This window comes from Oreochromis niloticus, linkage group LG22, assembly GCF_001858045.2.
Source record: "Oreochromis niloticus isolate F11D_XX linkage group LG22, O_niloticus_UMD_NMBU, whole genome shotgun sequence".
Lineage (NCBI taxonomy): Eukaryota > Metazoa > Chordata > Actinopteri > Cichliformes > Cichlidae > Oreochromis > Oreochromis niloticus.
In genome coordinates, this window is record NC_031985.2 from 14,605,650 (window position 1) to 14,834,510 (window position 228,861).

General features: G+C 39.7%; 10 protein-coding genes and 2 long non-coding RNA genes across 26 annotated transcripts in view; 8 read left to right on the plus strand and 4 right to left on the minus strand.

Moving 5' to 3' along the window:
* The first annotated feature begins 819 nt into the window (after positions 1-819).
* On the plus strand, positions 820-5,874 carry anxa14 (annexin A14). Of its 2 annotated transcripts, XM_003447172.5 has the most exons (13): positions 860-970; positions 1,234-1,273; positions 1,767-1,863; positions 1,954-2,042; positions 2,594-2,707; positions 2,794-2,884; positions 2,984-3,063; positions 3,277-3,315; positions 3,507-3,597; positions 3,714-3,809; positions 3,908-3,963; positions 5,231-5,338; positions 5,461-5,874. In XM_003447172.5, the coding sequence occupies exons 2-13, from the start codon at positions 1,247-1,249 to the stop codon at positions 5,518-5,520; spliced, it is 948 nt and encodes a 315-aa protein (XP_003447220.1). In that variant the 5' UTR covers positions 860-970; positions 1,234-1,246; the 3' UTR covers positions 5,521-5,874. The 2 variants fall into 2 exon arrangements, with proteins under 2 accessions (XP_005452789.1, XP_003447220.1); XM_005452732.4 differs by having other exon boundaries at positions 820-970; positions 5,231-5,874.
* Positions 4,273-7,595, minus strand: si:ch73-359m17.9 (cell wall protein DAN4). Its single transcript, XM_005452733.4, has 2 exons — positions 7,408-7,595; positions 4,273-6,825 (listed from the first exon to the last, which is right to left on the minus strand). Exons 1-2 carry the CDS (start codon positions 7,453-7,455, stop codon positions 6,169-6,171), a joined length of 705 nt encoding a protein of 234 aa, XP_005452790.2. The 5' UTR covers positions 7,456-7,595; the 3' UTR covers positions 4,273-6,168.
* A 2,466-nt stretch (positions 7,596-10,061) lies between these two features.
* LOC109196350 (uncharacterized protein YBL113C-like) lies at positions 10,062-13,005 on the minus strand. The gene is made up of 4 exons (XM_019350335.2): positions 12,879-13,005; positions 11,901-12,041; positions 11,146-11,286; positions 10,062-10,547 (listed from the first exon to the last, which is right to left on the minus strand). Exons 1-4 carry the CDS (start codon positions 12,936-12,938, stop codon positions 10,386-10,388), a joined length of 504 nt encoding a protein of 167 aa, XP_019205880.1. The 5' UTR covers positions 12,939-13,005; the 3' UTR covers positions 10,062-10,385.
* Positions 13,006-18,806: 5,801 nt separating this feature from the next.
* Positions 18,807-20,886, minus strand: LOC100708265 (salivary glue protein Sgs-3). The gene is made up of 2 exons (XM_003447171.5): positions 20,739-20,886; positions 18,807-19,478 (listed from the first exon to the last, which is right to left on the minus strand). Exons 1-2 carry the CDS (start codon positions 20,799-20,801, stop codon positions 19,077-19,079), a joined length of 465 nt encoding a protein of 154 aa, XP_003447219.1. The 5' UTR covers positions 20,802-20,886; the 3' UTR covers positions 18,807-19,076.
* An 8,616-nt stretch (positions 20,887-29,502) lies between these two features.
* zgc:114119 (Mediator of RNA polymerase II transcription subunit 30-like) lies at positions 29,503-34,711 on the plus strand. Of its 3 annotated transcripts, none has more exons than XM_013272598.3 (5): positions 29,503-29,690; positions 29,925-30,225; positions 32,336-32,494; positions 32,813-32,902; positions 33,943-34,711. In XM_013272598.3, exons 2-5 carry the CDS (start codon positions 29,986-29,988, stop codon positions 34,036-34,038), a joined length of 585 nt encoding a protein of 194 aa, XP_013128052.1. In that variant the 5' UTR covers positions 29,503-29,690; positions 29,925-29,985; the 3' UTR covers positions 34,039-34,711. The 3 variants fall into 3 exon arrangements, with proteins under 3 accessions (XP_013128052.1, XP_013128051.1, XP_003447218.1); XM_013272597.3 differs by having other exon boundaries at positions 29,504-29,690; positions 29,935-30,225; XM_003447170.5 differs by having other exon boundaries at positions 29,504-29,690; positions 29,974-30,225.
* Positions 34,712-36,572: 1,861 nt separating this feature from the next.
* ext1c (exostoses (multiple) 1c) lies at positions 36,573-138,479 on the minus strand. 6 transcript variants are annotated; one of them, XM_019350807.2, is made up of 12 exons: positions 138,348-138,479; positions 107,124-108,515; positions 52,207-52,300; positions 47,721-47,828; positions 46,065-46,184; positions 43,442-43,574; positions 42,901-43,019; positions 41,061-41,156; positions 40,558-40,644; positions 40,280-40,440; positions 37,411-37,582; positions 36,573-37,307 (listed from the first exon to the last, which is right to left on the minus strand). In XM_019350807.2, exons 2-12 carry the CDS (start codon positions 108,068-108,070, stop codon positions 37,122-37,124), a joined length of 2,223 nt encoding a protein of 740 aa, XP_019206352.1. In that variant the 5' UTR covers positions 108,071-108,515; positions 138,348-138,479; the 3' UTR covers positions 36,573-37,121. The 6 variants fall into 6 exon arrangements, with proteins under 6 accessions (XP_019206352.1, XP_013128027.1, XP_025757954.1 ...); XM_013272573.2 differs by lacking the exon at positions 138,348-138,479 and adding an exon at positions 138,128-138,239; XM_025902169.1 differs by lacking the exon at positions 138,348-138,479 and adding an exon at positions 136,063-136,182.
* On the plus strand, positions 40,651-46,062 carry LOC102077526 (uncharacterized). 2 transcript variants are annotated; one of them, XR_266286.3, is made up of 5 exons: positions 40,651-40,896; positions 43,795-43,948; positions 45,470-45,571; positions 45,714-45,767; positions 45,923-46,062. It is a non-coding gene; the product is annotated as an uncharacterized LOC102077526 (long non-coding RNA). The 2 variants fall into 2 exon arrangements; XR_003215832.1 differs by having other exon boundaries at positions 43,795-45,571.
* LOC100707454 (probable thiopurine S-methyltransferase) lies at positions 121,273-124,019 on the plus strand. Of its 2 annotated transcripts, none has more exons than XM_019350811.1 (9): positions 121,273-121,436; positions 121,996-122,136; positions 122,406-122,498; positions 122,589-122,721; positions 122,997-123,049; positions 123,138-123,212; positions 123,353-123,438; positions 123,531-123,575; positions 123,753-124,019. In XM_019350811.1, exons 2-9 carry the CDS (start codon positions 122,039-122,041, stop codon positions 123,869-123,871), a joined length of 702 nt encoding a protein of 233 aa, XP_019206356.1. In that variant the 5' UTR covers positions 121,273-121,436; positions 121,996-122,038; the 3' UTR covers positions 123,872-124,019. The 2 variants fall into 2 exon arrangements, with proteins under 2 accessions (XP_019206356.1, XP_019206355.1); XM_019350810.2 differs by having other exon boundaries at positions 121,288-121,621.
* On the plus strand, positions 127,435-132,764 carry LOC100707189 (probable thiopurine S-methyltransferase). Of its 3 annotated transcripts, XM_019350812.2 has the most exons (10): positions 127,435-127,592; positions 128,347-128,467; positions 128,587-128,733; positions 129,791-129,883; positions 130,013-130,145; positions 131,374-131,426; positions 131,510-131,584; positions 131,767-131,852; positions 132,236-132,280; positions 132,446-132,764. In XM_019350812.2, the coding sequence occupies exons 3-10, from the start codon at positions 128,636-128,638 to the stop codon at positions 132,562-132,564; spliced, it is 702 nt and encodes a 233-aa protein (XP_019206357.1). In that variant the 5' UTR covers positions 127,435-127,592; positions 128,347-128,467; positions 128,587-128,635; the 3' UTR covers positions 132,565-132,764. The 3 variants fall into 3 exon arrangements, with proteins under 3 accessions (XP_019206357.1, XP_005452786.1, XP_005452785.1); XM_005452729.3 differs by lacking the exon at positions 128,347-128,467 and having other exon boundaries at positions 127,435-127,681; XM_005452728.4 differs by lacking the exon at positions 128,347-128,467.
* ppp1r36 (protein phosphatase 1 regulatory subunit 36) lies at positions 135,396-145,423 on the plus strand. Of its 2 annotated transcripts, XM_013272578.3 has the most exons (11): positions 135,396-135,522; positions 135,728-135,792; positions 135,890-135,970; positions 136,094-136,230; positions 137,984-138,053; positions 138,152-138,250; positions 138,388-138,513; positions 140,582-140,624; positions 141,238-141,455; positions 143,081-143,281; positions 144,927-145,423. In XM_013272578.3, the coding sequence occupies exons 1-11, from the start codon at positions 135,493-135,495 to the stop codon at positions 145,141-145,143; spliced, it is 1,287 nt and encodes a 428-aa protein (XP_013128032.1). In that variant the 5' UTR covers positions 135,396-135,492; the 3' UTR covers positions 145,144-145,423. The 2 variants fall into 2 exon arrangements, with proteins under 2 accessions (XP_013128032.1, XP_013128031.1); XM_013272577.2 differs by having other exon boundaries at positions 135,427-135,792.
* A 4,359-nt stretch (positions 145,424-149,782) lies between these two features.
* Positions 149,783-192,207, plus strand: sdc2 (syndecan 2). Of its 2 annotated transcripts, XM_005452726.4 has the most exons (6): positions 149,783-150,250; positions 169,140-169,157; positions 182,936-183,050; positions 183,820-183,992; positions 185,989-186,109; positions 189,754-192,207. In XM_005452726.4, the coding sequence occupies exons 1-6, from the start codon at positions 150,191-150,193 to the stop codon at positions 189,915-189,917; spliced, it is 651 nt and encodes a 216-aa protein (XP_005452783.1). In that variant the 5' UTR covers positions 149,783-150,190; the 3' UTR covers positions 189,918-192,207. The 2 variants fall into 2 exon arrangements, with proteins under 2 accessions (XP_005452783.1, XP_003447214.1); XM_003447166.5 differs by lacking the exon at positions 169,140-169,157 and having other exon boundaries at positions 149,794-150,250.
* Positions 192,208-227,158: 34,951 nt separating this feature from the next.
* Positions 227,159-228,861, plus strand: part of LOC112843521 (uncharacterized) — a 16,128-nt gene continuing 14,425 nt past the window's right edge. Inside the window, exon 1 of the long non-coding RNA XR_003215926.1 lies at positions 227,159-228,118. This is a non-coding gene — a long non-coding RNA (uncharacterized LOC112843521). The remainder of the gene's footprint in view (positions 228,119-228,861) is intronic.

The following is a 228,861-nucleotide window of genomic DNA, read 5'->3' on the forward strand; positions in this document are numbered from 1 at the left end:
CACTGGAAGTACCTAAGCCACTTGCACGATTATTTAAATGCTTCTATAAAAACAAAATTTGAATTGTTTTTAATATTTCCATAGTAATGGGATACGTACAAAATGTCCTTGTAAATACTGCTTTGTTTAGCACAGTTTATCAAAGGGTACACAGTCTGCTCTGGATCAGCTGTTTGTAATAACCACGCAGATCTCCTGCTTATTTGCCTTCTGTAGACTAGAAACAGGTAGAAGCCGAGCAGCACGGAGAATGGGACCGATTAAAACCTTGTGACATTTGTTCTTCTGCAATTTGTTTTCTGAAAAAAAAAAAATGCACCACACCCCCTCTCTCTATCACGTCTATCCTTCTATCACTGGTATCATCAGATGTGGGTGTTGAAAAGCCTTTTTGTTCCGTCTAGCTGCACAGTCAAGTTTCTAGGCTTTGAAGCTAAAGGACCATCTGATCATAGAGAGGCACACCCTGAAACCCTCCGTTTACTTTCAAAAATGGCCAGCATGTTGCCTCATTAGTTTGCTTATCTTGGTATAAAGCTTTAAAATGTCAAAGCTATAACTTAGTTTCAGTTCTTTGAATGTCATGAACTGTGTTTGGCCCAATGCAACAGCATGTCAATTATTTATTTTGGGGAAAGTCAGCCGTGAAGTACGAATCGTGGTCAGATTCCACAAAATGTCACCTGTAAACAAACCTGACTATCAAGATTCCTACTTGATGCTCAAGTATGACTGGGTTGCCATAGTATTTGTACAAGGAAACGGTGTGGACAAAGCTGTGAACATACTGAGCACTGATTGGTCAGGATCTGTGACTGACACTCAAGTGGGTGTATGGGGAGCAGCTGTGGCGCACTGTGGGTGGGACTGACACGCAGGACTCGTTGGAGGGAAGGTTGTACCAAAAAAAAAAAAAAAAAGATACACTACCTCCACTCGTTGTTACAGCTGGCCTAGTATTCTTCTACAGGTAAGAAAAATAAGAATTCCTTTTAAATAATTTGTTTAAGAAATAAGCTGGTAACAGGAATCAGCTAGGACCTGGTCTCCTCCTTCATATGTTTAATCACAGGTTACTGTCATGAATTCTTAGATTCTCAAAAGCTATGCTATAGACTTTAAGTTTCATTGGAGAATCTCTAATAAACCTATTAAAATAAAGTTAGCATTATTTGTTTGTTCCTTGATGTTGGCTGTTAACGTCTTTGCCATTTCTGTTTTTGCTCACATTAGATACAAGCAAGCCATGGATTCTGAGTACTCTGACTCTTATGTAAGTAAACATTCCCAGAAGTGCACCTCTGCCCCGTCTTCACTAAGAGTTATTGCTCTCCTCACTAAGACTCCACATTTGCAAATAGCCAGACTGAACATGACCGCAGATAAGGCTATCTACATAGCAATAAAAGGTATCTATAAACAGGTGCTCTGAAGGTTGCTGCAATGTCAGGTTTAGATTTTAAATATAAAGAAAGCCAAGTAATACAATTCAACCAGTTTGTTTCATTAATATTTTCTGTTGAACCATCCCCCTCCACACACACACACACTTGCGAGCTCCTAGAAGTCAGTAGTATGACATACTTCACATTCTTTAAATACAAGCGTAGGTGATCTGTATCGTTCTACAGCTACATACCTTCGTGGTATGTTCAGTATGACGTTACTTTCCTTATTACACATTTCACTTGATTCTTGCCACTCAGTTGTTTTATATATTTTATAGAGAGTGGATACCACAATTACTGTCCCTTTTTATTAAATAGGATATGTACTGGGGTACCCTTGGAACAGTACGACCCTACTCCAATTTCCACCCAGACAGAGATGTGACGGAGATCGTGACAGCGCTGGAAAACAAAGGCATTCAGTGGCATATGTTGAAAATAAATTCCCACTATTTCTTTTCACCCTTTTCTTGGTAATTTATTGAATATCGTGTATCTCGCTCAGATACAGTGACACTATTGAGAATAATAACCAATAGGAACAACGCCCAGAGGCAAGTAATTGCTCAGGTCTTTGAAGAGCTAACACATAAGGTGAGAAAAACAGAAACAACCTTTCAAAGAGTTTCAAAATGAAAACTTTAATGGTTTCGTGGAAAATATGAAGTGTAAAGTTGTCTCCTACAATAAAATATATTAAGCAATGAAACTGAACGTTGAGTTTCAGGTTTAGTAGTCACAACAGTTTAGCCTTGCTCATCTCTAACTTTGAAGTGTTTGCTGATCAAATAATAAAAAACGGTGACATTAAAGGTGTGAACACACCTTTGTTTAGCAATGGACTTCAGAAGTACTGTCACATGCACAATTGTAGTGTGTCTCACAGGGAAAGAGTACACTGTAGTGGGATAGTCAGGCGGGTTTTGTGTGAATCCACTCCCAATCCCAAGTATACTGTGGGTGGGGTGTGTGTGTGTGTGTGTGTGTGTGTGTGTGTGTGTGTGTGTGTGTTTTTTTTCCATTAGTCAGTAGAGGTTTTTTCTACATATTTACTGTTTCTTTACTAAAACAACAAGAATAAAAAAAGGAAATCAGAGTGAAACTCCTAATTCAGTGTTATTTTATTTATGCATGTGGTGAATTAGGATATAGTAACTGCTCTGAAGAAAGCTTTATCTGGAGACCTGGAGCTTCTATTGCTGGAACTGTTGATGCCCCCTGTGGAGTATGAAGCTTACCGTCTCCAGGAGGCCATGGCGGTGAGTGGTTGCTTTCATTTTTAGGATTTTGGAATAGATGTTAAAACCGTTGTATGTCAAGAAATGTATATGGTATGTGTGTGCAGGGTTTGGGCACAGATGAAGAAACACTTGCGGAAATTCTGAGCACAAGATCTGGAAAGCAGCTGCAAAGCATCAGTGCTGCATACAAAGAAAGTAAGTCAAAGATCTTTTAAATGACCAAAAAGATTGTTTATTTAAGATTGGATGTTTAAATCCTAATCCTTTTTTTCCTTTTTGCTCTTTCTGTTTTAGTGTATAAGAAGGATCTGGAAAAGGAAATCGAATCAGAAACCAGTAAAGACTTTGAGAAGCTTCTTAAAGCTTTGCTAAATGTAAATATTTATGTTATTGATCATCACCTTTGACTGAATTATAACCAAAGAATTTGATCTACAATGAATGAAATCCTACGCTTTACTTTAGCCTGAATATAACTTTCACTGGGAACACAAACAGTACAGCGCATATTTGAAATTAAGTCCAGCTTCTGAAATTACAGCTCCTCGTGTTTTTTTTTTTTTTTCTTTCACCCTCTCTCATAACAGAAAGGATGTGTCACTGGTGTGGTTCAGACAGACATTGAGGTATTATTTACTTTTATATACAAACACAACTAAAAGGCACTGGAGTAAAAAGTATATTCGAGTGCTGTTTTAATACATTAAACTGTATACATCTACTGACTACTTAATTGTGAAATAGTTGAAATAAAACTGCATTTTTTTACTCCTTTAACCCTTAATGTGTTTCATTGTTATTATGTTTGATCATTTAGACTCTCTCTGCATCCCTAAAAGGGAAGAAAGCTGAGGCGGGACAATGGATTGACATATTGACTTCTAGAGATCTAGAACATCTTGACAACGGTGAGTATCACCTTTTTTTAAAAAAAATTCATTAATCTTTCTGTGTTAAAAAGTGTTTTGACGTTGTTTTTAAATCCCAATATCGTCATCCCCGCGACCTTGTGCATGATTGACAGTGTTGATGGGACTGGAGCTGGAGCTTGGGCAGACGGTGGATCAGATCATAGAGAAAAGGTTTTCAGGAGACTTTCGCTTGGGTCTGAAAATTTTGGGTAAACACAGTTTGACATACTGTTTGAACATTTATTTTGCACTTTATATGATTATTAGGTGGCTACACAATATTATCCTAATATTTGTCTTATCACAGTACAGTGCATTCAAAACCGTGATGCCTACCTTGCCACGAGACTTAAGACTATGAAGGTGAGATGATTCTGTGGTAATTTATCTATGATTAGCTGATAGAAGTTCATAAGACAAAATGCAGCATTTGTCCTAAACTATAGATATTTTGGGAGAAGATTTTAAAACTCCTCAAAGAGGGATTCCACCAAAATTCCAAATACCAGAAGGCACTGATGGAAGAACTACATAATATGTAACAGTTGGCTGGAGAACATATGGGGTTATATCACATAGAACAAATGACATGCTGTCTGAGACGCTAAGATAAGTTTATCAAATGATTGAGTCCAGCTATGGTGATCCTCACATAGTGCACTTACACTATACTTACAAATCATCCATTTTTTAATTTGCATTCTTTCCTTACATTTAATATATTATATATAAATACATCTATTTCATTTGCATATTTGCTTTAGCGGTTCAGTATTTATTTAGGTGCCCGATACAAGAAGTGATTTTAGATATGACTGAAATTGAAATAAAACCTATGTAAAAAAAATCCAGACTTTATGGAATCTAAACATGAAACATGAAATGTGCTAGCAATTCTTTTCAACTTACTTCAGCCATACTTCTTCTCAACCTCACAATGAGAAAAAAAAACTAGAAAAACAGGCTAACACGGGAATAAAGGAAATCGAAGAACTACGAGAGGTGAACGTTAAGTTACCAACTGGTGTCTGATTGTTAAATCTCTTCAGAGTTCCTATTCGCAGTGGAAATAAAAGAGAGAAGGGGAAGCTGTGTAGTTCCTGGGTATTGAATAATTTTGAACTAAATATAACCAGTCTGCCCACAGTCATATTTGCATAAATTATTTCACACTACTGGTACATTTAGTACTTATTACTATGCCTGAGCACTGGCTTGGAACATAGGAAGTGCTCCTCCACAAATGCCCTTTTGTGACTCTGCAAAATGTGGCCATTGTTCACCGATTTTAAACAAATTCAAAGATAATGTCAGAGAGTGAAAACACTGTAACTTCTGTCACCTCTAGGAAATACCCTGAAATGAACCGCAGACATTTTATTATTATTTTCAATAATTTTGGGGGTATTTCTATTATTTTCTGTTGCTTAAGAAACTCATAATCACTGTAATTTTATAGAGTTTATTAGAAGAGTCAGACACCATGTTTCTTTGCAGTGTAGTGGTTTAATTTTGATGAGTGGACATGAAAAAACAAACTTCGTCTGTACAGATGGGTCAAAATGACAAAATATACATCTGAAGAGACTGTCGATGCACTGTTTACCCATAATTCATTTCACTCTTACAGAAAGAGATAGTGCAGCAGATTATGGTGTCTCACAGTGAGGAAGATCTGCTCTGTATCCGAGCTGCTTTCATTAAATTAACAGGCACTTCCCTCTACACTACACTGCAGGTTTGTCACACAGATAAAATTGTAATAAATATAAAATGTATAGTAAATATATCAATTTTTATTTCAAATATTTGCATAAATATATTGATGTAATTGTATTTTCTTGCTTATTTTTCCAACAGAACCACTTTAAAGGAGACTATCTACAGGCACTGCTTGCTATATGCCGATCTGAAGATTAAATAAAACCTACAAGTTTTAGATGCACCTCCTACTCACTGATTTGGTAATTTCCTTCCCAATGCTAGTACAAAAATAAGCTCTGTTTTGTGCTAATCCTCATATTGTATTGAATCACTTACTTTAGGTATATGCATTTTAAATATTACTTATTGGCTTGTACTTATAGGTGCAATATAATGTAAGGAGAACAGGTTATATTGGCACTTTAATGACTGCAATTTGGTAATTTGTTTATATGACTTTAACTATGTACTTCTGTGCTTCCTTTAATTCAATCATTCATTCAATCATTTATTAATGTATATAACATCATTAAATATGGTTTGTGCAATAAAGCCTTTTTATGACTTTCATTTGTTCTCAATTGTGTTACCTAAATTTTTATTTATTTTTTCTTTCTTAAATCACAATCACTTTTTTTTTTTTTTTTTGCACCGTGAGTTTAGCTCTATTGTACTGCATGGTTCTGTTCCCCTGTATATTTAAGAAACGCATTGCAAAATTCTATAAAGAGCACATAAGATTAGGATAGGTCTACATATATTTTGTGTACAAAACAAAAAGGGGTCAGGATTTACCTTAGATGTTGTCCTTTTTTCTGTGATTAGAGTGCATCTACATTTAATGTATGCAAGCTTCACAGACAATTAAACACAAGGCATGTAGAGCAAGAGTGGAAAAACAAGACAAAGCACAGAAGCTTTCACCTCCGAGCCTCCATTTGCAGTGGTGGTAGTCACTGTTGTTGTGATGTTTTGGGTTAGAGTTGTAGTGTTGTCCTGTGTGGCAGCTGTGGTGGCGTTGGCTGGGATAGCAGTTGTACTGTTGGCGGCTGGAGTGCCAGTGGTATTGGTGTTGGCCTGTTTGGTAGTGGTAGCTGTAGTGGTGGTGGCAGGCTGTTTGGTAGTTGTAGTGGTGGTGGCAGGCTGTTTGGTAGTTGTAGTGGTGGTGGTGGTGGTGGTAGCTGTAGTGGTGGTGGTGGTGGCAGGCTGTTTGGTAGTTGTAGTTGTGGTGGCCGGGGTGGCAGTCGTAGTTGTGGTGGCCGGGGTGGCAGTCGTAGTTGTGGTGGCCGGGGTGGCAGTCGTAGATGTGGTGGCCGGGGTGGCAGTCGTAGATGTGGTGGCAGTCGTAGATGTGTCGGCCGGGGTGGCAGTCGTAGATGTGTCGGCCGGGGTGGCAGTCGTAGATGTGGTGGCCGGGGTGGCAGTCGTATTTGTGTCGACCAGGGTGGCAGCTGTAGTTGTGTCGACCGGGGTGGCAGCTGTAGTTGTGTTGAGTGGATCAGCAGTAGTGACACTTGGAGTCTCAGAAGAACAAAGTGGAACGTCATTTCAACAAGTGTAGTGACTAAAAGCACAACAGCAAAATTTCTGTCCCTATGCTGCCATCATAACCCATTATTTAGTCTGTTAAATGATTTCTATGGTATTTGGATGACCTAAACTCTCCTTGACCTATTATTTCTTTCCAGTAAGGAACTAATACATTAGATCCCAAATTAATGGTTTCTTTCTCCGAATAAAGTTAATCATTCCTCCAAAGTGTCTGCTCCACAAATAACTACAGTTACCACAAAACTGAAATTTCTTGAGTATATACTAGTGGCAGGAAAGGATAACTAATATTAATCTATAATGGTAAAACAAATGTAATTCTATTTTATTAACTTCTCTACCTTTAGATAGCCTTCTAACAATGTTTGGCAAGAACTTTTACATAAAAACTCCTCTAAATGTTTCAATCCTTTTAGACAAGTCAGCTCATTACACTCGTGTTTGTGAAACATTTTGTATTCACACATTTTCTGCAATTAATGACTTTGATTTTTATTAGCTTTTTATCAGTATAAAACTCAATAAAACATTTTAAAAAAAATAGGTCATTACCTGTGCCAGCAAAGCCAGTGTGAATAAACCCAGACACAATAAATCCATGATGGAAAGAACCAAGGAGGTAGATGCAGATGTTACAGAAATAGTTCTGTTGCACAAAAATCAGAGTATAATGTACTTTTGTGCTGAGTTTCGTTGAACCTTCTCCTTGCAACCTGTTCCTGACTTCAGGGACACTGAGCTTTTATACAATAATATCACATTTCAGGAGGGGTGGGTGTGACGTAGTGTGTGACCTGGATGACCAGCATCCAGGAAGTTGTCAGTGTGTTTCTGAGTGTGTGAGATGTGCATGTATGTGCGCTTGTGTTTGTCCAAGGTATTTCCCCTAGTGCAATTTTAATAGAATTTGCATTAGTTATAAGCATAAGCAATAACAAGTGCCCAGAACTGATACTTTATTCACTGTGCTGAAAACATTAGGTGGAAAAAAAGAAATCCTTCAGCATTAAAAAGATCACACAGACAAGTGTCACAAATTTTTTAACCTTTGTCAATTATTTCCAGTGTATGGAAAGTATAAGTTCTTGTTACGCCTTTCAGCTAACCTTTACCTTGAATGCTTAAATTTCACAATAACACATAAACCTTTTAACACAACTATCATAAAAAATTGACTAAGCCGCTTCTTCCCGACTTGTATTTATGGTTCAATTTGTAACCTATGTTTTACTACCTTCCTTGTACTATTGTTGCTCCTTAAGCATCGGAAACACAAAACATTGACGTGTGCAGTTAAGTCCAGTGTTGCTCTGTTTATCGTCAGTCCCTGAATCTTACTTCCTCCTGTTAGATGACCTATAACCCAAATGAGTAACAAAAACATTTGACCTTGAGCAAAGTTAATGTAGGATTAAGATAAGTGTCAGTAATTTAAGAATAGTAAGGCATATATGGTTTCTCATTTGAGACAATAACAAACCTTTGACCCTGAAAAAGGGTTTGAAAACAACGAAAAGAGGCTTCTTAGTTTTCAGCTGCAATTAATGATGGCACTGAAAGAGTCTTACAAGCGTAAATGTCAATTTACAAATGATTATTATTTTAAAGTCAAGTTTCACTCACTGGCTTTTTTTTACAGCCTTAACAAATAACCGTCTTTGTAATGATGTTACTTAGGCAGAAGAGGGCAATAGAGACTACTGAGTTTCAGATTTAAATTTAACTTCAAACATATCACAACAGTATGTGCATCACAGTTCATGCTATATCGTAAGATATTCATAAGAGTTGGCATGTTCTCCCCATGTTCATGTGGGACAAAGACATGCGGTTACTGGGGATAGGTTAATTGGAAACTATAAACTGCCCATAGGTGTGAATGTGAGTGCGAATGGTTGTCTGTGTCTATGTATTATCCCTGCGACAGACTGACGACTTAAAACAGCTGGGAAAGGCTCCAGCTCCCCTGCAACCCTGAAAAGGATAAGTGGCATGAATGGATGGATAGTTAGAAATGTGAAAAGAAATCCCAATATCAATGTATTTGAGTGTTATTCTGTCTTTTACTCTTTAGTAACTTCTCTTGCTTATGAGATATCTGCTCAAGTGTTTTTCACCTTTAATTTTATTCTTTTTATTTGCATGTTTCTTTTCCTGCTTTTGCAGACCTAATATCACATTGCATTGTCATTGCACAATGACTTATGTTTTCTAAGACAGAAAAACAGAGTTAAAGGATAATGCACCGTCAAAATATGTCATCACTTAGCTGTTGCTGAGACTACTCCTAACATTTAAGAAGCTTGAACCTTTCTCTGTATTATTTTTGTGGCTTTACCTTACATTAAAAAAGCACTTTTGTTGTGGTTGGTCTGTTTAGGTTCTATAAGTATTTTAGTTTGCTTCCACATAAATGTCCAATCTTGATCACACTGTTGTGCAACTAGAGCTTGTATTGAATGTAAGCGAAGTGAACCTCTGCACCTTTTCTTCAAATATTTTTTTGCATCACAGAATACAGAGTCCTGTCTGACTACTTTTTAGATCAACCGTGCCAACAAAAACCTGATCCCAATGAAGCATACTCAACATTCATAATGGATATCTGGACTGAATTTTGTTTTCGTTTTTTGCCGTGGTGATTAGCACTGTTGCCTCCTGAGTTTGACTCCACCTTGTGGCCCGGACCTTTCTGTGTTGAGTTTGCATCATCTCCCCGTGGGGTTAGGTTAACTGATGATTTTAAGTTGCATATAGGTGTGAGTGTGAATGGTTTTCTGTCTCTCTATATTAGCCCTGCGACAAAGTGGCGACCTGTCCAGGGTGTACCCTGCCTCTAGCCCTATTGTAGCTGGCTGACTCCAGCCTCCCTGCAACTCTGAAAAGGATAAGTGGAAGAAAATAGATGGATGGTTTTAAAAATGTGCAATATAAAAAAAAGGACCAGAACTTAATTGAATTATTGTTTTTAAAACACATAATCACACATCCATTAAAACAATGCTCAATGCTGTTTTATTACCATTTATGTTAGACAGTGTTTTATGTTTAATCTATTTCACACATTAATGCATAGAGATCAAATAATTATTCTAAATTGTGTAAATAATTATACTAATACAGAAGGAAATCTTCAACATCACTATATTATAACATGTCTACAGGTTAAATTAGACTTAACTTACACATCAAGTATCACACAAGACAATAAACAGGTAATGGGTACAGTAGCATAAAGATGTGTAAGGGCATGTCACCTTCAAAATAAAACAACTGAAATGTGCCAAAATATGCTTTGACGTGCTTTTAAAGGCAGACGATTCTCCTTTACATGTCATCAGGCACTGTACACTTTCCACTGTGAAAAGTGCTCTATAAATCACTTTACTGACTTACACACATATCTGTTGAGATGCTATAGACTAGCTCTTTCACTGCCATCATCTACAACTAAATACAATAAACTCAGATTTGCTGTGTGATAAATACCTTTGTAGTCTAGTTCTGGCTCTGAGGCTCCAGATTGCTCACTACACAATGGCTTGAAAAGCAAAAGATCCCAACAGCAGAGACACAGAGGTGGCGATGTGGCTCTCTCCACTCTGGGTGCCACTGCCAGAGCCGCTGTTGCTGGTCTGATTATGAGTAGTGTTAGTACTCAATCCTGTTGATGCAGTGGTTGTCCCCATGCTCTAAAGAGCAAACCAACAGAATATGATTTTACAGAATATGATATTGTATACTTTATATTTAATAACTTTATGTTCAGGCAGTGATTTTAATGCAATGCAATAACACTGAAAAAAAGTAAAAGCAGGATAGTTTTTCCATCAAAAATAATCTTTGTTCACAGGTAACAATTCCTTAAGTATTTTTTAAATTCATTTAATGATTTATATATTTATTTATTTTTTGTATATTTATTTTAGTGTGTGTTTGATCACATTTCTTTGAATTCAAAGAAATATGAAAAACAAACATTTCCATTTTATTTATTTATTTATTTTGTACTCTTCATCTTTTTTGATCATTTCTTACAGCAGGTACTGTATTTCATCTACAACTAAATACAATAAACTCAGATTTGCTGCGTAATAAGCAGCATTGTAGTCTAGTTCTGGCTCTGAGACTCCAGACTGCTAACTACACCATGGCTTAAAAAGCAAAAGACCCAAACAGCAGAGCCACAGAGGTGGCAATGCGACTCTATCCACTCTTTGCATTCAATTCAGTTTTATTTCTACAGTGGCAAATCACAACAACAGCTGCCTCGAGGTGCCTTGTAGTCACCTTGGTTGACGATGCCCCTGCGACTGTGGTCGTCATGTTGGTGGAAGCCTGGGTGCTGCTGCCAGAGCTACTGTTGGTGTAAAGTTTACTGTAAGTAGTGGTAGTACTGGATCCTGTTGATGCAGTGGTTGTCCCCATGACCTAAAGAGCAAACCAAAAGAATTTATGACACTGCATTGTGCTGGATTTTACAGAATATGATATTGTATACTTTATATGTAATAATTGGATATTAAGGCAGTGATTTTAATGCAATGCATTAACACTGAAAAAAGTAAAAGCAGGATAGTTTTAACATCAAAAATAATCTTGGGTCACAGGTAACAATTCCTTAAGTATTTTTTTTTAATTAATTTAATGATTTATATGTTTATTTATTTTTAAAATTATTTTAGTGTGTGTTTGATCACATTTCTTTGAATTCAAAGAAATATGAAAAACAAACATTTCCATTTTATTTATTTATTTTTTTGTACTTTTGATCTTTTTTGATCATTTCTTACAGCAGGTACTGTATTTCATCTACAACTAAATACAATAAACTCAGATTTGCTGTGTAATAAGCAGCATTGTAGTCTAGTTCTGGCTCTGAGACTCCAGACTGCTAACTACACCATGGCTTAAAAAGCAATAAGTCCAAACAGCAGAGCCACAGAGGTGGCAATGCGACTCTATCCACTCTTTGCATTCAATTCAGTTTTATTTCTACAGTGGCAAATCACAACAACAGCTGCCTCGAGGTGCCTTGTAGTCACCTTGGTTGACGATGCCCCTGCGACTGTGGTCGTCGTGCTGGTGGAAGCCTGGGTGCTGCTGCCAGAGCTACTGTTGGTGTTAGATTTACTGTAAGTAGTGGTAGTACTGGATCCTCTTGATGCAGTGGTTGTCCCCGTGACCTAAAGAGCAAACCAACAGAATTTATGACACTGCATTGTGCTGGATTTCACAGAGTATGATATTGTATACTGTCAAGAGATTTATTCTAAATAACACTTCTTCAGCTGAGAGTCAGAGAGGAGAAACACACACTGCAGTTAGTTACTTGCGAGCAAGGGCAGTCACAGCACCCGCACAGAAGTGAGGGCTCTGAGACTTGCCCCGTGCCACTGCCCTGGTCTTTATTTATACATCATTGGGTGAGTGTGTGTGTGTGTGTGTATGTGTGTGTGGGGTCAGTGGTGTGACCCCATAAATGACTTCCCCAAACCTGCTGGTCTGGAAGTCCAACAGTTCATCTAAACAAAATGCACTTAGAGTAAAACAAACATAGATACGTTTATCCTATCATAAAACAATAAAAGAAGGTATGCCCTTTTCCCATGCTCCCAGGATGTGAGTTTGAATGCCAGAACACCCTGGAATGCACATAAAGCCTACTAAAGATCACACATCCTACCACTGCACAATCGATTATACACCTCTAAGCATATATGGAAACTCATATCATAAAAGATTATACTGACTACTAAGTACAATTTTCCATTGACATATACTTTATATGTAATAATTGGATATTAAGGCAGTGATTTTAATGCAATGCATTAACACTGAAAAATACAGAAGCAAAGATAGTTTTTCCATCAAAAATAATCTTGGGTCACTGGATAGAATTCCCTAAATATTTCTTTATTTCTTTATTTATTTTAGCGTGTTTGATCAACAAAGATCTCTATTAGGTTCTTGTTGATTTTTGTTACTTTTATTTTTTTTTTACTTTTAATGTCAAGTCTTACCTGTATAGAGCCAAATCCCAGCAGAGTCAGGAAAAGCAGCAAAAGGAAAAAATGCTTCATATTGGCTGAAATATAATTTTCTCTTGAAAGCTAACAGCTTAAGATATCTTGTTAAAATGTGATTTGTTTTCTGTACGTAAAGGTCTTTCTTTTGTGCAATATGTGCTTTCTTCCAAAGCTGGCCTTTTTATATTGCATTCACATTGTTCACCTGTCAGCCTCCACCCAAGTGATGGACCACAAATGCAAAACTTTACACTGTGCCAAATGAAACCTAACCCATGGATGTCAGTGATACCTTCTCTCTACTGTCTTTCTTGTGTCTCAGGCTGCTAACTCGATGCTATTTTTATTTTTACAAGTGATTTTTTTTATTCTTTTGTCAAAATGTAACCGTAAACTTACTGAACAGTTTCAAATAACATGTTATTTTACCTCAGTTTCTCTCATCTTTTTGAACGAGGTACTGTTGTAAAGTACAATGTTTCACTGAGGTTTTTGTCTGTTGTGATCCTTTTTAAAGTACCAATAGTACATCAGCAGCTCCACAACTACATTTACTTTAAACTTTCAAAGTTCAAACAGCATGCTGATTTGTCATGCTTACAGTTAGGCCCATAAATATTTGGACAGAGACAACTTTCCTTCTCATTTTGGTTCTGTACATTACCATTACATAATATATATTGTTAGGTAGATCCTACAATAATACATGCAGAGAAAAATCCAACAATCCTGTGACCCCCTATGAGCAAGCACTTTGGCGACAGTGGGAAGGAAAAACTCCCTTTTAACAGGAAGAAACCTCCAGCAGAACCAGGCTCAGGGAGGGGCCATCTGCTGCGACCGGTTGGGGTGAGAGAAGGAAGACAGGATAGATGACATGCTGTGGAAGAGAGACAGAGATTAATAACAAGTACGATTCAATGCAGAGAGGTCTATTAACAAATAGTGAGTGAGAAAGGTGACTGAAAAGGAAAAACTCAATGCATGGGAGTCCCACAGCATTCTACGCCTATTGCAGCATAACTAAGGAAGGATTCTGGGGCACCTGTTCCAGCCCTAACTATATGCTAGAAACAACTCAGATGCAGGTAAAGTGCATATTTCCACTTTGAATTCAACGGATTTAACCAGAAGAGTTCATAAAAATGTGACGAACTAAAACATTATTTTTAACACACTCCCTTCATTTCACTAAATATTCACATTTCAGGAAAATAAAATGCTCATTTCTAATACTTGGTTAAAAACCCTTTGCTGCTAATGACAGCCTGAAGTCTTGAACTCATGGACGTCACCAGATGCTGGGTTTCCTCCTTTTCAGGCCTTTACTGCAGCAGCTTCAAGTTTCTGTTTTTGTGGGCTTTCAGTCCAAAGTTTAGTCTTCAACAACTTAAATGCATGCTCAGTTGGCTTAAGATCAGGTGACTGACTTGGTCATTCAGAAATATTCCAATTTTTTGCTTTAATAATCTCCTGGGCTGCTTTGGCTGTATGTTTTGGTTCATTGAACATCTGTATTATAAAACGATGTCCAATCAATTTGACTGCATTTAGCTGGATTTGAGCATACAGTATATCTCTTTTTAAATCTAGCCTTTCTATTCTTGAGGCTTATGAGTAGTTTGCAATTTGCAGTGAACTCTCTATACCTACTTTCATGCAGTCTTCTCTTTATTGTTGATATCGATACACCTATCTCCTGGAGAGTGTTGGTCACTTAGTTGGTTGTTGTAAAAGGGTTTCTCATGACCACTGAAATGATTCTGCGATCATCCTCTGTTTTCTTCCGTGGACGCTCAGGTCTTTTTGCACTGCTGAGTTCACCAGTGCTTTCTTTCTTTCTAAGGATGTACCAAACTGTAGATTTTGTCACTCCTAATATTCACCTGCATGGAGAGCTCCTTTGACTGCATGTTGTCTGTTCACAACAAAATCTTCTAAATGCAATCACCACACCTCAAATCAACTAAAGGCCTTTTATCTGCCTTTTAACTAATAATGGCATAATGAAGGAATTGTCCACACCTGCCCATGAAATACCCTTTCAGTTAGTTGTCCAATTACTATTTGTACCTTTTAAAAAGAGGATAGTATATGTCCCATAAACCCATCATCTAATTTGAATCTGGATACCCTGAAATGAAAGCTGAGAGTCTACACATTACATTCGGAGACACTTGAAGTAGTTTAGTTTTTCCCCAGATAATGTAATAATATACATATAATAAGATCCATAAATACTAGGGGTGCAACAATACTCGTATCGATATTGAACCGTTCGATACAGTGCTTTCGGTTCGGTACGCATATGTATCGACCAATACAAAATTTTTAATTTATTTTATCAACTTTTCTTCTGACGATGCTGTCTGTGTTGAGCGCTCAGTGGATCTGTGTTCGACTACTCCGCCTAGGCTACACTGTCGAGTGCAGATCCACTGAGCGCAGCGCAAGCTAGCAAGACATAAATAGGCTGTATCCCAATTCAGGGTCTGCAGCCTTAAAGTACGCAGCCTCAATGATCCTCAAGGGCCGCGTACTCAAAGACCGCTAAGGCCGGAAGTGCGAGGCTTGTGAAATGGGACGCCAGGTTGCCTAGCAACCATGATAGCTGGAAACATGTGGTTGACAGAAATGAAGGAGAACATATTTTGTTCATTTGTTTGTTTGTTTCTACACGAGCTCTGTGTGATTTAATAAGTATCTGAGGCTGAGACCACAGGACTGTAAAACATGATTGTTGGCCTTCATATCTGTACTGAACAGTCATTTTAAGATTAGCTAGTAAATAACAATTAGCTAATGTTGTTCATGAGACTAAAATCAGTTTAAATATGATATGGCCAATATTACAGTTATTATATTAATCATTATAAGTTATTACAGCAGTGAGTTTGAATTCTCAAATCAAATCACTTCTATTGTCACATCACATGTGCAGGTACACTGGTACAGCACATGTGAGTGAACTCTGTGTCAAATACTGAGCTTCAGTAAAGATTCAAGTTGCAGCTATTTATATTTCCTGTCACCTTAAATCTTTACTCAAAGACAAGTATCTTTGACAGTGTATATATAGATGTATTATATATAACAGACAAATGTTGTTCCTTCAATATGTTGGCATTACTAAATTTGGCTCAATGCTTACATATATGTGTAAAAAGAAAATGTACGAGCTGTGATAACTGTTTCTGATAGAATGAAGAGTAGACTGATATATTAAATATTCCTTTATTGGGTGAGAAAATCAGACCATGTCATAACGGCTTTAAGTCATACAGAATAGATATCAGAGCCTTAAACAGGCTGACTTCTACTAAATGGGTCAAACTGGGCAGAAAGTCTACAAACACATAACATCCTTATAGAATATGATGTAACACTATAGATCAACTTACCTCAGAATATATAAAGCATATAAACAATTACAGCAATATGATGCAACAAACACAGCAGTACTACTAATCCAAAATACTCAAAGCTTCATAGAACTGAAACAAACATTCATTTTTAGCTCCATTCTGCTGCTGATACATACTTTAGGTTTCTGAATATTAAACTTGTTTCTGCCTTTCATAGTGTGTAACTTGAAGGCCCTGAGTACTTTCTCCCACACTGAAAACACTGGGATGATAACATTATTTGAACATTACCTAATAAGACTGATTCAGGACAGACAATTAGTTATGTTAAACTTTCCTAGCAGTCCTTCACAAACAGGGAACAGTCTGTCTATTCTCTCCGTCTGTCAGCTGCTGCTGGCTCTTCCTCCTCCTCTTCCTCACACACTGCTGAGTTTGTCCTGGTGGATCATCAGGGGTGCAAAGCCTCACAGATGATGTGCAGCAGTGGGTCCCTCAGTCTGTCCTCACTCTGGACACTTGCAGTTGTCACACATGGAAATCAAATGTGTGATAAGCTGCAGGATTCAAACACAAGTGTAACTTATAAATACAGTACATGTTCATACTTTTATTCCACAATCAGAGAGAAAGAAACAGAGAGAGAGTGCAGGACAGACAGACAGGTGACAGTCTCAGGTGTACACACTGCTACAAAACAGCACAAGAGAAGGAGGATTTAGTGTTTGTGTTATTACGAGTGCTAAAAAAGAAGAGTTCTCAGATGGTACAGTGGACACATGTGTGACTCCTGTGATTAAAGCATCTTTCTTTCAGCTTAACGAGTGAACCGTCAGTTCGTTCAAACACACGTTAAAGTCCGTTTGGCTCGACACCACCGAACAGAGGCAGCAATATAACATAGCTAACATTAACAGTGCAGTAAATCCTGCTTGTGCCGTGATATTCAGGACTGCAAACCGAGCAGCATCACTGACTTTCAGCTTGTTGTGTTTGTGGATATATGACTGACTTTAATTATGCATAAAATCATCACATTCTCTGTAAGATTAAGGTCGACTATATATATATATATTTTGAAGTAGAGGCTTTAAAACCAAGTTAACGCTGAAAGTACTAACCTCATTAATGTCACATAACTTTGCCGACATGTGGCCAACAGTAATGTTTTAATGTTCTTCGTTATTAAACATTTGCACATAAAGAAGTGACATAATATTCAGTACTTATGTTTAACAGTTTGCTCTTCGGCCGCTCCGCTTCTGCCGTCTGCGGCAAAATGATCCACACCGACTGCCGCGCTATGAATTGTGGGATATGTTGGGCCACAAAGTCTACACCGCCACAGCCTTAAAATTCAGGGAAATGAAGGACGCATTTGAGGGCCGCATTTCGAGCAGCCTTTGAATTGGGACAGCCTTGGGCGCGCCGCTGTGACGTAATCGGCCTTAAAATGCAGCCTTAAAATGCGGGCGATCATGGCTCAAGAGTTGGGAGTTCGCCTTGTAATCGGAAGGTTACCGGTTTGAGCCCCAGCTTGGACAGTCTCGGTCGTTGTGTCCTTGGGCAAGACACTTCACCCGTTGCCTACTGGTGGTGGTCAGAGGGCCCGGTGGCGCCAGTGTCCGGCAGCCTCCCCTCTGTCAGTGCGCCCCAGGGTGGCTGTGGCTACAACGTAGCTTGCCATCATCAGTGTGTGAATGTGTGCGTGAATGGGTGAATGACTGGATATGTAAAGCGCTTTGGGGTCCTTAGGGACCAGAAAAGCGCTATATAAATGCAGGCCATTTAAGGCTGCAGACCCTGAATTGGGATACAGCCATAAGTTAAGCTCGTTGCAACATGGCAACTGCCCCAATGCTACCCGAAATTGAACCTCTCCCACCCTCATTCAGATCCGGCGTTTGGAACTATTTTGGTTTTCATGTGAAGTATGACTCTGATGGTAAGCGCGTCATGGACAAAAGTAAAACACTTGTTGGATGTGCCTAGGACGACATCATCCTAGTGCAAAGACAAGTGGAAGCAGACAAAAACAACAAGCACGCATGCTACAAACTTTACCCGAGTCATTTAGATTCTCCTTATGGGGACCTGATATGTTTGATTTCTCGATCTGATAGATTTATTTATTTTTTTATTATTTTGTTGTTTCAGCAACATTAAATTTAAAAACTGTACTTTTGAGTTAAAATATATATTTATAATTTTAATAAATGACAAATTAAAAAGGCATGAACATTTTTTTGTATCGAAAAAATATCGAACCGTGGCACCAAAGTATCGAACCGAAAACGTGAATTTTGTGTATCGTTGCACCCCTAATAAATACATTGTTGGCATAACCTAATAGTGGTTAAACAGAGCAAAAAGAGAAACAAAACACTAAAGATGGTGCCGTACAAGCAGCATGAATTCAAATGTAATGTTGCCTATCTTTTTTACTATTAAAACCAACATGCAAATGGAGCTGTGGGTGCACCACTGCTGTTTCCTTCAGGTGAAACAGACCTGAGGTTGGGTGAAGTGTTCAGTATAATAAACTCTTCAGCCTCTGCAAAATATCATCATTTCACTTTATTTGCCAAAAAACATTAGTTTCCTTTATTCCCTTTTAGTATTTATGAATGAAACATAGCATTAATATTTGAAACACAAAGTCATACATAACTTGTGGATATTTGTGTAAAGGCAGAGAAAGACTCAGTGCAAACAGAGCACATCACAGCCTTAAAGTAGCAGCCATTTAATATGAGGCTGTAATAATAATGTAATATGTTTCCACAATATTTAAGGATTTAAATACAGATTCTGTACTTTCATACATTCATTCCAATGCACAGCAGATCAGAATAGTGACAGCAAACACCAGCAGCTGACTGCAGAACCCAAACAAAGGAGCAGATCCTCCTTTTGTCGTTGTAGATGAGACTGTGGTAACATTATTGCTGGTAGTCTCTGAGGAGGGCCGAGCGGTGGATGCTGTGGTTCCAGGGTTTTGAGTAGCCCCAGAGGACGCTGAAGACCCGTGTGATGAAGTGACATTATTTGCAGAGTGGGAGGTGGTGACAGATGGTATTCTTGTGGTTTCAGGAGTTTGGGCATGGGTGGTGTTTGTCGTGTAAGAAGCAGTGGAGTCCCATTGAGGTGTGGTCGCTGCAGGCTGAGTGCTTTGACTCGTAGAGCTGTTATTGGTCACTGCTGTAGGTGTGTCAGTTGAGGTTTGGCCCTGTAAGAGAAAATAAAAGTTCATCGTGTAAAAGATATATCTAAATATTCATGCTCATATCTATCCAGCAACAGTGTTTTAGCTATTTTAAATAAATTGCAGACGTCAATGTCAGTAATTCATGTGGAACAATTTTCTACTGTAAAGTAGATCTAATTAAAAAATGACAAACGAGATAACATGAGGCATTCTAATTTATATCATATATGTTGATACACCGATTTGATATTGATATCATATACTTATTTGTCATACTTATCACTACTCTAAATTCAATTTCCATGTTCTTCTGTGTGCATTTCCACTCTGTGTCAAACTTCGTGGAATAAATAAAGCTTACAGATGTGTCTCTGTTTCAGTGGAAAATCCTCTGTAGGCACAAGCATGCAAAAGTTAGGTACACATTGCTTCAACAGTACGCGAAGCATGAAAACATTAACTCAACTTTGCATACCGCTGTGATAGGCAGGGCTGCAGGACCCGATTGTCATGTTCTCTGATGGCCTAAACCTGAGTCCTGCTTCTTTGTTCTGCCCACTTGTAATTCAGACCTATGCTTTATGTGGCATCTGATAAGTCATACTTAGTTTACTTAAATGTGAATGCTGACACAGAAGAAGAAAGCATTATTAAGAACAAAATAAAGTAGGTTGGATATATTCAGTTTCACAGAATCCTAGCAACGCTGTAAATATAGTTCTTGTTCACTGATGCACTGATTCACACTAATTTCACTACTAAATGGTACAAAAAAACACAGTCTTATCAAATTTAAGTTAAAAAGTTGCATGTGGAGAAGCATTCTATAAAGTAACCAATGTTTGGGAGGGTTTTTTTGCCAGTGTCGAGACCTCATGTAAAAATGTACAAGTCTGTAAGCGAATCAACTTTTAAATCACAATCTAAGAAAATGTCACTGTTTACACTTACAGCCTCCATGTGCTGAGAATGATAAGGTGATTCAATTCTACATCCTCAAACATGTACAAAATTAAATACAGTCGAAAGGTTTCGGTTGTGTTTCCTTTTGTTTTCTCGTCTTTCCCTGCGTTTGCATTGACTTTTGACTGAATTTACCTCTGATTTGAATCAAACTACACTTAAGCTAGAAAAACAAATGATTGTGTTGGATGCTTCAAATCCAGATTATTCAACTACTTGCCATTAGTAAAAGCATGGTGACCTGAACTGGCTTTTTTTTTTTTTTTTTTTTTTTTTAATAAATGCAACTTTGGTAAATTGAGTGAAAATGCCTCTTACCTCTATGCCCAAAAACATAAAGGTCAAACAGACACATAGGAGAACTGTCCCGGTTATCTTCATCTTGGTGTTCTTGGTAAATTTGCTTTGTACTATATGGCTGCTCACACCTTTCTGGCTCACCTTTTATACCTGACAACTCCCAGTAGTACTGATGCTGATAACGGAAAAAAAAATCATGCCCTGTTATATTCTCTGGTGCACTTTCATAACATATGACAGGAAGTTAAATGTGTTTTAAGTGTAAAAAGGAGTAACGCTGTGAGGGCAAACTGCTTCCACTGCACTTTGTTAAAAGTAGATCATGTGCCTCTTCTAAACCTAAGGTTAATTTTTTTTTTTTATAACATGGTGACTGCTTCCTGATACAACTCTGAAGCTGCTGAAACTATGCTGGAGGATGCAGACACACATTTTTGTGACCACCACTTTCTCACTAGTGTCATATTACAGGATAGATTATGTTCCCATGTGTTATTTTGTGAAAGGTTATGCTAATAGGTTGGGTGTTTTGGGTACAGTTTTGGCTAGGGACTCACTGTGTAAAGTAGTTTTTTTCATGAAAGAATAAACCTTTATAACAAAATTTGCTGGGCTTACAGTAGTTATGGTACAAAAAGGTCTGTTTTTTTATATAGTAATCTTATTTGTTTTATATTACTAAGGATGGATCACATGAGGACTTGTGTGAAGTGGGAGGAAAAGGACATCTTGAGACTTGCTAGAGACCTATTAGAGCTGCGACTTCTTCAAATTACAGCTAGTTTTATTGAATTTGTCATTTGAATTTGAGCGTTCTCACTAACAACACAGCTCTCAGTGCTCAACTCTTTTTATTCATATTAAATTTCTAGACTAATAACCTTGGTCTTACATTTTTATGAAATCTGTCTCCTCTTTATATTTAACTTTCAGGCAAGGTCAGATAAGGCAGGAATAAACCCGAGGGTAAGTCAACAAAGAAAAGCTGTGAAGCAATAAGGTCATTCAAGGGAAAGTGAAGATGGAAAGCTAACCAGCCCTCTGTAGTTATATTGATAACACAAGAATTCTACTTTACTAGCCTTCACATTTTGTATTGATTTTTTAAAATGCTAAATTACACACATTTGGTTTCACCTTGTCTGTTGAACTCTTGGAATAACTGATGCAAACAGAAAGGAATGTGAACCTGTGATATTTAGTTTCTGATATAAGGTTTTACAAATATTTGAGGAACCCTATCAGGTTCAAAAAAATCTAATGTGACCGAATCACTGCGAGAGAAAGAGAAGTACTGTTGTTTTTCTGTTGTGCTTGTTTTTGCACTCATTTTCCTTTACAAAAACAACGTACAGCTATGGTCGGAGGTTTACATACTCTCTTCATGGGCATAGATGACATGGTGATTTTAATCATTTCTTCGAATAGTTCTTTTTCCAGGGTGGAATCATTGTAACAGAATACATCTTTAATTAGATAAAAAAAAACAAGAATTAGATGCACAATGCTGAATGCTGAGAGGAAATGGCGCCATAATCGTTTGCATTCTGTCACCTATTAGGATGTATCAGGTTCTTCTCACAGATACATGATTCTATCTGCAGAGAAATAAAGCAAATGAGTTTAGCTTGATAGAAAAAATATGGTTCAGTTTTTTTAAAATAGCCAGGTCATAATTTCTGGAAAAATAGACATTGGTGCTGAGGATTTCAAGTCTATTTTAATTCTATTCTAATGTCCTGACACATGGCTATACACACCAAAACAAGCCAAACACATGGCACTATAGTCCAAGTGGAAAAATCTGTCATTTGAACTTGACGTGTATTGTCCCTTTAAATTTTAAGACTGATAGTCCACAGCTGCAACCCATTGCGCAAATATTTAATATGTGAGTATTTATCAGGTGCACACTGGGTTTTTTATAGTTGTTTAACGAAAGCGTATGTATCCTGTAATGTGGGGGAAGTCAAATACAAAGCTAAAACTACAAAACATTTTAAACAACACACACAACTTCATTTCTCTCCTACCACCGTATTATTACAACAATAGAGAGGAAGCAAACTTGTTCCTGTAACAAATTATTCTGTAGGTATGAGATCACAAGTAGCCTTTTGTAGCACGTTATCAGCTGGTTTATCGCAGCACTGCGTATTTCCTGGTACCGGAAAATTCCGATAGCCAAATGTGCCAGGACACAATATAGCACAACCATTACAAGTGACACGCTTACATGTTTCCATGTCAGTGTCAGGTTTATATTTATTCTATTTTTATATTTTTAGAAGGAGTCTGAATCACTGCTTAAAACTCAATAATTAACCAGTCAGTTCTTTCCAGTCTTCTTTGGACTTCCTTTTTCTCTACAATGTTTAATGAGATTTTAATGATTTTTTATTGCATTGGTGATTCATCCACAAAGATGAGAGAATGCTACTAGAAGAACAAGGAGTCATGTGCACTTTGATTATATTATGTACAGTAAAACTTCGAGATTGGTGAAAAAGTGGCTCAAAAGGTAGGAAGGGCCCATTTGACGTGATTATCAGATGGTCTGCTTTATATTGCATTGCATACACATATACAATCACTTAAAAAATATATGATAATGAAATATGCTGGATTTTATTAATGCAGTACACATTTTCCTTATGAATTTTAGCACCAAATACGTCTTTAGAATAGTTAATCAGCACAGTGGCTCCAGATACAACGTAGCACCGGAGGTTTGCAAAGTGCAGAGCTCAACCCAACTGAATTGCTGTGACAGGACCTTAAGAGAGCTGTGTATATATGAATGTCTGCAAACACCAATCAACTGAAGCAATATGGTAGAAACAAATAGGCCAAAATTCCTTCACAACAATGTGAGAAACTAATAAAGTCATACAGAAAACAATTATTTCACTGTTGTTAGAGGTGGTTCTAGAAGCTAGTGGCTCATGGGGTGTAATTAGTTTTTCAGAGAACTACATTGTCATTTGAAACCTTTTTTCCCCACAGGATCAGATTTTTGAGCAATAAAAGATACATCTGTAAATAAATTCTGCTTATTAATTTTCATACTGTCTACAAACTAAACAACACTGAACAATGAAGGCTGCAGAGAGATGTATAGCGTTAGTTAAATGTTCACAAGATGTTAATATCCACTGTACATTATTTGCATGTTGATGTTTATTTTATCATGTTAGCATGCTAGCATTTGCTTTCAGAGGGCGCTCGCTACTAAAATTAGTATCTTAAGAGACTGAGAAAAAGAAAGTAGCAATTTTTTCCATGAGTTGTATGACTGTGAAGATACACAGATAAAAGTTAATGTTCTATTTCCACATTTTATAAACTTGGTCCAAAATATAATCTGTTATGAATATCAACATGTAAAATGTCTTAATCCAAACGACTAAAAACACTATAGAGCTAAACAACTAATGTAGCTTTTAAAAAAACTACTTCGTGTAAACTGGAAATAGGAAATTTCCTTTCAGTTCCCTTCAAATGATACTCAGGCAGACATGAGTGACTCAGAGGCAAATAATCTTTGTTCACGTGTTAAAAAAAAAAAAGGCTCTGCCAATCAAAACTTTGATTGCTATAGTGATTGCAGAAGTGTTACAACTCTGAGGTTATTGGGGAAAAAGGTTATTTTTACAAGCTTGAATTGTACTCTTGACTGGAAATGTGACACGCAATTGCTCATAAACAAGCACCACCCTCTTGTTTGCATCTTTGAGGAGCAGGTTAAATGGTACCAAGATGAAGAACTACTTTAAGACCAAAGATGGCCAAGGGTGCTGATCGTCAAGGACGACTTGGCTTTACAAAGATCTTTTACAAACACTGTCTGACATGGGTTAAGTGCCTTGAGTCAACTATTGTTGTGTTTTGGCACTATATAAATAACACTAAACTGAACTGAATGAGTTACCAAGTTATGCACAGACTTCCCAACTCAACTGTATCTTCTATTCTTAAAGCAAAATAGCGACAAATTAAATGTGTGTATATTATTCAAAGATTCAGCCTTTTATTTAAATGACTTAGCTGAAGTTATCATTTTGAACAATGTGTGTAATAAATTCCAGAATTGACGCTAAAAAGAGAAGTATTTTAACAAGCAGTCTTGCTTTTTGAGCCCACTGTGGGTTAAAATGCATCTAGCATTCATTGTTATCAGTATGCTCCTGTACACTGCGTGTTGAAGATCTCCATGCAGATCTTAAACCTTAAGAACAAACACAGAGTTCAAGTTGAAACGGTACATCAAACACATATGGAAATTGTGGTGTGACGCAAAAACAAAGAGAAACATACAGGCAAAATGAAGTTGCAAAGTAGAATGAAACATTTTTTCTGTTTTTGCGTTGGATCTATTTTCAATCGATTTTAGGAAAAAATACAAGTATATAAACTACATCTTTTTTTAATCTGAGCTCTTTTTCCATTTAATTCTCTAAAATGTTGCTCCCTATATCAGCCCATTTTACTCATGTTTGTTCAAAAGCAATAAAGTCTAAACCAAATCCTTGAAGGGAGAAGCTGTACTTCCTTGAACCTGCAGATGTTGTGCTAGGTTGACTGCGACCTTTGATCCTATATAAACCATGGAAAAAGTCATGCAACCAGACTCATCAAATAAAGAAAGTAGGTCCACATGTGACTGACAAAGCCAATCCTTTCCCCAGTTTTATTGGTCTGACTTGACAGCAAAGCAAACAAGTGGAATTCGTTTCACTTTGAGTCAAGCAAAATTGGTCTACTGTTTAAAAGTCTGACATATCTCCATCCATCCATCCATCCATCCATCTATCTTCTTCCGCTTATCTGGGGGTGGGTCGCGGGGGCAGCAGCCTAAACAGAGAAGCCCAGACCTCCCTCTCCGCAGCCACCTCCTCCAGCTTGTCCAGGGGAACATCAAAGCGTTCCCAGGACAGCCGAGAGACATAATCTCTCCAGCGTGTCCTGGGTCTGCCCCAGGGCCTCCTCCCACTGGGACATGCCCGGAACACCTCACCCAGGTGGAGCCCAAGAGGCATCCTTGTCAGATGCCCGAAACACCTCAACACTTTTCAATGTGAAGGAGCAGCGGCTCTACTCTGAGCCCCTCCCCAATAGCCGAACTTCTCACCCTAACTTGCTCTTTCAGTCACTACCCACAGCTTGTGACCATAGGTGAGTGTAGGGATGTAGATCGAAACACCAATCAACTGAAGCAATATGGTAGAAACAAATAGGCCAAAATTCCTTCACAACAATGTGAGAAACTAATAAAGTCATACAGAAAACAATTATTTCACTGTTGTTAAAGGTGGTTCTAGAAGCTAGTGGCTCATGGGGTGTAATTAGCTTTTCAGAGAACTACATTGTCATTTGAAACCTTTTTTCCCCACAGGATCAGATTTTTGAGCAATAAAAGATACATCTGTAAAAAAATTTTGCTTATTAATTTTCATACTGTCTACAAACTAAACAACACTGAACAATGAAGGCTGCAGAGAGATATATAGCGTTAGTTAAATGTTCACAAGATGTTCATATCCACTGTACATTATTTGCATGTTGATGTGTATTTTATCATGTTAGCATGCTAGCATTTGCTTTCAGAGGGCGCTCGCTACTAAAATTAGTATCTTAAGAGACTGAGAAAAAGAAAGTAGCAATTTTTTCCATGAGTTGTATGACTGTGAAGATACACAGATAAAAGTTAATGTTCTATTTCCACATTTTATAAACTTGGTCCAAAATATAATCTGTTATGAATATCAACATGTAAAATGTCTTAATCCAAACGACTAAAAACACTATAGAGCTAAACAACTAATGTAGCTTTTAAAAAAACTACTTCGTGTAAACTGGAAATAGGAAATTTCCTTTCAGTTCCCTTCAAATGATACTCAGGCAGACATGAGTGACTCAGAGGCAAATAATCTTTGTTCACGTGTTAAAAAAAAAAAAGGCTCTGCCAATCAAAACTTTGATTGCTATAGTGATTGCAGAAGTGTTACAACTCTGAGGTTATTGGGGAAAAAGGTTATTTTTACAAGCTTGAATTGTACTCTTGACTGGAAATGTGACACGCAATTGCTCATAAACAAGCACCACCCTCTTGTTTGCATCTTTGAGGAGCAGGTTAAATGGTACCAAGATGAAGAACTACTTTAAGACCAAAGATGGCCAAGGGTGCTGATCGTCAAGGACGACTTGGCTTTACAAAGATCTTTTACAAACACTGTCTGACATGGGTTAAGTGCCTTGAGTCAACTATTGTTGTGTTTTGGCACTATATAAATAACACTAAACTGAACTGAATGAATTACCAAGTTATGCACAGACTTCCCAACTCAACTGTATCTTCTATTCTTAAAGCAAAATAGCGACAAATTAAATGTGTGTATATTATTCAAAGATTCAGCCTTTTATTTAAATGACTTAGCTGAAGTTATCATTTTGAACAATGTGTGTAATAAATTCTAGAATTGACACTAAAAAGAGAAGTATTTTAACAAGCAGTCTTGCTTTTTGAGCCCACTGTGGGTTAAAATGCATCTAGCATTCATTGTTATCAGTATGCTCCTGTACACTGCGTGTTGAAGATCTCCATGCAAATTGCTTTTCCTTAAGAACAAACACAGAGTTCAAGTTGAAACGGTACATCAAACACGTGGAAATTATGGTGTGACGCAAAAACAAAGAGAAACATACAGGCAAAATGAAGTTGCAAAGTAGAATGAAACATTTTTTCTGTTTTTGCACTGGATCTATTTTCAATCGATTTGGGGGAAAAAATACAAGTATATAAACTACATCTTTTTTAAATCTGAGCTCTTTTTCCGTTTAATTCTCTAAAATGTTGCTCCCTATATCAGCCCATTTTACTCATGTTTGTTCAAAAGCAAAGTCTAAACCAAATCCTTGAAGGGAGAAGCTGTACTTCGTTGAACCTGCAGTTGTTGTGCTAGGTTGACTGCGACCTTTGATCCTATATAAACCATGGAAAAAGTCATGCAACCAGACTCATCAAATAAAGAAAGTAGGTCCACATGTGACTGACAAAGCCAATCCTTTCCCCAGTTTTATTGGTCTGACTTGACAGCAAAGCAAACAAGTGGAATTCGTTTCACTTTGAGTCAAGCAAAATTGGTCTACTGTTTAAAAGTCTGACATATCTCCATCCATCCATCCATCCATCCATCTTCTTCCGCTTATCCGGGGGCGGGTCGTGGGGGCAGCAGCCTAAACAGAGAAGCCCAGACCTCCCTCTCCGCAGCCACCTCCTCCAGCTTGTCCAGGGGAACATCAAGGCGTTCCCAGGACAGCCGAGAGACATAATCTCTCCAGCGTGTCCTGGGTCTGCCCCAGGGCCTCCTCCCACTGTAACATGCCCGGAACACCTCACCCAGGTGGAGCCCAAGAGGCATCCTTGTCAGATGCCCGAAACACCTCAACACCTTTCAATGTGAAGGAGCAACGGCTCTACTCTGAGCCCCTCCCCAATAGCCGAACTTCTCACCCTATCTTGCTCTTTCAGTCACTACCCACAGCTTGTGACCATAGGTGAGTGTAGGGATATAGATCGACCGGTAAACTGAGAGCTGGGTCCTGGGTGAGGGACCAGACAAAGAAAGATTCAGAAGACCCCTATGAGTAGAACATCAAGGGAACAGTTCACACTGCCTCTGATAGGGTTACCTGGGCCCTGACCTGGAGCCAGGTCCAAGGAGGGTGCCCGAGGGCAAGTGGCTGGGCCTTAGTCCATGGAGCCCAGCCGGACACAGCCCACAAAAGGGACATGGGCCTGTCCTCCTGCAGGCCCACCACCCACAGGAGGCGCTGTAGGTGTCGGGTGCATTGTGTGGAGGGCGGCGGCCAGAAGCAGAGGCTCTGCTACCAAACATTTTCTACTTCCTTAACTTATAAAATCCTTGTTGATAAAATTATTCAAAAATAAATAAATACTTGAAACCATCAATGACACAGCTAAAGCGTGAGTGAAAAATAGTAAACAAGCCATTTGATTTACTGACTTCAATATCCATTATATTAAAAAAAGACTGTTTTGATTAAGACATTGATTGACTGATTGTTTTTTTTTTTTTACTGTAAACACACTTTAAAAAACAAACAAACATTGCAAACAGAAGAAAAACAAACTAATAGGGGAAAAAATGTATGAATATCTCTGTATACCACATAATTTACATGCTTGAAAAGGAGTAGGATGACACTTTGCAGCTATAAAACAGTAATATGTAGGACATTTAAATGAACATGACCACACACATTCAATAAGGCTTTGCATACAACCTATCATAAATAGATTATTTTATAGCTGTTTTTCTAATAAATAACTTGATGGCTATCATATAATATTGAAATTACATTATTGCTGTCTTTGAATGAGCAATTGTATTTACTGCATACTTAGATTTTCCCTTTTACATTCATCCAGTGTAAGGTCTTGTTACATTTTACATGCAAAATATGCGATACGTTTCAAGTGTGCTTTGGAATTAAATTGAATTTTACCATCATGCTTGAGTAATGTCAGTCCAACATTAACATTTTCTATGATGAAATTAGTGGCATTTGATGAAAAGTGATGACTTTTAATGTGTTTTTCTCACTATATTTTTTTTTAAAGTTTTCTCTTTAACAGCGCGAATTAAAAACAAATGTATATTTTTACACTATAGTAGTTAGCTAAAATTGTTTTGTTGTGTTACAGCTGATGTTTACCTTCAGGTATATCAGCGTCTACTGTCGCCATCTAGCGGTGGGAAAATTCATCCTATTTTTTTGCCCGGAAGTGACGCATAACGTGCTGCGCTTTCTGAAAGAAATCAATGGAAGGGTGCCAGAGATCATGCTTTATTTAAAATAATAAATAACTAGGCCCTTTTTTCACAAAGGCTGCAGCATTTGGGAGATATCTGTACAGCATTCAGCCAAAGGACGGTTTGAACTTGAGTAAGTAGCTTTTTGCACAGCTCGTGGCTAACTAGTTAGCTTAATTTGCTTGAGCTAGCATGTTTAGCCAGTAAGTTAAGTTTCCCTCCCTCGTCTCCATTGAAAGTACATTTTAAGGAGTTTCCTGCTTTTTTAAATATGATCTCGAAACGTTTGTAGTTGCTCTAATAAGCTTACATTAGAGGATACATCCTTGCTGTGTTGAGAAAACGTATATTTACGCTAAAAAAAACGGTGGTACAAGACAAACAAACCTTTGTCTTGTACCATCGTATCCCCGCAGATTTGTGTGGATATGGCAGCTTCTTTACCTCAGAAGCCGGGGATGGCAGGGATGCCCCCACAGCAGCAGCAGCAGCAACAGCCTCCTCATCTGCCCCCCGGTGCTGCCCCAAGTGCTGGTCAGCAGCCCATGCCTCCTCAGGGAGCCCTTAGGGAGATCTCCCCGGTGTTCCTCTGCAGGATCGGACAGGAGACTGTACAAGATATTGTCACACGCACCATGGAGATCTTCCAGATTACACGAGCCACACAGGTAAGGGACACGAGGCTCATGCTTAGCAGTAGGAAATGTTTTCTTGTTTTAGTGTCAGGGACTTGATATCAAAATAACGATATTGTCGCATATCTATATGTAATATGAGTATAACACACATGTTCAGCTTTGTGTATGGGTGTATCATTAGCAGATTGATTTTTCTCACTGTTCATTTCTCATCCTCTTCTGTCACACTAACCATCTTCGTGTCCCCTTTCACTACATTCATGAATCTTCTCCCTTTCTTCCTCATTTCCTCTTGCCTAGCAGCTCTATTTTCAGCAATCTTTGTCGAGTATATCCATTATTCCTATCTGCACATGTTCCAGCCATCTTAGTCTGCCCTCTCTTGCACTCAATCTGAGCCATCCCTCTGATTACATTTCCAATGAAAATCTTAATCTTAACCTTGCCGTCTCGCGTCTCTTTCACGTTCCACCTTCGGGATAAGATGTAGTCCGCCTGTATGCATCTTCCTCAAGTCTTATATGTCACCCTGTGTTCTTCCGTCTTCTTGAAATATGAAACCTCCTTATCAAATCTATTTCCATCACCCATATGTCTATTGCCTCCTCCTATCGCCAGTCTCTTACACTCTGACTGTGCTTACTGCCTTATCCAAATTACTCTGACATCCAACCTGTAGTGAACGCATTCAACATCACCTCTTTGATTTCCAGCTTCAATCCTGTATGTCACACTCTTCACTTCCACATTTGAGTATACCTCTAATTTCTCAGCCGTGGCTTTCTTCCCACCTGGTCTCATTCTCTCTATCATACCAGCCAGCTGTCTCCTTTTACCAGCCCTTGTCCCAGCTCTCACCTCTGCACTCCTGCCTCTTACGTTCTCATTCATATTGACTTAAAGTCCAAATCTACACCTGTAAAGATAGTTTTTAATATTTATGTAATCTGAACGACTTTTGAACTGAATCAAGTGCAGCTTCAAATTCCTCATACCACATATAAATAACATTTGTTTTGTTTTTTAAATTAAGGATCCTGTTTATTTAATTTATTTATTGTCTCCTAGAAGAGAACAACATTGTCTTAGATTTAAAAAAAAAAAAAAAAAAAGCAACTGCCTAAACAAACTAGCGACTGACAACTATTAAAATAAAAAGTGGGTCATTGGAGTGTGAACACAAGGCTCTGTGAATGCCAATTTGGTGACCTCACTGACACTATCAGGGCACCAATTTGACCTCCTCCTGGTGGATTTAATGTACACTGTGTAAAACTATTATAAGATCAAGCTTTTGGCCATAATCTCCAGAGCTGTCCGTGTCCTCGTCCGTAAATGAGTGTAATCCAGGCGTCAGCCAATTACAATCCACACTTCTTGGACAACAGCACCTCTCACTTTTGGGTGCTTACATTACTGGTACACTCTTCCTTGGAACCTTTTGTACATTTGGCATTTTAACAGAAAAATCAAATTACTGCAGGTTTACTGATTGATTAGCTCAATAATTACCTGCTGAGTCACCAGTCTGCATTTTTAGACGAGCAGCACGGACAGTTACTCATATTTTACTACTACCAAAAATTGCAGTTATTGTTATGTTAACAATATTTCTTTAGCTTAAGTGGAGCAAATTGCACCACCAGCTCTGGTGTATGTGTGGCTGTTAACTGAGTGGGTGGTGTTTATGTGGCTAAAGTGGTTCCACTGTTCCCTGTCAGTCTCAATTTGGCCCCTCTTCTTTTCTGGCATATCTGCTCGGCATGCCTGTCAGCATCCCTCGTACCCATCCTCCCATCTCCATTTGAGCCGTGTTTCCAAATGTGCTTCTGTGTTTTTCAGTGTAGCGCTGACTTCTTAAAGCTCGTTCTTGCCTATTAAGGCAAACTTCTCTTTTTTTTGTAACCCGTGCAGCTCAGAGAAGAAAAACACTATGCTTTTGTGTGGCCATGGCTTTTAGTTGGTTTTGAAAAATGATTGTCTACATGTCCAATGTACATGCAGTCATTTACATTGTCTGACACTGTCATCATTTTCCTTTACAGAAAACGGGAAACCAGCATTACACTGCTGTAATTAGAAATAAGAATGTAAGTATTCCAAATGAATTCATGTTAGCTGTTGTGTTTCTTTGATTTAGCTTCCCAATGGGGTGACTCAGAGCCAAGCGACGTATCAGGACCGCTTCGGGAAGCTCCAGGAACACCTTCGGCAGCTCACTCTGCTCTTCAAAAAACTCCGACTGCTGTATGAACGCTGTGTGGAAATGACCTCTGACCTGAAGGAGGGACCAGCTGAGGTTAGAGAAGACCTTTGCTGAAAATTGGCTGTTTTTAGCTTCTCAGGATCTTAAATGACAGCACCATTGCAATACTGCTCGTGTATATATACAATTATACTGTAAGATAGGGGGAAACCACTATACTTGGTTTACATCATATGTACAAGATATGGGACTATCAACTTTTTGTGTTTGAATAGTGCAATAACGAATAACCCCAAAAGTTTTAAATTACTACTATATAACTACTGTAGACCTATGTTCTTTCTTTATCTCAGTTTGATCATGAAAAAAAAATGCAATTTTAATCATGATTTGTCTCAACTGTGTCTTCAGCTTGTGCCGTACGCTGGAGAGGAGCTGGTTTCTGTCAGAGTGGAGCCCTGCAGTCCTACTGTCATCCAGGAAAGAAAGGAGGTCCTAGAGGTGGGTTTCTGTAATGTTCTTGTCGCCTTGGGAAACGATCAGCAGTGACGGGGCCTTTTTTCGGGGGGAGGGTTAAGTTAAAATAAAATAAATAAAAAAGCAGTACACACCCAATTCCAAGTCCAGGATTTAGAGACTTGTTGAAAACGTACGTGTTGGTGCCATCAAAGGCAGTATTACCTTTTGTTTTTTAAATGGTGCATTTTCCCAGTTTAAACATTTGATATGTTTTCTCTGTACTAATGTGAATTGTTATGGGTTCATGAGTTTACAAATCATTCTATAATAATAATAATTGGTCTTGAAATTGATAACTTCCCACTGCTATAAAAGGACATCTTTTACTGCCTTGTTTTCTCCGAACAACAGCCAGAAAATCTATTACCATCACTTTATGACACAAACATGAAATCCTAAACAGAAAACATCATTAGCTACTAAGAAAGAAAAAAGGGTTGGCAGCAAACTCTATGCCAGTCGGCTAGTTTATTAATTGACTAATTGCTGCAGCGTTTCTTGAAATGGATTCAAGAAGTTAATGAATTAATTTCTCATATATTGTTTGGTGTTCCACAGTTTATTATATAATTTATTAATTGGGGACAGTGTTACTCAGCTATGCTGAAATGAGCAGAATAAAGTGGCTTTCAGATTCCTCTAGGTGGCAGTGCTGACACAGGCTAAACTAGCGTCTGGATTTTAACTGAAAAAACTCTGCATTATTTACTCATTCTGAATTGGGGTGTTGTTTTTTGTTAGAGCTAATATTTCAGCTGGGTTACAAAACTGCCTTCAGGGAGCCAGTGGCAAAACACTGGAAAATTCTGCCTGAGGCTGAGAGGACTGTTGGCTTTAGCATCAGCATCAGTAGAAAAGTATTTTTCCTCCAGGTGTGAGGCAGTGTGAGCATCACTTGTTAATATGTGATTAGATATTTCCTTCCCGGATTATTAATATGTATAAGGATCTTACAGGCGATCGTTAAAGTCCACGTTTTCTACAGAGTTTGACTAATGGCCAAATGTCTTGTTGTTATACAGAAAGTGCGTCAGAAGAACCAGGAGATGAAGGTTCTGATGGACCAGATGAGGAACCTTCTGTGGGACGTCAATGCTATGCTGACACTTAGGAAATGATGGCTCTGAATGAGACTTGCGCACTTGTTTCTTAGCACTGCACTCCTCTGCGGGTGAACGAACTATAAGACGGCAAAGACCAGGTGAAACAAGGGAACTTCTGTAGGATTTATGGGACCTTCCGCCTACTCTGAGCTGGCACTTCATCACTGAAACTCATAATTTACTTGCACCTTTTCATCTAAGAGCCCGTGTTGTTTGTTGTATTGGAGCCGATAAGGGGGAAATCATAAACAAGCCAGGAATAAGGTATCGAGTCAAAGCCAAAAACAGGATAAGCTGACACACTCCAATTCTAACAGTCATTCTCTTCTTTTGTATGAGGCAGCTGATAACCCAATTTTCATTTGGAAAGTGCTCTGCAACTGTTTTGTAACTACTTAAATAAGTTATAGAGTTTTATTTCACACTGATGAAATAATAAGTTGGAACCTGGATCGCCTCAGGTAACAAAAAGCACAGAAGAGAAAGGAGCCTAAAATGCCTACTCATGGTGTTCTACCTCCAGGTGCTGACTTGACACCAGACAGTCTTGAATTCATTGCAGGTAATTCTTCCACAAAGCACAGAAGCTGATCTGATATGTTTGTTTACAATAGGAACAATTGCCCATATTTGTGCTCTGTCAGTTGTAAAACACTGTGGGTTCAGAATTCCAATTGGCCCTTTGGCAGCTATGTATCTCAGGTGCTTTGTACATAAGTGTGTGCATGTGCTTAATGAGATTAGCTTCCTGAGTGCTAGACATCACACCTGTTTGCCCTGAGGGTGTTGAGACTTGCTTACCTGTGAATTTATTTTTGTAAACTGTACTACAAATGGTTGGTGTACTGGGTATTTTTTTTTTTTTTTTTAATAAACTTCTTTTTTTGAAAGAAAATGTCTGAATATATATTTTAAAGTCCTGCTTCTAAATCCAGGACGGGCCCATTCAGACTAAAGTATTAGCTCCATAGTGTCAGTCTCAACCCTGAGGGTGGATGTAGGAATGCATGAATTGAGATGATATATAAGTACATCCACCTACTCGTAATGATGCACACTCTGACCTTGACCTTCTGTATTCATCTTTACACAGCAGCAGCTTCTATGTGTAGTTTGCCTACATTGCAACAAAGAGCTTAAGTCCTCCCAGTCATGTCGGATGCTATCGAGCCACACTTCTGATTCCTGTGATTGTGCTTAGTATAATACTCTTTATTTTATTTTTTAAGGAAACTCATCCTGTCCAAAATGGTTTTCTATATTTTATTTTACTTTAACTTTGTAGTGGAATTGTACCTGCCACAATACACATTTTCAGCGTATCCATGGGAAAGCAAATTTTGCTTGACCCCCTTTGGCTTTCACAATTGCCCTTATTCTTCATGGCATAGATTTAATAATGGGCTGATCTGAATCCCCTGTTCCACCTCATCACAAAGATGCTCTGGTGACTGTAGAGGCTATTTGAGTACAGTGAGGTCACTGCCATGTAAAAGAAGCCTTTTTGAGATTATTTGAGCTTTGTGGGTGGACATGGACAGCAGCAATATCCAGATGGACTGCCATGTTTAATTGATGCTCAGTTGGAGTTTGCCAAGAAAATATCTCCAACAACATTAGACTAACACCAGCAGCATCGGGCTGAACTGTTGATACAAGGCAGGATGGATCATGCTTTTTTCAGTCTGGTAAGCTCATGTGAACTATAAACGTAGTTCTTAGCTGACAAGAGTAGCGCCAAGTGTTGTCTTCGGCTGCTGTAGCCAATCTGCTTCAAGGTTTGATGTGTTGTGCATTCAGAGAAGCTCTTGGTTGTAGAGAGCGGTTGAGTTGGCTTTCTAGCAGCTCAAAGCAGTCTGTACCTTCTCCTCTGACCTCTGACATCAACAGGGTATTTTCACACACTGACCTGCCGCTCTCCGTTCTTTTTAAACTCTAAAGATGGTTGTATGGGAAAATCCCAGTAAACCACCAGTTTCTGGAGTTCTCAGACCAACCTGTCTGGCACGAACATCCATCACACGTTCAGAGTTAAATCACCTTTCTTCCCCACTCTGATTTTCAGGTTGTCTCAAACACATTTACTTCCCTAAGTTCATTGAGTTTCACTGGGTTTGCTCTGCATGACGAGCATTTATCTGCATATATTCAAAACAAACGCCAACTCGGACTACAAATGACAAATCCACTGGAACAAAAATTTGGGCTGTTTTCCTACAGATTCTGGTTATTCATGTAAAGATAGTATGATTAGTGATTGGTTCCTCATTAATTACATGTGATTTCTATTTTTGTGTGTTTTTTCAAGAAACTGCTTGACAGTGTGATCTTCAGCAGTGTAACCAGAACTACATGATTCTTTTTATACATTTGTAGCATAACAAGATGAAAGACGGACACATTATAGCAGCCTCTCTGATTTCTTATCTTTGTTGCTTGTACCTTAAATTACAAGATGAACTTCGCCTCTGCTGGAAATGTGGCCACACACTATGTATTTGGCAATTATGGGACAAAATATGTGAACATTCTGCAGCACGAGTCCAGAGTTTGCATTTATAAATCACTTTATTGGTCTTACAGTTAGCATTTTAATGTGAAATGATCTGTTTCCTTGGCAACAGTAACATGGAGACAGATGTTGCCAGCTGGAGTGCATGGCACCGAAACCAGTCCCTTGGGTGCTCCTGGCATGAGATAGTCATTCTCTCCTCGTTGCCACTGCAGTAGCACTGACATTTGAAGTGTTCACAAATGTTCCTTTTTTAATTATTTTAATCGTCCTTTCTCAGCGAGAGGGCCAATCGCAAGGACTATTTTAAGGCCCCAAATTTCTCAAGACTCATGGAGGTTGGAGAAGCATTTGAAGTACTTTTTATAGACTTCTTTCTCTTAAGATCTTTATATAGTTCAGATCTCCTTGGGTCTTTCTTGATGATTGTCCATGTCACCAATAGACCTCGGTGCCTCTGTGTCCACTTCCCATGCAATCCTTGAAAGACATGTCTTGAACTTTCTGTTACTTATTAACCCATTTGTCTGTCCAAAATGGCTCGAAACATGACTTCAACGCTCTCTAGTCTTTTTGTCCAGAAATGTTAGGCCCTCTCCAAGTCTTTGTACTTCTTGCGGAGAACAGAGACTTGATCTTTGAAGAGAACGGGGTCCAGGCGAAACTGAGAATGCACCAGGGGCATGTAGCCAAACCAGTTGGCAAAGGTGTTGATGCACTCTTGCCTCTGGTTGAAGTGTTCAGGGTTGGCCCAAGGGACGCTCTTCGTACCCTGGGAGCAGGACAGGCACATGCTATTTAGCATCCAATCTTGTTCTAACAACCGAGTCAAGAGGCTCCAGAGACTATTACTTTAAAGACAATTCGGTACCTACCTGTGGACTGGGGAGCTCCTTGTACTGCTTCCTTTGAGCCACTTTGATCGGTGGCTGGTGAGTCACAGCAGAGACCAGGAAGTTCATAAGGATGTCCTCACAGTTGGAGGTGCGATCCACCAGAGTCCGCAGAGACTGAGGCAGGTAGTGAGTGAACAGGTAGTGGTAGTACCTGTGGGGAAGTTGAAAGTGTTACATAAACATACAATATTCATTGTATTCTTAAAGCAAGCAGGTAATGGTGCTTTATAAAAGAGATACGTTTAAAAAACCCCATCTGACAACAATATTCTGCCACTTCTTCCACCAATGTGCTCTACCTGTCTCGCTTTCAGTAGCTCTAATGATAGTTTTAGCCTCTCGTACCTACACTCATCATACAGACAAGGGCCTCCTCTAACCTAAAATAAAACTGTAACATAACATGATTAACTGGAGGTCAAGCAACCATCTGTTAGCAGGGTTGGTGACCTCTACAGAGTAGATGGTGTGATGTATGCTGATAATATGTATCTGGGACAAGTTAATGATTTCTCCTCCGAGTGAGATTTAAGCTTCACGGTGCCCAGCCGACTAAACTCCACTGATGCAATGCATATGTTCTTCAATATCAGTTTTAGGAGTATAGCGCTTTCAAATTAGTTATCATTATATTTTCAGACTAAGCAACTGTCACTCTATTTTTTAAAGAAGGTTTAATTGTGCTTCACAACCAAAATTGGCCACATTTATCTCTATGTAAGTTGCCGCAGTTGAGTCTCGGAGCGCCGTCAGATCAGTTTACTAATATGATACGCAGTAAAAATTAGATGAAGACTAAATTATCCATTCCCCCATTGAGCGAGTCGTGTTTTATAGGCTCACTATTCATTGGTATTTTTCTGTTTAAGCAGTAAAAAAGGGTTATTAAAGTTGGCGCTGATGTGTCTATAGGCTTTAGAGATTCAGATTAGCACGACAAAAACGTGTTTTTATTGAATCTGCTGACAATAATGACCACATTGTCTCAAAATGTCACAAGGTTTCAACACCTTTTAAAGTCCCCTGTCTGTGGTGTAATTACATTCTCATTGTATAAGAACTCCCATCCCTCTCCCATTGCACATAATCGACTTCGTGCTTTTCGAATTAATCAAACTGCTTGAAGTAATCCCTGAGTAATTCACTCTCGCCTTCTTTTCTTTCCCCTCCTGCTCACACAAATACATAATTATTCTTGATGCCTTTTCTTTCTGTTTGATTGTCCCTTATTGCTCATCATGTTGATATTTGTGCCATTATGTTCGGAGCTACTGGAGTTCAAGTTCTCCCTTGCTCTCAGTTTTTAATCTTTGAAGCAGTCTGTTTTGAGAATTTAATGTCTGTTCTGTATTAGTTTGTCAAATGTTGCAGTTATTATAGACGAATATATCAAACATATTAAGAAGTCTCAGTACACCCTGGAAAATTGAATGAACTTTTAAATTTAGCCATTTGTGGGAGCTCCTGTTTTCCTGTAGCTGCTTATGGAGCTTGCACAACGGTAAGAACTTCATTTTTAACCATTGCCTCCTACAAAGCTGACTCAGTTTGTTAACATTTCTGGGATGTATGGACTCTACAGCCCTCTTCAGGTCTTGCCATAACCTCTCAGTTGAGAACTCGGCTATTCCATAACAATGATCTTCTACCTTTTCAACCATTATTTTGCTGACTATACTCTGAGCTTGGGATCAGTCTCTTGTTGCCTCACCCAGCATTTTAAGGTCATGGACTCCTGCCCTGACTCGTTTAAAAAAAAATATTGATACATTCTTAAATTCATTGTTTGAATTCAGCGACTGCACGGCACTCAATCCCAGTGGGAGCGAAACAGCCCCAAACCATACTCCCATGAGATTTTGTCGTTTTCCTTCCTTTAAACATGTTTTTGTCAAAATGCTTTAGCTGTTGTCTCACCTACTCACACAACCTTCAGGCTTGGTAAACTTGGGATCTGCCGTATTATTTTGTTCTCGAAAAGCATTGTGTCCTTAAATTAAGGCCATTCTATTGAATATCTATTTTCATATAGTAGAAATATGAACAAAGATTTCATTATGTTGCAAAGATTTCTATGATGGTTTTGCTGTTACCCTTGAGTTTTTCCTCCGACCTCTCAGGATTGCATCCTGGTGTGATCTTTTCAAAGACAACTGCAGTGCTAAGAGAATCGATGAACAGCATTATGGGTTGTTATAAAAGATGCTGCAGTGGAGCTAATACTAAAGGGAATAGGAAAAGTAGCACTGAAGCGCCTTCTCTTATCATTTAGGTAATTTGATTAGCTTTAACTATGGCTGCCACCTAATTGTTTCTAAGCCATTTAACTCAGTTATGAACCTTTGTAGGAAAACCTCCATTGCAACATTGATATGCCTTATTTATAGAGGACACGCCAACCCACACAGCCAATCTCATCTCCTTAATTGAAGCACTTGACTCCAAGTAAGAGAAACTGTAGGCACAAAGATTCACATACTTTTTCCAGCATAGATGGGAAAGATTACTCACATCTGTATGTGAGTAATCTTTCACATCCATGCTGTGATCGATACATGAAAGTGACATGTCTATAAAAGCGACTGAAGATCAGACCAATTAATGTAGAAATCACAACTCCAATAAAACGTTTTCCTGCTGTTATGTAATAGCAAATTAAAAGTCTTTTTTTCTACCACCGGAAAAGTGAGACAAACCAAGATTTTGCTGGGTGATTCAACTAAAGTGCCTTTCATTCTTCCTTTGAATTTGTAATTAAAAGACTAGTAATCCACAAAGAAAGTTTTCAGTTATAACAAATATGAAACAAATTATTAATTATTATTTTTTTCCTCCTGTGTTCATGCACCTGTGGTAGAAGGCGGCTCCAGTTAGGACAATAGAGTAGTCGTTGGTCCATTTGGAGGTGTAGCCCCAGGCCCGCTTCAGGGGATCCCAGAAGTGGCTTCTGGGAGGATAACCTACAATCCGCTCAGGGAAGCTCCGCCACACCAAGAAGGCAAAGTTCACCTGCACGTACAGAAAAGGAAGACTCAAATTTTTTTGTTTTTAGAAATATTAATTTATTCGTGTACAGTATGTGGGCGCTTCTGGTGTATGTATTGTGTGTTGTACATGTCCACACACCTCACTTGTCAGTAGGACCGTATCCTCATCCAGACTCAGCACTGCTTCCGTCTCTATGGCAACATGAGGTAGAAACCGACTGGTGGTCTGCGAGAAAAACAAAGTCACTAGTTTTAGCTCTGGTGCTGTAGCCCGTGGGATGGCTGGCTTGTGCTCTGAGAGATTATGAAATACAGTAAATCATGTTGAGTGACTGAGATGGGTGAATCACTATAGGTTTTGCCTTGGGAGGAAGAAAAACATCTGAAAAGACACACATGGAAGAAGGGTTGAGAATGGGTAGCATCTATAAAAGTAAATGCTGCACGGATCGGTGGACACGTCAGATAAGCTCGGATGGTAAGAAAGACCAAAAAAGAGACATCAAGGCGAAAAATAGATTAGCAGATATAGACAGCGAGTGAGAGACGCATAAACAGACTGAGCAAGTGACAGTTTGTCATTCTGTCACTCAGACGTCACAGCAGGCTTCAGCTTGAGTTGTGAGTGGCACTGGCCCTCACCTTCCTCCTGCCATCTGTCACAGTGAGGGGGACAGGCATAGGAGGCCATTTGCTCCGACTGGGTGGCGGTTTCTCGCTGTTCCACAGAATAATGATCTAAAACAGAAGAGAAGTGAAGCTCATATATAACGTCGACATATAGATGCATTAGATTGATTAGAAAAGTAGCTGTCATCAATCAGTCAGGGATTTCAGAGGTATGATCCCTCACTATAATATGATGGTTTGCTCAATGATTAATCTTCATAGTCTACAGTTGCCTTAGGTACTCAAGTATCCAGACCACTTTAATTTTTGCACTCTTTTCCACTTCATATCGGTGAAGTTTAATTTTTGGTGCTCTGTGGGGTTTACGTTTGGGCTTTAACTCAAGAACCAGTAGAAACTTGTTCTAAAACCAAGTATGTATGCTTTGGTTTATTGTAATGCTGAACAGGATTCCTGAGGGGTTTAATACAAATGAAAGTCAACACAGTCAGGCTTTCCCGGCTGATTTGACAAAACCTAAAAACCATTTGGAGGTAACCAGTATCACAACAGTAGTTAACAACTTTCTCTTATTAAGCCAGGCTTTCTAGTTCAGACTGTGCAACGTTCATATAAAAAGGTCATAGAACTCTTCTTCAACACAAAATGATCCCTATGAGTGCCACATACACCTACTCAGAGATATCATCACATAATGGTAAAATGGTGACTAAACAGTAAAATGCAATACTGTTGCAAAAACGCCAAGAGATTAAGGCTGCAAAAAACTGTTATTTTGGTAAGTTAGAGCTAAAAAATATGCATTTTAATTCAAGTTAATTATTTTAATCGCTGAGTGCACTCTCGATGCTTGGTTTTAAGGTAAGATGTGGTTTAACTATGTGTACATAAAAAAAAGAGTATTCCCGCAGCAGAGAATCTGCATTACACTTAAAATATGGTGCTTTGAACATAACCTGCTCATGACTGCATAGTGTTCAGCATCAGTGATTTATCCAAGTAAAAAGAGAAACTCTTCTGAGAAATAGAAAACGCTGACTTTAAGCTCGACGTAGCTTGCTAACCCACTAATCTTACTTTGTAGTTCACCCCTCTGGTCTCAAGTTGCATGTGCTCTTCAGCTGGTTTTCTTCAAGGACATCTCTGTTTTACTCAGAGCAGCTTTTCTCGCGACTTTTAGCATAAAGGCCTGATTGATGATGTGCTCCTGGGGATGGCTGCCCTTTTTTTGGCAGATCATCTAATTCCTGCAGAGAACATCTACTGACTTGTTAGAGTGACTGTTGGGTTCCAGGTCACTTTTGCGACCATGGCATTTCTTGCTTGGTTGCTCAGTCTGTCCAGACGCACAACTTTATGAAGAGCATTGCCCAAGTGTGGAGACTCGTCTTTTTTCCCCAGCTGCTCAATTTTATAACCTGGTGAGATCTATACTTCACTATAATTTTGCCCGGACATCACTGAATCTTATATATGCACAAACTAAATTATGCACAATCCATTCAGTTTACGGCAGAAGTCATTTAAAGGGGAATTTGAAAACAGTGGGGAGCACTGCAGCAGGCGTAGACATGGATGCTTTTCAAATAAGAGATTTGCAATAAAGGTATGATAGGCCCTGTGATAAACAGTTAAGAAAATGAATACCTGAAAGGCACTGTAGTATGTTCTCAACATTTTCTGAGTTACTGAGTGTAGCTTAATAGAAACATTCACAATTATGCATTTCAAGTTAAACTTAAGATTATAATATGTGCAAAAGGTGACTACTTTCTGAAGCAACTGTACACACAGTCCAACTTTTGCTTAATATTATGAGAAAGTTACGGAAAGGATATCTCAGAGTATGTACCTGTGAGCAGTACTTTGACTTAGAAACCACCTGAAGTAGCTTCATGATTGGTTGAGACTGGGAGACCAATGGAGAGACGGCATGGATGACAGCAGTGAACTCCTGTCCTGGAGTGACTCCTGAGCAAAGTCATGAAACAAAGATGTGCACATGATGAAATGTCTTATCTGTCTGAACATGTGCAAGGTGCTGCTAATCTAAGCCTAATAATACTAATATTTATCTGTACTGAACATCATCAAAATAATTTCAAGCCACCATGAAGAATCTGAACATTTAAAACACTGCTGTAGAGAGCAATGCTGCAGTTTAATGCTGCCACAGTTTATAAAATAATGTATTTAAACGGGATAAAAGAACAAAGTTTTGGCAGGAATGCAAAATTAAAACCAATACAGACAAGAACTTGAGTAAATATTTGAGAACAATTTGTGTAGTGTTGAGTGTGGCGTCTTAATTATTCATCTCCTTTCCAACATCCTTAGCGTGCAATCAAGATTTGCAAGCTGTGCTGATTTGTTTAAATAAACTCTGCATTTACCTAATCCAAGGTAGTAGAAAGGGAAATGTGCAAGATGAGTGGAGTACTCTGGCAGGACCAGCAGACCTCCTGGGAGGTAGTTCCACATGTACTTGTTCCTCGATATGTGAGAAAATACACGGTCCTTAATGATCTAAGAAAGGGGGGAAAAAAATTGGATGAGGTTCGATGTGGGTTGCAGTGTGAGAAATACATGTTGGCTTTATGCAGTAAAGTGCCTGTTGTACTCATCTAGTATAAGCCTGCACCACACTCATTTTTTCCCCTTCTAAGCCAGTGCATGAGAATTTTAGAGCTTAATATAAACTGCACTGCAGTTCAAGTCCTGACACACTTGTCTCTGCATATTTTAGGAGTCTGTAATGACAGGATCCGTGTACTTCCCATTGTACACCAATAGGAGGTGTCCATGCAGCAGCAACACTGGCATCTGAAGTCCTCTGCCTCACTGACCTCAGGCTGACTGCACAGCTGTCTCTCGTGCGGAGGGGGTCCCCTCTACGTGCTGTATGTATTGTATATAACCAGCTTATCACTAACCTCCAGAACCTCTCTCATTATCCCTTGCACAAATTCCACACACCAAATTAACTAGGAGCTCCCAGACTCCAGTTCATAAACATCTGATTATAAAGTCTACCACTCTGATTTCTTCAGATTTCAGCAGGATTAAATCTGTTGTTTACTCACATTTTTAGGTGCTAAAATTGACTTTATCAGAGTGTGCAAAAACTTCTTATATAACGAGGTTTGGCATTTCTTTTTATGCATCATCTAACTGCTGGGCCAACCTTCAAATGACATTCTCTGAGCCAGAGCAGCTATCTTTGTAATGCATTTCTTTGCAGCTTGTTCAAAGACAAAAAAGTGAAACTATATGCACGCAGAGAAAGATACTGTAAGAACAAGACTGGACACTGGTGCTGGGAAATATGAAGAAAAATCCAAGGAGCTCTTTGTAACTCCTATTTAAGTTTTTTCTTCTACACCTGATGTGCAGCATAACAAAAGTCATAACAGTCAGCAGTAAAGCAGAAACTGGCAGGTTGAGACTGATATTTAAGTAATGATATATAATTTCTATACATTAGGGGATTTCTCTAAGACGGATCAGATGTGCCCTGCTTTGAAATGTTTCACAGACCCAATTCAACACAAAACTAAGATAGTGAAAGAGTGGAAATATAGACCATGGGCCAACCCTGTAATCATAATGATACAAGGGCGTTTGATTCAAATATGACAACTCTGCTGCAAACCAGTCTTCTGAAAGAGGACTGATGATACAGGACGCAAGCAGAAAAAGGCTCAGGAGTAGTAACTCCGCCTGTGTTTATAGCACCGGCTGTTTTCACTGGAAACGTTTGAGTTCCACACATTTCTAAATAGATCTGTACAGCAGCAGAGAAAAACTAGGTTTGCAGTACGACCCACACCCATGTTTGTGGGACACGGATCTTGTGTTGACACTAGGGGGTCAAAGCTTAATGTGATACAAGCAAAGCGGATTTGTAAATTCCACTCCCACTTCAGTCAAAAAGCATTTGAGTACAGAGCAGGGCATGCTTTACCGTGAATATCCTTGTAACTGTAAAGTTGTTTCTCAGTTAGATTCACCCCTTGCTACTCATGTGCAGTTTCAAAATATCAAGAAGGCAAAAGCCAAAAATGTTTAGACTGAAGCTTCAGAACGGGACTTTACTAACCAATAACTGATGTCACTGTGGCTACAGTCATGTGAAAAATAAAGGTTTTACAAGAGTTTATGCAGTCCAGTAAAGGCTAGGTATACCCCATGATTCATGACTTTCAGTAATCCTTTTCAGTATGACGTCATTAGTCTCTCACATGATTGTAGAGGAATCTTGGCTGACTCTTCTTCACAAAGTTCCTACAGTTCATCAAGGTTTGTTGTTGTTGTTTGTTTTTTTTCCAGCACAGCTGTCTTAAGGTCCCAACACAGCATTTCAGTTAGGTTGAGTTCTGGACTTTGCATCATTGCAATAACTTAATTCTTTACTTTTTCAGTCATTCTGTTTTAGATTTGCTGCTATGTTTGGGATCAAGGCCCTCTTGCACAACCCAACTGCATAGTTCTTTTAATAAACAGAGGAGATCATGGTCCATTCAGTAAGTATACAAGGGCCTGATGTCTTGTGGGTGCAAAATAAACCCAAATCATCAGCCCTCCACCTCCATGCTTGACAGTTGGTATGAGGCGTTTGTGCTGATAAGATCTGTTCACCAAACCTCTCTGTTTTATAATCCTCAGATTAAAGTGCCAAAGTAACTGGATGTGTAGTAACCTGTCTCATCAGATAGTTCAGTAAGTATTCAAAACCTCAGTGAAGTACTAGAGCCAAACTGAAAAAATCTTGCCCTGAACTTACATATTACCTTTTAAGAGATCTACGTTAGTATGTTAGAGTGGAAATGTCTGAAAGTGTTACAACAAGAATGTGTCCTACATGCTATACCCAGGAAACAGTCCATCCATCCATCCTCTAAATAGTGAGTCTGGACTTTGATTTGAATGTCTGACCCTGGATTTTACCAACAACACCTGGATGGATTTTCTGTGGCTGGACCTTATTATCAAGAGTTTGTCCATTTTTGGCCTGACCTCCAGTGTGGTGAGGACTATCTTGTCCACCGAGGAAAAGTAAGCTTCCCACAACATCTGTGTCCTTTGTCGCAGAGCCAGCACTCTCTCGTTCCCTACTGCTCTCACTGTGGATGGCACCTGAAGACAAAAGAGAAAAAATAACATGGTAAAATTTAAAAAAAGAAATTAAAGAGAGAGAAAACACAAATACGATTAAGATTTTTCCTTTGATGGTTGTCAATTTAAGGAAAATCGTCTAGAAAAGGATAAAAAGAGGAGTTGTTTAATTTGGCCCTATAAAACATTTGACACAGATCTGATTTAGGGGCTGTCATTCAGATAATGAGACCCTGATTAGTGAGGATAAATTGGGGTTTCAATGAACCACCAAAATTGATTTAATCACTGAGAGATCTGAGAGTTTTAACTCAAAGTGGAAGAAATGCGTGTTAAACTGTGGGACGCCACAAAAATCTCCTCCTTTTTTGTAAAATTCTCCTTCTTATTAATTTTAGTGCATGTTAAGGACGGCTTCACTAATGCAGTTCTCACTTCATCTACTGTGTCTGCCTGCACTCAGCCTTGCATTAGTTGCGCTCAGATCATAGACGATGTGAATGTCGGTGTGTAATATACGCCCGTTTCCAAGTGAGACTTTTGCAGGTGTGCAGAAATTCAACTGATGAGGTCAGCTCATTCAACCAATTCTGCCCTAATTTGAAAATGTCTCCCTCGCCCTGAGCTCCAGGGAGCTCGTGCCTGCTCATTAGCTGAATGCCAATTCATGTCCTCTATTGGTCAGGATCAAAGCGGATCAATGCAGAGGAGACATGATGTAATTTGTGTGTGAGGGAGAGAGATAAAGGTTGTAGCAGGGAGAGAACTGGCTTTTCTCACTCGCTGTTTATTTGTACGTCTGTGTAACAAGGCGACACGGCGAGGGAGCGAGTGCTTTTGAAATAAAGCTGGATTAAGGCCTTTTGGGGTGTTTAATCTCAAAGGAGCTCGAAGCTGTAACCACCACGTTTGATACAGGTAATGCCTACCTGGATGTTCTGGGTGTTTTCCAAGGTCCATGTTTGCATTTAAACTAAGCCAATCCTCTGCACAGATAGAGATAATACTGGCTATCAGTCTTTGTAAGCCTTACAAAGTAGGGTTTAGTAGTTGTGTTTTTCTTAAAAACTGTTTATTCTGTTAAAAATAAAATAAATGAACATCTGATTTAAAAATCGAAAGGTTGCGATACACCCTAGATCCCTTAAGCTTGCTTCTTTGTTGAATATCACATCCCTTCACATGTTTCCTCGCTACTGTTGCTGCCAAATAGTGGCTTAAGTCCAAAAGGAGGTGGTAAAATTTCTCAACTTTGCCTAATCCAACATGACTCCTTAACCACGGATACATATCTCTGGATATGTCTTTAATTATAGTCATATATTCATCCACTAGAACTGAAGACGCCTTATTTGATGACAGAGTATAACTTAAGGGCTAGCGAGCCACCCATGAGCTAACACAGTTGTATGTTTTCTTCTTTAAATTATGAAAAAACTCAAGTATGTATTTTATGCAGATGTTATGCTAAGACCCAAAGCATCCCGAATGAACATCTGGCCATCAACACAATGTCTGTGACATCTGTGTGTGGACACAAATGCTTATGTCCGTTACCTGAAGTAGTAATCTCTCGTCTCCCTCAATGACCGCTTGGTTCCACTGTATGACGTCAGAAAACGGCAGCTCCCAGCCGTTACTCAGCAGTACTGGGATACACGCCGCCTGGACACACACACACACACACACACACAGAAATAAGAATTTAAAGAGTCTTAAAGGAAACAGTAAAAATAAGAAACCGACTTGTGTAACGTAGGACAAAATATAAGATTTGAGAAGCTGCAGATGAAATGGGTTCCTTCTAGTTTCTTATAGCCAGATCGCCCCTGATGGCGCTAAACCCAGGATGTACGCCTTTGTGGGAGAGAACATTTGCAAGTGAGGCAGAAGCTGTAATCACGCCGCGTTACATACATAGATCTGGCTGTGCACGACTGATTCTTGAGAATATATAGAGCCACCCAAGAACCAAGCAGCCCTGCTTTGCCAGAGCCTTCCTTTTTTAAACGTGTAGGTTGCAGTGTCATAGGTTGTTGTTGTTTCCCAAAGAAAAGCGGATTTTGAAACTGGTAACGTGCAGAGAATGCCATGTGAAATTCACGCTTATATCCACAGTTGACATCCAGTGAGTCAAAATAGGTTCCTTCTGATTCAGCCCTCCTTAGCTGCTGGCTTGGGCTCCCCTTTGGCAATAAATGCTATAGCTTGATATACTACAGCTGCATGAATACAATGTAGTCTGTAGGAGTGCAGCCCCAGCTGCTTGGCACTGTGATATCCCAAACTGGGCAGATAATATGATCAATGCTTCTGTGTGTGTGTGTGAGAGAGACCCTCACAGAGTGGCTGGAATGAGTAGTAACTTCGTCTCTACTTTCCCTGGATACTCCGGAGGTTTGTTAAACACTGTCATTCATATAGATGCAAACACAGATGTGGCTGACAGGGCTGACTCACTCCACGCTAATTAGGTACAACCACTGAGGGGGACATGTGTGGGGAAAGAGGAACACTGAGGGAAAAGAGAGCGGCGAAACTAAGAAGCAGTTGATGCGTTACAGCATAATGCTTCATTGAAGTGGATTTTTGATGTTGTCTTATTTCTTCATTTACTGACAGGTTTTTGATGTTGTTCTCCTTTTTTTTGCTACCCTTGCACCCCCCTTTGGTCTTCCCCTCTCTGTAAATCTATCAGATTTTCTCCTTGTGTACTTGTTTTTTTCAATTTCTGTTTGCAGCACTTTCATCTCATCCTGCTCAGTTTTTCTTTCTACTCGCTGTGCTCTAGACTGTTGGTAGATCTGGGTTTGTTTCCACCTTTTTTTTTTTTTTAATTAAACCACCAGAGAGAACAGCATCGGCAGCTGATATTATAAAAATCAACCACTCTCCCCGGCCCATCGAGACTTCCACGCTCCGGCGTTCCATCAGAGAATCAACCTGCTGAAGGACACTCGAGCAGGACCTGCACGTGCATGCGTGTGTGGGAATTAGCACCTGGTTAGAACAAGGTCAGATGAAGATCCTCGAGTGATAATCCAAGGCCTTTAATTTTAATTTTGCAGCAGCTCACCGGAGCCTTCTCCCTGATAGATAAATCACTGTGAGGGTGAGCTTCAAACGTTTTGAAGCCCCCTCTGCCTGGAGGTAGAGGAAAATGAAGGCCTCTGTGCTGTGTAGTTGTTTTTGGTTTGTTTGCATTGGGAGACGAACAAGGGGAGGCTCTGAGCGATGGTGTATGTGGAGGAGTGTGCAAATGTGTGTCTGTGTGTGTATACTGGAAAGCTGGCAGCAAGTTTCCTACCACAGTGGTAATTGCCAGTTCTTCTGTGGGCTTGGCTAGCACCAAAAAAATAATACAAAAAAATGAAAAATGAAAAATAAAGAGTACACAAGCGAAAAATCTTAAAAAGCGGCTTGAAAGGAAGAGAGAGAGAGGCCGGTAGGGAGGAAAAAACAGGAGAAAAAAAAGGAAGGCAAAGAGGAGAAAGGGACCATGACTGCTGCCTGCTGCCAAGCCGAGTGGGTTGTGTGTGGATTTGTCCATTCAGCAGACATCAGCGGTGGGGCAGGCTGCCACTCCCATAGATGCTTCCGGACTATTCACGCACAGTTAGAAACACACACTCACACACACCACGTAGCCCCAGAGAGCAGTGCAGCCAGGGAACACTGTAGCAGCCAGAGAGTTCAGTGTTCGGCAAAGCTAAAAACAGCCACTGCTGCTTCCTGCACTGGTGTGAGACCATCAACTTGGGTGGCAGAGTGAGAACTACAGCACACTGTTTAACCGTTTAAACCATTCTCTCACTCCACTGCCTGTGGTTTCTTTATTGTTTGTGTGCTTGCACATTTCACTGATGGACTTAAATGAAGGATTCTAGAGTTTGTATAAGTGCTCGCTCGCGTCTGTGTGTGTTAATGGATCCATTTTAGGCTAAAAGGCCTTTCAAATAGCAAATAAAGACTTTATGGCTCAATCTGCATTCAACATAGCACAAAGGTCTGGGGCAAAACACTTGCAGATGTGACCATTAAGGTGTCAATAACCAAAAACACTACATAAACCGCAGCTTTGGAACATAAACATTCTGCATTCTTTGCACTTCCCTGTTGATTGAACGGTAGTATGTGAGATGGAGCTTGTTCGGCATGAACGGTTTCAGTGCGGTTTAGTTATTCTAACAGCGTTGTGGGAAAATCAGCAGATAATGCTCTGATAGTTAGTGTGTTAGTATATTACATGTGGGATTTTATCTAATTGTTTATGCAGGATTTAGTAAAGTCCTGAAAATAACAACAGGGTTTTGTAAAGGGAAAGCTTCTGAATCATCTTTTCATTAGTATGTTACTACAAATGCTTGGAAATAATTACGATTGGTAAGCACATAGAGTCATGTGAAAAAGAAGGTTTTCACAGGACTCTGTGCAGTCCAGTGAAAAACCCCATGATTCAGTAGAAGTAACCTTCTAGAACAAGCAGCAATAACTCTAATTGTTTTCTGTAACTTTATCAGTCTCTCACATTGTTGTGAAGGAATTTTTGCCCATTCTTCTTTATAGAATTGCTTCACTTGATTGACGTTTGTGCTAACTCATTTATCCGCAGCTCTCTTAAAGTCCTGCCACTGCATTTCAATCAGGTTGTGGTCTGGGCTGTGACTGGGCCATTGCAGCACCTCGACTTTTTTATTTTGTTTTCAGCCATTCAGGTGCAGATTTACTGCTGTGCTTGGGATCATTGCAATGTTGCATGACCCAATTTCAGCCGAGTTTTAGCTGTCAGACAGTCAGAGTTCATGGTCAACTCAATGACTGCAAGATGCTCAGGCTCTGTGCCTGCAACACGAGCCCAAATCATTGCAACTTTACCAACTTGCTGACTGTTGCTATGAGGTGTATGTGCTGTGTTTGGTTTTTATTAAATGTGGTGCTGTGTGTCATGGCCAAACATCTCCACTTTGGTCTTGTCTGTCCAAAGAGCAGTGTTTGCTCAAATACAGCTTTGCAAGTGTCAGCTGCCATGTTGTTTTTAGAGACAAGAGGTTTTCTCCTGGCAACCCTTCCAAACAAGCCATTCTTGTTCAGTGGTCTTCTAATTGGACTGTCGTGAGCTTTTAAATTTAACATGCTAACTGAGCCCTGGGGAGTGTGAGATTTGTAGTTTGTAGTTTATCCGAACATTCCATGGAGTAACCTTGTTGTGAATTTGCTAGGGCGTTCACTCCTGGGAAGACTGGCAGCTGTCCCGAATGTTTTCCACTTGTGAAGAGTCTTTCGCACAGTAGAATGATGGACTTCAAATTATTTAGAAACGTCCTTAGAACCCTTCCCAGATTGATGGGTAGCAACAAATGCTGCTCTGAGGTCACTGTTGATGTCTTTCCTCCTTGGCATTGTGTTAACTCACACCCGAATGTTCCAGACCGGCAAACCAAAACCTTTGCTTTTATAGAGGTGCTCACATTCGATCATTTCATCAGCTGCATTTTATTAGTATTCCCTGGACGCTTTAACTTCTTAATACGTATAAAAGCAGTAGGGGTGGACTTTTTCACAGGACTGCAGAGACTCCTGTGAAACCTCTCATTATCACACTGTACGCCTTTTGCATGAAACATAATAATGTACGCTTGTTTGAAACCAAGTTTAAATTGGCAACATTAACCATTCATAATCAAAAAGGTAAAAATCTGGCATGATAATAAGATCATCTAATTTGCTTCATTCAGCTCCTGTTGGTATCTTAAGCAAAGAGCCCACCAACTGTTAGATCCTGACTCAAATAACACTAAAGCTCATCGGTACATGGAAGTGTGTGATGTGCATGAGCAAGAACACAAATATAGCTAATCTCCAGGAGAAATCAATAAAACTGTTGAATCTTTAAGCCCTTATTTCGCATAGTAAAAAAAAAACATTTGAGATGACTGGGCCTTTAATGTTGAGAAATTTAGGTGTAAATCATGAAAAATGACCTCTGAGACTTTAAGGTGAATAATGTTCATAGTGAGCATTGTGCACAACAATATATATTTACCTGCAGTGACTCCAGGAAGCGGAAGGAGCCCAAGCGCCGACCTCGAGGCACCAAACAGAACGTGGAGTTGTGGAGGAGCTCCTGGTAATCAAACCTAGCAAAGAGCAATTATAACACATTGTTAGTCTTTATCAACATGTATATATGCAGAGGCAGCATTCATTCCTTATTAGCAGCTGACCTTTTAATCCACAGGAATTATTAAAAGCAGGCATAGCGAGACATTTGTCATGATTCTGGTTACCTAACCAAGCTACGCAGTTTTGTAAGACAGCAGAAAGGTGGAAAAAGAAGAAATGTTATTGTGCCTGGAACCAGTTAAAGAAGAAACTAAAATCTAGAATTAGTGTCAATATTAATATGCTAACTGGTATATTAATATTGATACAAGCTGAATAGTTTTGTAAAAGCAGTGATGATTAAAAGCGGTCACAGTGTGAAGGCCTAATCTACTAAAATGATAGCAAACAAATCGAATAAATAGTCTGCCAATGTGGGAGCACATGCTCCCTCTAATACATCAAATTTAACATCTGTCACACATTAAATAAACCAGGATTTTTGTGGCTTTTCATTTCTGATATTTAGTCATAATGGCTCAGATTATGTGCCGTCATAAATCTTCCCTCTGCAGACACGTTGGCACCAGTACAGATAGCTACTGCATGTTGGAAAAGTATCTATCACTGAGCTCATAAGTAAATATGCCCTAATCTCTCTTCTCTGTTGTAGACAAGATGACTTGAACTCATGCCAAGTAAGAAATTTTGAGTGGACCCCTCCCACTGGCTGAGGTCCACTGCCTCATACTCGTATTTCATACTTCTACAATGCACAAGATGCCAAATGGAAACCTCTGAAACAATCCTCTCCTTCATACCCTGAGTGGAACGGCAACGGTCGAGTGGCGTAACGGTTTCATGGTAAAGAACTGCGGGGAAGAGTAAACAGATGAGGAAACAAACGGCCTCTTAAGCGAAAGTTCAACTTTCCCCCTTCTTTCTTCCTCCTCCACATCTCATCACTCCACCTCCCTGTTTAAGTCCCGCTCTTTTTCCCCAGCCCTCCCATGTCTCGGCATCCAGCGCTCGGCTTGTTTATTTGCAGCAGGAACATCAGTGCAAAATATGCCTCCTATTAATCTTCTCGCTCCCTTAGTCATTCATCTAACCCTTCATGAGTGACAAGATCCAGTCTTCCTTTGCTCCCCAGATGACAAAATTGGGCTTCCATTGCTCATGTTGGCAACGGTTAACACTGGCACAGGCAGTTCTGGAGTTCAAGATCTGAAAGGATGTCACTGTTATAGCTCAGGGTTGGCTGCGTATCCAATATAAATGTGTCAAAACACACCGAACAGACACACGCAGACCTACACAAACACTGGCATCAGTTTACTGAAAGACAGGCCTGTCTGGCGTTAGCTCCAGCTCCGCTCTGATATTCCTCCACCTGTTGATGGAGCTGACAGAGAGATATCTCCACTGTTTTATGCACATGCATACGCGCGTGGGTGTGCGATGAGGATCTGTTTGCATGTACAACAGCACCAAACTCCAGTGAGCAGCGCTGATGTACATTTGAAATTAATCTTCCAGCAAAAATAACCGTCATGACTGTTAAAGAGATTTGCACAATGTATTTCTGAGGATTTGCTGTCCAAATCTTGTTCCAAGCTCGAGATTTGGGTAAAGATATGCGTTTAGTTATGCATGAGCAAATGAATTTGTAGATTGCATCTGTGAAAATGTACAGCTCCTCAGTGTATTCGTGTGTCTGAGCAAAGGGAATATAATAAATGTGTAAGTGAGAGTGTGTGCTGCATTCAAAAGTAAATGTCTTTTCTTCTGGAGGAAACACACTGAGGTTTTTGGGCTTGCTGGTCTGAGAATACATGGATATTCTCCTAAACTGGTGTATATGAGTGTGCACGTGCCGTACATTTTTACGAATGCCTTTGCATGCATCGTATCTAATGCGAAACAGCGGGACCCCGTTGCATTTTTTAAATGTAGTGAGACCGAGCTGGTTAGCCTGACCCACTTCTGTCTCTGGGTTCTGCTGCTTCTGCGTCCCTGCATATGTTTTAGTGTGTGTTTGATAATGCATAACTGCGACTCAGCTTGTTTGCATGCAACATGGTCTGTCTGCAAATCTCGCAGTCTGCCTAGCTGGCTGCTGTTCTTTAATGAGGGAATGCATCGATGCAGGGAACAAGTAAATCATTTAAAAGCACTTTGTTTTCAACGACAAACAACCAAGCCTGCTGCCTCTCCTTCAATCGCTCTCATTTCCTTTGTTTCTGTGTCTTTCCTTTGACCACGCATGTGTTTATTGATCTCCTCCGTCATACAGAGTCCACACGCAGATGTGCAAAGTGGGCAGTGTAGGTGTGTTTGTGCAATACACACAGGTTTTGATTAAGTAATAAATGCACATCAATTAACAGGAGAATGAAACATTTTATAATTCCGTAAGGAAAATGTGATATCACAAAAACCAGTCGCACATAAACAAAAGCATACCTTTTAAATATAATTCAACACGTGTGAATGAAATATTGCTTATTATATTGCTTGAATTTGAAAGAATAATAGTGCTGTCCCTTTCTTTGCATCACCCTGTGTCCCTCCGGTTTAGGTTAAAAATGTTTTCATTCTTTGCATATTTCTTCCATGCAAGTCAGTTTGTTAAATTTCTGTTTGGAAATCTAGATTTTTGGGCACTATCTGCTTCCAAGCAGTCACAATGTGCAGCAACGCACTAATCCCTGTCCTCGTGCCACACTTAGAATGCCCCCCTGCAAGTCCTATTCTCTAAGTGCTTCAACCACCATCTGGAACATGTGCTCAATCACTTCCACGGTGTCAAAACGATGACCCTTCACCTCATATTTTGTACTGAGGAAAAGGAAGAAGCCGCAGGGAGTCAAATCTGGTGAGCAGGGTGCTTTGACACACTGTGAGCAGGCAGACACTGACATAGTGACACGCACCACAGTTCAAGTTGTTTGCACTGAATGTTCTCCCTCACACCCGTCAGAACTTTGCAATGCAACTTGGTGCTGACAGTCTAACCCTTGGGGATGAATTCATAGCGCACAACCCTCTGAATGCTGAAGAAAAGTGCAAGCTGTTTTTGGCCGAATAAATGAGTTTGTCACGTACCTGAGGCCTCCATCACGTTAGTTAAAATTCATGTCAAAATGTAGCCACGTAGCGGTCCTTCACATTCATTTTCATACACACAGATTAGTATCCCTACTTTACATTAGCAACGTATGACAAATGTCCACAACCGCACATCAGCCTGCCTACACTACACAGCAGCTGAGCGGCGAAATTTGTTGGTTTGTAAGTCGAGGAAGCATCATTTTAAATGAGAACATAACCATGTGTATGAGTGAATAACTCTCTCTTCTGTGAGTGGAGTAGGTAAACCCGGTGAAATAACAATGACTCACTTTGTATTAATGTACGAGTGTGTGACTGCACGGAGGTAATTCTATACTGTGCCAAAAAAGGAGTGCACCGCACTGGATCCCCTGCATGATAATGTGGGAAAGCATGTAATGTGCACACAGCGATCTGCATTTTCAGTATTGTGGAGTGAAGTATTGAGGGTTTGGTGTTAAAGTTATGACCTATTACCTATGATTTTTAATAGATAAACTTCAGCACATCGCATGCTCGGGTCTTCTCCTCCATCTCACAGTCCCTTCCCCCCGTTTGACTACCACAGGGTTTAGAGCCGTCAGCTGCTCTTCTCCTCACCTCTGGAACTCCCAGATATCCATAACACTGACTCTTCCCCCACTTTCATATCCTCTCTTTAAACATGATCATCTTCCATATGAATCCTCTGTTTTTAAATGATTTTATATAGTGTAAACTTGTTTCACTGGCTTTTCATATTCTCTTGCTTTTTGCTACTGCCGACTAACGGCACCAAATCAAAATGTGACTATAAGCCTGTGTTGCATGTGCTATTTGTTTCTGCTGACCTGAGATGGATGGAACAAGTATTTATTTGGGCAATGATGCTTATTAAATGACTTAAACTATCAGTTTTCATTTATTTCAGAACCACGCTAGTTATTTCGGTGCATGTGTGAAACTTGTACTTAACATTTTGACACTAGGTGTTGTCTGAATACATTTCCATCTCATTTGTATGCCCTTGATTGCATATTGAGTGTTTGTGGTTTTGTGATGAAGGGTTCTGATTATGTGTACATAATCTGTAGAAGTCAGCACTGCTCTGTGTTTGAATTTGTGTGTGCTTTTGCCTATATGTGTATGAACACACACACACACACACACACACACACACACACACACACACACACACACACACACACACACACACACTGCATCATCCCAACTTTTTTCCAATCTCCATGCCTCCCAAGAGAAGAGCTATAGTTAAATATTAAACATCCAATATGGGGGCAATCTACGTAGATGGATAAGAGAAGTTGATTTGTAGTCAAGACACACACTCACCCTCTCTTTTTCCTCTCTTACAAAAGCACACACACACAGATTTATGCCTGATATCTGCATATTTCTATCTTTTTTAATATATATTTTTGCCTCATACAGTCACAGTCTCTCTCGCTCCCTCGCTCACTAATGTGCACACACAAAGTGCACAGTGCACAGCAGTTTTTCTCTCTTTAAGTCAAGTCATTGGGCTCAGTATGATACCCATATCATCAAAGCTGTGTTTACTAAGATGGCACCACTCTGAGTCGCCGACTGTGTGTGCACGCCTGTTTTGGGTTGTCTGATAAGCAAATCTGCTTCTCTTCTGCCCTGTCATCTCCCGATTCCTTTTCTCTCACTTGCTCAAACATCAGCTTCACCCTCCCTCCCTTTTCCTTTCCTCTCTCTATATATATATATATGTATACATACATATTCACTTTTCCTTTCTGTCTCCTTCACCCACACATTCTCTCTCTCTCATTCTATACTAAACACTGACTAATGAATATTGACTAAGTGTAAGCAGAGAGGTGAGGGATGGAGGGAAAGAGGAGGGGGAGGTGGGGTGGATGCTCCTTGACTGACAGGAGCTTCTGGTCAGTTGATTTCCACTCTGCTTCCTGTAAAGGTCAGGTGTCGATGGAGCGTGAACGCGTTCCAGTATTTGTGTGTTTGCATGCGTGAGCACGAGCGCGTGGCTCACAAAGGTTATGGATTAGCTGCCACGGCGCTAACAGGCCACTGCCTGTGCATTTCATTCTCATGTACACCTCACCGAGCACAGTATGACCTGCATGACAGAGTTGGACTGTCTCTGTAATTTCAGCACGAGTCTTACAAATTACGGCAAAAACTGTAGGCCCAAGCAACCATCATTTACATGTTTTATTTAATTTTTTGTAAAATGCATATGTTGTAAAGGACCAATTGACATTTTGCATCAAGACAAATGAGAGCTAGGAGTAATGTTTAGAGGGGAGACTGGGAGTTTCTGATGCTGAAAAATCCACTGGAATAATATCCAATAATTATGGCTTATTCTCCAAAAATATTCAGCATATCCAGACCTCTGCTGCCTGCCTGCTTAGTCATTCAGAAATATGTATGTAGCCAGCTGCTTCAGCCTCTGGGACTGAAGAGGAAGGGAGGGTCGGACGCGAGTAAGCCTCAAAACTACAGCTCTGTCTGCAGGCAATAGGTCAGGCACTCGACACTATAGCTTACAATAAACCTGCCATCAGATGGAAGCAGGGGCAGACATATTACTGTTGTATTTTATTGTACAATAGGCATTATTTGGACAGTAAAACACTGGGAGTCAAAACTGAAATAAGACAAAGAGACAAGTGAGAAATGTGAACAGCATATTGTAAAGATTAGAGGGTGAAAAAGCCAAAAGATGAGGAAACAGTAAACAGAGAGGGCGCAAAGGCAGGAAGCTAAACAGAGTTCAGGTTTCAGTGTGCGGAGGAATGAGGTCTTCTAGTATCCTCTTACAATACACAGAAACCAAAGGAGGGAGACAGAGACAAGTGTTCGTGTTCTTTGTGTGGAAGATGTCTCTGTGATGTCTCACAGTAGCAAAAGTGCCCAAAATCTTATAATTTTTTCAACACTTTTCCCTCCTCCTCCTCATCTCTTCTGTCTTTATCTTTTTTTTTTACGCTCCGCTAATCTCTGTGTCAAGGAAAAACAAAAACAAAAAAACCACAAAACTGGGCTGATGTGCGTGTCTGTGTGTGACAAATCAACAAGAGACAGGGACAGAGAAGGTGTGTCCCAACGTTAAGTCCTCTCCTGCATCTGGTGCAGGAAGGAACCATCTTTCACGGACACGCAGGCTCACTGCCTGACAACGGCAGATGGACAGATAAGCTTCGGTCCTTCAGCCACGCCTTCTTCTTACTATTCACTCTGCTTCCTTTTACAAAAATATTCACATTTGATTGCATTTTCAGTATTTCTCTGCAACTCAGTTCAGCAAAGAGTTAAACATGAGGGGATCAGTGCAATTTGGGATTAAAATAATGTAGCATAAATTTAAAAAATACTGAGAAGTCAGTCATAGTGCAGATCATCTGCTGCATGACAGTGATATTAAGAATGAAACAGAGACTCGAAAGCCCAAGATGCACAAGCGGTAACACAAGTAACTACAGGAAGACGTCTCAACACGGTGATATTGAAACAGTGTCAGATTTTGAATCTTATCCATCCCACTGGAACACTTTTGTCTAGTGTTGAGTGAATCCTCCATGTGAACTGATATCTGCATGTCACTGACAAGCTACATATCAATAGTGCCACAATTTACAAGAAAGCTCTAACCTTGTCTTTGCAAACGTGCTTTGTGGTGATTAAAAACATACATATATTAGTTTGATGTGGTACCGCACTTCAAAACGGGAAAAAAAAGGGATATTAATAAAAAAATCACTTGAACTTGATTTGATTAAAAACCGGCTTTTAAAAATTAACGTAGGCAAGATTTTGCTCATCAGTTTTGGCATGTGTTTTTATTGGTTATGACACTTTTGTAGGCTCACACAGTTGCCACAGTTGGAATTCTAAAAAATGAATTTGACCCTTTTTTTCCTGCCAAAATTCAGACTGAATAATTTAACTGCAACTATTCACATGAAATATCTCTTCACTTCCAAAAGCCCCGTTTTTTCATGAGATGAAGTGCATTTCATTTTTAAACTTAAATTTATTTCTTGCTACAAGCTGCAAAAACGACACTGGCATATTATTTTGACATCCAGTAGAAACTCCGAACCTCCTAATGTCTCCTTTTTTGTCTGCTACATCTAAAAACAGACAAATCATGGACCCAGATGTCAAATAATCCGATTGGTGACACAAGAAAAGCAATATCTGTATGCAGGCTGAACCATATTGGCATTTCTGTCAAAATTCTGTTATTGTGACAGCGCTGCTGCAATCCCCAAATTTCTCTCCCTTTTGGTCTATCCTCCCCCCCTCCCACAGTTCCTCGGCCTCCTTTGCCAATACACAGACACACCTCAGAGTGCTTCAGGTATTAGTCATCCACCAGGGCTCTGACATGCAGGCTAACTGCCAGCTTTCTCGAGACGCTTGCAGAAAAAGACAAGGCAGTTCCTTTTACTGTATCAAAAGCCACCATTCCTCTGTGTCTCTTTGCTATCTAGCAGCAGACTCACTAATGGATTTTCTGCCATGCAGCTTTGTCTTCCTCAGTTACCCAGAGTCATTAGGGCCGACCTCTGGAAACAGACAAGGGGGCGATTTCTTTGGATGAAACTGGTCACCGTTTCCTCTGGGGTAACAACGAAACTCTTCAGCTAGTATAATGAACTGTTTATAATTTCCCTTTACAACCACCTTAAGCTTAAAAGTTCCTCATCCTAATGTGCAATACAGAGAAAACACACATTATTCACTAAAAAAAAAAAAGGATGTAATTCACATACCGCATGTGGTCTTTAACAAAAACAGGATTACATCAAGTCAGAAACTCTCATCTGTATGTCAACACCATTCACAGCATAAAGAAAACTAGGATCACCTGCTACCAGGGGGGTAAGTTATTATACACTCCTATCATTTCTCACAATTTGCTAACGCACAACCTGTGATGAAGAGCTGTAAGTTTGACTGTTAAATAGCTATACAGTGCACATCATTTTTCGTAAAAACAAGAAAACATAAATACTTTAGAAATATTTGTGAAAACTTAACTCAACTGGAAACGACTGAGTTTTTTTTACCCAGATTTGAACCGGCACACTGGATTTTTCTGAGACGTCGGAAAGTAATCAAGCACAACGCAGAAAATCTGAAAATTCATGAACTACAACAATAATTATATCATAGCATCAAAAATATCATTTTTATTAAAGAGCTGCCCAAACTGTGAATTAAAATATACAAAAACATTAGAAATTTATTCTGGTAATAACCAGTGATGTTAATTTAGTGCAGCTGTGGCATGAACCTTACACTGGGTGGTGCTGGTCTAGTAAATCTTTCTCTTTTTTTGCATGGAAGCACTGAACTCTACTTTTACAATAATATTTATTATTGAAAAAATATTAAAAAATGTAAAAATGTGCTGTGCATCATTGTGTTTTATGTTTTCGAGCATGTACCCAGTGTAATACACCCAGTGTGAAGAATTTCCAGTTTCTGCGAGACCGTCCTCATGCTATAATAAGATATTTTCATGTTAGGGTGGCATATTTCTCTCATTACTGGATACTGGATAATTACAGCTTCTCCAGTTACCGCCGCTTTTTATTTAATTAAAATTGGGACCGCAGTTTTTATTCTTCTGTGTAGGCCACCTCATTCTTTTTTTTTTATTATTTTTTATCTTCTTTGCTTTTTTATGTTGCTTGATTTTTCTTTTGCCTTTTATATAAAGCACATGAATGGTTGCTGAATGATGCTACAGAAATAAACTTGGATTACCTTGGTGATTAATCTGCTTAATGAGAAATTGTCCTTACGTCACATCTCTCATTATTACACAAACAAAATATTCCAATTAAAGCTATTTTTCTTTGTTACCCAGTAATGTGCTATTATCTGTATGTAGTAAAACTTTGCAGGAAAAAATATGCACATTCCTAAAATGTAATCACCGATACAAGTGTTTGCACCGTTATTGCATGTTCACCTACTTGCATACTTTTGTCTGCTTCGTTTAAACACTCACACTGCTGTGTTCCCGTCATTATCTCTGTTTACACTATAAAGGTCCTGAACTCTGCTAGACGAGCCACATATCCAGTCCAGCCCTTTCTGTTGTTGGTTCTGGACTCAGTACTTTGCTGCACAGTCGTCCATCATGTACACAAATACACTGACCACCAGGAACCCTGTCATTACACACGATCCCTTCTCTGGTGAGCATGTGCACTAGCTTCTTTTAATATCACTCTATTCTCCTCATTGCCTCTTTGTCTTTATCGTTTCCTTGTCCTCTGTCTCTCGTTAATTACACAAAGACGGGAGGACTAAGCTTTCTAATCTGATGGGCACGACCCCAGCTCTAGCTGATCCCTTCCTTAATGCTTTTACTTATACCTCAATACAGAGCTTACACACACAAACATCTACAGGCATAGCTGACACACCAACAGTCGCAAACAGATCCACAGGAAAAAGGGATTTGCATCTTTAATCATGTATTATATCAAATAAAAGGCAGACAGAGTGGATCTGTCATTATATGATTCATAATGTGTGTTTAACTTTCAAGGCTCGTAAAAGTCGTTCCAAGGATTTTATAAATGTTGCAGAGAATTACGTCACCGTTCTCTTGAAAAGTGGACAAACCGATGAAACCGAAGAGCCGAAATGGAAAGGGATTTTTATTTTTACCTCCTGCATCCATTTAATAACAGAATTGTGGTTTTATGCAGATTACAGCTACATTAAATACTGCATTTAAAGTAGTTCCAGCAAGGCTTATCAACGTGCTTTTCACTAAATCTGTTTAATGTACCCTTAATTTTTACAAAACCCATGTTTTCCATGTTTAGCTTAAATGATTAAATAAAAAGAGCAGCATAAAATATTCCAGTTTTTAAGCAAAAAGCCCCTGAAAATATTACAAAAGACAGCAGCTTAAAATTCGGATTTATTTGTGCAAGCTCGGCATACATACACAGAGGGGAAGACCAACTGCAACTGGTGGTATTTTGCTCTGCATTGGCTTTTAAAATTGTTTCTATTTTCTATACCCGAATGTATTCTGACATGTTAGGTCCAGCATTTAATATTCCGTCTCTGTTTTTCAGAGGTGTACAAAATACAATGTCCTGTGAGGCTACAGTGTTTCTCTGGGCATTAACTTGGGGGTCAGTTACATGAGGAAGAGCGAGGGTGTGACAAACTTCATCATGTGGGGTTGCTGGTTAAATATAGAAATGGGAGCACAGCTGTCTGTCCATTAGGCTAAAAGCACAGCAGGACAGGAACACGACCATAAAGACATTGGCCTGCTTTTTCTCTGAATGATGAGAGGACGAGTAAAAAAACAAGAAAAAAGAAAAAGACAGGAAAAAAAGGATTCACATGTCTGCAAGACGACACTGAAAAAGGAGCGGAAGGAGAAACAAAAAAAGCAAACTCAGGACAACTAACACAGTTTGGGTTGATTTAAAGACTTGCAGGTGTCTGTATACAGGTAAAACAATATAATAAAATAATAAAAAAGTGTAAATGATCAAAAGGTAAAGGGGGTGGAAAAGAGGGAAATAGAACTATGTTTTTCTTTATCAAGTGTTTGGGCAAGCCAGTGAATGATCCTCTGATGTCTGCCAAAAACATGTTGTGTTATGATATGACTGCTGTGGTAGACTTATACCAGATTTACCTGAACTAGACCTTATTTTTACATAGCTGTCGCTGTCTTTGACTTTACAGGATCCCTTTGCTCGTGCATCATCGTTACACGTTTTGTCACCCATTTCAAGTGAGAAGTTGGAAATCTTGCGTTACCACTCAGATTTTCCAGCTGGAATATCCCCTCCAGTTGGAGTTCCCCTTCGGAAAATTGCAGAAGTCACACTAATGCTGACTTTGCAATCCAAGATGGCGGCATCAAGCAGAAACAGTAGTGAAGCTGTAGAGCCTGTCATCTGTATGACCAATGTTACACATTCAAGACTCGCTAAATAAGCCATACACAGGGTTTATTTTATTACCTTATTGACAGGATACAAATCGAAATGTTAGGCTGGTTCCCAAATAGCTTACTAATATTACTGCGAGCTTTGACAGTAGTTACGATATATTAGCTTAAGCATTTTAATACATCTTACACATTGAAAATATTTTAGTCTATAAAAATTAGTTGATTTTACAATTACAATGACACTTGCATCACAAAAAACTGTAATATGTATTTCAGGGTAACAACTGAAAATAATTTTTACCCAACTTATCTGCACTAGTTTCTGTCTTCTGTGTGTAGTGTTTCCTGTGACTGTGGGTTTCCTTGCTCTTTATCAGCATATGGGAATAAACAAGAATGCTTGTAGGCTATGCTGCCCTTGTGAATTTCGGATGAATGACAGTATAACAGTACCGTATGGTAAAAACAGTACTGCAATACTGTAATAGTAAATTTTAGTATTGAAAGGTATCTGCATTAGTAGCAAATTCTTCGGTTTTTGATGTTTAATGGCAGGAAACAGATGCCAGGTGCATTGCCATAAGCTTCTAGTGCTGGTAAGGAATAGATACAGTATCTATCCATCCATTCATCCATTTCCTTCCTATCCAATCTAGATTTATGGGGGGCTCCCTGATGGCAGCTGGTACCTAATGGGGCAAGAAGCTGGGTACAGCCTGGACAGGTCGCCACTCAATTTAGAATCACCAATTAACCTAACTCCACTCGGAAACAGCTCATGCAGACACAGGGAGAACATGCAAACTCTATGCACACTATTCAGTTTATTTTGTATTTAACAGCTAATGAATACACCTTTATAGACTTTTTTCTAGCATTAAATAAGATAAGATGCAACACACCTGCTGAAACTAGTAGATAAGCAGATTTTATTACCTTTCATCCAGTTGGTATTGCTTTTTACCCCGTGCATTTTGAGTCTTAAAGCGATGATATGCTGAAATGCTAATGGATTGGTAGTAAAGGCGCTTAAATGAGCGTGGTATTGATGTAACTACTAACAAAAAAAAGCAAGTGAGCATATTTCCCAAGAAACTTTTGTCCCTGGGTTTCTTAATAGGATACTCCAGTCACTCAAAAAGCATTTCGTCTGTTCTTGAACTCATAGAGGAGCAAGAAATAGACATAGTAATTCTTCACAGAGGAAAGAAAGAAAAATCTATCAAGACAGAAATATTCTGGTCTATTTCGAATAAGAAGAAGAATTTTGCAGATGTAAGTTTTAGCTCACTGGAGAAAGAAAGGTGACACAAATTTAAAAAGTAAACAGGTTGCTTCATCATTTAAAAGAAAGGTTACATACATATAACTGCACTCAACACATACAGCTATAATATTTTTGCACCGAGGAAGTGCTTTACTCTGTGCTTGTGAAGAGGAATATTAGACAAGCAAGAAACTAAGAGAAAGCAACGGCCGACAGGAACAGAAAATAAAACGCAGCCTGAACACTTTTCAAGGTAGGAAAAAAAGAAAGAGTCTCTATGCCTGTCCGCCTCCCCCAGCGTGCAGTAGGTGTCTGCTGCAAGTCTAGCGTGACTGATCTGAAATCAGGTTTTCAGCCTATAAATATAGAGCAGAGCAAGGCGAGGACTCTTCCACTTCTCCTGTTTTTCTCACCATGCAAGTGCGTAGGCCACAACCCCACTTTCATGTTCCATTGCGGCTGGATACTTTACGCCGCGTGCCCATCCCAGAGTGAGCAAAGGAGGACGGTGACAGTGGGTCTCGGAAAGCACTGAAAATTAGAGGGTTTTTTTTCATTACTTCGCTTCATAAGTAATGATGGTGGGAGAGATGGATACAGGAGGCAAGGAAAGAGAGATAGGCGTAAGCTAGAAGCAGCAGCAGCCAACACGCGTCAAGACGGTCTTTTGGGTGAGACGAGATAGGAATTATTTATAGTGAATTTACACATCAATGACAGTTTTCTCCCCCTTATGATTTCTCTGCTGCATGCTGAAAATAAAATGTGTTAGGAACTTATATGGATGACTGGAAATTGTACATTTGTCAGCGTGTACATGTGTATGTACGAAGGAGAGGCAGATAAAATGTGTGCACGTGTTACCCTCTGCCTTTAATTGTGTACTGTAACCACAGGGAAGAGCCAACAAATGCTTTGTTTGTCTCCTGCTTGCCTGCGAATAGCCAAATTTTGGAGCTTGTGATGAGACAAGCCAACTGGCACCTCGCTGCGTTGTCTATTAACAGCGGAACACGCGCACACACAAAAACCATCAACTGCACCACTGTCATTGCTGGACCGCCTATGGACTTTTAAACTCGACAAACAACAGACATTACATCAGGGAGAGCAAAGCTGCTTTTGAGAGCACAGTGTCAAACACACTGTCATTAAAGCTATTTTAGCTCTCAGCAAATACTCCTGCGTATAGACAAGCAGCTGTACTAATAGCGGTGGTTGAAACGCCCATACACAGGTGGGGACACAATAGGTATGGCTGTCATGTAGCAGCTCCTTTTGAAGTTAAACAGGGAAAGTTTGAACTTGCAGAGACTATAGGATCATTAGCGTATATACATAAAACCCTCCTTTCATGCACTCACAAAGGCCTAAATAGCTTTTCTGTTAGCATAAAGGCCATGGCATGTATATTCTCCCTGCTGAAGTACAAACATATTGTGGAAACTCAACCGCAAGAGTTTCCAAATTCAGTTTAAACACTAGTCCCACTTTATTTTCTATATACATGAACATTATATCACAAGAGATTAACTGCCACCCTGCAAAAATAGAGAATGAATCCCATTTTGCACTTCAAATGGCACTGACCTTATGCTTTACGACAAAACATAAAACAGTGGACGGCTGCATGTTTTATGGAGCCATCTCTAAATAGAGCCTCTATTCATAAAGTCTGCCCATTTATCGTAAACCTTCACGGTCAAATAAGTGGGATTGACTCTTCCAACTGGCTTGGCTAAACTTATGATTGAATGTCTGTGACCGATGGGTGTTCTGCAAAGAAGTTTTTTGCACTGTTTTGGAAACTTGTGATTAATGACTGTTTCAGAGGAATAATATGTAACGGTTTCATATTTGGCTTCAAAGTCATTTTGATGGTACACTTACTCGTGATAAGGTGAATGGCATTGCTTTCTTTGTTTTGACGTTATCGAACTTGCGTGCACGGGTGTGATACCACAGGATACATAGATAGATGCAAGGCTCTGCTGGTGCAATGAGCTCTGGTTGCATGGAGTCAAGAGAGAGTGATGTAAACAGAAAGGGGAAGCCAGCTGGGCTGTTACCAGAGCTAAAGGTTAGCATAACCACAGTCGGGTGACTATTCCTTCACCTTTTCCAGCAAACTTTCACACACATAAGTAAGCAGTAAATCAGACTCTGTGCGACAGTCGATCTCCAAGTGGGCTGAGACTCCTGGACACAGAAAACCAGTGAAAATCGACACGTCATAAATACATTTTCACAAACTACTCTCTGATTAGCATCAACCATCCAACTGAAAAGAGAAACCTTACATGTCTCTGGGTCAAATATGCATTTGATTCCCAAGCAAAACATAACTTAGTACATGGTGGAGAAACACTTGTTGGCAAGCACAGCAGTAAGAAGTTTCTTGTAGTTGGTTTGCACCAAGTTTGCACGTCTCAGGATGCGGAAGGTAAGGTAGGAAGGTGAGTGGTGTTAAGTGAAATGACTTTTGGGAAACAAGTGTAACTCAGAGGATGCACACTTAACACTAAATTGCCTGTTCATGAATAGTAAAATTGCAGGTGTGTATAGAGATGATGGATTTGTGTTTGTTAATCGAATGTTATTTTTACAGAATCCTGTCATTACCATATGTGGCCACAGAGGCCACTGTTACCACTGTTGAGCAAATTCTACATTCACTGCATTGTGAAAATGAGATTTAAATCTACTTTTTTCATATTTCCATTCAGTGGAGTGTTACATATTTCAGATGATTTGGAGATTGTGGCATAACAAAAATACAGAGGAACAGCTCAGGTCGAGCGATTTGGGGACAAAGTAAGAGAGGCAAGGCTGAGATGACTCGGATATGTGCAGAGGAGGGATAGTGGATAGTGGAAGATATGCAGAGGTTTGGTGTGACAGAGGAGGAAGCTAGAGGTAGCGTGAGATGCAGGCAGATGATATGCTGTGGTCAGCATCTGAAAGAAAAAGGTTTTTGGTCTCGTAGCTTAACTATTTTCAGATCACTATTCTTCTTCTCACTAACTTTGTTTCATGTTCAGGGGTATTTCCAGTTTGTTAATGTGATTACAGCAGGTTGGTTGGAGGACTTGCAAATCTTAAACTGCACTGCTATTACATATAGAACAGTAAAAAAAAAAAGGAAAACAGTATGCAAAGATTTAGCATGAATGAAAACATCACTTGTAATTTTTTCCTCGATGATTTGCAAAACACCAAAGTGAAACATGCGCTACAATTGCACGATATTAACCCAGACAGACTTTTTTCTGATGAGAGGGGGATTGTTATGCATTGTTGAGTGGGACTACTTAAGATCGTTGAGGAAAATTTGCTGCTGAGACTCCCTGGTGTGAACATAATCTGCTTCTGTGATATTTCACCCTCTATTAATAGTCACACGGTTTAGGGGGTTTTGCATATTTCATTCAGATGTGTTCTGCACCCAATGCCATCGCAAAACTGTGAGTCATGATCAAGCACGGCTTAACACTGATCTGTCCATGTAGACTGTTATTATTAAGCAATCTGTTTGACTCGAGCACAAGCACGACGTCTGGATACGTAAGAGGAAAATAACAACAAAATCTGCAGGTGTTCCTGGATGGTGAAAATTTAAACGACATTCCTCAGATAAAATGGGAAAAACATATTTTTAAGGAAATAAAGCTAACATCTAAAAATGTTCTGCTTGACAGTTTTCACCTATGGAACATACTTGGTAGACACACACAGGGCTTATATTTTCGAGAGGGTTTAAAGGATATCGGAGCTTGCTGTGACCCTTTCACCGGTGAAGGATATTGAATGGACAAAAGACAGTCTGAAGTAGGCTTGCTGCAGACGTGTGCAGACAAGTGGAGCGGAGAAGAGAGAGGACCAACAACACTGAAACAGACAGTGTGGGATAGGCAGAGAACAGATGTGTTCCTTTTGTAGGGGCCATAAACGTGAGCCATTCAACTCTGAAGATGGCTGAAGGGCACCGAGCGTTGTAAATAAAAGTGTGAAGACGGATACGATGAAAAAATGACTGCACTGCAACAGCAGGACAGAAAATGCAAAAGACAAAACGCGCTGTGATGCAGAAAGAGGGTAGAAGTGCAAGAATTAAAGCAAGCAGGGTGGAAAGAAGGAGAAGGAGCAGTGGGCAGACTAACTGGTCTCTTTTCAACAGCAAATGTGCGCACGGTGAAATCCATCACTGAAGGTACGGATGGCAGCTCATCTACTCTGCAGCCTTTGTTTTATGGCATTGACACCACCACCGCTGCTGTGTTTTCATCAGTCAGGGCCCTGACACCAGCCCCAAGGAGTCGCACATAAACAAGCATACGTGTGGGCAAGGATTTCAGCGCATCTGCATATTTATGTACGACTGTGTTTGTGCGCGAGCTCACACTTGTTAGTCCCTACCTGGTTGTAATGAGTGATGCAGTGTGTCCCGAGATCTAAAGATTAGTGAGCTAGACGCTACAGCAGACGAACAAAAAAAAGAAAGAAAGAAGCCGCAGCACCGTCGGCCCCTGATTAAATCCTTAAAATACTCAAGTAATCTATATAAGAACCTCAGTGTGAGGCCGCCATGGATTTTTTCATTTCTAGTTTGGGGGATTATAGTTTTTCTTTGTGGCACAGGCCTTGCAGCTCCGAGGAGTTTGTATTTCAAGCACTAATTCTTCATGCTCTAAGGACAGCAGCAATATTTCCTAAAGAAACTCCCTGGGGTGTTTATTTAGGCCACAGATACAATAGGTAGTACCATGTTCAGAACTTACAGAATTGCAGAGGTACACTTTTAAAGAAAATACCTTTCATTTTCTCCTGTAGCTGTGTGTAACAAAACTGGCAATTACTTAACTTTTCATGTATTTTTTTAAATCTGGAGAGCAGATTAATTACTTGCATTTCAGAAACACAAGTCTTTAATCAAGCAGAAACGATGCATACTATTTCAGCTTTTAAATCCAATGGTCTTCATTCAATATATTATAGCACAAACTTGTGTATGAGCTAACATATGTCATATGGCCAAAGTAATAAGAATGTTGATTCCAACAGTTGTATTGTAAGGTAAAGTCCTCACAATAACACACAGAAAACCCAAACAATCAGACGATCCCCTATGAGCAAAACTTGGTGACAGTGGGAAGGAAAAACTCCCTCTTACTCCCTTTTACTTTTGTCATTCAACCCCAAACTGTTGTTATGATACTATGATCAGGGGACACTATCTGTCTAAGAGTCCTTGCTTTTCTTAATGATGATTGTGGATCTGGCGCCAGACTGTCTCTGTAATGTTACGTGTTTGTGCGCTCGTTATGTTCAAGAATTGTGAGGGTTCATGACATAAGATTTGCAACTTTGTTATCACAGAGCTAACCTACTGAGAGTTAAGTATAGATTGAAATGTCATCGTTAAAATTAATTTTAATTATGCTGAATGGTGACCTTTATCTGAAATAAAGCATCCCTGTTGTGTTTGAGCTGCGCTCTGAGAAGAAACTAAACAAAAATTCTAATATATATACCATATATATAACTCTTATATGCCCTGTTGTTTTTTATCCCCATTGTACAGATCATTATAATGTACTCCTTGGGTCTTTCTGGCTCTGACCATATTCTCCATTCCTGATATTTTTCCAACATAGAGCAAAGCACAAATGGAAAAAGGCTAAAACATTTGTGCATGCAGTGTCATGAGTCCTTCCATTAATGCATGCTGACTGATTGCATGTGTTTTCCAAACAAGACACCAGGCATGAGGTGATTACATGTGGTGCAGTGGTTAAAGGATGACAACAGCTTGGTGTTCTGAAGGCTTTTCAATTACTCAGATTACTACATTGAACCTGCGCATTTGTATGTGTGAGTCGCTCGGAGAGTACAGAAGCCATCTGGCAAAGATTAGGGAAGCGATATGAAAAAAAGAAAAGAAACTATTTATTGTTGCATTACTTTTTTCTGCCTTTCTTATCCTGATTTATGTTTCATGACTTCTGATTTGACATGTGATTCCCATTTAGGGGACTTCAGTGATTGCCATGAATCATTGACGAACAGCGATCCTGCAAATCTGAAAAGTTATGGATTATTTTATTGTGTATTTGTATATAAAAATTTAGGCCTCATTGGACCAGTAAATCTAACGCGTCGCTACGTGATTGTTTCTTTGTGTGGAGTATATGAGATCCTGTATAACATTATAAGATCAGTATATAAGCTCCTGTAACACAGACTGCTCAATAAAAAGGACAAAACACAAGGGCTTACATCAATAGAAACAGTCATATTTTAAGTATGTTGGTTTGTGTGTGCGTGTGTGTTTGGGTGTGCGTGTGCTGCAGGGCAACAGTGATCAGTGTGTGCATGTGTCTACCAGCATTCGTCCCTACTTGATCAGTTTTACTGCTTCCAGGCAGAAACACCATCAACCACAGACTCTTACGAGGTCGCCCGCTTCTCTGGATCGCAACAAAACAAACAAGCACACATAAACACACTCCAAACAGCTCGACCAGGCGAACAATACACACCCACACACACATTACAAAATAAACTGCAAAGCATGTGACCCCAATTGATCTAGACACACAGTGACCTCAGGTTTTACAATGACCCAAACACATCACAAGCCACTCCACACACACACACACACACACACACACACACACACACACACACACACACACACACACACACACACACACACACACACACACTTCTGTGGGAGACGTATGGAATGTCTGGAATTTGCTTAGCAGTAGATAATTTAGTGGAATTCCTATCACATCTTTGTGTTTGTGTGAGTCAGCCGCATTGTTATTGTTGTTGGGTTTGTGGTTGTATTTGTTTATTTTGATCCATATTAAATGCACAATAGGTCAGTATGGATAGTTTCCTTTACTTTAGGATTTACACAACTATTTGGATGTTATTAGAAACTATTATGAATATGTATACTACTTTGTTTGGTTAAATGTTGAAGGACATGGAGTTCTTAAAGCTGGACATAGGATACAATTAGCCAAACTTAGCATTAAGCAGCCAGGCTAGCCATTTCCTCTATTTTCCAGTCTTTACGCTAAACCAACCCGATCATCTCTCCTGTATCACACTGAATGGACAAATTTGAGAGTGTTATTGATCTTCTCATGTAATGCTTGAAAACGTATAAGTGAATTTCCCAGAATCAAATGATTCCTTTAATGCTGTTTCCTCCACTGATATAATGTTCTCTCCCCTTTATAGCCTGTCTCTATGGTCAAAAAAGCAGAGCATGAACCAGACTTCAGATTACAGGCATGACGACAGACTTGAAAAGCTATTGGCTTCCTGAGTCACTAAGCCTAGAGCTGCGGCTCAACACGGGTCACAAGATAAATCTGTAGGATCATAGAAAAAGAGGAAAAAAAGAGCTTTTTCAATACAAATTCATATTTAATCGTATAATAATCGTCATAATCTTTACTTTGTTGTTGTTCGTTATAATTAAGGCCAATAAAAGTTGTTAAATTCTGCCCAGCATTCATACAGTTCCCCACCTGTCTAAAAATATAGCACATTTATTTGATTGTATATGTTCTTTCTAGTCACATTACTTTCAAGGTAGGGTCACCCTTGGCTCTAGGGTTCAGCTACTGCTTCCTGTGTTACTACACTGCCTTTTTATAGAGAACAATTTCTCCACTAAAAATAGCTACGATGAACTATGCTAACAGGAGCAATGTGAGTAATGCAAGTTTTCTCAACCACCTGCATCACGGGTACAACAAGGAATAACAAAGGTTACAGCTTGTAGCAGCCCCGCGGTGGCCTTTGAAGTTCACTATAAGGTTGTTGTCTCTTCAAGGACTGCGAAAGGTCAGCTCCCCAGACAGCGGGCTGGTGATAATGCAACCATAGGTTTTCTTTAGCGACAACATTGGTTCCTGTTCCATTTACTACACTCAGAAGTGATTTGTATCCTTCACAATTTAGTACAGTTAAAGCTTTATGAAAAGGTAAACTAAGTTGATAAATCTGAATTGTTCCATTTCGACATGAGATTTGATATAAGACACGGCACAGGCTGACTGGTCATTCTAAATTAGTTGTGAACTATTTTCTCTGAGATATACTGGTTCTCACCAGTTATCAGCTGGGACAGACAAACGTAGTTCTATCATTATAAAAATGATACATTTTTATCTCACTTTTCTTCTTCATATACGTCTTTTATTTTTGTAGGCTAGCCTCCAACTGGACTCGAACCTGTTCAGTAACAGATTGTTATTGTGTGGCCCAGCCTCAGAAGGAGCAAAACATTCTGGTTGTTACAGGGAACATTTTTTGAACCATTTTCCACTCTCAAGCTAACCTTGAAGTTTTATCTCTTCGGCATTTTCAGCCTGGGCTGATAGTGATATTTATGTGTAAACAGGACACTGCTTCTGGATCAAAGTAATTTGTTACATGTTTTTTTTTTCTTTTTAACTAAAACTCCTTCCTGCCAATGAGGTTTGACATGATAGATGATAGGAAAGCAACGAAGCTATAAAACAGATGGGATTTTTCAGTCGAATTCTAACAAACGTTGGATTTTACTTTTTCTTCTTGTGATAGCACTATAATTTGGGTTCCTAAACGGCATGCCATCCTTATCATCTACACTCAAAGCCTCTTTTGATACAGAACACCGGCGTTCTTCAGCTACAAGCTAAGCAAGGGTCAGCCAGTCTTAGATAAATATTGTGGCACTTAGAATTAACTATATACTCTACTGTCAATGTGAAGTCTGAGTTGATACCTAAATAAACGGACATTACAAACGCAATGACTACTAAAATTCATGGTTTGTTTCTTTTGCTGATTTTTTACAACAACAATTATAATTGTGATTCAAACACAATCGCCTCTTGTGTTCTATGGTTGCGTGCGCCTCACGGAGGAGCACACCCATGTCAAAAATCCTTTAATTATCGATGCCTTTTTCATGCTGTCATTTAATTGGTGGTATACAATACAATACAAAGGATCATGCTGATAACTTTTATACAAACAGCAGTTCGAATGCAGAGCTTGCAGTAGTGGAACTGAAACTTAACCTGGAGATCGGTTCCACCCCTGGCGAACACACGCATTGATGGAAAGCAGGCCAGTGGTTTTGAAAGCGCAACGGTTTAACAAGCACTGACACTACAGGGGTCCGACTCAGTCTCGCTCACAAACGCACACATTCATGCACACGGTCTCCGGCTTCCTTATTGGCCGTCCCATCCACAGCTTGTGCAGCTCTCGGTGCAGTGAGATGGGAGACAGTGGGTGCTGTGTGGGGGGACTGGCCTCGCTCCAGAAACTCTCCAGAACATTCCATTAAGAGACCGCCGGCTGGCAGGCTGGATGGTTGCTGGTAAACAAGCTAAACAACAAGCAACAACGCAGGCTCTACATAACTCCTACGGAGATAAAAAAAATCCATTGTGAAAAGGGGATTAACCCATGTCATACTGTTCCTGTGATCTCTGACAATTCTGCCTCAATTTGCAAATAAAAGAAAAGGTCTGCTTTCAAAGGCTTGATTATGCTATCAGTGGAGAGCTGCTCTGCTGATTCTATTACGGTATTTGGGATAATTTTACAGGGATAAGTGCTCATTTTACGGTTCTGAACCATCGGTTTTGTAATGAATGTTATGCTTGTTTTAATGTTATAACTCGCCTATCTCGGGGTGGATATTCACTTCAGTGGCACGGTACTTGAAAATGCAGCGCTTGTCCTTCAGCTGTATTCCCGTCATAAAAAGCTGTAAAGCGCTGCCACCAACAAAATAAATTAGCAAACGCAAACACCAGCTGTTGACCAGACAGCGTATGATTTGTTTCCAGTTGGCTTCTTTTTTAATGGTAAGTTTTTGTAAGCAGTTATTGCAGATCTGTTTGATAGCTTGATGATGTAGCAGCAGGGGTTAAATGAGGATTTGCAATACATTGAGCTCTGACTGCAGGGTTCACACTGGTTTGCAGCCGAGACAGTAGTGGCAGTTTTTGTAACTAATGCAGGCTAATGTTAAGAAACCTCATGAGCACAACAGCATAGACAACAAATTCATTTACTCTGAAAAAAAGAACTTACCTTGACTTATTAAAGGTCTGCGCCGTCAGCGGATTCTCTCATAAAACAAAACCGGCTGACCCTAAGAGGGAAAGGCTCTCCCATTCATTTCTAGTTAGCCAAGCTCCACATGATTGACAGCAGCTAACTTATTGAATCTTCTCACTAATTGCTGCTGTTCCACACACATCAGACATGGCATTTTGTGCTGTAGTAGCACAGAGTGGGCGGAGAGAGCCAACAGTCATTTCGATTTAGAAAACTATGGGGCTGAGTCACAGTTTAGGAGAGTATAAATCACTTTCAACAACAGAAAACTGAATGTAGCTGCTATATTTGTGGAACATATCATAGAAATATACAGCTGAACATTATTTCTAAGAATCATGTGTTGTAGCATGAAAGAAAATGAAAATTTAATAAGTTGAAAACAAATATGAAGGTATAGCCTTGCAGAAAAAGCTAATTTGGCTCTGTGCAAAGATAAAAGTAACCTCAGTCTGAGCTTTTAAGTTCTCAAGTATCACACATTTGATTTCATTTATTTAATCCATGCAAAAACTTGTGAAAAAATCAAATGCCTGCCTGAGCCAATCACAGCTGTTCCCTGCAGCTTTAACTTTCCTGGATGTTGTCTGGATGACCAACACCACGTTAAAAGATAAACAACAAAATTCAAAAGTGAAGAGCCTCAAAGCAGATCATCATCCGTTACTTCAAATCCAGGGCAAGTGATGTTAACCAACAACAAATTATATGCACAGAGTCTTGTAAACTTGCACTTGTACTGCAAAGCAACCAAACTAATTTATTCAACTGCAACAACTACACAAACTGCTCTACGATGAATGCATCAAGGCCAAGAAAGACAGTGCACTGGCTGTTAGAGTGAATCATTCAACATCAAACATCCATAAAAGCAAGACCGTGCAGCCTGTGCAGTTCGCAAACTCGCACTGAAATCCCTAAGCAATCGCATTCGGCCAAAGATATATGCCCCCTAAACATGGTGAGTAATGAAAGCTTCAGGAAAACTTGAATGGACAAAAGATATGTTATTCCCTCGCGCAATTATTTTCCAAAGTGGCAAAACCTGCACTGTACGCAAAACGCTGGGGAACAAGAGAGGGATCTCACTGATGTCAAGTACTTGCTACAAGTTGAACTCACATCCATCATTCAGGTACAATGAATGGAGTGAAAGACTAAGTAGTAGGAGGTGCACTTAGGTCAGGTCAATAAACGCCATATCTGTCAGCAAAAGAAGAAGGTTTAAGTAACAGGAAAGTAGCACAGTGTAAAGGTGAGAGCAGGGCCCTGAGTTTTTAATTTCCTGTCAGGTTTTGGTACTTTTTTCCAAAGAAATGCGCTGAATAAATAAAGAGGAACAGTTTTATTTCGCTGCAAATATTTGTACATAGCAACAGTGTAACACAACATGGATGTGAAAGCAGTGTTATGTTTACAAGACTGTGCAATAAACACATTTTCTTACTGAAAATCATTGAATAAGTGCGATAATGAATCTCAATATGGATCAAAATAATCATGATAGTCATTTTAGCCGTATCTGATGGTCACACACAATTGACGTTACTTGGTAATATCCATTCACACCACATATTCATAGAAATCTGATAGAGATTTAAGCTTTTACGCTCCACCAACAATCATTCACTGAAGTTGCTTAGCGAACACTTAGTTTGGATTATTTGGTTTTAATATACAGTAGATTATGGCTAAATGATGGTACTTACATTTGGTTGTTTACAGGGTTGTTATTTTTTTACTGATTTCTTTATGTTGCATTAATTGTTTGTACTTGGTTTTCTTGAGTTACCTGCCTCCTGGTTCAACACACCTGAGGTTAGAGCTGGTTTATAGGCAGAGACCAGCTAGATGGACTGAACAATATGCTTTGACCACATAGGTGAGAACAGGGTTTCTTAATTGTAGATATTGACCCTGTGGTTTCCCTCTTTGCAAATTGTTTACTCTGCTAGTATATACAGTATGTTGAGCTAAACGGCTCTTGGTTATTAAGCAAGTTTTAGTAGAGGTCTGTCTATTTGATCTTGTTCATGGGTCCACTTATTTAAAAAAATTGATTTAATTGATTTAATTTCCTTTGACTGCTTGGTCCCTTACACCATAATTGTGCACGTGTACTTTATACACCTGGATAATTGGACGTTTATTTAGAATAGAAATTGAAAGATGACATTTTTTAATTAGTGAGCTTCCCAGGTGTCAGCGGGTTGTTTTAGACTGAGTGAGAGCAGCTGCTTCCATCTGTTTCTGGTAACTGTTCTGTTCACTACGTTACACTTCTTTGCTGAAACTTGTGTTTAGGATTTAACTCTTACAAGGAAAGTATAAAAGCATCTAAATTCTGAAGTATTTTTCAGTGTTAAAAATGCCTCTTACATTCTTATTTACATTTAAAAATAAGAAATACTGTTGCATTTTCTATATAAATCAAAATAATGTGAGTTGTAATATCTTTGAAAATATCTTGGTGAGTGACTATATCAGAGCAGTTGTTATTGTTTGGTTGGTTTTTTTTTTTTTCGAGAAACAGAGACACGAGTTGCACATTGATTGTAGCACCGCTAGACAGCCACCACAGCAAAAGACATCTCCAGCAGAAAACACAGATAGATTAAGCATCGACTAGAAGTTAGAGGTGATTGAATCTTGCTTTTATCGATTTCCCAACCCCTCCGGAAAAGCTGTGTGATGCATGCAAATAACCAAATGAGTCTTTGGATGCGAGTGTTTGACCAACTGTACGATCTAAAATACTCCGTGTATATGTTATGATTACGCATTTATATCTGATTGCATCTTTAGATCTGTGGTTTATGTGCAACTTTAAAAGCACGAGCATATTGTCCATGTGTGGTTTCCATGTGTGTTATTCTGGGTTCATGTTTATGCAAGTGATTTTGTCTACTTCTGTGTGTCTCTAGATAAATGCATTGGTATTCTAGTGTCTATCTATTATGTGATTCTGTGCCCGTCTGTGTGTACTTCAGTTGTTTTCTTGTGTGTGTTTGCCCATGAGTGTCTATGTCTCATCAGAATGAGCAGACTGTCTTTGTATTCCCCAAAGTGGGTGTTGTGCTGCAGGTTTAGGTTCTTTAAGAATTCATAATGGACCTGTGATTAATGAGTAAAAACACAAGTAACAACAGGAGGTCCTACGGAATGATTGAACCCCACTGAGCCTGCTATTGTTAATATGTGCGTGTTTTAGTAATGCTGAGGATATAATCCGACTCTGCATGATGTCTCTATCAAACAGACCTTCTACGCAGACATGCACAACAATTAAGACATCCACTTCTCATTATCGCCATCGCTCCTCAAGCATCTGTCCGTGCCTGATCCTCGACAGTTTAGCTGTGAACCTAAAGTTGTATTCAGTGCAGTGTCGGTATCCGCACATGTGGACTGAACCCAATCAACTATTATCACAACATGAATTCTGCTTGTGTCAATTTAGCCACCACATCTTTTGATTATGATGGCAGTGTGCAAGTTTATTGTTACGATCTTTAACAGATGTCAGGCGGGACAAAAAGACCCAAGCAGACAGACGATAACACAAGTTGTAAAACTAATTTACAGTTTAGTCAAATGATCTAAACATTCTGCAAATGTCTATAATGAGTCTTCATTGTTGGGTTTCTGCTTGTGCTGCATGTTAACAGATAACAGCTTTGAACTGTCAGAAAATACTCTAAAAATAAAGTTCAATTCAATCTCATCTTGAGCGTTAGACTGGAAGTCACATCTTACTTTACAAAGTGAAACTCAGGTGTTATCACGGTAAGTAAGTAATCAAACCACTGATTCATTTGCCCTAAAAAACAACAGGTTAAACAGGCCTGAATCACAGGGTAAAACCTGAAGAAAGCAGCATTATAACATATGTAATCTATTAGTTTGTGAACTCCTCCATCAGGTCAATCAGGTCACACATGTGCATATTAGACCCCTAAAGGTTCTCATCTACATCAGGCATTGTGCTGGCTAACAAACACATAGACCATTAGACATCACCATCTGCCTCCATCTCACCCCATAATCAGATTTGTTGTCCAATATATCCATTATCCTTCATCTGCTCACATCCAAACCATCTCAGCCTCGTCTCTCTAACTTGTTTCTAAACCGCTCATCCACCCTGGATGCTCCTTGCAACTTCACTCCTTCTCATTCACACACATGTATTTTGTCTTGGTTCTATTAACTTTCATTCCTCTTCTCTCCAGAGCAGGGGTAGGGAACTCCAGGCCTCGAGAGCCGGTGTCCTGCAGGTTTTAGATCTCACCCTGGGTCAACACACCTGAATCAAATGATTAGTTCATTACCAGGCCTCTGGAGACAAGACATGTTGAGGAAGTAATTTAGCCATTTAAATCAGTTGTGTTGGATCAAGGACACATCTAAAACCTGCAGGACACCGGCTCTCGAGGCCAGAGCATACTTCTACCTCTCCAGGCTCTCTTCCACCTGCTCTGTACTCTCACCACAGAACACAGTGTTGTCTGCAAACATCATAGTCGATGGAGACTCCTGAATTAGCAACTGTAAGTGGGCAAGCCAGGCCTAACAAACCTAACCTGCATTACTATGCATACACAAATGATGCTGCTCCTTGTGTCCATGTCTATAGCGATGACAAGTGGTTACCAGTGGGAGCACATTAAACATAACACGCTAAGAAATGCAGCAACCCAGTAGAAAAGAAAGGGAAGCCAAAAAGAAAAACATATGCATTTGATTTAGTGGGTGTTAGCCAGACCTTGAAGTACCACTTGCACAAGGTGCTTTAAAGACTTCTACAGTCCTTAAAACACATCATCAGGTTCAAGTTTTATGAGCAGTTTAAGCTAGTTAGCAGCAAAAATCTACCAGTGACCATTTGAGCAATTCAGTCAACAAAAATCACTGATGTCAGGTTCAAATGAGACGACTCAAAGTGCAAGCACAGAAAGCTTGACAGAAATAGTAACAGTAACTAAATGAGGCCTGGCCAGTAGCTGATCGCATGCTGATAGCAGATATAGTACAGGAGTATCCTTTGAAAGCACTCTACCCGTGTAGTAAAGCCAAGAAAAAGTGATTCATAGGTGATTCTTCACCTTCACTTTTAGACATTCCCCAAAAATAACAACCCCACAACTCTCTCACCCGCTGAGAGGATCACACACTCATGACAGCCCTCTTGCTCCTTTCCTCCTCAGTTCTCCGCCTCCCACCTTCTGCGCCAACGCCAGGCCGATATTTCCCTCTCCTTTTAAATATTTCACTTTCATTTTAAATAATTCGCTCTCATTTTTAGCATTGGCAAAAGCCACAATGCGCAGCCGAGCCCACACACGCGCGCTACACAAGCACACACAAAATGAGGCGTAAAGTTAATTAGACATGGAGCTGAGAAAGAGCGTCTTCCTGCTGTGACACAATCATCTACACTGCACCTCTAGGGAAGAGAGGGCTTGGAAGTATGTGTGTGTGTGTGTTTGTGCATTAATATACGCACAAATACACCCCCACATAAGCTTACATACATCTAAACAAACATATAAATGCACGCAGGAGAAGCAAAATATAAATCAGAATGCACCCTGATAGAGAAACACACATACAGAACTAACACAGCATCTCAGATTCAATTCACTGCTGTGAAACTACCTAAATTACAGCAACACGCAGAGTTCAATCATTATCAGGCATCATAAACTTCTCTCAGATGCTACATAAACAGTTCAGTGAAGATATTTCATCGACTACCTCCCCTGACATTCTCTGCCTCTTTCTCGCCAGCCTTTAATGTCTTTCTTTCTTTGCATCAAGGTAAAGTCAGACTGCTGTATTTTCTTTCAGTCCCTGCCTGGTAATGGTAAGGCATGGACAAACAGTTCCTCAGAAGAGTTACCTTGTGATGTCCTGTTGTTTACCCTGCCACATGCATCCGCAGCTCACCCATGCTTTGAATTCACAAAAGCCTTTTTAGGTCCGCATACCCGACAAACTCTTTGAGTGCGTGTGTGTCTCTATACTCTCACAGTAAGAGTTTGACAGGAAAAAAACGGGTTTGAAATAATGCATGATGCAATATTGCTATATGATGTAATAACATTTTATATTGTTATGTAATAACAACCGCATTCTGTCAAACTCTGATGAATTTTTTAATGAAACAGCCTGAATGCAACATGTAATACACGACTGCATATTGCTTTTCAATGCTAAAAATGTGCTTGTTATGTAATATCCATTCAAAATTCATTAATAAAGTTGTTCTTGGTGTTATAATAACACAAGTTCATATCATCAGGTTTCATGTAGTGTGTGCATAGAACTGATGCAAGACGCTGGGTGTTTCCACTGGAGTTAGTTGCCAAGGTTCTTTAACTCATCTGTGATGATGACGATACAGCAGGTGTGTAGAGCACCCATCCCTGCAGCAAGGTTGAATTGTTGGACTGCTTTAGTAGAACTGTCAGCAGGCAGCTGCTGAAAAAGTCCAGACCGTTGCACTTGCCACGGAGAGGCAGGAGGTTACTGTGTTCTCATTCTGAGATCCGCTGTGAAATACACTCAGCTGTTCTGAGCACTTGAGAGGCGAATCCATCCAATCGGGCTCAGAGGGTCTTGTTTAGTGGACACGTCTACGACTTGAACAGGAAAACGCAGAGAACTGAGGGACTATAGATGCAGAGCTTTTTTTATCTGGAGACTGAATTACGTTTCCACAGTAGCTCCTGCAGAGCCTGCATGACTGTGCAGCTTGGGCTAGTTGGTTAGCAACTTCTGGTTTAAGATCTTGAGTTTCTGGGAGCAGCGAACCCATGTGCATGTGTCCAAAATGTATATGTGAAGGATGGAAGCAGTCTTCAACTTTGCCTTTGGCTAGTTCACCTTCAGGTCAGCTTCAACTTGGAATATGAGCAGCGTCTCTCTCAGCTGGTCGATTGTCGTGCAGCGCATCGTTAAACACGCTCTACCACAATTCAAAATGACCCACTGAACCCCTCCACCCACCCATTTACACTTAGAAACATATTATTGGAGACACAATGTTATGGTTACTAAGTTCCCATAACAATCTTTTTAGCAAACCTCTTTGCGATCCGCAAGACATATCAATTCTGAAAACAGTCCTCACAGTGCCCTGACTCTATTATTCCATCCTGAACTATTTATTTATTCATGATCTACTTCTTAAGACCATTGTTCTGCCAAGACTGAAAAGGCTGGCTCTGGTTGGTTGGCCTAGGTCATTTCATGGGTTTCTGCAGACAAGTCCCAACATTTCACAAGATTCTGGCAAAAAAAAAGTTCCATAAATCATTTGAAGGAAAAGCTTAGGATCACTTGCAAACATGAGCTTTTAGACAGAAAGAAAGGAAAAGGAAGTTTAAAAGCATGTAAAATATTCTAGAAAAATAATACTCACCAATCACAATCAACAGTTTTTGCTGATAGATTTGTGTAACCTTTTAACCCCCCTGCCTTCCATTTGAGTCCTTCTCTCCCAAGTCTGTGCTTCTAAAACTGCATGTTTTCCCTTGTTACACCTTGTTATCTTTATCCCTGTAATGTTCTTTCACATTCAAATAGTCAGGGTCACTGAGAACAAAGATTATAATGAAACACTTGTGCTGTCCTTGTGTGAGGAGAATAACTGAAGGAAAATAACAGAACAGAACAAAACAAGGGAGGGGCTCAGGAGGGAGATGTCCAAATGTTTGTTTATGCCTAATTGGGACACAGATGGGCCAGTGGCCATCTCGGATAACGTTCAGTATGAAGATGAGGGAGAGGTACGTGAGGGTATGAAACAACAGATGTCATAGAGGTACTGCAGAGATGAGGAACATGAGGGGGTAGGGGTTAAAAAGATACAAGAGGAGGAAGTAAAAGAGTGTGAGAGAATATCAAGACTAAAACTGAGGGAATGAAAGAAGCAGAGTGATGAATTAAAGTAGTAGTGGGACCTCAGGGGAAGTGGATATCCAGTAATTAAACAACAAGACTTGTGAGCAATGTGTGGCCGCACTACAGAAGTCCTCATGCCGCTCCCCACTGAGCAACATTCAAAACAACACATTGCATCTAATTAGAGAAACATATTAGACATAGCATTCCTACTGAACCTGCCTAGTAGGCTCATAAAAAAGCTGAAGTAATGCACAAGCATACATAAAAGGGCATATCCGACAAATATGCTAATACGTTTCATCGCATTGCTAGTGCATTGCCCAGAGCTAGAGGGGCTGATATGAATGCAAAGATCAAAGTTGGTGATGAAATGGACAAAAAAAAAAGTTTTTTTAAAAGGAGGCAATCGCATGAAATGAGCCTACTCGTACCCGTCTGCTGCAGATAAACGGCAAGCCAACACTCACAGCTTTGCTGTATACAGTAAATAAACAGTGGTGGGAAAGATTCACTTTCAAGGTGATCTCAGAGCTTTCTGACTTGTGATGAGCGTCAGTCTGTGGCATTAACTGAAAGCAGCAGTAGCTTAAACACTGTAGAATCAGTTGTTTTAATCTCCACTCAGGCTAAATTGCAAAGAAGAGGCATTAAAGCAGAAATCTGGGCAGCGTAATTTATTGTCATCAGCAGGCAGCTGGATGTGGATGAGCCAGGCAAAAAGTTTCAAATTACTATTAATTTGTACATTTTAATTCACCTTATTTTGTTTAAACCAAAACAATGAAATAAAGGGATTCAGTGAAGCAGAGTGCAACAAAAATATTTGTTTATAACAACTGGGACTAATATGAAAAGTACTTTCTATAATTTTACACAAAAAAATTGTGAAAAAACATCCAAAATATGCCGTGGACTGAGTTTGAAATTAGTGGGTAATCATTCAGGATGATCCTAATTCATTAGCCGTTTAAACGCGAGAAAAACAAATATCAACAAATTTTAAAAAGACAGAAAACATTTATAACAATCTAATGGAAGGAGTTAAACATTAGCCAAACGAATATTTTGTGTGTTCCAGGAGCTTATATGGAATTGACAATCACTTTCCTTGTTAATCAAATTGTCTTTTACATGTCGCTGTCATCCAGTTCAGTCTCACACTGCCAACATAGGGTACAGCCCCTATTAAAAAACAAACAAAGAAACTGCACCAGTAAGCACAAATGTCATCTGTTTACTTATCATCATGCTTGACTACAACTTCCCTTCACAAAGAGAGAAAGCAGCAACCATCTGTAAGGCTCGAAGGTCCCTTTCAGCCAGCAACTGCTGTTTTACATAATTAAAAAATGGAACGATAGGTTTAACCGACTAGCAAGGGCAGCAATATTTACACGTCCAGTCAACTAGTCGCACAAATCCTAGGCAATCGAATTATGCGTGTTGATGCTGTTGGACGATGATGGTGGACAAAATCTTAAAGATGAAAATCAGACAAAAAGAATGAATGCACATTTATTGTGTTGACATGCTGACAGCAAACAGAGGAGTGCAACTGAATGGACCACCATTCTTCTCATCTGGCAGCACGTTCAGACAGAGCATCACCTTCATTCATCTTTAAGTTAATAAAATATCCAAAAAAACAGAACAGCTACGCTTGCTTTCTGTAAGAACGCTGACAGCGATACAGAAAGGAAAGCCGGCTGTTTGATAGGGTGGATGTGAGTCAGGTGGTAGAGTGAGTAGATTGTCCACCAATCAGAAGGTCTGTGACTCTCCATGCCTTGGACAAGATACTTAACCCAGAGTTGCCCCCAATGCATCACAGAGAGTGTGTGTGTGTGTGTGTGTGTGTGTGTGTGTGTGTGTGTGTGTGTGTGTGTGTGTGTGTGTGTGTGTGTGTGTGTGTGTGTGTGAGAATGTTAGAAAGCACTTAGCTATAGATAACAGTGCTGGGTGAATGTGTGTGATGTGGTGAATGAGATTTGTAGTAGAAAGCACTTTGAGTGCTCATCTGAGTGGAAAGGTTTATGTAAGTACCCCACCGGTTACCAAAGCGAGAAAAAGTTCAGAAACTCGAACTGTGGGACAATGAATATCTATATACCTGCTTATGTATCCTGTGGGAAACAGTAAAGACTGACTTGGCAATGACTCCATTAAAGAGTACAGAGACACATCCACAAACATCAATATTCCTCCTCTCCCTCCTTCAATCAATCAGAGGGAAATTCATTATGATTCTCCCCAGCTGTCCATCAACCACTCCCACCAGACTCAGGTGACTTGTCTTGCTTTTTTTATTTAATTTTTTTTAACATATTAGCGAAAAACTTGCAGTGCCTTGTCACTCTCTCAACCCCAGCTTTCAATTTCCTGTGGGTGGCTGACGTCTGCTGGCTGTCAAAGCAGCATGATGCTGGATATTTGATGTCACTGTTATCTGTTTTAAGCGGGGCGGGCTAGGTTGTGGTTTTTCTACTGGGGACCCTAAAGCTCTTGGGAAGAAGTACAGAGAAGAGCGGGAGATTGAAGTCACTCCAGCTCCCGCCTCAGAAGCTGACAGCTGAGAGATTAGTGGTTAATTAAGTCAGACTAGTTGACTGGCATGCAGGGAACAGCCCTCGAGCCAATCAGTTTCGTTTGGTTGGAAAACAAGAGGAGAACTACCTCAGCCTCTAGGGAGAGCTCAGTAAAAGAAATCAGACTGTAGCCAAAAGCAGCGAGAATACTTCCTGACTCCACGGCTTCTCATCCCTCCCGCACATCTGGAAAGGCTAGATAAGGAGCATGTAATGAAAACAATATGGTGATTGACACCTAGCTTGCTGTGCGCATATTTAAAGCTTTGCAAATTTCCAATTTCAGGTGCAGAAAGATGCGAAGAAGAAAAAAAGTGGATCAGAGGGGAGGAAGATACAGTATGTGACACTTGAGAATGAAAGCAACAAGGAGAGAAAAACACAAGGGAAAGGAAATTTGCATGGTGCATTTTCAAAATGTCACGCCTCAGTAGGAACATAAACATCATTCTCTGACCTCAGCACCGGGGGCCAACACACACACACACACACACACACCACCACACATAAACACCACAGCAGTTGCCTTTGATAGCTCCATCAAAGAGAACTTTCTGATTTTCAAAGACATGGAAATAGCTCTTGAGTTACATCAAACATGAAAATCACATCAAAAGGAAGGGCGAGCTGAATTTTCACCTGGAGTAGGTCATCGTAATCTAATTTATTGCAAATTCGGACTACTTATGTTATCCTCAGTTACCGTCACATTTTGTTTTTAGTTCAAATTCTTATTGAAGTTGGTTTATGTGCTTTCTCACCATGAATAGATGAGAAGATGCATGGAAGACGGGAAATACGAGGCTCCCGAGCAACCAGGAAGCTGAACACAAAGCCCGGAAACTGCAGGCATAAGTATTTCCAGGATATATTCGATAGTGAACTTTGGATATTATTTTTATTTTTCTGACCCAGCAAGATTTTTTTCGTACTTGATAATCTGATGAAAATAAAGCCAAGATCATTTTCCCAGAGCTCTCTCGATCAGGCCCTTCTAACCCGAACTGTTGTTTCGCTTTTGTTTTGCCTCCTCCAACAGTGGGGCTTTTTGTTTTGTTTTGTTTATTGCAGCATAAAGTTTCAACAGCTCTTCCTGAGTCTACCCTTTCAGCTTTCATATCCAGTAGCAAACAGCATGCAGACAAATCTAAAGGCCAGCGGTGTCATTGTTCAACAGCCTCTCCACTGAACCATCAACATTTACCTCTTAATGACCAATTGCCCTTTAAACGAACGTGTTGGTTTATCATTATCATACTTGTTTTTGTTGTTGTTGTTTTTAAGAAATATGATTTACACTCTTTCAGCAGCAGTGGAAAAATAAATTATGCATGTTCGGGCAATGATTTATTACACTCAAATGCACAAATAATAGCCCCCGTGCATTTCATTGAATAATTCTGGCAGAAAACATATCATTTACATTTGGTTTACTCGCACCACGGTACTCCTGCATATCTTTTTTTAAAAGCAAATATCAATACAAGCCAAACAGACTCTACCCAAAGACTGAAGAACATCCTTTATATTTTAGTTTTATATTTGTGTCTCTATAACTGTCTAAAAACCAGCTCAGGTGTAAGTTCCCTTTTCAGTACTGTGTCCTTGGTGAAGTTACCACAAACACAATTCTAATGGGTTTAGTTTAATTGTAGCCGCTGTGCTTTGGCGGCTGACCCACCTGGCAGGCGGATGATGAATGAGAGGAGGAATGAGCACTCTTATATCGCAGTGAGGGAACAAGGGACAGGAGACATCTGAGAGGATGAGGCAGCATTGTGGCCTTAGGCATTTAGTGTGTGTGTGTTTGTGTGCGAGCGATAGAGGGAGAACACACGAATTTACGAATAAATACAAACCAGAAAACCAATATTTGACTGCAAAATAAAGGCATTTCTCCCCTGGGTATTTGTTATAGCCCCTCTTTTATTTATATAGTATATTATTTAGTGTCTTCCTCTCACCCCTAGGTTTTGTGGAGTTGGCCGTTTTTCAGTTGTGTCAAACTAAGCTGGCAATAACAGGCTTCACATTCGATTTTTTTGTACATATATATGATTTGCTGCACCAATCACAGCTTTGCAGCAGCTGGGGGACTCTAATCAGGAGGTACCTACGACTTAATGAGCAGCTTCATGATTGAACCCAGACCTCATTTCATATTTATACACTTATATGAATCCTTAGATGAAAGCGCCTGCGGATGAGGAGGGAATAAAGCTGAATTTTTGAGTCATTGTTAAATTTAATTTGTCTGTAGTTTATCATTTCCGAAAGTTAAACCGCTGCAGAAGTTTTCTCTGCAAACTTTTCACAGCCCGTGCGCACACACTGCTGAAAGCACTGCTCAAACCATCGCTTTTGCCATCTCAGTTCACTTGGCACTTGTAGTCTGGCGCTGTCATCATTAGCACCACTTGCCACAGAGATGAGTCTGCCTCACTGTTAGCTGGCAGCCGCCCTGCAGCATCAGAAGGCTGAAGGGTTAAACACGTCTGGCCGGGACACTGGTTAGAACTTAGAGAGGCAGAGAAAGCTCAGAGAGAAAAGGAAACATTAGGGATGAACTAGTGCAATCAGCCCAAGGCAGAGCAGAGGCTGAGCAGGGTTCAGTGAATTAGCACTATCTCTTCCCAGCATAGATCAATGGAGCATTACCGTAAGAAATAAGGGGCGACGGAAAGAGGGAGGGACGGTGGAACAGAGGCAAGGGGGGGCGGAAGACAGTGAGAAAGAGACAGTAACGAACCAAAAATTGGTCTCTGCCCTGAGCATGCTTTCTCTCTCTATGTATCCCTCTTTCTTTTCTCATCTCGAATCAAACAGGAAGATCACAGATTCAGGATGGCAGGTTTCCAGCCAATAATCAATGAGAAAAACTATCTGAATACAAATGAAGGCCTGATTATGGGTTTAATGAATTAGGAGGTTACGAGGCTAATAGCACTATTGTACACTCACAGTTAAGCAGCCCACACACGTAAAATCAAATGTAATTTTCCACAATCTCAGGCTAATTTCCATTGAAATTCAGACTTTTTTTTTTGTCTTGGACAAGAAGCCTCTGGGTTTTTTACTGCTTTTGGCCTCCCACTATAATTCCCTGCAGTTTAGAAGAAATAGAATTCAGACATTATATCCATGTGCCCATATTCATGTCTTTTTTCTGTTTTTTGTTTATTTTATGCATACAGCCTGCAAAATCTAAACAAGCTTTTTTTTGCCATTTCCGAATAAAAAGCCCTTTGCTGACTACCCGACATTAAAATTGCCCAAGCTAGATTAACCACTCGGAGGATTTAACTTGGCCTTGTTAAAGCTCCTACTTTTATCATTTCATTGCACCTGGGTTTGAGTTTTTATATAAATGTGCAAATGACATTACACTCTCTGCTCACTGTCAGTTACCTTAGAGCTACGGGGGAAATGAAACTCAGGAAGCAATACCTCAAAAAACGTTACCATACGACTTCATAACCCGAGGTGTAGTGACAAATTGAAGTAAAACTCTGAATAAATAAGTCTAGCGTGCTTTGATTAAAATCAAGATATCAAGAGAACGAGATAATCTACAAGAGAAGCAGTCCAGATTTACACAGCGTGAGGGTGGAAACGTTTGGATGAACATGTTAGACGCTGTTCATTGTCAAAATAGTGATGACCGGTTAAGACGACTCACGTCTCCAGTCGAGCTTCAGAGATGTATTGACAATGTTCTGCAGCCTTGTGATTAAGACCAAAATCTTACAATTACTACTACTATTACACTAAATGTACATAATCAGTAGGAGTTTTGATTGGTCATCTACTCAGTAGGGTCTCTTAGGCAGGGGTGTCCAACTCCAGGCCTCAAGGGCCGGTGTCCTGCAGGTTTGAGATATCACCCTGGGTCAACATACCTGAATCAGCTGATTAGTTCATTAGCAAGCCTCTGGAGAACTTCAAGACATGTTGAGGAGGTAATTTAGCCATTTAAATCAGCTGTGTTGGACCCCTGTCTTAAGGTATATCTATTGAATGTATTCTTACAGCCATATTGGAGAGTTTTCCAACATGGAAATGTTTTTCTGAGCCATTCAGAGCTAGACTTCCTGGTGTTTTTCAGATCATTGTCCTGTTGCATAACCTGAGTGCGCTTCACCTTCGGGGTATGAACTGATGGCCAGACATTCTCCTATCAGGATTTCCTGGTAGAGAGCAGAATTCATGGTTCCATTAATTATGGCAAGTCATTCAAGTCTTGAAGCAGCAAAGCAGCCCCAGACCGTCACACTACGACCACCATGTTTGGCTGTTGGCATGTTCTTATGTGTTAGTTTTATGTCAGGTGTAATGGGACTCAAACCTTTAACAAAGGTTAACTTTTGTTTTGTCAGTACGCAGAACATTTTTCCAAAACTCTTGGGATCATCAAGATGTTTGGAACATGTGAGAGGACCCTTTGTGTTTATTTTGGTCAGCAGTGATTTAAACCTTGGAAGTCTCCTGTGGATCTCTCATGTGTTAACAGTGACGTTAACTGAGCCAAGTAGTTCTTTAGATGTTGTTCCAGGTTTTTTTTGTGACATCCTGTATGAGTTGATGCACTCTTGGGGTAATTTTGATAGACCGACCATTCCTGGGAAGGTTGTCCACTGTTCCAAATATTCTCCATTTGTGATAATGGCCCTCACCTTGGTTGGAATCCGACAGACTTAGAAACCTTTGTAACCTTTTTCAGACTGACAGATGTCAGTGAGACAGGTTCTCTATCGCTGACTTCTTGATTCAACAGGTCTGGAAGTAATCAGGCCAGATGTAGCTGGTGACACTGAATTCAGTTTTCTTAAAAAAAAAAGTAGTTAATCACATTTAATTCATGGTTTAAAACTGTAAAATAACATTTTTATTTACTTGGGTAATCTTTGTGTAATATTAAAGTTTGTTTGATGATGTGAAACATCATCAAAAAGTAAATCAGGAATGGGCAAATACTTTTTCACAGCACTGTACTTGATTCCCTTGATGTTTTAGAAAACCTCAAGCTGAACATATCACTTAATTATGAACCAAAAAAAAACGTTTGTTAAGTGCAGATTAGTGCAGAAATCAATACTGTCAATGTGCCAGCGTGCCACTGAGTAAGACACCTGCAACTATGTCACTTTCACCACCTGTTCTGCAGCTTCTTCTGACCTCGTAGTGAAGAGAAATTTGCTGCTGGGATCGATAAAGCCACACATGTTTAATCATCATTGCATTAACCTATGATGGCATTCTGGCAGTGGGGGCACTCTCACGGGAAGCTGCATTTTATGGGACACTAACATTATTACTCCTTCTGGCTCATTTGCTGCAGTCGCCCCGTAGAAAACTGATAGCTGCAACGCTCAGAAAGCACACACTCATTAGCTAATCCATTTTCTCTTTTTCTCTCTCTGAGTCTGTCGCTTTCACTTAGTGGCTTACACACACACACACACACACACACAGACACACACACAGACACACACACACACACACTCTCAAATCCTAATGCATTTACACATGCACTAAACCACTGGACCTTTTTGTGTACGAGACACACAAACGAAAAATAACCACTCATACACACTCCACCTTCACAAAGAAAAAGTCCATGCCCCAAGGAGTATTGCATTCCAGGGAGAGTGCCTCCATAGATCAGAGGGTGTTTATTGGCACCACAGAATCCCTTGAGTTCATCAGGCTCCAGAAGAAGAGAAGGAAGTGCAGAGACTGAATATAGATTCACTCTCCCACTGTCTGCTGAGCATGCCCGTCCACTCCATCAGGCCAGACCCTATTAGAGGCCATGATGGAGTGTGACAGAGTGTGTAAGTGCTTCATGTGCATAGTAAGTGGGCAGAGGTAGGGTTGGTGTAGGGAGAGGGTGTGTAATGCATTGGGGATGTACCAAACACTCTTACTGCAAACACTTAAGTGTATCTAAATTGTCTGAAAGCTTTAAGTCATCTAGGGAAGGCTGGATCAGCATAACGGCTGGTTGCTTTCTTTTTTTTTTTGGTTTTTTTTTGCCCATTCACTACTTATTTCAGAGTATTTCAGCCTGCACATAGATTAATAGTGCCCAGAAAATGGATACGCAGTTGATCCCCTGAGGTAATAAGTGCAACCAGCAGGTTAACACTGTGAGGGGTGTAAAAGACATTTTAAAAAAAGGGGGTTGGCATACGAGCTATAAAGAGGACACAAGAGTAATCTTTTTGAAGTGAATATAACCAGAGCAGTGCTCACACACTGAACCTGATCGAGTTACATACTCATATAGAGAGATAGCAAGACAGCTGGATGAGCAGCGGGATGACAGACAGCAGTGCAGCAAAATAAATTCTGCAGTAAAAGCACCAGAAATAGGAAAAAAAACTGTTTTCCTAAAAGATATGAACAGAAATAGACAGTAGAAAGCAAGATGACAAAGAAGGGAAAGAGAGATGTGTTATTATAGGATGAAGACTTATCCTATAATAAGCGAGGTCGCTAGATGGAGAAAGAAGCAGAGCGCTCCGGTTACTGGCAGCCAGTGGACAGAGAGACAGTGATAACCAGGGGACAGCTGGAAACACAGAAACAGGGCCAGGAGAGCAGGGCACTGCCAGATGGGCACACCGCGAGTAACATGAGCAGCGGCCTGTGTGACCACTCGTGCTTGTGCTGAAAGAACGATCGAGTAGAAAAAAAAGAAGCCGCAGCAAAGACGAGAAAGAGCGGACGAGTGTGTGAGGACATGCAAGGTGCACGTATGTGTGTAATCTGCTGCTTGGCACTGGGTGAAAGGTCGGGAAAGACACCGAATGCCACTACTAGACAGCTAGAGGTCATTATAGTAGATGCCAACAGCAAGCTAATAATAGTAATGGTACAAACATACACAGCAGTGAATAAATAGATCAGGACAAAACTGAATGACCCCAAGATAATTGGAGAGGAGAGCATGAATAAAAGTTAGAATACACATGTAAAGTTCAAGTCATCAAATGCATCATAAAAACATGAGCACACTCCGGAAAAAGCTGTAGCAACTCTAGTAATCCTTAAATTTTCATTGATGTTTTTTTTTAAATGTGCACAACTAATGATTACCTGTGTCTCACACCGCCATGAACATACTAGGCTCAAAAACCTATTTGCACAACACTAGTATTACCTGGGAACCATCGTTTTTTAATTAATTTTTTTGTAATAACTACAAATTTGTGTCTCTGATGCCATGCACATTTTTTACAAGTTTGTAATTTATGAAGTACAAATTCTACTGTGTTTTGTGTGTAAATGTGAGGAGGCTCATGTTGCTGCGAAGCAACATAGAGACCCACTCATACGAGTAGCAGACTCAAATCTCAGATACAGTAATACATTTTTCTATCTTTCATCGAGCTCAAAAGTTATTATGTGGCAGGTGAGCTAGGTTTATAATGCAGACCAAAGATATCAGACAGTTAAAGCAAATCACAGACTCTGCTGATCCCGTGTGGATGAGGTTGGCTCATAATACTCCTCCTTTGGGAATACAACTTAAGATGGCGAACACGGTAAACAAGTTTCACAATAAACATTAGTGTGTTCGTTTTGAGTTCATCTCTACAAGCAGCTATCTGCTAAAGATTATTTAGAATCTGCAAGATACAAGAGTTTTTGGTCCTGAAAGATTTATGATTTCTGTTTGCAGTTCACTCACAGTGTGTAGAGGGCAAAAAGGGAGGAGGCCCCATGGGGCAGGACATGTGTCTGAGCCATTTTCACTAAGCAATGAGTGACAGATGGAAGAGAAAATTTTGACCAGTGCACCATTAGTTTAAGAGGTCAAAAGAGAACCCCATCCTGGGTCTCTCTCTTCTTTGAGCTTCTTGGAGCTGCTAGCATGGCATTGACTGAAGTCTCCTTTACTATGCAATATTTTAAATGACATTAAATGTCGTTATATTGTGACTATGCAGTCCCCCCACCCCCCCACCACCAATGTGCCTTCGTGCACCTGCTTGCTGAGAAATGAAGATGCACACAGATGGCTTTATCATTAAGTTCATGGGACAGTGCACTGGCTGGCTTTGGGCTTAATATACTTAATGGTGTATATAATGTAAAGGAAATGAGGACTGAAATGAGCATCAGATTGGAATGAGTCAGGGCCTGCTGTAGTGTGAAGGGGGCTCGGTGTGCCGAGGTTTTAATCTAGAGAGGAGTCTTTTGGGCCAAGCAGGCGGAGGCAACATAAAGCCCATTTTTCACACGGCAGGCAAACCTGACAGTGTTTGTATATTCGGTGCTGTGCCATTTGGAGGAAAGCTGTTTTGTAGCGTGCTGTAGGTGAGTGTTCAGTGTAGTAGGCCATCTGACAAGAAGAGCAGCAGGCCATACATCACAGACTCGGAAGTGAAACTGTGGCTTGTAGAGTTTGTGTCTATGTTGCAGTTTCTGAGAGACTGCACCGCAAAAGACATTTCTGGAGCGACTAAAGGGAAGCTTCTCCCTTTACTTGTTTTCCCATTCATCAGAGGTGATGAGGAGGGAGACGAGTGAGAGGTTCAGAACCCACCCCGGCATGGCTATCATTAAATAAGAGCTCAACAGCATAACTCATGAGAAATTCATGATCATCTACACATTCTTCATCTGCTAGGTAGCAGAATAAAAGCCCTTATCTGGGGCACACATCTGCATTGTCTGCTGTTGGGCTTGGCAACAGTAGTGCGCAGATACTGATGCACACACTTTCCATCCAGTAAAGAGTGCATTGCACTGCAAAAGAAGCAAATAAAAAGGTGACTTTTTTTAAAGCATATCTTCTTTCTACCCTATCTTCATAAAAATACAAAAATTAAAATGAGAAAAAGATCTTTTGTCACTTGTTATGTCCACTTTGTCCATTAAATGCAGGCTTTTCTCCTCTGGTCATAGAGGAGTTGGTAAAACAGGACAAGAGCAGGAGTATTGTAGGTCTGATTTCAAAGCCTCTCTGATATTGTAACAGTTTAAGAGAGAGACTGTGTTCCACTGATGTTCTGGCTGCCCTTTACAAACTGCTATTTATTGATCAAAAAGTACCCAGTGTACTCTGTTAATACAAGTACCTGAGGTAACAGTACGCTATACACTCCTCAGATAAGGGCACGCGAGACAGGTCACGATCCAATAAAGTCCCTGAACTCTCTGTTATCTACTTCTAATGAAAGTTCAAACACCAAAATGATGAAGTGAAGTGGAACTGAGGGAGCCAGTTCGGAAGGAACACAAACAGAAGAGAAACACAAGCATGTCACTTTATAGAAGAAAAAAAGAGTTGAAAATGACTCAGTTTTAAGCAGGATTTGCAGCACAGGTCAGACGGGCTGTGCCACCCATGTACGCCTTTTCAAAGAGCAGAACTGGCAATTAAAGAGCACATCTTGTACTGAGAGGCTACAGCAAGCGGAGAGCAAGGCTTCTTCTGAGAGAACTGTCTGAATATTTGTTTCTGGAAGAAAGAGCTTTATTGTCTGCACTGCCCACACACAGCGTTGACTCGCATGCAGCGCAGGTAGCACAAAAACTAATTGGAAAAAAACTTTTTTCAATCTAACAAGCGACGGCTAGTTAAATTTCCCTTATTCTTGTGATAAGTACGGCCTCTATTCTATCCAGCCTTTATTGTGATACTCCTGCAAACACTGTGGCCAATTCTTGTGTAAAATAAAGGATCAGTATTCAAATAAGCATAGCATATCAAAATCAGTCACTTCAGCACCACCCTTGTGTACTTGCTTTGTTTTGCTTCTTTTACACCTGCTGGTGCTATGGAATGGGTGTAATTTCCTATTCATAGTTTTCACTTTCTACCACGTCATTATTGGACCTTCAGGGCAAAGCAAGACTTTCCTGCGTTGCCAAAATGCCGTGCAGTTGTTTAATTAGTTGCACTAACAACATACTCAGCTTTTCCCCACTGTTAGCAAAATATAGAGAATAGCATTGCATGCAAACGCAACACACACACAAAAATAAAAATATTACTGCTTTGCTACCACTGTCCAAAATAGTATAAAACATGGATGTAGCTTCCAGGATGTAAAATAAATAAATAAAAAATGAATCAACCCAATCAAGAAATGTGTTAAACCTGCATTCTGTTTGAAGGCTACATGGTGATAGCTGTGTTTGAACCTCTGTAAACACTTTCCTGTTGAGTTTTGGGTCAAACAGGATAAGATAAGATAAGAAATTCTATATTTTGTAAACCTTGGTCAAAAAATCTTTCAAAATGAAGCATTATCTACGATTAATAAAACCACATGCTCACTGGCTGAAAAGTGGTTACCCAATATTTGTGCAGTTTCACAATCAGACCTGCCCCTACTCATCGCATTACATTTTTTGCAACCAAGATGGCCTCCATGGAAACGCTTACCTCAAGGCTTCAAAGCCAGACAAACCAATGGGTGACATTCCAGTAGCCACCTCCATGTTTTCTACTGTCTATGCTACTGTCCCAGAACATAGTCCACAGTGAGCAAGTGATATAGTTAAATTACAATGTCCATCTGACATAGAAACACTAGATTACACCCCATGTAATGAACAAGCTGTATGCTCTCAGTTAAGTTACACATTGTGGGACTGGTTACTTTCCCCTCTAGTAGACATGGTGTTCAAAGTGACACCTCTGTCTCAGTAGAGTATGGATATATAGAATCAAACATTAATTCAAATTATATCAATAATTTAAGCTATAACAATAATCTTGAAAGCTGACCTTGTAATTTTGATTAAGTAGCTTGCAAAAAACTAGGTGTATGACAGTCAGTAGGCTGCAGCTTTTATTTTAATGTGAAAGATATTAGTGTCAGAATATTATTATGGCTCCGAAAAATGTATCACCCACTAAGTGGAAAGAATTATATACATATATATATTAATTAGGCAGTGCTACAAACACTCAAATAAAAGAATGGGGCGTAAGTGAAATATCAAGTAATTACACTGAAGGTTATCAAATAGTTTGCATAAAAACATATTAGAGCGTGCTTGGGTAGCCCCCCATCCAAATCCCTGTTTAACCCCAATACCCCCACCGCGTTATTAAAAAATGAGATACACAGATCATGTTAATGTTGATAGTGCCGCATATATTAGCGAGTCCTTTGAACCCTCCAGTGGTCGGGATTATCACTGTGTATCAGTCATTCATCTGAAGACCAGCCAATCGGAGCCCTTCATTCTACATCAAAGAGGGCAAAAAAGAAGCAGTTATTAAAAAGCCTTTTCATCTTATTGCAAACTTACACTACACAATATTTTCTGACCTAATTTTACGGCAGATATCTCAGGCAATTTGGACGTCCTCTGAGAAAGTGCTTGGGCAAAAAAAAAAATCTTCAAAATGTGTTTGGGACAGCCTAATTGCAGCGAAATCTGGTCTGAGTGCTGCGTGTCTTTTTAGTAATGATTTGCCTGCTGGCTTCTTTTCACATTAATGGTTTGAACTTTGAAACCTGAACAATTTCAGCATTCTTTGTTTCTGTTGAGGTCAGGTGGTTTAAATGAGTTAGCCATACAGAAATGTGCCTTCCCTTAAAATTCTTCCCTTGATGCCTCACAATTTTGATGACCAAAGGAAAGAAAGACTGAGATGTATCAGCAATCACATACCTTCCTTCCCTTGACAATGACTAAACTACAAATGCTCACAGCTTGTGCTAGTTGGGGTCAAAGGTCAAATAGATGCTATTAAGAAAGAGTAAACATGTGAAAATTGGGCCTCTGAGCTGGAGGCTGGCTCCTTAACTGCATAAGGAATGAGAAATGTCTCCCTCCACATTTCTCTCTCTTTCTCTCTCCCAACTGCATTGTCATTGTCAAAGCTTTTACGCTCCAGTTGGCCTGGACAAAGCAAGCACAGTCGCTCCAGGCTTTTTCTGCTATGATCGCCACGGTGTTAGCCGGGGTTGATAAAGGGCTCGATTAGGGCACTGAATGGGCACCCATTAAGAGGACATCCACACCAGTGAGAGAGCCCCTGGGCCAAACGGTCTTCCTTGAGAAACCTGATATGCACCTGACAGAGTGGAACCACCCACTCACACTTACTGGAGTTGTATAGCTTTGCTACGACCGAAGAACGAAGAGCTGAGAGCGGAAAAGCTGAATGAGTTTACTCACTGGCAGAGGTTGACAGGAAAGAACATTTTCAAGGCCAAAGCAAGCTTGAATCTTTATACGCTAAATCTGCTATATAAAAAAAAAAAAAACCCAATCACATTATAGATAGTTATAGTTTTTTTCTAGTTTTTGTGGAACCTAAAGTCATTTTTAAAAGATTTTTAAAAAGTGTTTCTGCATACAATTTGACTCCCAACATAAACTGCACAATAAATTCAGATGTAATTTGCCATCGGGCAAATGTTTCATCCCCAAGCTATAATCAGTTCCCCAAAGAAGAATCTTATTAAATATGGCTTTGATTAGCCTTCTGCTCTGAATTATTTCTACTGAAAAATTAGATTCACTACTCAAGTCATAACTAAAGTTATAACTTTAAGCCAAATCTCCCGTATTATCAGTGCGAAACAGAGCCATCGTTGAGACGGGCTCTGGATAAGCCCCCTCCTTATCCAGTGTGTATTAAAGATCCTGAGCTCCTTTGGAATAAACTGAGATGAACTCTGTCAAGATTTGTTTAGACATAGTTTGTAACCGCGTGACCTCAGAAAAAAATACTACTGCTTCCAAACTCCTGAAGGCTATCAGAAGAAAACGGAACTATTTTTAAACCATCGCTGTTTTCACACGTGTGAACGCAGCGAGGTCAAACCGCAGACAGAGGATTTTACAGGTAAGGTGATCCAGTTCGAAGCACCTGGATAATATTTGCTACAAAATATGACAACGTGACTACACTTTATGATTTATGATCAGGTGCCTCTACTGACAAGTGAAATGTTTTAGTTTAAAATTAGATACAGAGGAGCTGGAGTGTTACAAAACTATTAATGTTATCTGAGCATTTAGTTGTATCTCACTTGTCTTGGACCTTATTCTAACAATGTTACCATAAAAGACTACTCTCCACTACAACACCACTAGAATTTGCTTGACTGATGGTAAATAAAACGTTTATCAGTGCTTTATGGGCACTGACATACTTTATGAGTATTGGAGAAATGTAGGCTGCTATGTTGTAAAGCTCTCCGGTTTATAAACCATGCATATTCTGCTGATGTTACAAAGTTAGATGAGAAGGAGAAATCCACTCCTGTACCTGTCCATTAAGCGCAGCATGTTATCTTGCAAAGAACAAGGATTCAAATAGGGGGAAAGTTAGTCTCCTTTGTGCAACAATAAAAAACTCTGGTAATCATCTTTCTTACGCTCACTAACAGTTATGTTACATTTTAAGTCAGTAGGTTTGAAAACTGGAAAACGGAAACCTAAATGATTTATATACCACTGATAAACCATTCACGAGGTACCTTAGCTGAAATACAAAAATCAATCCATGATGGATGTAGGAGACGGAAAAAGGTGCACAGACAGATATGCAGACAGTGGTCAAAACTTTGTAACTTCTTGAAGTGTGGATTAAATAAAGACATTTCCCCTTGTTACTTTTTGCATGGTGAAAAAAGGGTTTATCAAAACGTGCATGGGGTTCGGGAGAGCATGGTGTCAAAACTGGAATGCATAGATTAGCAAGTCAGAAGCAAAAGGGGGTACTGTTCGTCAGGGCTTGTATGCAGCATTTATGCATGTGATTAGCACAATTGCATGCAGGACAATCGTGTGCAACACTAAACACACAGCTGTGCTGTCAAAAAAGTTTGCCTTCATGGAGAAGCTGGGTCTTTTCATAAATTATGCATACCGGAGCTCAGAAAGATGGAAGGAGGCCTGCAGTCAACTGCAGGACTGTATACAGTACAGTCTGAAAAAAATGAGAAAAGGAAGGAAATATAATGAGGGAAAAAAGTGAAGGGGTCGTGTAGAGGATACATGCAAAAAAAGGTGTGAGTTAGGGGGAGAAAGAATGATTACAGTAAGCTGTAAAATCCTTACATGTGTGTGTGCAATTAGATTTGCTGTTGTTTTTAATGTGGGGATTCAACTTAAGATCTCTTAAATGTTAAGTAAAGCCTGTGTGGTGCAGATGTGTCTACCGTTGTGTGTTTTTTTTGCTGCTGGAGTTTTCCAGACCTGATGCAGCACAAAGCTGCTGAGACCTGAGCTGACTCATGTAGGGCTGTGGCTCCGGCGTCGATGGTTTTGCTTGGGTGACAGTGCAAACAACAAGCTTTAGTTACAATAAATGCCCTCTGACAGGACGGATAAATTACAAGCTATTTTAAACAACTGAAGAAGCAGGTTTAGTAAAAATTCAAATGGAAATAATAGCGTTTAGGAAGTGGGAGGTTTGAGGCTTTGAGTACAGCGGTTGAGAAAACAATGGCTGCATAAAGACTGGAACGCAAACATTTAAAGACAAATGATAAGCAGGTTGCGACTGGCTTATCCTTTATCGGAAATACAAAATGTAATTCAATTCTATGTGGAATAAAAGTTGTTTTTCAGTCCAGATGAGCAGCGATTGGAAACTTTCAAAGACCACTGCCAAAAAAAATCTTTTTCCAAGTAAGAAATAGAGCCAAAGGCATCATTTCCACTAGATAAAGTGAACTTGAATTGATTTGTGACCTTACAAATGTGCCTCCCTCTCTCACATTTTTGGCTAAAACCAATAATAACCATCTAAATACTAAGAATTGAGAGTCAAATCAAGCTTACAAATTACTCCTTGGCCAAGTGTTATCGGTCCACAATAATTCCTGGAAGTGAGATCACAATATATGTTACAGAAATAAACAGAAAACTGTGTGCTCCGTGATGAAATTGGGAGAAATTCCCTATTTTTTTAACCTAAAAGAGACCAAGGTAAAAGAAAAAAAATCAAAAGGTGTAATTATCCTAATACTTAAAACCAGTATTGAGGCTAAACCAGCCTCCTTCATACTTTAATTAAGACAACTTCTTTTACTTCCACTTTGGTCTCCACCAACTGCAATTACACAATTCTGTCTGTTAAGCTGCCAGGTTATGTTAACTAGATAATTAATCAGAGCTTTTGGGGCTTTTTATAATGAGATGAGACAACACTCCTTTCAGACATTTTGAAACTTGAAACTTGTAATCAAACCAAAAAAATAACATTAATAAAGACATTAAAACTTGTTAGAGCTTAGGGGAACTGCATAATTTCATTAGTTGGGTCTCAGTCACACAGGGCTAGAGACTGCTTGGTGACCCTATGGCAACCTCTGATAGCTAAAGCAAAGTTAGCAAAATGCTAACTTTGCTAACAGATGCTAACTTGTCTGCAAGCAAGTTTTTAAAACCAGTACCGATATTTGGTGATATTTGCAGATAGTTTTCCTTTCTTTTAGACAGATGAAACATAAATATGTTGGTGTTTATGAGCTCTTACTAAGACACTATGACAATGCTATTAAATAATGATTGTGTTTTATTGCTTGTTTATGGCATGCTATGCCCAACTCTGCTTGGGCATAGCGTGCTTCTCATTTTAGATTTCCAAACATGTGTTCCCAACATGGAAGTTGCAGAGTGCCCACTGGTGCACAAAGTATGCAACATCTACACTCATACATGGTTGAAGGGTGTTTCGTCTGTCTTAATCCATCGGCCATGTTAATTATTAACTTATTGCCCAGTATTGATATATTGGGATAGATTGTTCTGACTTTATTCTTCAGGCCAATCATTAGTGACACCTTTCCACATTTCACAGCCATCAAATCCACTGTTACTTTGAAAATACTGATTATAATGGATTTAAAGCAAACTTAAAACCAGCAAGTTTGTGAGTGAGCCAGCAGGTTAATCTTAAGCCCTGGATACAATTTGAGGCACTGTCTAATTTAATATATATATGACAAGACTTGATGAAAGCACTGAGGGGAGAGGACCGATGTGTGGGATTAGAAAGACATGAGCTTGAGAGGAGGAAAATAACGGAGGATGGAGTGTAGAAGTGCCAGAGAATCAAGGCTGCGTCTCATTTCCAAGTATTCTAAACAGAGACAGCAGATATGGGCCACACAAACCACACACACACACACAAACCACAGCATCTCCAGAGGTACAATTTCACAGGCCCTAATTACAGTGGGCTGCAGCATTTCTTATTCAGTTTGCCAAAATCTTAAACTGCACTTTCTCATATTGCATTTACAGATCCAGGCACACACATACATAATTATGCATGTTCCCACCCACATATTAATTTAGATTGCGCTTGTGCGGAAGTAGTAACTACGCTGCTATATTTTTTTCAATGTTTACCAGCAGCTAACAACAGCACTACCTTCTTTTCCAGCCTTGATTCACTTTTCATCAACTGCACTGAAACCCTTCGTAGTTTAGGAATTCTTACACATTTGCAAGCACACGACAGCTGAACAGATTGCACCTATCCATTTCGAATCACACAGGCTTGGGAGCATTGCTGCAGCTTTTCCTTCTAACTTTTAGGGTAGAAAATTCCTTCAGTTCTGTTTTGCCCGATTAGTATGCTACATTCATTCTGAACTCTCACCCAGGTTCTAAAGTCTGATTGCTCGCTCTTTCGCCTTCAACAACCTCAGCCTCCTTCAAGGGAGGTCATCAATAATCACCATCGGTTTCCAACTCAAGAACTTATATAAACCAACAACGCAGTTAAAACTAACAGTGAAGTACAGCATTTAAGCGACTGAAATCTCCTCCTCCTCCTGTGTTATCCATCTTTGGTTAAGCCACCACCAGTTCCACTTCACAAACACACTTCTTAGCTGGAAGTTTAGAACTCAGTGTTTTTGGCGGCACCTTTTGTACGTTTCTCTCCCTTTCTTTCTCCCCTCTCTCTCTATTTTTCGCACTCTTGCTCATTTACATTCACTGTACAATGCAACCAACCCAACCTTTTCTTAGAGAATTCTATAAAGCGAGGGAAACTAGGCCATTAGGCTGCAGCGCTGCTTCTCCCTTGCTTCAACTATCGCCGCTATTCCAATTCCCTCTTCCTCTTCTCAGTCTTTCTCTCCCACTTTGCCACCCTCCCTCCTGCCCTGTTTGATACTCGCTTTTTCCTCAACTTGCCTGCGGTATCACCCAGTCTCTCTCCCCCCTCCACCTTTTTTTTTTATAATCTTTATCACATGGCATTTTTCTTTTCTTCCTTTCTATCTTGCTACTCTTATGCCTTGGGTACCACTGTGTCCTATCTCCAACTTGTCTCTTTTCTATTTCATTCTGTATTCCCTCCCTATCATCCATAATCCATGTACGCTCTCTCACACACACACACACACACACACTCAAAGTTCCACACCAGAAAAGTCGAACCAAAAAATATTTCCAGGCACCTTCTGTTCCTATTCAGATTTCCTTTTCCCTATGGCACATTTTAATGGGATTCTTTGGGTCCAATTTACCAATTGTTCTGCACTTTAAACGAGTGACTTTGTGTTAATAGAATTGGTGGTGACAAAGGTATTTAACAAACCCTTAATGAAAAAAAGTACTTTGAGGACTTCCATGGAGATACCAATTTTCCCTTAAGCCAGGAAAAGTGCAACACTTATACACAATTCAACAAAAACACAACATAACCTCAACATTTTAGAACAAACCGTCTTTAAACCTAAGCTGGACACATAGCTTTTATTAATAATGCTTTTGAAACGGCTGCTGTCTGGAACGGTGGCTGGAGGAAAGGTTGTTGCTTTGTTATATTATGTATAATACAAAAGTGTGTAGCATGAATTTATCGAAAGCCGTGTGTGTTTTATTAATTTTTTTATTGTAAAGCAGTTTAATTTTAAATGTGCTATATAAATAAAATTTACTGACTTACTTACATTTTAGGAGCATAAAGACAAAGTAAAACAGGTAAAACCTCTATTGGTGTTACACACAGTAGGTATGGCGAGGTATACTGAGGATAAACTTCAGACATTTGTATGAAAAGGTATCATTTCAACTTCTGATGCTGAAAAAACATCCTTGACGATAGTGTTGATTTTTTTTTCTTCTTTCTTTTTTGTTTTAAAGTGTAAACAGAAATGAAATTATTAACCTTTTAAACCTCAGCAAACAAAACTAAATCTATCCTCTAGAGATGGCAAGAAGATATTTTTTTTATATTTTTTGCTAAATCTATGGGCCGAGCCGAGGGTCAAAATAATTTTGAGTTGGTGATATTATGTTCAAGACAAATTTCACAGACTGTCTGTAGGCTTAATCCTCTTGGTGTAAACTACTGTGAGTCAGTGAGGAACACAATTACCTTAACACAAATTAAGCTACTTGTGTTAAGGGGTTAATTTAAAAAAAGATGCAATGTATGGATGAACTTGTTTACTTCTAAAAAATATTGCTTTCCAATTTGGAAACTGAGCCTATGAGTTGTGCAAGTGTATCACAGTTTAGGACCTTCAAAGTGTAGGACCTTTGATCTTCACAGCTTTTATATTATTCCCTCAGTTGCGATGTTATCACCATTTACGCATGCTGTACACCAAACTGCTAACATTCAGACTCTTCAGTAAAAAATATGTATTCTATAGACTCATAGACTAAAAAGTTTATTTTTTCCTTTATATCCACCAGCTATGACTTTATACTGAAAAGCTGTTTAGCAAGAGATCCATTAGTGAATGTAATCTCATTACCCATATAGCATTTCTTCCTTATAAAACTTCATATATCTTTACTGGTAAAACAAAATGAGGAGTCAGTGTTTACCCAGAAGGAAACTTTTTTGCATTCCTATCATTTTCTCATTAAAAAAAAAAAAAGGGGGGGCAGATTTTTATTGGGGCAGAAAAATTATGTCATGACGCTCGACTGTTCGTTCCATCTGAGTCCCCCCCCTTTTCCAAGTTCCTCCTCCCCCTCCTCCTCCCTTTCCCCCCATGGGTTGCTTATGTCACTGATTGTCCAGGTCTCTCAAGGCTAATCTGCTGGTGTACCAGATGCAGGCGATCATTAACCTGGTGCTACCTTCTAAGAGCCTCATTAACCAAGACACGGTCTCAAACGCGAACACAAGCTCATGCACGCTGTGTATAGCAGTGACAGTCACAAACAAAGAAGCATGCTTTCTCAGTGACTATTAGGAGCAGAGCAGTCGCTTTTCAGCTGCATTTTTGATCAAAAATAAAGAAGCAAACTATGTAACTGCAGACAGATTGAGTAACGAGGATGTGTTGCTACGTGATCTAAATCTTGCTGCTGCAGTTTTTCTTTCCTTCTCCTGTTTCTTTGACACGTCTTAATTCAACGGCCACCACGGTTCTCATGTTCTCCCTGCAGAAATCCCCCTTTTTCTTTCCCCCAGAGGGAAATTCAAAGGATGCAACAAGAGAGATGATCCAGCACCTTCCCCTGCTCCCATCCCCTCTCATCTCTAATTCACCAGAGAGAGAGAATTCATACAAAAGGAGAAAAGGTTTCTTTTTAAACCAGCTTTTTTAAAACTTTTTTTGTACAAATGACAGCTGTCTCACTTTGCCTCCCCCATACGCACCCTTGCACCCTCAGAGCCGTTGCTCTACCACAGATTTATATTGGAACTGCCTCTCATCCCCCACCATCCTCCCTACCTCCCCATAACCCTCCCACCTCCCCACCCGGTGTTTAAGTAGTGGGCTGTGTGGAATAAATGAGTTCATTCATAAGTGTTATGGAGCTCCATCCCTATGCCACCCAGTCCAATGTAAACAAGCCTAAGGTATAGTCTATAGCATGTTCCTGGATCAGATCAACCAACTATGGAATTTGAAGCAAAATATAATATATTGTATAGTGTGACACCACAACTTTGCATATTCATTATATTAGTATACTGACAATGTTGAACTCAAACTTCTACCTCTAATTCTTTTCCTGCTCTTTGCAGGAATCCATCATCTCCTGTCTCCAAATGTTCTGCACCATCAGAATGCCATGGTATGTCTCTATGAACGGACAGGCACTGACTTTATAATGAGAAGCTCTGTCAGCACTTCAGCTGCAGAGACTTTTATTACAAAGTGTAAGTTCAGCAAGTGGGAAGCGAAAAAGAGAGGCCCGTGTTGTTCATCTCTATGTAAATGCTACTGCAAAGAATAATAAAAGATAATAAAAATTGCACAAATAAGTAGACTATAGTCACAGAATTACACTACTGAACATATATTTGATGGCTCCATACGAAATGATTACATTTATTCCTGCTTAATGAAAAAAAAGTTATTAAAAGTTGATTAAAAAAACTAATTAAGAAGCATGGAAACAGCCACTGGGGTCTACAGCTACTCCACATTTAATACGTCCATAACAATTACCAGGGTGTAACGTTTTCTTTACAGTAAACTGAAAAAAGAAGTGTTGATGCTGGATTTCAGGCTTTTTGTGCACAGGAGCCCTAATTATTCTTCCTGTAAACCAAAACCTGAATGTCTGGTTTATATTGACCTTCACCTGTGTGTCAGCTGTAAGGCAACCGTTGGCAGATAGACCTGTTTTGAGTCATTTGGCCTGGGATAGATCTTAATAAGAAAAAAAATAAGTTTTTGTTTTTGTAACTGAATCAAAAGCTGAACACCCAGCAAAAATGGAAAAAAAAAAAAAAAAAGGTTTGCACAACTGTAAGAAACGCACGATGAGAGGTACTGATCAGCTCCGAGGCACATGGTTCTAATTGACTGGAAAAATATCGAACGGGTTCTCGATCCCCATCCCCGAGTGTGACAATTTACTGTCTAGGCTGTAACAAGTGAGCAAGAGGGAAAGAAAGCACAGGGAGGAAAAGACATGTTTATCAAGCTGCTGCTGCGAAATGTACAAAGCAGATGGGTGTGTTTCCAAAAGCTTTTCATTATTAAATCGACAATGGGCGAAAAACCACTGGGTGAAGAGCTTCAAACAGCACACAGGGCTTCAGTGGAAATATATATTTTGTTAGTTGTGACATTGTTCAACCAGTTTTCACGTCACATCCCGACATTAATATGTTTTAGCAATAAATCACTTTAGATGTTGCTGTAAGCTCATTTCTCAATGCGTTTTATCCTCTCCACCTCTTTGTCTTGACTTAAGTAACAGTGACAAGCATTCTCGGTGCAACATGAGCAAAAACATCTTGCCGTGAAAAACATGGACGGTGTGAACAAAAGAAAAATAGCACCCTTAAACCCAACAGCAGTTTATTATTAACAGATTTCAGAAAGCCATTCTTTGCTCTGACCTTTGCTTTGGTTCGTTTCACACAGCAGTTCCAGTTGTAATTCATTAGCTGCGGCTATGCTTTTTCCTGGACTTGCATTATTACACACAAAACACAAAGTGGAAATAACTGCATGTGCACTTTGGCTGAATTCCCTAATTTGCCCATCTATCACATTGTAATATATTTGAAACCCTAAATAGTAAGGGTGCTCAAGGTCAGTTACCACAAGTTAGACGCATTACAATCACCGTTTAATAGGACTAATATAATTTAAGAATAAAAAGGATCGCTGGAAGTTGTGACCTGAATCTAAATTTCCAGAGACGTGAGTTAGTGTCTAAAATCTTTGATCTAGGATGCAACTGCCAAATATCATAAGCTCAGGCAGTCAAAAAGTGTGCAGCAATAAAAGAGACAAAAATAACCAGTGGGGCACGAAAGCTACCCCTGACACTGCTTGTAGAAAATCAGCTACATCTAAAAGACCAATAAAACAGCATGTAAAGTTCAAACGGGAAGGCAAGCAGAACAACCCCATTGTGTATTTCTTAATAAAAAATATAAACCTTTCCACCATTTCTTATGAATCCTTATATAATGCCACATTGACTCATACGCTCATTGTGGCCCATCTTACCTCTCATATTCCAGGTTGTCATGGTCACAGCGGGCGTCTTTGTGCTTCTCCCAGTCCTTCCCGTGGCGGCATGTTGTCAACGACACAATGTCCTTGCCATTGTGAATGTGATGGAGCGCATTTCTTGTGTCTGAGCCGATGCCCGTTAGATAGCGCTTCCCTTTGAACATCAGCAGGTACTTCCTTCGTGGTGGAACTGTGTTCCTCACCAGCCAGCCCCGCTCTCCACCCTTCTGCGGGTGATCCTTTGAGAAGAGAGGGATGGAGACATCGAAGCCCGGTCTAAAATGTTCTGTGTTGAGGCTGGCTTTGGCTAAGATGGCCTGGCCAATGTTGAAGCCCAGGTCCTCTGTGTAGTTAGGCCACGTGCCTGAGTACAGGTTGAAAATCAGATGGTTCCGCCCGTCATTCCACAATGGGTAACCACGGATACGTTCATCCACATTGGGCACAAACTGTCCTGATAGCTGGTCCCTGTCTAAGGTGTCTATCCCAAGCACAAACAGACATGCCTCACGGGGGTCTGAGGTGTAGTATCGTGACTCGGCTATAGATGCTAAGATCTTCCTGTAGCTTTCCGACACGCGGTCGTTTTTCTCAGATGGATATATGTACACTCTGAACCCTTCCCTTCCTCTACGGCGACACCGAGAGAAGTCAAAACAGGTCTCCATGCGACAGCGGCTGTCTTTATAAATGGCAGACCATGCCTGGCGCCGCTGGCGGGGTGACTCTGCCATCCCAGGGTCTGTCTGAAGTTCATCCAAGTGGGCATAGCGGGGCAAAAAGGCTCTGTCGGTCCAGTTGGGCCAGGGGCGCATCACATCACCCCGGTGGCGTGTCAGCAAGCGGAGTAGACGCAGCTGGACTCCTCCACCCCAGTAAAAGAGGACCAGCCAGCAGCACGCACACAAGCCCAGCAGAACATACTTCTTACGCGCCTGCATGAGGGCCTGTGACAGTCTCCTTTTTCCCTGCTCTGTCTCGCTTTCGTCCTCTGTTTTTACTTTCCTTGTCCCCTCAGCTCTGCAGCCTCACAGGGGTTTGGGACTAACTTGCAACTTCTAACAAGGAGCTTCTAATGGAGGACAATGTGTTAACAAGGACATCGCTGCCTCTGAATGTGGCCCAGTCCACTTTGCCATTTAGAAAGGACACAGTCTAAGTTACTGACTCCCCTCTTTCAGTCTCTTTCTGGCCTTCCCATTTGCTCTCAACTGTACGCTCAGATGTGTGTATTAGCCCGCCTCTGCTGTAGCACGTGCTGCTGCTTTGTACATTTCTTCCGCTGTCCAGCCCGGCTGAGAGTGATGAAGAGTGATTTCTCCGCTCTCGCAGGCCAAGCTTGCTGCCTCATGGTGCCTGGCACAACTGCTGTCTGCAGGGGCCCTCCTGGGGAGAAGTAAACAAACAAGAATACACATCAGTACACAGAGCAGCATCACAGCTCTGCAACCAGCACTGAGAAACACACTGGGTTATAGTTGTTTAACTGCTGTCTCAGCAGATGCCGTAACTAACACTTTTCATAGCCCAGTGGGTATAGCTTTTCATTTGAGTTAGTCATATGTAATCTGCAACCCCCCGATCACATTTAATACACACAAACACACATATAATCAAATAGCACTCAAGTACCACAGCTGGGTAATGTTTCACAGGCAGCGGAGGGTTTTAAGCTGTCAAAATCCTTCTTCGGCTGGAGCTCATAAGGAGAAAATTGGGAAAAGTTAACTCAGCGCACTTTCAAAAAGGCATCCAACCGAGATCAGCCACACATCAAAATCATCTTTTTGTCAAGTCTACCTTCATCCTTCTCCGGCTCCCACACTCCTATAAAAGGGATGGCTATTTACAGGCTCATTTGTACTATGATGTGCGCCCACTTCTGGAATAGTCTTCCTGTGATAGCATGAGAAACTGGGAGCAGCTGACTGGGCTTGATGCTATCGAGCTCTTCAAGCTCCAGTTGAACTGAAGCAGATACAGTTGGGGTGCAGTGAAGGAGAAAATAAGACGGCGTTTAGCATCTAAAACTGAGATTTGGAAACACAGCAGGAAAACATAACCGCTTTATGGCTCTGAGACGTCCATTCACCGCGGACGGACTGAGCGAAGGCTTTTTGTAAATTTGCAACGGTATTTTTTTTTCGCCAAACATCCCCTCATAACTCCTCCAAACTTGTACAGTACCTACAGTGTGTGTCTGTGTGGAGAGCACACCTCACAGTGAAGGTCAGTGTTCTTTCTGCCAGCTGCCACACAAAGGCAGCTTTCAGGCCTCACCTGGCCACCCTCTCTCTACCTCTCATTCACATTCCTCCTTTCTGCCTCTTCTCCAGCTAAGGAGAAGCTAGCCTGCCTTCTCCTCTTGCAGCAAAAACAAGCAGCACAATGACGGTGTGGGTAAACAATGCAGGTTTTCATTCCTCAAACTGAAATATAGCAGGAATGGAGATTTGCATGTGAATTGCTGCGCATAGTTAAAATTCTAATTAGTATGTATTTTACTGGGTGAAAAGTGTGAAAGAAATCAAACATTTTGGCAGTAATTGTTTCTTTAGTTCCAGCTTTTACTAAATATCTCAAGGCTTCAATAAACTCAAGGCTTCTGCAGTTTATTCAACGATAAACTGAAATTCCTGCTCTGCTGTGAGAGAAATACGTGACAGATCGCGCAGACCTCTGTGTTAAGAAGAGCTTTGAATGTCACAACTAAAGTTATTTGGTATATTGTTTTTGCTGAATGAGTAGCTCAGATGACAGAAAATTAATCAACTGATAGCTCGAGCCTTTCATCAAGCAAAAATGTTCAGCATTTGCCGTTTTCACTTTGTGAAAGCGAGCACTCGATGTTACTGCTTGTGTATTTTTTGCTAATGTAATAGCTTTTGGCCAAACAAAAGCATCAATTTGAAATGTCACTGCAATTTTCATCATCGACATCTTTTGTTCCCAATTATTACGAAACAATCGAGGTTAAAGCCCCCATTGCAGTCAAATAAACATGCACTAGATTTCGGTGTCACTTTCTATTAAAAATCCCCCAAATGTTCAGATTTAGAGAGGAAGAGAATATAGTAGTAAAAGTCTTAATTTAAGCTTCATTTCTTCATAATTTGCAAGGAAACAGTCAGTATTTGGTATGACCACCTTTATTCTCCTAAAATTTCTTTAAGTAGTCTTTAGGAATAGTTCTAGGGGCTCCTTGAAGGACATTCAAAGCATTTATTTAGATGCAAGCAGCAGCAATATTCATGTCTGGGCTCTGGGCAGCAGCATTATTATTACTACCTGGGCAGTGTATTTGGGATCACAGTACTGCTGAAAAAAATGTTGCTGTCCAGATGGTAGTGAATGTTGGGTTAAAATTTAATGGTACTTTTCTGTGTTCATATTAACATCAATTTTGACAAGATGCCCAAACCATGACATCACCTCCACCATGTTTTAAGAATGGCTGTACCTCCATCCTGAAACCATTTCAGACGGGGCTTCAGTGAAATGGATCAACCAGATGTCACGTGTCAGGTATTTGGTGGATTTTTTCTTATTTCTTAAGGACATGACTTTCAGTTTTTCATCTGCTGTAAGTATTTTGTTGTTGTTTCTGGTTTTTAGCAGTGTGGCTTCTTCTATTGTCCTCCACTTGTCCAAAATACAAAGAAATAATGGAGTGACTCAAGACTTTTGCACAGTGCAGTATATTAATAATATTAACTCAGATTCATCATATGGTCAGTTGCCCAGTCAGTACACTGAGCTGTGGTTCTCTTTGCTACAACATGGTATGGAATGCTAAACGGCGCAATACTAAAAACATTTTCAGTTTAGTCCCACCATAAAATACGACTTTATTATTGTGCTTGTCAAAATTAAACAGCAGAGGCAACAAATTCCTGAAAGTCTGACTTTGATTAAAGTAACAGTAAATGCTTGAAAGCGTGTATGCAGTCTAACTGTTACATCTGTGCTCATAAGACTTGCGTATAGGACTTGTGTGTGTGCACCACTGCCATGAGTGTGAGCCACAGCGCCCCAGATAATTCAGGTCAGCTAATCTGCCTGTGGAGATGTTAGTGGGTGGTTTATGTCACCTCCCGTGTTTCTACTTTTCTGGCCACAACTGAAATGCAAGCAGTCCAACCTAAGGAGAAACAGACACTTGGGATCCCATTACATGCTCCTCATCAATAATTCACTGGCTTCTTTAGTTAAGGCATTGATTTTCCTTTCTTTATTTTTTTCATGCTTTATGTCCCCTGCCACCAACGAGCGCAATTAGGCCTCAGTTTTATTCAGGATACACTTTGGTGAGAAATGAGCTCTGTCCTGGTGATTTGTGGTTGCAGGGATAATTGATAGTGATGGCGGGAAGGTGTAATAGAAAAGTGATGGAAGGTATCATTATAATGATGGTAATGATGATGGGCATGAAAAATTGATTCCGTTGCCTTATCTAATCTAATGCCAATGCACTTCGCATAAGGACGCCATTGCTTTTGCCCAACCTCTGCAGGAGTCTTACAAAAATAACAGTCCCATAAGGATATTGATTTTAGTGCACCAAGTCTCTCTGCATTCGTGCTGGATGAACAAAATGAATTTCACAATAAGACACCAAGACACCATCTCGAATTTGAATTGATTTCAAATTACAATACAAGGAGAAATATCAGACGAATATCTGAGGCGGTTAGGTTTCAGGTATCAGACTGGTGGAGGATAATAAGCGAATTGAACAGTCAAAGAATTTATTGTTACAAGATATCCAAGTATGTGGAAGCCTCTTGAGCTCTGCTGTGCACTTTTGTATCCAAGGACAAACTGTACAATGTCAAAGAGCGGCTATTAACAATAAGCAATAATGATGATAAAGGCATGCATGCCTGGGCCTGACCAGCTCTGATAGCACCTTTCTACTGCAAATAAGGTGGAGGATGCAGACATAAAGCTGCACACATAAACACAAGTAAGTGGCTTTAAGTGGTGACAGTCCCTCTGTCATGGATCGGTGATGGATCATTGTGGTTGGGTGACTAGCACTGGGGAAAAAAAGCCACAAGGCTCATTGAATAGAGGGACCTTAACGTGGAAAGATAGGGTTCAAGGAAAGGTGAAAGCAGAATTCAGAGCTCTACAATTCAACCCTTGGTGATTTATTTTCCATCTACACCTCCTTACCTCAGTTTATTCATCAAGTCTGTATTTTTTACTTTCCCTGTCCTCTCTTTTTCCCACTTTACCCAAGTTCACTGGAGGGTTTCATTTAAACAATACATGTTTTTTGCACCATTTTAAATGTGCAATTATTCATTCTCTAAAGAGGGATGATGACAGGCATGAAAAACTCGGAATCACAGAAACGAGGAATACACTCAGTGAGGCCAACGATTCTTTGATCATCCGCTTGCCTTAAGTGCAAAGACATTTCTAGGCAGGTTCATTAGAATGTCCTGAGCAAACAATGAAATTGTGTTACAGTGAGGTGAATAAAAACAGGACTGGAACAATGAAATATAAAGGTTATGGTTCATGTATCCGAAGAACAAGACAAACCAGTTTGATACAGACTTTTTTTGATACTTGGTAAGTTCACCTACTTTGCCTTTCTAAACATGCTACGCTTCTAGCATACTCTGACTGAATCTAACACTCACGGACAGCTTTCTTGGGTGCGTCTGTTATTAACATAAATATCTAATTAGCCAGTCACATGGCACCAACTCAATGCATTTAGGCAGATGTGATCAAAACGACCTGCTGAAGTTCAAACTGAGCATCAGAATAGTGACTTTGAACATGGGATGGTTTTTGGAGTCAGATGGGTAGGTGCGAGTATTTCAGAAACAGCTGATCTACTGGGATTTTCCCACACAACCATCTCTACGGTTTACAAAGAATTGTCCAAAAAAGAGAAAATATCCAGTGAGCAACAGCTCTCATGGTGAAAAAGGCTTTATTGATGCCAGACAAGATTGGCCAAACTGCTGGTGTAGCCATCCTCTGAAGGCTTTGTGACACCAATGTCACAAAGCTCAAATTATCTCAAACTGGCTCAACATTGAAGAAGAGTTGTACTGTACTCAAATGGCCTCCACAGTCACCCGATTGCAATCTAGTAGAGTACCATTAGAATATGATGGATCAGGACAGTGGCATCATGAATGTTCAGCTAACAAATCTGCAACTGTGTGATGTCATCATGTCAAGGTTTCTGGAACCTTGTTGAATTTATGCTACAGAGAATCAGAGGCCAGTAATAGCAATGGTGCATTTAATCAAGTGTCTTGTGTTTGTAAACACCAATTTTAATACCAGTTAAAGTTGATTATTTTCCATTAATAGTCATTCGGTTGTATTACCCTGTACATAATTACATGTATCACATTGTAAGTGAGGGAGTCCACCACTCCTAACCCTGCCCTGAACATTCCTTTATAAGCACCAAAGATTTACAGCACAATGCACCCATGACACTCCCATGTAGGATTACTCCATATATTTTCATCCCATTAATATCAGCTTCACTGTTTACTGCTGTTTCTTTTCACACCGTAAAAACAAAATATAATAATCACCAAGGTTAGAAAAGACCATTTCAGGTAATCAAAGTGCCGGTACAAAATGAGAGAAGTGTCAGTTTTTTTGGCAGTTTTTAAATGGAATTAATGGAATTAGAAATAGCGGCCACGGTGAAGTACTCTTAAGGATTAAAGCTTCAAACGATTTAACAATCTATTGACGGTAATTTAATTTGGAAGCAAACCTGCCTGATAAATGCAATAATATTTGGAGGACGTGGAAATATTTAGTCGAAATCTGCAAATGAATAGTAGATAATAACAGAGGAAGGAGAAAAGAGCTCAGCTCTGAGATCGATATTCTATGGGCGATGGCTGGACCCAGTCCCTATTCTTCCTGCCCTCAATCTCTCTCCCTGATGGCCTTATGGGTGTCCCTAAACTGCCTCTACCTGCTGTAGTTTTTCAGAGAACAACACGATTAAGTCATTCAGGAAATGGAATTGAAATTTGTCATCCCATGTCTCCTTTGAATTGTGTTTGCACAGCAGCTTATTCAACTGTGGTTATACAGGCTTTGATAGAAAATGAAAACTGACTTGTTCTGAAATGGATGTTGCCGATGATGGCCTTCTGCTAGAAATTCAGCATTTGTCAATTTGCGTTTCTCTCCCACCAGAAGGGATATTTTTATAAAAGAGGTTTCTGTCATTCGGTGACAGATTGGCTTTTTCCTTATTTGCTCAATTTGATGTTTTCTGGCCACAGCACCAGTGCTGAGCACAACTGACATTGTAAATGCTCAAAATGAAATCCACTACCATTACAGTCATTCTCTGTATGGCAGAGTCATTGCCACTGTCAAAGAAGCAACAGCAGCATTATTATGTCTGAAATGATTTGGGCAGACATAGTGCAGCTTGAAAACTGACACTAGATGGGTAAAATTCTGGGTAAAATGAGATCTCCATCCCTTTCCAAATGATACAGTTAGACAGTCCACCTGAAGGATGAAAGCCCACCACAGCCTGAGACGCATCCTGGGGGATTGCCCTTTGCAAATACAAGTGATTTCAGTGAGTTTTTGTGGTTGTATGCAAGCATATGTCAAAACTATACTTAAATGCACATCTGGCGTGCATGTTGTTGCTGGCCTGCTGCTGGCGATATATTAGTTCAGCAAAATAAAGTGTTCTGAAGAAAACACAAATCTTGTGGTGAGGTGAAAGGCTCAGTCGAGCTAAAATTAAACGCTGGACCCTGTTATTACAGGCCCGAGAGATGTGACAGCGTGACCCAGGACTAGAGGATCATTGCACTGCGTTGTTTATGTTATTACAGTGGTTACCGACTGTTTTTCGCGTGTGATCCTTGAAATGAAACCAGTCTCTACTTGTGATCCCTTAATACTTGCATATTTCACAGACTACGGAGGCCAATTCAAGGAATGAGTCATATTAGCTTCTTAGGGTGCTTTGCATGTAGACTGTTTAGGGTTATAAAGCCCCCTAGGCTGGAAACCGCTGAGTTAAGTTGACAGTGTCAGCAGAAGCAGGTTAGAGCTTTTTCTGAGGGTGACCGTTTTTAAATGTAACACGCAGCAGTAGAGTAAGTGTGTATCTATACAATGTTTGTTTTGGTCAGGATGCTTTCACTTAATGTAAAAAAATAGTTTTTAAAGGACTCTATACAGTCCTGTGAAAAACTAAGTACCCCCTTAACACCAAGTACTGCTTTCATGGTATTAAAGAAGGTGAGTAGCAGCCTGGTAATGCTGATCATTACCTATATTAAATGATCAGTCAGCATGAGCGCATCTATAGAAGCAATAGTTTGGGCATTTTGCTGGTCTACAGCATTCAAATGTGTGTGAACAAAATGCCACAATCTTCCCAGCAGAGGTTATCCCAGGATATTCACTTCAAGGTCAGACTGTGGAATGCTCAGAGCTACATCTCACACTCTAAAGGCCCCAGTTAGAAGTTCCTGACAGTACAATTAGAAAGAGAGTGAACAAGTGTGGCTTGTGGGGAAGGGTACTCTCTATAAAGAACAGGGCAGCACAGCTTAAGGTTCCTCAAGTAGAGATGGAGGCTACGATGCTACAAGCTTGACTGCTCATTACAGCTTTTGTTAGCTGTTCAAGTTTCGGCTCTGGCTGTTGGGTTGGGATCTACTTGGCCTTAACGTGACTCTGGGTACCTCACTAACTTTGTAGTAGCATGCTGTCTGTGCTAATTTGTAAAGACCTGAAGTTGAGTCAGGAGTGTAATGCGGATGAATCTGCTCTAGACACAGTTTACCATTGTGCTCTCGTCCTTTTGTGCAATAAAGGTAAACACAATGCCTTTATCCCCGCTCTTCAAAAGTTGTGCATGGACATTTGCATTCTCAATTGCACTTTTATCAGGAAATGTTTATAAAAGGGCTATGGAGCGTTGGTGAAAATGGCTTTTGTGTATGTTTCTTTGTACTTTATGTTCTTGGTGTTTTTCTCTGGCATAATAAATCTGAATACCTGGAAAATAAAAGCATTTCTATAGCTTTTTCAAAACATAAAACCTGATTAGGAGTCAGTGAGTATGAGGGGTTTGCCTGTCTGTAGTCACATCACTCAGTCTGTGAAGGGCTTCCTCCTTTGACAGACCTGCATTAAAGGCTTGGGATGTGATCCATGTTCCATTTTCTGTCCTTACGTACTAGTTGCCCTTTGAAATTGAGGTGCTCTTTACACTCCCACACACTGTATGCATATATAAGCAGATGCACATACACACTTTGGTCTTTGCTGAACAAATGACTTTTTACTTTATAAAAAAATCATCTCTCTTGCTGTCTCCACGCAGCTACTGAAGTCTTTTTCCATTAGCTCGACCACCTCAGAACCATAATGGCCATAAACTTAATCAAGCACCGGTTCTTTTATGAGGCCATTTTCATAATATGGATAACAGCACATTCGTCTCCAGCTTAATAAAACCGCATTGCTCCGCCTTGGCCAAGGTACTCCGACACGGTTAATAAGATGTTTACCTCAAGCTGAACGCCCTGCAACGGAACCAGTCTCCAAACCACGCTCACATTCCAAACCCGGCGTAATTACAAGCCTGGTTGATTAATTATGTCTCAACAATATGCTGCACTCCAACGCCACAAGGGCTAATTAACAAAATGAACAAGATGGGCAGGAACACTTATTAGGAAGTTCAAGCTCACTCTCTGAATTTGGCAATGGTGTTTACAGTCCTAAAACACGGGGACAGAATATGTGCGGATATCACACAGGCGGAGAGTAACAATAGCACACCAGTCCAAGCATGTAGAGTAAAAGAGCCTTCGGAGGACACTGATACAGCACAGTGGCTGGCTGTGCACCTGACAACGCACACAGCAGAAACAGCATGCAGGCGAATCCATCTGCCTTATTAACCGGTCCTGCTAACAGTGCATCTTACCTGCGGCGCATCTTATCTCTGCAGCTTTGGCCCAGAGGCAGTCTCATCACAGAACTCTAATCAGATGGGACTATAAACAATCTGACCTTGACAACACCTGATTAGATATACGATCTGACCCTAGGATAAGAAAGACGAACAACATTCCAGGCAGAGAGGTTAATTAGCCCTGCGTCTCTGACATGTGAAATTCGAATAAGAATTTCTCAATCTTGTGGGGAAAATACTTTTTTTAAACATTCTTTTTGTTCAACTGACTGCAGCTTTCACAAGAGTAACAAAAAACATTCTTTAAGACATTACACACACTTACACAAGGAGAATGACCAACAATAGAATACTAAAACAGATAGTCAAAAGGTTGCACAATGCAAACTCCAAACTCAGCCCACTTAAGGAACGTGTGATTGGAAATTCCTGCTGTCCGTGGAATATGCATTCCATCTAGCTTTGGCAAAGGCTTTGACATGACAAGATTTGTGAGTGTCTTATTCACGAGGGAAGGTATTACAGAACCATCATGAATGAGAAATCCCATTAAGATGAGGAGGTTGCCATTACAAAAAATGTCATTTCATAAATCAAATGAAATCCATGTACAGCTTATTGTCAAGATACAGCCTCCCCTGAGAGCCTTTTGTTTTTTGGGGAGGGTTTTTTTGGAACCTCAGTGATAATGACAGCGTTTTGTTTGGAAGCAGCGAGGTCACCATCATTTTTCATCAAAAATAAATAAAGAAAGAAAAAAATAACTAGAGTCTTGTAATTAAATGCTGCAATGAACTCTGCCAGCCTTGTTTGTTTCTTTGGGATTCATTAATACGTGGAGCACTTAGTGGGATGTGAAAGCAGGCAATCTTTCCAGTCTTTCCTGAGCTATTAGCTAATGCAAGATGGGCATTAGCTAAGACAACTGGGCATCAGAACAAAACAATGCCATTTAGACTGCATCAGAAGATGAGCAGGTGTTTTTTAAAATAGCACTAAAGGAGATGGAAAGCACTTAATTTAGAATTACCATTGTATTTTCGGGACTGAGAATCATTTTGCCGGGCTCCCTGAATGAGCCTCTCAGGAAGAAGTCATAATACAGTCAGTGATATGCACACTCCACTGGTGCACACATGCCTTGTATAATCAGTGTGCCTGTGGTCTGTTCACAATCTCCATCAAATTAGAAAGATGTCTGGAAAGACTTCATACTGGAGTAAAAGGATTCTTGTTTTGATATTACTGCCAACTATTTTGCAAGCGGAAACAGTAGGACAGCTGAACTACATTACTTAGCTTAATATTCTTGGATGGTGGCAGAGCAACCCGCAGCCCATCTGTCCAGGGGGAGAAGCCTGTGCTGACTTCCCCCAATATCCCAGAGATATAGTTAGAATTACAAAACACAGCTATATACGATCCTATTGTATCAAATTACACCGGAGTCAATAGAGGCATCTGTCATAGTGTGACACAGCAAGGTGTGCAAATCTCACTGTCAAAACATGCCACAGAAAACCACTGAGATATGTGCTCTGCCCCCCCCCCGAACCAGAACCAGAACCATACCTACAGTTGCGCTTTGAACTGTTGATCGTGTTGTCTTGCGGCTCTGCCGTAGCCCGTTTTTTCGGATGACACGAGCTCTGGAGGCTCAAGACACCAACTTCTCCTCCGGAGCCTTGCAAATCCGGAGCCTTACAATATGATTAAGTTCCCACCTTCTGGCACAGCGCACACTGTACGCACAGTCCAGGCGCTTCCAAAAATAAAAAACATAATATTAACAATGCCAAAGCGGAATGTCCCGCCGCCGCCCCCCCATGTCCTCCGAATTTCCCAAATCCCTCACAGCGTGTTCTCCTTTATTATTATCCAGCATGCACCTCTCTCCGTCAGAGCACCATGGACAGCCTCCCCATCACTCACTGCTGCTCCGACAGCAACCTGGTTTTACATGCTGCCAAATACAGGCAGCCTGGTAGTCTCATGTAATCCAGGGGTGGACTGAAGTGCCCCTGTTGCTCTTAGAATGACTTTAAGCGTCAGTGACCTTATCGCATTAATTGATAAAGAGTCGGTCTAACAAGTCTTTCAGATTTACTGTTCCGTATGATGGTGAGGGCTGCTACGAGCACTTGAGATTCCCGTGTCAGTGAGCAGCGAGTAACAAAGGTGCGCTGAGCGCTATGCAAACAATACATCAGTGGCTAATAGCAGTCAGCTGCCGCTTTCGAGCAGATAAACGCACTTTACAGGCTATTATCCCGGCTATCAGTGCAAGTGCCGTGATCATAAGCTGGTGGACAGCGAATCTGAAAGCGTTTTGCTTGGATTTTTAAAGAGCGTGAGCTTGCAGCGGTGATTTACGCCTTCAGGACAGAGGGCAAGATGAAAGAAAAAATATGAAATACATATTGCTACAGAAATTATTTCTTAGATGTCAACAGAACCACCTGCTTTAATCTTACTGCTCAAATGCATTCTCAGTAATCACAGCCTCCTCTAAACATAGCAGCAATTACCCAGTACAATCCCCACTGCGCCCCGACTTCTCCCCAACAGAGAGCTCGCCCTTACCGGGTAGCGAACCACGCTCTTCTCCTCCCCACTGGTGATCTTCCGTTTCACACCACGGCCAGGCATTTGCCAATCAAATCAGCGTGCAACCAAAGCTTTCCCCTTTGGGATATGAATGATGAATATGCGTGATAAATTGTCCATTTTTCCATATCCACAACAGTTCACACTCGACCCGCCCCCGGGCGGCGGTGATTGGTTCAGAAGCTCCTCGCCGTCTTCGTCGCCCCGTAAAGAAAAACACACACATCTGGACTCGACCCTGCACAGCTGGAGCGCTTCGGAAACCCCGAATTACGCACAGGAATTGAACCGACACAGAGGAACGTCACATTTTCTCGTGGTTCATTCTGAGTGTTGAATGTAGTACGCTGTTTATTTTGGCTAAAGATAGCAATCTTGCCGCCTTGGTGGAAAGCATTGTTTCCAGTACACCAGTTTAAACAGAGCCATAAGCAGGTAACAGCTCTTTATAAGGGAGACCAGTATAGAAGAATTACCTCGCTTCAGTAGTTCTATCAGCTGTTTAAAAATAGCTTTTCGTTGATGGCCAAGTTGAGAATAGGCTACAACACATTATTACTCTACATTAAATTAGAGTGCAGCAAGATGCCTCTTTTTTTTATTTTGGCCATATAACGGGCAGATTCTACAGCTTTATAATATCCGTTTTTTCCTCTTGCAAACACCAATAATATCTAAATTCTCCTATGGACTGCCGCTGTGTTCTATTAGCCTATGTTTGTGTGAAGTAATGTCGTTAAATGTTACATGATTAAATTTCCACATCTTTGCATGTTTGACGAGCTACAACATTTTTTTTAATGAAGTAGAAACTAGGGAAAAAAGACCTATGCCAGAGCGCCTCAGTGTAAAACCGGGATTTCTTAAACACTTGCGCCACTGTGCGTCCGGAAAACACCTTTCACTTCCGTCCTTCCGTCCTTCCTTATGAATTCTTATTGTCTTGCTGACAACATCGTATCACTGGAGCCGTACCAACCCAAGCGTGGAGAGAGGCAGGCTGGGCAAGCGAGACTAATCACTGTGCAACAGTCCAGAGGCTTTCTGAGGATTAGTGACAGCTGCCACAGTTTGAATCGTGATTGCAGCAAGCGTTTACAGAAAAGGGAAGGAAAGAGAGGGATCCATGATGGAAATAGTGCATTATTTATATCGCAAAGGAATACATGGGCAATTTAAAAAGCAAATTCTGGTATGCATATCGCAACTCAAGATAGAATTTATATAGCATTTTAACATAAGGTTATTTAATTAAAAACGAGAATAATAAAAATTCAGAATACAAGGAGGTAAAATGTATATTCTCGTATGAAAAAAAGAGTGTAATGTTTACTGTAGTCTGAAAATAAAATCTAATATTTTACGAGACGAGCCTTTATGAAAAAACCCTGCGTACCCAGAGACATTGCATAAAAGGTACCATCAAATTAGCCAAGAGTTCTAATCACACATATACAACATTCGCATTGTCTTCTTTTGTTGTATTCCTTTGCTTAATCTTGAGCAATGATTTAAGAACGAGATACTGTTACTCAGAATGCTGATATGTCACATTTTTCTGACGTAACATGAATGCATCATCAGGCTCCTCCCAAACCAGAAATAAAACCCGCTTGATCTTTATTTTCAAAACCTCGTTTCATTCTCCCAGGCAAAGCATTCCTTCTCGCACTTTTTACACTGAGAGACAGCCTACCGAGAGTTCGACGAAACGCCTTGCCTTGCAGGCAAAACTCGGGGTAAGTATTCAGGCGAGCCTCGCTGCGTTTATTGATCGGAGCGCTTGCCCAGTCAGCTGTGCTGCTGAACAAATATTAGCAGTCTTCATTCAGGAGAGACACGCTTTGAGTTTACGGGAAAACATGTGCGGTTCTAATGTCTTTTTACGAGTACTGTGGTTGTTTTTATGCCGTGCTATTGCAAGGTAAGCGAGGATCTGACATTGTTATGAAACTATTACATAATTATTAATTGCGCTTAAGAATGACGCTTTAACGACGCCGTTATTCAAACCATTTGTTTGGTTATCGTTAGTTTATAACGTGACAACAAGCTCGTGCAGATCCACGATTAATGCAGATGATTATCTACCAGAAGATTCAAATGACCCATCGGTTGGGTTTTGTAACCCTGTATGCAGGTGACAGCTCATGGACCACACGTGCTTACATTTTGCGGTTGCTGTAGGTGTCTTTATGTGCAAGACCATAATCCTGTGCGGATCATGCATTCTCTTCCTGCCTCCAGCCACATGAAGTGGGTTTTTTTTAACAAATAATTCTTTTTCTCTTTGTCTAGCTGCTCTCCTTTAACCGCTGATCGTCAGGCAAACATAACCAGCATGCTGGGACAGCAGGCAGATCGGGTCATGGCCCTCGGTGAATGGGAGGAACGCTGGCAACAGAACAAAATCGGCTTCCATCAGCCTGAAGTGCACAAGTAATGACCCCACTTTTTTATGTAGTTCAGTGGAGTACGGGTGCAAAAGTAGCCCAAATGCATGTAAGACTTATGAAGATTACATCAACTATAAAGGTGCATCACCACCTAAAGCTGTGTCCTGTTAAAAGCTTTAGAAAGTGAGCTTAGATTATCTATTTTTAAGACAAGTACCATCAATACGGCTGATCCAGACATCACCAGACATTACCTCAACATGAGATTGCAGCAGGAATGTGTATTTTGCTGTTAATACTGTTTTTTAACAGGATGCTGAAGAACAACATTGATAAAGTTCTCAATGGACGAACAGGAGTTCGCTTCTTCTTCCCTCTGTGTGGGAAAGCAGTAGATATGAAGTGGTATGAAAACATCTTACTAAATTAAATTAAGTTGATCAATATTAGTGTCAGTTGTCATCTTTGCTAACCCTTTTTTTTCATGATTCTCAGGCTAGCAGACATGGGCCATTCAGTGGTTGGAGTGGAGATTTCTGAAAAGGCTATTCGTCAGTTTTTTGAGGAGAACAACATGACGTACACTGAGGAGCCTGTGCCTGCTATACCTGGAGCAAAGGTTTACAAGGTTGGTGAACTTCATGTGTGCAAACACGACCACTAAATGATCTAAGCCGAGGTAGTCAGTGTTAGTGCTTCTCAGCAATTCAGTGTCTTTACGCTGAATATAGTTTTTTATGGTGATGCCTGAGTTTATTATGTGCATGTGAGCAGCTCTTTCTTCTGAAAACCGTTTTGATCTCAGTGAGATTTTGGGCAGAATGGCTGCAAGCTACAAGAAAGATATATTGCTTACTTTAAAACAGACACAAGTTGTTCATCCGTGCTGTCTTTCGTTTTTAGAACTCAGAGAAAAACATCTCCCTGTATCAGTGTGACCTGTACAACTTCTCCAAGTGAGTAAACTACATATCGTTTTGTGCTTTTTTAAAACAAAATAATTAAAATACTGTTATTAAAATTACTTCCTTTCCAACTTCACAGTTCCATCGAGGGTCAGTTTGGAGCAATTTGGGACAGGGGCTCTCTCGTGGCCATCAACCCAGGAGACAGAGAAAAGTAAGATGAGATCATGACCTTCATTTTAAACCCTTAAAATGATATTTATTTCGAAATAAATAAACTCTAAAACATTATGTTTTACACAGTTTGACACTGTATTACATGTATCCATGTTCCATGTCAATGCTATTATGCAGGTACGCTGCCCTTATTATTTCTCTGATGGCCAAAGACTGCAGATACCTCCTGGACACTTTATTGTACAATCCTGATTTATATCAAGGTATTCTATATATCGTTTCTATATTGTGTGTGTGTGTGAGAGAGAATAAACATAAAAAAAAAAACATATTTTTGAATCTGTTCATCTCTTAGGGCCTCCCTTTTTCGTGCCTGACGAGCAAGTACACAGTCTGTTTGGTGAGTTTTATGAAAAATAATTATTTCTGCACACAATCATAAAGTCAGTGCCAACACATTAACCGAAATATAAGTGATAACTAATAGATTTGTGAAAATCTTGGGGTCTTAAAGGATAAGATTAATTAGAAACATTTTTAATTGTGTATTATTTTGTTTTACTTTCTTTAAATTCAGGGAGCAGCTGTGATATAGAGTTGCTGCAGTCAGAGGACGCCCTCACGGACAAACAACGAAACTGGGGACTGGATAAATTTACTGAAAATGTGCACCTCATCACGCCAAAGAGCAACTAAAGACTGAGTTTGGAGAAAGAAGAAGAAAATCCTGGGAAGAAAAAATAAAGTCAAGTGCCTGAAATTTAAGGGAATTTATCATTCTCATTTTTATTGTTGTTGTTATGGATCAAATAACATGTTAATAAAACATGATCATAGAACAAGATGTCTGGTGTTTTTAATGAGTTTTATAGCTGTTTAATTGTTTTTATGACTTTTACACTAAAGAAAACCACATTGAATTCAGAAAATATGAATTCTATGAGAAACAATCCACTGATTTTAGAATATGTCGACATATATGTGTGATAAAGGCCAGCTCTCAGTAACAATATATTCCAATATAAATGATATCTTACTGCTTCCTAGAAATGCTAAAGAGGCCTTAAAGTTAAAACTGCAAACATAAAGACTGTGGGAGTCACCCCTGCAGCACAAACCTTTTATTCAGTGGTGGCTTTAACCATCCAGCCTTAAGCATCTAAGTTCTCTAATGCATTTCAAACAAAACTCCATTATGCATTATTAAAGATAGTATTAGAATTAGTAAGAACAACAAGATAAGATTAATATGATTTTATAACCTCATATACTGGTCATATATTTGCACATACACCTGACAGATGCTATACACTCGAGTGTAAGCACAGAAATACAGCAGCACAAGCCTGCTTAGTGACAACCACCCTCATCCCTGCTTTCCTGCACTGGTTTATGATTGTTGGTGTTGTTAGTTATTGTGCTGCTTACTTGTAGTTAATGTATATATGCATAAACACCCTCACTGGATACTTTATTAGTACACCTTGCACATTAGCCATGTTGCACCAACTTTTTGCAATCAGAAGTGCCTCAATTGTTCATAGCATAGATTCAATGAAGTGCTGGAAACGTTCCTGAAAGACTTTGGCCCATATTGACATGACAGCGTCACACATTTGCTGCACATTTGTCAGCCACTGTCATCTCACAGGATCTCACGGTCATGCAAAAAACAACTTGAGATGACTGGAGCTCTGTGGCATGCTGTGTTATCCACCTGAAAGCAGCCATGGGAAGATGGGTACATGGTCGTCATTATGGCTTTGGCATGGTCATCAACAATGCGCAGGTAAGTGTGGCATTTAAACACTGCTCAGTTGATGCTAAGAGGCCCAGAGTATCAGAAACGTTGTCATCCCAAACACTAGTACACCAACGCGAGCAGCATGGACCACTGATACAAGATTATTTTTCTACATTACTCAATAGCGAGCACAGATTATGGTGTCTCCATGCAACTTTTAACCTTCACTGTTCTAGCTGATTCTTCTGTGATTGCTTATCCTTCCGTTTCACTGGGTCAAGTTGTGCAACATCATGCATTTACTTTAACCTCTCCACCAATAACCCAAAGAAATGCCCACCTAAATTCCACTATTCCACTGCACCCCTCTCACAGTGGTGCATCCCATCTGTCGTTATTCATTCAAGTCAGTGATTTATACTTGGTATTTAAAAATCATGGCTTATGATTGACTAGGGGATGATTCTTTGGCAGATGACATTAGTACTGCACCCCAGAGATCTCCTGTATTCACTTACTTTCTAATATTTAAAATGTGCAAAATGTATTATTAACCAATTACATTTTTTCAATTTAATACATAATATGCAGTAACTTTCACAATGGTTATTAGACAAGTGTACAGGCCTCTGTTAAAATGTCAGGTTTTTATGATGTTAAACAACGAGGCCACAAGAAATCATTTCAAAACTTGTCCCACCTATAATGGGACCTATAACCTGTACAATTCCACTGAAAACAGACAAATCTGTTAGGTGAAAAGTATTAGGAGCATACAAAGAGCTGGTTGCATAAGTGTGCACATCCTTAGACCAGAAATTTAATGATGCGCAGCATTTGGTCTTCTGGGGTACACACCTGCCATCAATGAAAAACCTTCTGATTAACTCTAAATAACGCTGTACTACTGAGAGTTTCCCGACATTTACTCAGTTGTCTGCTATAGCAAAAGCCGTGGTTCACTGAGAGCTTACACAGCATCAAAGAGATCTCATTGCTGAAAGGCATCAGTCAGAAGAAGGGTACAAAAATATTTTCACATCATTAGATATACAAGAAGATGGTGAATGCAGTCATCAAAAAGTCAAGAAAATATGGGACTGCAGTGACATCACAATGAACTGGACATCCCCCAAAACTGATGAAAAGACAAGATGAACACAGCGAGGCTGCCAACAGACCTACAGCAACAGTAAAGGAGCTGCAGGAATTTCTGTAGTGATTGAGTACTACACGTGGCAAGAATCTCCTATATTCTTTAAAATCTCCACATCAGGACATGCAAAATGGAAAGGCTTTTCTGACAAAGAACAACAAAACAAAAAAACAATAAAATACAGTTTCCCAAAGCATGTAGTAGAAAATGAGTTATAGTCTGATGAAACTGAGGTTGAACTTTCTGGATATGATTCCAAACAGCACATTTGACATAAAAATAACACTTTACATCACCAAATACCCCCCACCATACCCACGGTGAAGCATGGTGGTTTTCAGTATCATGCTTAGGGGTTGCTTTTCTTTAGCTGGAAGTGAGGCTTTAGTCAAGGTAAAGTGAGTAATGAACAGTTCCAAATCCCAGTTCCTTTTGACCCCAAAGGTGCCTGCTACAGGTTTGAAGCTGAAGAGGAATTTCACAACATGAACTCCAAGCATGCATCCAAATCAACAAAGGAATGGCTTCACTGGAAGGAAATTAAACCTTTGCAATTTCCCAGGCAGAGCCCAGACCTCACAATCTGACAGAATTGGAACACGTTTGCAAGGAAGAGCGGGCAAATATTGCAGAGTCACAATATGCCAGGCTGATAGACTTCTACCGAAGAAGTCTGAATGCTCTGAATTTGTTTAAGGGTGTACAACCCTTTTTTGTTTTGAAATAATTTATTGTGTCCTCATTGCTTAACATCACAAAACCCTGGCATTTCAACAGTGGTGTCTACACTTTTTATGTCCACAGTACATATGTATCTATGTATATCTTATGTATCAATGTCAGACTTCAGCACTGATTCAGTGAAATAAAACTGCAATCCTGTTGATCTTTAGTTGTGTTTTCAAATTGTTTCAGTACTAACCAAGGGTCCAAAAGTGATTAAACCTGTGTTCAAGGCTTATTCAGTGATATTTAGATTGACAATACAGACATCATTTTAACATAGTTTCAGCTAATGTTCTGCCACCTGGGTTGTTTTTAACCATGTTGGTGCAATATAAAATGATCTAAAATCTAATTCTGTGAAACTTTTACATTTTGTTATAATAGTAGCAAGCAAGCAAATTTCCATGATGTCAAATGTAGCTGTTCAAATTAAAGTTTTTTTTTCCTCTTTTAACCTACTTTAAAAATTATATTCGAGACATTGGCTTTTTATTTAAATTTATTCGGTCAACCTGTGCAGTGATTTTAAAACTTGGGGGTGTTACATGTTACATACAGAGCATTTGAATGGCTCTATTTACATAGAATACTTAGATCTCCCATTTTTCTGATGTACCTTGAATGCAACGCCAGGCTCCTCCCATACCAGAAGTAAAACTTGTTTACTTTAGGGTACTTTTTAAAAATATACCCTCAAGCAAACCATTCGTCTTCTTATTTTACTCTGAGAAACCCTGCTGGTTGTTAAACAAAAGTTCCCTTATAGCGAAAACTCAGGGTTAAGAGTTCAGGTGAGCCACGCTGCGTTTACTGATAGAACAGGGTGTAGGGTCTACCGGCGCTTTGCTAAATACATATTAGCAGTGTTCATTCAGGAAAGGTACGCTTTTGGTTTACAGTAAGGTGGATTTTTTTTTTTTTTTAAATGAAAGTCTTATGCTTGATAATATTTTAACGATGTAAATCAAAATCACTGATTAAAGCAGTAAAACTGAGTTGTTACTTACAGAGTAAAAAAAAAAAAAAAAAGTATAATACTTTTTGGAAACTTTATAGTTTGTTTTATAGCGTGACAGCAAACTGGAGCAGTTATGATAAAACCATGAGAGCTAGAAGGTCCCGAAAAATGATTTCCTATGTTTATATGTCTGATATTTTTGCTTATGATGGTAAAAACCGGTTGTCAACAATGTGTGACAATGTGTATATATAAGAAAGGGTTACATAAACACAATATATCACTCTTTTTTCCAAGTATCATCATGACTCAGCATTTTTGTGCCGACTCATTACAATCAGTCAAAGCCTTTTGAGAGAATCATCTTATATTTGCCCTCTTGGTCAGATGTCTCTTGAAAAATACATTTTTACCATCAGTAGCATTTTTTTTTTTTTTATAAATAAAAAGTTCATTTTACCAAAAACTGCCTTGCTATTACACATTCATCGTTCATGAGACACATGTTTGATAGATTAAAGACTAAGAACTCATTTACAGTTTTAATAGTGCAATCATTTATTTATTAATTTGTTTCCTTTTTGCAGATGACCACATTTTGGCACTACATACAGCTTTATGGCTAACTGTGACTGCTCTGACTGTAGCTGATTACTTACCAGTAGGATCAAATACTCCTTGGTCTGGCTTTTTAACCTTGCATGCAGGGTAAATACTCTCTAAAGGCACATGTGTATATGTAGTAATCCTGTGCGGATCATCCATTCTCATCCCGTCTCCAGCTACATGAACGCTTTTCACAAACAATTCTTTTTCTCTTTGTCTAGGTGCTCTTCTTTATTCACTTGTGGTCGGGCTAAGGCAAACAGAACCAGCATGTTTGGCCAGCAGGCAGATCGGGTCATGGCCCTCGGTGAATGGGAAGAATACTGGCAACGGAACGAAATTGGCTTCCATCAGCCCCAAGTGCACAAGTAAAGACCCCACTTTTATCTACCTCAGTGGCGTAAGAAAGAAAAAACTGTGTCCCGAAATACTTTCAGAAACTAGTCCAGACAAGGTACTAACGAATTATCAGCAAGACTAAATTAGTCCAAAGGTGTGTATCATAAAGCAAGGTTAAGGGCGTGTTAAGCTTAAAGTTTTACCTGGCTAAATCACCGTAGTAACTTATACATACAATACATAACTGTTTGGTAGTTGCAGTTTATAATAATATGGAAGAGCCTTATTTTTACTGATTCTCTTATTTACAACATGTTTTAAGTGTAATCTAGATTCTCTGCTGGGGGAATATATTTTATATGTGCAAGTGTTAAGCTGGAACTTCCTGAAATGCAAACTGTGTGTTGCATTGTGGGATTATTTAATCGTTAAAATTACTTTTACTTTGATGTGCTGACAAGCTTTTTACATTTCTGTAATTAGGCCAATGGACAGTAACCTATAATGGTTCAGTTTCAAACACTGAATTTGCAGCCATCACATGAGAAATAAATCGCAGCACAGAAGCACACTCAGCAATACAATAATTAACTTAAGTATTAAAATGTTTACTTAATTGCTCTGTGCTCTCCCAAGATTAACAGTTTTCTCCTCCAATAATCTCTTATGTGTAACAGTGTTGCAGTTTATATTTCTTTATGTTCTTTAAAGATTTTAATCAACATTTGATCATTGACTGATAACGTCTCAGGTCTAGGAAGCCGTGAAATGCCCCTTTTTATATTAGTGCACTCCTGAAGCAGAAAGCTGGCTTAACAGATGGCCATGATAACCATTTCCAAGATATCCGTTACCTTCAGATGAGGTTCCAGGTTTTGTCGAACCAGCTAAGACAAAGAAACCCTGGCTCTGGTGAACTTTGTTCCTAGAATACCCCTCAGACATCACCACCTTAATAAGAGACAGCCCTTTTTAAAGTTAGTGCTTTCATAAAGTTAAGAACTTTAAAAGATGTAGATATACTTAGTCAAATACAGAGGAATGTGTGTTTTGCTGTTATTAGATGGGGTGTTTTGTTTTCCACAGGATACTGAAGAACAATATCGACAAAGTTCTCAATGGACGAAAAGGAGTTCGCTTCTTCTTCCCTCTGTGTGGGAAAGCAGTAGATATGAAGTGGTATGAAAAAAATCTTACTAAATCAAATTAAATCTGTCACTTTTAGTGTCACGTGTCATCTTTGCTAAACAGAAACAGTGCTGATAAACATAGTAACATTCTCAAATTCTCTTTTTTCGTGATTCTCAGGCTAGCAGACATGGGCCATTCAGTGGTTGGAGTGGAGATTTCTGAAAAGGCTATTCGTCAGTTTTTTGAGGAGAACAACATGACGTACACTGAGGAGCCTGTGCCTGCTATACCTGGAGCAAAGGTTTACAAGGTTGGTGCACTTCATGTGTGCAAACACGACCACTAAATGATGTAAAGCCAAGGTAGTCAGTGTTATTGCTTCTCAGCAAATGTATTTACATACTGTAATTATACCACTGCATGCTAGTTTTTTATGGCACTGCCTGAGTCTACCTTAGATATAAGCTGCTTGCATAGGAAATGATGTGCAAGCAGCCTGCAATCAGGAGTGAAGTGGTTTTCAATCTGCTAAGTAATTGAAAAATTTGATATGCCTTCACATACAGCCAAGTTTCTTAGATAGTTAACATCCTTATTTAAAGAAATAAATAACATTCATCACACCAGATCATTATAACCGCTAAATATTTTTATACCAGCTGTGACTTTGCTCCTTCCTGCTAGAATGAGCTGCAACACAGCTTGAGGTTTGAAACACTCATTAGACTGAAGTTTCAAAGCTTTATTTAGTTACTCATAACTCTAACGATATTTTTGATTGTTGAAGTGAGGAAGGCTTTGGTGATGGTTGGTTGTTTTTTAGTGAATTAATGATATTGAGTGCATGTGAGCAGCTCTCACATGCACGCTCTCACTTGCTTAAACCAGCGGTCCCCAACCCCCGGGCCTCGGACCGGTACGTGAGTCGTTTGGTACCGGGCCGCGAGAGTTGAGGCTCAGGTGTGAAATGTATGGTTTTCAGGGTTTTTATCGGTTTTCAGCGTTATTTTGTTATCGTTTTTATCGTTAACTCGGTTTTCCTGGGTCTTTTCACCTGTGTTATGAATAAATCTTTTTTTCGGTACCGGCACTAGTTTTATTTTGTTGTATTTATCCGCGACACCTTATTGCCGGTCTGTGAAAATATTGTCCGGCATAAACCGGTCCGTGGCGTAAAAAAGGTTGGGGACCGCTGGCTTAAACCATTTTGATCTCAGTGAGGCTTTGTGAATATTTATAAACACAACTCAGTGATTACTAAATCATATGTGCTTCACTGTTCTACTAATAAACAGAGCTGTATGACTAATGTTACTCTGCCCATTTAAAACCTTCAAATGGCAACTTATGGCTGATGTTGTTCTGAAGGAACCACATAATAAACGGTTCACGTTCTTTATAAATAATAAAGTTAATTGATTGAAAAGTTTTGAAGTCAGACTAAATAAAAAAAAAAAAATGTAAAAACAAACAACCAACCAAAAAAAATGAAACCGGATGTGGCCACAGTTGTTCATCAATGCTCTTTTTCTTTTTAGAACTCTGAGAAAAACATCTCCCTGTATCAGTGTGACCTGTACGCCTTCTCCAGGTGAGCAAACCACACACATGGTTTTATGCTTTTTGAAATTTCAAATAAATTCTTTTAAAATTACTTCCTTTCCAACTTCACAGTTCCATTGATGGCCAGTTTGGAGCAATTTGGGACAGGGGCTCTCTCGTGGCTATCAACCCAGCAGACAGAGAGAAGTAAGATGAGATTAAGGCCTCATTTTAAACTCTGGTAATGACATTTATTTCAAAATAAAAGAACTTCAATTTCTAAAATGTAAATATTATGAATGGGTAGGAGCATCACATTGTTTGATAATGTGTTATATAATGTATCCATACATGGATATTCCATGCCATGTTATTCTTTTACTTTGCAGGTATGCAGCTCTCATTATTTCTCTGATGGCCAAAGACTGCAGATACCTCCTGGAGACTCTTTTGTACAATCCTGATTTATATGAAGGTACATTATAACCTTATGTCTGCACCTTAAAGAAAGGTACAGACTGTGATGCTGATGTTCCCAACAATCAGAAAAGGAAGACAAGCTTATTGATACAGTTTGAGGTCAGCTGGAGCAATTTGGTTCAATTTTGCTTTTTGGAAAAAGGCAGGAATAAAGGAGCAGGCTTGGAGAAAACTGAGTGAATATTGAAGGACCTGCTGGCAGGTTATGGAAATGTGTTACTGTAGCTTGATTCCAACTATCTGCAGTCTTCCCATTGGCTGCAAATATTTGTGTTTAAACAAGTAATGTGAGGTGAAACCTTATGCTTTGCTTTGCATTTGGTGTGAACGTTCCATTAGGGAGGTTTAAAGTTATTTGTGAATCTGTTCATCTCTTAGGTCCTCCTTTTTTTGTACCTGATGAGCAGCTACACAGTCTGTTTGGTGAGTACTATGAGAAATAATTATGGCTGAGCATTTATGCACACAATCATAAAACCACTGCCTAGAAATTAACCAAAATACAAGATAGATACGTGCAGAATTTGTTAAATTTGTGGGTCTTTTTTCCAGAAATTTCCTGATTTTTTTTTTTTTTTTAAATTTCAGGAAGCAGCTGTGACATAGAGTTGCTGCAGTCAGTGGATGCCATGACAGACCTACAGCGACAGTGGGGGCTGGATAAATTTACTCAAAATGCGCACCTCATCACTCCGAAGAGCAGCTAAAGACTAGGATCCCAGTTTAAAGAGCTTAAGAAAGCCGATCCTGGTGAAGGAAATCCTAGCGAGAAAAGTAAAGTGCTAAATGAGTTTTTTTCAGTTCCTGAAAGTCTTTAAAAATAATACTTTTAAAATGGAACAAAATGTTTATAATACCTCAGTTATTATACACTTTAAATAGGTTAATAAATAACTTATAAAACATTTACAAACTGTGTGAGGGTTTTTTACAAGTTTGATAGCAGTTTTTGTTGTATTTTTTTATTAGTTGTATTCTTTTAGGATATACTAAAAATAAAACCATATATAGAATTTAGGGGCCTTTAATGTTATGACAACCAATCAAGTGGTTTTAGAATACAGTGATACAGATCTGGTGTATTGCCACAAGTCAAAAGCTTAAATCCCAAGAGTCCTGTTGAGTTTATAAGTAGTGCTAATTACGACCAGTCACATCTACAGCATGTGATGCTTTTGAATTTAATTGTGAGCCAATGGCCAGTTTTCAGGAGTCAACAATATAAATGATACTGGACTCTTTCCTGGCTCTGTCCATGTGCATTAATCTAATAACATGGTGCAACTGTGATTCATCCATTTTAATATAACTGATTTGAAAAGAAAAGGTGAGTGAAGAAGAAACTCAGTGCATTGTGAGAGGTCCCCAGCAGCTTAAGTCTATTGCAGTGAAACCAACGGAAGGTTCAAGCTCACCTGATCCAGCCCTAACTACAAGCTGAAAAAAAAAAAAAAAAAAAAAAAAAGGGAAGTTTTTAACTCGAATGTTAAAAGTACAGAGGGTGAGTGACTCCCGAATCCAAACTGGGAGCTAGTTCCACAGAGGAGGGGCCTTCTTCTATGGAACCATAAAAAAAGAAGAAAGACATTTGCTTTTTGTTATGCACTGTATGATTAATACTTCCAGATTTGTAAGAAAAGGTGTTCTTGGAAATAATGTCCCCATCTGATAAGAAAATATTTACCCTCAAACCGCAGCTGTTTTTTGGCTACACACCGTCACTGTTTTGGTGCTGTTTGCCTCACTGGTTTGTTTTATGCATCATTGGTACACTATAACATAAAGAAGGATGTGAAGTGTGACTATGGGGTAACTTACATTGTGAAACTTTTCCATATTTTTTGGTGAATAAATTGCTTCTAGCCATGATATCAATATATTTCCAAGTTTATTTACATCACTAAAAAAGAAAAATCTGATTATTTACCTTAAAAAGCTTCTCATTTTATGCAAGTCATTTGGCAAGTTTCAGACGTCACAGTGTGCCATCTCGCGTGACAAAAGAGAAATTCTTTGTCTACAGAAGTTGGACCAGTTATTAAAGGCATGTGAGCTAGAAGCTTTGACTATCTTTTCTTGCAGTGGATTTGCACAATAGAAGATGCAGATTACTGCATCTCCAGTAATCTAACCTAATCTGCTCTGACTAACTACTGATTCTTTTGTGATCACTCACCCTTAGATAACTGCAGCTAGGTCTGGTTAGTAACATCATGTGTTGTCAGCCCTGTCTCCAGATATGAATGTTAAAGTTTCTCGCTAAAGTTCTCATTATATCATTGGTCTTAGTTCAAACTGCCTTTTGTATGCAAAGAGGAGTCATAGGAATGACTGTAGCCATGTCGGTATGCTTTGCCCCACCTGGAGCCTCGTTTATCAGACGGACTACCGATGAATTTTGATAGCATACACGAGAAGTAGACAACTTTGCATGAACTTTTCTAACAAAGTGATAGGAATTATCAGCTAAAGATATGAGAAAATGCTTGCCAGGCATGTCATATCATAAAGAAATAACCACTAGTAATAACCGCTGCTGTTCGTGCTTTGCTGAAAGACATTAAACACTTTCTCAGACCTAAAATGACCTTTTTATTCATATACAAAAATTGTTTTTTGGGTTTTTACCCCCTCTCAGTACAATGGTATTTCTCAGTAAACCCTTGTTTAACCTGATACTATAATATATGAGGTGAAATAGCAAAACACAGAATATGCATAAGCAAAATTTACTTAATGCTAAATTCTGTAAATCAAGCATAAACACAACATTAGGAATGATTTTAATCTTAAATTCAAGTAGCTGTGATACATACATCAGTGGATGACCCAGCAAAAAGCAAGACTGGGGTTGGACTTCTTGGACACTCCAAAGAGTGATTCAAGCTTATGAGATTCGAGTGCTCAGGAAAGCAGATACTGGGTAAACACACAAGCTCTTAGCCAGAAAAAAAAAATAAAATAGAAAATGGATATTCCAGAATGATTACAAAACTCTCCACATATCCTTCCCTCTCTCTTTTTTACTTTTTTCACTATATTTTATAGTACACACATTAATGCTTGACTTTTGAAAGATGTCCAAAAATGTACTGACTCTTTAGACCCCTGCAGTATATCTAAACACAACAGCAACTTGTATGTTCATTTTAAATATGTTTTGACCCTTTTTTTAAAATTGCAATAAACCGGGACTTTGGGGGATTTAATGGGGGTGATGCGGTTTGTTTTGGGGGCCAAATAACGTTCACGAAGCTCTAAACCCCTGAAATGACCTCGGATGAACACTGAAGCTTTAACTGTAGTAAAATAAATCCTAACAGCATCATCGGGGAGAAAAGTGATGTGTAAAACACTATGGACACCATTAGCACAAGGATATAATCTACTGATGGCCTTATGGGGTTATGTTGTTCGATTAAAATGCTTCTGCACGCGTATTAATCCAAGTTTGTTTGTTTTTGTGCTTTTACCGCACTCCGGTCAGCTAATTGAAATCAGCATCTGAAAGCTCTGACTGCCTCTGACCAGCTTTTTCGCCATTGGCTGTTGCCTGGATACCGTGGCTAACATTAGCAAACAGGAAGGAGCACAACGGAGTAAAAGCTTTCTGGGAAATTTGTGTAATAAAAAAAATGGCAAAATATTTAAAGGATACCAAAAATGTAAGTTACCACAAATAAATGGAAGAATTCTTAAATTTTTGGACATTTTTTGTAACAAAAAAGTGGGGGGAAAAAAAATAAATAAAATAAAAATCTAATTTTGCATTTCTGCCAGTAAATATTACCGCCGGTGTCTGGGCTGCTCCCTTTTCGTCGTTAACCTTTTGAAATGCCAGACTCGAAACTCGCCGTGTGTACTTTTCAGGTGAATATTCCCCCTTTAGGCCGCTGGATTTGGAATGATAAATCTAAAAAGCTGGAGTTTATCAGGTGAGGAAAGCAAGGCAATAAGCCACTAGTATACATCACCTGCGAGCATGAGAAACTGTTAAATATCACAATGGTAAGTTTTTCTCTTCGTTTCTAGTTCTTACCCAAGAGAAGAGAGTGTTTTGACGGCGAGTCAAACCAATAACAACTTTAAAGAGCTTCAGGAGCGAGCAGAGTGGTATGCGTGGGTCAAACAGTACCTTAAACTTGAAAATAAAAAGACTCTTACTTATTTATTTTTAAGTAATTCGTCATGTTTAGGGGACTAACCTGCACATGTTCATCTCTGCTGTCTCCTCAGGTTGGCTGACATATTTACAATGAACCACAGAGGGCGCCAAAGGATCAGGAGCAGACTGAGCCCTGCTCATTTCAATGCATACAGGTCCTCAGTGCTGAAGAGACAAGGGGACCGGGTCACCATTGAGGATGTTAAACGCAAGTCCCACTATGATGCTGAAATAACTTATATTATGTGATTTGAGGTTCATTCTACAATTGGAGGACAGTTTAGGCTTCAAAACCTACATTAAACAAAAACCTTTTTAAAATATTTTTGTGTTATGTATTTAAGAAAAACAATTATTAAACCATTTGTAAAGCTAAGGAATCAGAGGTACCTTTTTTATGAGATATTTTAGTAGCTGTGTGCTAATGCTTGACACAACCCTTAAGCTGCAGGAAAAATATCCATCAGAGAAATTGCTACAATATTAGGAGTGGCAAAATTTACAGTTTGGTATATCCTGAGAAAGAACAAAAGCACTGGTGAACTGGTGCAACGCAATAAGAGCTGGACGTCCACAGAAAGCAACAGTGGTGGATGATCACAGAATTCTTTCTATGGTGATGAGAAACCCCTTAACCTTGAACAACCGAGTGAAAAACACTCTGTAGTAGGTAGGTGTATCAATATCCAAGTTTACCATAAAGCAGGGGTGGGCAATTCCAGGCCCCGAGGGCCGGTGTCCCTGCAGGTTTTAGATCTCACCTTGGGTCAACACACCTGAATCACATGATTAGTTCGTTACCAGGCCTCTGGAGAACATCAGGACATGTTGAGGAGCTAATTTAGCCATTTAAATCAGCTGTGTTGGTTCAAGGACACATGTAAAACCTGCAGGGACACCGGCCCTCGGTGCCCACCCCTGCCATAAAGAGAAGACTGCATGAAAGTAGATACAGAGTGCAAACAACTTATAAGGCTCAAGAATAGAAAGGCTAGATTGCACTTTGCTAAAAACCCATCTAAAAATGCCAGCAAAGTTCTGGAAAAACATTCTTTGGACAGATGAAACCAAGATCAACCTCTACCAGAATGATGGCAAGAAAAAAGTATGGAGAAGGTGAGAAACAACTCATGATCCAAAGTGTACCACATTATCTGTAAAACATGGCGAAGGCAGTGTGATGGCTTGGGCGTGCATGGCTACCCGTGGCACCGGGACACTAGTGTTAGTTGATGATGTGACACAGGACAGAAGCAGCTGAATGAATTTTGAGGTGTTTAGAGACATATTGTCTAATCAAATCCAAATAAATGCAGAGAAATTGATAGGGTGGCATTTCATAATACAGATGGACAGTGACCCAAAACACACAGCCAAAGCAACCCAGGAGTTTATTAAAGCAAAGAAGTGGAATGTTCTTGAATGGCCAGTTCAGTCACATGATCTTAACCCAACTGAGCATGCATTTAACTTGTTGAAGACTAAACTTTGAACTGAAAAGCCCACAAACAAACACCAACTGAAAGCTGCTGCAGTAAAGGCCCAAAAATGAGGAAACCCAGCATCTGGTGATGTCCATGAGCTCAGATTTTCAACCAAGTATTAGAAATGAACATTTTATTTTGAGTTATTTAATTTGTCAAATTACTTTTGAGACCCTGAAATGAAGAGATTGTGTTAAAATGCTTTAGTTTCTCTAGTTTCTCACATTTCCATGCAATCTAAAAGTCTGCACTTCAACTGAATCTGAGTTCTTTCATTTAACCAAAATTAAGAAAAAATGGTCTCTGTCCAAATATTTATTGACCTAACGGTATGTGCACATTTTTCTACCCATTGCTTTTAAACTCAGACCAGTCTTCACATAAAATGTCAAACAATGATTCATTTAGTTAGATGTTGATATTTTTACATCTACTGACATTAGATGGCTGTTTGTGATTACACTTTCTGTGTTGTAGAGGTGGCTGTCGGTTTGCTACAGGAGAATTATTTGCTTCCCATTCCTCTCCGCTTTCTGGAGTTATTGAAGTAATGAATTACATAATATGACATTCATTCAGAACATTTTTTTCTAGGTATCATATAAAAAATAGATCTCGTACTTCTGTGCCCTCGTCTTTGTGCAGGAGTGAGGAGCTCGATGAAGTCCTCATTACACTTCTTCTTTACCTCTCTTCCTTTTTCGAACATAAGACCCTGAAGAATAAATCTGTGCCTAGAGCAGTGTAAGTAGAGTACAAGCTGGTAAATTCTACCTTTGTTTGAATCCTGTTGTATTTTACTTACATGCACCTGTGTTTAATTCCATTTCGTGTCTCTTACCGCTCTCTTTTTTCCCTCTTCGGCCCCTTAATGGTGATAGCAAGTCAGAACACCAGATGATGGCGGAGGCTTGGGCCAAAAAGGAGATGGCTCAAAAGATGTTGGCTGTCTGCTGCTTCCGCCTAATGATGGATCTGAAAAGAGAACAGCATCGCCCATATCACAAGTGAGCAAACTCACTGAACAGCCGGTAGGCAGAGAATGTCCTCTTTTCAAAGTAATATTTTCACTCCGATGTTGTATACTTGTTATTGTATACAGATGTATTACTTATGATGATTGAACAAAAATACTTTATGAGTAGCAATAGTGAGACTTTCTTAAAGAGGTCTAAGGATGCCACTGAATAATATTTAGCTGAGATTATATTTACATCACTAAGTGCAGCATTTAAAAATGTTTTTATTTTTTGTTGTTTCATTTTTCTTGTTTGTTATCAGCAGTGTGGCTGATCAAGATTCCTGAAGCCTCAGTAATGAAAAAGAAATTGTAGCCTCTTTTACTTCTAAGGGTTTAGATATCAGATTATATACTTTTTTTTAAGTTAGCTGGTCCTTTGCAGGCCTTAAAATTAGGTAAATTTAATCTTAGGTTTATAACAACGTGTCAAATTACACAGTGTCATTTTTTATTTTACATAAACTAAACCCAAAATGCAGAAGCAATGTGTGAAAATGAAGTACAACATTAGTGCTTCCAAAGGAATTAAGAGGGTAAGTAGCAGTCAAGTGCTGCTAATCGCTTGATTACTTGATCATCAGCAAGTGTGACCACCTTGTTAAAAGCCCACATTTTGTCAGTTTGCTAATCTGTAGTAACACAATGCCAGTGATGAAAGACATCAGTCATGATCTTAGAGCAGGGGTGTCGAAGTCCAGGCCTCGAGGGCCAGTGTCCTGCAGGTTTTAGATAACACCCTGGGTGAACACACCTGAATCAAATGAGTAGTTCATTACCAGGCCTCTGGAAAACTACAAGACATGTTGAGGAGGTAATTTAGCCATTTGAATCAGCTGTGTTGGATCAAGGTCACATCTAAAACCTGCAGGACACCGGCCCTCGAGGCCTGGAGTTCGACACCTGTGTCTTAGAGGAAAAAAGTTAAGCCATTTCCAAACTATTTAAAGTCCATCATTCTACAGTGAGAAAGATTATTCACAAGGAGAAAACATCCAAGGCAGCTGCCAATCTTTCCATTTGTGGATGTTTCAGCAAATTCACCTCAAGGGCAGACTGTGCAATTCTCAAAGAAACTGTCAAAAACCCAACAGGTACATATAAACCAGGGTGGGCAACTCCAGGGCTCGAGGGCCGGTGTCCTGCAGGTTTTAGATCTCACCCTGGGTCAACACACCTGAATCACATGATTAGTTCATTGCCTCAGAAGAACTTCAAGACATGTTGAGGAGGTAATTTAGACATTTAAATCAGCTGTGTTGGATCAAGGACACCGACCCTCAACACCTGTGAGTTAGCATGTTGAGTGTTGAAGCACTGACACACACAGAACCCATTCACAAACATATCTTGAAACTACACAACTCATCTTATTTTATCTTTCATTAAAAATGACTTCCATCCTTGCTTAAGCTTTACATTAAAACGTGTATGAATTTTCCATTGTACATATACTGTGCTTGGAAGACACAGGAGTAAAGAGTAAAGAGTCTTTAAACATGCATGTTAGCATGTTTAAAGACATCAACTGTATTACATCAACAATACAGAAAAAGCGAGACACTATATAAAACATAAATAAAATCAGAATGTAATAAATCTCATGAATTTTTATTTACATTTTACACACCGTCTCACTTTTTGGAATTGGGTTTGGGAGGAAGGAGTTGAAAAATATGAACTCTGGTTTTACTTTGCTCAGAGAGCTCATATCCACATACTTTCTTCCTTTAACTGGATTCAGGTAATAGGCACATTTTAAAGAATGCTAACACCTTGATGCTAAATTTTTTTTAATGTATTCTTTCTGAAGATTTTAAAGGTTTGTTTGGATTTCTTTTCCAGTTTTCATGCTTATACTTTATCACAGATTGGCATGTTGTTGAGTACTGTTCTTTGTGGTGTTTAAATAGAGCAAATAATAGTTTTTTAAATATGGCCAGACAACTCAAAAATCCTAAACCAAAAAGTTAGGCCCTATGCTGAAATCATTATGTCATTCATAGTCAGTCAATACCAGTGTGTTGTTAATACAAAGATCCTGTGTTTATTTCTAGGAGGCAGATATCGTCAAATAGAACAGAGTGGCTTCTTCATGCGGTAAGTTGCAATCATGATAATCTACTGCACATGTTTCTCACATTCAAAGCTTACAGATCACTCAGATTGATATATTTTTAATGAGTGTTAGGAACTGTTCCCTATGTCAGTTGTCTAATTTGTTAAAATCTGATGAATATGGCTGGATGTTTTCAAAAAGTCAAAACTGTATTGTCACACCTGTAGACAAAAATGGGTCCTTCAGCTGGTCAGGGTCGAGGCCAGTTCACCATCTGTGAATGCAGGCAGCAGGGAGCAGAGCAGAACCACACTGCGTGGTGGTTTTGCCTGGTGTCCTTAATGAATTAGTTAGTGGTAGGGGATGTTGATTCAACACAGGTGCTTTGCTTTGACAGGTTCTCGCTGGTATTTAGCCAGGTGGCTTGACAAGGAGAGCAATGCCACGCTAACAGCAGCAGCCTATTGACTGCTCAGTGTGTGACCTTTTGAACAGAAATAGCTATTGTGACCTTTTCAAAAACACAGATGACTAAGGTGCCACCTGGGGCTTTGCTCTGCGAGTAGGGATACTAAATGTTTGTTCTGTGAATACATGGACAAAATGTACAAATGTCTGCTTGATAAAGAACTGATTCGGCCTCTCTTTTTCTAGTGCTTGTACAGCTTCTTCTGCTACGTGGCCTGGGTGACGTTTGGCAGGAGGGACCTGAAGGACATCCAAGAGGAGGTTGGACGTCTTTTGTACTCTGACTCGTTTAACATGGCAGTGAAGAACATGACTGATGGCGACTCGGGAACTACCAGTAATGGTTCATTGGAGACAGGAGCAGCTCACTCTAAGATGAGACATAATAGTCTACTAAAACGAAGGTGTGAAGTAAAGGTTGTTTTGAGGCGTTACTAAAGAACAGGTATTTAAAATGCCTTTGAGTAGACAAAAGTGTGGTAAAGTTATGCTCCTGATCACAGTCCTACTACTGTGATGTTACCATTCCATGTTTATTGTTTTCACCCACATGCCAGTCAGAAAAGGTTATAAAACAGCACATGCGATGGCCTTGCTGTATAATTACAGTATTGCTGAGGTTTTCCCATTTTTACATGAAATTCTTTAAATATTTACAACCGGTAAGAAGGAATCATGACTAGAGGGTAAGGCTGGAATCAAATTGTAGGTAAAAGGAGATCTTTATTCTGCTCTAACTTGTTCCTAAATTCACTCTTTTAAAGTTTAGCCCAGTGAATTCTTAGAAACAGACCAAACATCCAGGTTACCATTTCTGTTCATCTACATCACAGAAAAGAAATTGGTGCCTTAGGCCACTGGAACTATCATGTACACTTTATTGCCAAACGTAATCACTGAGACCACCTGAGTGGACAGGGATGAATTAGAATTGGAAGGATGGTCAATAAATTCCCAGAAACGCACTCCTAAACCTTGTGGAAAGCATTCCCAGAGATTTGAAGCTGTTATAGCTGCAAAGGGTCGACTTCATATTAAACCCTATGAGTTAAGAATGCATGTGAAGCAGATGAGAGAATACTTTTGCCAATATAGTGCATCCGATGAAATCAGTGTCCGGATTTGCTGTTTGGAAATTAGTGCCTAAACAATTATTGATTTTTTAGTATAACCATTAGTATGTGTAACCAGTCTTAACCTGGATCACCACATTACACTGCAAACAAGCTAATAGCTCTGACAATAAATTTGAGTTTGATGGATGCCATGTCTGACGTCTAACTGAAAAATGATTGATGTAGACAGATTCACGGCTTTGTCCAATAGGAGGGACCATCTGACAGCCTGCTTTGTGTAGCTCAGTTCTGTCGGACATGAGATGGGTAGTTTTGTAAGCTGTCAGAGGCCTGGAGCTCTTTCCTGCTGTCAGGTTGAAAGCAAACACTCAAAAGCCAGGCTTGAAGCTTGCTCTCCTCCTGAGGGTGGATGTACACAATTTGAAATGCTTTCATCACCCACAGAAAATGCTCTAAAACATCTGTTAGGCTATGTATTTGTTGTATGTTTTTTCTTTAGTATCAGCATCTGGATCTGGACAGTCTTACTACCATAACAGCTTTTCTGATTAACCACGTTAGGATATGTATTTAAGTTTCCACCATAAAGATCATAGGTATATATATTTATGAGAAATTGGTATGAAATGTGTCCTTTTCCATAATTTACACAGCTGTTGTGTAAATTATGTTGCTTGGATGAGCTTTCATATAGACAAATATTCATTATGGCTTTAGTGTTGTAAAATATGTAAACAGCTCCAGAGTTTGCCTTTCTGCTGTAAGCTGTGTAATTAAAATGTATTTGAGAGAAATGTGTCCATGCTGCTGTATGACACACACACAGTCCTTCTCCTTAAATATGCCCTTTTTACACTTGCATATTTCCCTTGGGGGTTTAAATATAGAATGTCAATTTTATTTATTCATTTATTTAAAATGTTCACCTGTTCTGTGATTTGGCTTTTTATCAGCACATCCCAAAGGCACCCACTCCTCAGCAGCATAGTAAATCAGCGATCCCCTCTGATGGTGTCTCTGCTGCCCTCGCCCAAAGAACAGTCACCCCATCTGTTCCTGGGCAGCCGAGCCAGGAATCAGATCCCGCTGAAGGCCGAGTACTGTGACACCAAAACCCTTATGGAGCAGCTCGACCAGCAGCTGGCCTCTGTCAGGTGATGTAGAACCTCATGTCCTTTGTGTTTTACTATGATGAGGGGCAAGGTGGGATGGTTTGACTACAGGCGTATCACAAACAATAGTCAAGGCTGTGTGACAGAACACAAATGTAGCTTATGGCAAGCTTGTTAAAAGTCACCCAGAAGACAAAGAGACGAGTGTTCCTGTCAGTGTTTCTTGCTTTTAACCTCTGTTTTGATCCAGCTTACCTGATACCTACCTCTCCTCCTTACCTATTAGCAGGAGCTTAACTACTGCAAAAAAACTGCCTTTGGTTGTATAAATAGTAGGGAGATGATGACAGTGTTGTGCATTTTGAGTCTGATCTGGTTAAATGAAGTGTACTTAAAACTAAGTACACTCCATGATTCAGTAACTTTAACAATAACAACAAGCAATAACTTATAATTTTAGTTTTACCAGTCTCTCACATCATTGTTGAGGAATTCTGGCCCATTCTTCTTTACAACTTTGTTTATGCACTGCTCTCTAATGGCCCTGCCACAGCAGGTTCAGGTCTTGACTTTTAATGGGCCATTGCAACACCTTATATTTTCTTTTTCAGCCATCTCGTTGTAGATTATTCCTTGAGATTATTGTACTGTTGCATGACCCAGTTTCAGTCAGACAGCTGTCGGCCTCACATTTGACTCCAGAATACTTTGGCATACAGAGGGGTTCACGGTTGATTCAATGACTGGATGGTGTCCAGGTCCTGGCCACCCTCCAGGATGGGTGCAAAACAAGTCCAGATCAACAACCCTCCACCACTGTGCTTGACAGTTGGTATGAAGTGTTTGTGCTGATATGCTTTCATCAAATGTGGTGCGGCTGACTGTGGCCACACATCTCCACTTGTCTGTCCAAAGGACATTGTTGCAGAACTCTAATGGTTTGAGCAGGACAACCTAAGCTTTGCTGCTGTTCTTTTTAGAGAAAATATTTGAGTTTTTTTCCTAGCAACCCTTCCAAACAAGCAAACAATTGCACAGTCGTGATCTTTAACATTTAACATGCCGACAGAGGTATGTAGAGTCTGAGATGTAGCTCTTGTTTTCTTGACATTTCTGAGCATTACAGTCTGACCTTGGCGTAAAGTTGCTGGGATGTAGTGAGTAATCTTTCTCAGTGTATAATGATGGACTCGAGATTGTTTGGACAATGAGCTTAGAAAAACAGTGGTTTATCTAAGATTACTGCTGATGCCTTCCTCCTAAGGATTGTCTTAAACTAACAAAACGTCTGCTTTTACAAAGAGTCGCACTTGATCAGTTAATCAAGTCTATTAGATTAGCACCACCTGGCTGCTTCTGACCCTCTTAATTCTAATGTAAGCAGTGAGGGTGTTCTTAGTTTTTCATAGGACTGCATAGAGTCCTGTGAAGACTTTCTTTTTTCGACTGTGACTGACTGAAATGCAGGATGAAAATATATTTAAAAAAAAAAAAAAATGTGAAAAGGAAACCTGCAATCTTTAAGGCCATCTAATTAAGTTTTGTGTTTGATCTAAAATGTGGAATGATTCATAGATTTAATTATATAAATGGTGTTCCTTTTTTGTTATAAGTTATAGATAATATTTCCTCCAAGATAGCACTGTGTTTGGTTTGTTTGTTTGAAATCTTTCTTTCATTTAATCAGGTTTGGGATTCTCGGGAAGCCTTTGGATCAATTCAGCCACAGTACACTGCTGCCCTGTGGACAACAGAAACCTTTTGACGAGGATAAGGACAAGGAAGTAGACAGTGATGTTAATAACAGTGCAGATCATTCTGGAATCTGTGCTCAGGGTACCGAGTTGTCCTTCGTAGGATTCAAGTCGATGGCCTTTTCAGACATGGAAGCACCATCCACATAAAGATTAAACTGCACACTGAAAACCTTGCATATTGAATGACTTGCATGTGAATGTGTGTACTCTCAGTGGCCTAACATTTATTTGCACATCACACAGGTAAAGAAAGCAAAGAATGAGGTAGAAGCTGAGATTTCAGTCTTTCATGTGTGGCTCATTTTCAAAAATCATATTCCTGGACTGTTATCATACATGCTATTTGTTGGGATATGCCTCTGAATATAAATCTGTTTAGTGCTTCCAGCTGGTGGTGCTGTTGAATAAAATATAATGAAATCCATAACACTTTTGAAGGTCTCCTTTCTATAGAATATGAAATGTATTCAGTTCACATAGAAAAATAAAGCAAGTCGACCTCAGCGTGCTCATAATTCAAACTAGGTGATATGTAAAATTATGCATGCTTCACACCAAGATTTTATTTATTTATTTTAGGTCTTTGAAGGCTTTCCTTCAGTTGACTTTGTCATTATGGGTCCTTGTGCTGTTTGAAACAAGACTCCCAATCATGTGAACTAGTGCCACACACACACGCACCACCCTAGCCAGGCTTGGAAGCAGAAGGGGCTTTGCCTTTGCCCTAATTGGCTGTGTAATCTGGGACACCAGGAGTAGACTTAAGCCCTGTGAGGATAGGAAAGAGAGAGCCTGGGAAGCATTAGGATGGGGGATGGGTCGCAGGATATAGTTTTAATTTCAAAATTTTGAAGTGTACTTGATTTTTACCCAAGTGCCTCTGACACAATTCAGTTTTTCTTGCTTGTTTTTATTCAGGTCACAGAGGATCAGTGTTGGGCAAGTTACTTTCAAATAGTAATTCAATTATAGTTACTAGTTACTTCTTCAAAAAAGTAACTGAGTTAGTAACTGAGTTACAATATTCTAAAAGTAATTAATTACTTGGAAAAGTAACTATTGCGTTACTTAAAAAAAAAAACAAAGAACGTTTAACCCTCTGGCGTCCAGGGTATAATTGGCCATTTTTTTACTACTCTTGATTTTCTCTCCACATTTTACCTTTAAAAACTATTTGCTTTGCCTTGTTTGGTATCATTCTTTTTAGCGCAACCTCGCGTGCCTGAATTTACAGTTATGTTCTCATTTTGTCATACTGTATAACCAGAATTGATCTAAAATCAGACAAAAAACATAAAATCAGAGTAGAAAAAGTTATATTTTTACTGTAACAACCATAAACATGTTTAATGAATCATATTTTATAACTTCAAATGCAAATATTAATTGTCAATTTTAAAATCCTATGCACAAGTTTTGCAAACAACAAAGTTATTTGCATCCATTTACCTTTTACCCTTTTTTTAAATAACCATTTCAAACTATTTACAGAACAATCAGCTGTTCTTCAATAAGATGCCACACAAATTATTTGTGCCACTCCAAAAAAATCATTTCTGTCCACTATAAAGGAGAACATCACAGCCTGATACCTGCAGGTCTGACAGCAGCAGGTGTATCACCTCTGTTTCTACCTGGAGACAGCAGTCGCCTCATTGTTCTGACACACAACACAAAACTATCCACAACACTACACACTAACTACACAAGACAACACATTAACTACACACTCCAAACACGCTAAACGTCACAAATCTCACATCTCAAAACTCGCTCTCTCTTTCTCTCTCTCTCTTTTCCTGCTCTCTCTCCCTCTCTCTTTCTCTCTCCCTCTTTCTCTCTCTCCCTCTCTCTCTCTCTCTCCGTCACTCCTAAAACTTCCCCTGTTTTGTTTTGTTTTTTTGCTCATAAGCAGAGAGTGCTTGCTAGCGCTAACGTGGCGAAACTATTGAGGAAAAAACGCCGCGTATATATCGTTTATCATGACTCTGGTTTTACGTGGCCTATCGACACAATTTATAAACTAGCACCTTGTTGCTTTGTCTTTAAGTGGTCATGTGATTGGCTTACCACGACTACTTTATTCTTCCTCAGTCAAACAGCAGCACTCATGCGATTGTTTTGCCTCCTTAGCTCCAGGTGTTGTGCTAGACAGTGATCGTGATTACCGTCCGTGCGGGAGCGCGCAGCTGCTTAAAGCTGTAGCGCCCAGATTACTTACAGCTACTTCCTGGAGCTGATATAAGATGCGGTGAACTGAACACGGCTTCAACTGTTTGTTGAAAAATAGTAACGGACCGCGTTACCTTGTTAGTAACTGTAACGGCGTTGTAACGATAGGAATAGTAATTAGTTAGATTACTCGTTACTGAAAAAAGTAACGCCGTTAGTAACGCCGTTACTTGTAACGCCGTTATTCCCATCACTGCAGAGGATGAATGGTCTAAAGACAGGCACAGGGAGAACTGTAAAGGTCACATGCTACTCTTGTTCTTCTTTGGCTACCGTCTTTCCCCCCTGATGATTAATATCACTTTCCCTCTCTGTCTCCTCCCTTGTTCCTGTTGCCTTCCTCCTCCTCTAGTTCACTGTGGCTAATAACAGGCAAACTGACAGATACTCAACAGAGTGAAACCTGCCTTGTCTGTTAATGCATCTCTCTCACTGACCTGGATTAATAATCAGAGGTGTTAAACTGGCTCGGGAGTATTGATAACAACTCAAGTTAAACTAAAAAGGCTGTTCATCAAAATGTATTCTGAGGAATATTTTTACTCACTTTGTGTGTAAAATTAGCTGTTTAATGACAGTCAAACTATTTGGAGATAAAACAAGTAAAGGTTTTTCATTAACATTTCTGATATAAAGAATTAAATCCCAGTATGCTTCATGATGCTTTTCTCTTTAGGTTTTAATAAAGCCTAATTTAGTTCATGTAAACCATCACATGACCATTCCTAGAATTTAATTGTGTCCCTGAAACCCAAAGCCAATTTTCCAAAACACAAGGAAAAAGGCATAATTAATCTGACTGTACACTCTCAATTCAGCACAGGGTAGTGAAATTAATTTTAATTCCATGCAAACAGCTGGAAGTTGTTCGACACTTCCTTCCACAGAATATTCTGGTGAATTATTTAAGTGCCCTTTTCAAGATCCGTTTTGAAATAAGCAATCCAGAAGTGATGTCACCTGAGAAAAGTTTTGTAATTCAAATGGTGTGTCTCACATCTTTTTTCCCCCCATGCAAGTGTTGAAGATGAATTAGTTATTGCCATGTCAGAGATTGATGCATAAAGTCAGCAGATCACTGTGTAGTGCATAAACAGCACATACATTTAACTGTATACTAGTCCCTGTTATATACTTTATATAGGAACCTTTGACCTTATTTGTTATCATCAGTTTAAGATTGCACTTTGCACAAAGAGTGGACTGTCAGTGTGGCTTTTAGAAGGTGACTAGCAAATGCTTTCTTCTCTGATTTTGGATGTTAGTGAGCAATTTGGAAATCTTGCTGAGTTGAAAGTATATGGTGCTTATGTTACTGCAAAGGTACAAAACCATCTTTCAGTAATGCTGTTTACCTTGATTCTCCTTCAGCAACTTCTCCCAACCCCTCAAAAAAAGGAGGGGGTGATTGCCTGCAACTTTCTTTCATGCACCAACAAGCAGAGTGCCACTTGTGTCAGGTGGAAAGTGGAACAGAGTGTTGAAGCTCCATCTCAAAGGCTTCTCTTTGATACGCTCCGGCTCTGATTTTTACCACCCTTTGTACAAAAGTGTCTGCCACTGATTGAAATGTAATTAAAGCATACCACATTTGTCTAATAGCCTTTTAATAACACTCAGGGAATCTTTTAAAAAAAATGTTTCCCTGGAATTTAGTTTTGTGCCCATACTTTGTGCCTCAAATGGCATTTTATTTCAGTGTTTTATTTTGTTTTAATATGATTAGATGAAAAAGCACTTAGTCTTGTGAATCTGAAGATGTCAGGATGTGTGTGTGTTGCCTCAGAGGCTTGAGCTGATGATTTGTAAACATGAAGAATTCACTAGAAATGACACAACCTGTTATGGTGCAATACTTTACCAAGAGCTACCTAACACTAATGAACCAGGAACCACTCAATATACTTAATAAATCTGCGAACAAAGAAGAAAAAAAGGTGCGATGAAGGTGAATGCAAACATCAGAAGTTAAATGTTCAGCCTTGCTTTTCATCACAAACTGCAGAATTGCAGATTTCAGCTTCTAGAGAAAGTTGTCAACTCATACCAACAGGGGGAGACTTTGCCCATAGCATTACTTCCACCCATATTGTGAGCGTGTTTCTAACAGGGTGCTTTGCGCTTTATTCACATAAAGCCTGTTTACTGATCTCATATACAAAAATACAGCTGCAGAGGCTAATCAAACGTGTTGGTAAAACTGCTGCACGACAAACTCGAGGCTTGATTGTAAATTGGCGCAGTTGCTGAATTAAACTGTGTAATCCTCATTACGGTGCAATTAAGGATTGTTACGCAGACAAGGAGATAAATGGCTCATTTAGCCGAGCCTTTTATCCTCGTGTAGAATTGTTATCCGACCTCCCGGGTTGAAATAATAGACAATAGTAAACTCATTAAAATAAAGACTTACTGTACACCAATAAAACTACACGAGCGATTTGTTGTGAGTGTCGTTACTGGCTTGCTTTTGGCCGCTCGTTCACAAGTTCTCTCTGCGTCTCGCGGTGACTCGGTCGGAAGGAGCGCACGCACTCACCGGAGCGCCGGTGGCGCCGTGCTCGCGCTTCTACACTTTGCCCCCTTCTTATTTCGAGCGAGCGCTCGCGCGGAGGGAGAGCGAGGTGTCTCGTGCAGATTCCACTGACACACACATACCGGCGCGCGGAGGACCTCGCTGTTAAACCGTGCGCATTTGTGCGGTTACATACATTTTGTAAGATTTTACCCAGCATAAAAAAAAGAGAGAAAGAAAAAAAAGAAGTGCCCGGGGTGAGGGGAGGAGGAATAATCAAAACGCAACACGTATCCGGTGGGATCCCACTCCTGAGAGAGAGAGAGAAGCGGCAGGAGTTGGGTGCAAGGAAAACGAAGGGGAGAAAGAAGAAGAAGAAGAAGAAGAGTGGGGAAACATCTGACATTTCGTTTGCAACAACGCGTTTTTAACCCTCAAAGAGGAATTATGAGGAACGTTTGGATAATTTTCACCCTCGGGCTGGTTCTTTTCCTCGCCGAGGAAACGGTAAGTTTTTGGGTTTTTTGGGAAAGCAAACTTAAACTACTGGGCATTGAGCTGGGCTGTGAAGGGGGGCGAGGAAGGCGACTTGGGTCCACGTAGAGACAACTCGCTGCTGTTTGTAGCTGTTAGAGAAATCCCGTCAAAGCATTCCTTTTATTTTTTATTTTTTTTAATTGCACGGCAAATAACGAGAAGGGTTGTCTAGAATGATAAATCGTTGTCAGCTAATCTATCTTAACCAGCTACAATAAAGGCTACTGCTGCCCTTGTGCTCAAGTATTCATTTCCTTTAGATTCAAGCCTGCCTTCGTTCTTATTTACCCAGAGGTGCTCGGCTTTAGTCTTCCACACACTTTAATTGCCGTTATACGAGCGAAGTTAGGCTGGAACGAGGGGTCACTAAACTGGCTACGAGGTGCTCTGTACAGCTGTGTTGCAGTGATTTCACGAGGATCTCTTAATCCCCGTGGAGACAACTGTGCAGATTCATGCCCACAGTAGTTGCATTATTGAGGAAATGTCATCATGACTGGAGACTGGAGAATTCTGTTATCCCCCCTTCATCATGATGAGAAGAATCATCTTAATGATGCTTAAAAAAATCAGTGAAGTTTCCCTTATCTCTTCCCAGTTTCAGGCTCGAGTAAGTCTCCTAACTGAGTGGGCATCAGCCTGTAAATTGGCTGGGTTGTTGGAATGACAGATTTTGGCACTTTTATGTGCAGCCTCTGTCATTATTGTCCCCTCCTGTTGTTTCTCTGTGGGTTGTGACTTGTCGCCTGGCACAGCGCCTCCTCCACTGTTAGAACCACTTGTCCAATTAGCTGATTCAGTCACTGTTGTTTTAATGACTCATTGTTTTACATGATGTCACCCCCAGAGTACTTTTTTTTTTTTTTAAACATTTTTTTTATTTTAATGTTTTCTCTGTGTCTGCAAGAAACCATTTGAGTCTTCACCATACTTTCACTATAGGATGCCAAGTTTTGTAAAGGTCCTCAAAATTTCAGTACAAGAGACAATTATACTCTTGAAAATGCATATAAAGTTGAACCAGTTTAGAATATACCAGTTCAGAAGTTTCTATTATAGACCTATAATGAAATTCTTGCTACATTTTAGATTCATATGAATAAAATATAATATCTGGCAAAACTTGTCACATAGTGGCATGCTTTTAAATCTTCATCAACTATTCATACACGCAGGCACACGCAGACTTTAACCTGATCATTACTGGCCTCCCTTTTATCAGTGTCCCCTAAAGGCCTTGATGGAAATTGACACGTGACATTGATTCTCAGTATTGGCACCGATGTTGACAAGTGGTTGATAACCTGCTTCAGGCACATCTGTCTGTGTGTTAATTACCCCACTACATCACAGAGGTATGTTGTAACACTTGGAGGCTTTTGAAATTTTAATGATAAAACTAACTGCTCCTGGCTTCAGAGAAGGAATTATATCACCACAGAGCAAGAGACAGGACTCTTTGTTACCCTGCAGTTCTAGGCGCCACTAGTGCCTCTTTTACTTATCGTGTTTTTGGTTTGCTGTCCTGCTCACCAGCTTGCTTGCTGAGTAATTCTTTTACAGCAATCTCACATGTGAGGTCCTTGCACATGCTAATGAAAAGACGGGTTTTGCCAAACCGTGCATGCTTGCTGTCGTCATATCTCTCAAAGATGATGTAGTGAGTGTGGACCTGTGGCAGTCTGATTGTTTCCCCTGACATTTTTCAAGGTCTGGAATCTCCGAGTTGTCATGTCGATCGGTTGGTCGATACGCTCTCATCCGAACAAATTGGTCAGACAATCCCTGGGGTTACTTTGATAAGGAGAAAAGCTCTACATCAATAGCCTTCCAGGATTAACCCATTATCTTTAGAGCAGGCTACCTGTGGAAACAGGTTGTTTGTACCTTTTAACACGACCTAAACATTTACGTCAAGTCAGTCAAAGTGTAAGCGGCATGATCGTAACAGAGCTGATTAGTGGCGAGTTTGCATGTTAACCTGTTTGCTTTCAGGTGTTCTGTGTTACATGCTTGAGTAACCTTTGAGTGTGAGCATGCCAGAATTGGCGTGTTTCAATAAGTTTGGTCTAAAAATAGTCTCGTAACAGCGGGCACATCCTGCAACAGCTTCAGGGCACTACCATATGCCAATAGAAGGTGGATGTAAACCCTCCGTCTCTCTTTTAGATGTAGCTCATCTAGAGTTAACATGCAATTGTATTTTTGTTTGTTTTTTTTGGTTCCCCTACAACTAAAGAAAGCTCAATTTCAGTCAGCCAGGATTGTCTTTATTGGCTGACGACCACTACAACCTTACCTTTTGTCACGCCTCTGCTTCCAAGTATTTCTGTGAACAAGGAGGATGAGTTTGAGTGAAGCTAGGCTATATATCCTCAGCCCACCCCGCTGTGTTTTGGTGCACACCACTCACCAGATGTTGTGGTCTGTAATTTGTGTCATGTTTTGGTGGGAAGCGGGGGTGTTGTTCACCTCCCTTTACATCTGTGATTTACGGGTGGTGGGGTGGGGGGGCTTTTGAGTACTGTCTCGTTCTCAGAAGGAATGACTTCAGAGGAGGGCTGGATATTGTGTGAGCCTCGCTTCCAAGGACAGTCGAGGAAAAACTGGAGTGTGATGGAAAAGGGGAAAGAAAATTGAAGGATTAAGGAGACAGAGCTATAGTGAATGGTCCGGTTCAAATTCACGGGATTTTGTAGCCATTGAGTGGAAGATTTGACAGTTTTTATTTTTTTCCTGGACATTTGTTGTAGACTTGCCCCATTCATGAAGATGATCTGGGGTGAAAGCTGTCTCGTCTCAAAAGGGCAAGTGAGGCTGGATCCCTATCCTCAAACAGACAAAAAGACACCCCAAGCCTGAGCCTTAACAATATTTCAAGGTTGAGAAGGGCAATGCAACAAATACAGAACTAAAGATGAAGCCTTTGATGGCTTTTTCAGGGAGGGGAGAAGGTGCTGGCTCTGTACTGAAAAGGATATGTTATCCAGGTCCTGCAGCTGTATTCGAGATTCATTAAATGACAAAAATGACTGTTTTGTATCTGCTGCTTTAGTGGTAATGAAAGCAAAAACACAGATGTTAACTGACCTTCCTCACAACTTAAGCTTTTTTTTCCCAGACAACCTCATACTAGCAGAAAGACACAAATACACTCACACACATTATTCTTTCCTCGACCAAGAGCAAATAACTGACACTGTTATTACCTTGTGATTAGATTGATATGAAGGTTATGTTAATCTTGAACACATATTTCTTTCATATTTCATTCCCATCGCTCTTAATGCTTTTTTCTTTTTTTTATCTTTCTCTCCAATGCAACTGAACTGAATGTGTTGCTTTTTTTTCCTTCTTTTTTTTGCACAGCACAAGGCTTTCAGGGCCTGAATGAGGTGTGTACACTCGAAATTTCTCTCCATTCACCATTGTTAAAAGCAACGAGCTTTTTTTTTTTTTTTTAAGCACTTCATTTCCAATAGTCTTCATGATGAATAAGTAAAATGCCTGTCTGCAATGCATGGGCAAAATATTTCTCTTATTCAGTCGCTACTCAATCCAGAGGAGAATACTATTAAAGGAGAGGACCAGCAGGGTAATATATGCGAGAACAGAAATGGCCAAATAAGGAGGGCATTAAAAGGTAGATAAAGCCAGTATTGAGGATAAAAATGAACACCTACAAGCAGGAGCCAGATGCTGTGCTGCTGCTGCTGCTTATCCTGCTGTATATTTAATGATGCTCTTTTATTTTGCATCAGTGTAGAATTCCTCAATCTTAAAAAATAACCAGCTCACAGGGAACTGCTTGTGTTTTGTCCAGCAGGTTTTTTTTTTAAAAGCGGGGTGGGGGGCATGGACTCCTTATTTTTCTCATTAATCTGCCATTGACACACATGGGAGCGCAGAGTTTCTGAGCGCTGCAGAACATCCTACGTCCTCGCCAGTGTCTGACCCTTCAGGGGGCGCATTCACTCAGTCCCTGTCTGCCAAGCATTATGCAATCGCTAATGGACTCCACAAGAGGCAGGGGCTGCAAGACCACTGAAAGCACAACACCACCCCCACCCCCCGCCACCCTTTTTCCCTGAGTCCATCTGTGTCTATGCATGAACTGTTGTTTTGTCACCATGCTGGCGCACAAGCACGAGTAGATAAACACACATGGTCTCTTGCCTCCCCCTTGTTGTTTCTTTGGGTCCCTCTTCCACATTGCTCCCCTCTTGCCACATCTCTGCCTGCACGGTCAAGATGCTGTATGTCATTACCACTGTGTCTCAGAGTGGGCTGAGAACACTGTCAGTATATTCCCTCTCAGGCAGATGGAGAGAAATGAAGGAAAATAATATATATTCTTTTTTTTGTCATCCAAGATGGACTCATTTTTTTTCCCCCTTCTTTCACTTCCCTTAAGGTGTGAGAGCTTGTATTGAATTTGCTAACATCTGCAGAACGTATGTGTGTTTGAAAGAAGCTGCCTCCCTCCCTCCCTCCTCTCTCCTCCCCTCCTCTCCCTTGTTGATGAGTTGGAAGAGGCCTTTGCTTTGGCAGCGGCTTGTGCATACTAGTAGAGACTCACAAATAGTCAAACTGTGGTTACTGTGCATGTTTGTGTGACCCTGTTTTTGCCTTTTTACATCCCGGTGTGTGCGTGTGTATGCAAGTTTATAGCCACATGTTTAAAATACACAGTCATCCCAGCCACCAGAGCATGGGGGAAACACATTAAGGTGATATGGCTACAGCAGAAATCAGTGACAGTAGTGCTGATTTGTGTTGGGACAGCCTATCTGGAGCCACAGCACTGAACAAAACCTTTTGCACGCACATGTCGCGATCTTTTTTGAAAATATTTAGACACAGCAAATCAGGACCATAACCCCCCTCTCCTCACCACCACCCATGTTCCCACCCTTTTCTTCCCATTTTTCTTCGGTTTAATTAGCTTAGCAAATGGAAACTTCCTTGGCAGGACCGTGGTTGAGGGGATTGTGGCTGTGACGAAGAGAAATGGGGGGGAAAACCCTGTGTCAGGACGTCTGTTTTCTTCCTTTCTTTTTTTAACTGCCTGTTGCTTTACAGTTTAAGTCAGTAGAAGGAAAAACAAAGCGAGATCAAAGAAAAGGAGTAGGGGAAGAGTTTAACCCCATCTATCTCTCTCTGTCTTTTCCCCCAAGACAGCCAGGTCCTCTCTGGAGTTTTGCTGTGTGAGGTGTGAAAAGTGTCTTGTGCGGGACTTGAGTCATGTGGTGCAACAGTGTGCTTCTAATTTAAAAGATTTTGTTTGGTAAATGCACGGCTTGTTTTAGGAATTTGCCCATACTGTTTATTTTGCCTACTTCCATAAAATACAATTTCTGCTTGTACATTTTTCTTTTGCTATAAGGAGATGATTTTAAATTGCATATAATATAAAGGTCTACTAAGCCTCCAGCCAATCACATGCCAACCAGTCCAGGAGTACATACTTTTCCATGGGTTGCAAGAAGGTTAGGCAAGTCTGTAACCTTCTTGCAACCTATAAAAAAAAGTAAGTGTTCCTGGACTGGTTGGCATGTGATTGGCTGGAAAGTCACAGAGAGGGTTTTGTACCAAAAGTGATTGTTTTGATAGTAAGCAGATTGCTCCAGTTGCCCATAGTTTGCATGGATGATGCCATCTTATCTGCAGAAACTCACCATTGACTCTCTGAGCTGTAGTGCTGCATGAAAAATTGTGACATAAACTGGAAAATGAAAATTTGGTGAGTATTTTTCAAAGTCGGTGTCTTCCATGCGAACTGCAACTGACTTCAGCAAATTACTGGTGAACAAGACAATTGTGAGGAGGTTTTTGTTGCAGTACCATATGCTTTGTGCATCCAGTTTCATATTAGCAACTGTCACTGACCTCCAGCAACCACTTGCCAACTGGTTAGGGAATATGTGTCTTTCCCCTACAGCTGGTGGTTGCCAGATGGTCGCAGACGGGTGTCTGGGTTTGTGTAATTGAGGCCTTAGGTGATATATTGAGATTGCAATGATATTCAGGCGGTTGTTAAACATAAGTATCTGTTGAAATCAAGAGTGTTCATAGAGGACAAAGCATAGAAAAATGAACAGGATTTAAACATTATGCTGTTCCTGTTACTATAATTTGGGAATTCTGACATTAGACGGCCTACCCTTTGACTTTAACTAAAATAAAGGCTTTGCCTTTTAAGTTGTATTAAATATCATTAGTTTAGATTGTGGTCAGTTCAGGTTTTGGTGGCTGGCTTGTTAAATGATGAAATGAAATCAAATGCAGCTTGTGACGCTGTCTTGCCTCACTTTGTTCTGGTGTATGGACAAATGTGTTCCATGTGTACACTATCCAAATATGGTGGATATATGAAGCCATGACGTCAGCTAGATTTTTTTTCCATCTAACTCCGAAGATTGCTATGGAAAACGGCACGGCACATTTAACACATCTGTGCTCACTCATATTTACGAGCGCGCTTTATCGTTTCTAAAAGACTCCAAATTGATATCTGCACTGGCATTTTTCCAAACAGAAACATTTCTGCTTTAATGTCTGCTGTTTCCATTATTTCCCTCCTCTTGAGTCAAAAGAGCTCTGAATGAGCTAAAACATGTAAATTATGCTTTCTATGCAGGGTGTATTACCCACCACAAATTAAACTCCATGCAATCACTTAATTTAGAGCTGTTTTCATGAGGAAACGGTGAGATTCCAAAGAGTATTTGGGGAAGTTGATGAGCTGGGGAAGGGAATTCATTAGTGAACTCCCCACACAGCACACAACACTTCTTTCCTTTAAATGCAGGCCGGTGTGTTACCCAAGCTCAATTTAGTGAAAACCAGTGACTTTAAAGGCTCCAATTAAGTGCTCATGAATATTCATAATTGAGATGAGTTTGCCATTATAACGTGTCAACAAAAAAAAAAAGGAAATCTTCCTTCTTGTCTCTGTGTGGGTAGTCTAAGTAAACTGCTGAATGCTTCCAGCTTTCAATAATTTCCTTATGAGCACATAACCTGTAATTTAATGTTAGGGCTTTTTTCCATAGGGCTATGGCTTAAAAATGTGCATCTGTCTCCAGCATTCCATATTTTTGGCAGCAGAAAAACATTTTAGTTTTCAGTAGTGGTTTTCAAATAATTCCAGCTTAATTTCAAAGGTAATGGTTACTGACGATTTTGCTGAAGTTTGCTTATTTTCACTATTTTGATTTGAAGGAATTCTGATGTCAACACCCCAGATCTGTATCCTGAGTTGCTCTTGGAACCATGGCAGACATCCCATGAAAGTCTAAACTCTGACCACATTCGCCATCCAGTTGAGACAGTGACTCATATTGTAAGACTGCATGAGCTAACAGTGGTTCAAAAGAGGGAAAATATGTAAAGGGACATTGCTAGCCACTAATAAAATATATAAATAGTAGTTTTTACACACAGTCACACACACACACAAACACGTATACAGTACATTTACTTATTAGGAAAACCTTCTTACTTAATTTTGTTCTTAATTTCTTTTGCTTTTTTGTTTTTTTTCTTAAAGTACTGTTTTTTATTGCAGTACTTTATCTCTTAGGGTGGTAGTTACTGAGAAGTATATTTACACCAGTTCAGAAGCAAAATGTTTTAGCAGAATTAGGGTAAATTTAAAAGTCAGGGGAGTTCTGCAATGAGTTCTAAACTCACTGTCCTACTTCTCGTCCAAAGTCTTGCAGTAAAACAGTTAAATATTTAGCTTCTCTGACAATGCTTGAGTTTCAGAAGCATAATATGAATAGCAGCTAGATATATATACCAAGCAAGATTGCTTTTTCCTTTCTGCAACCCTCGGACTATAAATGGCCATAACAGGATGGTAGCTGATTTTTAAAATGTGTTGTCAGAATTGCAGAAATGGAAAAGAAAGAATAGATGTGGTTTTATCACATGTGAGTGTAAATGAGAAGTGGTGTATGAAGAGACGGCCACCAAACTTTAAGGGTGTGACCCATGAACATGGAGGGAGATGGTAATTGAAGTGGAGGAGCCACTTAATCTTTTAATGTATTTGTAGCTTTCTTTACAAAAGCATCTCTGTCTGATGTATAAGCATGTGTGACTGGTGTGATCCCATCGCAAGGTGGTCTCTAGTTTTTCAACAGAAATGGAAAATGAATAACTTATAGCAAGCATGACTTAATGAGGCGAAACATGTGCAAACTATTACAGTTGCGTAGAAGAAATTGACTTGCCTGCACAGTTGGCATCTTCATCAACATCTCGCCTGCTGTTTTGAACTCCACATTGGAATTTTCCACATTGTTTTGCATTTTGATACTGTCAGTATTGTTGAAATAAAAGTAAGATTTGCCCACACAATAACTGTGCAGCCCGAGCCTTATCACGCCGCAGACTGTCTCTCTGCCATGTTTGTTAACATGATCAAAGGCACTAATGTGGCAAATCTACCAGGCGAGTTAATCTTTACTAATTCATTCTGTTAACAGCCATCTGTGTTCTCGGCACCGACTGTAAACCCTTTCAGCGGCGTTCAGCTCCCCGGCAGTCAGTCCTACATTATGCCGAGGGATTGGGTTCATTATTCAGGCCAGAGAGGTTTCAGACCTGGGAAGCCATGTCATATGGAAACCGTTTTTGATTTTGAAATGCAAGTATCACTGACTGCCGGCATGTGTGGGGGGTTTTGTTAGGTTTTGTTGCAGGGTGACCCTTTTGATGGGTGGAAATTTTCAGGAAGAGGTATCTAGATAAACAGAGACTAGCAGTCAGAATGTGTCATGTCGGCAGTTGGGTACACAGCTGACCCTTTGACCCGTTTACTGGAAATCTATTTGTGCACGGTTAACTACGTTTAGATCGGAGACATTGCCATACTTTTGAAAAACAAAAGTGAACGCTCCACAAATTAATATTAATCTCAAAACAAATTATGTCTGTTTGTTTTTTGTCTTGTTTTCAGTGTCCTCATTCTGTCTTCTTCTTTCACCCATCCTCTTTGCCTATCTGGCTTTCTTTTTTCAAACGCCACCCCCCAAAAAACTAAAACCCTTTTTGACAGTGACACCAGCCAAGGTCGCAGCTTCACTTGTAATCCATATGATTTTCATGCTATGGTTAAACCCGTTTTCATGGTGTAATGAAGGGCAGCAGGGTGCAAAGCTTGATTACTTTGATGATGATAATTTGTTTAATCAAGTGATTGGGTGGCTGAGTGGAATGGCTGCATGACCGCTACCCTCCACTCTCAGCAGGAAATGCCGGAGCCTCCCAGTTTTACTCTGCTTTCACTGTAGGGGGTTTCAGATTCACCACAATAAATGAAATGGTGGATCTGAAGAGACAGTTTTCTACTGGCAAACCATGCAGCTCCAAAACTCATAACTCTTTGGCTAGCTTGTGCGATTTTGGACCAGTATTTGTGCTATCGAGAAAATTAGCTTGTTAGTCAAGAAGATGATTACAGAGGCTGTGAAAATAAGTGCGATATAATGTCAGCTTTGGCTCCATAGGGATTTTTCTCGGGTTTAAGAATCTCTCAGCTTGAGCTCGGCAAGCCTGTGTTACAAGCTACGGGAGTGGAGAGGAAGGTCTAACAAAACATCTCTGTTGAATTGCACCGTGAGAAGAAAACGCAGATTATCTAGGCTCAGCATCAGTAGGGTTGACTTTAAACTTTCTAAGTTGAGACAAAATCTGTGTCTTATTAGTATTAGTAGAATAATACCTCAAAAGTTTCATTGTTAGTGAGATGAAAAGTCTCTTTTACACTTGTGGCCAATGCTTAATAAGGAATAATTATCACCTCTATCATATAAAAAGAGCAAATGACAAGTTGCTGTAATTTTATGTGACTAATTGTGGCTGCATCAGCTCTTTCCTTCATCTTTTATAGCATTAACTGTGGAGCATCATGCTTTTTTGATGAGCTCGAGTGGCCTTGCCACATGTGTATATGGCAGACAGAGCTGCCTCCACATTTACTGCATCAGCTCTGAAGAAGTTATTGAAGATAGCTGTTTGAAGATGATTAGCAGCTTCTGCTTTTGTTTAGTGTGGTTGCACTTCATGTGTGACTCGGTAACCACAAAAAGCCTTATGACTTTTTTTTCCTTTCTTTTTTTAGAGCTACAGTGCTAAAACTGTGCAACACATCTGTTGCCTTGTGGTGTTTTTTTGATAATGGAAGCTTTTTAGTGTGCCACCACAACCTCTCCCAGCTTTCATGACATATCTTTGTTTTTATTTGATCAATCTTTAAAGTTTCTCATGCCGTGACATTGATTCGAGTTCATGGCTTCATCTCATCGCATTGTTTTTCCTGACTCCCCTAAGACTTGAGAGAAAAGCCATCTTTAAACTCATCTTTTGACTTTTCTTAACCACATAATGATTCCTTTGAGACCCTAGTAACCAGCCATCAGTAAGGAAGTTGAACCTGGAGCACAGGGTGGAGAGCCAGTTGGCCAGTCATCTCGGGACCTTCCAGGATCATTTCCTGGACCGTAGTTTTAAGAAACCACTCATTCTTGAAGAATTACAGCGGAATGGAGAATGAATTGGGGGGGAAAAAGCACAAGAGCAAAGGTTTGGCAGACACATCGAAAGCCATTTTTAGCTACAGGAATTTTGGTTGTGATTTCTGTCCTGCATCCAAAAGAAGGAGAACAAAAATCTCTGTCTTCTGTTATTTGGCTTTGTAATTGTGTGTTCTTTCAGACAAAAGTGTGTTTCCCATCTTGATAAATTGGCACTCTTTCAAAGTCTCGGCTTATTCTTTCACATACTCATTAAATATTGAAAATGCAGCTTAGCTGCGGTGGCAGCAGAACTGGGCCTATTTTGGGTGCCAGAATTCAATTATTTACATAGGACGGGAACATGAATAAGAATTTCATTTCCAATGACAAGTAAGGCCAGAAACTTAAAAAAAAGGTCACAAAAATATACCAAAGAAAAACAGACTATCTGGTTTTGTTGCAGCATTTGATATAGACAGCCCATCCTTGAGTAGGAACTTCTTTTTATTCAACAGAATATTAAAAAAACGCAGAGTCCTCACCTAAAAGACTTTCCAGTGAGAGGCTAATCAAAACTAAAGTGTAACCCACCTCGCAGGATGCAGAATGACTCGAGTAATTCTTTCATATTTCTAAGCTCTCTCTTTGTTGTTTGGCTGATAAGACAAAAATGCATCGCGCATACAGCAGCTGGCCAACATATGTAAAACATGGAAGCATTTTTCCTTTTGTTGTGGATCAGTTTGTTTCAACTTGCACAGGAACTGAGCGCATGGCGCTGTGCTGTCTCTGTCAAACTTCACTCGAATGCACACAGATGTACGTTATAAATGACTTCCTCTTTGAGAGATTCGCATGATTTTGTTTTTTTCGTAACCCAGCATATGCCATAATATTTAACTGTAGGCTTACCTCTTCCTGTAAAGCTTTAAGCAACTAGCATTTGTTTGTTATCTATTTACAGCATTTGTGAATGGATGAATTAGTCCACAAAAGTTAAAAAAAAAAGAGAGAAATTTTGAGGACTTCTTATTTTTTCTATTATAACATAGTATGAGATACATAGAGGAAAGAAAACATGAAATCTAAATCCTGGGGAAGCTGGAACCACTTTAAAGTTTAAGGTTTTTGCTTATTAGTGATTCCAGTAAACCAACTTTTCAAAGTGATAGGATAATTAAACATTTTGATGAACTAATTAAATATAAACTAATTCTTTTAGCTTTACGTGAGAGTTGTTTGCCTTTACTCTAATTTGAGAGCAAATTAAACTGGTGTTAACACCAGTTTAATGTGACTTTAAGTAGTTGTGAGTGTGGTGGTGCTTGCACGCCAAGTGCAAGTGTTCAACACTGCTAAAAGATCCCTAATCTTTAGCCTGTGCTTCTTGAACCTTGGGTGACTTTCTAACACTGCTTATCCATACAGGTAACTGTGTGGTGGTGGTGAAGTAAACAGTGTTTTTTTTTTTTTTTACCAACACGGGACACCTGAATATGTAGCAGTACATGTAGCACCTAATTAAGTCACCTATAGTATTGCTAAACAATGGGCCTCAAAATTTCTGTCATCCATTCACTTAAAAGTGCTGCAGAAATTAAATCAGTACCGAGGTTTGCTAAAAACACACTTGCGTGGCATATTTGGAAATATTTAAAGGTTTTATATTGATGGAGAGTAGAAAAAGAAGCTGAGCCTGGAACACTGTTCAGCTCACCCACCCATAATTAGACAGTGTCATTAATGTGCAATTACATGAGTCATGCGTAGTCCACGCTGGAGCTCGTCTCTGTTGTGCTGGAGCCCACTTTGTGCCACCTTTTTTGGTTCCATCTGTGATTGCCATCTTGCTCATCTTTGTTGAGAGATGTCCTGCCAAGAAAACACTTTTCAGATGTCTTCTTCTGTTGACCTACTTTCAGGATGTCTTTTAATGAAGGCTTAAATGCGCTATTATATCCCTCGCAACTCTTGACTTCAAAACTCTTATCAGAGCCTACATTTCTTCAAACTGACATGGCTCAGAATCCCTTCCAGTACATTAATTGAAGCCTGTGTCTTCAGATCTGGATGTGTCTTTTTTTTTTTTCATTCATCAAGTGAATTAAAGGGAACAATTTTGTGGCCATTATTTATAATTTATTCTAGCCCATGCCAACACATTACAACACAACTTGCATTTAGTGTTACCGTATCACTCGACTAGAAGGAAGCTCAACACGTCTTTGACAAATAACATATGGAGAAAACACAAACTGTAAAAAAGAATTCAAGAAACCATCAAGGTTTTGATAATATGTGTTGTTAATTTGCTGAATCACACTTTTCTTTTATCCGGAACATAAGAGGAGGTTTTCCGTTTCTCAACAGACAGTTTTCCTGGGCTTACATTAACCTGCTTGAGTACATTTGCATCACTCATCATATGACCTGGTGACCCAGACTTGATTAGGGCTAAAAGATAAAACCCTTTTGGGGTTATGTGTGAATTTGCGTACGTAGGTTACACTTTGTGTAACAGCAGAAGTAACAGTTATTTATTGATACTAAATCAGGCAGTTTAAATCCTGAAAACATAAAATGCAATTTAATCGATGATGACTCACGTCCAGACCAACTGGCCGAATGACTGCACTGTAGGCGATGGCACTTTGAACTCTGAGACATGAGAGCTGCCCGGTTGCATGCACCGAGCATCAGTCATCACGCCGTACCTGCTGTTTCTCAGGCTCTGAAAAGTTTACACCTGAGTTTTATTATTTTTGCAGAAGCTGGCAGAGATCTGACAGGCAGCGAGCTGTCAGATGTTTGTTGCTTTTTCAGTGAGGGCAAGATGGAGAGCAGGCAGACACAAGAGAAAATGAAGTAGGAAGCGACAGAGAAATGTCTTGTTGAAACTTTAGAGAAGTGATTCTGTGCAACATTGAGAACCAGACTTCAGTCGAGATTCATCATAACAGTGGAACAAAATAGTTTGTCTCATGAAATGCATAGCTTTAGCAAAGATTCAAAGTTTTAAGTGTGAGTTTACAACAACGTAAGACTGAATTATATACCATTTTTCTTTTTCCCACCTGTAATAACATTTTCTTAATTAACCTTTCCACTTGCGTTGCAGTGAAATTTTCACACATTTCACTCCATGTTTTTCTTCATACCCGTCTACAACTTGACTGACAGACTGAATACTTCTGTTCCTGCATACCAACAGTAACAACGTGCGCACACACCATTACACATCCAAACACACTCACTGCTGCTCAGGATTAGCCCTGTATAATGGGATCAGAGATCACCACCTGCCACTCCTCTCCCATCATTTCATCCTGCCTCTGCTCGTCCACTGTTTATCCATCACTTTAATCGTTACTGCCCCCTTTCTCTTTCACATTTGCTTTCTGATGGTTTTAATGTGGTGACATCTTTCATTAACCTTCCTAACCATCTGTGCTTCCTACCAGTCTTTAAATAGCTGCCACATTATTCCTGCTAGAAGTGATAGTGTGAAGGATTTATCATTATCAATTCTTATTTACCTCTACGCAATTTTCCAATCTGTTCTCCTCGCACCCATGCACCCGTGCCTCTCCTCTATCACTCCAATCATTCGATCAGGGTTTTCCTCCCCCTTGCCCTGTAGTCCTGTGGCTTGCTGACTCCCTTGAGTCCAAATCCTCTTAAGGAAAAGACTTGGATGGGAATTCAATTGCTGCACCACAAGGATTGAACCAGATCAGCCAACAAAGCGACAAAATCGTTCTCCTTTCTCTTCCCCTTCCTTGCATGCCTCTGCCTCATCTCTCGCTCTCTTTTTTCCTTCCTCTGGCTATAATCTTAGGTGATAAAGGCCTATTTGTCGGCGCTGACAGCAGTTACGGGATTGTCTTTCTGGCAGAAGGAATGTGGAGGCTCATTTTTTCCGCTGGCTGCAAAAATAGCCATACGTATTAAAAAGAATGGAAAATATGTTACTTTATTCTAAACTTCGGTTATCTTAACTGTCAGTCTGTTTTAGTTTGTGTGGTCTGGAAGAAATGGGTCAAACTTTGACCCCTGTAGTTCTCGAGAGAGTTTTCACATTGTGGTGTTAATGATCTGGTAGTGAAGAGCTCGGGATTCAAACTGGTTTTGTTGCCCCAAAGACACAACTTAAAAAAACAAAAAAACTAACTGAAATAGTAGTGAACTTATGCATTTGCATGCGCACAGTTTCTTTTGCATGTACTCTTATGTTAGACCAGAAGGTGCAGACACATCGTGGGGGCTAAATATACAACACCACCAAGACACACCAGCCTTTAAAAGGGTGTGTTAATGGAAACCATGCTGTTAATGGCTTTGACCGCTAACAGCAGAAAGCTCTCACAGTCGATCTATTCCCCCAAAAAAGACTTTTTTTTTTTTTTTCCCTGCAAGTTTTGAACTGGACTTTTTAAAAAATATTCAGTTTCCTAAAAATGATTGATTAAATAGCCTTTCTTGCAAGGAAAAAACTGCTTGAATGTGCAATGCCATTACTGAGCTGAAAGTGAATCGCTTCTGCAACTTGATTGCGGTAAGACAAGTTGATTAGCCTAGCTGCAAGTCTGCAGCACATGGTCAGTGATTAATTACACTGACCCCCTCTCAAGCCTGGAAGCATGTACATGCCATTGTTTTAAAGATTAAGGGCACTGAGTTTAGAACCCTTAGCAGTCTGCCTTTATGTTAGGCATAATGTGCATGCCAGAGGTATAACAGCTAATAGGAGAGTGAAGATAAGATGTTAAAGTGCAAAAAAAAAAAAATTTTTTTCCATCAGATTTAGCTCTTTTTCAGCATGTAATTCACACAACAAGCATTTGGCAATACTTGAACAACAGCCCAGCTCAAGAACAAAGAGTCTATGTACAAAGAATGCTAAAGCATCATGGAACAAGTGCACACACATACACAAAGCCTAATTATAGTGATAGGGTTCAAACAAAACGCATTCCAGTAGTCTGTGAGCTTTGCTGGCAAAAGTGGAGTCAGTGGTGCAGAACACAGAGCTCTGGCTGCTCCAGTGTGCCTCTCAGGTGATTATGATTCTCGTTGTGTATGTATTCTGTTTAGAGAGTACCACACACATGACTACTTGACTCATCCAGCAGAAGCAGCACCTGTGTTAGCGCTGGGATGGCTGATATTGCAGGCTTGCTGCAGCTTGAAAGACCGCATTCATCCCTTTCCAGCGAGCTGACTGACAGACCGACTACCTGCTGGAAGAAATGTGTGTATGTACAGTATATGCGTTGGTTGGAAGAAAGATTGAACGCCATACATGTGCACACTGCATGAAGAGGTCGTTGAACGGGTCAAAGCAACTCTGATTATGGCATGGACTTTGAATGTGCTGAATCCAAATATGACAAAATGAAATAGCTGCCTGGCTCAGTTTCAACATTTATTTCCTTTTACATTTTGCACCTGTGTAGAATATTTTGACAGATATATTCAATCATATAAACTTATGTTTTCTCATCTTTATATGGTCATTTGATTTCATAATACTTCAGCTTTCTTCAAAGAAGAATGGGTATGAAAGCGTCGCAGGGTTTTTCCACCTCAATTCACTAAGCTGTACTGAATTTATTTAGATGCTACACTGCCAGGTCAAGATGTCGTGTCTAGGTGGCTAATTCGGTTTCATCTCGTCTGTCTGCGGATGTCTGCACAACCAAAAGTATTTAATTATTTAACGCTCCTAAAGAAGAGAGCCGAGGGTTAAATGCATTGCAGTCGGACACAATGAAAGAAAAGAAATAAGTGATTACTTGCAGGGTATATTAAGATCCTTAAAAAAAACAAACTTCCAAGGCTAGAGACATTCACTACAGCTGCAGCTCATACAGGCAGTTCATTTTCATTGAAACTGGATAAATAGTTTAGTGGCCATCTGAAAATTACTCCTCTACTGTAATTTGAGCAACTTTTGCTAAAATTCAGCAGTAATTATGTATTTTTGGTTGAGTCTATTTCATGAAAACTAGACTCAACCAACAATTGTAAGTGTTGTTTGACTCTTCAGTGTACTGTGTTCATCCAAAATTAGAAAAAATTATGTATTTTGGCTGTAGACCAACTTGTCTAACAATGGATATGCGACACTTCAAAAGTACATATATGCCTGTGTGTTCTTGTGTATATCAAAGGCATTGTACTGACGGTGTGTGTTTTTTCCTGTGGCACAGGTGTGTGTGTGTGTGTGTGTGTGTGTGTGTGTGTGTGTGTGTGTCTGCGTGCGAGTACATGCACAGCCGAGATTTATATCAAACAGCCTGATATATCTCAGCTCGGGAGCCTTGAGAAGCTTTTGAAGTTGTTATTGTTGTTGGCAAATGCAACTACATTTACTTGTGATTGTAAATAAAATATAATTCGATTCATCTGTCACTGTATGTGATATCCTGAATTATAAAGCATCCTTGCACTCACTTTAAATGTTGTGGTAGTCAGCCCACTTTAATGAAACAAAATAAAGTTAATAAACAGTTAAAGTTCATCCTGTCATTTTGTTGTTTGTTGAGCTTGAGATCAGCGTCTCCGGTTTAGCCAGCAAGTCGTAAATCTGGTGCGATCATAAAAGGATTGTTCTGGCAGCATGTTACACCAGCAATAATTAATTCTTCTTGCGTAGACTGCTGATCGTTTGTGGGAATGGAGATCGAGTGGTACGATATCAAATAGCAGAAGTGCAAAACTGTGCATCAGTGAAACATTGCTGACGGCAAAGAGGGGGGATTTCTACCGAATTTTCTTCATAGCTCATAGTAGCTATAGCTACACTTCTATTTATCCAGCCTATCATTTAGTACAAGGTGATTAACAAAATCAGCAATGATGCTTAAAAAACATCTTAGCCTCTAATACTACTCTCAATATGAAAAGGGATGCTGCAATCAGCTACTTTTAGTATTGATTTAAATGTCTGTTATCTTTGTTTGTGTAATTGTGTAGTCAGTGAATATCACACTGCTTGAGTTTCAGCGAAAGATTGCAGTTATTGTGTATAATTTAAGCAACTTCTGTAAATCTAGCTCTCATAATGTACACATGAAGGCATGCAAACATGGACCTCTATCACCATCTCAGATATGTTAACATCACCTTCTGTATATATTTCTGTTATCAGGATCGTAAAACATCACTAAGATGAAGCAGAACAGTGTGTTAAAGCGTTGAGATATTTACTCATGCTTACCCTGCATGGGGGGGAAAAATCTTTTAATTTGGTGTAATTTGTCTAGATGAGGAAGCCTGTTGGCCATCTTGTTTTTTGTTTTTTGTTTTTCTCCACCATAAAGTCTAAATTTCCTGTCAGTAATAGATCATCACTGAGGTGTCTCACCATGTTCTGTGGAAAAAGAACAAAAAACGATTGTTTCTGATGGCTGGAGGGGCCCGACTAATTCAGTTATGTGTGTGATGTTTTGTACTTTTACAGTAGGACTACATTGAATGAGAAACCTAACGTAAAAAAACATTTTTTTTCCTCTGGATAGATGCTTTTATTTAGATATGATCTAGAGGGTGAGGCATTTATAGCTTTTAGTGGATATTAATATTTAACTGTTGATTTTTATTCCCTCTTGCTTTTACAACTGTAAGGGACATTGATTGATAGCAGTGTTAAGTATTTTGACATACACAGTGAGGGCCTGCCTCTGTGTGTATGTGCTGCATGTATTTATGTATTAACTAGGTGGGCCCAAATTGCCCACCTATTATTTCTAGCGACCCACCCTGACGTAGCAGGCTAGGACTGGTCTTGACCCGCCTCCAAAGTGTATAAATCCCTGCTCTGGGAAGCGTTTAAAGGGGAAATTCCCCACCAATTTCAAAATATTAATTTCAGGCCATGTTCATAGAAATTTATGTTTACAACAGTGCAGTGAGAGGTCTTTAATTGTCATGTTTTCCTAATCAAAATTCCAGTATCCAACCATATTTAATTTGGAGTGATAGAAACCAGACAGTAAGCAGCAATTTCTCACATTTGAGAGGATGGATGCCCTTTTTTTTTTTTCTTCTGAAATGATTAGTCAGTTGATGAAACATTTCATGTCAAGCAGCTAATCAAGTAATGAACTACTTGTTCCTGCACTAATAAGAATTTGGTGTATTCTCGCTGATGAAGAAAAGCTAATACAATTCATTATTCTGTCAGTGTATGCAACACATCACATGAAGCACATGAAGTCCAAAAATAATTGTGAAAATATTTTCCATCCATCCAGCATGTCCTCTGAACAGGCTAATCCAAAGACATGTGATAAAGAGAGACCTGTTTTCAGTCTTGCTTTCCTTTACAGATGGTGTTGGCACAGTCTGTAAGTATTCCTCTTTCCCAGCTTTCCCACCGTGTTGTCTGTCTCTTGGCTGCTGACAGCATCCGAACACAGAACAGCTTCAGTTCAGGACCGCATGCTACTCAACCACAGCACGTATGCCTGCATCAAGAGAGCAGGAAATCTTTTGGCATAGAGAGGTAGTTAAAAACTGCGTGTGCTTAAATAGGGGCGAATGTACGCACATGTTCCTGCCCACTGAGGTGAGCATTACATACCACAGCTGAAAGATGGGAGCTCTTACAGGAAATGGGGGGGGGGGGAGAAGAGTTATACATGTTCTATATTGTACTTCCTCTAATATGCACTGCAGCTCCAGGGAGAACGCACGCTAAGTTAGCAACATAACTATTAATTTCCTGCTCATGCATAGACAAAAGGCTTATGTCTCATATAGTGTGCACCTGTGGCCTAAAAGTTAAGCTAAGTGAGAATTAATGCGGTGCAGGTGAAACACTGCACCAATACAGGGCCCTGGTGCTGGATAGGTTTCATGTTGTTTTGGGAGCGAGTGAATAGAAGAGAGTTACTGAGACCTTTCAGAGACAATAGGGTTTTGTCATAATGCTTATGTTTCTCCCCAGGATATACTGCAGGCTTAGGTTATTTTGAGAAAGGTTGACCCAAAAGCCAAAGGTGTCCATTAAGTAAATGTAGAAACTACTTCAGTAAAATGATTCCTCTCGCTTAGTGGGCGTGTGTGTGTTTCTGTTAATGACTGATGCTGTTGCTTTTACCTGGGGCTTTTTTCTTCTTCTTCTTTAGTCCTGCAGTCTGCTCTGAAGGACGGTCATACAGGCCTACACAGTTTTGGTCCTTGGATTACAGCTGAAAAAAGTAATTGACTACAACAAAATGAAGGAAGAGAACTAAAAAATATCATGGTATTAAAGACAAAACAGCCATTGTGGATGCATCTCGATCAATTAGAAGATTAGATATGTGATGTAAGGATGCTTTAAAACTTTACAGAGGAAGCTAATCTGCCCCATTTAGTTTATAAGTGAGTAGTTTTGGAATATGAACAGCTTAAAAATCAAAGACTGACCAAGTAATCGTCTTTCCTTTCAGTAGACGGTTGAAGTGTTGGTAAAACTTTATTTTCTACTCTTGTTAAACACGTCGAGTCTCTCTTACAGCAGTTCACCGTTGTGTACACATGGCTCAGCTCCATTTTAAGAGCCTTTAAGTGGCTTGAGCCTCTGATATGTGGTGTTCATGATATGGGCTGTGCAATCACTTCCAGCTAAATGGAGAAACTCCGGATTGTTCACATGGTGCTGCTTAGTGGTTTTTGGGTTACTATCTTTCAGATAGAGAATATGAAACCTGTTTTATATAATGCACTTAAAATACCCTCGCTTACTCCATTTGCTCTTCTCTTCGCTGCTGAACGCAAGCTTTTTTCTGAAGCTTCATATTTCTCTCCAGTTTGAAGGGAACAGGGCTGTTCTGCCGAAGCAAATCTTACAGTTTCGCCGTTTCTCGGCACAAGAGATGACTGGAAGGTAAAACTCATTTTCCAGTGTGTAGAGTTTCACAGTTGACAAAGAATCTAGACTTTCCCGTGCATATCAGAAGCCATTTACCGGAGCGGAGAATTTTCCCCAATTCCCACCCGGTGGCCGTGCAAGCTCGGGAGTTATAGTGGAGAAGGAGGGATTCAGTGAAGGGAGAGTAGCAGTGCTCACTCGGCCTGGGAATCTGCAAACCTCCTTCTTGTCCAAAAGGCAGTAAAAAAAAAAGCCAGTTACGGTCCATGAGCATGGATACCACAGCACTGAGGTATTTCTAAATAGAGCCATGTTGAAGCCACATGAGCTCCACATTGTTCCCCTCATTATAAGTTCTGGAAGGCGCAGAGGGGCAAATTTCACAGTGAGAAGGTTTACATTAACTTTACATTAAATGTGATCAGCGCTCCAAGAGAAGCCACTTGACAGGATCAGACAGCCTTTAATTAGAGTGCTGAAATATTTAGTGGTCTGAGATGAAGTAACTCTGCTGTAATGTGTGCACAGCACGTGAGAGAATCAATATTCTTACACTGATGCAGCCACAGAGACCCATAAATGCAACACTGCAGTGAGCAGTCACTTTTTAAAATGCGCAGATTTCTTTTTTAAAATTTTAGTGGATTGGACTGTTTCATATTAGTGGTGGGGGTTCTTTCATCTTTTTTTGGGGGGGGCTATGAAATTGACTTTCTTCCTGTTGGGAAGCAATACTGGGTAGGAAATCAGACTCACTCCAAACAGAGGTGCATGTGGCTTTGGTTCAAAAGCAGCATGTTATTGTAGGTAGGAGCCCACGTGTGCTGTTTGCATGGTACGAGCTCGAGTAATAAACTCTGGCAGCTGTGTTTGAAAGTAGCAATTAAATCCCTGCTGCCAGAAGGTGTTCATTGTTAGTGGGAGTTGTCAGAATGAACTTTGACTCGCTTTTGTTTGTTCTCGAAGAAACATGGCAGCCCTTCAAGGCTTCAGTTAGGCAAGATGGTGGCACTAGCTAAAATAAATGGCATAGAAAAGGCAACAGGCATACAACTGACATGATGCTAATGAGTAGCTGGTGTCATCAGTTTAGTTAAGCATGTTAAGAGGCCTCAAACTAAAGTGGAAAAATTCATTTTTTGTGCTGATGATGATGATTTCTGGAGATATGATCACTGATGTTTTTCACCTACAGATTTTAATGATATTCCATTCAAGAGATTTTAAGGTTTATGCTAAAAATACACTCACACAAAAGGCACAGTGTATGTTGCAATCATCACTAGGTTTCATTTCCTAGGTAACGGTAATGTCCGTATATAATTCTACAGTAAGCTATAAGCTCTTTCACTGGATATGCACGTCACTGGCATGTCCATAAAAATCACCTAATTCAACATTTCACATCCTGTTCATCAACAAAAATCCTCCAAAAGCAGGCAGTTTTAATCTGAGATACCCTCTCTGTAGGCAGAAAATTGTCTCACTGTGCAGCGAAGAGTTACAGTAGCTGATCTTTCGTATTTCAGAAATCAGCGTGTTTGCTGAGCAGCAGAGGCTGAGGAAGTCAGGCGACACCTGCATGGAGCAGCAGCGCTCGCAGAAGGGACTGCCTCACTCGATTGTTCCACAGTTCAGAGCCATTTCCTTAATCTTTTATAGGGACATAAAGTTGCAGAAGGCTGCGCTCATCCTTTTTAATGGTAGTATGCAAGAAAGGGAACAGTATGAAGAGTGGAAGGGCAGCTCATATTTTTGCACCAAAGTAAAAACCCTTTGAGCCTCTCATCCTGAACGTCACAGAATAGCTTTTGAAGATATTCAAGCCCACTTAGTAAGGATACCTCTTGAGTTCTTACACACAGGTCTGTTCTCACTTGAAAAAATAAGTAAGTAAAAAAAAAATTTACAAACATGTATGGTGATGAATGAATATTTCATGCATTGCAAATGTGTGATTCATTAATGAGATGTCAAATATTTTTGATTCTCTGGTGCAGAGGAATGAGCAAGTCTTTGGGCAAAGTAGTGTTAGTAACAGTTATTCTTTGGTTTTTGTCCTTATGCCATGATTAGGTCAGCAGTAGAATAAAATAAAATAAAAATCTTTTAATTGCATTTAAGAGTGGGTTTTAGTTGTTGGAAGGCGATGATCTTTCCCACGGTGCATCATAGAGCAAACATCCCTGGTAGCTTGACTTGGAAACCATTCTCGCTCCAGCCACCCATCTTATGGGGGCGGGGGAAGGGGGGCTTGAGCCCCGTGGAATGTACTGTATGCCTTTCTGTGTCAGACAGTCGTTTGTTTTGGAATGGGAGACGATGTGAATCTGAGCCCAATGCACCCACATGCTGTCCTTGTGCTCAGGTTGTTGAGGGTGGGGGGCCTTTCACCTACAAGGGCAATGTGATCTCATCCTTCAGGGGCAGTGAGAAATTTAAATGCAGGGGAGGGAGTGAGGGCGTTGGGGTACAGCAGCAAGTATTTTTTCCGAGATGTCAAATTCATCAAATTTATTTTCTGCTTACAAAAAAAATCTCTTAAATATTCTAAGCACATTGGAAGGAATAATTTCGAGCAATTTAAAGGTCAAAATGGCAATGTATGCAGGATTTTGATGTCTCTCATACCTCATACAACTGTAATCTTCAGTTACTAGACCAAAAGTGGATGCTTATGTCATTACGTGATGAGGCAACTCATAGAGAAGTTGATGCAAAAACTCCATAAATGTCAACTCCAGACTGTTGCTCTCTTTCTTATTTCCTCTCTGTCGGCCTCACTCCCACCCACACATGCTCTCACACACATGCTCACAGCGACTGTAACCCACCGCAACTCAGCTGGAATAGCTCCAGACCTTTAGGGCTCGGAGAGAGTTTGATTTGTGTTGACTTCCTGCAGGAACTCCCCCTCTCCTCAGCCCACAGCTCAAAGACTATCAATTAGTTCCTTATTATGATCCCTGGGAGGGCAATAAAAGTTAGAGTGGGTTCAAAAGAGCACAAAGGCAGGCAGACAGACACACATCCACACACACACACACGCACTTTTAACCTTTTTTGACCAGTCAGTGTTAGAGTTACAGTTTGGACATCCTCACTGGCAGTCCTGTGGGTGGCTGTTACTGCCTCTTCTTCCTATTTACATTTTCCAAACAATGCTCACCGCCCACATACATGACTCAGAGACCCGTTTTCTGTCCATCTTTGCTGTCAGCTTGTTAAACCTTCAGCAGGTGTTTGTGGGACCAGTGTGATGTTGGGATGTGTCGGGCTATTGGGGGAACATACATCATTTGCTTTGAGTATTTAAAAACAGTAGCTCAAGATAACTGGTGGTAGAGGTGAGAGGTGTATTTGAGGTTAAAAAAGAATAAATAAGCATAATAATTTATTGCTAGTTATCACACTAAAGCTGCATTTTGTGTGTTGTTGTTTTTTTTCTGATTTCCTCAACACTAAAAGTTCTGCCAGTGTGTAATAATTTATCTCACTGCTTCAAGGTATTATAAAATGTCCCTCACTGTAGTTAGATAAATTATCATAGCAACGGGCAGCCTGGTTATTAATCGTAACTAGGCTGCCTGTTGCTATAAATTGGTGGTTACTTTAATGATTAGAGAGGTCACAGCAGCTATTTTAGAAACACACATGTGCACAGGTAGTGATTTAAGCACTACAGAAAATAATTATTTTCCATTTAAGGAAGAAAAATGAAAAAACAAAAAATAATCTAGACCAGAAAAATATGCTCGGCTTTAGTGAAGGGTTCAGATTTCTGCTAACACTATGACACAAAACATGATCTAACAGCTGTGGCAAAGTTCAGGACTCAATCTGAGACCGGCTGCTGTGTAAAAATTGATTTTACTGTAAGACTGAGTCTGTGTGCGACAGGCCACCTGCCCGAGGTAGAACAGTACAGATTGTTCTGTACTCTTGTAAGTATTGTTACGCTAACTGCTGTTACCTCTATAAACAGGCTCAGCTTTCTTATTTCCAGGATGCACATCCTATAGGAAACCCTATAGGGTTGCAAGTATTTAATAAACTCAGAGGAAATACTCCTGCAGTTAGCTGAAAACGGCAAACACAATTTCAGCCTCTGCTGCGGAAATTCACAAAGCAGATATAAATCATGCCTCATAAAAGAAGGAAAAGTTGATGTTATTGCTCTCTAGTACTGGGTCCCCCCCCCCCCACCTTTGCCTTCAGAACTGCCTTCATTCTTCGTAGCAATGATTCAACAAGGTGCTGGACTCATTCCAGAGATTTTATTCCTTATTGACATGATGGCACTATGCAGTCGCTGCATATTTGTCAGCGCTATTGGAAGGAGATCTGGTGACTGTGGAGTCCATTTCAGTACAGCGAATGAACTGTCGTGTTCAAGAAACCAGTTTGAGATCATTTGTGCTTAATGACATGGTGCATTATCCCCTCCACCAATCGCCTGAACCACTGATACAAGGCAGGTTGGTGTTTTGCTGCTGTAGCTCATCTGCTCCAAGGTTTTGATGTGTTGTGCATTCAGATCTTCTTCATACCTTGGTTGCAATGAGTGGCTACTTAAGTTCCTGTTTCCTTCCTATCAGCTTGAAGCAGTCTGGGCATTTTCCTCCGACCTCTGAAGTCAAAAACGTCAAAACTGCTTTTCTTTGTGTAAACACTAGAGATGGTTAAGTGGGGAAAACAACACTTAGATCACATTTCTTTCTCATTTTGATGCTTGGTTTGAACTCCATCAGGTCATCTTGCATTAAGTTGGTGCATGATTGGCTGCTTAGATATTTGTGTTAACAACCAGATGAATGGGTGTGCCTAATCAAATGACTAGTTGAGTTTTGCTGTGAATCGTGCTGCTTTTTAATTGTAGCAAAATCTTGCGGCTGTTTCTGAAAGGACTGATTATTATTTGTGAAGTATTAATTAAGTGTGATTCAGATATCATGACCTTACTAAACAGAAGTGAGATGCTAATCAACTGTTGGATTTTTAATTACAGAATTTTTAGATAGTAGTTTCCTTTATTGCATTATTCTTTTAATTCTCACTATAATACTTTGCTCTATGTGAATCTTAACTGCCCTCAATTAAAGTGGCTTTATCCTTAATTTTAAGGATTTAAACTGATGCAACAGGTTCCAGGACTATTACTTAGACTTCCTGACATTGGAAATAATGCCTCCACTAAGTGATTCTTTGCCTCTCCGTCTTCTTCTGCCTAAGGGTGTAGGAGGACCGTCTCGTGTGCTCCTCTCAGCTTGCATTCCCTCCTTATTTCTGCTGTTTTTGTCATGTCTGCTGTGATGAAGTCCAGGATATGAAGGAGGCAGTGGGAGAAAAAGAGAGTGGGCTTGGTTTGTCGACAGGAGGGTGAAACAGGGCAGAGCACGGGTGCTGCTCAGCAGACTGTCCTGCTGTATTGACCTCCTCTATTGAACTGCAGCAGGCCAAGTAGAACAGATAAAGTCCAGCAGGCCAATCTGCCATCTTTACTTTGTTAATTAGGGATTAACACACTATTTATTTCACTGTCTTTCTTACACACACCTGCCCTTTGCGTATTATTGACGTCCAGGACAGAACCAAGCCGACAGCACGCTCCATAGAGTAAAGCTAATACAGGATTCACACGAGGAATGTTGATGTTACGAAACTTACTAACTAAAGTTACTGGTAGATGTTGTTTTTCCTATTTTAAACCCTTTTTTTCTTCTTCTTTAAATCACTTTTTTTTTTCTTCTCCTGCTTGTGTATTTTAACATTTCAGTCTAGCATGTCTAAGTGCTTCAAAGCCTAAACCCTTGCTGTGGTAAGCAACATCTTGAATGCTCACATTTTTTCTTTCCTTTTTCCTCTTTTTTTTGAAAATTTCTGTGACATGTGCATTACCTCACAAACACCCCATGAACTAAAGAATGGTAATACAACTTATAAATATGTATGTATATTATTTATTATTAGTTATTCTCAGGCAAAGATGATGAATCTTATTACGTCTCAGCTCTGTGGCACAAGACGGCACATGGCAGGTTTCTAATTTGCAGCTATTTCGCTGGGAAGATGTCAAAAAGTGAAGCATCTCCATGCAGTCTAGATGACAACTAAGCACCGTAATGTCTTCCAACTGCATGCTAACAAAGTACGACATCAGGACTGCCAGCTTCAGATAATTATCAGGTTATTGTCGGTGCCTTTCCCCGCATCCTCCAACTCTGAAACACAGCAAACCTTTAAGAGCCACTTAACATTTAAATTTGTTCAATAATAAATCATTAATATGATGTAGCGCCTTCACCGGTGTAAATTTGCTCCCTGAAACAATGTCTAATAAAAGAAAGGAAATGTATTAAGCTGCAGGAATATCTGAAAGTGGCTAGTGTAAGTGCATATACTCCAGACATTCTGATTAAATATTGAGAAGGTACTCCTGTAAAGCACAAAGATGTGAAGTACAACGACAGTGCTTGAAAAGCAGTTTTTTCCCCTCTCTGTGGTAGTTCTTTTCCAGGCACCTTGCAGTTCTGTGGTATACTTAAAAAATAGTTAAGAACCAGAGAAAGCGTCAGACCAGCGAGGAAAGATCTGAGACGCTGTCTGTCTGCTGGCCCCTGTGCACTTGTTTTCCACATTTTCTTCTCTCTGAAGTTGGTGTTATGATGTGTGTGTCTGTGTATTCGTCTCACGCCTTCAAGATGTGAGGGCTGGATAAGGGTTTGTGTGTGTGTGTGTGTGTGTGTGTGTGTGTGTGTGTTCCTGTGTTGGCACATGCGCGTGTCCCATGGGCTCTTTCATGGACACGCATATGCTTGTGTGAGTGTCTGCATTCCTTTGAGGAACAATATTTCCCCTGGCCTGAATTGAAGTTGAGCTAATATTTGTTGTGTTTGGGGAGAGAGCGGTGTGTCAACAGTAGAAAGTGAGGACCCAGGCACAGATGAGATGGCTCCATTTCACCCGCATGTATCCTCTCATTCCTACTGTTCTGTCTCTTATAGAAAAAGAGAGGTGCAAATATTACATGTACATATAGACCCAATGCCTTTAAAACCCTGCTAGACATGGACTTAGTAATTTTTGACAGGCTTTTAGCAGGGCATCCTGAGGCTACAGGGTTCTCTTCAGCAGTGGCTTATTGCCCCTCGCCTCCCTCTCTCTTTTCTCATCCTCTCCCTCATTTCACCGCTACCCTCTCTTTTATCATCACTCTCCTCTGTCATTGCCCTCCTTCTCTGTCATCTGTTTTGCACAATCCTAATCTTAAGATCTTCATGCAATCGTTGGACGTGTAGGTTAACCAGACAGTGACAGGAGAATGCAGACGGACAGACCTCCTGCTGGCTTATTAGTTCATTATCAGGCAGAGGTGCCAGATACGGCAGCTCTCCACAACTAATAGAGCATACATTGCAAGCCACTACCTCATTACGGCAGCTCGCCCTCCTTTTTGCTTGCTTTCATTTGCTCTGTTTTTGTCGATCCCTTTATCTCTTTGCCTTTCACTGTCTGTGAGCTTGGTCAGACTGTGTAGGATCTGCTTGTTAAGGTGTCCAAATGAGATTCTGTGTGTGCGCGCGCGTCTACAGACAGTGCCCTTGTGTGTCCCCGTTTATGGGAAGGCACAAGACTCTAGTTATTCACCGTGATGATGAAAAGGTTTGGATAGTTCTATCAAGGCCGTGACAGAGCCGATTTTCTCTCAAATGAATAAGACAAAAAGCCAGCAGCTCTATGGTTTGGTATTGAACCTATATTTGGTTGGTGTAAAGGGTCAAGTATTTTATAACTCTTGATGAACAGCAACCTCTGAAGCCACAAGTGTTTACTTTAGTGACAGTGCCAACCTTCACAGGGTACTGGTTATACTACACCATGCCACTAGGAATGTATAACTGAATACTTCTTTCTTAGAAGGCCAACCTTTTATTTGTATCGGAAAGATTATGGTTCTCAGAAAAGTAAATATTCTTGTTGTAAAGTTCAAAAGATTAGTAATGTCGTTGTGGGCATGGTCTGGATTAAAGTACAAGGCATCGCCTCCACTAACACCAATTTGACTTGCTGCTGCAGTGAGACTCAGACAGACCTTTTGCACTATACTATCACACGATGTTGCATGGCGGTACATCAAAAATTGAACCGGGCTCATATCAGGGCATAGGTTCATTGCAGAGAATGAATATGCTATTTCATATGGAGCTAATGTCATTGTTAATAGAGCAGAGTAAGGATGACTGCTGGAGCCTGGGTATACTTTGATTACGGATATATTGCTGTGCAAAAGCCTTCAAGAGCCACCCTTTATTCCTTTATATTTTGCTAGGAAAATGGGAAATAGATGCAGTGATTTACTGAAACATTTTATTGACACAAAAAAAGAGTTTGTGCAGTTCCAACAAGCTTAAATGTGAGTATTTTGTTTAAACACATTTATTCTTCAACACAATCTAACCCAGTTCTCCAGGTTTCTTGAAGGACATTGAGAGCTCTTCTTTGGATGTTGGCTGCCTTCTGTTCCATGCTGCGCTTTGGAAAAAACCTTATTGTACAAAAAAAAGAATTATGCCCATCAAACTATGTTACCCTTATTTGTAGATTCAGCTAAAGAAATGAGAACAGTGTGTTTATGTGACATAGTGTTGGTTTGTTGGTTCTTTGCCAAGTTGTCTGCTATGTGTAGACATAACACTGGTTCATTCCATGAGCCTTAAACAAAAATAAGTGGTTTAAAAAAATGCATAAATAAACATTGTGAAAAAGGAGTGAAAAAGCAACAAATGTCCAAAGAAAATCTTTGAGAGACCTCCAGAAAGCTTGGAGACCTATTGCTCTGGACCACTTTGAAAAATAACAAGAACTTCAGGCTCCTTGGAAGCGAAATAAATAAAGTAAATAGTAAATAATAAACAAAGTAAATAGCACCCTGTGAAAACAATATAGTGATACTGTTTTGGATTATATACTGAACTACTGCCGGTCTAATTTTCTATTTTTACTGAAATTTCACATTAGTCTTCAGATTTCTTATTTCTTTTTCTTACTTATTTCCAGTTTTTCTGATTTAATGGGTACCTTTTGAGCAAAAGGACAGTATATTGGTTTCTGGGTTTATAAGAAGTAATCTTTAAATTGATCTTTTGCTGTGTAATAGATGGCTTTATGAAGTTGTTGCTAAAAGTTGCTAAGTTGGATAGTTCCTATTAGATCCTTATCACTACCCCTTCCTGCACTCAATCCTTTTTACAGCACTATGGGACTTTTTAGGTAACTGTTGCTTAGACTAGAGCAGCAACACAACAGTGAAGCAATGTAATAAAAAAAAGTGGGCTTCTGCAAATCTGTTTGGTAGCTAGTTTTTGGTGTGTGTCCTGCTTTAGCTGGTGGCAGATTGATGTCTGGGTCGGCGTAAAGCCTGTGATAAGGGCTAAAAGCAGAAAACAAACTGTAAATGTCACTGGATTGATAAAGAGAAAGGGAGCAAAGTTTATCAGACCTGTTGTGTCTGTGCACACACTTTTCTGTGTTAGTGATAAAGTCAGCTTTATCAAGTTTATATTGTGTAGACTCACAAGAACGCATGCTTTTTAGTTTCTTTGTCCCCCTGAGTGTCAGATAGAGTCGCTGAAGTTTATCGAGGTCAGACCTTTTCGTCCTCGCCGATCTGCACTGATTTTCTGTTGCAGTGAAGCTTGCACAGTTGATCCACTCTAATCCAAAAGCTTTGTTCACACAGTTTTGTACCTACATGTCTGAAATATAAAAGGGGAAAAAAGTCTCTACATGTCTGAAAGGTAGCATAAATCTCGAGAGATTTTCCTGTCTGCTTTCGAGAGATGCGAGTGTCATTACAGTTTGATGTAGCCTTGTTGCAACCACCGTAAGCTCATAAATACAATGCACTTGAACTGATTTTGCTTGCAAACTGTTTTAATGTTTTCTCATGAATAGTTACTGTTCTTCACAAAAAGCTGAAACTCTTCACAAAAAATGATTCTACTGTGTGTATATAGCATACTATCACAACATATATAACAACAATTATACCCCAAGATTTTTAAAAAAAAAACTATAATTAGTTACTAAAATGTATATCACTTTTCGTTTTATTCATTCAAGTGTTTAACACTTAGTCGTTCTTTGCAAGTTTAGTTTGTTGGTGTTATGTAACTCTAACTATGTAACTCACTCTAATATGTGTGTTATGTGTATTTAATTAATATTTATGAATGCTTGTATACATTTGTAAAACATGTATACTTATGCGTGTGTGTGTGGCCTCAATCTCATTAGTGGTCTTTGTCACTATTTAATCTGTGGCCTACCTCCTTTCGGTCTATTGTGCCCATATCTCCAGTGCATAAAGGCCTATAGACCCGTGGGGGAGGGGGCTGTTTGGAGGAGAAGAAAGGTTAAGATAAAGTTGCTTTGAACAAATTCGCTCTTTGATCAGGTGGTTCACTGGTGAAAGGCCTTTATTCCACAAGTCAGAGCCAGTTGTGAGAGGAGAGATGGATAAACGTATTGTTCTGTTTCATCTCCCTTCTGTCTTCCTTTATCCTCTTTCACACTGCTGTGTACTCCCTGCCTCTTTTGTTATGGAGAGTGACTGTGTGGAGTCGTGAAAGAAAGGCCAAACACATATGCGCACACAATGACTTAAAAGCAATGCAGACAACGCTCGCGTTAGAATACTTAGTGTAATTGGAAATGCCGAGAAAGATCAGGAATGCAACTGAAAGGAAAACTTTTCCTGTCTCCTCTGCTTCTTTTAATTCACAGAAGTAAGAGCGTTTAATGTCATGCTTGAATGTTTGTTGCTTTTAAAGTGTTTTATGTCACTACAAGATAAATATTTTGCATTTTTGACTCCTGAGCAGCCAAAACAAGCAACTCAAACAAGCTGTGTTCAAACACGGAACATGTAAAACTGGTATAAATGAGAGGTTTTGGCCAATTTTCCTAAAAATAAATAAAATAACAGATTTCGAGACAAGCCAATTGATTTCCTGCAGTTTAACCTGTTTTTCTTTTTTTTTTTTCCCTTTTTATAATCATGAAAATATCTTTAGGGCAGACGTGGAGCTGTAGCAACCAGCTAAATGGTACAATACACACAGATGCACAGCAACTATGTATAGTGGGGTCTTTTGAAAGCAGGGCTATTGTTATTAGAAGGGGCAGGAAAGCCAAACACAGATTGGTGAATAGGACTTTAATACATGTTGCCATGGACACATTTATAGCTAGTCTAGTCACACACGCTCAACACAACATGTACGTAGCGGCGTCTAACATACTCACTCACTGATATTTTTCCCAATGTCCACCCGGTGATGGAAAATCTGTTTTCTTATCTTATTTCCTGTTAGAATTTCAACTTACACAGCTTGTCAGGAGGTGCTTTCTAAACACACATTCACTGTCAGACCGTGTTCTTTTTAGCCAATCACTCCATTAAGCCAGAACACAAACATTCCCACTGCACTGGGCTGTTGTCTAGGCGATGATGCTGAGAGAGAAGCTACATGTTCTGACTGGATAGTCATCTGTGCTTCATTGAAGTCAAAGAAAGAACAAGTGTCATCTACCCCAGCAGTTTAGTTCTAGTGATGTCGATGCCAGGCTGTGCAGTTATGATTGATCTGTATCAGCATTTATAATGAGCAGATTGGTAACAAGTAAATTAATAACTACATATAAGATTTGTATAACTACAGATGTTGGGGAAATCTTTTTGTTTCGTATGTCGGAAAGAAATAAAACAAAAATAAAAAGGTATCAATCTTAAAAATTGTATACTGGCTGGGCTCTAATTTTGTGAGAATGTTATCATGTTAAAGGCAGTATAAATCTTGGCTGCTTAAGCTTAAACAAAGGGTGATATGTTAATGTATTTTATGCATATACTGTGTTTAATGTGTTGAGAATTCCTAATTCGCAGTGAAGACTGCAACCTATTATTTAGTCTTTGTATTTCCTCCTTCAGAAATTTCACTGATAGCAGTTTTGAGTACAAAGGAGGTGTTTATTTCTGGCATTTAAAACGGTAAACAACTAAAGTGTGCTAAAAGCAAAGAGGCCGTTAATAATGATTTAAATGGTAAAAAAATCAAAAAGCTGGACACTAAATTTTGATTTAAGCTCGTGAATGTGTGAAAACAGGATATGTGATTATGTGAAACTCCTGCATGTTAGCAGTAAATCGGATGTATAAAAAAGTCACATGAGTCTTCAACTCCTTGTTATCTTATTATTTTGCAGATAGCACAAGCACCCAAGATGCCCTCACAGGCTGATGACTTATACCTCGATGACACAGGCTCAGGAGGTTACTACCCTGAAGATGATGATGACTTTAACTCAGGGTCTGGCTCAGGTAAGACATTTACACACATGCTGACGGAGTTGGGTGAAGACGCTCACTTACAGTCTTAGCAAGTAATCTCTCAGAGGCATGATGACATCCATTCTCCCGTCCACTGCTTGTAACTTTTATGAGCTCAGAGTTGTTTTGTTAGTTTTTTTATTAACCAGCAGACTTGAGCTGTGTCATAATTTCTTTCCCCCTCTTATCTTTCCTTAATCACCTTCCTTTCTCGCCTTTGTCTATTCTTTGTTCGCTGCCTCTCTCTCACTCGATTTTAAATTAAGATTGCCTTGTCACTGAGACTGCTGTGGGCAAGTGTGCAAATTTTACGTGTCTTTTTTATTAGTTCTTTGCTCTGCTCGCCTTAAGCACCTTTATAACACTCATTCCTTGGTCAAAAGTAACTCTTTTTTTTCGAAGAGAGTTGTGTAACTCCACAGAGAAAAGGTCAGAGTAGGTAAAAGGAGCCCAGACTGTGATCAATAACCCATTCAATACTGTACAGAGTGTATATCCTATTATTCTGCTCTGCCACTCTATATTCTATTGGAGATTAAAACTGCAAATACATTAAAATGAATTCCACCAGTGTGAAATTAAGCAAGACAAAGTGCGTAATTCCAGACATACTGATATAATGTAAATCCATATTTTACCTTTTTGCACCCACAAATCATAATCTTTACATTTTATTCTGTATTATAACATCCAGTGAAACTAACTTCCTATTAAGGATGCAGCAGGAATTACACTGACCAGATATACGTGTTTCTTCTAGGTGGTGATGAAGACGCGATAGAGGAATCAGTGACTGTCACTATGGTTTATATCGAGCCCAGTGTAGGACAACCTACCCAGGATTCCACAAAAGATTTCACCCCAAGAATGGACACAGACCCGGTTAGAGAAAAACCCAGGGAGAGCATACCAAGGAAACCATTCACAACAAAGGTAAGATGTCACTTACGTCTATGCCATAGAACTTTTATAACACCAGACAAGAGTTTAGATGGTGATGTTGCAGTTGGCCCCAAAGTGGGTGGGATTGGCAGCTGTGGCTTAGGTGGAAAGGTGGGCCGTCTACCAATCAGAGGGTCAGTGGATCGCTTCCCCGCTTCAATTGTGCATATTGTGCATGTTTTGAAGTATCCCTGGGCAACTGAATCCCGAGTTGCCTCCAATGCAACCATTAGACTGTGAGTATGTGTGTGAGTGTTAGATAGAAGTGCTTAGGTGTAGATAAGAGCATTTTATGAAAGTGTGTATGGTGGGGTGAATGAGTTGTAGTAGAAAGCACTTTGAGTGCTCAAAGTTGAGTGGAAAGGTGTTATATAAGTGTCATTTACCACTCCCATTGTTTTAACTCACTTTGCTAAGCTAAATGCCGTTTGGGTGTTTAATTATAGCATCAAGACATACTCCTCAAGTACTTGCAAGGAAGCAGAAAAGATTATAGCCCCAAACATGAGCAATTCCTTTAAGGAGACATTAAATGATTAAATGTCTTAAGTGTTTGTATCTGTTGGGATAAATAGAAACACCACCAGGGATGCTGCTGGTGGAAAATTCTTGCTTTTTTTTTTCTAAGCAGCTATATTTTATAATGCTACTTTGTGACTCAGTCATTTGTAATCATGGTGGCTCATCTGTAACTGTCGTGACTCAACAGAGAGTAACACAGTACCTCAGTATGTCTTTAGCTGACCCAGTATGCCATGAAATCCTCTATAATACCAGGAGCTGCGAGGTTGCTTTCAGGATAAAGATCAAGTGCTCATGTCAGTTCTCACTGTTTTTGCTCCATTGGAAATTATGGGGGATTACATCTCTCTTGGACATAATCACATATTCTGGAAGCATCCTAGATTTCATTTCTGTGTTGCACTCTTACTGTAACATGCTGGATGCTACATCTGTTTGGGATTAGTCGTCAAGGTCTCAACCCACTAAGCCTACCTGGACATGTTCCATTTTTTCCCTCTTGCCACTGTCCGTGCCTCTTAGGCCAAACGCGCTGGCTCACTTCCATTTTGGCACCTTGCACACTTCTTACTGTTGTTTGATAAAGTACATGGGCCCAAATACTTTGCCTAGTTTTGTAGCTGTTTAAAGAAAAACCTTGGGGTCACTGGCTCAGTTTTGGTTGCCTACTTTTCCAGGGGATTCCACTAATCTCTTTGGAATATCTGGATTTGTTACATTTTCATCTTTATTCAGCATTTTTAGATTTCACTGGCCAGATTACATTTTAGCCCCGCCTCAATTTTTGAGTAGACAGCCATACTAAAAATTCGTTTTTCCTCTAAAAGGTAACTATTTGGGAAAATGCACACATTAGATAAATGACCTCTCATGTGTCTGAGCTATTACTAAAGCCACAGCTAGTTAGTGAAGCTTAATGTACAGCATAGACTGATTACCAGACGCTACAATAACATGTGCTTACCTCTGAAATCTTACATTTTCCTAGAAGCTTTGCCAACACTGTAAGGATTCAAGGAATCAGAAATTGTACACACAAACCCTTAACTATCAGTTTTTCTATTAAGCAAGATAAAATAATTTGCTTGGTCCTCCAGCTGTTTCCATTCTTTATGTGAAGCTAAGCTAAATGGCTGCTGGTTATAATTTCAGAATAAAAAATATTGGACATGTTTGAGCTTTTTATCAGTCTTCTCATTTATCAAAAGTTCAAAGCAGGAAACAAAAAAGTTCCAAAAATATCAAACACATTCTTAATATTTACATCTGGGAATGAAACCTCAAATGGATTTGGCCACCATGCCAAGAAAAACATGTACCCACATCCTCTAAAAGCAAAAAAGGAATATAGGAGGATGGAATGTGAAAGTTAGCAGTAAATAAGCTTGCCCTTAATTTTTTCTGCTTCTTTTTTAAAAAAAACAAAACTTTCTTTTGACTCTGCCTCCACCTTCTCTTCGCCCAGGCACCAGTGACAGATACAGAGGACACGCAGAGGACTAGCACGACTAGCGCCCCCGGCTCACCTCCAAATCCTGTTGAGGTCCACACTGAAAACCTCTTCCAGAGGACGGAGGTGTTGGCAGGTATGTGTCGTAGTATGCCAGAGCAGACACCAAACCAAATATACAGTGCTGTGCAAAAGTCTTGAGTCTCTTTTTATTTTGCTTCCGAGGAGACAGACTTTTTGTTTTTTTGAGGGGGGTGGGGGGAGTTTCTCAAGTGGTCTTGAGAAATAGTTCTTAAGGTTTTCGGATGGTCTTTCAAAGTTTGTATTTGAACATTGGCTGCTTTGTGAGTCACTTTAAGCCCAGTGCTTGTATGTGACCATTTTCAGAAGAATGTTTTTTGTTGTTAAGCCACTTAACACTGACCTAGGTGCCCTTTCTATACTTGAAGGACTCATAACTTGAGGGATGAAGCAGTGTTGTTTCTATACAACAGACAACTTGGTAAAGAAACACTTTTAAATTGTATCTTGAGGCAGAGCATCGTTTGTTCCTATTTTGTTACTTGAATCTACAAAAAATGTCAAAGATAATCCATTTTGACATGCATAAAATAGTATTTTTGCACAATCAAAGTGATTCCCAAAGAGCTTTTATGTTAGTTGAAAACCATACCTGCATAGAAAAAGACACAATGGGACACTATTAGTCGTGGATTGGCCTCCACAGAGTTCAACCTTAACATTATTGAAGTAGTATAGGATCATGATGACAAAGACTGGAACAAAGGGCAGCTAACATCCAAAGAAGAGCTTTGAATGTCCTACAAGAAGCCTGGAGAACTATTCCTGAGGACTGCTTAAAGAAATTACATGCAAAGCTTACCTAAGAGAGTTCAGGCTGTGTCAAAGAGTAAAAGTTGTTGGAACAAATACTGATTTTTGTTTATTCAAGCTCATTAGAATTGTAAAAACTTGACTTAAATTTCAGAGAGTAGGATTATATAGTATTCATATTTCCTTCAGTGTTTTTGATGTGCCAATTTGTTAAGTCTAGGAAAACAAGATACTTATTTTCCCAAACTGTTTGTTCAAAAGTTCCTCAACATCATTATGTTCTTTGATGTGTTTAAGTAGTCATTTATCTTTCCATCCACTTAGCCTTCTTTCATAATATGTTACATGAGCATATTTTCAACAAACAATCTCTGAAATCTCAGTAATATTATCCCTGAAGTCTCTCACCTGAACCACTCCTCAGAATAGCTGCTTCATAAATGTTCCTCTGTGGGACCTTGCAGAGTTCAGACCATCGTGGATGTTTCAAGTGTGTGTTACTCGGTTTGAATACATAAAAGAGGATGGAAAGGAATATTTCTGACTCAAAACCGCTGTGCTCTCTGATGCTGTATCTATCTCCATGTGTGTCTGAGGGAAACCTTGATTGGCACCTACTTTGTTGCGATATCCATCTGGTGTTGGCAAAATGCAGAAACAACATCAACAAGGACAAATCAGGACAGCCTCAAAGACTTTTCCTTTCATTTCCCTCCCACTGATCAACTCACTTCATCTTTTGGCATATTGCTCTTGGATTGTGATAGGAAAAAATATTATTTCATGCAGTCTTTGGATAAAGTCTGAGAAAATTGAAATATACCTGGTCCTCTCCCCACTTCCCACTCCTGCAAAAACCCACCATCTTTCTCTCTCTTCTCCACCTCTTCTCTTCCTCTGGATTATAATCATTACTTTTCGTTCCCCTTGTGACTTCTATAAAAAGTAAACTGCACATAATGTAATTTTCACTTATTCTGTCTGTATTGCATTACTGCTTCTTGGAGCTCAGCAGTTGGGTGTGTAGCAGGGTCTTTACCCCCGAGAGAGCAGGCTAGACAACAAGTGGAAACCTAAGGTGCAGCAGAGGGCAGATTGTAGCACCGGGAGAGACCCTAAATAGATTTAGGAGCTATAAAGGAACCTCATGCAGGCATAATTGAAAGGGAGGGATTTCAGGGTAGGTGGATCTCATTCAGAGTCCCCTTATGTTAGTCTGCTATTAGCCCACTGGTGCACTGCACAGTGTGTCCTCCACAGAAAGTCTAACTTCTAGAATCTCTAAACTACATTTCACTGTCCTGAATGGATATCTTTGGGACATCTTCTTCCAGATCAGCATGTACTTAATATATAATACAGGATGGCTGCTGAAAAACATGATATAGTATAACAGCGAAACATCCTGTACCTAGTTCAAAATCTGAAAACACCAATGGCAAAGGAGTCTGACAAAACAGGTCAAAGCCCGACCAGCTCATTTTGTCTTTATCAGTCACAGTCACGGTGGCGACCCCGATGAAGGCTCCAAGCTCAAATGAATTACTCAGTTACTAACAATACATTTCTATATCCATCACGTGCTGCTGGAGTATTTTTTTCCCCTTATGCTACATACATCAATAAATTTGCTCAAGAAATTCCTACTCATGGAAGGCACTGTCTTATACTCACTTTAAGAAAGAGACTGCTTTCTTTGTTGGGATATATAATTTCCTCACATCCTGCAATTTTTCACTATCGTAGCTGCTAAGAAATACCTCTTCTAAACAGTCAATTTAGTCAGATTTCTAAGCTACCTATATATATATCTTTCAATATTCATACAATACACTAATACAAGTAATGCAATTAGTACAAGACGGTAGTAATACAAAACAATGCAATTTCTAGAGAAATTGCAGTGGAATTTTTGCTTCTGTTGGATTTGATCTGAGGCTTGCTGCTGAAAAGAGGTAAAAATATTAGCAGTGGCTAACAAAGTTGAAGGCGATGGCACCTTAAAAAAAAAAAAAGTGGCTGGCAGTATAAAACGGCCACAGTGTGTGGACACAGGTGTACCTAACAAAGTGTCTAATAAGGGGGGGGGGGATGGCAAGTACACCTAATAAGTTGGCCACTGATATACTTAATAAAGTGGCTGCTGGTGTGCCTAAAGTACCTAGGTAGGTAAACTGACCAGCCACTTTAAATTTCAAAACATTAACATTGTACCAAAAGAATACTGGAGTAGGGGGAGGGTGTGTATGTAAACTGTATTGTGGCTCGGTGTCTCAGTCGCTCAGTTCAGGCGGAGAATCGAGTTAAAGCCTTGCTGTCCCGTTTGGTGTTAATGACCTGTTTTTGTTTGCTTTCCCTCGCTGTATTTATTTGCCTGACTTTTAATGATCTAGCCAATGCCACAGGCTTTTTCCTCTAAAACCTCAATCGGCAGTCACTGAACGGAATCTAAACCTTGCTGAACCAACAGCAGTCGGGCCAACAGGACTGTGCACTAATCAAGGATTGGCGCTCGAATATCCTGCTAACGTAACGCTAAATTTTAAACTCAGCAACATATTGACAGAGGTGAAATTAAACGTTAAAAAACTCATCGACTCTGTATCTCCCGAGACAAGTTGCAGTTTTTTTCCATTGACGTGAAGTAACCGCATTAGTCTGAGCAATCATTCGTGAGGGTTGCTGCCTGGTTTCAACACATTTAAGCCATCAATTTTCATCATTGCTGTTGAATTGCATTCATGCTGAAATTTGCTGCAGCAATTCCAGTAACAGCTGCTAAAGTAAACAGTTGTGTAACTGACTGCATATGATAGAAGACACAATTAATCTTAAAACCTATTATTTTGGACATAGTTAAGGTCTTATTACACACACATACACACACATTGATTTGAACTTCAAGCATTGATATTCACTCTCCATTCCTGTCTTTGCCTCTCTCAGCTGTTATTGCAGGTGGTGTTATTGGCTTCCTGTTTGCCATCTTCCTCATCCTCCTCCTGGTCTACCGCATGAGGAAGAAGGATGAGGGCAGCTATGACTTGGGAGAGAGAAAACCCTCCGGCGCAGCCTATCAGAAGGCTCCAACCAAGGAGTTTTATGCATAAAACCCGCTCTCCCCTCACCAGATCGACAAAATCACGAAGGACTGTCAACAGCACAGTCCAATAACAGCAAACCTGCTCAAACACGAGAAACAACAAAATGTTTTAAAGTTGATTAAGGTAAAATAGGAAAGCTTTTGCGTAGAGTAATGTAATTACGACCTTTTCTTTCTTCTTCTTTTGTTTTTTTTTGTTTTGAAATGAAAACCAAGCATTTCTCATTTAAGGCATCCGACTATATTTAAACATTTTGTGTATTATTTGAAAAGGCTGAAAAAAATTAAAACAGGATGTGTAAAGATGAGGCAACCGACCGCTTCCGTTTTCTGTCAAAGGAGCTGTTTTTCGTCGCTGACTACTTTTAACTGTAGCAGTATGTTATTTGTAAAGGAAAAAAAAATTAAAAGTGGAAATAATTGAATATAATTATTCTGTATCAAACCTACTTTCTTTTTTTTTTCTGTTTTTGTCCTAGCATGTCTGATGTTGATCTCTAAAAGGTGTATTACGTTAATTTATCTTTTTCTCTGATGTTTAAAAAAATGCCTTTGTAGTTTTAATGAAGCGCTTTGGTCTTCATATTAACGCTGTTAACGGTCAATGTAAATGTTCTCCCTTCAGGTTACAATGTTTATTATTTGCTCTCACATCAGTTTTTTGGTCAGTGTGAGCGTTTCATAATGTCTTGTTTGTTTGTATGTTCTGTTCTCGCTGTAGCCTCTTTTCTCTTTTTTTCAAAACACAGGAATTAGTCTTTAACAGAAGAAAAACGTGTCAGGGCTCAAGGAAATCCACAAACCTCTCTTCTTCTTCTCTATTTAATTCATTCTCTTTCCACTTTGTACATTCACTGCTTTTGCTTTCCACTGTTGTTGTCCAGCTTTGTGTGTGTGTGGGGGGGGGGGGGGAGAGGAGAGTATTACCTCTCCGTGGCTTCTTGTTTTTTTTTTTTTAGCCCATAGTCCCCGCCCACCCTCCTCAATGGGTCCCTCAAGTTTACTGACTGCACCCACATTCTGCTAGCAGACTTTAACCTTTGCATTTCCTGTCTGTCTTTCTGTTTTCCCCCCAAATCCCCTCGCTCGTACCTTCTTTATAAACAGAGTACAGCCAGTTGAGCTGTCAGTCCTCCCCCTCCCTGGTTGCCTGGTGTCATTGTCTGTGTCCCATTGTAGATACTTTAGGCCCAAAGATTTACTCAGTGAAGGCGAGCTACTTCTTGGACACGAGGCTGGGGCCCAATCCTCACATGCAGTGCACATACTTAAGCAGTAGACCTTTTAGAAACCCAGTTTCTCTGACTCATAGATACATAAGGCTGCACAGAATATGTAAAACAGTGTTATATCAGAATAGTCTTTGACAAGACACCCATGTTGAGGGCTATTTTTTTTTTTTTTTTCCCCCCTTTGGTCAGTCCTTGCATTTCTAAAGAGATTTCTCTGAGAGGTGAGGTTGTTTAGCAGGTTTAAAAACTAAAGAGGTTGTTTTGATGCCATTTAACATCTCAAAATCAAGTGTTTTAAAATGCCACATGTTGGCCGCTGTAGGATGGCCATGTAGCTACATCAAATGAAAACAGAGGTTATGGTCACATGACAGGAAGTCTACATTAACTTGCTCTTAAGAGACATTTATTTGTCAGGCAGGTTTGTGAAGTTGCCTTTTTTCTTTTCTTTTTTTAGATGTACAGTAATGTGAAGTAGATGTAGTATCGTCTAAACTTCTAACACCACCCCCACATGCAGCTGTTCATCCCTCTACCTCTCCATCCCTTGTGTTCCTCTCTTCTTCTTTCAGTCTCTCTGTGATCCTTTTTGTTGTCTGCTTCCTTTGTCTTTTGTTGTAATAGGACCTAAGTTACTGAACTATACTGAAAAACCCAAAGACTCAAAGTATTTTACTTCCCATACCTACTCCCCTACATCGTGGCCACATCGTGTCATTTCCTCATCTTCTTTGTCTTCTTTCTTTTTCTTTTACCTCCCCTTTTTATTAGAGACCTGACCTTTGAGTCCAATTACTTATTAGTATAAGAAAATAAATATAAATATATATATAAATGTATATTCACAAATGTTTTAAACCTTCAAAGTGCCTACCATATGGAAATGTACTTGCTCAAGGGGAGCACGTGTCGGGTGTGTACACAGAGGAGGGGTGTAAGCGACTTGACTGGCATTCTGTGAGCATGGATGACTGTAATGGTAACTTTTTTTTAGTCTTACAAAAGCTGACAGTATTGTACCTATAAGTTGAAACAACACTACTGAATAAACATTGTGGCCTAATATCCAACTGCTTTTGCCGTCTTGTTTTAAAAACCCATTTTCCTCTTGAATCTGTTGGTTGTAAGAATTTTCTAATCAATAGTAGCAACTCCTCACAGGCAATTAGGCGTTTTTGCTGTTTGTTACAGAGTGATTTTTGGTTTCAGGCAATTTACTCAGCTTTTCAAATATGGCAGTTTAGTGGGGTTTTCTGTCTCAAATGATAGTAGATTCAATATCTTATTAGACAAACAAATTTTAAGGGCGTCATCGTGACCTCTGTGAAAATTATCAGCATTTTTCTTGACTATATTTTTGATTGAGTAAGATTCACTCCATGGACAAAAGTACAAGGTCTCCTAAACATTAGACCTCTAGAAGCTGCTTGGCCATGGAAACTCATGCAACGAAGTTCCCGACACTCAACTGTCATGCTGATGATGACAGAGGTGGTTCTGATCTGCTCAGGGCTGAGTTGCTGTCCTTCCTAAATGCTTCCACTTTCAAAAAATTACATTTACAGTTAATCATGGAATATCTAAGAGCGAAGAAATTTCACAAATTCACCAAGGATTACCAAAAGTCGAATTCAGTGACTGGTTTAGAACAACCACACAGAACACATTTTCATACTAAAAGAAATGATTAAACACCATTTCCCTCAATCTGCATTAAGTTATCTTCTCTCACTGAAACGGCTAAAAAAAATAAAGGGCTCTGGTAACGGGTAACAATAATTAACTGAAAATGACCTGCTGTAAACCCACCTTTTCCTGACATTTTAGCTTATGAAAACAAAAGCATGTGCAACACATGTATTTAACAAAGTAAATGTGCTTCTGTCATTTTCCAGTATTTTTAGAACTTTGACAGAAAGCAAGAATTTTCTTTTTTCCCGCTATCTCCATAATTTTGATCTCACTGCTCATACCGAGGCTGCTGGCTCGTGCTGGCTCTGAGCTCTGCATAGCTTTAGCTTTAGCCACATTGCCTTTGTTGGCGTTGGCTCGTTTAGCTGGGTGACGGTAATTTAAGTGTGACATCTGCTGCAATTGCAAACATTTTCATGATGGTGCCCCTAAGACTTACTGTGTTTCCACTCACTGTAAAGAGCGATGTGTTGCACATGGTTAAACAAAGCCTGTGTAAAAACTTAATAGCAATACATAATAATATCATGTTGGAGTAATAAAAAAAAAAAAGTATTCCCAATAGCGAAATTTTTGGTAAAGTTTGTGATGTTATTCAATGTTTCAATTTCAATCCTCAGAATTTCAGCAACTTCACCAACTTCAGGAAGCATGCATCCTAACAAAAAAAAAGGATGTAGCCACTGAGACATGACCTGCTGATTTGTTAACAAATTTTTTAAACGGAGAGATATGACTTAATCCAACTCCTGGAAAACTAGCCTGTGGTAATTCTACATTGACTCCAACTGTGGATGTGAAGGCGTGTGGGTGGTTGTCTGCCATGTGATGGACTGGTGACCTGTCCAGGGGTTAACCTGTCATTTGCCCTGTGATATCCAGGATAGGTTCCAGCCGATGACCTTTGAGCATCAACGTCTCAGAATTTATGTCCATGCCTGATAACAATCCCTGATAGCAGGTCACGAAAGCTGAGTACTATCTGACCTCTGGTTGAGAGTCGGTTTGTGAAGGGAGTCAGCTGACACATACACATAAACGGAAAACAAAGAAAACACAGTATGTTCTACTGTCAACCGTATCAATCACACCTTTCCATTTTCAGAGGGCTCTTTATTTTAGCCCATATTTTAACATTTTTGTAAACATCTTTGAGCAAAAGTTTCTCTCTGGACCTTTTGGCAAATGATACAGAAAACAAATGCCTCGCTTCAGATTCAATAACATTCTTCTGTTTGTGTACCAGTTAGACAAACATTAAAAACACATGTTTATTTTTTGTCCCTCTAAGCTGCCTAATTGCAGCCTGGCTCAGGTCCATATTTAACATTATGGATATAAGAGGACAAGCAATCTTCTCATCTAACTCTCCACCTACTGGTAGGCCAAATTATTCCTTTGAAATACAGAAAAACTGAAGTTTAACTTGCTGGTGCATCTGGCGTGCTTATAATGGCAAAAAGTGTGTGGCTTTTAGTTTATATGCTTTCTGTTTTTCATAAATATCTTTAAGCGAGAACTTCTCCTGGGATCTATTACTGAATGTTTTGTCTGAAAAGCAGACGCCTTTCATTAACTACCTTAAAAAGTGCTCGTTTGGCTAATTATTCAAAGGTAAGCTTTTCTTTCTGTGCTTACTCTGAAGCGCAAGATACCCCACAGCAGAGCTGCCCTCAATTTAAAAAAAATTGCCATTGCATTTATAAATAGAGCACTGCACATTTAAAATGTGAGTCTGGCTTTAATACACATTCGCTCTCTTAACATTACTTAAAGTCTAAGGGGATTATCAGTGTGCAGATGAGTAATCTTTATGTGGGTATGAGCTGCACCATATCATTTTGGTGCCCTAATCTCACCCTGTTACAGAGGGAGATTAGAGTAACAGAGGGGATTAATCTCCACAGGATTGCACATCTTGAGTGGTTCCGTGAGTGGAATGGGGGAAAAAAGAAAAAGTGGGATTGAATCATCCTCTGACAAAACTCTCAGGAGGGAATGCTTTAGTTTCATTAACTGATTTAAAGAAAACACAAGGGACCCTCGTGCTGTTCACGTAAATGTAAATCTCCTCTCTAAAGATCATTAAAAATGAACAAAATTCCATCTCTTATTTATGAGAGAGGTAAATGTAGCCATCTTGATGATTAAGTAAGAGGTGAAAAGCATTGCATTTATTCCAAATCAAATTAAGGTAATGGAAATATTTAGTGTCTAAACACTAAGGAGGAACACAAATGTATATTAAAAGAAATCTTGAAAATCATCAAACAATGAATAATAGAAATGTTGCTATGCTAACACTCATTTGTTGATATGAAACTATCAAAATGATTTGGTTTAAGGGAACTAGTGCTCTGGAAATGACACTGTGACTACAGAGTTCCTGAAACAAACTGCCTCCTCCTAAACATGTTTGATTTTTTTATTCTCTAGTTTTAGTAGATATTAACCAAATATGATATGTGTGTTTTATTGTGGTAAAATGTCTGGGTCCACGTGCCTGTATCTTGCTTCCTGGGGATGAGGTGGGAGTACGGGGGTCCACTGGATACAATGTATAGCTACTTTTGGCTCTTGATATGTTGTTCCGAGCAAATGCTCATCTTCACGCTCCTTTCTATGGAATCGGGTCAGTATGTTCTAATAAAGTATGTGATATTTGCCCAGAGGGAGTTTATACAAGATATTTCAATAGGATAGGAGCCATTTAGGGGGTGGTGGAGCAGAGAGCCAATGGGAGAAGCCATTTATACTAAAGCTGATGCAGTAACAAATATTTCCCAACCCGTCTGCTGCTGAAGATATTTTCCAAGTGTTTGGCTTGTTGGTCTCAAGTTCGTGTCAAAGTGCAACCAGAATTTATGCACTGTTTGTGTTTGCTTTAGGTTAATGTAAGAGGTCACTATGTGTTTATGTCAGGAAGAACACACTGAGTGAAATATATACAGAAGGTATAACCATCTGTGTGCCACTCTTTTCCCCATGTTCTTTCTTTGCTTCCTTCGTTCCTCGCCCTTTTTCTTTCTGTCCTTCCTTGTACCTTTTTGTTCCTTCCTTTCTTGCTGTCCTTTCCTCTCTTTCCACCCTTTTGTCCTATATTCACCCCTCCCCCATTCTTTGCTTCTTCACCTTTTTCTTTCTCATCTCCTCTTCCCCCCTTTTCTTCCTGTATAGCTGCAGAGCTAATTCAATAAAGCTGCTGGCCATCAACTGGTAGTCAGCGCCAAACCATGCAGAAACGTCAAGGAAATGGCGTCCAAGGTAAACAGGCTGTCAGGCCTCATAAGAGCTTATGGCTGAATGCTAAGCCCGGGCCCGACCGGGATCGACACAAAGCATCTCACTGACCCAAACACAGAGCAGAGCAGCATAGCAAGCAGACACAACACTGCATTGCATCGGGACAATGCACCAATTCAAGCATGGGTCCTGCAAATTAAACTGTGCTAATTATAGTATTATGAAGCCGAAGTCTTGGTTTCAGCTCTAGAAATGTCTATATTCTTGTCTGGGTTTGGTCATAGCTGTTGTTGCCACAAGCCTCAGTCTCAACAGTCTCAGTTCTTGCAGCTGCAGCCTCGGCGACGTGGTGCTTTACAGCTTCAAAAAAAAAAAGAAGCAAATACTCTAACGTTTACAGAAGTGTAGCCTAAAATTAAAGCTGAGCACCAAATAAAAAGAAAAAAAAAGAAATCTGTTGACATATGTTATTGTCCATGGGGAAATATGGCACAGAATTATGAGCAAAAGCCAGCATAAAAACTCTTTTGGACACTGAAACAATAATATATATTCATTTAGCCTTAAAGCTCATTTCTTAGCACGATGGGGAACAGAAAAGAATAAAGTTGCTCTGAGAACAGAGCAACACATCAAACACTTGAAATTAATAGCAATCAGAAGAACAAGAGAAGGGTCTAGAGCTGTGGTACAGTCTCTCTGAGGCTGAACAATGGTGCTTTGATGAAAATACTAACTCTAGCATGATAACAGGCTCATGGTGTTAATGCTAGTATGCTTATGTTTAGCAGTCTGGACAATAGTGGCGGATTTCTTTGGTCCACCACTATTATCAGCAAGATACTTTTATGACCACAAAATAGCATTAAGTCTGAGTCAAAGTATTTGCAAGTATTTTTTTGCAAAACATGCTGATGTTGTATAGATCCATCCATCCTTGTTCTTCCACTTATCCAATTCAGGGCAGCGGGAGTGTCGGAGCCTATTCCAGCTATCACAGGGTGACAGGGATGAGTTTACCCTCGATAGGTCACCAGTATACAGCAGGGATAACACAGAAAGACAGACACACTCACATTCATTCATTCATCTACCATCAGTTTAGCGTCACCAGCTAACCAAACCCACACATGACTTTGGACTATGAGAGGAAGCCAGAGAACCTGTAGAGAATTAATGTGGACATCAGGAGATCATCCAAAAAGCCCCAAGATGGATTCAACCCGAGGACCTTCGTGCTGTAAGGTGACGGTGATAGCCATTGTATGACCAGTGCTGCTTTACTGTATAGATATATTTGCTCAGCATCACCAAATTGGAAATATCTAACTGCTACTTTACAAAACTGTAGATTTAAAGCAGTGAAGGTCTACAGGGACATGTGGGACAGGATTTGATTGGCTGGACTGAGAGGGGAAGAAATAAGTCTCCATCAGGATGGAAAAGGAAAGCTTAATGTTAGTCTGTCATATAACCACTATATTTAGTCATCGCTGCTATGAGGAAACTTGGCAGTGAAGATCCTAATCTCTGTCCTGCCTAAGTCAGACTAAGTATTCTTTTGGTAAATACACTTTACTGGATTTAAAGTCTGACTGGTCCAAAGGGGCACAAGCAGCACGCCTTTCCTAAAAGCCAAGCATTCTCAGAGTCTGGGTAATGCACCACAGTGAGGGAGGTGAGCTCAGCTCAGTACTTCTCAGGATCAAAGGTTTAGTGCTCAGAGATGCTTAGGAGGTAAATCATGTCTAAATGTCGTGACGAAAACTGCTACAATGAGTGCCTTAATCTCCATCTCCATTATTATTGTTCCACTTTTTACAGCTCTGAGTCACGAATTTAAAAAAAAAAGTAGTTTGGATCTTGAGGGTTTGAAGCTTAATGGTGCTTTTTATAACAGGGAGTTTGAATGATCCAGTGGGGAATTTAGACTATTTTAATTCCTCGGTTAAAAGAGTAAACAGAGCTGGTGCATTGTTAGAGTGGAGTCCAACACTCGGGTGCCTTTGTAAGTTGGCTGTTGAGTCTGGCTCAGACATTTAGCAACTAAGCCATTATTGCTACACAAAGAACAACACATATGGGATGGAAGAAAAATAGAATGACCGACACAGTCTGGTAAGAAGAAAACAGGATTTTAGCTGCTTGCTAGCATTTCAGGAGTAACAGGAATCTAAAGTAGGAGTATAAACGTTTTAAACATGTTTGTTACTGTTGTTTATGAGAGATTTAACATGTTGCAAAGTGGTTTTTTAATCTTATTTGCACATAGAAATATATAATGAATAGATTTTTCTACACTTTTTGAGCTTCTTCCATAACACTAAGAGTTCACCCTGACTTAACTTCCGTCACGCTCAATTAAATTTCCTGATTGCACCGATTTATTGGAATAACCTCATGTTCCAATGACTCAAGCCATAGAGACGGCTTTGTGATATAAAGTAATGAGATTATTAGGACTCATTTATTATGTTAAGCTTTAAGCCTTTTGTGAGCAAACAAAACATCTTGTACTATGTTTCACTCCGAGGGACGACCGCTCCCTGAAAATACTATTCTCTCCTCGCTTACTCAAACAAAGCAGATGGATCATTTTCAACAACTGGGAGCCAATAAAACCTAAACATTCAGCTCCAAAAGCTGCAGCTGTCCCAGTTTTTTCTGCCATGAATTAGACTTATATAGGCTATGCTATTGAAATCTGGGAAGCTCTCAACAAACACTCAGCTCTCGTCCCATTTACCACCAACCTGCAGAACAAGCAGGGAAAATGAGTATTAACTCTCACACTGCAAATCAAAGTGAACAAAACCAAGTCTGCAGCCATGAGAACAGCTTTGAGAGGGATGGCGGTTCTTTATGCAGTTAGAAAGCTGACATGCTCGTGTTTAGGAGGTATAATTTTATAGTCCTAAATAGCACTGACGATTGAGAATGGCAGGACTGTCAGTGGTTTTGGTGCTTTTGTGTCAATCCGACCCGAAAGAGCGACACCGTTGGTATTAGGAGGAAAGGCAAGGCAAGGCAAGGCAAGTTTATTTATATAGCACAATTCAACAACAAGGTGATTCAAAGTGCTTTACAGAGACATTAAAAACAAAAACAAATAAAAAGCATGATTTAAATTTGATTAAGACAAGCAAACAAACAAACAAACAAACAAACAAAACAGTATATAAAATCAAATATCAAAACAGTAGATAAAATCAGAACAGTAGATAAAATCAGTAGTTAAAAAGTAGGTTTTGAAATTTAAACTTAAGTGTGGATTTGGTGCTTTATTCAAATGCAGCTGAGAATAGGTGAGTCTTCAACCTGGATTTAAATAAACTGAGTGTTTCAGCTGATCTGAGGCTTTCTGGGAGTTTGTTCCAGATATAAGGAGCATAAAAGCTGAATGCAGCTTCTCCGTGTCTGGTTCTGACTCTGGGGACTGATAACAGACCGGATCCAGATGACCTGAGGGATCTGGAAGGTTCACACTGGGTCAGGAGGTCACTGATGTATTTCGGTCCTAAACCATTTAGAGCTTTATAGACCAGCATCAGAACTTTAAAGTCTATCCTCTGACGGACAGGCAGCCAGTGTAAAGACCTCAGAGCTGGACTGATGTGGTCCACTTTTTTGGTTTTAGTGAGAACTCGAGCAGCAGAGTTCTGAATGAGCTGTAGTTGTCTGACTGATTTTTTAGGTAGACCTGTAAAGATGCTGTTACAGTAATCAAGCCTACTAAAGATGAATGCATGGACTAGTTTTTCCAGGTCCTGTTGAGACATCAGATCTTTTATCCTTGAAATATTCTTGAGGTGATAGTAAGCTGATTTTGTTATTGTCTTAATGTGTTTTTCTAAGTTTAGGTCTGCATCCATCACTACACCCAAATTTCTCGCCTGGTTTGTGGTTTTTAGGTGTATAGATTGAAGTTCTCTGGTGACCTGTAATCGTTTTTCTTTTGCACCAAAGACTATTACCTCAGTTTTATTTTTGTTTAGCTGGAGAAAATTGTGGCACAACCAGTCATTAATTTCCTCAGTGCATTTACCAAGAGCCTGTACAGGGCCTCGGTCTCCTGGTGACATTGCGATATATATTTGTGTGTCATCTGCGTAGCTATGATAGTTTATTTTGTTGTTCTTTATAATCTGTGCCAGTGGGAGCATGTAAATGTTAAACAGAAGGGGTCCCAAGATGGAACCTTGGGGAACTCCACATGTGATACTTGTCTGCTCAGATGTGAAGTTACCTATTGATACAAAGTATTTCCTGTTTTCTAAGTATGTTTTGAACCAGTTTAGTACAGTTCCTGAAAGACCTGCCCAGTTCTCCAGTCGTTTGAGTAATATGTTGTGGTCAACTGTATCAAATGCTGCACTGTAAAATATAACTTGTTGTTTCAACTTAAAAATATGAGGTAAAGGGCTGCCTTAAAATTTTAAGTTAAGTCAAGAAATAGAGTTTGTTCTTATAACACAACCAATTGTTATCTTAATGAAAAATTACATGTTGTCTAAACTTTCGTCTTAGTTTAGTTGACTGAGATTTGTTAGTCAGTTCAACTCCTTTAATTGTCATCTTTACTTGGGAAAACCCTTTCAGCTAAATTAAAATAATCTATTGTTTAAACTCTTGTCCTAGTTCAGTTGACTTGGGTTTTTTAGTTAATTCAAATACTTTAGTAGTTCTTTTAACTTAGGAATCTATTTTAGCTTAACTAACATAATTTGTTAGCTAAGTTGATTTAAGTGTATTAATTAACTGAGCTCCTTAAGGTAGCTGAGTGAACTTGTAAATCAGTTTCATTTTAATTATCAGAGTTGATTGACTGGATGTAAAGAAAAATGTGTATTAAACATCTTAAGTTTTGTTTTGTTTTTTAAGCTTTCTAACATCCATTTCAGCAAAACTACCTGTTAGGTTCATCTTAGATCTCAGGTTTAAATATCTACATTCCTTTAAATTAATTTTCTGTTGTTTACAGAAAAAAAAATAAAAACCCACAGATTCCATTAAAGTCTATCTGATCATTTCATACAAGTATAGTACATAAGTTTGTTTTAAGAACATGACAAGACAATTACTCATGAGCGCCCAACATTCACCATTTATTGTGCCATCTTAGTCATCTGAGAAACAGAAAAATCAGTGACGTAGCTCATCTTTCTCACAATCCATCAAAACTCAAAGGCTGCTCCCTGTGAAACAATAAATTTGAACTTGGTCTTGAGCCCAGTTTGGGTGAAGATTAAATTCTGACCAATACTCTAGGAGCAGTAGTGATTCTTGTGAAGTAACAACATAAAGTCTGCATTAATGTAATGTATCAACGGGACACTTGATATTTTAGAAAAGTTATTCTTTACATTTGCAAAATTTTTAAACTTCATTGTGCTCAGTCACACCTGTTAGCATAAAACTTGAAATATTAAAATAGTACAAAACCTTTGATAAGTGACAGTAAAGATCAGTTTATAACAAGTAAGACATCAAACTCTTGTATTTGTCTTCGTTTACAATTGCAACAAATTCCACAGAACCAATATCTCTGAAAATGAGTGCATGCTTCTGAAACATTTGATAATATGGATATTTCAGATACATCAGTTTGAGTCTGCTCAATTGCAAAACAAAGGAAAAACTACTGACTTGCATGAGATAAGCATCTGCAGAGTCCACCATTATATTGTTGTTCACATAAGTTTCTTAAACCATGAACAAATGAGTAATTGTCTAATCTGGAATGTAAAGTGTAGTCATTTAGTGACATACAAAAGTGAGAATGAGAACTTGCAAGAATAAAAAAACAAACAGTAAAATAAAAACTGTCCTTAACACTAAGGAACATACAATTACAGTTCTGCATGGCTTTCTGCAAGAGTCTGTTTCTTAGACCATGCACTAGTGAGATGCACTGCCTTCCACCAATGTTCATTAGGATGTTCTGAATGACTTCAAAGATGTCCTTAAGTTCCTTTGGATAGTCTATGTTGAGGGCAAAAAGAAGGCCCATCAGCATGGAAATGGCACTTGAGACATCCCTCAGATTAGACAGGATTACTGCCGCCTCAAGGACAACCAACACATCGATGATGTCTTCTTCTTTCACCATCGCAATGCCAACTTTCATCCTCTTAGAAAACGTGTCTTCAATACCTGTCGGCTATAAAAGGGTTCAAAGACAAAAAAAAAAAAAAAAATTACACAATTACAATTACACAATATCCCCTGTGCTTAAGAATTCATGTCTTTCCAAAGAAGAGCCATACTGATGCTTTGGATGATGGTGATTGGCTTTGGGTAACACTTATTAGTTGTTAAAGTTTTTTCAGAATGAGATATGCACCCCCATGTTACAAATCCATTTCTTGCTTTAAACAAAGACCATGTTCATAAATAACTGAGCATGTCTTCAATTGCAGAATTCAAACAAAATTTTCAATTTAAATGGTAAATGGCCTGTATTTGTATAGCGCTTTACTAGTCCTCTAAGGACTCCAAAGTGCTTTACACATTCAGTCATTCACACACATGGGTGGATGACTGAATCGCGACTCAAGAGTTGACAGTTCGTCTTATAATTGGAAGGTTGCCGGTTCGAGCCCCGGCTCCGACAGTTTCAGTCGTTGTGTCCTTGGGCAAGACACTTCACCTGTTGCCTACTGGTGGTGGCCAGAGGGCCCGGTGGTGCCAATGTCCGGCAGCCTCGCCTCTGTCAGTGCGCCCCAGGGCGGCTGTGGCTACAATGTAGCTTGCCATTACCAGTGTGTGAATTTAAATCTACTTATGCTAAATATTGGCTGTGCTCTAAACCAAATCTGGCCGAGAATACATGAAATGTGCAAACTGCAGCTACACTACAGGATCAGATTGTGGCTCCATAGACAATGCTTCTTTAATCAGTTTATTGATTAAAGTTTATTTTTTCCCCCTATATTAACAGCATGAAAAAAGAGCATATAGACGTGGCTGAACAGGTTGCATAATTGGCACTGAATATCAACATCCACCTTTACCCAGCTGCCCAATGACTCTCGGCCAGTAACCTTTAATTGCTTACCCAGTCTACACAGTCTCTTTTCCAGGGTCCAGGACATTTCACCAAAGTATTGCCCCCACAGCTGTAGCAGCCACTGCAGCCCCTTAAATATCCTAATATCTCTGCCATTACAATATACAATGTGAGAAATCAAACGTAAAGCTGAAGTGAACAGTACAGCAGCGAAATGTCAAAGACCCTGGTGAAGACATGAATAAACACAAGACACTAATAATATCAATGCTAGCTTGCCAGTTAGTTTCTCTGAAACCTAGACCAAATCCAGTGTCAAAGATCTTGTAATAATACATTTGGTGAGGAAAAAGTACACATGTTATCATGTGGCATCTGTTGTTTCATAGATGCCACATGTTTCATTTAAAATCCACTGTGGTGCTGTCATTATTAAATTTACTAAAAGAAACAATGCTAACCTTCACAGTCTTGAAAGTGTGTGAGGGATCTTCCTTTAGAAAATGAGGTCCTCTGTCCTCTTCCTTTGTGTAGGGCTCTGGTCAAAGAAGTCAAAAACAAAAACAAAACACTTTTTAAACAGTGTTTATGAAGCATGTAGACAGCTCCAACTTCACAGCTTTTTGATACATAATTCCATCAATATATGATTATCATTGGAGATTTTGAATCAGGCTTATCAGGACATTCAAGTAGAATATGATATCCAACCTACCACCAATATACATAGATTCTGTAAAAGTTACCACACTAAATGTCCAGTTGTGAAATATGATGACAGACTTTACTTATCAGCTTTCTTTCAATGAGTTCATCAGTTGAACTGGATAACCTAAAACTTAAACAAAGGATTAGATTTCGCAGTTGAACACTTACATCATCTCCGAAGCATTTTATGAGCCTAGTTAGCCCTCCTATGCCGCTCTTGATTTTCTACAGCTCCACGAACCTCTCCATAATGGTCAAGCACAGCAAAAAGGAACCCTTTCAGGTCAACAGATGTAAGACGGGCAAATTCTGCTTCAACCTGAGCAATAGAAGAAGAGGGGTGGCGAGTACAGGCAGAATAAAAAAAAAAGATTCTTTGAGACCCAAATTTAAACAAACAGTCATCTGAGGCCCATTAGAGAAAACACAAACACACAAAAGCAAACAAACAAAAAGATGCACTTTACCTGCCGTTCAGCAAACAAGGAAGTTCAGAGAACATTAAGCTCTGTCTCGAAATCTTTTAAAGTAGAATGATTGTGAAAATGACTTATGTGATGTAAAACTTTAGTAAACGTGCGATTAAAAGAACACTGAGTAAAAGGACAAGTAACAGTTTCCTTATTCCTCAGATGTTTACCTTGATGAGCAATACTGTTTTAGTCCAACTGCCTCATTAAAGTTACACAACAGGCTTTTTACATTAAAGCCAGCAAGTCCATTACATACTCCCTTTTTAGATCTGAAATACTGTGCACATTCTGTGTATATGTAGTGGACAGCAATTTACCCAAAAGAGTGCAAAGTTTGCAAGTCCACCTCATTTAAATGACAAAGACAGATGTGATCATCTAGACCTGTGAAAATAAATTAATGACAAACTTGCAGTTATGGATGTTATTACAACCACAAGAACCTAAACAGTCTGCTCCATTGCTTTTGTTAATGAATCATTTGTTGGTAACACGTCTGAATATTTAGTTTATGCCACCTGCATGTGATCATCAATAGTGCCATATTACTTCTTAAGAAGTACCCTGACACTACAATCTTTATATCATTTGTTCTACAGAGCTATTAAGTTACAATATAATCTGTGGTGTTTCCAGTATGACAAAATGCACAAATTGTAACTTACCATTTGACTCCACTGACAAAAATAAATCCCCAGCATCAAGTTTGGCTTCACAGACCTAAAATAAGTAAAATAAAAATATATGTTATAATTATATTGTTTTCGCCATTTATTCATGTTTGCTAATTTTCTGACATATAAACAATGTTAGTTTTGTTACAATACAGAGAATGCAGTTTAATTAAAAGGTAAATTATGCAAAAAAAAAAAAACTTCTGCAGTACACCATGCCAAAAATCAGTGTCTCTGATGCCAATTATTTTATCACTACAGCTCTTTTAGTATGGAAACTCACACAAACTAGTCATACTGATCACAAGAGTTCAAAAATAAGTCAAAATAGTGAGCTGTTGTTAAGCATAAAGCATTTCAGGGTAACAAATAACTGCACAATATAATTAAAGCAAAAAATAAACACACTGGAGGACTATCTGATAAAAACTAATATAATGCTGGTTTGTAGACCATATTTTGTCTCAGTCCTCAGTGCACTCTTGCAGCTTAGCATGCAGCAGTTAATAACAACTTAAGTGATTACATAGGGGTAAACAGATGACAACAAGCATCCGAGTCCTGCCAAAAAGTTCTTTTTGAACCCAGTCAGTTATTGGAAATATTGCCAAAATGAACTTCCACCAAAATACAACAGCCTGTGAACTTGAAAGAAATTTACAAGTACAGAGACAATATGAAATAAGCTTTATTAATTAGCTGAGTTAGCTTGCTAATATCGCAACAGTGGTTGAGTGCACAACCTTAAAGCTAGCGGCACAATACTTGTGATTTGGTCAGTGCCACATTAAACCCATAAAAAAGGCCATATGTCAGTTTATTAGGTCAAGTTTGGTCATGACACACAAGCTGGACCTTGTCGGCTAAAGTTACATTAGCTAAAGCAAACATTTCGGTAAAAGAGAAAAACACACATCATGCCATAAATTCAAAACATGTTCCAACTTTTGTAGCTCTCTTTCCTTATAGTTATAACCAATGTTACTCACCTTGAAAGCATATTCCAAAGAAGACGATTAGAAAACGTCCAAGTAAAGTGAGCATGTCGTTAACCGCCAATTCCCCATGATGCACCTCGGTAGGAGTCACGTGAGGCAGTTTTGAATCCTGCTGTGCTCAACTTACCCACATTGTCAAGTTCACATAAGTTTCTGATTTAGCTGGACATGAGTTTTCAAGTTAGCTTTTTTTGGTGTAATTGGGACGTTTTTAACTTGTAATTCTATGTTATAACAACAACTTCAGTCATCTATCGTCAAACTGATATAGAATAATATGTTGAAATAACAAACATCTAGAATTACATTTTACAGTGTGCACTGAGATCCAGTAAAACTAAGACTGACATTCTTCCACTGTCTGTGTTCAGACATATGTCATTAAACACTTTGGTCAGAGCGGTTTCAGTGCTGTGGTTCTGTCTAAAACCTGACTGGAAGGCATCATAGCAGTTATTCTGTTTTAGGAAGTAATTGAGCTGTTGAGAAACTGCTTTTTCAATAATCTTACTTAAAAATGGGAGATTTGAGGTCGGCCTGTAGTTATTCATTTGTGTCTTGTCAAGATTGTCCTTTTTCAGTATAGGTTTAATTACAGCAGTTTTTAGTGATTCTGGAAACACACCTGATATTAAAGAAAAGTTGACGATCTGTAACAGGTCTGACTCCAAAGTCTTTGAGACCTTTTTGAAAAAACTTGTTGGCAGGACATCTAAACAGCAAGAGGAGGAGTTCAGTTGACCTAAGATGTCCTCCAGGTCTTTGCTGTTAATAGGGTGAAACTGTTTGATGGTGTTTAAATGGTTTTTCGGTGGACACAGTACATTTCCTGGATCAGCTGTTGATGTATTAATTGCTTGTCTAATCTTTTGGATTTTTTCTGTGAAGAATTTGGCAAAGTCATTGCAGGCCATGGTCGAATGAAGTTCAGCTGCCACTGACACAGGAGGGTTTGTTAGCCTGTCAACTGTAGAAAATAAGACCCGAGCGTTATGAAAGGGTGTGGTGGTAGTTGCATTAAGGCATACGTTTCTCAGCTAATTAAAAGGTAATGGTATAAGCTGGGAGTGAGAACCGTTTTGCTGTTGTTATAACTTTGTACATCATGAGCAAACACCAAAGAAATCTCCCGCATATCTCCGAGACTCCAGTGGCTTTAACACAATGACTCATTTGATGACTCAGGAATAAGAATGGGCTTTCTGTAATTTGCTAAGAAACAGCTGTGCTGGTTAATGGAGAGTAAATCTGTGGTGAAGTTGAGAACTGTTGTGTGAACAAATGCTTTTAAATCTGTGATAGCTGGATTAATATTTTGGCACGTTTGTGTTATACTACCCTAACCTGGCGTTTCCCCTAAGCTAGCTGCAAAATTGTTTGCTCTGATATACTTAACCACACTGAGAAAAGTAATAAAAATAGTCAAAAATAGGGATGGTAGATGTTTGTATGCAGTATTGCCATGAAATACAAACAATCCAATGCTTTAATAGGTTTATAAATTCTAAAAAACAGGCAATTTTAGCCTATTGTTAGGTGGTTGCAACGTTAAGACGTCATGAGATCCGACTAGAATAAAAAACTACAGGGGCCTAAGATGCAACTGTGTGTCAAGTTTGGTTGCTCAGCTCTTGATTTTCTAGGAGGAGTTTGCAGACAAAGAAACAAACACACAGACAGACCAAGATTCTGTGTATTATAGTAAAATATAGAATCTCAGCCCTCTATAAGGGTTAAGAATAGAGTTAATAAAAATATTTCCACGGTCATTAAGATTCATCTGGGTACCAAAAATATTTGCATAAAATTTTTACAGAACCCATCCAATAAATGTTAGCCTATTTCAGTCTGGACAAAAGTGTCCCAAACATTGTGTACCCTTGGTTTAAATTCACTTCAAAACAGCAGGATTGCTTGCGGGATACTGCTTATTAGCAAACACTGACTGATGCAATTTCGAAATGACTAATAAGACCTTCTACACACACACGACAAACTTCATTTGGAGAAACAACAAGCCGCTCACTTTGTCACTTAATCACAGAGTTTCTTGATTAAACACCAGCTGATAATGAATGCCAATGTGACACCTTGCTAACTCCTGATAGGATTGGAAAATTATTTCAGTGAACTGAGCACCCTCACAGGGAATGACACACACTTCTCATCTTCCTCGACGATAGCCTGCAACGTGATATTACCGTCATTTCATTAAAATGCAGCTTGCTCACTGGAGGTCCACTGGGGGAAAATGGAAGTTTTGTTTTAGATTAGGGTCTCTGTGATGGGGACGTTTATAACTATTATATCCTAATTAGATTTGAGGCTACGGGGGAGGAAAAGTCATATGGATTTCTGCTCAGAACTCTTGGGAACGCTCTCTTTTCTGGAAGTGTAATATTTGCTCCAGTGATGGTTTAATTATGGTTTTCAGTGGTGTTAAGGCCCTGTGATAGAGTGATTTAAATTATTCTGTGGAGAAGCATAAATGAAGTGAAAGCTGAAGCACTGCAAGATCACGGAGGGAGAGGAAAGTTTATTTTAGGAGGAAGCTGTTGAAATCAGCTTTACAATAAAATACACAATGAGAAGGTTCAGTAAAGTCACAACGTGCTGACCTGTCTTTCTTTTATCTTTCATATTGTTTGATTATATATTCATCACAGACTTTTCAACCACTGAACTCAGGAAGACCTGGTGGACAGCCGCCTTTGTTCTTATAATCATTGCAGTGCTGTATGAAGCCTCATATTTCAAAATAAATCTGCTTAAAAAAAGAGGAATGAAAGGACGTATCTTTGAAGTCAAATCTGGACGCACGAAGCAAAGGCTGTTGGAGTTTTGTAGGCAGATTATCATAAATATATTTGTTTGTATGCAACTTTTTAAATAACTTACTTAACTGGACCAAGAGGAAAGAACGGGACTGTCAACTGTTAGTGTTTGCATTTAATTTGGAAATTATGGTCTAAGAGTCTGGTGGGTGATTGGTGGAGCACAGAATTCAAGGAGAAATTTCTAGAGTGAAGTTGGAAAATAAAAAAGACACAAAAACACTGAATTCTAACTTTACACTAGCTTTATGCTGTCTAGGGGTTGGAAAGAGCTGTGATAGCTCATGAAACATCTGCTTACACCTTGTTGAATTCAGCTGTGTAAATCTACAGAGAGCAGCAGCAGCATGGGTCAGCTGATGATAGCCTGGAGCTTACAAGAGAAATTATTGTGACTCATTTCTAAGTGATTCTATTTCCCCATGCTCCATCACTACAACTGATTATTGATTTCCCACATATACTCATTTTCCTGTTTAGGTGTGTAGGCAAAGTCACCCATCTACAATGTAGGCAACAGCAAATAGAGCTATTCTTTATAATTTAATTATGACTTTATTTTATTATTATAGTAACACATTATATAGTTAATAAATGAATATATAGTTAATATATTAACATTAGATTCTGTCCTTATATAGTTAATATATTAACTATATTATGGTATTCGTTTTAGTCTTATTATGGTGTACTTCTAAATTAAATTACCATGGCATTCATGTTCATGATAATTGTATGTAAACCAACTTTATACAAATATATTTTTTTAGATTTTTACATAAAATTATTATGAATGATATTTATGTACTGATGCTACTGTTAGTATACTGATAATAAGAGGAGCTGACAGTCAGATCCTGAATGATAACAAAAATTCAGGTACATGACAGCCTGAACGAACATCCAACTAGTGATGCAAAAAGCATGCTGCTGGCAATTCAGCGTTATCATTCTGTCCTTAAATTACATCTCAGTGTCACTGCTTTCACAAAGTCAGGGATGCATTTTCATCATTTGTGACAGACGGGGTCTCTACCTTCAAAGGGAACTTGTTGTTTTTGCTATTCCACCTGACAGATGTCCACATCTGCATATCCGCATATCCAATTAAAGCAACATGCCACTTTTGTCTTTCTATCTGCAGATGTGATTGCGTGTTTTCCCTGTCTGTGTAGTCTTCATCCTGCTAATGATCAGCTGTGCTGCTTTTTCCTCAGCACGGTGTATATTTCATCATGACATTGATTAGGCCTGATGTGTTCACTGCATGACTGAAGCATCAGGAGGATCACATGCACATTTCATCATTTCTCGCTTGCGCTTGGATAAGTCAAATCAAAATATCTGATGCTAAATCGATTGATTTTGAGATCATTTTAATGATCGTATCAACATCGAACGTAACACTTGAAAAATTCCATCTTCCTAAGCGCTGAGATTGACTTTTGGAGAACGCTGTGTTTTCATGTGACAGCTGATAAGTATTGTGACACATCGCCCTGCCACGGTGGGCTTCAAACACTCCGAAGCATTCGTTTCTGCTTCTATTCTGCTTCTTCGCTCAAGCCTGTGCACACCTTTTCATCCGTCTCTGACTCAACCGCTCGAGCTGAAAACGCGACGAGCAAGACAACTTTGCTGATTAAGCTTGAGCAACAACAAAAGAAGAGAGATTCTAAGAAAAGACATTGCCCGTTTGGCTCGGCAGACGTGGTATTCTGCTGCCACGTCTGGATGATCTTTGTGTCCTTTTGTCTCTTCCTCGCTCTTCTTCTCTTTCACTCGCTTCTCTACCTGCTGTTTTTAATGGCTGACTGGAGGCAGAGGGGGAAAAAGGAGAAAGTGAGTGAGACAGACAGTGAAGAAAAGATGGATGAGGAGGATGAGGATGGATGGGGGCTGGAGGGAAGGGGAGGGGCCACCTGTCTCCAGGCAAGGCTTTAATGAAGAGCCTTTGAAGTTTACTATGACTGAGCAGCACCCGTGTCCTCTTCAAAAGCGACCAACATCTCTCCGAAGACACGCCGTCGTTTCCTCTCGCTTCACATCTTCAACCTCTCCCTCTTGATTTCCTTCCTTTTGTCTCTGTCAGTTCCATGTGAAGTCTTCTCCTCTCTCCTACAACTGCCTCCTTTCACTGCTGCTACCCCCTTCTCCCATTTCACCAACCCCCTTTCACCTCTTGTCCTCCTCTGTGATCAGGCCATGGATCATGTCTCTACTTAACTAACCGTGGTGGTCCCGTCCCGTTAGCTCCACGACATTTAAAGCTCGTGATGTGATGGGATGTATGGAAAGCAGTATGCACGTGTGTGGTGTCAAAGGGGCATGTGTGTATATCTGCATTTTTTTTAAAGACATTCAGAAACACTCATGCATCCCTGCAGCATTCAGGAACAGATAGTGATTCTCTGTCCATCATCCCCAGGCACTGATACTACTCTGTTATCTCAGCAAAGTGGCTCCGTGGGCAACTTCACTGCTGTCCTCCCATTAATCCAACCCTCCTATGCGCTTCCTCTTCTCCTTTCTTCAGGTCATCCTCTCCTTTTGCTTTCTCGAGCAGCAGCTCTCTATTTACCCAACCCCAAGCTAAATGATCTAGTATTCTCCACTGTGGTGGGCTGCTATCATACAGTATGACATCTTGCCTAGAGCGATCTATTAAGGCCATGTGTTATCAAATGGAATGTATACTCTTCTGCATATGGTTTGCATTTGAGCTGGGGGGAAGTGAACTTCAGTGTGCAGTACTGTGGATGTGATATAAACAATCATAATACGGTAGTATCAAACGAGACTTCTGGAATGTTTCAGCCCAATTTCTACAAAGTACCATAAGTATCAGTAACATAAACTACATAGCCAGTAGCATATGGAAACACACTCATTCACGTACTTTTAGTCTGGGGATGTTTTAAATTGTTTGGACTTGGCCTCTTACTTGCAATTATGGAAAAATCTTAATGAGTCAGCTAACAATTATATGAAAACATTATAATAGTGCTTGTGTAAGTTTATGGGGTTTTTTTCATTTTACTGTTTAACATTACAATACGCCTGCTGGAAAATCAAGACCTGTAAGGAAATGGTTGCCAAACATCAGTCCCCTCATTACAGCTTCTGTGAGTAAAATTCAAAAATATGGAGAAGCTTTCCAAGAAAAAAGCAGGGTTTCATACCATCCAATTATTCACAACATCCTGTTCTATTACAGTAGCATTTGAAGTACATTCTAAACCAGATTCATGTAAGTTCAAGAATCTGCAAAGGCAGGTACACCCCTAACCAACTGCTGCAATACACCAGCCAAAGATGCTGGTTCCATTTTCTTCGCGGCCGGAGCTGATTGCTCTCACTCCAGGGATTCTTTTTAACCCTTTTACCCCATTGTATAAATATGTAGATGTATTTTTTTGAGATTAAATAGAAAAAAAATATGTTGTACTCATAAATATGCAATGATTAGAGTACAATTACATCTTCCAACAAATTGATACCATAAACTTTAAATAATTTAATTTAAATAATCCATTAAAAATTAATAGGAATGGGCACTGGTTTGTGGAAGCATGTAGCCCTGCCATCTTGAAAACAGCGGCCAAGATGGACATCACCTATTTTTGCATGTGGCTAAAGCTGAGCCAGTTAATGTTAGGCTTGAGTCGAACAATGCTATATCCACTTCAAAGAATGTTACTAATGGCAGCTAACAGAGGCTAATAGCGGCTAACAGAGGCTAATAGCAGCTAACAGAGGCTAATAGCGGCTAACAGAGGCTAATAGTGGCAAAAACAGCATCACTTACCAGCAGAAAAGTTCAGGATATCCTCAACAACTCACCTCAGTATATCTGTCATCAGCCACAAGTGAGCTTGCCTGACTCATCAACCTGGGCTGTTTGCCTGGACTCAATTCACAAAGATTTACAGCCTCCGCGAGAGTAAATCAGCATGGACACTGAGGCAAACAGCAGATTGACAGCCTACACTTAGTATAGATAAATGGGGGGCCAGAGTTGTTTGTCCTACACTGGCCACGGTGGATAATATGCACTTGAAGTGCGAGGGGAAAGAAAACATAATTCAGTTGACTGCAGTCTGCAATCTACTTGCATCTAGTCGGTAATATTTTACATATTGTTTCTTTTGAAATGTCTCTGCCAATTTTTTTTGTTCCGAAGCTTCATCAACCTGCACATAGCAGGTAAAGAAGGCAGGAATTCAGACACAGGAATGACAAAAAGAATCGAAATTAATACCAGAGTATGCTCTGCTTCTACAGGGCTTACAATGCGTTTTGAAGGATATGGTTGTTCACTTACTAAAACAGAACTCTGCACTCTGAAAAATGACAATAAATGCTTTGCCTGTGCATTTAAAATGCCTTAAAGATTAATTTGGGTAAATAAAGACAAAAGAAAGAAACGTTTCTTAAAAGAACAACAACTCTGTTATATGCTGCTAGCTTAGGAAATGACTTGACACTGATATTACGCTTGTTACACGTGTTTACCAGCAGGATAGCAAGACAAATCAAAGACTGAGATGGTTTGTTCTTCACCTGGCTGTGTTATTTCTGTCTTCATTCTCTGCGTCCGCGCAGTCATGTGCTGTTGTGTTTGTTGGGGCTGAGGCTGGCATGCGTGAATTTAACTGTGGATTTCATGGAGAATACACGAGGCCGGGGACGGTCAGTCAGCCACTGGCAAGCTCAGTCTGTGTGATTACAGCCTCCTTCTCATCCAGGCTCTGTTTTTGCGACGTGGCCAGCTAGAGATTAATGAGCTGAAAGACAACATTAGCACAGCGCTATGGTTCATTCTCACCTCTCTGCTTCTGCTTGGTTGGGCATGCTGCCCTCATCCATTTCTCTCCCCTCTCCTAAGCCATCTTCCTTTTACAATGAAGTCAAAAAACCCTGAGTACTTTGAGTCTTTCTTCTATTAAAAAAATATCTTTAAAGGACGCGTTAATGTAAATGTTCCAGATCTTCCGTCGCAATATGGAGATAATCTTACTCGTTGACATTTATCTTTTCTTTTATGGAAAAAAAAAAATGCGCCACATAAAATCTCTTTCCACTTGAGAATATTGTGCCAAATAAAATGTCAGTGTGGGATGTCATTAGGAAGGGCCATCATGTTCGAAAACTGTACCTTAAATGTCTCGTATCATGAGACACCACATCAGTAATGACCCAAATTATAAAAGCCCTGCACGGGGAGTAAAAACCTGTTTTCTTTTTTAAGTCTTTCCTTTTCGGTTCTTTTTCTTCTCTATCGGCTGCTCGCTCAGGCAGCTCTCTGAGGCTTTGACTCCTGCTGTGCTTCCTCATGTCTGGAGAACAACTTTGATTGTTAACCCATAAATGATTCAATGAGTCATATTTTTAGGCTGGGGCCATTTTGAATGATGTATTTATCAAATGAGCTGTACAGTGCGTGTCCGTATCTGAGTTGGCGTGAAAATGTCTACCAATGGTAGTTTAACTTCAGTGCTTTTTAATGTTTATTTTACTGCCTTTGATTTGTGGATTTCTATTTCTTTCAAAGGCGAGGAGGTTTTAAAAAATAAAAAAGGATTTAAATTTGAGGAAAAATTATACTGTCTAATAGAATATGGGTGCCCCAAGTTGGGATTTGCTGAAACTGTAGATACAGTTGAACTAAATAATTTATTTATGCAATTTAGTCAGTATACTGTACATGTAGAATATGCATATAGCTACATGTAAAATATAGTATGTATCTTTAGGTTTATGTGGCTGAACTTGTACTTAATTCGAAACAATTACTCTGATTTGCATTATTGTATTTTATGAGTACGGGGACAGTTTATCACTCACTCCATTCATGTCTGAGTGCACTTTGGCTGCATGCAGACTACTGCTAGAGTCACTCTAGGAAAGCTGGTAGTTGGTGACTGTGGAACGATCAAACTTATTCTGACCGGGAGCAATGAACTTGTGATCTCGTTGCCTTTGAAATGGCTGCTTTGAAGGCCGGGATCAGTTCTGTGACCATTTGCAGTCAGTCGATGTCTTCAGAACGACTTTGGACGAGAAGCAGATTAAAAAGCAATAAGATGGATTCACTCTGTCAGTAAATTGGCAGTTGCATGCAATCTGTTTGTAATAACACAAAGATTACCTTTGAGAAATTGGCAAAAGTCCTAACTTTGATGCCATCTACATATAATGAAGTTATAATGAAGTTCTTGACAGAACCTTGTAGATTTAAAACAGAAGTTCAGAAATAACCAGAACACAACGAGCTGGAAACCAGTGGAGTAGAGTGCCCACATACAGTATGTGTCAGATGAGTGGCTCGTTGGCAGAAGCTGACTCAGATTAATTGCAACATGTTGCCAATCTGTTTGCATTTATAAAGTAGGAGGCAATTATTTGTTAACACCAATCTGTCTGAGAGTAATTACCGTCAGATTGGAGGCATATTGATTCCCAACAGATGATCTGTGCAATCAACTGCTGATCAATTGGTTGCTGCAACTACTTGCAAATTGGTCTTGAACAGCAAAAAAATTCATCATAATCACTGGGCAACCACCAGTTTTTCCTAGCTGCTAGTGTGTCTGAGCCATAGCTGCCCAGTTTTTGTTGAATGAAAAAAAAGAAAAAGTTGAAAAGGCAAGCTTGAAACTTAGCTACGACTCTTGACAGTTTATATTAGCTTAGTTTTAAAAATAAAAATCTGCATTAATGGTGAGCAGTGTGGTGTTGCAGTGGTTAGCATTCACCTCACAGAAAAAAGGTTATGGCTCTGAACATCCAAGTCAGCTGAGACCTTTCTTTATAGAGCCACTGCGCCTCTGTGGGTTTTATCCAGGTGCTCTGGTTCCAGCCCTCAATTTAAAGAAATGCTTGTTAGGTCAGTTATGGATTCTCAAGATAAATCGATAGCTGTGGATTACAGAGCGTGATTGGTGGTTTGTCTCTCAGGGTTACGCCTGCGTTACTTGATATAGATTTAACCCTTAAATCTGTATCTGCTGGTGCCACTGAAGCACAAAAACAATGGCCCTCATCCTATGATAGGTGATGGGTTCCAGAACAGGTTAAGGTGGATGCTGAGGTTAAAAAAAGATTCCTATTTCAAACTCCTTTTTCCTTACCTTGAAGTGTTTCTGTGCCTAAAAGTTAGTATTAGAGATGAAAAATATGCCAAATACATTTTCAGAAGTTATTACGGGGAGCTAATTCAGGAAATGCCACCAAATGGATTATGTTAGAGAGATGAGAAGTCGTCATTAATTTTTGTTGCTCCAGGGCAACTCTAACTTGCTGGCGTACTTTAAGAAAGGAAAGCAACATGTAAAAGTAATGAAAAAAATGAAGCCAACAGTGAAAGGAGAAAATATATTCTCTCAGTTATGACATAATCTAAGCAGTAGCACAAAAGAATTTGACACTTTCAGTGCAAATCATGTTTCTCAGATTTGTTTTTGTTTTTTATCACACTTTGACAGGAAGTTTTTCTTGTTCTACGAGACAAATGTCCAAGCCTGGAGAACACAATTTCTCCAAAGTTCCACACAAAAGAGCAAATGATTGAACTGTTCTTTGTTTATTTTCCCCACACAGCCTGCAGCCAGTATGTGGGCACTAATGTACCTGTCACCAGAGCTATGGACCACACTGAAGAGAGAGGACCTACAGTACAAATAACACAGTAACCTGCCTCATTCATGTGCACATTCCTCTGACATGTGTAGACCTGTAAGACATCCGGTTGTCGAGGCGCGTTTTAAGGGAGAGAAAAAGAATAATATATATATATATTAATAATATAGTTGGAGGCATGGATTTTCTTAATGCAGATAGAAAAGGCAGGTGTTACATTTCACACCTAGACAGGGAAATACTGTCAAAGGCAAATGTTGCAACAAGAGACTGATGATAGTGCAAAAGGAAAAGTCAATGAAGTCTACGAAAAGGAGGCCATGGCTTTTAGAATTTCTGCACCCTGATTTGTCAAATTTTACAGGTCATTGCCTCATTTTCCAATATAAATTGTTCTTGTTTCCTAACTTTGTACATGTGTCTCCCAAAGTATTAAGGCTAGAGACGAATGCTGATCGTGAGTGTCGGCCTCATAGTCATAGTCACCTGTAGTTCTAGGCTCTGGTTGCCCAGGTAACTGATGTATTTACTACCAGGTCACATGCCAATCAACGGGATTCTACACTCTCAATGCAGGAAGTTGAGAAAAGCTCATTTAGGATCCCACCCACTGGTTATTTCACCTGTAGCTGCTTGAAGTTGCAGAATGCCATTCACCTTCTATGGTCTCTGGTCACCACATCACTTTCAATCCAGTGTGTATGTAGCTTAACTCTAAAAGATTCATGAACAGACAAAGATAATCGAGCACAAAGTGAAACTCAAATCATTTTCAGATTCGTTGCTGCAGAGCCACGTTGCAAATCTCCCATTCCATCACATCCCAAAGGTCATCTATTAGAGTGAGATGTGGTGGCTGCATAGGGCACAGTGAACTCATTGTCATGTTAAGGAAACCATCTTCCTATGAGATTTGTGACATAGAGGGTTATCCAGTTGGAAACAGACATTAAAAGGGCTGGACATGGTCAGCAACAATACTCAGGTAGGCTGTGGTGATTAAACAGTGCTCAGTGCCCAAGAAGAGCAGTGCATTGAGATGCTCTTCTACAAGTAGACAGGAAGCACTTAAGATTTGGCAGGAGATTTTTAAAAAAGGGGTGTTTTGGAAAATAATCTTAAGTGTAAAAAGGTCTGGAAGTTGCTGTTCAGATATGGAGCCCAGGTCCAAAACCACAGAGAGTAATCAAAGGAGCGAAAGATGACACACTAAAGTGAAAGAACACACATCCCCACCCACACTCACAGGACCGTCTGTTTTCTTGTTTTTACTTTGAGGTCCACTTTTCACATCCCAAACATCATGAAAAATAAATACGTCCGAGTCCTTTTGCGCAAGGCTTCGAGACTGATAATCGACGAAGCTGAAGATGGACTCTGCACGTTTCTCTTCTCATCAGAGTCTATTACTCCCTTTTTCGCAACAATTACTTTGACGAGCAGCAGTTGTTGTACGCAATGACACGTTTCATAAAGAAGAGGAATGGGAGTGGAATGTGCTCCTGGCTTCTATATTGCTAGTTATTCAGATATGTCATAGAGTTCACACACTCTTTAATGGCACTTTTCTGTGTTTTCAGGTACCAAGCGCTTCTCTATTTATGATAATGTATTTCGGAGCTCCCCAGTTCTCATATTACCCGAAGCAAGTGGTAACGACTGACTATAAATCACATTTGTAGCGCGAGAAAGAGTGGGTGTTAGGAAGTGAATACTCTTTTTATTCCTATACTTCGGCGAAAATATATTTTTTCTTTCATTTCGCAGGAACATCAGATAATCTCCTAATGCTCTGCCTCCCTTGTTGCCTCTTCCTTTGGTTTTCTCCATTCCCCCCCCTTCTCTTTCTCTTACTTGTGAAATCAAGGCAGAATACACCAGTCTAGTACTTGGATGCATCTATATTGGGATGCCAACTTGTGTGTTTGTGTCAGAAAGGTTCAAAACATTGGGATTTTTCACTGCTGTGCTGTCAGCTTCTTATTGGTTGGTCTTTTCTAAAGTAAGCTGTGCTGCACAAACACATCTGGAGATCTGAGATGAAGGTACATTTTTGGAGACCTGCCATACGAATTTACTGTTTTCCACTCAAATGTTTGTACAATGCCACCAGAGATTTAAACAAAAAAAGTAATTACACTATACTGTTTTTTGTGCCCCTGCAGAAATCATTTCGCTGTATGATGTCATGTTCAATATAAATACAGAACCCAGAGTGACTGGTTTATCATAATCCTTCCAGCAGGAGTCTGAGCCGAGAGGAACTGCTGGTGTGATATAACAGTGCGATTAATAATTTTGTGATGCCACTACAGCTGTGGCAACATCCTCAACAGCAATGCTCACAATATTCATTTAAGATCTGCTAAAAAGGGCAAGAGACAGTATAAATACATACAGTGTTTCAGCAATAGTGTGAACACCTTAAATTTCCACATGACTGGTACTAAAGTTTTTTTTTAGCTCATTGCTTAGCCATCTAGCCCCAGAGGCATGCAACGTCTGGGGCTGAAAGTGCCAAAGGGTTCAAGTCTTCAAATGGTCAGTTCAAGGAAGTCAGTGGCTGTAGACTTCCAAGCTAATATAACCAACTTCACAACGTTCTCATTTTCCCAATGAACAGTTCATTGGTAAAAAAGTAATATATCTCACCTGTTTATATTTTTAACAAGGCTGAAAGTGTAATTTGAGTATCAGGTGGACTAACAGTTAGTTAATGGATGTCTGAACTGTTTGTGTGGTGCTGTGGCCTTTTGAAACAGATAATATGCCTTGCTGTGCAGTTAGTTGACCATCCAAGAATTCTGGGCTCTGGTTTCGTTGACAGAAACGTTCTAGTGTTTTATTTGTCTGTTGCTAAGCGCTAATTATCAGGTATCTGTGTCTATGCAAAGAACAGATACAGTCTATGGACACACCTTGTTAGCAAAGCTGTTAGATTAGCACAACAAGTTCAGGCTCCAAAAAGAGGCTTCATGAACTAGTATGTGATGTTATGATTTATATTCCATCTATTATTGCATTTAAAAAAATATACCTCATATACCTCTAGAAGTTGACTGCACATTACCCAGGGAGCATAAGGGGTTGTTAACTGGCACTCTTAAAACAAGGCTACAAGGTGAATTGAATTAGATGTGCTGAGTGGAAACTAAAGCAACTTTGAATCAATTCTTATGTAACTCTGTAGGTTCTTTACACTGTTCCTAAAGTCCACCAACCACCAAGCTCACAAAAAAAATCAGTAGTTGCAGTCCTTGTGTAATTCTTTGCTTAGTTGACCTATTTATGCCCAGACACAGATAGTTTGTCTCTGTTGAAAACTGCTAAAGAGATTATGTTTGGACTTTGACTCCACCCTAACCTGTATCGCCAAATCACCCACTTCTTGCCACTCTCCCCAACCTCACACCCATTAGCTACACTCTTCTTAGGGAAAATTACATCTCTAGCTATGGAAGAAAAGCACTCTTGTAAAATTCTAGAGGCTGTTTGCGGGGGCTTATAAAAACAGACATCGGCCCATTAGCACCAAATTAAGCGTTTACTTAGCATTGTGAAACTGGAGCCCATACGCCCATTTATTACAACACATCCCGCTGAAGTTTAAGGACAGGTAAAAAATGATCAGTGAACATCATAGTGTTTGTAGTGAAACAGTACTGCTCAAAGGTTTGGGGCCACCCCTCATTCCTTTATATTTTACTTCCAAAGAATCAAAGGTTCTTGTAATTTAAGTGTTCTTGAGCAACAGTTACTAGCTAGGTGTTCTTGTGGTCGTTCAAAGTTTTTTATAGTTTACACAAGCATGGAATAGTATTTTTGCACAAGCAAGGCAATTCCCAAAGAGCTATTGGACAAAAACCTGGGATCTGTCAGCATGGTGTGCATTGTGCCCTTAAAAACCTGAGGAAACTGGACGGGACTGAAGTAGGGGACAAAAGAAGAACTGGCAGACCTGAGAAATATCTAAAGTAGATGAAAGTTATGTCTGTGGAAAATAAAGAAATCAAGCTGTGTAGGCCTAAAAAGGACTTGAGAGCCCCTTCAGTACATTCTTGTACTGTTTGCTGAAACCTCAGTAAAAATCAGTGAGAAGAGGCTAAAGAACACCGAATTACACAAGAGCCACGCTGCAAATCAGGTCTTAGTGAGTGTTTACAGCCAGTCTGTAAAAGTACAGTGGAGGCTCTGTCATGGTTTGTCACTGGGAATCTTGTCAAAATTGATGAATTTACAAATTTAGAAAAATAATGTAAGATTTTGCACTAAAAGCGTGTCTGGAAGAACACACTATACCACACAATCAGTCATGAACTGGCCACCCTGGGAGCCTGGACCTCAACATTACTGAAGCAGTGTGGGATCATCTTGACATGGAACGGAACAAAAGGCAGAAGAAGAGCTTTGAATGTCCTTTAAGAAGCTAAGACAACTATTCCCGAAGACTACTTAAAGAAATGAAAGGAAAGCTTGCCTATAAGAGAGTTCAGGCTGTGTCGAAGAATAAAGGTGGTCACACCAAATATTCACTTTAAATCTTGTTTGAATTCAGAATTTTTTCTTATAGATTGTATTTCCATGTATGTTTGCATATGTTTCAATAAATCACTATTTATTCAATAAATCCAATTTTCCCAACATTTTTGCATTTTTGCTCAGAGCATAATTACTGCAGGCTTATGTGCTAGGTTGTTACTTTAAAAAAAAAAAAGAATAAGCCTATCAAAGCTTACTAAAAAGAACATTATTTGATATGAATGACATGCTTTGCAGTATTATCCTTAGACGTAAGCACAATCAAAAAATATCAGCACATTTCCTGCCCTCGTGACTCCTGGAATAATCTGGTAAAAGTACTTTGATCTTTCAAACGAAACACAACCTTCACTCTGTTTACTTTCAAAGATACCTCTGGTGTCAGAAATCTAAGAGCGATGTACTTTAACCTTCAATCCAAAATTAGAGCACAAACAAATCAGGATCATAGTTCTTAACAAATACACACAAAAACCCCGACATAATGTGACGTCTTTTAAATTTGATGTTTCTCTAGATGTATTGGCTCTGTGTTGTATTTTGTTCCTCAACTATATTACCTCATGCATTTCCATCAATTATCCGAGGCTCACTGCTGTCAGAGGACCTCTGATATACAGACACAGATGAGGGACGTGGTTCTATTGTTACCAGGGTAGGTAAACTGCCCGGGGAGCAGAAAGGCTCCTTTGTTTCTCCTCTAGACAAGAGATGTGGGTGAGCCATCACTTGAAACACTCCTTGTCTAGCCTGCACACCCAACAGTCTCTAATAAAGCTCTCAGGTTTTGTATTACGCCCAATCATCATACCACGAGGGTGTGCTTCAGACACACTTGTGTGGAGCAGAGGATTGAGAATGAGCCTTGGATTGTGTCTCTAGTTTTAAAAGGGAGATTCCACTCAAATTAATCCTCTTTCATCAGTGTTTTATGTCAGCACCTTGTGCGTAAAGGGTGAGATTATGATCTTAGGAGAATGTGCCGTTGGCTATAAACGCACATCACAGCTCCTATGGTAAATTCTATAGCTGCATTTACTGGAAGAGAAGCGAGAAAATGGTTTTGTGGTAGAGGAGGTGTCAGACTGTAAAGTTTACATGATCTGTCTGTGTTGTTACGCAGAGTACAGCTGTGTTTTCACACTGAGTAATACGGAAAACTTCAAGTGCGTAATTGAGAATCACTGGTATTCATGACTGTTTGCAAGGAAGGAATACACATTAATCAAGATAAGCACGGCACACAGACACACATTAAGGCCAATTTACAAACACACACAGGGATCTCGGTGCATTTTTTATTCATTCCTCTGTGACAGGCTGGGCTAAGGCGGCAGATGTGTGACATGCGCTATGACAAACAGGCACGCTTTCTAATGAGGATGGATGGGAAAGCATGTTGGATCAAGCGAAAATACAGAAGACTAATGAAGGCTGACATCAGCAAAATCAAACCTGTGTGGTTGTTTTCTTTTTTTTCCCTATTTCCTGCATTGCAGGTTATTAAACAGGATGTCCTTAAAATCCTCCTCCTCCGCATTTATCCTAATACCATTGTAGACTAACCACAAATTCTCTGCCTGTCCTTCAGTCCTCCCTACAAAAAGGAACAGGACATTTTTTGACACTTTTTAGTGATTTTCTGTGTTTCTTCTAGCTGCTAAGTTGAAATACTAAAATAGTTTCAAGTATTAATTTCAGCTAAGACCAAAGGCTCTGCTGAAAGGAGTGAAAACGGACAGCAATGCATACTTTTTTCCAGAGAAAGCAATAAAGTTTACCTTTCCCCATGAAGAGATGCTCATTTGGGTAACCAGAATTAGCATGAGTCAAGCTGTAAGTTAACTGAAACCAAACCGTGATCTTCGTTTAAACCTAAGCAAGTAGTTGTGGTACCCTGAACAAATGGCAACCGAACACAAAAGTAAACAGCAAACCAAAATGGAACATGTAAAAATAAAACCAGAGAAAGTGTAAAAACATTGGTCCCAAGAGACTTGAACTGGGGTTGCCTGAGCGACACGCAACCGCCACTACCACATCCTGCTTGTTCTTTTTTGTGGACTGTGACTGGAAGCACCACAGTTCCCTTCCGAGAACACAAATGTATAAACATTGGGACTATTTCACAAACTGCCTGAATAAACTTGAGTGAAGGCTTCACTAACTGCCATCAGATAATTATTTGTGTGTCCATGAAAACAAATCAATGGACAAAAAAATCTAAAAAGTCCAAAAGTCTTGTGCCACCCTTCATTTCATCATATTTTGCTTCCAGGGAGCCAGGCTTTCTTGTAATTTTTAAAAAGCGGTCTTGAGCAATACTTTCTGGCTTTCTGAAGGTCTTTTAGAGTTTTTCACAGTTTACACAAGCATAATAATAGATTTTTGTAACAGCAAGGTGATTCCCAAACAGCTATTAGCCATAAACTTAGCATATGTCCACATGGTGTGCAGTCTGTACTTAAAAATCTGAAGAAATTGGACTGGACTGAAGTAGAGGACAAAAGAAGAAGTGGTAGGTTTAAAGCACATGTATCTAAAGCAGATGAATAGTATTTAAAAGTCATGTCTTTAAGAAATCTAACTGATCTAACTACTGTTTGCTGAAGGCTCATCAGAGTAAGTCTCAGCGGAAGAGTGGCTGTCAGGAAGAAAAGCAGAGAAAGGTGTGCCAAATTACAAAAGATCTGGATGGAAACTCAAATCTGTGGCAACACCGGGTGTTATGGAGTGATGAATCAATAAATGAATAAATCTGACACTTTTGGTTCCAATCATTGGCAATATGTACAATATACAGTGTGTGATAACCTCCAGAAAGGAACAAAAAGTAGCCAGAATCCAAAAAAGTGTTTAATGTTCTTCGAGAAGACTGGAGAACTAATCCTGAAGACCCCTTAAAAAATTACAAATAATTACAAAATAATTCAGGCTGTGTTGAAGAATAAAGGTGTTGAATTTCAAGCTCGCCAGAACGTGTACTCTATACTGCCTTATATACTGTATTTCTATTTATGGTTGCATGTGTTTCAGCAAATCACTGCATCTATTTCCCATTTTGCTAGCAAAATCAAATGAAATCAAATGATGGTGGGTTGAGACTTTTGGACAGTGCCGTATTTCCAAATACAAATACAGCTGTTGGAGGAAAATTCAAGTGTAGCTCAGAGTCTGGGAAATTAAACTTTTCATTTGTAAGAGGATGGCTATGTCATTTCCTCTTTTAAAAGTTACTACTGGAGTTGCCACCAAGCAAAAGATTAACCTTGCCTTCCTGTTTCCAAGAAGACAGTAGCAGCACAAAGCAGCTAGTGTTAAATAATAAAGCAGGGCACTTCTACTTGGGAGCATGTGGATGCATTTTAACTTAGTTAATCTAGGTTAGAAAAATGTGGGGGCTTTTTCTTGTCAGCCTCTCCATTAAACCTTTTTCCTCCTTTCTTTCTCAAGTCATATTTTCATGTTTGGGCATCTTTGACTTCTTTGTTTTTAATGTATCATCAATGCATAACACATGTATACATTTTTTGCTGTATAACAGATCATTACAAATGCCATGGATTTGGGGCCTGTCCAATTCAAATAAAAAGGAAAATAAACCAGTGGTGTTGAGACAGACACGAGACTTTGCTCTGCTGATTTATTTCTGCTGCTGTTTGCCTCGGAAATGACAGCGCTGACAGCACTTTGCCGAGCGAGTTCTGTAAGAGACAGGGGGGAAAAAGAGCTCCTCAGCAGAGATGGGTTTTAAGTAGTTTCATAAAAGCAGCTGAAGCAATGCATCACGGTTGCTCAGTGGGTTAAAAAGCAAACCGTGTATCTGCAATGTTAAATTCATGAAAAAATAAAGGAGCTGGATTCAGGAATAAATCAGATCTCTAGAGTGCAGCTTTTACCTAGGCTGCTGCTGAAACACAAGGAAGGATGACAGTCTGACCTGTCCTAATTAAAGCATAAATAATAAAAGACTTGCAACTTTCATGCATTGTTTGAAATTAATAAATATTTTAATTCAGAGGTAGACGCTTTGAGAACTTGGATTCCTTATTAAAACAGCGAGTCGGTGACGCACAAAGATTCAGAGGAACATGCGGCAGCCCTTACAAGAGGACGCACTTGATGTTGGAGAAGGGTGCAGCCTGCACACATGCACACACTCGGCGCAGATGAACAATACTTGAGCAAAAACTCACCCGCATAACCTCTGATAACCTCTTGCCTAACTCCATTTCACCCATGCACAGTGTTACAGCAGCAGCAGGCGTGATTAGACCAGGATGCATTTGGCTGAGCCCAGCTGTGGAGAGCCAGCCAGTGGATGAAGAATATCAGTCTCTCATCCCGCTAAATGAAAACTAAATGAAAGGCTCTCAGATGGTGTGAGAGTTGCGTAAGGAGGCACCGAGAGGTCCCGGGATAAGCTGATTACGTGGCAGACTCATATTCATTTCCACATCCAATCCGAGTTGAGCGACAAGGCTTAGAAAGCCCCGCTCCCCGTTACTATTGCACCCACTCCACTCCTCTCTTAATACATATCTTCTTCTATTTTGTTGTTGTTGTATGTGGCGAGTGTTTATCTGTGTGTTTGTGTGTGCTGCAAATGATCCCACATGCTTCCCTGACCGCAGGCGTCAAAGGCAACTGCTAAATCTGCTTTAGATAGTTGTGGTTACAATGACACTAACAAAATGTGCACACACGGTTGCTCATACATGTTCATGCACTTACACACACACACCCAAAGCACTATACTTGAAACGGCTTAGCCAAATGTAAAGTACACACCGAGGCTTAGCAGCTGTGATGGTGAAAGTGACAGGACAGCTGGGGATGTTATCCAATTGTCGGCATTTGTCCCGTTTGCTATTTTGTGTGCGTTTGTGTGGTTAGTTCAACAGTAGCGGTGCTGTCAGGAGGTCAGATCTGGCATCAGAGGAGAAAAAGGGGCAGTTTAATAAAGTGTCAAAGCTCAGCATGACTTAGCAATAGTTGTTTTTCACCACGTGAAGAGCGAGGGGTTGATGAGAGAGGCCGCGAGCAGAAACGATCTTCAACAGGTGGCAACGCTTCGTCTGCCTTTTTCTCTCAGTATATGTCTAAGCCCACGTGCCTCGCTATGTGTGTATGTGTAACACAGCGTCTGTTATTGTACAGCTAATCCTCCACAGAGGCCACAGCATATAAACAGAACAACTGTGCTCACCATGTGACAGGCTCAGAGGACCAAGGAAACACCAGCGCTTCCTGGTTTACTTTTAAATTACAGCAGATCGTTTGGGAAACAATGCCTCCATTTTGAACAGAAGAAGCTATTTGTCCTCTTCAGCAGCTGGTCTCATAACATTTTGCACGTGTACTGATCAGTATTTAAAATGACTGTAATTCAGTTCAGTTTTATTATATAGTGCCAAATCACAACAGGGCAGTTTACATTGTCAGGTGAAGACGCTACAATAACACAGATAAAACGCCAACAATCAAATGATCCCATTTGAGCAAGCACTTGGCGACAGTGGGAAGGAAAAACTCCTTTTTAACAGGAAGAAACATCTGACTGGATCAGGCTCAGGAAGGGGCGGGTATCTGTGGCGACCAGTTGGGGGTGAGGGGAGGACAAGAGGCAAATCTCTGGCTCTCTGTGGAAGAGAGCCAGAGATTAAATTCCACACATGCCTTACTTTTGTTAATTCCCTTAAATGAAAGTTAGAAATCTCCGCTTAGCTCACAGTTTACAAAAGGTAGGTTTTAGCATTTAGAAGCGAGTGAACTGGTACTACAGGGCCCAAAGTGGGCCAAGAATATATCCTCCATGCACTATACCACCACTAGCATCCCAAATTTGACTCATATCTTCAGGTCTCTAGGTGAGCCTATGTGAAGTGTAGATTCAGTTTCCTGTGCTTAGCTGACAGGAGTGGGACCCGGTGTGGTCTTCTGCTGTTGCAGCCCATCTGCTTCAAGGTTCGATATGTTGTGCTCTTCTGCATACTTTGAGTTACTGTTGCTTTCCCATCAGCTCAAAGTAGCCTGGCCATTCTCCTTTGACCTTTGCCATCAACAGGCATTTTTGCATGTAGCTACTGTAATAAGGAGCGCTATCATCCCTCAAATATTCTCCAACACATGGTTGATTTCACTTTAGTTGATGCATTTCCTCTTGCTCACACGAACGTAGTTCCGCTACAGCTGTAACCACAATATATCCTGTTTAGTGAATGAACAAAGAAAACAGAGTAGATCAGAAAAGAAAAAGGGAAAGTTAAATAGGAAATGTCTGTTGCACAGATTCAGATTGTAAAAAAACAGGGTATTAAAAACATTTTATCAGAGGGCAATAATGAACTTCTGGTTTATTGTAAAGGAAAATTTAGATGCATTAAAACTTGGGTCTTATTCAGCCTTTAGTTTGACATTAATGATATTAATATCTGAGATCAGAGCACATGTGATGACTACATGCCCAATATTTTGGCAGTTGTTTTGTATGATGGGCTTGGATTTGTTTCAGAATTGCATTTCATGTCATCTGCATACATTTTGCAAAGAAACCCCAAAAAACAACAACAAAACAAAATATAGCACAAATCAAAAAAGCACAGATCAAAAAAGCTGAAGCACTGGTTGTTGTGACTATATTCTTAGTATGAAAAGCAGGTTGTGTAAAACTGTATTTTCCTCATCATATAGTGGTTGAATTATTCAGTCCTCCTTATTGTTATGATAATTGAAGCTCTCGCTGTCACTTTTCTGATGCCCTAAATTCAAATTCCTCCGCATCATCTGTACTTGTTGAATAAATATTTAGGCCCACTCTGATCACGGTGCAGAGAAAATACTTTTTCCTTCCCTTTTTCAAGGTGTTTTCACAGCAGCTGACACAGTGTATGTGTTTTCTATTTGTAACCTGCCATGGAGCTGGCTTATTATCAGAGGAGTGACCACAGTGTCACAGTAACTGCCCTTATCCCCACATTCACGCTCACCCCTCCGTCTATTACCATTGCCCTGGTCTTGTTCCATGCCATCTGTGTCCATAGCAACTGGACAGAATAGGTTACTTATTATAGGACAGGGGCTCAGCTGCCAGGTAGTTTACAATGAGATTTGTCATATCCTCTTCCAAACAGGTCAACAGCACATGAGGTACAGGAGGTCAGAGGTAAGAGCTGTCTGTTTCAGAGTGTGAAACTTTTTCCACTGTTCGAATTTAGGATTACTTGTATTGACTTCCAATATGCATTTTTTATTGATCTCATGATCTCTATTTAATCAGAGCCTATTATTTCCAACTATTACTCTATTGTTCCAAAATAAAGAACAATATTAACTAAGGTACTGACTAAGCATCATAACTACAGAGAGAAGGTCTATAAATCAATAGCGATATGATATTTAACATAAACTATTTTGTCACACAAACAAAACGGAGAGTAAAGAATGATGGATACAGGCAAATCTGCCCAATGTAGTAGTTTTTTTAAACGACAAGCAGTGCAGTGTATGGAGTATGCAGTAAATACTTACCTGAGATAAAGTACCTCATAGTTAACAAGAGAGCTGAATGCTAATGATATAATGTTAATTATTTTTGTACCCAGTGTTTTAATAGCATGTAATGCTGAATATCAATGTGTTACTCACTGCATATGCCTAAAATAATTTAGTATTGAGAACAGCTAGTATCAAGTTAAAAAAGCCACACCAGTTCACCATAACAACAAGTTATGGATTTAAAGGGAAATATGTCTTAATGATTTCCAGCTCTTTTCGACACATAAGCCACTTTATTAGGTGCAAGTAGTTAGTATTGGTCCATTTTTTGCCTTAATTCTACATGGCATAACAAGTTAACAAAGTCTAACATGAATCTCACATCGACCACATCCCAAATATCCTCTATTT

What these genes read in the sequence shown, in the direction of transcription:
- anxa14 (XM_005452732.4), top strand. Translation starts at nt 1,247, where the DNA reads ATGGATTCTGAGTACTCTGACTCTTAT. An exon ending in TGGTTCAGACAGACATTGAG is followed by an intron (nt 3,316 to 3,506) that starts GTATTATTTACT and finishes TTGATCATTTAG; the next exon opens with ACTCTCTCTGCATCCCTAAA. An exon ending in CGAGACTTAAGACTATGAAG is followed by an intron (nt 3,964 to 5,230) that starts GTGAGATGATTC and finishes TCACTCTTACAG; the next exon opens with AAAGAGATAGTGCAGCAGAT.
- si:ch73-359m17.9 (XM_005452733.4), bottom strand. Translation starts at nt 7,455, where the DNA reads ATGGATTTATTGTGTCTGGGTTTATTCACACTGGCTTTGCTGGCACAG. An exon ending in CACTGGCTTTGCTGGCACAG is followed by an intron (nt 6,826 to 7,407) that starts GTAATGACCTAT and finishes TGTTCTTCTGAG; the next exon opens with ACTCCAAGTGTCACTACTGC.
- LOC109196350 (XM_019350335.2), bottom strand. Translation starts at nt 12,938, where the DNA reads ATGAAGCATTTTTTCCTTTTGCTGCTTTTCCTGACTCTGCTGGGATTT. An exon ending in TGGGATTTGGCTCTATACAG is followed by an intron (nt 12,042 to 12,878) that starts GTAAGACTTGAC and finishes TTTGCTCTTTAG; the next exon opens with GTCACGGGGACAACCACTGC. An exon ending in CAGGGGCATCGTCAACCAAG is followed by an intron (nt 11,287 to 11,900) that starts GTGACTACAAGG and finishes TTTGCTCTTTAG; the next exon opens with GTCATGGGGACAACCACTGC.
- LOC100708265 (XM_003447171.5), bottom strand. Translation starts at nt 20,801, where the DNA reads ATGAAGATAACCGGGACAGTTCTCCTATGTGTCTGTTTGACCTTTATG. An exon ending in TTATGTTTTTGGGCATAGAG is followed by an intron (nt 19,479 to 20,738) that starts GTAAGAGGCATT and finishes TTTCTCTTACAG; the next exon opens with GGCCAAACCTCAACTGACAC.
- zgc:114119 (XM_013272598.3), top strand. Translation starts at nt 29,986, where the DNA reads ATGGCAGCTTCTTTACCTCAGAAGCCGGGGATGGCAGGGATGCCCCCA. An exon ending in AGATTACACGAGCCACACAG is followed by an intron (nt 30,226 to 32,335) that starts GTAAGGGACACG and finishes TCTTTGATTTAG; the next exon opens with CTTCCCAATGGGGTGACTCA. An exon ending in AAAGAAAGGAGGTCCTAGAG is followed by an intron (nt 32,903 to 33,942) that starts GTGGGTTTCTGT and finishes GTTGTTATACAG; the next exon opens with AAAGTGCGTCAGAAGAACCA.
- ext1c (XM_019350807.2), bottom strand. Translation starts at nt 108,070, where the DNA reads ATGCAGGCGCGTAAGAAGTATGTTCTGCTGGGCTTGTGTGCGTGCTGC. An exon ending in GCTTCCTGGAGTCACTGCAG is followed by an intron (nt 47,829 to 52,206) that starts GTAAATATATAT and finishes GTGTGTGTCCAG; the next exon opens with GCGGCGTGTATCCCAGTACT. An exon ending in AGTCAAAGTACTGCTCACAG is followed by an intron (nt 41,157 to 42,900) that starts GTACATACTCTG and finishes CTTCTGTTTTAG; the next exon opens with ATCATTATTCTGTGGAACAG.
- LOC100707454 (XM_019350810.2), top strand. Translation starts at nt 121,560, where the DNA reads ATGTGCGGTTCTAATGTCTTTTTACGAGTACTGTGGTTGTTTTTATGC. An exon ending in CATCAGCCTGAAGTGCACAA is followed by an intron (nt 122,137 to 122,405) that starts GTAATGACCCCA and finishes GTTTTTTAACAG; the next exon opens with GATGCTGAAGAACAACATTG. An exon ending in CTGGAGCAAAGGTTTACAAG is followed by an intron (nt 122,722 to 122,996) that starts GTTGGTGAACTT and finishes TTTCGTTTTTAG; the next exon opens with AACTCAGAGAAAAACATCTC.
- LOC100707189 (XM_005452729.3), top strand. Translation starts at nt 128,636, where the DNA reads ATGTTTGGCCAGCAGGCAGATCGGGTCATGGCCCTCGGTGAATGGGAA. An exon ending in CATCAGCCCCAAGTGCACAA is followed by an intron (nt 128,734 to 129,790) that starts GTAAAGACCCCA and finishes TGTTTTCCACAG; the next exon opens with GATACTGAAGAACAATATCG. An exon ending in AAAGCAGTAGATATGAAGTG is followed by an intron (nt 129,884 to 130,012) that starts GTATGAAAAAAA and finishes CGTGATTCTCAG; the next exon opens with GCTAGCAGACATGGGCCATT.
- ppp1r36 (XM_013272577.2), top strand. Translation starts at nt 135,692, where the DNA reads ATGCCAGACTCGAAACTCGCCGTGTGTACTTTTCAGGTGAATATTCCC. An exon ending in CTTCAGGAGCGAGCAGAGTG is followed by an intron (nt 135,971 to 136,093) that starts GTATGCGTGGGT and finishes CTGTCTCCTCAG; the next exon opens with GTTGGCTGACATATTTACAA. An exon ending in CAGAGTGGCTTCTTCATGCG is followed by an intron (nt 140,625 to 141,237) that starts GTAAGTTGCAAT and finishes CTCTTTTTCTAG; the next exon opens with TGCTTGTACAGCTTCTTCTG.
- sdc2 (XM_005452726.4), top strand. Translation starts at nt 150,191, where the DNA reads ATGAGGAACGTTTGGATAATTTTCACCCTCGGGCTGGTTCTTTTCCTC. An exon ending in GGAAACCATTCACAACAAAG is followed by an intron (nt 183,993 to 185,988) that starts GTAAGATGTCAC and finishes CTCTTCGCCCAG; the next exon opens with GCACCAGTGACAGATACAGA. An exon ending in GAGGACGGAGGTGTTGGCAG is followed by an intron (nt 186,110 to 189,753) that starts GTATGTGTCGTA and finishes TGCCTCTCTCAG; the next exon opens with CTGTTATTGCAGGTGGTGTT.